Source organism: Pelobates fuscus, chromosome 2 (assembly GCF_036172605.1).
Source record: "Pelobates fuscus isolate aPelFus1 chromosome 2, aPelFus1.pri, whole genome shotgun sequence".
Lineage (NCBI taxonomy): Eukaryota > Metazoa > Chordata > Amphibia > Anura > Pelobatidae > Pelobates > Pelobates fuscus.
Genome location: NC_086318.1, coordinates 350,764,139 through 351,016,484, shown reverse-complemented (window position 1 = coordinate 351,016,484; position 252,346 = coordinate 350,764,139). Strand labels below are relative to the sequence as shown.

Below are 252,346 nucleotides of genomic sequence, written 5' to 3'. Positions count from 1 at the left end.
TACTTTTTTTTTTTCCTTTTGAATAAAAAAAACAAATAATCATGGTGCCATTTAACAAAAAGGAAAAACAAACAAAAAATACTTTTTTTTTTTTCCTGGAAATAATGACTTTATTTGGCTCCAGACAGGTGAGAAGTCTGAACATTCATGCAGTAGCAAAGCTAGGTGTGAAGTGTTAGGAGTTCTACGTTACCAGTGTTCAGTTTTGAATTTTGTTTCAGAAAGTCCAGTGATATTGCAGCCTATACATTTTGGTTTTAATCATTCTAGAACAAAACAGTTTCCATACCAATATTTAATCAATTTGGGGAAAAATTTAGGACAAATTCTACAAAAAAAACAAAAAAACGTATTATGGCAGCTACACATAATATAAGTCATTTGCATGTTTAAGTTATAAGACATGACATTGTTTGAACCACTGATATCGATATTCATTTAAGTATCAGCCATGATTTAAATATGACGAAAGAAACGACTTCTACAAGTACCGTATTTTTCGCTCCATAAGACGCACCTCACCATAAGACGCACCTAGTTTTTAGAGGAAGAAACCCAGAAAAAAAATATTCTGAACAAACTGTCCCATAGTGTTTCTTACTATGGGACAGTTTGTACAGAATATTTTTTTTCTCCCCTGTCCCATAGTGTCCCCCCCTCCCATAGTCTTCTCCTCTCTCCCATTGTCTTCACTCACCCCCTCCCCATATACTTCATCTCCCCCCCTCCCCATACCCATAGACTTCATCTCCCCCCTCCCCATACCCATAGACTTCATCTCCCCCCCTCCCCATACCCATAGACTTCATCTCCCCCCCTCCCCATACCCATAGACTTCATCTCCCCCCTCCCCATACCCATAGACTTCATCTCCCCCCCTCCCCATACCCATAGTCTTCATCTCCCCCCCTCCCCATAGTCTTCATCTCCCCCCCTCCCCATAGTCTTCATCTCCCCCCCTCCCCATAGTCTTCATCTCCCCCCCCCTCCCCATAGTCTTCATCTCCCCCCCTCCCCATAGTCTTCATCTCCCCCCCCTCCCCATAGTCTTCATCTCCCCCCCTCCCCATAGTCTTCATCTCCCTCCCCTCCCCATAGACTTCATCTCCCTCCCCTCCCCATAGACTTCATCTCCCTCCCCTCCCCATAGACTTCATCTCCCTCCCCTCCCCATAGACTTCATCTCCCTCCCCTCCCCATAGACTTCATCTCCCTCCCCTCCCCATAGACTTCATCTCCCTCCCCTCCCCATAGACTTCATCTCCCTCCCCTCCCCATAGACTTCATCTCCCTCCCCTCCCCATAGACTTCATCTCCCTCCCCTCCCCATAGACTTCATCTCCCTCCCCTCCCCATAGACTTCATCTCCCTCCCCTCCCCATAGACTTCATCTCCCTCCCCTCCCCATAGACTTCATCTCCCTCCCCTCCCCATAGACTTCATCTCCCTCCCCTCCCCATAGACTTCATCTCCCTCCCCTCCCCATAGACTTCTCTCCCATACTGTCCCCCTCCCCTTGTCCCATAATTACTTACCTGTCTTGCAGCGTTGGCCGGCAGCACAGGGCGCACCGCGGTAGTGGAACTTGAATTTCATGTTCCGGTTTCCGGCGGGACTGAAAGGAAGTGCGCACTCAGCTTGTGCACACTTCCTTTCAGTCCCGCCGGAAACCGGAACATGAAATTCAAGTTCCACTACCGCGGTGCGCCCTGTGCTGCCGGCCAACGCTGCAAGACAGGTAAGTAAAGCTTCATATTCGCTCCATAAGACGCACAGACATTTCCCCTCACTTTTGAGGGGAAAAAAAGTGCGTCTTATGGAGCGAAAAATACGGTAGTGGCTGTCCGAAACTGGACTAGTTCACTAAACCCGTAGAGAGTCACACCTTAAACGACACTCCAGAAGTGTCCCGGGGCAAAGAGACTCCAGGACAGGAGGTTAGCCATTAGGCTTGATTTATTCTTTATCCATTCATGACCATCTATTTTTGAGACTCATTTTACCTATATTTACTTCTTATACTATTTTTCCAGCCGATACTCGTGTTTCTGGATTTTCTATCCAGTAGCTTGAAGATCTTTCTATGATTTAAATATGTACTTTAAAGGATCACTCAAACCAAAAACAATGGAATAAAAATCTAGTGGTTCTGGTGCTTAAAGTCCCTGTGCCTACATCGTGACAAAATGTAAACATTGCATTTGCTGTAAAAAGGTAGTGTTTACATTTGTCTATAAGAACAAATCAAGTGGTTTTCACTCATTTGATCTAAGTAGCAAGCCAAATAGTTAAATGTGAGTATTTTATTTTTATGCTTATGGAGCCCTAAAGGTAAATGGTTAAGCAGTAACTCATGCTGTATTTCTAATGTTATTTTCCATTTTAAATGGTTAATCCATGCACCATGACCACTTCAGTGATTTGAAGTGGTCATGGTGCCTGGATTATGCATGTATGTATGCAGTGCTTTCCTTTGCAATGTTGTGCATACAGAGATTAGCTACTTGGCTCCCGAAGGTGTGACCACCTCTGATAGCATCAAAAGGATGTCATCAATCAGCCTGCAACTAGAGTTCTGGGTTGGCTAATATCCAGTCTGTGTTACTTTTGTGGTACAGAATTGTATCAATTGGCTGAGGTCAGTCAGCTGATGCTCTCAGCCAATGAATGTCGACCACCCTGTGCAGAAAGCTATAGGCTTGTCACTAGACCACCAGGGTCATTGGAGCCCGTCAGGAACCAGAAAGGGGGAAACCAGGCCAGGGTACTCCCTGCATCATAACCACTACAGTGGGCTGTAGCAGTTATGATGCTTGGAGTCAGTGCTGTATCTTCAACAAGGCTAACAAGGCACTTTCAGGGGGGTGGCATTATTTTGCGCCCTGGCAGATGCTCTGTTAGCCTCTTAGATGGGGAACCCCGAGGCAGGCAGCAGTTAGTACTGCGGGAGGGCAGTGAGGGAATGCTGTGAGCTCTTCCTGCTCTGCTCCCTTGCGCATTGATGCCTGGAGCCGGAATATAATGTCACTCCAACTCCTGGCATAACAAAAGATTCGCATGAGGGAGCATGCTATGTTTCGATCTGTGAGTGTGTCTGTCAGTAAATTAGTGTGTCAGTGGGTGTCTGTCAGTCAAAACTGTGTGTTTGTCTGAAACAGGAAGTGGTGCAGCCTTGACAGAAAGGGACGGAGCAAATTGAGGGTTGCCAGAGTTTGATCATGCCTAGGGCAGCAATACACCACTGCTTGGACTAACCCTATAAGTACCATAACCATCACAGGATAGCCTAGTGGTTGTGTTTTTATTAAGGGACACTATTTTCACCTAAACAACTTTGGTGTATAGCAGTTTTGGTGTATAGATTATGCAAATGCAGTCTCATTGCTCAATTCTCAGCCATTTAGTAGTTAAATCACGTTGTTTATGCAGCCATAGGCACACCTCCCTGCATGTGACTTACACAGCCTTTATGAACACTTCCTATAGAGTCATCCAATGTTTACACTTCCTTTATTGCAAATTCTGTTTAATGTATAATTTCATATGCCCTGCACATCTGCTAGACCCTGCAGGAGCCTTCTGTATGTAATTAAAGGGACACTATAGTAACCCAAACAACTACAGCTTAATGTAGTTGTTCTACTGAGAATAATCTGTCCCTTCAGGCTTTTTGCAGTAAACACCCCCCTCCCCCACCCCACAGTTTTTACATTACAGCCTAGGAATACCTCCAGTGGCTACTAGAGGTGCTTTCTGGGGGCAGTGCTTCTGCATAGAGACACCAAACTTTCCTCATAGAGATTCATTAATTCAATGCATCTCTATGAGGAAATATTGATTGGCCAGGGCTGTGTGTACTGGCTTTGCCCCTGATCTGCCCCCTTGACATTCTAAGCCAACCCAATGCTTTCCTATGATGTCAGCCAAGGAGGCAAATCAGGGGCAGAGCCAGTAGCAGCAGACTGAAGTAAGGGACGATTTTACTATATTTAGAGAGGACATGGGGACTAGATAGTGTCTTTAACACTGTTGTGTCAGGAATACATGTTTGTGTTCCTGACCCTATAGTGTTCCTTTAAGACAGGGGTTCCCAACCCAGTCCTCAAGTACCCCCTACCAGTCCAGGATTTGGAGATTACCCTGTTGTGTCTAAAGTTTTTTTTTTGTTTGTTTTTTTTAAACACAACTGGGTAATCGCTAAATCCTAGACTGTTGGTTGTACTTGAGGACTGACTTGGGAAACCACTGCTTTAAGGCATGTTTTTTATTTGGTTTGGTTCAATCCTTTTAAAATATGCAGATTTAGGAAATCTAAAATTAGAACAGTGACCTTTGCTATTGACTCAGTCCTAATATGTCAGCAATGTAGCAATGCCCTTTAACCCCTTCCTGACCGCAGATGTATCAGGTACGTCCAACAAAAAACGGTCCTGATACGTCTGCTGCGAATTAGAGCTCTGGAAGCGATCATGATCACTTCCAGCCACTCTGATGGTATTGCAGCAATGCCTTGATGTCGAGACATCCTTCAATAACCTCCCCTCACTGGCGGGCCTACGTCCGGGTTGCCCCACCCGGCAGTGAGGCAGAGCCTCAGAAGCCATCAGGCAGGCTTCCGATCCTCTGCCTGTGCTGAGTGCCTCGAGGGGTCGAGGCACTCAGTGAAGATAAAAATAAATAATTTTTACAAAAGTAACCCCTTCCCTCTCCCTCCATTCCTATGTACTTACCCGATCGCTGCCGTTTCCCCACCGGCGATCGGTGTTCTTCCCCACTGGGGGGAGACTGTCTGACAGCCCAGATAGTCATGGGTGCATGATGACCCGCTATGAAAATTGCAAGTTGGAAAACTGGAATGCATACTCTCCAAATAAGGTCTTTTAACCCCCAGAGAACCTGACACACCTATACATGGGTGGTATTATTGTACGCAGGGTGGTATTACTGTACTGTACAACTCCCATTGCTCAAAGTGACAAAACTGAAATCAAACGGGATTCAGTGGTGGCTGCTTTCTTGGGGGCCAGACCTTGTGAAGAACTATCATGTCCTAGAGGAGAAAGAAGTAAAAATAAATAGATTCTTGATCAAAGCAATGTAGTTAATCACTGTTTGAAAAATTACTTGGAAACTCTTAGCTCCAAGTGGAAGAGATATATATTTCTATATTTGTGAATTCATATAATCTTTATGACTCTTTAGTAGGAAGACCGTTCAAGCCTCTTTCTTCAAAAATGCACTAAAAATATTGTATCTTTACAGTATAATAGTAACGGAGGTTAGTGCTGCACCCATTGAATAATAGATGGGTAGGGATGCACAAAACATTCCCTCCGCATACTGTCACTCATTGTCCTGATTGGACCGTTTTGAGTGGTACTACTATGAATGGAGGGGGCGGGGATATGGCACAACTAAAGATCCTCTACTCTACTGCAATCCTGTGTGGCCAATCTTGATAGGTGGAGGGAGGTGTTAAAGAGACACTGTCGGCACCCAGACCACTTCAGCTCATTGAAGTGGTCTGAGTGCAGTGTCCATCACCCCTTAGCCCTGAACATGTAATGATTGCAGTTTTTATAAACTGCAATAATTACCTGCTAGGGGTAACTCCTCTAGTGGCTATCTACCAGAAAGTCACTAGACGGACTTCCGGGCTCAAATGTGACTTTTGGTCGCCTAAATGACGTTGGACATCCTCACGCTATGCATGAGGACTTCCAGTGTCACCGGATTCCCCATAGGAAAGCATTATTCATTATTAGGTCTCCCAACGTCAGCTGGCAGGGGATAAGCGTGGGCGGGCCAAGCCAGCGCCGAAGGACATCAGCACTGGACCTAGCTAAATGCCAGAAGTGGTTTGGAGGGCTTGACAAATGGGGAAGCTATAGTGGAAGGAAGACGAGTTTGTTTTCCTGGCACTATAATTTCCCTTTAAGAGGCACACACACAAAGGGGTAAGATGTTCGAAACAGCAAATATTTTACAGTTCCAAAGGAGGGGAGTTTGCCTACACACCCCAAGCACCAAATAACCTAGTTATTCCTGTGTCCAAAGGCTTTCTTTAAATTCTCTATATGTATATTAATACAACATTAAAGCAACACTAGAACGTTAGCAATATTGTATTTAGAGGCTGGTGAAATAGCTCAGTGGGCTAATGCATCAGCAGAATCTGTTCTAACCCTTGGGTTGCAGGTTCAAATCCCGGCAGGGTTCATCCTTCTGAGGTAGATAAAATGAGTACCATTAAATTGGGTGATAGTAACAACCCCTGGATGTACTTGGAAACCAGAGTAATCTGAATGTACCTTTCCTGGTTAAATACTTTGTTGTTATTATTTAGAATGCTATTATAGTGTCTCGGCTGCAACCTTTTTATAGGTACACCTTACCCCGTGTTGGTGATACAAAGGAAAGAACCTTTAATTTTTCCAGGTTACCTCTTCACTTCCTGCAATGTCAGGGAACAGTCATGTCCTACTCCATGATGGTACAAGCCAATTCTCCTTTTATGGAACTGATACGCGGCTAGCGCTGTGCACAAATCCAAGCTTCCACATAGGAAAGTATTGGATTAATGCTCTTCTGGCGGCACCACTTAAAGGTGCCGTCATGCAGTGCTTTAATGCCCAGTGATGGCATAGTCTAGCAGTAAAGGTACCAGCAGGGGTTAGTGGCCCAAGACTGAAAGATGAGTTATCAGCAGTGTTCAAAGTGAGATGTTTAACCCCTTAAGGACCAAACTTCTGGAATAAAATGGAAACATGACATGTCATGTGTCCTTAAGGGGTTAAAGAGGCACTGAAATTGAAGCTCCCATTTCTTTATCTCCCAGGAGCTCCTCCTGTTCTATGACGACTAATGTGTTGGGTATATTGAAGAGGGGAGGGGGGGTTTTGCAACTTTTACCTGAATTAGAACTCCAGACGCCAGAGAGGTTTACTGTGCTTCCCAGATGGAGAGAGAGAGTGAGGGGCAGAAACCAGCAAGAAGAAATAATTTTAGTATAGGAAAACTATTGTCCATATCAGTTCCTCTTGACTCATCTATGTAGAAATGGTCGCCTAATTTCAGTCAACCTTCCTTTTTTTTTTTTCCCTCTTTCGTCTATTTGTCTTCCCCTTTTTACCAATTGCCTCCATCTCCAAATTTATCCAGATCTTCATTTAAACTCTACTTGCTGCATTCTGCCAATTCTTACCTGTTTTATTCCAGTATTTACTTTCTATCCCATTCATATCTTTAACCCCTTAAGGACACATGACATGTGCGTATTTTTTTTTTGGTTCCCCCCTACTGTACCTATTCCTATTTCCTCATCAGACCTCTTTTTCTACATCATGTCGTAAAAGAAAAGCATTCTGACCTTTGTTTCTAGGTGCTGTTCCAGTACTCTTGGATAGAGAGTTAGCTGTCCAAAACTCATGGAGAATCTCAAGTGTGCTCAGTTCAAACTCGGGGTTATTAACTAAAGTGAGAATTTGGAGAGAAATTGTACAAATTTAAACCAAAATAGTTGATCGCCAAGGATGGTTGAATTTTCAGTTCAGGTATTTTTGCTTTAAATTTGAAATTCACTTTGAATTCCCGTCAAGTCTCACTTTAGTAAATAACATTGTCGATGAATTTATTATTTAGGTGCAGTTTTTGATTACCATTAAGTACGCATTGATTTCAAACTAGACAGAACACAGTTTGGGAAGGCTTAAAAGACTACTCCAAGCACCATGACCACTTCAGCTATTTGAGGTAGGAGTCTGTGGAGTGCTTCTGCTTAAAACAATGTAAATACTTAGTTATTGTTAATTGTCTCTTGGGGCACACGTTAAATAGGCAGCCCAGAACTCTGTTCGGTGACACGACTGCTGTCCATCCCTTCCCTCTCCTGTCCTTCACTATCCATCTCTGCATATAACACTACCCTTACCTCTGCCTTGAACACTGCAGCACCGCTCCAAACAAGCACCTCGAGAAGGACCCGGCCCCAACCGTGGCATGCTAAATCAACACGCTACCTGCAAAGATGCTCCCGTTGTGCTGAACGCTCCTGGAGGAAGTCTCGCACCCAGTCAGACTTTCTCCATTATAGATTCATATTGTGTTCATACAGCGCAGCCCTTGCCCTTGCCAAACAGTCCTACTTTTCCTCTCTCATTAGTTCATGTTCCCGCAATCCCAGGCGTCTCTTTGACACCTTTAATTCTCTCCTTTGCCCTGCTGATAACCTTACTGCTGATAACTTTGCATGTTACTTTACTGACAAGATTGAACAGCTAAGGAAATAATTCTCCCCTCCTTGCCATTCTGCTTCTCAACCACACATAGATCATGCCTTTCCTACCCTTCAGACATTCTCCCCGATTACTGACCAAGAGGTGGCTGCTCTTCTCTTTTCCTCTCGCCCCGCCCACTCGATCCTGTCCCATCTCACCTTACTAGATCTCTCTCCACTTGTCTTGTGCCTTCCTTAAACCACATCTTCAACTGCTCTCTCTCTTCTGGCATTGTCTCTGCTGACCTTAAACATGCCACTGTAGTACCTATACTAAAAAAAAACATCCCTCGACCCGTCCACCCCATCTAACTATCGTCCCATATCCCTGCTCCCTTTTTCCTCAAAGCTTCTGGAAAGACTTGTCTTTACCTGTTTGTCTCATTTCCTCAATTCCAACTCTCTCCTTGACCCTCTTTAATCTGGCTTCCGCCCTCTGCACTCTACTGAGATTGCGCTTATCAAAGTTACTAACGACCTAATCGCAGCTAAATCCAAAGGCCACTACTCCATACTAATTCTTCTTGACCTCTCTGCGGTCTTTGACACCGTTGATCATGCTCTCCTTCTTCAAACTCTTCAATCACTTGGTCTCTGTGACTCTGTCCTCTCGTGGTTTTCCTTTTATCTCTCCCAACGCTCATTCAGTGTCTCCTTTTCTAATGATACCTCCTCCCCTCGTCCTGTGTCGGTTGGATTCCCCAAGGCTCTGTCCTTTGTCCACTTCTATTTTCTCTTTATACTGCCTCTCTTGGCAGACTTATGACCTCTTTTGTATTCTACTACCACCTGTACGCTGATGACACCCAGTTATATCTCTCCTCCCCAGACCTCTCCCCTGCCGTCCTGCAACGTGTCACTGCTTGCCTTTCTTCCATCTCTGACTGGATGTCCTCCAGCTTTCTAAAACTCAATCTCTCTAAAACTGAGCTCCTTGTCTTTCCTCCTTCTAATACTGATCCTCTTCTTTCGCTCTCCCTTCAAGTTTGTGGTACCCACATTAGTACATCCTTGCAAGCGCGCTGTCTTGGCGTCATACTTGATTCTGGCCTCACCTTTGAGCCTCACATCCAGCATGTTGCCAAATCCTGTAGATTCCATCTTAAAAACATAGCCCGCATCCGCCCCTTTCTTACACAAGATGCTACTAAGGAGCTTGTCCATGCTCTAGTAATTTTCCGCATGGATTATTGTAACCCTCTCCTGATTGGTCTTCCCAAAAGCCGTACTGCACCGCTACAGTCCATAATGAACGCTGCTGCCAGACTGATTTTCCTCTCTAGTCGTTTCTCTCACACCTCACCCCTCTGCCAGTCCTTACATTGGCTTCCTGTATGCTATAGGAGTCAATTCAAGGTACTAATTCACACCTATAAAGCACTAAACAAATCTAGCCCTTCTTATATCTCCTCACAGATCCATAGGTATGTCCCTTCTCTCCGCTCTGCCCGTGACCACCTCCTGTCCGTTGTCCGCACCCGTACGGCCAACTCACGCTTGCAGGACTTCTCGCGGGCGGCTCCCTTCCCTATGGAATATGAAATAGGCAGCCAAGAACTCTGTTCTGTGATACCTAATGTCAATCCTGTGCATATAAAAAAAAAATTGTGTGCTGACAACAAATGTAAAAATGTCCCCCTCCAGGCAGAGCACCTGCAAGAGAAAGCTAGCTCTCCCTTCTCTCCCCCTTTACCATTGTGCATTCTCTCCTGCCGCCAGCGCTGGCTCAGATTCTCTGCATGGGAAATATCCAATCACAGGCTTTATGAAGGCAACTAAAAAAAACATTTTTACAAATTTTATGTGGGGGGGAACCCAAGAGCAATTCCCTACAGGGCATTAGAAATGGAAAAATGGGCAGCTTGCATAAGGGTTGGAGTAACTGTTTGTGTCTGGGATGTCAGTGAGATCCCAAGTTCAGTTATTAGAAAACATTCCCATACCATGTATTTATTGACTCATTTTCTATTCCCTGGAAACAATATAATTCATTTCTGAATGTCCAAGATGATTCTGTTCATTTCTTTATTTCCAGACAATAAATAATATGAGAGACTGATATTCCACTTTTAAATAAGGGTTTTATTATTTTATATCAGCACCATGTCGATTAACAATTAGTTTATTAAATATGCAATTTATACAAACATATTCAGATAAGTATTTTTATACATTAGATCTTCACAGTGCTGGCAAAGTAAGATCAGTAGCAAGTTCTCAACAGGTAGCACAAAGATGATCTGTGGAAAATGGCTCCGTAAATAATTAGAGGCAGACTACTGTAACTGATTTGGGTGATTAGAAATAATAAATGAGGAAATATGGATCTTGAATAAGATGTTTTATCATTTTGTCTAACACCCTGATTCCTCTCCTGAAACTGTCATCAAAACAAAACACTAAGTTCTCAATGGCCACTATGCTAGCAACCTACTTTTCTACCCTACCCTTACCTGTTGTGTCACTATATCCCAATCATGTAAGCCCACTGAGCAGGGCCCTCAACCCCTCTGTTCCTGTGCGTCCAACTTGTCTGGTTACAAATATGTGTCTGTTAGTCCACCCATTGTACAGCGCTACGGAACTTGTTGGCGCGTTATAAATACTCCTAATAATAATGTGGTGGTTCCCAATCCAGTCCTCAAGGCCCACCATCATTCCAGAACCTATGTATTCCTCTGTTTTATTTCAATTGAAATACTGACAATACCTAAACTGTTGGAGGTCTTAAGGACTGATTTGGGAACTACTGCCCTAGTGTTCAGTTTTCACACAGTAATAAAACCAAAGTCCTAGTCATAGTTTTACAATGCAACAATAAAGCAACATAGTATTTTTCAGAGAGAGAACAGTCCTGTGAGTGTGCTCTCATTTGTAACATTGTGTGTGTGTTGGAGTTGTTAAGGTGCCAGGATGGTCCTGGTGCTTCCTTACCCGTAGGAATGAAACTGTTCGGTTGGCTCTCCAGTGACATTCCTCACTGTCCCCATCCAGTCCACATCCACTTTCAGAAATTCAGCTTGAGGGAGCACAGACTGCTGCTGGCCAGGGGCTCAACTGATTGGCTTAGAGCGGTGAGCACCTTCTGTCACTAACCTGGGTCCAGCACAATGTCCCTCTGCGCTGGTTCGGCCCTGCCTGCTCCCCTACCGACGTCAGTCAGTGGAGGAGACCTAATGCACATGCGCAGCAATGGTCGCGCTCACGTTAGGATTTCCTCAAAGGAAAGCATTGTTTAATGCTTTCCTATGGGGATTCCGGTGATGCTGGAAGTTCTCATGCATAGTGTGAGGACATCCAGCGTCACTTTTGAGCCTGGAAGTCCCTCTAGACAGCGAATGTTGTATTAGGCTTATGTAATGTATGATCATATACTGTAACCAAACCCCCATTATATTTTGCCTAGGTGAGTTTTTTAAATGAAACTATTCTGTGAGACTTCAAATTGCTATTTAGTGGATGAGTGAGTGCACTGGATATTGTGTGTGTGTGTGTGTGTGTGTGTGTGTATATATATATATATATATATACACAGTTGCAAGAAAAAGTATGTGAACCCTTTGGAGTGATATGGATTTCTGCACAAATTGGTCATAAAATGTGATCTGATCATCATCTAAATCACAACAATAGACAATCACAGTCTGCTTAAACTAATAACACACAAAGAATGAAATGTTGCCATGTTTTTATTGAACACACCATGTAAACATTCACAGTGCAGGTGGGAAAAGTATGTGAACCCCTAGACTAATGACATCTCCAAGAGCTAATTGGAGTGAGATGTCAGCCAACTGTAGTCCAATTAATGAGATGAGATTGGAGGTGTTGGTTACAGCTGCCCTGCCCTATAAAAAACACACACCAGTTCTGGGTTTGCTTTTCACAAGAAGCATTGCCTGATGTGAATGATGCCTCGCACAAAAGAGCTCACAGAAGACCTACGATTAAGAATTGTTGACTTGCATAACACTGGAAAGGGTTATAAAAGTATCTCCAAAAGCCTTGCTGTTCATCAGTCCACGGTAAGACAAATTGTCTATAAATGGAGAAAGTTCAGCACTGCTGCTACTCTCCCCAGGAGTGGCCGTCCTGTAAAGATGACTGCAAGAGAACAGCGCAGACTGCTCAATGAGGTTAAGAAGAATCCTAGAGTGTCAGCTAAAGACTTTCAAAAGTCACTGGCAAATGCTAACATCCCTGTTAGCGAATCTACAATACATAAAACACTAAACAAGAATGAATTTCATGGGAGGATATCACAGAGGAAGCCACTGCTGTCCAAACAAAACATTGCTGCACGTTTACAGTTTGCACAAGAGCACCTGGATGTTGCACAGCAGTACTGGCAAAATATTTTGTGGACAGATGAAACCAAAGTAGAGTTGTTTGGAAGAAACACAACAACACTATGTGTGGCAAAAAAGAGGCACAGCACACCAACATCAAAACCTCATCCCAACTGTGAAGTATGGTGGTGGGGGCATCATGGTTTGGGGCTGCTTTGCTGCGTCAGGGCCTGGACAGATTGCTATCATCGAAGGAAAAATGAATTCCCAAGTTTATCAAGGCATTTTGCAGGAGAATTTAAGGCCATCTGTCTACCAACTGAAGCTCAACAGAAGATGGGTGTTGCAACAGGACAATGACCCAAAGCATAGAAGTAAATCAACAACAGAATGGCTAAAACAGAAGAAAATATGCCATCTGAAGTGGCCCAGTCAGAGTTCTGACCTCAACCCGATTGAGATGCTGTGGCATGACCTCAATAAAGCGATTCACACCAGACATCCCAAGAATATTGCTGAACTGAAACAGTTCTGTAAAGAGGAATGGTCAAGAATTACTCCTGACCGTTGTGCACGTCTGATCTGCAACTACAGGAAACGTTTGGTTGAAGTTATTGCTGCCAAAGGAGGTTCAACCAGTTATTAAATCCAAGGGTTCACATACTTTTTCCACCTGCACTGGGAATGTTTACATGGTGTGTTCAATAAAAACATGGCAACATTTCATTGTGTGTTATCAGTTTAAGCAGACTGTGATTGTCTATTGTTGTGACTTAGATGATGATCAGATCACATTTTGTGACCAATTTGTGCAGAAATCCATATCATTCTAAAGGGTTCACATACTTTTTCTTGCAACTGTATATATATATATATATATATATATATATATATATATATATATATATACATATACATATACATATATATATATATATATACACACACACACACAGCAAGTGAAAATTTAGCCCTGGTAAATATACCAGGTGCCATGGACCCTTCAAGCTTGCAGTAGCGATTAAAACTTAAAACCTGGATAGTAGTGTAATTACTTGAAATTCTAAGGGCAGGAGCGGTATATAGGAATACAACTATAGAGCTATATATCGATATAGTTATATAGCTTTAAACCTTTATGTACATATAGAATATAGCTATTTATGTATATTCCTATACAACTATAAACATATGGGTATTTAACTACATTGGAATATACCTAATTGTATATATAGCTATATTCTTAAACAGTACTTGCTAAGGGGGAAGCAGGAAGAAGTCACTACTTCCCTAACCACTAGACACCAGGGAATGCTCCAGCCTCAGTTCCTCATATGCTACAAGTGCCCATAAAAGTAGGACTCGGGAGGCAGATGTGTTGACTGTGTGACTGAAACTGTGTGTGAGCCAAGAAACAGACAAGAAGTAAGGTTGGTTAAGAGATACAGAAAAAGTTAAGTGGGTTAAGAGACATACAAGAAATTGAAAGGATTTAAGAGACACACAGAGTTGAAAGGGGCATTAGGACACACACACACAAGAAAGGCCAGGAGATATACAAAAAGGGATGAGTGGGTACAAAAGTGACATAACTTTAAAATAACAAGCATAATGTTTTTTCAATTTTTTAAAAATGTTTAAATGAAGCTTCCCAGGGAAGGGTTTTGGAATTGTCAAACAAAAGTGACAGAGCCAGTAAAAAAAAAAAAAAAAAACTTTACCACAAGGAATCTTTCTAACAAACTTTTAATGATAAATGAATGGGTGCTTGTCTGTACACTCCCATCTCTTCTTCTCCATCCCACGAGATGGAAAAATGCAATAGGTGTGGAGGTCTGTATAAACAGGATGCCGATGACGTATCCCCTATTGAGGAACCCTTAATCTATGCTCTAATGTCCCGAGTCCCTCTTGCATTATTTATACCAATTACACAATTATAGCTAGGCAAGAAGGATTACCAATTTTCACGGTACTCCCAAAAAGTCAAAGTCTCTATATTTAAGGATATGGGAGTGTCTTTTTTTTTAACATATACCTGTAAAGACTATCACTTTTAACATTTGTTTAATAATCCACAACTACCCAACAATGCCAACCACAAGTGTTCATTCTCTGGCCTCTGAAACACATACCAGAGAAAAGGTAATGTCTACAAACAATATATTTATAAACTTATATATAACCATCAGTCTTCACTAGTTAAAGGACCACTGCAGGCACCATAGCAACATCATACAAATCAAGTTGTCATGATGCAAGGATGTTCCAGGCACCGGCTTACCTAAGGAGGATCAACAGTTACCGAAAGAGGTGTGTATCTTTTTCAGTGAGGCATTACTGGTTGAAGCCTCTGACATGGAGCGGGAGTTCATTAATGGTTTAACCCCTTCAGGTAAGCCAGCACCCAGGACCTCCACACACCATAAAAACTTAATTTCAATGTCTCTTTAAGAATGTTCCTTTAAGAGCAACCTGGCTGGATCATTCACAATATTTTTTGTATTTGTTTAGCTTCTAAAGGGAACTGGTTTAGCAAAACAATTCTGTAAATACCTGCATTGGCTGTTTTCCTCACATACTGGAGGGATTCGCATGGGTCTTAAACCTATTGATCTTGTTTTTTTTTTTTAAATTCTAGAGATGGCAAGAATATTGGGCCTGATACGCCTTTAACATGAACATATAAACACATGGTCATATAATGTTTATTATGTGAATTTCCAAAACGTATAGATTTGTATTTGTGTACTACATGGGTTATGTTACATACTGATTATATATTCCTGTACATACAGGACATACATATAATTCTAGAAAGGTATCTATGGGAGGAGACATTCAATCCAGCTCACATTTTTACATCCTGAAGCTCTTTTCCTTGATAATCTCCTTTACCTTTAACATGCAATGCATTCACTGGCCATCCTAACATACTGTCCCATTGACATTCAATTATTGTTGAATCTACACCTTCAGCAAATCCATTGCAAACATCACAATACACTATCAAATAAAGGGACCTCATCACTTTCTATTACATTCAAAGTGCTCCACCTGCCAACATGTTGATAAATAGTGTACAAGTCTACTGCATATGTTTGTGACATCACATAATTAATATTATCGAGTATATAAAAAAAACAGATAACATTCGTATCTTGGACTAACAGAATTTTTTAATGACAGGCTTTCTGGAGAACCTCCCTTTATCAATGTCTAAAGCATTTCTAAGCAAGACCACACATGTCATATGATGTAATGTGCTACTGTACCATACGTACTTACATGTTTAATAGATTTAGTGTCAATTGAAATGTTGTATTTGTTTTATTATTTGCTTTTAGCAAAAATTCTGGAAATGTATGAAGTCAAAAGCATTTTGTTGCCAGTTTCATACACACTTTAAGGTCTCTTGTACCATATTCCACTGTCACTCAAAAGATTAGTTATATGTAGACATGAAAGCCTCTCATTATTACTACACAAATCTCTTGACCTATGTTGTAAAGAGAAAAATATAGCTTGTCCCCTGTTTTATGAATTTCTAATGCCATTCCTCCCTGTAAGAACTACCCTTGTTCAGGAAGAAGTATCTTTCTTTTGATTCTGGCACCGTAAAATATGAAACTGCAAAATGCCACCTGCCTGTTTAATCGTTCTGTTATGTTCATTTACTGAACAGTGAGTTTGTGGTGAGTATGTGCTATGTGTATCAGTACATCAATATCTCAAACAAACAAAAAAGCTTCCTGTATTTTAGAGCCTCCGTTAAAGGGACACTATAGTCACCAAAACAACTTTAGCTTAATGAGACAGTTTTGGTGTATAGATCATGCCCCTAAAGTCTCACTGCTCAATTCTCTGTCATTTAGGAGTTAAATCACATTTGTTTCTGTCTATGCAGCCCTAGCCACACCTCCCCTGGCTGTGACTAACACAGCCTGCATGAAAAAAAATGGTTTCATTTTCAATCAGATGTTAACTCAGTTTAAAAGTTTTTATCATTTGCTCTGTAGATTGAACTTTAAATCACAAACGAGGCTCCTGCAGGCTCTAGCAAGCTATTAGTAGTGCAGGAGATTAAAAAAAATCTAAATCAAACAAAATTTGTAATAAAGGAAGTATAAACATTAGATTACTTTTACAGGAAGTATTTAGGAAGGCAGTGTGAGTCACATACAGGGAGGTGTGACTATGGCTGTATAAACCAAGTGATATAACTGCTAAATGGAAGAGAATTGAGCAGTGAGACTGCAGGGGCATGATCTATACAGGAAAACTGCTTCATTAAGCTAGAGTTGTTTTGGTGACTATAGTGTCCCTTTAATGCATAGTACGTGTGTGTATTATAGAACCTCCATTAATGCACAATATGTTAGTGTATTATAGAGCCCCTATTAATGCACAATATGTGAGTTGTATTATAGAGCCCCCATTAATGCACTGTATGTGAGTGTATAATAGAGCCCCTATCAATGCATAGTGCTTGAGTGTATTTTAGAGCCCTCATTACAGCATAGTGTGTATGAGTGTATTATAGAGCGCCCATTAATTCACAGTGTTTATTACAGAGTATCACTGTATGATATAGAATAAATAGAAATGTATTACAGAGCCAAACAGAAATACACTGTGATCATACGTGTATATCAGGATTCTGGCAATGCACTACGGTAATGTGCATCGTGTGTGAGTACATCAACGTTTATTACAGAGCACCACGGTAATAATATGCACTGTACATGAGTATATCATAGTGTTCCTCAGTGACCTGATTTTACAGGTTGTGTAAGACTGGCCTGGCCGGATATGGCTGGGGAGCAGTGTTTACCTGCACTTTATGCTGCAGCAAGCCTAATCATCACTGCAGTAATATGGCAGAACTTCAATGAGGAGAAGGCTCTAAGTCGGAGTGCAGGCAAATGGCCTCTAGAAGGTAAGAGCCTGCACAGACAGCCATGTAATGAGACAATAAGGGGAGATGGGAGATTAGTACGTGAGGAGGGATAGAGTGAAGACATTAGGGGTTGTGGGAGAGACATAAGTGGGGGACGGGGAGACCAGAAAATAATCACTTTAAAAATGCATTAAGACCCCTAGAAACAAAACACATTTCATATTAATATCCTCTATATCGTAAGAATAACCACACACACAACACCAGTTGTAAACTACAAAGTGTAACAAAGCATGCAAAGTAGCAATTCTACTTGATTAGTTAGAAAATATAAATATAAATGTGTGATTGTGCCTGTCGCCTAAAATCACTACAAGAGATTATAAATTCTATAAAATTGTAACATGCAGCTTAATTGTGCCTAGACTTGTCTATAGTAGTAGAGGGGGCAGTTGATTATAACTAATACGTCAAAATTTGTATATATCTCTAGTAACTCTTCAAGTCAATGTGACATTTAGAAGTTGCTGCTGAGGGTAAAAAGTAAAAAAAAAAAAAAAAAAAAAAAGAGTTGAGATCCACTGACTCACTAACTTGAAAATTTCAAATATGAGACCAAAGTAGCCAAACTGAAATCACAGCTGACTTAGTTAAGGTCATAACATTCACTTTGACAGTATGTTTCAGGATCTGCCTACATGTAGCTACATGAACCGTGGTCAGAGGACTAATTCTCAGTTTTTAAATGTAGTTACGTTGGTTTAAGTTGCATTCCAATGTAGATTCAGTTTTGAAAAAGGCAGTGAACATAAAAATATTGCCACAGAATAATAGTGGTTCAAGAAATATCATTAAATCAAATATGAGGTATAAATGATGCATGAAAAGGAGTGGTAATCCACTCGGAAGTAAGTCTTCTTTAGTAGATACAATAGACACCTTATTAAAATATATATATATATATATATGTATATATATTTTTTAATACATTGCTAAACACAAATACACACACCAGTCAAGCCATAAGACTTGCTTTTCCCACAGAAATCTCACTTTGACAGTGTTCTCACTACTGCAAGGCATTCTGGGTAGGGGTATGCAAATGAGCTCAACAAAGAACCACATTTTTGCCTCAAAATTCCACTTTATACATGGATTCCTTAGAGTATGTGTCTGATGTATACAAAAGCTTTGAAACACAACTCAGGAAGAGAAGCAAAACCAGTGAACCACTCATACATAGCTGTTTCGTTGTTAACCTCAGCATGAGGTTGGTTACTGGCTTGCTATGGAGGCTTGGCGTTACTGGTAAAGTACATACCAACAGAGTTGTGGTGGGGGAAAAAGTGTGGATGAAAACCCTTTCTACCTGAAGTGGATAGTTAATACATTGCTAAACACAAATACACACACCAGTCAAGTCTCATGGCTTGACTGGTGTGTGTATTTGTGTTTACAATGTATTAACTTCCCACTTACTTCAGGTGGAAGGGGTTTTCATACCCTCTTTTTTCCCTACCACAACTCTGTTATAGAATAATATCATTTTATAGAATTAATATAATTCTAGTGTCTATTGTTGCTACTTTTAATTAAATGTGGGCAGGATTTTTTTTAATCAGGCTCATGCTCTTCATTAAACTACCAGCACTAAATGGTTTTCTGTGTTTCAAGTAAACCTGTATTTACATATTTATTAAAATTTGATTTAATACATATTATGCTCCAATTAAAGGGACACCATAGGCACCAGAACAACGTTCGCTTAATGAAGCAGTTTAAGTGTATAGATCATGCCTCTGTAGTCTCACTGCTCAATTTTCTGCTATTTAGGAGTTAAATCACGTTGTTTCTGCAGCCCTAGTCACACCTCTCTGCATGCGACTTGCACAGCCTTCCTAAACACTTCCAGTAAAGAGAGATCTAATGTTTAAACTTCCTTTATTGCATATTCTGTTTAATTTAGAGTTTCTTATCTCCTACTCTGCAAAGAGCCTTCTAAACTCTGCAGGAGACTCCTGTGTGTGATTAAAGTGAAATTTACAGAGCAGGAGATAAGCTTCTAAAGCAAATTAATGTCAGGTTCATGCAGCCTGCGTGAGTAACAGCCAGGGGAGGTGTGCATGCGCAGCATGGACAGAAGCAAAAGTGATTTAAAATCCTAAATGGCAGAGAATTCAGCAGTGAGATTGCAAGTTGTTCATGTGCCTATAGTGTCCTTCAAGGAATAAGTAACCAGTAAGCAAATTTCACATAAATAACCTGGGCCCCTCTCAAAAAATGTAAAGAATCATTGTGCTAGTGCATAACACACAAGCTAAAACATAGGTGTTCTGATACCTGATATACAAATAGTAACTGTAACTCAGAGAGGATGATCCCACCAATTAGTGGCCTCCTGTCTGTTCTGTGATGTATTATCTGTCTCTGTCTGTCAGACAGCCGTGCCTCGATCCAGTTCATTGATCAGAGCAGAATGAGTTCTGAATATGTCTTGTCTTGTTGGTGATTGGTCAATTGATGACTTTTCACTCATTTTCTCCTTGTTTTCTAGTCCACTTGACCTAAAATCTCAGAACACATTAAATGATACAATTATTTGTTTTAATTAATCAAATGTCCATTATAATCTCTTATATTCTCTCTAAAATGTCTGCCTCGGATCTACGCAACATTAATATATATTGCTTGGAAGCCACTATAAAATCGTTTACTAAAGGTGAATTATCACTTTCCGAGTATTAGCACAACTAAGTAAAAAGTAGCTATAGGTTGTGCTAAAATGATTTTAAAATTCTCTGTTTTCTTTTATTTTCAAGTACCGTATATGTTTTGCTGTGCCTAAACAATACAGCATGTACTTACCTGTTGCGTTCCAGCAACTAGGCCAAGTTTTCACATTAACTGATACTCCAGTAAGGTGACTCCTTTTTGCTGGACGGGGAGGAATGTCAGTGAGGATTACTGAAGTCCATTGCATTATTCACCCCCAGAAACACTGAAATGGTGTGTATTGAGGTAAAAGAATCAGGAACTCTCACTTCTAAATTACTCTCACTTCACAACTTACACCCTAAATGGTAGTGAACTATGGATAACCACACACAAGAAGGATTTGGGAATTGTTATAGACAACAAATTAGGCAGCAATATGCAATGTCAATTTGCAGTTGCTAAGGCCAGTAAGGTTTTGTTATGTATATATAGGGGCATAGATTCTCAGGATGAAAATATAATTTTGCCTCTTTATAAGTCGCTTGTAAGACCACACCTTGAATATGCTGTGCAATTTTGGGCACCTGTTCTAAAGAAAGATATCATGGCACTAGAAAAAGTGCAGAGACGAGCTACAAAATTGATAAAAGGAATGGAGCATTTTAGTTATGAAGAAAGGTTAAAAAATTTAAATCTGGACCAGGTAATTAAACACAGACACACAACGTCTCCAACAAGAATCCTAGTACATGGGTTGTATGGAAGCTAAACAAATCTGTAAAGTTGCCGTGTATAACAAATGTAATGTGACCCCCCTACCCCCCTTTTCTTTTTCTGTACCCCCCAAACGCTTATTCAACTGTTAACCTCTGTGTTTTCATATATGCAAACAAAAAATAAAAAACTGTTAATTATAAAAAAAAAAAAAAAAAAAAAAATCTGTTTAGTTTGGAAAAACGGCACCTCAGAGGGGATATGATAACATTATACAAATATATTCGGGGCCAGTACAAACCATTATCTGGAAATCTATTCATAAACAGGGCTATACATAGGACAGGAGGTCACACATTTAGGCTGGAAGAAAGGAGATTTCATCTAAGGCAAAGAAAAGGTTTTTTTACAGTAAGAGCAATAAGGAAATTGAATTCTATGCCTGAAGATGTGGTTTTATCAGAGCCCATACAGATGTTTAAACAGCAATTGGATAAATACTTGCAAAAACATAACATACAGGGATACAATTTCTAATTAGTGGGGTAATAGCTGCTTGATCCAAGGAGAACTCTGACTGCTATTTTGGGGTCAAGAAGGAATTTTTTCCTAGTTTGTTGCAAAATTGGAAGTGCTTCAGACTAGGTTTTTTTGCCTTCTTTTGGATCAACAGCAAAAACATATGTGAGGAAGGCCGAACTTGATGGACGCAAGTCTCTTTTCAGCTATGTAACTATGTAACTGTGGAAGTGAGTTCTGCTTTAAGCTCTGTCGTTTAGAATCGAAGAATAGATGACCTCTCTAGCTTTTACAAAACGTTCTGTGTTGCAGCAGACTGAGATAAAGTGTTAAAACAATACATTTATTTTCTTATATTAAATTCTGCAGAATAATTCACTTTAAAATTCCCCAGTGAAAAATGAGAGTGATTTTTATTTACTCAAACAATGTACAGCTCATCTAAGTGCCTTGTCAGCAGCGCTCGAAAATTGATGTTAACTGCCACTTTTTTCTCAAGCTAAGGTCAGGCTGTGAAGTGATGAAGGGTAAAAGCTTGAGAATACCCAAGAGATTAATCACAGAAAGAGATCACCCTTGCTTCTTTTACAAGTTACGGTTCATTTAAAACCATGTTGTTACTTATGAATCTCTCCATAATAGTGCCCATATATATATAAACCCTCACTAATAAAAATGTCCCATATTGGCTCCTGTTATTGGAAAAAGACCAGCACCTTCAAGACTCGGTTCTCCATGGCTGCACAGGTTCTATGGAGATCCTTTCCCTGCCCCATTACATTCTCTCCAAGTCTTAAAGGGACAATCCACTGCCCAAATAAAATAAAAATCAGACCTATGACGTGTATCTGTCTGTCGGTCTGTCGGTCTGTCTATCGATCTATCTATCACACAGAACATGCCTTGCTTGTAAATACATCTTTATATTGAATTGTGGGACTCCTATTTAAAAAGTGGACATTATAGGGTTATTATTACAGGGTCTAGTATCTTAATATGATACAATAGGCACCCAGACCACTTAATTTGATTGAAGTGGTCTGGGTGCAGTGTCCCTGTCCCCTTAACCATACATGCAAAACATTGCAATTTCTGAGAAACATTTACATTGCAGGGTTAAGTCCACCTTCAGTGTCTATCTCCTAGACAGCCACTAGAGCTGTTTCCTGGTGCTTATTGGATAGTGATATCGTCTCAAACATTACATACTCCATGTTATGCTAAAATATCCTATTCTTTATTACCTCGAACATTCTATTCAAAGAAAACAAAGAATTGTTTTCTTTTAAAACATACCTGGGACCCCACAGGAAGAGCAATCTGCGTTACTCTGTGAATATCGGAAATTATATTTATAGACCAGTGGACTATGTTGTGGAAAGTCTGATTTACAGACCAATGTTGGGGTGCGAGGAACTTGGTGTGAATTTTGACGTGCTCAATCTACTCACTTCTTTTTAAATAGCTTACGGAACGAGCTCCGGAAACCGCCCTTCTGATCTGACCTCGGGTGGTGCTCACTGAAAGATGTTTGTTCAGTTTCATCCTTTTGGTAAAATCTCGCATTTCCATCCATGTGAATATCCTAGTTTGAAAATAAAAAATATAGAATTCTAAATACTATTTTAACTAATCAGCCAAATGTTTTTAATGATAATTCACTTGGAAAAATAAATATATAAAAATAATGGAAATGTGAGTTTTCCTTATATGTTATTATATCTACTGATCAAATATGCAGAAAATACTAAACTGTATTTGCCTCTGTGCCTCCCCCTTCCATGAAGGTTAAAAAGCACCATGCGCACATTCGAGCTTCCCCATAGGAAAACATAAAATGAATGCTTTCCTATAGGGATTTTCAAGATGCTGGATATAATCATGCAAAGCGTAAGGATGTTCAGCATCATTTCACGGAGTTTAACTACATGAGAATCGAGGAAGTGCCTCTAGTGGCTGTCTGGAAGAAGCCTGTTTTAACCCTGCATCGTAAACGTTCTGCATTGCAGGGTTAGGAGACAGGGACACTGCACCAAGACCACTTCAATGAGATGAAGTGGTCTGGTGCCTACAGTGTCCCTATAAGAGGTGATGGAAGTTTTTTTTCTTCTTTTTTCATTTTAATGAGGACAATTTATTGGACTCCTAACACTGTATATATATATATATATAGCATATATTATAGCATATATTATAAAGCACTTGCTGAACTGACCTTCTGTTTTGGTACATTTCATATTATGTAGGCGTAATAAAGGCCACTGCTTCTTAAAAAACCTCATGATTTTAGGGATTACTCAAGTGTGTTTCAAAGAGCACAGCCATAAAACTTGAAATATTGGTCATATTTGGGACATGTATCCAAAACACTTAATTTAAGCTCATCTACTCTCACTCCTTAAACAGTCTTACTTGGGAATAAGGAAAACACAAATCTTTCCATGCCCAAAAGTGGCATCAGAGATTTTCTATTAAATTGTGTATTTTTTTATTTATAATTACTTACCTCTAAAAGAGATCTGCTATCAGCATAAGGTCTCTGAGGAATATAAAAGTGTCTATGAGTGCTACGAGATGAAGATGGCAGGCCATGTGATTGGTTGTTTCGATCCTGCCTTAACTGCATTCTGTTTGCATTGGTGCTTCTGGTACTGTAGAGTCTGGTGGCCAAAGCTTCTTGATTCCTAGGGAACTCTTTCAGAGACCTGCTTAGAGGCTTGTTTTTTGCATGAATACCTTCATTTCTATAACTGCTGTTGCTCACAGGTGAAATACAACTTCTAGCCAAAGGCTGAACTGAGCGTTCTGCTCTGTTAGACTCAAGTGTAAAGTTGATGGGTCTTAAGAAGCAAATATCAAGACTAGACTCGGAAGAGCCAGCAGAACAAGACTCAAATAAAGCTCGGTTTGGAAAAGATTCTTCTTCAAAAGGAGCAGACACTCCTATTTCACCACTATATTCAAACTCCTCATAACTTGGTGCAAATCTGCCATCAGCTAAAATATTGTTTGATGCTCTAATAGACCTTTCCGTGTCAAGCATTGCATCCACAGAAGTGTTTTCATATTCCATCTCTGGGATTGACTGCAAAGGTGTCATTAAAGAGTTCAGTTCTTGGTCTGATGCAGGGAATGGAGTTGGTACCAATACATTCTCAGATCTATCATGTTTCGGTCCATCTATCTCCCACTCAGAGGACTTTAAGGATTGTATGTTTTCAATAGGTGTTGGTCTGCTTTTTTTCATATGAGGCACCAAATGCCTTTAAAAAAAAAGAAAAAAGAAAAGAATCATTATTGTAGAAAGAGTGATCTTCTGAACAAATAGTAAAATGTTTATTTGCGAGTTACACCATGGAGAGAAGTACAACTTACAGGAGCAAGCTAGCAAAATGCTAAATCAGTTAGATCTTACAAAAACAGATACACATAAAATCTCAATGGTCAACACAAGGATACAATGGAAGAAAATTAAAAGAAAGCATGCAGTTCTGTTCATGGAAAAGTCAGTCTTAAAATTATTTTAAAAAAACAATGAATTTATTTTGCACTGGCTTTTAGAAGATGATCATGTTTATTTGATATCAGTTTTGCACTTATTAAACAAACAACATAAATATGCCAATGAAATAAGCTTTATCCGTGTTCTATTTTCATGGACATAAACATACGTCACAGAAGAGCTGGAACTTGGCACTGTTTGGTATGGTTGATGTGTCTCATCCGACTGAAGGGTAGTTTCCCTGACGTTCACAACATTACTCATACTGGGTGGAGCTTCTTGACTCGATCCAGAGCACTGAGATGCAAGTCCTTTGTATAGTTTTATCAGGGAGGACCTGTAACAGGAGGACGTGAGGGAAAGAGTCAATAAGTCAAAAAGTGTCAACTCGTTTAAACTTAAAAGTAGAACAAACTATATAGTTAATCAAAACAGTAGTGGAGCAATGTATATATATACCAAAAACTACCTACAATAACAATTATTATCTACACAATTCAGGTGAAATTATAATGACAGATAGCATTGTTTTTGCTCTTTTTATGTTTAGTCTAGTGATGAAAGTGAACACATACTACATCTTTTCAAACCTATATAGATTGATGATCATGGGCATAAAAACCTAAGGCTAACTACAGATCCTTCTGCAGAATATTGAAGAAGATAAAGAGATGTAGGACCTTTATTATTTGTGAATCACTTTGCATTATATGGGAGTACCTAAAATATATCTGTTTTGTTGGCAGCATACCCTGAGCAGGAACAGGCCTGCTGAGACTACATTGTGTGCTCCTATCCAATGGACCCCAATAAAACAGGTCATAGCATGTGTGGGAAACGTAGCAACTACAGTCTGTTTTAGAAGAGGCACAAAACCTCTCCTGCAATACCACTAAGGTGAGGCTTAAGTGTGCATGTAGGATTTGATGAAAGAAGGGGTAAAATTCTGAGTGGATGTGATGAGTAAAAAGTAAGTTGTTAATAGGGGAAGGAGGAGAGAGAAGATATCATGTTAAGATAAGAGAGGAACAGAAGAATGATACTCTGAAGGTAAGGGACTACACCATGAATGGAATGGCAGATATAATAAAGAAAGGGTTAAACATAATAGGGGGAGGAAAGGAGTGGAAATTATATAAAGCGATGAGATTGAAATGTAGAGTGGTGGGTGGAGCCAACAGCAAAGCCGAGTGGACGTAATTTCGAAAGGCTTCTGGATAGCGTGTATAATCTTACTAAAATCTTAATTTATCTGCACAATTTTCAATCCACAGACCTTGCCTCCCCCACCCCCCCAGCAGATTCAGGGGTTCAAGCTGCCCAGATCGATGCCCTTCTTTCAACCCACCAAGACACCTAAGCAGAGACGCAGGCCTGGGGCCTACACCACGCAGACCCTTACGGATTTGGAGATGTTCCTCAGAAGTGCATATGCGGCCACAGAGCCTGACTCACTTGGCCAAACACACCCAGAGCCCTTTCCACACATGAATGCCATGAGACATCACTCCCAGAAGACGAGCACGCTGGCCGAACACCAAGAAATCGGAGCGCTGCTCCAAAGACCGGTACTGCCCAAGATGGCGCCTGCAGAAAGCCTCCACAATGCGGCCTCTGATATATGCTCAGAGTGCCAACAACAGCGCAAGCAGCCCAATACACCACCCGATTCCACGGCCGGCCCGGAAGACTCGTCCCCTGCGATGAAACACGACCTGAAGGTCCTGCTGCAGGACTTCCACAAGGTACTAGCAGCTGAGCTTGCAATACTATGCTCAAACATGCAAAACACCACTGACAGGGTCCAGGCTACAGAGGAGGACATTATTGACATAATTTCCAGCCTCACCAACATACAAACCACAGTTCAGCAGCTGACTGAATCACATTAAACACTCTCACTTCAGATGACCGCCACAGAAGACATGTACAGACGTAACAACGTCAAAATCAGGGGCATACCGACAGCAATATTGGCAGAGGAGCTACCTCACTATGTCAGAAGATTGGCAACAATATTGCCCCCGGCAATGGCAAAGAAAATCACGCTAGATGGTGTGTACAGACTCCCGGGGCCCACCAGGCCACCACTGCAAAGATGTCATCGTAAGATTCACCTCGGTACATCATGGCAGCCCTGAGAGGCAAGATGCCACTAAGATTCGAAGAAACACAATTGACCATCTATCAAAATCTTACCAGAACGACCCTACAATGGTGCAAATCGCTCACACAAGTCACTCAACAATTAAGAGCTGCAGGTATAGCTTACCGCTGGGGAACACCGGGCACGCTACAAACAACCCACAACTGAACCACTCACTCACCACCCTGGCGGACGCACCTAAGTTCCTTTCATCACTAGGACTGGCAGAACCACGGACTGGCCCAGACACCAATGCCCCAGTCAGGTCATGGGACCCGGCCACCACCATACCCTTTGTTCCATGAATGGGAGCTGAGAGGCAACTGGGCACCTGAAAGCAGTTGGCAAAGGAGATGTTCATGTCTGCTCTGCAGACGACTGGCAGAGATCTGCAACTAACATAACCTAATGTTTTATTTTCCATCTTTTCTCATATGGCTTCTCTTTAATTGTTTTTGTATTACAGTTTGACTAAGCTATACATCACTCCACAGAGGCTCCACTGAGATTTACCCTGATGGACGACCACCCCACGTGGGAGTGTCCCAGACTGCTCTAGAGCCCACAAGTCATCCCGCCACAACCCCTAGGCGAGGCATACACTACCCCTCATACCCCCCCCCTCCACCCCCCGCAGCCCCCTTGGTTAGGGGCATGCCCTGCTTAATTGCAAGGTACCCATACAACAGTTCCTTGTTGGAACCCACCACACTGACACTCATACAGAACAATCTCAATGCAGAAAACATCAAGACAGGCAACCTTGCATGACCTCCCCACAATGTCATTGACCCTCGATGGTTTACCTCATACAGAGGACCACCGACCATTGCTGAACCCAAGACCCTAACATTGTGTCACTACTCAGATATGGAACCCCGTACCTCAACTATGCAATATATCAGCACACTCACAATTACTGACCCATTAGGCGCACTCACCTACTGATATATACAGAATTACTCTGTTTATAAAAAAAATTTGTGCCGCATACTAATGTCACCACTTTGTCCACTTGCAACAGCTGTTCCATGCTATTGTGGCATTCTCGGCTTGTATGTTACTTCATGGCGCAACAAAAATAAATTTTTTTTTTTTTTAAATGTAAAAATGGAGAGTTGTTTACCTGTTTAGAAAACTTCAGTGCTGGTTTCTGGGCTTAAAATTACAAATCCAAAACTAGTAGCCAGGCCTAAAACGTACTTGCCACTGCAAGGCTGAGTCATGGCACATTTATTAAGGCTGAATTTCTACTCCTGAGGGCGGAACTCTCTGGCTAGTGGTGAGTGTGACATTGGAGTCCTGGCTGCTTTAAGGTACTCTTTAATGAAACCATAATGAATACTTTCATAAAATAAAATGTCATAAAATTAATTAGAATAGACTAGGTGGTAAGATATTTTTTCTCTTTTCGAGAGGCCATAGCACCCACATGTGTAACTGTCTTTGTAAAACTTAAAGGTACATAAACATTAATGCAAACTTACTTCTTTAGTTTTTTCCTTTTCTGAATAAGCAGGTCTTCGTTATACTGAAACAAGATGCTGTAGTGCGAGATGAAAACACGAAGGCGCTGTACACACACAAGTAATAAGTAATAATCTGGATGGTCCTGTTCGGTGTATTTCAGGATATTCTGCATGAAAAGTGCATAGAAAATGTCTCTTATGTGACAAAATTTACCATCTGTACAGAAGAACACAGCTCAAGGTGTGGATCCCGAAAGAGATCCTGTGGCACATTTGTCATTTACAATCTACAAATGCATTAAGGCATTTTTATTGGGTTTCCAAGATTAGCATCAGTTATTTAACCCCTTAGTGACCAAGCCGTTTTTCTACATTTTTGCCGCTGGGACCAAGGCTCTTTTTACATTTTTGTGGTGTTTGTGTTTAGCTGTAATTTTCCTCTTACTCATTTACTGTACCCACACATTATATACAGTTTTTCTTGCCATTAAATGGTCTTTCTAAAGATACCATTAGTTTCATCATATCATATAATTTACTATAAAAAAAATTATAAAATATGATGGAAAAAATTGAAAAAAAACACACTTTTTCGAACTTTGACCCCCAAAATCTGTTACGCATCTACAACTGCCAAAAAACACCCGTGCTAAATAGTTTCTAAATTTTGTCGTAAGTTTAGAAATGTCCAATGTTAGCATGTTCTTAGCTTTTTTTGGAAAGTTATAGGGCTATAAGCACAATTATCACTTTGCTATTTCCAAACCAATTTTTTTCAAAATTAACGCAAGTTACATTGTAACACTGATATCTGTCAGGAATCCCAGAATAACCCTTCACATGTATATATTTTTTTAAAAGAAGACAACCTGAGGTATTAAACCTGGGGTGTTTTGAATCTTTTCATGCAGCCATTTTACCACCAATCTATGCCAAATAAAAAAATAAAAAATAAATAATAATTGGTGATTTATTTGAGACACATAGCAATTTAAGAATATATGTACTAGGCATGTGCATGGGGAAAATTTTCAGTTTGGTTCGGCATTCCGAAATTCGGGACTTCCGCAATTCGGAACTTCGGCGCTTCGACACTTCGGAACTTCGGCATTTCGGGACTTCTTTTGCAGCCGCTTAGTAGATAACTCCCTAATTCCCACGGTATTAGGGAGTTATCTACCAAAAGGCTGAAAGACCTAAATTGGTCTTTCAGCCAAATGTACTAATACTAAGTAAAATTACTTAGTATTAGTAAATTTTGCCCCTACTCGCTATACCGCGAGTAGGGGCATGTCTATTAAACAGTGAGCTCTGGGGGGTAAAAGACCTTATTTGGAGGGTGCGCATTCCAGTTTTCCAACGTGGAATTTTCACAGTTAGTCGTCATGCACCCATATCCCATTTGGGCCATTTTTGAAGCCGGACAATATAATTTACCCCCCATCAAACCATATATTTTTGAAAAGTAGACTCCCTAGGGTATTTCAAATGGTGGTATTTTAACACTTTCCATGCACTAATTCTACCACCAGTCTCTGTCAAACATTTAGGTAGTCATTTTTTTGTGTTATTTTTCACACACATTCTACTTTAGGCATGGATTATCAGCTCCTATTAGGTGTTGCTGCCAAAGAACACCCCAATATGTGTTCAACAACATCTCCTGAGTACAGCGATATCACCTATGTATAGGTGTGTCGAGTTCCCAGTGGGTTAAAAGACCTTATTTGGAGGGTGCGCATTCTAGTTTTCCAACTTGGAATTTTCACAGTTGGTCATCATGCACCCATGTCCCATTTGGGACATTTTTGAAGCCGAACAATATAGTTTACCCCAATCAAATCATATATTTTTGAAAAGTAGACACCCTAGGGTATTTCAAATGGTGGAATTTTAACAGTTTCCATGCACTAATTCTACCACCAGCCTTTGTCAAACTTTTGGAGTGTCGTTTTTTGTGTGTTCTTTTTCTCTCACATTGTACTTTACTTGTACTTTAGGCATGCATTTTTAGTTCCGTTTATGTGTTACTGACAAAGAAATCCCCAATATGTGTTCAGCAACATCTCCCGAGGACAACAGTGCCCCCAATGTGCAGGTTTTATGGGCTTTATGTGCAAACTTACAGGGGTCAAATGTAGGACTTTTCCATGTTTGCATATTGAAATTTGCCAGATTGGTTTGCTGGGCCTATGTTGCCTTTGAGACCGTATAGCAGCCCAGGAATTAAAATTAAACCCATCATGGCATACCATTTTCAAATGTAGACAACCCAGGGTATTCAAAAGGGGGTATGTCCAGTCTTTTGTAGTAGCCAGTTAGGCACAAACGCTGGCCAAAGTTAGCGGTTTTATTTGTTTTTGTATAAATGTTTTGGTTTTTAAATACATATATAATGCGTCTATGATTTCATTCTAAGTGTATTTTGAGATATATATCAAAGTACACTTATAATGAAATCATATAGATGCATTATATATGTATAATATATTATACATTTCCCCGCACATAGATTTGAGGGATTCCCTGCCCGTGTGCGTTCGTCTATGTTCAGGAAAATTTCCCCAACATAGATTTGAGGGATTCCCTGCTCTGGGTCGTTCGTCTATGTTCGGGGAAGTTTTCCTGAACATATACATACGCACCAGAGCAGGGAATCCCCATGACGGCTTGCACTAAATTTCCCCGCACATAGATTTGAGGGATTCCCTGCCCGTGTGCGTTCGTCTATGTTCAGGAAAATTTCCCGCACATAGATTTGAGGGATTCTCTGCCCGTGTGCGTTCGTCTATGTTCAGGAAAATTTCCCCAACATAGATTTGAGGGATTCCCTGCTCTGGGTCATTCGTCTATGTTCGGGGAAGTTTTCCTGAACATATACATACGCACCAGAGCAGGGAATCCCCATGACGGCTTGCACTAACGCCTGGTCGTAAGTGCGAGCCGTGGTAAAACAGGTAGGTCGCTAAATGAGGACCACCTGTATAAGTATATACTTATAAATATATTTATTTTGTTATTTTTTTTAGCAGCCTGGGGGACTGCCTGACAGCTCAGATAGTCCCCCTGTTGGCAGCTCCTAGAGTCCTATTGCAGTGATGTGATCATGGTGATCACATGGCCATGGAGGGCCGGGGTGGCCAAAGCTGCTGTAGGGGGACTGCTGGGGTCTCTGGCAGTCCACCCCGACCGTTATCGACGCAGATCGTCGGTCCAGGACTCCTATCGCGGACGTCCTGTCGCTGACATCCTTAACGACCGTTTTTTGTTGGACGTACCTAATTTGTCCTCGGTCGTTAAGGGGAAATTATACATGGATATATATTATTTAATTCTAAGTGTATTTTGATTTAAATATATATATATATATACATTGGAAGGCATGGCCTGAAGTTGTGGGAGGGGCTATAGACCTACAAAAGAGACTCCCCCCTTTCCCTACTTACCTTTGTGGGTCAGACGAATAGCACTTCCAGGTCATACAAGACGTCATTTTGATTTCACCTTTGCTCCATGAGGTCTCATTCTCCAAGCTGTGTCCAGGAATCCTGCTGCAGGGCTTTCCGTTAATCCAGTGGCTTTCTTTCCGGTCAGCATCACATTTGGTGCCTCAGGGACTCTCAAACCGTAAGTTGACCCACCTGTAGCGCCAAGATTAGTTCCCACGGCGTTCAGCACAGCACGGGTCCTCACTTTACGGTTTCCTTTCGTTTTGCACGGTTATTTCATTACCTAATACTCACCTAGCTGTTCATGTAAAATCTGTTGTTTAAAATCTGTTGGGTTAAAATCATCTGTGCGGTTAAAACTACAAACGAAATACAATTTTTCGCCTACACACTGCCCCCTACCGGTCTTTGGGTGTACTACAGGCTTCTTAGACATTATCGCATTTCATGTACAAACCAACGAACCACCGCATTTTCACCTACACACTGACCCCCACCGGTCATTCGGTGTACTACAGGCTTCTCAGACATTATTGCATTTCATGTACAAACCAATAAACCACTGCATTTTCACCTACACACTGACCCCTATCGGTCATTTCGGTGTACTGCAGGCTTCTTAGACGTTGTTTGCATTTTCATGTATAAACCACTAAATTTTCACCTACACACTGACCCCTACCGGTCATTCGGTGTACTACAGGCTTCTCAGACATTATTGCATTTAATGTACAAACTAATGAACCACTGCATTCGTGCCTACACACTGAACCCGTACCGGTCATTCGGTGTACTACAGGCTTCTCAGACATCATTGCATTTCATGTACAAACCAACGAACCACTGCATTTTCGCCTACACACTGACCCCTATCAGTCATTCGATGTACTACAGGCTTCTTAGACGTTTTTGCATTTTCATGTACAAACCAATAAACCACTGCATTTTTACCTACACACTGACCCCTACAGGTCAATCGGTATACTACAGGCTTCTCAGACTTTATTTCACTTCATAAGCAAACAAACTAACTACAGCATTTTCGCTTTTATACTGACTCCTACGGAATATTTGCATGGTTGCACGCTTAAAATATAAGTCCTTCCAATTACGTACTTTCACACATTAGGTTATTAAGCAGCCAGTCATGGTTCACTACACTCATGTTTCCGGGTACAGTTGTATTCCATATCACAGATGATATAACACTCCCGACAAGTTAATTTCCTTCAAACAGGGGCATTAACAAGCATCTCACAAAATACAGTGAGAATAAAATGACATATTTAGATACATAATTTAAAATGTATCTCCCATTGTTCATATATGTAAGCCCACTTTTTCGCTACAACCATCTTATTCTATATCATATGAGAGCCATCCATCGATATCACTCCCAAACCTGCACAAAGAAATAAAAGACTACAGCAGACAATCATATTATCAGTTAAACCTCACTAAAACCCAGGCCATGTGCATAAACACCCCCAAAAAGAAGGAACAGATTTACCGTCTTACATTCCAGTATGATTGGAGAGACGACTTCCTAACATTCTTGGGCATAAAACTAACAAAAAAACTCACAGACCTCTTTGCTACTAACTACATTAAACTAACCAAAGAGGTAGAACATATACTACATTCATGGCAACATAAATTCTTATCATGGCTGGGCCGAATAGCGGCTATCAAAATGACAATTCTACCGAAAATCCTCTATATGTTCCGCTCCCTGCAGATACTCCTGCCACAAACTTACCTACAAAGACTACAATCTAGCCTGATAAAATTCAGCTGGGGGGGGGACACATCCCAGGGTCCCTAGAACCTTACTTATGAGAGCAACAGACAAGGGAGGTCTTGGATTCCCTAACCTAAGGGCATATTATGTGGCAACACAAACAGCTAATATCTTGGCTATGCACTCCGACACTTACTCCCCCCAATGGATAGGGATAGAAGCCAGCTGCAGTGGGACACCGGACCTAGCGGCGAACATATGGATACCAAGACACTTGCGGCGCATTCCACCAAGCATTCTGCCCACCACCAAACTGCTGCACAACATGTGGGATAGCCACAGAGACGCGCTTTGCTCCGCCAGACCATGGTCCCTGGCAACGCCACTACACACAATTAACCTCTGCAACGATACATTCCCACATAAAGCATGGAAGGCATGTAACCTCACTCACCTACACCAAATGTGCAGCTCACACGGCTTACACTCGCTCCCGACTATACAGACCACACACGATTTACCACGGCGACTAACGTTTTCCTACTGGCAACTCAAAACATTAACAAACAACACCAAAGACATTGACCCCGCACCCACGTTTGACTCCCCTCTCACCTCCTTCGAGAGGATGTGCCTACACCAAATACCAACTCGGAAAACGCTGTCAATCTGTTACAATTTAATTACCGCACACAAGTCTGAGCCTAAGTGGAGGTTCCAAACGGACTGGCACAAAGATATAGGCAGAGACCTCACACAAGAGGAATGGAACCACATTTACACACACCACAAGGGGCTCACTGCATCCCTCCTGGAGTCAGCCTGTAAATTACTCTATAGGTGGTACATGACACCCGCACGACTCAAGAAAATGTACCCAAACACGAGCGACAAATGCTGGAGGTGCCTAACCCAGGAGGGGACAATGCTCCACATCTGGTGGACCTGTGCCCCGGTTCAGGCATATTGGAGACAGGTAGAAAAGCTGATACGGGGGGCCACAGGGTGCATCTTAGAATACAAAGTTGAAACCTTCTTACTCAAGCTCTTGCCTCCCAACATGCCAAGGTGCATAGCTAAACTAACATTCCTCATCCTCTCCTCAGCCTCCACGTTACTGGCACGTCAGTGGAAAACCCCAGAGATCCCCTCCATAGCAGAGGTAATCACACTAGTTTCCACAACACTGGACTATGAGATAATAGTGTGGCACCAACTGAAAGAGGGCATGGGGAGCACCACAGCAAAAGCACTCTGGACAGCTTATATAGAGGGTCAGGTCCCTAGTTAATCCCCTACAGAAACCGTAAGAGACAGAACAAAGACTGAGCAATGAGAGATTTCCCAACGAAGACAATCTAGTTACTTAGTTAGTCCCAGTTATTGCCCCCCCCCCACCCCCACCCCCCGTAGGGTAGATAGTCATAAAAGGTAAAGTCATGACCCACAGGCCTAGGAGCGCAACAAGGAAGGATAAGCCTCCACAGCACGAGCGTCAGCGACTCTCTCACTGGCAGACAGGAAAAGGTAGCGGGGAAGGGCACATTTGCAACTATGCGAATTCCATCACCGGACCCCTAGCAATGTGCCCCTTCTCCAGTCACCTGCGCCCCGCCCCCACTCTGAATTAACGACAATATACAGAGGTTGTTTACCTAACGTTATAGAAAGTCGGAAGACTACTGAACTTGTGTTGTTAACATTATGCCATAACAATGGGTAGTACCAAGGCGATATACTCTGGCTTACCCGACATTTCCCCCAATCCCCTCTTCCTTTCTGTACCCCCAACATATCACATATGGAGAAAAAAAAAAAAAAAAGAAGAGACTCCACTAAAGGAGCCAATACAGACAATAGATGAGGCAAAACCGAGCAAGCCACATCAGCGTCACATAACTAATAGAGCCGCAAGGCTAACACTACAGTTGGCTGTGATATATACTGTTGATCGAGCTTGTATGACTATGCACTGTATTGAAGTAAAATTGTATTGATGTAAAATTGATCAGTTGTAAAAGATTCCCCCAACCCTCTTCCCTTCTGTATCCCTGTAAATCTCAAAAATAAAAATTGTCAAATTGGAAAAAAATACAGTGAGAATAAAATGACATATTTAGATACATAATTTAAAATGTATCTCCCATTGTTCATATATGTAAGCCCACTTTTTACCGGCCTACAGCATACGTCGGTTTCGGCACACCTCAACCGATTATTCCTAAAGCTACATCGCTACAACCATCTTATTCTATATCATATGAAAATGCCCCGAACACAAATACATATTTATATCAAAATACAGTGAGAATAAAATGACATATTTAGATACATAATTTAAAAAAAAATATTTTTTGTTTATTTTTAATTATTATTTATTTGTCATAATATATATACCTAATATATAAAATGATATATATATATATATATATACACACACACACACACATTTTTTTTAACTTTTAGTAACTTTATTTTAACTTTTTTTTACTTTTCCACCAGCAGGGGGACTGCTTGTCAATTCAGGCAGTCCCCCTGCTGGCAGCACGATGGACACCTATGGGGGCCATGTGATCGCTCTTTCAGAGCGATCACATGGCCCCTCGGGGTCCTAAATTGGAGAGGGGGAGCTCTCTGGGCTCAGTCCAGAGAGTCCCTCCAAAGAAGAAGACCGATCGCCGGCGGGGGAACGCGGCGATCGGTAAGTACATGGGAAAGGAGGGTAGGGGTTAATTTAAAAAAAATTTAAAAATTTTTTTTGTGGAAATATAGTTATTTTTACAATCCTTTCTGGGTGCCTCGACCCCTCAAGACACTCAGTAAGGGTAAGAGAGGTTCCCGGCAGTGTAGGGGGGTATTCCACGATGCCTCGATATCGTGTAATACCCTAAGAGCGATCACTTCCAGTGCTCAAAATAGCCGCGGACGTACGAGGTACATCCGAGGGCGTTAACGACCATTTTTTGTTGGACGTACCTGATACGTCCGCGGTCGCAAAGTGGTTAAACAAATTTAAGAACAGTTGATGTATTAATTTGGACATCTGTAAATTTTGGGAAATTCTGTAAACATATTGGACTTCTGAGACAACATATATCTGTTATTTGAAGTGTTATCAGAACCACTGTTAGCTGTAAAATTTGATGGGCTCTGTTACAGAAATCCAAACCAGAGAATTAAAAAATAGATTTAAAAAATACAGTTAGGTCTGGAAATATTTGGACACTGACACAGTCTTCATCATTTTGGCTCTGTACACCACCACGGTGGATTTGAAATAGAACAAAAAAGATTAAGGTTGAAATGCAAACTTTCAGCTTTAATTCAAAGGTTGAACAAAAATATCATATGGAATATTTAGGAATTGCAACCATTTTCATACATAATCCCCTTATTTCACCGTCTCTAATGTAATTTGACAAATGAGCACAATCATAAATAAAATGTTAATTTTTAATACTTTGTCAAGAATCATTTGCAGGCAATGACTGCTGAAATGTAGAATGCATGGACATCCCCAAACGCTGGGTTTCCTTCTTTTGTGATGCTTTGCCAGGCCTTTACTGCAGCTGTCTTCAGTTTTTGTTTGTTTGTGGGTCTTTCTGCCTTACGTTTTGTCTTTAGCAAGTGAAATGCATGCTCGATTGGGTTGAGATCTAGTGATTTACTCACCCATTGCAGAATATATCACTCCTTTGCCTTAACCCCTTAAGGACGAGTGACGGACGAGGTCCGTCACTCAGGGGATTGACTTAATGACGAGTGACAGACGGATTTCACGCGGTAAAATTAACCCCAGATCGCCGCAATCGCGGCGATCGTGGGGTTAATGGTGCTCCGGTCTGCCTCTGTATTAGAGGCAGACCGGGAGCACCGGATCGGGCTGTCCCAGCACATGTGCCCGCTCTGACAGCATGTCAGAGCGGGCACATGTGCTCAGTATACTCACCTCCGCCTCCCTGCACTTCCGGGTTCACTGTGAAGTGCAGGGAGACGGATCAGTGCTGATCCTGCCCCCTGGTGTAAAAAAAAATATAGTAAATTTAAAATCCCACCCCCCTTTACCCATTTTCATAAAAAATTAACCCCTTCCCTGCCAATTGATCACTGACTACAGTGATCAATTGGCAGGGATTACATTTTACTATGATCTGATTTTTTTTTTAACCCTTGAGGGTTAATTTTTTTTTTTTTTTTTTAACCCTCAGGGGTTAAATTTATTTTATTAATTAATTTGAATATTTTAAAATTATAAATTTAGCTAGCTGGGGAGGGAGGAAGTTAGTGGGGAATTGGGGGATTTAGTGTTAGGTTAACTAGGGGTTAACGTTAAAAAAAGTTTTAAAATAAGCTTTAAAAAGTTAAAAAATTAAGTTTAAAAAAAAAGTTTTAATAACATTTAAGTAAAAAAATAAAAAAAATAAACCCTTTACCCAGTCCAAATATTATTAACGCCTTCCCTGCCAGTCGATCACTGCCTACAGTGATCAAAATACAGATATAAATATTTTGCTGGGGTGGGTGGGAGTTATGGGAAAATGGGGAATTTACTGTTAGTGCTGCTTACTGCTAGTTAGGGGTTAACAAAGCTTATAAAAATGTTAAATCTGTAAAAAAAAAGTTTTACGAAAGTTTAGGAAACTTTAAAAAAATTAATAAGCAAAACAAAAGTTTAAAAAATAGTTTTAAAAAGTAAAAAAAGTTTTAAAAAGTTAGAAAATACATTTAATAACGCTCATTACCACTACACCTGGTACAAGCTAGCGGAAAAATGATCCCACGCTAAGGTTCAAAATATGCCTTTTGAAATACCCTAGGATGTCTTCTTTAAGAAATGGTATGGCTTTATGGGGTATTTGGATTATATAGCCTGGTAAAATACTCTAAAATGGGACATGGGCACAGCGTAAAAATTTAAAGTTTGAAAAGAAATGGAATGGCTGTGTCCCAAATGTGCCCCTCCGATGTCCACATATACCTGGCAAGGTACATACGGGGGTATTTTTGTACTAAGCAGACATAGCTGAGCAACATATAAAGTATTATAGAGTGGTGGTACACATATGGTTTGCAAAATACACTGTGCAAACACTTTGTGTGTCAAAAAGGCAGAAAAAAACGCTTATTACCACTACACTTGGTACACGCTAGCGGAAAAATGATCCCACGCTAAGGTTCAAAATATGCCTTTTGAAATACCCTGGGGTGTCTACTTTAAGAAATGGTAGGCCTTTGTGGGGTAGTTTGAATTTAAAACCTGCGAAGATGCTTGGAAATTGCACATAGGCCCAGCGTCAAAATTCAAAGTTCGGTAAAAACTGATATGGCTTGGTCTCCTATATGGCACTGTAGCTTCACGAAATAGTGCCAAAGACATTCATTGGGGGTGTCTTTTTACTCAGAAGACTTAGCTGAGCATAATGTGGGGGGTTTGAACTTAGTGGCACATATGAAATATACAAAATGCCCAGCAAAAATGGAATCCGTATGTAAAAAAATGCCCCAAATATTTTTTTACCACATGCTTTGGCATATATTGGTGGAAAAATGGGGGCATGCTAAGGCACAATATGCACCTTATGAGATACCCTGGAGTGTCTACTTTTACAAATGGTAGGCCTTTGTGGGGTTTTTATGAACAGTCAAACTGTTATAATACCCCAAATGGAAGCATAGGCTCATTAAATCCGTCTCTCAAAATTCTACTGTGAATACTGAAAAGGACAGGTCTCATGTATGGCACTGTAGCTTCACGAAATAGTGCCATAGACATACAATGATGGTGTCCTTTTACTCAGAAGACTTAGCTGAGCATAATTTGGGGGTTTGAACTTAGTGGCACATATGAAATATACAAAATGCCCAGCAAAAATGCAATCCGTATGTAAAAAATGCACAAAATTATTTTTTACCACATACTTTGGCATGTAATGGTAAAAAAAATGGGGGCATGTTAAGGCACAATATGCACCTTATGAGATACCCTGGAGTGTCTACTTTTACAAATGGTAGGCCTTTGTGGGTTTTTTTTGAACAGTCAAACTGTTATAATACCCCAAATGGAAGCATAGGCTCATTAAATCCATCTCTCAAAATTCTACTGTGAATACTGAAAAGGACAGGTCTCCTGTATGGCACTGTAGCTTCTCGAAATAGTGCCAAAGACATACAATGGGGGTACCGTTGTACTCAGCAGAAGTAACTGAACACATAATAACACTTTGTACAGGAATAGCACACACCAACTTTACAAAATACACATGAGAAGTTCTTTGTTATAAGTTTGTGTGCGAAAACCCCCCAAAAACACACTTTTACTCCAATATTTAGCAGAGGTTGGCGGTAAAATGGCTACGTAGAAAGTGTCAAAACAACCTTAGGTAAATAGCCTGTGGTGTCTACTTTATATAAATATATACTTTTGTGTGGCAATTTTGTTTTCTTTTATGGCTATTAAGCTTACAAGACAAACATACCAAATTCTAAAATCGCTCTACATTAAAAGTTTATTTTACTCCTTGTGCTTTGTGACCTGTAACTACCAAAAAAAACTTAAAATCCCAGACACATTATATATTCTGTAAATCAGAACAACTAAATGAATTTATTTTTTAATTACTTTCCTTAACCTGCACTAATTGTGCACACATTATTATTGCAAAAACCGTAAAAAAAAACACAAAATTTTTCATTTGTTTTGCATTTTTCTGTATTTTTTTATAATAAATAAACATGTATATATATATATATATATATATATATATATATATATATGTTACATCAAATTAAAGCCCTTTCTGTCCTTTAACAAACGGTATATAATATGCGTCGGTGCAATAAATTAGTCAAATGCAAATTGCAGTTGAACGCAAACAGCAAAAAATGCCGTTGTCATAAAGTGAAAGACAAGCTTCCGAAGCTCTGTCCTTAAGGGGTTAAAAAAACTCCTGAGGGGGGCGTGGCCTGGAAGCCGAGGAAGATGGCAGCGTGATTCCTGAGCTCCCTTCCAGGCTCGACTATTTTCAGCGTTTATCCTCGCCAAAAGCACCTTTCTGCCCCGACAATGGGCAAATCTCACAAGGCAACACCGGCCACCAAGTCTGCTGACACTCCCAGAGGAAGCAGCCATCATTCCCTGAGGCAATACCTGATCGCCCCGGCGGACCCGGACACGCAGGCCTCCAACGACTCTGCGGCCTCCGAAGGGCCTTTCCCGCCATCACCACACAGGGGGGAGACTCTCACCGGGACCCCCCTAGGGGACACCCCAGCCACCCACCCTGACTGGATGGATATCCTGCGTAACTTGCCTACGAAGGAAGACCTGCGAGCGGCGAACAGCGAGCTCCGCTACTCCATCACGTCGGAGCTGCAGGCCATGAGGGAAGAATTTTGCGGCCTGCGCCAGAGGGTCTCTCAGCTTGAGGCGGACTGCGACCACATGTCATCGGCGCAGTCCGCAACCGCAGACTCCCTGCAACTCAGCACCCTTCAAATCCGACAAATGGCTTACCATCTAGAAGACCTCGATAACCGGGGCAGGCGGCAAAACCTAAGGATTCGTGGTGTGCCGGAAGAAGTAGACGACACAACCCCAGTACAACACACCCTTACGGGCCTATTCAATAACCTACTGGACAGACCACCACAGGCCCCACTCGAGATAGTGAGAGCCCACAGAGCCCTCAGACCGAGGGGACCGCCTGGGGGCATCCCCCGAGACATAATATGCTGCTTAGCCAATTTCCAACAAAAAGAGGAGATCCTCCGCAAAGCAAGAGAACTGGGCAGGGTACTACTAGACGGCACGGAGATCCAGCTATACCCGGATCTGTCACCCACTACGCTGGCGTACCGCAGGGCTTTGCGCCCTTTCACCAGGCAGCTACAATCCAACAAAATTAAATACCGCTGGTGTTTCCCACACGGACTCCAAGTACAAACCCCGAAAGGCCCTTTCGAAATTCGAGAAAAGAACGACATGGAAGCTATTGCGAGAGAGCTGCAAATAACACCAGCTTCCTTAACCTGGCCTGACCCCCTGATGCTTTACACGCCCGCCCAGAGAACCGGGAGACAGGCCGCCGGATCCCAGATACCAAGGACCACACGCCAACAGGCAGCAGGCCCACGCGGCCTATAAACGGACATAACACCCGAACGGCACCTGTCCCAGGGACTTTGGGCCCGGCAACGGGACGCCCACTTCATCGAGCTCCACGCAGCCTCTACCGTGATGACTGCGGCCCAGACGGTCCATCTCGGACCTTACAACCCACACCTGGAACTGTTGACACCACCACCCACCCCTACTCACAGACCCCCTCACCCAGCAGGGAACCACGACCCCGGGGCGCTGATCCAAGTAACGAAGAGCTCAAGGAGGCCCTAGAGACCGCCAAGGAGCGGGACACACCAGCTACAGACTCTGTTGCACAACCACGGAACCGACCTGGGTTACCCCAGGCCTCAGGGCCGGCCAGGACTGCATGGAGCAAGTGCTCTGGGGGACTCTATCTCACTGCCTGAGAACCGCAAGTACAAACCTAACACCGGCCTCGCGGCCCAGGGGCCTACCCACTCCTGAAGGGGGACCGGGGGGAGGGATAGGCTGGGGTTACAGCTAAACGGGAGCGGGATGGGGGGGATTCCCTATGTATGCTATGCAATTGTATCCGGAGATCGGGGGCTGCGGGGCGGGCTGGGTCACCGTCTCCTCCTTAATAGACCCGTGACGACCTTATCAGGAGCGGGCCGGGGGGACGGGGACCCGGCGCGCCCGGGCCTCCGAGAGGGTGGGTGGGGGAGGGAGAAACCCGGAGATGGAACACTGTCTGAGGGGGAGACACAGGGCCTTAGGAACGGGGGCCGCAGACCGGACTGGGCAACCGCACCCCCCGAGTTGACCTGCGATGACCTACCCAGGAGCAGGCGGGGGTGCGGGGTCCCGGCCCGCTCGGGCCCTCGGATGGCGAATGGATTACAATCATCGTGTCCCCGAGAGGACAACACGGAGGGGGGGGGGGAGGGGAACAATAAAGAGAGGCCCACTTGGGCCCCACGACACGGACCTCGAGAACACAACACTGGGCGGCCTGGGGGCTGGGCAATCACGACATGGGATAGGTGCCACCATATCCTAACGCCTGTATTCATATTTAAATGTAAATTTTAATACATGTTTACTGTTATTGTGTTTAACTGCTTTATATACTGTTGCTTGCTGTTGCCGAAATGCATCTGCCCCTCACACCTCAGGCGAGGACACGCATACTTATGCTATAGCTACTGACAGAGCCACGAAGGAGACATAAGGGAAACCGACTGCGTAGGACGAACAGGGTTGACAAGAGATCACAAGGTGACTTGCCCACGACAGTCCGCACGCAGCGGGACCACGGTTTACCCAGAGGCCTAGGCCTTCCTCCTACTCCCCCAAGAGACAGGCGCCACGCAAAGGCGGCCGAGACACTGGGCCCCCTACTAGGCTCAGGTCTTAGGGACCGCCTGGACGCCACACTCTAACGCCTCTGACGCGGCGGAATCCCACAAACCTAATCCCTAACCCCCTCACACAGACGCTACATAGACCCCTTACTAACTGACGACCGACGGACTGACGGGTCCTAGAGATGTCACTCACACCGGCCAACCTTACGATCCTATCCCTGAATGCGAGAGGCCTGAACAAGCCTGAACGCAGAGCAGCTGCTCTACGGGACTTTCACGCGGCCAGTGCGTCCATAGTGTACATACAGGAGACACATTTTAGAGAAGGGTCCAGACCCAAACTACGGGACCACCGATACACTGCAGGGTATTTTAGTGATTACCACGGTGGCAAGGCAAGAGGTGCAGCAATACTCATACACAAAAGGGTACCCCTCCAGGAGACAGGAGTCCAAACGGACAGGGAAGGTAGATATGTGTTTATGAAGGGGACAATAGCGGGCCAGACGTACACGTTCGCCAACGTGTACGCCCCCAACCAGAGACACCATAGGTTTTTCTCACAGACTCTCCGCAAACTGGCAGCATTCACTGAGGGCATACTAGTCTTGGGCGGGGACTTCAATCTGACGCTAGACCCGAAGTGGGATTCATCCACCGGCACCTCACAAGTCCCGACCCAACACCTATCCACAATCAAAACTCTCCTCGTTAAATACAAACTAGTAGATAGCTGGAGGGCCCTCCACCCGGACGAACGGGATTACACATTTTTCTCACACCCACACAACACATACACCAGGATAGATTACTTCTTCCTCCAACACTATCACCTACCACTGGTCCTACAAACTGACCATGGTACGGCGACGTGGTCAGACCACGCCCCGGTGACGCTCACACTGGCCTCACCACTATTCCGTCCCAGAGTAGCCATGTGGAGACTCAATGAATACCTCCTGTCCGATCCCACTGTCAAAGCGGACATAGCATCGACCCTCAGGGAGTACTTCTCCATCAACACACCCGACCAAACGACCCCGACGATAGTATGGGAGGCACACAAAAGTGTAGTCAGGGGCCACTTCATCAGGCAGGGCGCCACACAGAAAACATTGAGGGAGAAGAGAATGACCACACTCCTAGCAGACATTCAGGCCATAGACACCCTCAACAAAACCCAACAGACACAAGCACAGCAGGAACAACTGCTTTCGTTACGAAGGGACCTGACCAAACTACTACAAACTAGATACCACAGAGACGCGCTGCGGCATAAGGCATTCTTCTCGTTACACGGCAACAAGAGTGGCAGACTCCTGGCACGGATGCTTGCTAAACGCAGACAACAGACATATATTGACCGCATCCGCGACAACAAGAACACACTACACAGACTCCCCGCCAGGATACAGGAAGTAATCAGGTCGTACTATGCCGACCTGTACGCACTCCCGAGCCCGACATCAACACAGGCAACCACGCGACTGTCGGAAGCAATTGATAATTACCTTGCCAACCACACTATACCCACACTAGACCGGGACACGGCAACCTTACTTGACGAAACAATCACACAAGAGGAGCTAGCCGCGGCTATCAAACGGACGGCACCAGGCAAAAGCCCGGGCCCTGACGGTCTCCCGCTGTGCTACTATAAGGCATATGCCGACATACTGTACGCCCCCCTGGTTGAGGCGTTTAATGCCATAAGGGAGGGACACTGCTTCCCCAAGCAAACACTGGCGGCCCATATCACCATCCTCCCTAAGGAGGGCAAAGATGTAGAACACTGCGGGAGTTATCGACCCATATCCCTCATAAACTGCGACCTTAAATTACTAGCTAAAATATTAGCCACGAGACTGCAGGCACACATACCCACACTGGTACACCCGGACCAGGTGGGATTCGTGACGGGGAGAGAGGCCAGGGATAACACTATACGTACCCTCACGCTGATACACGGAGACAAACGCAAAAGAAGCAACCTTCTCCTGCTGTCGACAGACGCGGAGAAGGCCTTCGACAGAGTCAACTGGAACTATCTGTTCCGGACACTGACACACGCCGGCCTAGGCCCGGGTATCATGGGGTGGATAACAGCTCTCTACTCACAACCCTCAGCCCAAGTGATAATCAACGGGGCGCTATCAGCGCCATTTGACATTCTCAATGGTACCCGACAGGGATGCCCTCTCTCCCCGTTACTCTTCGTCCTGGCTCTCGAACCACTCATGGTATCGATTAGGGATAACCCCGACATAATGGGAGTCCAGGCAGGGATGAACCACCATAAAGTAGCAGCGTATGCAGATGACCTGCTTTTCTATGTAACAAACCCGGAAGTATCCCTTCCCAATATTCTGAAAGCCTTTCGGGACTTTGGGAAGATCTCCAACTTCAAAATAAACCTTGCGAAATCATACATACTGAACATCGACATCCCGGAACACAGGGCGACACAGATGCGCCACCAATACACATTCCAGTGGGCTACACATAAAATTAAATACTTGGGTATTTGGCTCACACGAAAAGCAGGGGACATACTCAGGGAAAATTTCGACGCGATGCACACACGGTTCCGCACTGAACTACAGGAATGGGCACACCCCCACATCTCGTGGCTAGGTAGGATACAGGTAGTTAAAATGAATTTCCTCCCCCGCCTCCTATACCTCCTACAAACCATCCCCATCACGATCCCTCGCACGTTCTTTACCACACTCCGCACAGCCCTGGGCAGATACGTCTGGAACGGGAAGCGGCCGAGACTTAGACACACACTACTGACACAGCCGAAGGACAGAGGTGGCCTGGCCTTACCAGACTTCACCCTCTATTACAGAGCTTGCCACCTTCTTAGGATAATAGAATGGACCAAACCGGGGGTTCAGAAACAATGGAAACAGGCAGAGGAACACGACGCAGGTGCCCCAATCTCAACACTACCTTGGCTGCCCCCAGGGATAAGGAACGAGAACAAGAAATGCTCCCCATACATAAAAGCGACTCTGCAGGAGTGGCACAACTCTAAAGGGAAACACGACCTATCACCGTACCCATCGCCCCTACTCCCACTGATACACAACCCGAGCTTCCCCCCTGGACTGGACCCTAGAGCGTTCAAATCCCTCATACCTGACCCACTACCTAGACTCAAACACGTCTACAAGACGAGCGGACTAAAAACACTAAGGGACCTAGGAGGGGAAGGGGAACACAACCTCTTGACGCGCCTCAAGTATAAACAGATCCAGACATACACCGCGACGCTCCCGCAGGGGCCCGCACTGACAAGAGCCCCCACATACTTTGAAGACCATTGTCTGACCTCAGACCCGCTGACACACGGAGTATCCCTCATGTACACCTCACTCCTGACACGAACGCAGACTGCACAGCCTAGCTTTATGGGAAAATGGGAGGCAGCACTGGGACGCACATTCAGTAACGCGGAATGGGAAAAAATATGCTACTTGACGCACCACTGCTCCACTTTTAGTAAGACCCAAGAAACAGCGTACAAACTGCTCACTCACTGGTACTGCACGCCCGCCGCATTGAGCATGCGTATCCCTGACAGTCCCCCAGAGTGCTGGAGATGCGGCACGGAAAGGGGCACGCTCCTGCACATCTGGTGGGAATGTAACAAGATAACCCAGTATTGGAAGACCATACACAAAATCATTAGGCAATTTTCAGACGACCCACCACCTTTCGGCCCGGCCGAAATGCTACTACATCACACTAAAACCACTCGATCCGCATACAAACGATCAATGACAATTCGTATCCTTAACATAGCCAAAACAGTCATCCCACAACACTGGAAAAAAGAGAACACACCCCCGTTGGGGGCGTGGTTCACTCAAATGGAGGAACTAAGATCTCTGGAAGAACTCCACGCCACCGCAAACAACACATACCAGACTTATCTCAACACATGGACGCACTGGCTGCTGAGAGCGACAACTCCAAATTTCTGGGCGGAACGCGAACCCGGGGATGGGACTGTACCAGGACGATCTGAGGACCCAGACGCTGACTGACCTAGCCCACCTGACACCCCCCGCCATAACCCATAACCTTTGACTGGCCCACTGGTCACCCGCGGCCCGCGACACCCGGGGGGGGGCATACCCTGCCTGGGCCTCGGGGAGCGCGGAGGACCGGGGTAGCCCATATAACACCTCCCCGTCATGCCGTGACGCACACGCAGGGGATCAGAACCGGACATAGACTACCTACTAGGACACAGACTGGACAGACCACAGGGACGGTAGAGACTGATACGACACTGACCACGCACGACCAGGGGGTAACGACCCTTAATAGTACCGCACAGGGTCAAGGAGGGACCGGCGGGTCCACGTAGCACACGGGACCTGAGAACCCACATCCACTAACGACCACGCAAACGTTGTTGGCCACGACAACCGCTACTGACACCCTCTAGCACGGCCCAACCATCAAACGGAATCCACCACACGGGGGGCTTCGGACCTCAGTTGACGCTCTGTTACACAAGACCCACACCCCACATCCGTACAAACACATATTACACCCAGGGATGCACATTTAACAGGCTAATTTGAGGTTATGTACATGTCTACGCAATGAATATGCCAATGGAGATCTGCGTATCTCACAGTTCAAAGCTAATCTGAAGTAGTACGCATGACTACATACTGTATTTGCCAATGGAGACCTGCGTGTCTCACAGTTCATAGTTAAATGGATGATATATACTTGTATTACGTTCAGTGAGTCAATGGAGACCTGCGAGTCTCACAATTTACAGCCATAGTGATGTGGAACGTATATTTTTTGCGAATGAAACAATAAAAATATATTTACAAAAAAAAAAAAACTCCTGAGTTGTTTTCGCAGTATGATTTGGGTCACTGACCATCTATAAAGTGAAGTGTCGTCCAATCAAAATCACTAAATTTGTCTGAATATGACCGAACAATATAGCTCTATACACTTCACAATTCATATGGCTGCTTTTGTCTTCTTTCACATCCTCAATAAACACTAGTGAACGAGTTCCACTGAAAGCCATGCATTCCCATGCCATCACACTAGCTTTGTAAAACCGTGTGATGGCTCCATCACCTTGTTTTACAGATGTTGTGGTATGCTTTGGATCATAATCCATTCCCAGTTTTCTCCATACTTTTGTCTTCCCCTCATTCTGGTACAGGTTGATTGTTAGTTCCATCTGTCCAAAGAATGCTGTTTCAGAACTGGGCTGGCTTTTTTACATGTTTTTTTTTTTTTTTTTTGGCAAAGTCTAATCTGGCCTTTCTATTCTTGATGGATTGCATCTTATGGTAAACCCTCTGTATTTGCTCTTGTTAAGTTTTCGCTTTATGATAGAATTTGGATAATGATATACCTATCTCTGAAGAGTGTTCTTCACTTGGCTGGATGTTGTGAATGGCTTTTTCTTTACCATGAAAGGATCCTATGCTCATCCATCACTGGAGTTTTCCTTGGATTTCCAGACCTTTTTGTGATGCAGAGCTCACCAGTGCATTCTTTTTGGCCACTCGTAGTGTTCCTGCTAGCTTTCTGATGGATTATTTTTTTGTAGCCTAAGGATGGCCTTTTTCACTTGCATTGAGAGCTCCTTTGACCGCATGTTGTGGGTTCACAGCAACAGCTTCCATATATGAATGCCACACCTGGAATCAACTCCAGACATTTTACCTGCTTAACCGATGAAGACATAATGAAGGAACAGCCTACATCTGTTCACAAAACACCTATTGAGTCAATCTGATTAGTTTTGGTTCCTTTGAAAGAGAGAGGGCTACACCTTAAAGAGTGGTAATTCCTAAACCATTCCTCCAATTTGGATAGGAATACCCTCAAATTAAAATTGAGAGACTGTGGGGGGCGGAGCCTGAACCAGGAGCTGAGCGGACGTGTGCTGCATGAGCTCCCGACCGACGGACCGGTTTTTGGGGGAAACAACCCAGATAAAGCACAGCGATCGATGCCACACTGGGCTACATCACCTGGGCACACGGCGTCAAAACGATAGATACCCTCCCCAAGGACCTACGGTACCGTAAACCGCGACAGCAAGCTGAGGCCTGCAGACGGCTGGGAGGGGGAAGTGCGGCCGACTTCCATACCGACTGGTACGTCCAGCAGACCCAATTTACTCCTACCCCCCCCTCCCCCCCCCCCGGGGGTCATCGCGGTCCCCGCTGGCCGGCACCCCGGAGTCTCTCTGGACACAGAGTTACTGCACGCGGAGGAGCCGCACCTAAGATGGCGGCCAAGCGGCAAACCTCAGCTATGAACACAAGCAATAAGCCAGGCACAGGGCCCCTGGAGGTTTTCGATCAGCAGTGCAAAAGCTTCTGGACGATACTCTGCAGCCAGGGCCTGACCCGCAGACGAGCGGTGAAAATGGTGGCACCCTGGATCTGTCCGGTAACCCGGCGCCGCTACTATGGGCCCCTACCGCGAATCCCCAAAACGGCCACCCAGCACGGCAGGCGACAGCGACCGACAAAGATGGCACTACTGCCGACACTCGCTCCCACGATCACAGGAGCTGGAGCGTCAGGCTGGCCCAACGAACGAGTACCTCTCATGCCGCCAGAAACTGGGACCAGCATGGTGCACCCCCACACTCTACAGCCCCAGCGACATATAGTGGCCCAACCTGGAGGTCCAGCCCCGGGTCTAGCTGCAGAGCTGAATTCCGACCGAGGGACACCCTTAAAGAAACGCAACTGGAAGCCCTGCAAGAGAGCTGGGAGAAACGTAGTCTCAACAAACCAGGACGGAAGGCTCGCCGCACCACAGCACGCGACAGGCAGACAAGGCCACGACTGCACCAACGGCTCACTACTCCCGGGCGGAGAGGGGAAGCGGACACTTCACCGGGCACTCAGAACCGCAAGGTAGTGCGCAAAGCACTCGTTGGACACTGGCAACCAAGCTATGACGGCCTCACACAGAGGGGCATCGGCTGAGCAGCCCACTGGGACTTTATATACCCTGGCAGGAATTACGGCACCTGAAACCTGACAAAACCCTACTAACCTCTATCTTTAATTTGTCACAATGGACGCAATCCAGCCCTTTCTGCAACCTTCTAGGCCTGCTACCTGCAAGAACCAGCACGGTGTCCTCACATCTGACCGATATGTATATGTCATTTCTTCTGCTCTTCACATGCCAATGATAACTTAATTAGCACATATTGTATACCTCGTAGATACTACCGCTAGTACACTAAGCTGTACACTAATATACTACCGCTAGTACACTAATATGCCTTCATATACTGAATAGCAACCATGCGAATGTCCATAGTCACTACTGTGTGCACAGCATGCTGGAGACTCCCCCCATTTTTTGTTTAGGACATACTGGCTCAGCCGTGTACAGTTCGTAATTTTCCACGGCCTGCATGCCTCCAGGTTTAGCCAGCCTGCCCACACACAGCCACAAATGACCAGCATCTCTTAGCCTGATGTTCACAGCCCGCATAGCCACATGAATAGCCTTCGGAGTATACACAGTGGCTCTAATACATGAAGCTAGCACATTTTGGATAAACAACCGGTCTGCATCACCCGTACACTACTTCTAGCCCATGCAACCACACTAGCCTGTCCCTGTTTCTAGCGTGATATAACCACCTTTGCAAGCAGCTAACCATTTATTGAGTAAATGTGTTCCTACTATTTTAGTTAAATTTACGCGACGGGGACACATTGAACCTGCTCATTTATTTTGTACTAAGACCGTGCACTTAATCCCTTACAACCAGTTGATGTTAAGCGACTTAAAATTACATATAGACTAAACCTGTTTACGAAGGCGACATTAAACCTTAAAATATATTTAAAAAAAAGAGGTATAAATACTAAGGAAATGTTAGATACCATTGTTATTGAACCCTATACTGTATTCTAAATGCAAATTTCCCTATCTCTGTTCTGTATCCCATCTAATATGCCTCAATAAAATACAGATTGACAAAATTGAGAGACTGTGCTTTAAGCCAGTATTCATTATTTAAATGTAACTTGAATTAATTTTGGTAAACAGCCGAAATAACAAATCTTGTGTCAGTGTCCAACTATTTCCAGACCTAACTGTATATATAATGTTCCAAAGACTCTAAACTTGGAAAAATAACTTGGTAAGTTGCATATGACTGAGGTTGAGACTAGCAAGTCAATGGAGATGAACCTTAACAAAACATAAGTAAATGCCCAATTGGGTATTACCCTGAGCCTCAAAGTACAAGCTATTTGTGCCTGCTGGAGAACACAGCATTTCACAAGAGTTCATCCTATTGGGGTTGTTTCAATTCTCCATTAAAATGGCCCTTAACAAAATAAACTAGAATTGGTGCTTGCCAATGACCCCAGCATGGTGATAATGTGCTCCTGCAGGTGCAAATAGCCAATACTTTAAAAACGATGGAGACTTGAAGGAATGATAAATAAGCCTCTTGAACACCAAACACTCTTGTCATTAGAGAAAATAGGCCTCATCTGTAATGGCACCTTACTGAGGGCATAGACAAGCTGTTAGCTAGAGAATGTAGAAAGCCAATCAGCATCATTCTGGGCTATCAGCTCAATCCCAACCTAGTAAGCATGTTGATGATATGCCTGAAGCCTTGAGGTTGATCCACTTCCTCTTTTTTATTTCTCTATCCAAAAAGTGTTTGTATATGAAAGATTTGTGCTTTAGAATTATTGCATAAAGAATTAATTCAATCTGGACTAGCCTGAGATGTGATAGCCCATATTGGTGGTTGGCTCCACATCCATAATTATCAGTCGATTGCTACATGAGTGCTTAGTGTATCGTTATAAGCACACAAATGGTATAATTGTGTTCCCTGTCAGGATAAGAACACCCATGCTAGAGGTGACAGTTATGAATTTAAATTATGTGCTTACTTACTTACAACAACTTAGTATGCATTGAAGATAAAGGTTCCAAGCATTCTACATCTATATATAATTTTTTTACCTGTAAGAGAATGAGATATTCTGGAATGCGTTGGACGACATGAAACAGCAATATGTACAGATCCGATTTAATATCTTCTTCAGTCTGAAAAAATATATATTACAGTTAATGTATTGGGTGCCATCAACTACCTGTTACTATGCCTCTTATATATAAACTAACTTTCTTATCTTTTGTGTACCAATGCTCTGCACATAAAACCAAACGAAGAAGCAGAAGTTAACATGAACTCCTTGAGTCTCTGCCTCAAATGTCCACTAAGTGCTACTATGTGTATACATTGTAATGGCTAAAAGTTAAAATATATCCGAAATGAGACACTGTAGCTTTCCCTCCTCACTGCATAAAACACTAAGTTGTCAGGGGGGGAGGTAAGGCGAGGGGGGGTGAGGGGGGGTGAGTGGGGGGGGGGGGGCGGAGGTCCGCCATGCTGAACAGTCACACAGAGCAGCTCCAGCAATCTTTTATATTTTCAGCCCATAAACACTGAATTAATACTTACCTGTCCTCATCCTAGGGCCCCTGTGCAGGCAAATACACCAGCACTCCAGACTGTGGCAAAGTCGACCCAGGGCTCAGAAGCTGCATCCAAAATGGTGGAGACCGTGTGTCGAACCACTAATTCCACAAGAGAGACCGATGGTCCGTCCACACTTAACGCCACATTGGCGTATTACCAGCGCAGGCTGGATGGATACCCGCAGGTGCCTGCTAAGACCCAACTCAGAAACCAAGTTCCGGTCATGGGACGAGCCGGGCCATGGCAGAGGAGCCGGAGGCATATCAAGACATGGCATGCAGCACTGAAGCGGCCAATGGAGGCCGACAACCGCAAGCCTACTATCATGCCTACCCAAGAATACAGCTCACAGAATGAGACACACTGCTTCAGGATCTGTTTTTCTACCTAGGCTGGTCCAAGGGTACATGGTCACTGACTTTCATCTTGCTAGCGTGGGGGAACACTGGGAAGGTAAATCCTATAGATATTGTCCCACCTGTCTGATGTTTTTTTCAAGCTATATAATAACCCTACTCAGACAGGATGTTTAGCATATTAAGCATATTGTAGCACCATATCTTTGAATTTATATTGGCAGGCCTATATACAGCTCCTTACCCTGGACGTTTGTCACGAACTCCTGGAGGAGCCTGCTAGCTAGGCTCCTGCCCAAGGACCATGGGCCACATACAAAGACCCTGTTTGGGAGTTAAATCTCTCCTGCCTCCATTAGCAGCTTTCCCTTGGTTCAGCACTTACCCTTCATTCGGATGGAACCAAACATAAAGAAACCCACTAATTGTCCTCAGCGTTACTTAGCCGCGATCCTTATGGAACTAAATTCGGCATGAGGACTTTGTGGGTTCCCGGTCACCTCAGCGGGACTTAGCCGCAAATGTTATGGAAGTGTTTTCAGCATGAGGTGACTATGCGGCTCCTGGGCAACTTGGTCCGGGGTTTTGAACGACTTTGAAATCCACCAGGAGAGCGCTTTTTGGAGGGAAGGTGTCAGGGTACCTGGAGTCTCTACCTTTGAGAGAGGTAGAGACTTAGAAGGTTATCCGTCCGGACGCCATGTCTCCTCGGTCTCCCGCGGTTCACTCGGTCTTGCTAACGCCGGCCGCGAGGGAGTCACTTCCTTTTATAACAGAAGGACCGGAGGTAGACGTCATGACGCTAACCCGAAACATCCTGCCACTCAAATCTCGGGAGACGAATCAGGACTCGCCGGAGGCGTGTCCCCTCTCCCTAGCCAGGATACTTAACGGTGGTTCTCTCATTCACTCATTGCCCTGTCGTGGTTCTAGTCCGCCTAGTCACACAGTGCTTTATTATTCACTTGTCTTTTGGTTCTGACCCGGCTTTGTTGTTTACTCTCCTGCCTTTCTGTTATCCTTGACCCGGCTTGTCTCTCGCTTACCTGTCCTCTGTTATCCTCGACCTCGGCTTGTCTCTGACCATTCTATTGTAGTTATACGTTAGTCCGGCCATTCTAAGGACCGGTATACGTATCAGCTACTCTTTGTACTCTGCGTGTTGGATCCCTGACCCGATCCTGACATTACGACAGGGCCATGGATCCTGCAGGTACAAATTGTCAGCTTGGTTCTCCTGATCCTAGGTTTGACGCCATGGATCATAGGATGGATCAGATGGCTCTGGCACTACAGGCGCTGCTGTCTCGCCCTATTAATCCACCTGAGGAGAGGCGTAACACTTCTGCTTCTTCTGTGGGTTCAGGGTTAGAGGTAGCTACTGTAGGTGCTTCTTCCCGAGTTACCCCACCTGTACGTTATGCTGGTTCCCCTGAGAGGTGTCGTGGCTTTTTGAACCAGATCAGTATTCATTTCGAGCTACAGCCCCGTTCATACCCTACTGATAGGGCAAAGGTGGGATTTATTATTACCTTACTCATTGAGAAAGCTCTGAGATGGGCGAATCCGTTGTGGGAGAATGATAATCCATTAGTCTATAACTATAATTCCTTTGTAGCTGCTTTTAAAAGAACTTTTGACCCTCCTGGCAGGAAGGCCAATGCAGCCAGATTACTGTTGCGCCTTAGACAAGACAACCAAACACTTGTGGATTATGCACTAGAGTTCAGGTCTTTGGCGGCAGAGGTAAAATGGAATGAACAGGCCTATATAGACGTATTCTTAAATGGATTATCTGATGTAATACTTGATGAGGTAGCTACAAGAGAACTTCCCGAGAATCTGGAGGACTTAATTTCCTTTATCTCCCGTATTGACGAACGCCTAAGGGAGAGACAGAATACTCGAGATAGAACCGCTAAATCTTTCTCTAGACTAGTACCATCATTTCAAGTTGCTGAAACCAAAGATCCACAGGTTTCAGAACCTATGCAGTTAGGCCTTACTCGTCTCTCAGAGGAGGAGAGACAGTACAGGAGAAGAGAGGGACTGTGTATGTATTGTGGGTTCAGAGGTCATGTACGTTTGAGCTGTCCCAGCCGTCCGGGAAACGCTCGCACCTAAGTTTCTCTAGAGGACAGACCTTGGGTGTTTCGATTTTGTCCTCTACTCATAACTACAAAGAACATAGACTCCTATTACCGGTCTCTTTAACTTGGGAGAAGGGAACTTTAGAAACTATGGCATTGATAGACTCCGGCGCTGCTGAGAGTTTTATCGACCAAAAGTTTCTCACCAAACACACTATCCCATCCCAGTTAAGGAAGACACCCTTGGCTGTTGAAGCCATTGATGGTAGACCTTTAGTTGAGCCTGTGATTTCCCGGGAGACCACACCTCTTTACTTAACTATTGGTATTCTACACAAGGAGGAAATATCCCTACTACTCATTTCATCCCCTTCTGTTCCCATAGTCCTGGGATACTCCTGGCTTAAGAAACATAACCCCGTTATAGATTGGAGATCAGGGGAAATAGTTTCTTGGGGCCAGAATTGTCAAGAGAGTTGTTTAAAGAAAGTGTCACCTCTTTGTAGTGTCAACCCACTTAATAACGCTACTGACTCTACCAAAGTACAGATACCGTCCTTGTATCAAGATTTAAAGGCAGTATTTGACAAAAGAAAGGCTGATACCTTACCACCACATAGGCCTTTTGATTGCAAAATTAATTTACTTTCTGGTACCATGCCCCCCAGGGGTCATGTATATCCTTTGTCCACGAATGAAAACTTAGTTCTAGAAGAGTATATTCGTGAAAACCTAGACAAGGGGTTCATTAGAAGATCCTCCTCTCCTGCTGGGGCTGGATTCTTTTTTGTTAAAAAGAAGGATGGTTCTTTAAGACCTTGCATTGACTACCGAGGTCTTAACAAGATAACCATCAGAAATGTTTATCCGATTCCCTTGATCACCGAGCTTTTTGACCGATTAAAAAGTTCTAAAATTTTCACTAAGTTAGACCTTAGAGGTGCTTATAATTTGGTGAGAATCCACGACGGTGACGAGTGGAAAACTGCATTCAATACTCGATATGGGCACTATGAGTATACTGTAATGCCTTTTGGTCTCTGCAATGCTCCGGCAGTATTTCAGGACCTTATTAATGAGGTTCTTAGGGAGTTTCAAGATGACTGTGTAATTGTATACCTTGATGATATTCTTATACATTCCAGGGATATTGAGACTCACCACAGGCAAGTCAGGAGGGTTTTACACAAACTTCTTCAGCATGGCTTGTACTGCAAACTAGAGAAATGCAGCTTTGACCAATCCCAAACTACGTTTCTTGGTTATGTGATTTCTGGGGAAGGGTTTGAAATGGATCCGGAGAAGCTCCAATCCATACTAGACTGGCCTTTACCTCAGGGTCTCAAGGCTATCCAGAGATTCATTGGTTTCTCTAATTACTACAGACGTTTCATTAAGGGATACTCCTCTATCATTGCTCCCATCACTAACATGACCAAACAAGGGGCTGAGACTAAGAATTGGTCTACTGAAGCTCTTCGGGCTTTTGAGACACTCAAAGAGCTGTTTGCTTCCGCACCAATTTTAGTTCACCCTGATACTACCCTACCTTTCCTACTCGAAGTAGACGCTTCTGAGACAGGTATAGGTGCTGTTCTGTCCCAAAGGTTGGGTGTAGATAAACCATTACATCCTTGTGGATACTTTTCCAAAAAATTGTCCGGTACTGAAAGCAGATATGACATTGGTGACAGGGAACTACTAGCGGTTATAATGGCCTTGAAGGAGTGGAGACATTTATTGGAGGGTACTTTGCATCCTGTTACTATTTTGACGGATCATAAAAACTTATCCTATATTGGGGAGGCTAAACGACTATCATCTAGACAGGTTCGTTGGTCCATATTTCTCACTCACTTCAACTACGTACTCACATATAGGCCAGGTTCTAAGAATTCTAAAGCCGACGCCTTATCTCGCCAATACGAACCTGCTGCCGTATCTGAGCCGGTTTTGTCCTCTATAGTACCCAAGTGTAACATTATCGCTAACACTACTCTCAAAGTTCATTCCCCGCTACTTGATCAGATAAGGAACTTGCAGCATCTGGCACCTAGACTGACTCCGGTTTCCAGACTTTTCGTTCCTCCTGAACTTCAATTGGAGCTCTTACAGTGTCTTCACGAGAGTAAGGTGGCTGGTCATCCGGGTGTCCGCAAGACGTATTCTTTGATCTCCAAGGATTTCTGGTGGCCGTCGTTACGGAAGGATATTAAGGATTTTATCGGGGTTTGTGTGGTCTGTACTAAAACCAAACTACCGCATACGCTTCCTTGTGGCCTTCTACAACCGCTGGAAATTCCTGACAAACCTTGGTCCTGTGTGGCAATGGACTTTATTGTGGATCTGCCGGTTTCTAAAAAACACACTGTTATCCTCACCGTAGTCGATAGGTTTACCAAGATGGCACATTTCGTACCTTTGCCTAAACTCCCGACTTCTCCTGAATTGGCGGAGGTCTTTGCTAAAGAGATTTTTCGTTTACATGGGATTCCTTCTGAGATCACTTCTGATAGAGGCTCCCAATTTGTTTCACGTTTTTGGAGGTCGTTCTGTTCTCAATTAGGCATCAAATTGAATTTTTCGTCCGCCTATCATCCTCAGTCTAACGGAGCTGCTGAACGAACTAACCAGAAGATTGAGCAATACTTACGTTGTTTTGTTTCCGAACACCAGGACGATTGGGTCGGTTTGATTCCTTGGGCAGAGTTTGCGCACAACAATCTTGTTTGTGACTCCACGCATTCAAGTCCCTTCTTCATGAACTATGGCTTTCATCCATCCATTCTTCCCCCGGTTTCTCCTTCCCAAGGAGTGCCGTCGGTTGATGTCCATGTGGCCAACTTGAGGAAGTTGTGGGATCAGACTCGACAGATTCTTCTACACAATTCTGTACTGGTAAAGAAACATGCTGACAAACGTAGAAGGGCGGCTCCGAATTTTGTTCCAGGCGATAGAGTGTGGTTGAGCACTAGGAATATTCGTCTTAAAGTTCCTTCCATGAAATTCGCTCCTCGTTATATTGGTCCCTACAGGATCTTGACTCGAATTAACCCAGTGGCATATCGTCTAGCTCTTCCAGCTACTTTACGCATCCCGAACTTCTTTCACGTGTCATTGTTGAAACCTCTAATCTGTAACAGATTCTCCTCCACAATCGCCCCTCCGCGCCCTGTTCAGGTGGAGGGTCAGGAGGAATATGAGGTTAACTCCATTATTGATTCTCGTGTCTCCCGGGGACGAGTACAATATTTAGTTGACTGGAAGGGATATGGTCCTGAGGAGAGGAGTTGGGTACCACAAGAGGATGTTCATGCTCCTCGTCTTCGCAGGGCATTTCACTCCCGCTTTCCATCTCGCCCCGGCTCCTTCCGCCCGGTGGGCGTATCTGAGGGGGGGGGTACTGTCAGGGTACCTGGAGTCTCTACCTTTGAGAGAGGTAGAGACTTAGAAGGTTATCCGTCCGGACGCCATGTCTCCTCGGTCTCCCGCGGTTCACTCGGTCTTGCTAACGCCGGCCGCGAGGGAGTCACTTCCTTTTATAACAGAAGGACCGGAGGTAGACGTCATGACGCTAACCCGAAACATCCTGCCACTCAAATCTCGGGAGACGAATCAGGACTCGCCGGAGGCGTGTCCCCTCTCCCTAGCCAGGATACTTAACGGTGGTTCTCTCATTCACTCATTGCCCTGTCGTGGTTCTAGTCCGCCTAGTCACACAGTGCTTTATTATTCACTTGTCTTTTGGTTCTGACCCGGCTTTGTTGTTTACTCTCCTGCCTTTCTGTTTGTAGCGGTACTTACCTTATCCGGGGGCCGGACGCGGTCCTCTCTTCAAGCCGCGCGCGGTCCTGCGGCTGCACGAGCCGCGCGCGGCTCGTCCGACTGTTCTGACAGGAAGGCGGGCAGTGACCGCGAGAAGCGGTCACGTGTCCCGCCTGCAGCTAAGAGCGCGCCGCGAATCTCGGGCGCGCTCTTAAAGAGACAGTGGGAGCCTAAATTGCAAAAAGGCTCCCATTGGCTCCTGTCATGCCAATCACCCCATACACTTACCTGTTGGGGGAGTGGAAGTGACAGGAGCCAATCACATTAGTTTGAAGGCTACTTATACTTACCCTTTTCCCTTAGTTCCTTGCCCTATCGTGGTTTCTGCTACAGTTCCCTTTAGTGCTTGTTGTGTTCAGTTGTGTTTCTCCGTATTTGACCTTGGCTTTGTATTCTGACTTCGTTTTCGCTTTATCCTTTTCTGTACTGTTTGCCGGCTTGCTGATTCCTGTGTACCAGTCCCCGGCTAGTTTTCGTTTACGCTGTCTCTTTGTGCCCTTGACCTCGGATCGTTCCTGACTCTGTCTTATCCTATTACGTCGAGTCCGGCCACTCTAAGGTCCGGTAGACGTATCTCTCCTCTGTACTGTCTTCTGTTAGGCTGGATCCTGCGTGTAGGGGTATATACTCGTTACATTACGATAGGGCCATGGACCCCGCAGATTTAGCTCAACAGATGGCGACCCATGAGGCTAGATTTGTAGAGCAGGATCACCGTATGGATCAAATAGCTCAGGCTCTCCAGACGCTCTTAGCTAGAACCATTCCAGCAACCGCACCTAACCCTCCTGCACCCCTGCTTCCTGAAGTATCGACTATGCCTAACGCTACAGCACATTTAACGCCTCCTCCTAGGTATGGAGGGGATTCTAAGACATGCAGAGGGTTCATTAACCAAATAGAGTTTCATTTTGAAATGTATCCACGTTCATTTCCCACAGAGAGGTCTAAAGTTGGGTTCTTTATGCACCAACTTACCGACAAAGCACTTGAATGGGCAAACCCTATTTGGGAGGCTAATGGACCTATGGTGCATAACTTTCACAGTTTCCTAACAGCTTTTCGCAGAACTTTTGATACTATGAAAAGGTCTAAGAATGCCGCTAGAGCATTAATGAGGGTTAAACAGGGTTCTAGGTCTGTGGCTGATTACGCTATACAGTTTCGTACCCTTGCCTCACAGGTCGATTGGACCAATAATGGGTTAACTACGGCCTTCATGGAAGGTTTATCAGACTCTATATTGGATGAGGTAGCAGCTAAGGAGCTTCCTATTGCCTTAGAGGACCTTATTGACTACCTCATCGATATAGATAATAGGATTCGTGACAGGCTCTATACGAAGAACAGGAATAGACGTTTTGTTACACCTATTCAACCCAGAGTTAATATACCGGAGAGTGTTAAAGTACCTGAAGAGGAACCTATGCAATTAGGGGTTGCCAAACTCTCAGATACTGAGAAATTACATAGGAGAAGGGAGGGACTCTGCCTATATTGTGGTAAGAGAGACCATATGGTAAAGGAGTGTCCTCTGCTCCCGGAAAACTCTCGCACCTAAGACCTTATAGGGGACTGGCCTTGGGTGTGATTTCTAAGTCTCCTACTTTGCCTCCTAACCGACTGCTTCTCCCTGTTTCTTTACATATGGGAGAGAGTTGTATAGTTGAAAACATAGACGCCCTGGTTGATTCTGGGGCAGCCGAGAACTTTATAGACTCTGGTTTTGTAAAGAGAAACAATATTCCCATCAGAGAGAAGGAGATACCCTTGGCCGTTGAGGCCATAGATGGTAGACCATTGATATCTCCTGTTGTTACTCACGAGACTGCACCGCTACACATGTACACAGGGGTTCTACACTATGAAACCATTCGGTTCCAGGTCATCACCTCTCCCTCTTCACAGTTGGTGTTAGGGTATCCATGGTTACGTGCCCATAATCCCATTTTTGACTGGGAGACAGGGCAGATAAAATCATGGAGTGAAGCCTGCCATGAGTCATGTACTATTGAAGTCACGCCTGTGAATTCTATTAACGTTCCTACTGTTCCTCCTTTATCTACGACTATACCCTCTCAGTATTTAACTTTAAAGACTGTCTTTGATAAAAGAGAGGCTGACAAATTACCGCCTCACAGACCCTACGATTGTGCTATTGATTTGTTGCCTGGTACTATACCTCCTAAGGGCAGGGTGTACCCCCTATCGGTTCAAGAAAACCGTGTCATGGAGGAGTACATTAAAGAGTCATTAGACAAGGGATTTATTAGAAGATCCTCTTCTCCGGCTGGAGCGGGGTTCTTCTTTGTATCAAAGAAAGAAGGTGATTTAAGACCTTGCATTGATTATAGAGGTCTTAACAAGATCACCATCAAAAATGCTTACCCTATACCTCTAATAACAGAATTGTTTGACAGGCTCAAACATGCTACGGTATTCACCAAATTAGATCTTAGAGGAGCATACAATTTGATACGTATTAAAAAGGACCACGAATGGAAGACAGCCTTTAACACTCGGTCAGGTCATTATGAGTATACCGTCATGCCATTTGGGCTTTGCAATGCCCCAGCAGTGTTCCAAGAATTTATTAATGATGTCTTAAGGGATTTTATTCACTCATTTGTTATTGTGTACTTGGATGACATTTTAATATATTCTACAGACATTCACGCTCATCACAGACATGTTACAACAGTTCTGAAGACCCTTCTTGCTAATGGTCTTTATTGCAAATTAGAAAAATGTCTATTCGACCAGTCCGAGGTCCAGTTTTTAGGGTATTTGATTTCCGCCGAGGGTTTTCGGATGGATCCCCAGAAGCTCGCTGCAGTCATAGAATGGCCTCTGCCGCAAGGTCTGAAAGCCATCCAGCGTTTTCTGGGGTTCTCTAATTATTATAGACGTTTTATCAAAGGTTTTTCGTCTATAGTAGCGCCTATAACTCGTATGACTAAAAAGGATGGCAATACACGTGTCTGGTCTACTGAGGCACTTCAGGCTTTTGACTTTCTTAAGACTACGTTCGCCTCTGCCCCTATTTTACAGCATCCTGTCCCCTCATTGCCATATATACTTGAGGTTGATGCTTCCGATATAGGGGTAGGTGCTGTCTTATCCCAAAGAGAGTCTCCTGACAAGCCATTGCATCCTTGTGGCTTCTTTTCTAAACAAATGTCCAAGGCAGAGAGGAATTATGATGTGGGTAATCGCGAACTCCTTGCTATCATTTTAGCACTCAAAGAATGGAGACATTTGCTAGAAGGAACTAAGGATCCTATTCTCATATTTACAGATCATAAGAACCTATCCTACCTTAGCGAAGCTAAAAGATTGTCTTCAAGGCAGGCTAGGTGGTCACTGTTCTTGTCTCATTTTAATTATATAATCACCTATAGGCCAGGTGACCGGAACACTAAAGCGGACGCTCTGTCCAGACAATTCGAGACTATTGACAAACAGGAGATTGATGTCACTCCTGTCATTCCCCCAGACAGGATAATAGCAACTACTATATTGTCTATTTCCTCGTCCCTCTTGCAGGCCATACAAGCGAAACAAGGCATGGCACCCAGCGAGAGGCCTAATGATAAATTGTTCGTTGACATTCCCGAGAGACGGGATATTCTGTCACTTTATCACGATACTAAGACTGCTGGACATCCTGGTATTTCCAAAACAGTGTCAGCCGTTTCTCGGTATTTCTGGTGGGATACCTTACGTAAGGATGTTACTGACTATATAAGTGCTTGTACTACTTGTGCATGTATGAAAACCTCTCGTAGAGTTCCTTGTGGGCTGTTGCATCCGTTGCCCGTTCCCGAGAGACCTTGGTCTAATCTATCAATGGATTTTATTGTTGAATTACCCCCTTCGAATGGTAACACAGTCATCCTAATGATAGTAGATCGGTTTTCCAAAATGGCTCACTTTGTGTCTCTTCGCAAGTTGCCCACTTCCAAGGAATTGGCTCTTATCTTCGCTAGAGAAGTGTTTCGATTACATGGTATTCCCTTATCTATTGTATCCGATAGGGGTAGCCAATTTATTTCCAGGTTCTGGAAAGCCTTTTGTTCGGAGATGGGTATTTCCCTCTCATTTTCTTCCGCTTACCACCCCCAGTCTAATGGAGCTGCTGAACGTGCCAACCAGTCTCTAGAGCAGTACCTCCGTTGTTTTGTGTCTCACCATCAGGACAATTGGTCTGACCTGCTTCCTTGGGCTGAATTTGCTCGGAATAATGCCACTCATGATTCTTCCGGCAAAAGCCCTTTTTACGTTGTCTATGGCCAGCATCCCGTTGTTCTTCCGGCTGCATTCTCCTCTCAGGGCATGCCAGTTCTGGATGAGCATTTGGCTGGTTTGCGTAATACTTGGGAGCAGGTTCAGCGTTCTTTGGTGGACTCTGCTGCCCGCCAGAAGGCTCAGGCTGACAAGCATCGCAGAGCGGCTCCTTCCTATGTTGTGGGGGACAGGGTTTTGCTTTCCACACGGAATATTCGCCTCCGGGTGCCTTCTATGAAATTGGCTCCCCGCTTCATTGGTCCTTATCGCATTATACATAAGGTTAATCCCGTTTCTTATGCCTTGGGTCTGCCTAAGAATCTGCGTATACCCAATGTATTTCACACCTCTTTGTTGAAGCCTTACGTACACAACCGCTATACCCGGCATACTCCCCCTCCCCCTCCTGTCTCTGTGGAGGGTCATGAGGAGTTCGAAGTATCTGCTGTTATTGACTCTCGTTTTCTTAGGGGTCGGCTTCAGTACTTGGTACATTGGAAGGGTTATGGGCCTGAGGAGCGCAGTTGGATTTCTGCGGATGCTGTTCATGCTCCCCGCCTTGTACGTTCTTTCCATTCGCGTTTTCCTGCCAGGCCTGGTCCTGCCCGCCCGGAGGGCGTGTCCTCAGGGGGGGGTACTGTAGCGGTACTTACCTTATCCGGGGGCCGGACGCGGTCCTCTCTTCAAGCCGCGCGCGGTCCTGCGGCTGCACGAGCCGCGCGCGGCTCGTCCGACTGTTCTGACAGGAAGGCGGGCAGTGACCACGAGAAGCGGTCACGTGTCCCGCCTGCAGCTAAGAGCGCGCCGCGAATCTCGGGCGCGCTCTTAAAGAGACAGTGGGAGCCTAAATTGCAAAAAGGCTCCCATTGGCTCCTGTCATGCCAATCACCCCATACACTTACCTGTTGGGGGAGTGGAAGTGACAGGAGCCAATCACATTAGTTTGAAGGCTACTTATACTTACCCTTTTCCCTTAGTTCCTTGCCCTATCGTGGTTTCTGCTACAGTTCCCTTTAGTGCTTGTTGTGTTCAGTTGTGTTTCTCCGTATTTGACCTTGGCTTTGTATTCTGACTTCGTTTTCGCTTTATCCTTTTCTGTACTGTTTGCCGGCTTGCTGATTCCTGTGTACCAGTCCCCGGCTAGTTTTCGTTTACGCTGTCTCTTTGTGCCCTTGACCTCGGATCGTTCCTGACTCTGTCTTATCCTATTACGTCGAGTCCGGCCACTCTAAGGTCCGGTAGACGTATCTCTCCTCTGTACTGTCTTCTGTTAGGCTGGATCCTGCGTGTAGGGGTATATACTCGTTACACTGTTATCCTTGACCCGGCTTGTCTCTCGCTTACCTGTCCTCTGTTATCCTCGACCTCGGCTTGTCTCTGACCATTCTATTGTAGTTATACGTTAGTCCGGCCATTCTAAGGACCGGTATACGTATCAGCTACTCTTTGTACTCTGCGTGTTGGATCCCTGACCCGATCCTGACAGAAGGTGCTTGAGACTAAGGGGAACAAATACTACCTAAGAGCAAGACGGTGTACCCCGTATTGCGGCCACAGGAGCTCCCGAAAGTTGACCGGCAAAAGCACCAAACGCCCTTGAACTGTTTTGGGCATAGGACCATGTGTGCGGCCGGTCAGAACTTTGACACGGTGGCGTTTCCTCTACACTTCACGGATCTGACACTATTTGGACAACTTGGGCGCTCAGATCCAAGCTATCCGGGGATATAACATTTGTGGGGGTTCCTATATGATTATTATGTATTTTTATGTGTTTTCTTATTTTATGTCATTTATGCTTAATCATGCTGACACTGTAAATTGTAGCCATTTTGTGGGAGTGTTCTGGGCGTGTTCTCCAGCCTCCTGATTTTGTATATAAGTGGACCAGTTGGCCAGATTAGTTTTACCCCTTCATCAAGTCTAGGCTGATGCTTGGGGGAACTTGGGCTATAATCACTACTGCGCTTGGGACACGGGAGATTTATAACAGATATACCAAGCCGGAGTATAGGGGATCAGTTACAGTGGTATCAAGTTTTGCTTCTCTTCTCTGTCTGAAAGCTTTGCGACAGCCCATTATCTAGACGTGTTAAAATATCTTGTTCTCTCTTCTACTTTACAAACATGTGCAGGTTAAGGATGTCATGTCAGCATTGTAATTTGTGTACTTCTGTGATGGCTTACATATGTTGTTGTGGCAATGTCAGCTTTGATGTACTCACATGCATAACAAAAAAAAAGAATATAAAAAATGAAAAAAAAAACAAAAAAAACACTTAGTTGTCAGTTTATGAAACAATACAATAGTTTTGAGGAGCAGTCTTTTAAAAATCCTAAAGGACAGAGTCCATTGGTCATCTGTTACCTTATATCCCGACCATGCACTTACAGTTTTACCAGTTAGTCTCCCTTCTGGGTCCCACTGGTCAGAGCCTGGAAGGTTTTGATTAAGAGTGCTTGAGGTCTCTAATATGCAATTTGTGTTTAGAGAAGATTGAAAACAGATAACACATATCACCGTAACCACGGTATACTCGGAGTTCCCGTTTTGATGCTGGCTCTAAAAGGTTTCCAGGAAGTGTCTGCACTCCATTGTCTGTCTGAAATCATTAAAACCCACAAGACCATGTGCATGTCTGAACCCTCCAGGCTCCAACCAACAGGACCCAGGAAGAGGACTGACTGATTTATGATTTTGTCCTGAGATTAATTTTGATTAAAACTATCACAGTAACAGAACTAAAATAAGGGTAGAAAAAGCTTTAAATTGGGAGGCTGATGAAATTTCATCTTACTACCACACTAAAACATGAAAACACCAGCACAAACAATCCAACAAATATACACACTTATCAACTGAATTACAAGGCATAAGGGTTTCCTAGGAAACCTAAAATCTCGATGCTCAAGGAGAAATTAAATCCAACATATATTTGTCAACATGTGGCTATATATATAAAATACAGAAACATCTAGAATTGTCACACTGCATTACCAAATATATCCACGTGAGGTAAAAGTGCTGACTGCTAAGGTAAAAACAAGAATAAAAGCCATACAAACAAGAAAGCAAAGTCATAGCAACATACATAAATATATATATATAAATAATATTACAATGGTCATTTATAGGGGAGAGATACATTTTATTATATTCCATCCACATTGGCCCTTCTTTAAATATACTGTAATGAGTGTCATTTCTTCAATAACATATTATTTTTTAGGAAAGGAAAAGTACAAATGTTTGTTAATGACTAGTGAATGATTATAATATATTTACCTCTTTAAGAACCACAATATGAATCACGGAAACACTTTCTGGCAAGTCTTTCAAGTAAGCAACATAGTAGTCCAAAAAAGTATTCTTTAAAGAAAAAGACACAAACTCAATCAATTTAAAATAAACATTTATCACTGTGATCATAATGTTCAAATGATATGGAAAAGAAAACCCTCAAGAAAAAGCAAGAAAATTGATTGTCTTGAACTTCATCCCCATCCAGGGTTAGGCAACTTTTGCACTTACGAATCCACCAATGAGCGGAGAATATGGACACTGTATAAAAGGACATGGGGTGCATAGGGTTATTATTAATTTGTGTTTGATTGTGGTTTTTATATTTTTTCACCGTCCTACGCGTTTCATCGATTTGCTAGATGAAACGCGCAGGGCCGGACCAATTTAAATATATTTTTTAGATATTAATAAATTAGCTTTAGTTTAAATTAGTCTTTTAGCTACAAAAAAAGAGCTGGAAGGTGAAGTGAGAACTAATAGGCCCCAACTACATTGAGGTGAGAGCATATAATTCCACATATTTTGTAAGTGCAATACTCGTAGCAACCGTATTATTATGCTATGTGCTTTTTTTTTTTTTAGATATACAGCTGTAACCCTGATTATTCTATTTGTACATGTTGTTGGTTGAGAGGCTTAATCAGGAATATAGGCCACAGCTGAAAACACAAACAATATCAAAGTTAAGTATACTGGTTGGGGTTTACCATTGTTTCTATATTGTATAAGCCATACGTATCACATGCACCATGACTTAAGATCACAGAATTTTCCACTGGGAGGTGTAACAATAATGTCTAGGATTAATTGGAATTCAAAGAGCTAATCACACATAATAAGAGTTAATCAGACAACAATTAGTAAAAATTTAATGGAAAACTATTTTTAAATGTATTACTTGCTTGTTAATGTGCTATATAACTCCACGGACAGATAGCTAGATTTACAAAACAGGTAACCCAGGTAGAACAAACCACCAAAAGAGTACACTTATTGGAGCGCTAAGTGTACTTTTTTGGTGGTTTGTTCCACCTGGGTTACCTGTTTTGTCAATACTATTTTTGTGTAATTTTGGGGGTATTTACACGTGTGTAGAGCTGCTGTTTATCTATCTACAGTTTATTTGATAACCCACTAAGCACCTTTTATACACAGAGCACTCTTTCTATATAGCTAGATTAGATTATCAGCTGGTTAGAGGAGTTTTAATGTCATTGTCTTAGAGCTAGTAAATCCAGGTTTGATAACCAATTCGTGGGCAAGATGCCTAGTGATATATATATATGCCTACCATAGATTGAAAGCTTGTTTGAACAGGGTATTTCTCTAATATTAAAGTGCTGTGGAATATCTGGGTACTATATAAATAATAACTACAGTATACAAATTAGATTCACAGTTACTCCTTATGAAGTGGTTTTGGTGTATAGATCATGCCCCTGCAGTCTCACGGCTCAATTCTCTGTCATTAAGGAGTTAAATCACACCTTCCCTATCCAAAACTCACACAGCCTCCATGAAAACAGTGTTTCGTTTTTAAAGGACCACTATAGTGCCAGGAAAACATACTAATTTTCCTGGCACTATAGTGCCCTGAGGGTGCCCCCACCCTCAGGGACCCCCTCCCGCCGGGCTCTGGGGAGAGGAAAGGGTTAAAACTTACCTTTATTCCAGCGCCTGGTGGGGAGCTCTCCTCCTCCTCTCCTCCTCCGATCCTCCCTTTTGGCTGAATGTGCATGCGCGGCAAGAGCTGCGCGCGCATTCAGCCGGTCGCATAGGAAAGCATTTACAATGCTTTCCTATGGACGCTTGCGTGCTCTCACTGTGATTTTCACAGTGAGAAGCACGCAAGCGCCTCTAGCGGCTGTCAATGAGACAGCCACTAGAGGATTTAGAGGCTGGCTTAACCCTTATATAAACATAGCACTTTCTCTGAAACTGCTATGTTTATATAAAAAAGGGTTAAACCTAGCTGGACCAGGCACCCAGACCACTTCATTAAGCTGAAGTGGTCTGGGTGCCTAGAGTGGTCCTTTAATTAGATGTTTAGAGATTTTTATCTCCTACCATTCTAATTTTGTTAATCACACCCAAGATCCTCCTGCAGGCTCTGGCTGGCTAGTAACAGAGCAAATTCTAAATGAAACAGACAGTGCAATAAAGGAAGTTTAAACATTTGATCCTTCTTTACATTAAATGTGTTGGTCACAGTCACAGGTGTGATGGGGGCTGCATAAACAAAGTGATTTAACGCTTAAATAGCAGAAAATTGAGTAGTTAAACTGCATGGGGCTTTAGCTATTCACTAAAACCACTTCACTATGCTAGAGTTGCATTGTTGCTTATAGTGTCCTTTTCACAGCTTAGTTAAATCAGGTAGTGGCTAATAGACTTGTGCATGGCAAAAATATTTGGTTAGCCAAATCGATTTGTCCAGGAAAAAAAAATAGTTTCTGTCAATTTATGTTTTGTCTATGTGGCATTTTGGTTCAAACTAATTTCACCCATGTGATCGTTTTGGCAAAAACCACTTGGACAAACCAAAATGGCAGGAAAATTGGCCAATCACTTTACTGCAAGATATATAGTTAATATAAATATTGTGTATGTTTTATATTTTGCAGTACACATTTATTAAATATATCAATTTAAATTTAATTTATTTAAATATTGTGATTGGGTTGGCATTATTTAAAATGTCTTTATTTATTTGCCATTTCTCATTTCATCTGTGAATAAAATCAACATTTAGTGGCTCTTCCACAAACATTGGTCATCTTTTTTTCTCTCAATTATCTTTTTTATTTGGCGCAACGGATGGAATGCTGAATCACTAAACGAACAAAGCAGTTTGTATATTGTCCATTTCGTTTGTTTCATGACTCCTCCATTTACCTTTCCTGAGTCCAGGATCTTGAACTCATTTCTCATTGTCCACAACTGGGACAAATCACAATTTGTTTGAAACAAAGGAATGCACAAGTCTAGTGGCTGATGACCCCCCACCTTCAATGCCCAGCACAAACAACACTTCATACTAAACAGTTTTCAATTTTTCTTCCTCACTCTTTTCATTGCATTCATTGTGTATATTGTATATTGCTATATTGCATTGTGTTTATTTTCCTTCTGTGATTTATAATATTTTCGTAACCTGTAAAGTTATTGTTATTAAAAATGAATTTGTGAAAATAGGACTATGATTCCCTTTCTTTTTATTAGTGCATTGTTCTGTTCATCCAAATAAAAATTTTCATTGGAAAAAATATATATTGGAGTTAAAATAAAATACATTGCAGTTAAAGCAACATGAGAGATAAAATTGCCATAGTATGGGAAGTGCTATGTAATAATGTTCTACCAATAATGAATGGGCATTCCTTGTCCAGGGATCAGTCATACCCACAAAAGTGTGATTTGTAAAAAAAGTGCTGATAGTGAGAAGATGCATTTTGGAACAATGCATTACAGGGTATGTGAGCAGTCAGAACTCAAAATGTTGAAGGGATAGAAACTGCAAAACAGACTAATTTGGAGTTCCGTCATCCATATGTGTTAGCAACGTTTTGTAATTGTCAGCGAAAAGCACTCCTTCTAGTTTCTACTATAAATTCACAGACTCCAATAAATGTACCTCGTCATTAGTTAACTTCAAGAATATATCTCCGAGGATTCCCTGTCGGGACCATTTAAGGACTCTCTCCTGCAGTATGTGCAGCAGGTCCAGGTGATGTTGGATCAAATTCCGCAAGGAACTGGGGAAAAAACTGAGAAATGAACAAAAAGTGACCCTTGAAGGTGTATTCTGCATTTTTTGTGTATATTAAATTACAAAATTCTTATCATACGGTTGCATACATGCTTTCAAAAAATGTATGTCCGAGAATGCAAACGTATATGGTTGAAAGTATAATAACTGACCTTTAATCTAATTTAGAGGTGACAGGGAGCAGTGAACTGTACATGATTTATTTTCTTATCTGCCATGCATTAGCTTAACTTTTACATTTGGTTACTTGCACACTGGGAGATGTATAAAGTCAGATTTGTCTGCATGCAACAACCTGGAAGTTAAGATCATGTTAGCATTGTACACTATGTCTATGTGAAGAAAGTGCTGGGAGATTGCTAGGCCAAGCAAATGTAAGGGTAAAACATTTGTTTGTTTGTGTGCGTGTGTGTGTGTGTGTCAATGTTCACCAAATCTGGCCTGTATAATGTATGGAGGAAGCTACATGGTAATAACATCCACATTGTCAGCTTTTCCTATGCTAAGGAAGCCTAGAGAGTAACAAAGTAGTTCATGACAAATCATCTCTATCGTAAAAGGCTATAAAAAAAGAAAATAAACCTCTTAAGGCCCCCAGTCCAAGCCAAGCTCAATTAGAATTACTACTTCAGATTTTGCAAAACATGGACCTGGTCTAATTGTATGAAAATGCGTTGCGGGCTCCTTTGGACAGCTGAGCATGGAAGAAAGTAGATAGTGAAATTGAAATTATGGTTGTGAAATTTTATGAAGAGAATCTGATTGTTCTGTACTGACTATATTAGTCAGAGTACTACTCAGAGTACTACTCCCTACTCTGTCTCTTATTTGAAGTTAAAAATAGATGAAAATTAAAAAAAGGAAGAAAGAGGAAGCGATTGATAAAGGCTAAGTACTGCGTGACTGTGGTGCTTTAACATACAATACCTTCTCTCCTTGCTGCTCCTCTTCATGTCAGACCCTTGCAAAGAGGCTCGAATCTTCAAAATGTGAGACAAGTTCAGGACATATTTTCTCTCTGATTCCAGAAGATCTTTGGCAGCACTTTGCCTTCTTGCTTTAAAGAAAAAAAATACAATACAGTTTATATTAATTAATATGTAGTGAAATCAGTGTTTGCAAACTCATCAGTTTGAGTGGTGAGTGAGAGAGTTATGGGGAAGTGACAATTAATTAATAAAAACAAAAAAAATGTCAACTAGACTGACAAGGAGAATTCTCACCCTGCATTTTTGGCCATCAATCTATAATGCCTTTTAATGAACAGACTTCCTGGTTTACAGGAGAAAAATGTAAAGATTTTTTAGACAAAAAAAAAAAAAAAGATTTATCAGATTATGCAACCAGAGTGTATAGATTGAAATAGCAAATAAAAATGAACTGGCATACCAAGTACCATGCAGTCTGTACTTACACATGGCAATGGTTGTGTCACCTCTGTGTTTCTCCTGCTAAGCATTAGTACTTGTAACATATATATGTAGATATGCCTGTAAAATGCGGTGAATGGTAAAACGTCCTTACCTTTTTCCTGGTTCCAGCATATTAAACTGATGCCTTCATTTCCTCGTCTTGGATGTGATAAAGTACTAGCTAAAAAAAAAACAACAAAGGAAAAATGCTGGAAAATATAATATGATGAGCCCTATCTCTGTAAGATCTGATGTGCTTCTGTTGAAATTGAAAAAGGCATACAGTGAGGTAAAAAAAAGTATGTGATCACCTGCTGATTTTAAATGTTTGCCCACTGACAAAGAAATGATAATGGTAGGTGTATTTTAACAGAAAGAGACAGAATTAAAAAAACAATATCCATAAAAACACATGTCAAAAAAGTTATAAATTGATTTGCATGTCAATGAGTGAAATAAGTATTTGACTCCTTCAACTTAGTACTTGGTGGCAAAACCCTTGTTGGCAATCACAGAGGTCAGACGTTTCTTGTCTTTGGCCACCAGGTTTGCACACATCGCAGGAGGGATTTTGTCCCACTCCTCTTTGCAGATCTTCTCCAAGTCATTAGGGTTTCAAGGCTGACGTTTGGCCACTCGAACCTTCAGCTCCCTCCACAGTTTTTCTATGGGATTAAGGTCTGGAGACTGGCTAGGCCACTCCAGGACAAAATGTGTTTCTTCTTGAGCCACTCCTTTGTTGCCTTGGCTGTGTGTTTTGGGTCATTGTCATGCTGGAATATCCACCCACGACCCATTTTCAATGCCCTGACTGAGGGAAGGAGGTTCTCACCCAAGATTTGATGGTACATGGACCTGTCCATCGTCCCTTTGATGCAGTGCAGTTGTCCTGTCCCCTTAGCAGAAAAACACCCCTAAAGCATAATGTTTTCACCTCCATGTTTGACGATGGGGGTGGTGTTCTTGGGGTCATAGGCAGCATTCCTCCTCCTCCAAACACAGCGAGTTGAGTTGATGCTAAAGAGCTTGATTTTGATCTCATCTGACCACAACACTTTCACCCAGGTCTGTTTTGAATCATTTAGATGTTCATTGGCAAACTTCAGATGGGCTGTACATGTGTTTTCTTGAGCAGGGGGACCTTGCGGGCGCTGCAGGATTTCAGTACTTCACAGCGTAGTGTGTTACCAATTGCTTTCTTGGTGAATTTGGTCTCAGCTGCCTTGAGATCATTAACAAAACACTCCCATGTAGTTCTGGGCAGGTTCCTCACCGTTCTCATGATCATTGAAACTCCACGAGTTGAGATCTTGCATGGAGCACCAGACTGAGGGAGACTGACAGTTATTTTGTGTTTCTTCCATTTGCGAATAATCGCACCAACTGTTGTCACCTTCTCACCAAGCTGCTTGGCGATGGTCTTGTAGCCCATTCCAGCCTTGTGTAAGTCTACAATCTTGTCCCTGACATCCTTGCACAGCTCTTTGGTCTTGGCCATGGTGGAGAGTTTGGAATCTGATTGATTGATTGCTTCTGTGGGGAGGTGTCTTTTAAACAGGTAACGAGCTGAGATTAGGAGCACTCCCTTTAGGAGAGTGCTACTAATCTCAGCTCATTACCTGTATAAAAGACACATGGGAGCCAGAAATCTTGCTGATTGATAGGGGATCAAATACTTATTTCACTCATTGACATGCAAATCAATTTATAATTTTTTTGCCATGCGTTTTTCTGTGTTTTTTTTTTTTTCGTTATTCTGTCTCTCACTTAAAATACACCTACCATTAAAGGGACACTCCGGGCATCCAGACCACTTCTGCCCACTGGTCTGGGAGTGGTCTGGGTGCCAACTCCCATCACCTCCACTAGTGGCTGTCTATCAGACAGACACTAGAAGGCCCTCCGGTTTCTTAAAACAAAAGAAGTGTTTTAAACAATGCTGGACGTCCTCACGGTGTGCATGAGGACCTCCAGCGTTGCCGAAATCCCCATAGGAAAGTATTAAATAATGCATGTGCATTAGGTCTCCCCTGCCGACGTCAGGAACGTGGGCGGAGTCTGACCCAGCGCCAAGGGACATCGGCGCTGGATTCAGGTAAGTCACTGAAGGGGTTTTAACCCCTTCAGCAACATGGGATGGGGGATGGGAGGGAGGGGGGCACTGCAGGAAAACGGACTTGTTTTCCTGGCACTGGAGAGTCCCTTTAAAATTATAGATGGCTAATTTCTTTGTCAGTGGTCAAACGTTCAAAATCAGCATGGGATCAAATACTTTTTTCCCTCACTGTAATAATGTATTAGGGTATTGTAGTTCTGCAGTATGTTGCAGTGGTTTTTACCACAAATGAAAGATTTCTTTTGTACATTTTAATTTAAGTAATATGTTTCATAGAGCCGCAGAAGGTTTAAAGGGGATGTTGTACAGAAATCTAAAAAGTGGATCAAATTGTTTACTGTAATATTATAAGCCAATATGCTTTTTTAAAATTATACAGATACATACATTAAATGCTATCACATTCATATTAAGGTGTCTCACTGCTCTAATAAAGCAATTAGTTGATTAAAGGGACACCATAGTCATCAAAACAACTTTAGCTTAATGAAGCAGTTTTGGTGTATATATCATGTCCCTAAAGTCTCACTGCTTAATTATCTGCTATTTAAGAGTTAAAGTTCTGTTTATGCAGTCCTATCCACACCTCTCCTGGCTGTGACTTACACAGCCTGCATGAAACTAAAATGGTTTCATTTTCAATTACATGTAACTTGCAAGGCTGGGACGCCACGCTCTGGCCTTCCTGAGCTCTGGCCTTCTACAATACACTACACTCCAGGTTTTACATTTTTATTTCTTTTTTTAATTTAATTTAATTTATTTTTAGCACACTATGCTACACTGCAAAGTTGTTGTATACTTGCCTACATATTACACGATATTTGAAATGTATATACATGATGGTCATAGAAGTTATTGTGCTATGTTACTGCATTCCATACTTTTGATACCTCTTTCACTAATTGTTAGACATTACATTTTTTTTCCTTTTTCACGAATGCTGAGTGTGTCTCTTATGTTTTATGTTATTTGATTTACGTATCTGTATTTAATACCGATAGTATCGCTAGCCTCTACAGTTAGACGGCTTACCTGATTTATCAGTATTATATTAACGATATACCAAGCTGAAAGTTATTGTTGGTATAGCATTACTACACTCATTTTTTCTGACTATGTATGAGATACATTTTTGGCTTTGAACCATCTACCCTTACTTGCATGGCACAGCTAAAATCCCTATTTATATAACGCTATGGAACATCTTTTTTTTAAACATTCTGTGTTTATTGAGTTTTCACAGTGAACAAGGTATATGTTACAGAGACATTCGTTGGAAACATCTTCTAGTATTGCCTGGTTGGGCTTTCAGTTCGTTATGTTATTCTCTTTGTAAGATGTGCCTTTATATGCTGTATGATACAGTATTTTCAATTAATACCTATGTTTCGTACCAATGTATATCTTCTTTAATTGCCTTTCATCGGCTATGTTTTCATATGCTGAGTAATGTTCTACCTTTATCAAGCTTTGGAAAATAAAAACAAAGAAAAATGTGACAGAATCAGATGTAACTTACTTTAAAAGTTTTTATCTCCTGCTCTGTAAATTTAACTTTAACTTCATACAGGAAGCTCCTACGGGATCTAGCAAGCTATTAACAGAGCAGGAGATAAGAAATTCTAAATAAAACAGAATTTGCAAAACATGAAGTATAAACATTAGATGACTCTTTAGATTAAGTGTTAAGTAAGGCTGTGTAAGTCAAATGCAGGGAGGTGTGACTAGGGCTGCAAACATAGTGATTTAACCCCTAAATGACAGAGAATTGAGCATTGAGACTGCAGGGGCATGATCTATACACCAAAACCGCTTTATTACGCTAAAGTTATTGTGGCGACTATAGTGTCCCTTTAAGTAAGCAGGTAAAAGCCCCCTCATTCTCAGCCTACCCAGTCTTTTCTACTGTCCTCATGTGCCTGGCAGGTTTTAGTTTCTCTTATTTTTTTATTTTTATTTTAGCTATATCTTACAATGTTTAGCATTGTAATTACAGAGGTAGTTCAGCCTCTCTCTCTGATGGAGCCAAGCCTTCCTGGGTAGGACTAAGTGGGTCAGGTTTAATTCTATAAATTAAACTCCTTTTTGGGATTCATTTGATTTATCTACAACAGCAGCAGTGAAGTTGAATGTACCTCACTCTCCATACAGTCGCTAGTCTTCCTGGTGGGCAGGTGAGAGCAATCCAGTTCTTGAAGGATTTCTTCTGGTTTTCGTCTAGAAAAGAACTGAAATAATGGATTTCACAGGCTATGGAAGAAGGATTTCAGTGCTGTCTCATATCATAAAATGACTAAAAGGCAGCTGTATGTCTGACATCTCCTCTGACTTCAGTTCTGACCTAGAGAAGCTCCAGGCATTCCTTGTGATGAGGAAGTATGAATCTGCCAAGAAAGCCATTGATTCTAGAACCATTAATTGACTTATTCTAATGGTTTGGGATATTCTTAGAATTCCTTAGAATTCCTTTGGAAAAGTCAGAAACTATTCCTCAGATGAATGACCTTAATAGCTCCATACCTTCTGTTCCATTACACCATTACATGATACCTGCAACTTATTTGGCTTCTGTGGTGGAGGCGTTTGTAGAAGAGATATGCAGGGCAGCTATCTTGTCATCTCTGTTGATATTAAACACTATAAAGTGAACGTGGCTAAAGGTTCTTCCTCTTCCTTTGGCAGAGGTGTTTTGATGGCAGTTGCTTCTAATAAAAAAGTATTTTTTGCAGTTTCTTTAGTGGTGCCTCTCCCTTCTTGGTTTTCTTGGGGTATTACCCATGATGCTGTCATGGTTAGCCAGGAAAGGAGAAAATGGTTTTAAATACTGTCATTTTTTTTTCCTAGCTCTTTTCTCTGACGGCAACACGCTCCCTTCTGGCTGTTCTGGGTTTCTGACTTTGTTCTGTTTATGGGGAGGCTGGAAAGGAGGGGGCTTTTATCTACTTAAAGGGATTCTCCAGTGCCAGGAAAACAAACCCCTTCAGTAACTTACCTGTATCCAGCACCGATGTCCCTCGGCACTGGGTCAGGGTTCGCCCACGCTCCTCCCCCGCTGACGTCATCTGGCGGGGGAGACCTATTGAGCATGCGCGGCTGGCGGTGGGGGAGACCTAATGCACATTAGACCTCCCCATAGGAAAATATTGAATAATGCTTTCAATGCTTTCCTATGGGGATTTCAGCGACGCTGGAGGTCCTCACATAGCGTGAGGACGTCCAGCAACGCTGGACAGCCACTAGAGGAGGACTTAACGCTTCAAGGTAAATATTGCAGTTTATGAAAACTGCAATAATTACAGTTGCAGGGTGAAGGGTAGTGGCAGTTGGCACCCAGACCACTCCAATGGGCAGAAGTGGTCTGTGTGCCTGGAGTGTCCCTTTAATTAATTACCTGCTTTATTAGAGTTCCTGACCTGACACCTGAGAGACGTTGCTTACCCATTAGTGATGCTGTCATGGAAAATAAAATTAGGGTATGTATTTAAAACAATGTTCTCCTTTAGAAAAGCAGTAGTCAAATTTCCTAATATTAATGAGCAGTCTGTTAATAACTTGCCATAATTTAAATTACAGAATAAGGAGATGTAGCCTAGAATAACTGTCCACATGTCAACTGCAATTTGTTGTAAGAACGTTTTTATTTTCTAAAAAATAACATAGATCTTGATTTATTTGTTAGAGGTTAAGTTAGTATTTGCATACTTACATTGTATACTTTGCACTGTATACTTACATTGTATACTTTGCACTGTATACTTAAATTATATACTTTGCACTGTATACTTTGCACTTAAATTGTATACTTTGCACTGTATACTTACATTGTATACTTTGCATTGCATGCCCACATTGTATACTTTGCATTGCATGCCCACATTGTATACTTTGCATTGCATGCTTACATTGTATACTTTGCATTGCATGCTTACATTGTATACTTTGCACTGTATACTTACATTGTATACTTTGCATTGCATGCCCACATTGTATACTTTGCACTGTATACTTACATTGTATACTTTGCATTGCATGCCAACATTGTATACTTTGCATTGCATGCTTACATTGTATACTTTGCATTGCATGCTTACATTGTATACTTTGCACTGTATACTTACATTGTATACTTTGCATTGCATGCCCACATTGTATACTTTGCACTGTATACTTACACTGTATACTTTGCATTGCATGCTTACATTGTATACTTTGCACTGTATACTTACATTGTATACTTTGCATTGCATGCCAACATTGTATACTTTGCACTGTATACTTACATTGTATACTTTGCATTGCATGCTTACATTGTATACTTTGCACTGTATACTTACATTGTATACTTTGCATTGCATGCCCACATTGTATACTTTGCACTGTATACTTACATTGTATACTTTGCACTGTATACTTACATTGTATACTTTGCACTGTATACTTACATTGTATACTTTGCACTGCATGCTTACATTGTATACGTTGCACTGTATACTTACATTGTATACTTTGCACTGTATACTTACATTGTATACTTTGCATTGCATGCCAACATTGTATACTTTGCACTGTATACTTACATTGTATACTTTGCATTGCATGCCCACATTGTATACTTTGCACTGTATACTTACATTGTATACTTTGCACTGTATACTTACATTGTATACTTTGCACTGTATACTTACATTGTATACTTTGCACTGTATACTTACATTGTATACTTTGCACTGTATACTTACATTGTATACTTTGCATTGCATGCTTACATTGTATACTTTGCACTGTATACTTACATTGTATACTTTGCATTGCATGCCCACATTGTATACTTTGCACTGTATACTTACATTGTATACGTTGCACTGTATACTTACATTGTATACGTTGCACTGTATACTTACATTGTATACTTTGTATTCTTTACTTTGCATTGTAAAGTGTTAATATTTTACGCTGCCAGTTATATCTGCCTAATAAATAACTTGTGCTATTCTACTGCAGTTTTTGTGGAATTAACCGGGTAACAGAAGGCCGTGCATGTGACAATTTCAACAGATGCATACTAGAATCATTTTGTGATAAGTGTTTCATCTATTCATAAGAGTCCAAGGTGAGAATATTAGAACAGGCATCAGCTGACCATGCTAGAACCAACAAAAAAGTAAGTGAAAAAATAAATAAAATAAAAAATCATACCTTTTTGTGAAAAATCATTAATGGGCACCTAGCAGAAGCCACACTTTTACATCAGTTTGCATGCAGAGTGAATTCATTGTATTTTCATTCATGATTCTTAATTTATTAATGAATGAAATTGTTGCCAAGTGCTAAGTTATATATAATATATAATATACAAGCCTGTGTTGAGCAAGGGTTTTTGTCTGCCAAAGTGCATATGATTTTCAATCAATCACATACAATAAGTGTAAATTCGCACACTCACAGTAGTAACTATGAAGGAATCAAGAGTTAGCTCCTTAACAAAAAAAATATAATAAAATGGATAGTATCCAGTGTATTACTGTGCGCACACACACAAACACGCAAACACACACCACAATGTAATGGGTGTCAATGCTAAGAGGCTACATGTAGATATGAAATCACCGACATATACAGTCACACATACAGATTATATATGTAGTAACACTCATACACACATTGCATATTCGGCCACATACACACAATTTAGATGTACAGAATCACACGTGACATATGCCTTCCTACATACATATACAAATTTACTTAACTTCACAGAGGGGTTCCGTGTGGGGGCCTTCAGCTGGAAGAGGGTCATAGTGGGAGGAGTTGGGTATACTGTGGTTGTGAGGGAGATGGGTTGCATATATTAAGTGCAGCCTAAGGTGGCAGACAACTTAAATACATCATCATTTCCCATTCTGTAGGACAGGATTACTGTGGACTAGTGTCCAGACTAGTAAACTATTCCATTCTAAGTGGCATGGTGAACTTGTGATAGGCATTGTATACATTTGCACTGTTGACTTTTGACTCTGTTGACAAAATACTTTAATCCTAACGTATAGGATAAGTCAAACAAAACTGGCCCTGAAATGTCCCAAACTAGTCAATTTGCTAGCCGCCAGCATGTAAGTCATATTCCTGATTCTGCTGGTATTTAGTTCAACATATGAGTTTGCCCGACCCAGGAAAATAAGGACAATAAGCAGGAAGTTTCTCTGACTTTCTACATTGCTTACTTTTATATTTTCATTTACTGGAATACTGAACATCTAAAGCCCTGGAGCTTATGGAAATTGTATGTCCTTGCAGATTTATTTTCTAAAAGTGTCCTTTTTAAGATAACTATCCAACCACTTTTACAAATCCCCTTAGTAATATCTCCCAGCTGCAAGCAGACAGATCGGAGGGAAACCTGCCTCACTTGCTTTGAACTGTAATTCAAGGAGGATGTCAGTGCTTGGTATTGGTTTCAATGCAACTATATGAATCCTATTTCTGTATAATTCTTTATTATTACTGTTTAATCAATGCTCCACTTAAATGTATTAAAATATGTATTTTACCTATTTAATTTTAATTTCCAACTAACCAATCCCCGACTATGTTTACCCAGCACTGTAGGTTCACTTAATACATTCTCCACAGGTGGACCTCTGCTCTGGGCCATGTCCCTCGACCTGTCTCCTTGATCCTTTGCAGCATGTTCTTCTTCCCACTGTTTCCCTTCTTTTGGCAGTCTCCATATAAGGGATGGCATGTAAACCCGAGACTGTGGTTCGATGGAGGTAGAAGACTTGTAACTGTCGTCTGTTTCTTCATGAGAGGCCCGAGCTGTTTGTTTGCAGAGGGAAAAAACATTGCGAAAACAAAATGAATACCCTTATACACAAGTGAATTTTTGGGATAACCTTTTTCAATCTTGTCTAAATTCAGTAAGAACCCTTGCTCTCTTTAGCGCAGTAATAACATACAAGAAGAATTTTTTAAATCTACTCTACGGTTCAAAGTAAAAAATTAGTTGAGATTCACTCTCTGGTTCATTAACAGGCCTTAATTGCTTTCCCATTGCTGCCAATTGAAAAATCTATTTTGGTTACATCCTGACATGGTTCCACTTTGTAACAAATAATCTGTATTTCTGTGTGATGTCCTAAATGCCTGTGTTTAGGATGCAGTGTGAGACTGCATGACTGTTTTATAATTCACATTTTTCTATTACTTTTATATATCTATGTAAAACTAAGATTTCTCCATACTTATGCTATCCATTTTGCCCATTTCATTTCACCTTAATCATTGAGAATATTCGGCGATTTTGGTGATTAGAGTGCCTTATTTATGGCTGATACAGTGCAGGTGGCTTTCATAAGGTGCAGCAGTTAACTGTTGCCATCTGTGACTATTTATTAAAAATGGATACTTTAAGTGCAGGATGGGTGCCACACAAATCTAAGTCCCTGTAGGCCGGGTCCTAGTCTGCATAATGTAAATTCCAGCTATGACATATGGCACACGGGAACACGTCATGTGTGGGTTCATGAAGAGTCACTTAAAAGCTATGCCTATGAAAATAAAAATTGAATTTTGCTTGCATTTCACAAGCCATCATTACTCCACTTACTTGTGCTTGATGTGACGCCTGCTAAGTTGCTTTCGTTGGCAGCTTCTGACCTGGTTATAGGTGCTGGGTGGAGGGAAAAATAAGCATTTGAGAAATTACATTTCTACTGAAATTATTTTGACATTAGTTTCTACTGACCATGTATATATTTGTGTAGTTCTCTCATATTCCCATTGAGGTGCCTTTTTTTCTAAAGAAAACAAATGCAGTTTTGCGAACTGTTCTTCATAACTAATGTTTTCCATCCCCCTCATTAATTTTGTTGCGTGTCTCTGCACTTTTTTTTTGTTTCTGCAATATCCTTTTTTGATGATCAAATTTGCACCAAATAATGAAGGTGGGGTCTTATCAATGATTTGTGAGGAGGCAACATTATATTTTGATCACATGGATTAATACTCCTTTTTATACATGACAGCACCTTAATAGCTTTTGCAATGGTAGACCGTCATCGCATACTGTTGCCTAGTTTTTATCTGTAATTATTACAGATTAGTCCTTTTATTTTAATAACTTAACCCCAATTAATTTATAAGTGGATTTTTTCAGATTTCAAAATTCTCACATTGCATTTATCTGTATCTGAATCTCATCTGCCACTTGCCAGCCCAGTTCCCCAATTTATCCAAATAAGACATTGTGTCATGTTCAGACTGTATTTTCTTACCTAGTTTTGTGTCATCTGCAGACACACACATGACTTTCAAAGCCATTTTTAAGATCATTTATAAACAGATTAAAGAGAGGTCGACCCAGGACAGAACCCTGAGGGACACCACTAACCACTTCTGTGGTAATGTATGAAAGAATGTATGCGATAATGTTATTCAGGTAAATTTAAAAAATGCATATCTTTTTAAATTTGCAGTTTACATATGCTTCAAAACACTACATCATTAATTTCATAAATTACTGAGGTAAAAAGCATCTTTAATAACTGATAAATCAAATCACAGCTTTTTTTCAGATTGTGAAAATAACTGGCAATTGAGAGCCCTAAACTGTGCTAAAACCTTGCTTGGCTAAACTGCAACTCGAATCCTAGGAGAGGTGTAACGTGACTTTCAAATCTTTTGACCCACAGGAATTGAGGTATGGGAAAATATTACGGTAAAGTTTAAATAGTTGAATTCCTAGAGAGTCGAAACACGACCCTCTGTATATCTCGATAATGTGTCTGACTACAGAGTGTAAATGTGAAGCATAATTGCCTTGTTGGCCCCTTTCAGTTTGTTCACATAAGGGAGAGGCAAAAGGCCTCACTGGAAACAACTTCTAGACTGGCATAGGGGAGTCTAATTATATTAAACCGAGCTAAGGTCAACGTTTTCCTTAAATAATAAAGGAGGCCCAGATCACCACCTTTTAACTGCTTATTTGACGGTCAAATGGATGCCTTCACACAGCAATGAAAGCAGTATTGGATGTTCAGGGATTGTATACATTAAACAAAAAAACAAACGCAAACATGAATAAAAACCCTGAAACTTAATGAATCCCTGTATTCATGTTTTTTAGTATGTTCGAAAAAGAAAACCTCCGCAACAAAACCACCACTCCATCTTCACATCATTTTCCCCAACTCAGCCTCATATTTCTTCAAAAAAACGCACTCTGGCTCCCTCCCACCACCCTTTCTTACACCTTTTCACTGTTTAAATTATTAGTTCATTTACAAATATAACAAATTAAGTGATGATCAAAACCACAATATATGTTTGATTAATGATACAGTATATGTATATCTTTTCATTTGTATATAATCTATTAATCTGTATATCTTTTATATCTTTTAATGTATAAATACATATACACACACATATATATATACCACAGGTACAATGCATTCAAGTCTCCCTCATTAATAACTGCGTCGGTGCTACTAATTCCATCCCTGTAAAATAAATGAAGGCGCGCACTCATAGGTCTTCGGTACAATGCAGTGAAGCTGCTTTTATTAAAAACAGACAAAAAAAAAACAAATAAGTCTGTGTTGACGTTCAGTGCCTTTACAAGGTCTTTTCACAAGGAGTGCTTCTCAAAAGTGCTTTTTCTTTAATATATTTTTTTTCAGAAAAGTTGCATTTGTTAATATATTTCAGCGCAATAAAATGTTTAAAAACCAAACATTAGAATGCACACACTTTGTACCGGACAATAACAGAATATCCATTCCCACATCAGAGCTTGTTTATATGCACCCGCTATTTCTTGTTTCATATGGAAAAGTAATTCTATGAATTGACTCTAAAAGAAAAGACTGCTGTTTTCCATAATTTTCTTTAACCTGGTTTAAATGCCCCTGGTGCCTGCGATATATATTATACATCTACACTGTTATTTTATTTCCACTCTATTTACTACACTTGACAGGACATACTTAACAGGAATCTGTACCTTGACATGAGCTAATCTGCAGGAGGCATTAATAATTCCTCATTGTATCTCATTCTCAAACCATGGGTCAAAAAGGAGTTAACTGCATTTAACAAAGAAATAGCATAGATTATAACTTTATGTCATATAGATAGTCTGAACAGACTAAAATTACAATTACATTTGATTCCATGCCAAACATAAGACAATGTACTCTACACTGAGTCACCCGGATTTAATCAAAAGCATGGAATGTATTGGCTCTCTGGGTTTGTTCCACTAAAATATCAAAAATAAAATAGTGAATCACAACTTCAATATAACCATTTTGCAGTAAACGCGGAAGGCTTAAAATAACAAGCTACTGAGGAAGTTCAAATGAAGCAGAAGGTGGAGAATTGCAGAGTTTATCATTCTAGGAAATCTTATTGTCAGCCAAACCATGCTGCTCTAGGATAACACAGTCTTTGGATTCCTCATCAGTTACACTGATGTACAAGCATCTGCAAGGCACGTGTTAATATACTCACAATACAATACCAGTATGTCTCCAGTAACACCAACCCTTTATTTTAGTCTAGCCTGCATTTTTAACCTTGTCAGTGAGTGCTCAACTGCATCGACACAGCAATTCTGAATACTTGGAAGCTGGCCTGGAAATTCAGTTCTGGGCTAACTGTACAAGGCGGAAAAATCTGATGAAAAGACTTCTAGTAAACTACAGCTCATTTGAGTCCACAGACTTTTCTGTATTTTAAGAGAGTGTCTCGTTTTTATTCTGTTAGATTGGGTAATAAGTTGGCAAATTGGACAAATTCCCTTCCTTTTTAGATTAAAACATACCTCCTTCTCCCAATAATAAAAGGAAGGGAGACACAGGTGAATACAAACATAGGAGGGACTCATAATTAAAGACACAGACAATTGGCTAATAAAAAAATTGAACCACGAATACGAACTCAAGGGAGGGCCCAAGAGACATTTAAAAGGCAGAAGGTACAGAGGATCTAAACACAGCTGACTGAGAAAGCTCCAGGAGGAGTGAAACGCGTATCGGAAACCAGGACTTTTTATCTTAATTATTGTATTTCATTTTTATTTACTTTCTAGTATATTTGTATTAATAAATAGATTACATTTTATACTAAGTCCATAAACGCCTCCAGTACCTTAATTTGGGGAAGTGCTAACCTCTTTAGAGTGGCACAAAGCCTACCACCCTCAGAGCCAGGATTTTAAGGCTCTATAACAGGTGAGCATAATACCTATTTACATTCTATCAGAAATATTTGTGAATTGACTATACTACACATTGGATGTTCCTATTGTTTTTATCTTCCCGGAGAAAAATTTCAGCAGGAAATAGTGGTGGGATGCTGCCCTAAAAAGCATACCGGTCCAATTTACAGAGCCAAAATATAGGCTCTGGAAAATGTGAATGATCAATGTATCTACCTCATTTGAAATTGCACAAGTGTTTTACAATCTGCACTATATTGTATATTTTTTACCTTCCATATCTGTATGTGACGTATACGACCCAATCAAGACCCTGTGAGATAATTCCTCAACATTTATAGCGCTCCACTTAAGGTGTATATATATATATATATATATATATATATATATATATATTATATACCAAATTCCTTTGTTATATCTATTGCATGTTGAATAAAGGGTAATCCACATTAGTGTACAGAGCGGCTATACACCTATCTTTTTCACTAACACATCTGTTGTAGCACACACTCTCCCGAAAGGAGATCTGTTTGGTTATATTCTTAGTAATTTAAATAGTTAATTAGAAAATAAATTTGTTATGTTGTACTTTTTTTTTAATAGCATTAAAGAGGCGTTGTAATGCTATAGATACTTTTTTAAGGTTTGTACATTTACACATTTGTGAAGGTACAATGAATTTGTTTTTTTGTAAAACTGACCCAAATGGCATGTTGTGTAAGCATTATCAGGAACCATAATGCATGTCTTCCCTACTGAGCCTTCTAAGCTCTGTAGAACATACGAGGTCTGAGGAATGGATCTATGCCTCCTTAGATCTCCAACTTTTTTTTGAATGGTATATAGTGACTCTGCAACACTTTTTACTTTGTTACCTGAACCTCCCAATAATTGGAACATTATAGACAAATAGCACTAGAAATGATTCCAGAAATACCTTTCTCATACGGGGAACTCTGCATCAGATCATTGTAGTGGTGATTAACCATTACCGGCTCAGAGTGGTTCGCCGACTGAAAAGTACCATTCTGTGGTGCTGGAGTTTGTGATATATGTTCTTCCTTCTGTATCCTTCTGGGAGAAATAGAAAATAATTAAAGCATGTATAAATATATCAAAACGTGTAAGGAACTACCTCATAGAATCTTCAAAGCACCAAATTATCTTGTAAACTAAATATGAAATATACCTTGTATGTTGTATACTAAATATGATGCATACTTTGTACCTTGTATACTTTTTTTTTTTTTGTCAATCTTTCTTTTATTGAAGCATATTAGATGGGATACAGAAACAAAGAGAGGGAAATGCAAAAACGAATTACATTAAAGGGTACGTACATCGTTAGCTTAAGAAATTACATTTCCTGAGTGATGATGCCTCTTTTTTAATTATGTTAACGTATCGTGTAACAAAAGCGTGTTGTAGCTAGTATCAGCGTCTATCCTGATAGACTATAGGAGATTAACATTAGGCTATGCAAAACTTAGGTACATAGTAAATAAGTAGTGTGTAAGGTCACAGCAGAAAAAACAACGAGTGGTATTCGCCGGGTATCTGCTAGCATTCCTTTAAGACATTTAAGATAGGTACATGCATATAGATGAGCCTAAGTTAGTCTAGCTAGTAAACTGTAGCGTTTAGTGCACTATATCTTCCAATAAGTAGGGCTACATAAGAGGTAACAGGCTTCTTGTTATATCCCCATCATTATCAGTGATGCATGGCATAACAGTAGTGTGAACTGGAGAGAGTCCTAGCAGTGCAAAGCAAAGTGACAGGCAGTCCTCTACATCAAAGATTTCAAACTAAAAAGTAAAAAGTAAAAAAGGGGGGTAAAGTTAAAGAATATTATGTGTCCACAAACCAGTCCCCCTCAGCCCATGCCGATTCTTGGCATGCAGGTTTTCGGTGCCATTCTGCAGGTGTGTATGCGGTGCGCATCTGTTGCTGGGCGTCTGTGCCCCGTTGCGGTGCGGGTGTCGGCGAGGGTGATTCCCCAGCCCCAGGCTGGTGTGCAGGCCTGCATCTTCTTGCCACAAACTCGGTTGCCGCTGGGGTCCGGGTTTACTCCACTTGTGGGAGGGACGGAGGAGTAGGCCGTTGTCCGTTGCTTGCGTTGCTTCTTCCTCCGCCAATGTGGACGATGCTTGCGGGCTCTTCGCCCTATGGCCTGCGGCCCGGGTGGGTTAAGTTGTGCGTGGATGGGTTGATGAGGCGAATGTGTGCCCAAGGGTATCCCCTCTGCTTCCCGCCTTGCATGGTTCCGCTCACCCTTCAACTGAGGTGAAGGTGACATGGGACTAGCTGCTTGCTGCTGCCTTTTGAGTGAGTCCCAGAGGTGGAGCAGTAATGCCTCCAGTCGCTGTAGTGGTGCAGTCCCCGGTGCTGGAGACTGTGACACACTCGCCATGTGGGTTGCTGTGCCTGCCGCCATTTTGGTTATTCTCTTTGAGGGCCTGCTGGTAAGCATGTCCCGGGCGTGCGTATGTGAAATGCTCAGCTGTGTGACGTTGGAGTCGAGTGTGGACCGGGATAACCCCCACCGGTCCAGAAGGGGGGGGGGATGGAAGTGAGTGCGTGAAGGAGTCTAGATCTGGCTTTACCAACCAGGAGAGCGGCCGTCTCTCCCTGGCTCCGTCGCAGATAGGCCCCATATACGTGGTTCGGGTTCCAGGGCAAAGTGAAGCTCGTTTGTCGGATCATTCGGTGCCCCATGGTCACCCTGACTCGGTGAGTGCACTCTGGCTCCAGATCGTGTCTGCTTTCGGGATTTATATCCCCTTTTTCGTCGCTTGTTGTGGGAGCTGGTTTTCAACACGTCTGGTCGGCTCGGTGGTTAGGCTCCGCCCCTCTGTACCTTGTATACTTAATACGAAATATACCTTGCACCTTGTATACTAATTATGAAGGTAAATAGAAAACTAAAAGTGGATGAGGTAACTGCGTGAATATACACAAATATACAGATATTCATTTTAAAAAGAGTGATTACACATGGTTGGAAATACATAACAATCAGAGTCAAGCTGGAATGTGACAAGAATACATGGGAGTTCGAGAACATAGCAATCTCTTGTGACACCATTGTAGTTGGTGCATAAGGAGTGGAAGTTTACGTACATAGCTTGTGTGTCATTGATTATAGACTAGTGGGAAGAAAGTAGTCTACTGTGGGAAGACAGAACATTCTAACAAAATCTCTCTAGATGAGTCTCACTTCTGCTACAAGGATGTTCTGGTGAAGTAACTACTGTGAAAGTAAATTTCAGATTACATAGAAAAGGGAACAGCTTGCACGTATATAAGACTAAGTAGTTATCATAGATTTGGAACTAACCAAAATATACTATTTCCCACCACTTCCATTTATCACTTATTCTCTCTCATTTCTAATGCTCTTCCTTTTTAACATGTTTCTCTATTGTTGAACTTTTCAACCTAATCTTTCTCTGTTTCTGTTATCTCTCTATGATCCTTTTATCTACACTTATTTTGTCCACTAGGTATGTCCTCTTTAATAATCCCCCCAACAACTATTTAGGGAAATGTAGACATCACACTGTAATATAAGTCGAAATCCTCAAAGGTATGGTCTCAAGTTCTTATCCACAGAACTGTTTGATTAGAGGTTAAAAAAAGTTATCAAGATCATCCAAGTGACGTAAAAACGTACGCGTGACACAAGCTCATGGAAAGTTTTACAAGGCTGAAGTGGGACCTAGGGGAATTTGCAATTTTTGTGTAATAATTAGCTTTGGGGGTAACATGAAAGTTTTAGTATTGCTACTTTCATATTGTTGTATGTAGCGGTCATACATGTATAATATCACATAGGATGGATTGGGTGAACAACTGGAGAGACTGTGAGCAAACTTGGAGAAAAATCCCAATGGTATCTCATTGACCTTGTCTTGAGGCTGATGGACATAGAATATGATTCAAAGACTATTGCAGGGCGTTCACCAAAGGTCTTCTTCTTCTTACTTAGTAACTCTTTGATGCTAACAATACATCGTGTTTTACATTTAGTGGTTCTGCAGAGAAGGGATACAATCTTAAAAGTTTTTATTTCCCACTAACTCCCAATCCTTTGAATATTAATATATTAATATAGTTCACTAGATTAAATATTTATTTATGTTTTAAAGCAGGAAGGAACAGTCACACAAATGTTTCCATTGAGCTTTGACATTTTAATGGCTTCTAATTAAGATCGACATGGCCTGGATTCTTAATATTAAAGCAATGCATATTTTATTTACATAATTAGCTTGATTATATTTCCTGGATTAATAGTATACCAATTGCTTAACCATATCTTACAGTGTTCAGTGGCATTTTAAACCATTTAATACTTTATCTCTCCTGCAGACCAGTAAAGTAACATTAGCAAAAATAATGGCCTATTTTCTTGCACGTAAGGGAATTCTACCTAATCAGAAAATATTATGGAAGATAATTTAAAACCTAATTATTGTATAATTGTAAAGATGTTATTTTTAGCTGTATCTAGTATATTATTTGTATTTAATCAGTTAGGTCATTGTGCTTCATTGATACCTGTACTGCCCCACATCAAATTACCCCTTTATAGGCTCAGAATAGGTAACCTGCCCCTCTCTCCTTTCATTAAATAGAGACATTAGAACTTCAGAATGTATGAAAAATATCATTATCATTCTACAATTATAAAAGATTTGAGGACCCTAAATCCTGTTAGGAAATAAGTAACACGTTCGTTTTTCATTACCTGTAACGTGGTTGGCGTCTTATCAAAATGTCGTAAATGACAGTTTCCAAATTGTGGATATATACAAAGATTACCACAGTGGAATATGAGACCGTTACTAATTATATGTTTCCAGAGGAAGCTTAAACCTTTCACTTTGTTATTTACGTATAGGTCTATAGTACACATCTCTACAAGTGTTGGACCACCACCCAAAAAAAATAAAAAAAAAGCCAGGTGGATAATATTCTGTAAAGCCTATCAAAACTATTAGATTTGACAAGAGCTCACAGCTATGCATTTTTGCGCCCACCAACACCACCATGAGATGTTTCTTTAAAGACTGCATATCTTCAGGCTGGTATTGAAAGAAAATGGATCATATTCATGGCCTGAGTTTTCTCACTGTAACCTCGATTTAAGAATTTGGGATAAACATTTCAAATGATTACATGTGACCTATGATGGCGCTCTGAGATTCCTCTCATATCAACTTGCATTATAATATCAACTCTTCTGACAGCTTAACTTGCTGCAACTATTATTATTGTTATTATTGTTATTATTGGTATTTATATAGCACCAACTTATTATGAAAGGGGGGAAATTTAATAATACACAATACAATTACAAAATTATACAGGTACAATAGGTTGATGAGGAGCCTGCTCAAATGAGCTTACAGTCTATAATAAAGGTATGCCATCGACCTTTTACTATGGAGTCCCCTGGCATCTTTCCAGTGCCACTCACAACTCCCATTGGACATATATACAATACAGGTCAATGCCCTTCTTTATAGGGCTTGATGTAATATTTTTGGATAAACTTTTAAAATAATATTAGTACTGTAAAAATATTTTAATATTTGGAGATTTTTTTTATATCTTTTTAGACACTGATCAGCCATTAGAACCATCTGCCTAATATCATGTGGGTCTCCCTCATGCTTGCCAAAACTGCTCTGATCCATAAAGACATGGACTCCACATGACCTTTGAATGTGTCTTGTGGTATCTGGCATCAAGACATTAGCAGCAGATCATTTAAGTCCTGCAAGTTGCAAGTTGAGGTCTCCATGGATTGGATTTTTTTGTTCCAGCACATTCCACAAAGTCTCACTTGGATTGAGATCTGGGGAATTTGGGGGAGAAGGCAACACCTTGAACTCCTTGCCATGCTCCTCAAAACATTTCATGACAATATTTGCAGTGTGGAAGGGTGCATTATCCTACTGAAAGAGAAAAGTGCCATCAGAGAACACCGTTGCCATGATGGGGTGTACATGTCGTCTGCAACAATCTCTAAGTAAGTTGTACGTATCAAAGTAAGAACCACATGAATGCCAGGACCCACGTTTTCCCAGCAGAACATTGCCCAGAGCATAACAGTTCCTTTGCTGGCATGCCTTCTTCCCATAGTGCTTCTGCTGCCATCGCTTCCTCAGGTAAATGAAAAAACACGCAGCTAGCAACCACCTGATCTAAAAGAAAACATGATTCATGAGACCAGGCAAACTTCTTCCATTGCTCCATGGTCAAGTTCTAACTCTCACATCTCCATTGAAGGCACTGGTAAAGGAAAGGGGTCATCATGGGAGTATGCAGCCACATACACAGCAAACTGCGACGCATTGTGTGTTCTGATACCTTTCTACATGGCCAACATTACGTTTTTCAGTAATTTGAACTACAGTAACTCTTCTGTGTGACCAGACAGGTTAGCCTTTGCTCCCCAGTGCATCCCTTGATAACTGTGGGGCCAATCAAATTAATTGCTAAGGTATATATACTCACCTTTTTCCCTTAGTACGTTGCCCTATCGTGGTTTCTTTTACAGTTCCCTTTAGCGCTTGTTGTTTTCAGTTGTGTTTCTTCGTACTTGACCTTGGCTTTGTTTCTGACTCCGTTATCTATTTATCCTTATCTGCTCTGTTTGCCGGCTTGCTGATTTTTGTGTACCAGACCTCGGCTAGTCCTAGTTTATGCTGTCTCTTTGTGCCCTCGACCTCGGATCGTTCCTGACTCTGTATCTCTCTCCTTTACGTCGAGTCCGGCAATTCTAAGGTCCGGTAGACGTATCTCTGCTCTGTGCTGTCATTTGTTAAGCTGAATTCTGTTGGGGTATATCACCTTTACAGGATGTGCGTAGACTGAGATCAGAACCTTAAATCTGCTCTTCATAGAATTACTGTCGAGCCGCTTTTGTGTTAAAGACAAGTTGGTTAGACTATCAAGATTACATAACAAAGTGAGAATGGCAGAAATCCAAAGTAAGTTTCCAAAGTTGGACCAAAATAGATACATTATAAGATTTTATTTTCAGACTGAGATTTAATTCTGAATTCACGTGGAATATCTGACTATTCTTACTTTAGTAAATAACTGTGCATATCTGCTTAGTGAAACTCAAGTACAGCATACCGTTTAGATGGTATTATATTGTTTTCAACTCATTCAAGCAATCCCAAACAGGTTTAAGAAAATGTATTGATATCCTAATCTTAATCTGAAGACAACAAATTATAGACTTTATTGCAAAGAGCGAGCACATACCGGGATGACAATAAGCATGCTAAGAAAAAATGGTGGGTGGCATATTCTATTTATCCTCTGTAAGTTTTCTTTTTATATATTATTTATGTATTGATACAACACCTCGGGATACACTTATCAATTGAAAACTCAACACTTTCAGGATAATTACCAAAAGTAAATGTGCAAAAGATATGCATTCTTCACTCCTCTAGCACTCAACCTTAAAGGGGTGGAAGTGTAAACTTTGCTACTACTATTTTTCAATATTACGAGGGATATTTACTAACGTGAGAATTGCAGGGGATTCAAAGTGACTTCAAATTGAATTTGAATTCAAGGTTAACATAGCTGAACTGGAACAATTCTCCCAGTCAGTTATCCTTTGCAGTTCGGCTACTTTGCCCTTCAATTGAAATTCCCTTTGAATTCACGTTGAATTCTCACTTTAGTGAATAACCCTGTATATTTTTAGGACTTGACCCATGATTTCATAATTAATAGCCCATGGTAGTTTTTCCCCACTATTATTATTATTATTCACTTATACTTTAAAATCCCCGTAATGTTTCACATCAAATTTTTATTTTTTTTAAAGAATAAGTCACTCACTTATTCTTTACTTTCCGAGACTCTCTTCTCTTGTCCTGTTGAAGCTGCTCAATTTTCTGCTGCATTTCCTCCTGTTTAGCTATGATTGCATGGATCATTGCCATAGCTGTATTCACCTCTTCCTAAAGCAAAAAATAATGACAAAAAACAGAATTAAGGAAATAAAATGGGCATGACTATAAGTATAAGTATATAAGTATTTTTGTGAAAATCCTTGAAAATCCAGTCCAAGAACAGGATTGATAAGCCCAGTCAGTAGATAGCGATACCAAATAATAAAGTCATTTTATTAAACAGACTTCCATAAAGTTCCAACTTTGATTTAAAATATTGCCCTTCTCATTGCTTTATACAAGAGAACCATGCGTCTGAAAAATGATGGAGCCTATCTCTAACACAAGCAATGGATTTAACAATGGCTGACAATACTTATGGGCATATTTATTTATTTAGTAAACATGCATTCTATTAAAGTGATGAGGTTTAAGACGTATTTCTGCTACTTATGCTTTCCTTTAATCTCAAGGGTTCCTTTAATCTCTGTACTTGACTCCTCCATATGGTACATGGAGCTTGTTTCATTTTAACTGGTTAATCACTATACCCCATATTCTGGATAAGTTTAGCCAGCAAGAAGTTTATAAAATCCTCTGGCATGCCCTTGGATAAAATGGGGTAATAGAAAATTAATTAAGAGCTCAAGTTTTGTAAATTTTCCAAATTACTCAATGCATCCATGGCTTTCTCTTTGGGTAAAATGCTTCTAAAACTGTGTTTGATTTAATTACTCAGACTAGTTCATGCAAGATTACTGCGGGAATGTGACCAGACACGTTAGGGATTGTTGCAGGCTGGTGTTTCATGAGGTTTTGTCAAACCGGACAAAAATTGTCTACAGTGGTTGTCTCCCAGTCAGTCTCTAGAGAGCTTCCTAAATTGAAACGGACCTTTGGTCTGGTATCTGACGTTGGAGGTTCTTATGTTCGGCATGAGAACATCCAGCGTCAGATTTTTTCCCATAGGAAAACATTTATTCAATGCTTTCCTATGGGGACATCTAATGCGCATGCAGCATCACGCTTGCACATTAGCGCCCTATCTGCTATCGGAGGGGTTGGAGCCAGGACCCTCTATACACCTGGGCGGGGGGGCACGAGGGAGGGGTAAGTCAGAGTGAGCTATGGTGCCAGGAATTCAGCTTTGTATTCTTGGCACTATAGTATCCCTTTAAGAAAACTAAGCAATCCTACTGTACATATATTTTTTATTCCATTATTTTTTTCCATTCTGGGCTTGCATCTCTATACAATCGCAGCCTACATGGTACCCTATTATTATTACCTTTACATTGTTAAGGGAGTTTTTCAATTCTGTAACTTTCTCCTCCATTGTACATCGGCAGCTCTTCGCCTTATCCTCTAGTGGATAATCTCCGTGCTGTATCCTGGACAGCTCCTGCATTGCCTCTGTGAAACCAGACTTCAGTTCAGAGGCTAGAATCTGCAACTAGACCGATATTCCATCATTTAAAAATACATAGTGATGACAAACCATAGGAGAGTTTAATTACTAATTTAGGAATACATGATGATATTAATCTTCACATTCTGCTGCCCAGCATGAATTGTCCAAAACATCTAAACTCTCCATTCTCATCCACATTTAGATCTCAATTTTCCAAACTCTTTTTTGCTCTATAATAACTTCTGTTTATTGTGCAATCTGTTTAACCCCTTAAGGACCAAACTTCTGGAATAAAAGGGAATCATGACATGTCACACATGTCATGTGTCCTTAAGGGGTTAACTAAATAACATTACCTCAAATGCAAACTGCCACAGATATAGATGAATTCAAGAGGTTTATTGGAAAATTATTCATCCAACCATGGGGTATATTACAATTGTGTGTTCATTCTCTCTGCATATTCCATTGTGAGTAACTGATCCATTGAAGGAAGGTTGTGTATGGCACCTTAAAGGACCACTACAGTGCCAGGAAAACAAACTCGCTTTCCTGGCACTATAGGGTCATTAGGTCCCCCCACTCTCAGGGCCCCCCTCCCGCTGGGCTGAAGGGGTTAAAACCCTTCATCTACTTACCTTTCTCCTGCACCACTGCTCAAGTCTTTGAGCTCCAAAAACAGGTCAGTGTCCTCAACACTTCTCAAGCTACCCTAACACAGCAAATGGTAGTCCTAGAAGACACCACAGCAGAACTACCACAGTACACTCGGAGACTCTTTGCAGCACTATTACCCCCTAAACAAGCAAAAGGCATTCTACTTGATTGCATGTTCTGGCTCCCTAAACCACAGCTAACTAAAGCTTCACATACCCGTGATCTTCTATTGCAGTTTCAAAGTGGGTAAGACAAAACTGCCTTCATGAATGCAATTAGAGGAAAGATCCCATAATGTTTTGAGGATATGGAACTCTACTTCTTCTCAGAACTTTCCCGCTCTGCCTTGCAGTAGAGGAAGGCTCTCAGACCCCTGACATCCAAACTTTCAGCCAATGGAGTGAAATATATGTGGGGTTCATCACGCTCTCTCCTTATCCAGCACCAGGGTACCGACTACAAAGTGTTTGATGCATCGGAAATGGACGTGGTCCTAGTTACTCTAGGCTTAGGCCTCACCTCTCCACCTACAACCACAGTCTGGAACCCAGCAGCAGTTGTTCCACTTATTTCTGTGACCAGTAATGCTTCCAGTGTGGCGGTCACCTGACCTTTATTTTCTCTTTTTTTCTTTCTTTTTAAATGTGTTTTTCCCTTTTCACTTTTGGGGACTCATTTTTTAAGTTATATAGATTTTCCTTTTGCCTAAAGCTCTCATCCTGTTAGATAATCCTTGTTCATGGCAAGTTCCATGATGTTGAGGCCTACCTGGGCCGACCCCGCGATTTCCCGGTTATGCTAGCTCCAATGTTACCACATACCCCCCCAGCTCCAGTCACTTAATTTTCAATAACACTCTGATTAGTGGAGCTGTCTACTATTCACGTTAAGTTTACTTAATTTTATGGTACAATCGTGACTTTATTATACTTTCTAGGTTTTCGCTAGGTTTTTCTAGAGTTTCCCTTTTGTACCTCACAACGGCAGCAGCACAGGTGACATACTCTATATAATATGTAAAAACCATGGTTAGAAAAACGTATCTCCCTACTGTTGTCTCATGTATCTTATATGTTTGTGTACACCATTTCACAATGACTCATATCTGCATTTCATGTCTGACTATGGATTAAATAAATATATATATTTTTTAAAGTGGGAATACACCTTTTATTACAAATAAAAGAAATAATATATATGCATGTGAAAATATAAAACAAAAATAGAAAATATAAAGGTGTTCTCGGTTCTCTAACTTCCGAGATGCGTTTCGCCTAGTATCTAGGCTTTTTCAATCGGTAACGCTGTAACTCCGAGTTCCTGTTTGTATATGCGCACTATTGCCACCTTCTATTCCTCTAATCTAATTATCCGCCTCCTAGCCAGGTGCAGCTTTATCTTCGAGCGGTCCCTGTGTGCTTCCATTGAGTTCCTGGTTCCGGGCGTGACATGCGAACCCTCTCCCGTTACGTCACTTCCAGTCCCATCATGGGATCTACTACTCCCATAATACCTTGTATCGAGTCCGTAATGGCGTTTCCTGTGTAATCCACAATGCTCATTAAAGTGTACAGTGCACTGGATACCTATTACAGAAGTCTTACCCCAACATGCAGGGAAATGAAAACCCACAAAAGGTGAATCCAAAAGATGTATTACCGAACCCCAAACATTTTTGGTGTTGGGGGTAAAAGGTTGCACAGCATAGGGTACCCTTTTTGCCCCCAAAACCAAAAATTATATAAAGGGAAGCACCAAACCTAAGTAGGAAACTTGTACACAACCACATCAGAGATAAGAAACCCCAAACCTTCATACATAAGGATGGCTTCTTTTGAGGTGGTTTGTGTACAGCATGTAAAAAAAATAGAAGTGCAAAGAGACATGTAATGTCCTTTATAGACTCACAAACAAAAAAGGAATACAAAATAAAACAATGATTTACATGCTTTAGTAGTAATGTGATATACCTTTTAACATGTACTTGAAATCTATGTAGGCAGAATAAAAAGATCAATACACACAAGAGTAAATGAACATGTGAGAAACATTAAAAAAGGTTATGAGCAACACAATGTTTCAATGCACTTAAAGTACATAATTGTGATCCAAAACATCTTACATTTTTAGCTATACAAAGGGTTGAAACTAATTAGAGAGCAGAGGACATTATAAAAAAACTAGACAAAATAGAGATGAGGTGGGTTTTTAACTTGAATACTTTGAGTCCCTTTTTCGATTAAACGTAGACCTTGAATTGTGCCAATTTTTATGAGTGGAAGATCATTTTATATTTTTATATTTAAATAAGCAATAGCTCTCTTTTTACACACAATTTTAGTCACGTAAGGTTTGATTAAGTTCAATACCTATAAGGTTTTAAAATTCATTTTTTTATGAACATGCTCTTGACAACAGGTTATTTTAATCACATTTTTATTTATGTTTAAATTTTTTTATAAATTGTTATAACTGATTTGATATATATGTGATCTAACATGCACACTGATTTAAGAATAGACATTTTTCAATCTATCTATATGTGTATTTAAACATTTTTAATTAATGGAAATTGCACAATATAAGATTAACACTATAATTTATTTACATCTTATGAACAAGGAAAACCCCCATTTTAGAATATTGATGTGTGACATGTATCTCCTTTTATTCTTCTTTACTTTTTATACATTCTGAATTTGTCCCGTAAAAATATGCTATCTAATGCACTGGACACTTTACTGAGCGTTGTGGACTACACAGGAAACGCCATTACAGACTTAATACAAGGTATTATGGGAGTAGTGATGGGACCGGAAGTGAAATAACGAGAGAGGGTTCGTGCTCACGCCCAGAACCAAGAAATCAATGGAAGCACACAGGGACCGCCCGAAGATCAAGGTGCACCTGGCTAGGAGGCAGATGATTGGATTATGTCAGGATCGGGACAGGGATCCAACACGCAGGGTACAAAGAGTGGAAAGGTACGTATACCGGGCCTTAGAATGGCCGGACTAACGTACCGAGAGTGATAGAGAATAGTCAGAGACAAGCCGAGGTCGAGGGAACGAGAAGACAGATAAGCGAGAGACAAGCCGGGTCAAGGGATAAGAGAGAAACAGGGTAGTACAACAAGCCGAGTCAAAACCAAATAGAGCAGACTAGAATACCAGAGCACTGAGTGACTAGACAAGCTAGAACCACGACAGGGCAATGAGCTGAAGAGAGAAGCAAGCTTAAATACCCTGGCTCCGGATGGTAAGCACGCCTCTGACAAGTGCCGATTGGATATCGGACACTTGAGTGACAGATCGCTCGTGATAGCGTCATGACGTCACGTATTGAGCGTCCTGCTAGAAAAGGATGTGGATTCCTCGCGGCCGGTGTTTAAGTGGCTGGATGAACCGCGAGGAACGGAGGAAACAGCTCGCCTGGATGGATAAACCACCAAGTCTCTACCTCCCTTAGAGGTAGAGACCTCAGGTACCCTGACAGTACCCCCCCTCTCAGATACGCCCACCGGGCGGAAGGAACCGGGGCGAGATGGGAAGCGGAGGTGAAATGCTCTGCGAAGGCGAGAAGCATGAACGTCCTCCTGAGGTACCCAACTCCTCTCCTCAGGACCATATCCCCTCCAGTTGACCAGATATTGCAATTTTCCCCTTGAAATTCTGGAATCAACGATGGAGCTTACCTCGTACTCCTCCCGACCCTCCACCTGAACAGGAAGAGGCGAGGAGACCTTAGAGGAGAATTTGTTGCAAATAAGGGGTTTTAACAAGGAGACATGAAAAGAGTTAGGAATGCGTAAGGCAGGTGGCAGAGCAAGGCGATACGCAACCGGATTGATACGAGTGAGAACCCTGTAAGGGCCTATGTAGCGAGGAGCAAATTTCATAGATGGAACTTTTAGTCGAATATTCTTAGTACTTAACCATACCCTATCCCCAGGAACAAAAACAGGAGCAGCTCTTCTATGCTTGTCAGCGTGTTTCTTGAACAACGAGGAACTATGTAACAGAATTTGCCGAGTCTGATCCCATAATTTCTTCAGGTTGGCGACATGATCATCAACCGACGGTATCCCCTGAGAAGAGGAAACCGAAGGAAAAATCGAAGGATGAAAGCCATAGTTCATGAAGAAAGGGCTAGAGCGAGTTGAATCGCAAACAAGGTTATTGTGTGCGAACTCCGCCCAAGGAATCAGACCGACCCAATCGTCCTGGTGTTCGGAAACAAAGCAACGCAGATACTGTTCGATCTTTTGATTGGTACGTTCAGCAGCTCCGTTAGACTGAGGGTGATAGGCCGAGGAGAAGTTCAATTTGATGCCCATTTGAGAACAAAAGGATCTCCAGAAACGTGAGACAAATTGAGAGCCTCTATCAGAAACAATCTCTGAAGGAATCCCATGTAGGCGAAAAACCTCTTTTGCAAAAATCTCCGCCAATTCAGGAGAAGTCGGAAGTTTAGGTAATGGCACGAAATGGGCCATCTTAGTAAATCTATCCACCACCGTGAGAATAACAGTCTGTCTCTTGGAAGCAGGCAAATCAACGATAAAGTCTATGGATAAACAGGACCAAGGTTTCTCAGGAATGTCCAAGGGGTGTAACAGGCCACATGGAGATGCATGAGGTAGTTTAGTTTTGGCACAAGTTTCACAAGCTGCGACGAACTCCTCAATATCTTTTCGAAGTGAAGGCCACCAGAAATCCTTGGATATCAAAGAGTATGTCTTGCGAATACCAGGATGACCAGCTACTTTACTTTCGTGAAAACATTGTAAGAGCTCCAGTTGAAGTTCAGGAGGAACAAAGTTTCTTCCCTCAGGAGTGTTTCCGGGAGCTAGATGTTGTGATTTCAAGATCTGGTCAAGTAGCGGAGAATGAATTTTGAGGCTGGTATTAGCAATAATATTGCATTTGGGTACAATGGAGGACATAAGTGGTTCAACTGAAGCAGAGGGCTCATATTGGCGAGATAGCGCATCGGCTTTAGAATTCTTTGACCCAGGTCTGTAAGTCAGAACGTAATTGAAATGGGTAAGAAACAACGACCAACGAGCCTGCCTGGAGGACAACCGCTTAGCCTCTCCGATATAAGACAAATTTTTGTGGTCAGTTAGAATGGTAACAGGATGTAATGTACCTTCCAATAAATGTCTCCACTCTTTCAAAGCCTTGATAACCGCTAGTAATTCTCTGTCACCAATGTCATATCTGCTTTCAGTACCGGTCAATTTTTTAGAGAAAAATCCACATGGATGTAATGGTTTATCAACCCCCAACCTTTGAGATAGGACAGCACCTAAACCAGTCTCTGATGCGTCTACCTCAAGTAGAAAAGGCAGAGAAGTGTCGGGGTGAACTAAAATTGGAGCGGAAGCGAAAAGCTCCTTGAGAGTTTTGAACGCAAGGAGAGCTTCAGTAGTCCAATTCTTAGTATCAGCCCCCTGTTTGGTCATATTAGTGATAGGTGCGATAATGGAAGAATAGCCCTTAATAAAGCGCCTGTAATAATTAGAAAAACCAATAAATCTCTGTATGGCTTTAAGACCTGTGGGTAAAGGCCACTCTAGAATGGATTGGAGCTTATCCGGATCCATCTTAAATCCCTCCCCAGAGATCACATAGCCGAGAAAGGTTACCTGGGTTTGATCAAAGCTACATTTCTCCAACTTGCAGTACAAGCCATGCTGGAGAAGCTTGTGCAAAACCCTCCTGACTTGCTTGTGATGAGTCTCAATCTCACTAGAATGAATGAGTATATCATCTAGGTATACAATGACGCAATCTTGCTGAAATTCCCTAAGAACCTCATTTATCAGATCCTGGAATACAGCTGGTGCATTGCATAACCCAAAAGGCATAACAGTATATTCATAGTGACCATATCGAGTATTGAATGCCGTCATCCACTCATGTCCCTGCTGGATTCTCACCAAGTTATATGCCCCTCTGAGGTCTAACTTGGTGAAAATTGTAGAGCCCTTCAAACGATCGAAGAGTTCGGTGATCAAGGGAATCGGGTAGGCATTTTTAATGGTTATCTTATTCAAGCCTCGATAATCAATACAAGGTCTCAAAGAACCATCTTTCTTTTTAACAAAAAAAAATCCAGCCCCGGCAGGGGAGGAGGACCTCCTGATGAATCCCTTGTCTAAATTCTCGTGAATATACTCCTCTAGAACTGAGTTCTCTTTTATAGATAATGGGTATACATGACCTCTGGGAGGCATGGTACCAGGGAGTAGGTTAATTTTGCAATCAAAGGACCTGTGTGGTGGTAAGGTATCGGCTTTCTTTTTGTCAAATACTGCCTTTAAATCTAGATACTGAGGCGGAATTTGTGTCTCTGTAGGATTGTCAGAGGTATTCGATGTATTAGTTAATCCGAGAGGTAAGACCTTCCGCAAGCATTTTTCTTGACAATTCTCTCCCCACGAAACTATCTCCCCTGACTCCCAATTAATAATAGGGTTGTGTCTCCTCAACCAGGAGTACCCCAGGACTATGGGGATAGACGGAGAAGAAATGAGCATTAAGGATATATCCTCTTTATGCAGGATGCCAACAGTTAAGTTAATCGGTATGGTCTCATGGAAAATAACAGGCTCAAGTAACGGTCTACCATCGATGGCCTCGACAGCCAGTGGTGTCTCTTTTAACTGGGATGGGATAGCATGCTTGGCAACAAAACCCTGATCTATAAAGCTCTCAGCAGCTCCAGAATCGATTAGTGCCATAGTCTTTACTACTCCCTTCTCCCACCTCAAAGACACGGGTAACAGAAGCCTGAACTCTTTATAATTGTGAATAGAGGACAAAGTAGAAACACCCAAGGCCTGTCCTCTAGAGAAACTTAGGTGCGAGCGTTTCCCGAACGATTAGGACAATTTAGGCGTAAATGTCCTCTGACTCCACAATACATACATAAACCCTCCCTTCTTCTGTACTGTCTCTCTCTCTCTGTGAGATGAGTACTGCCTATCTGCATAGGTTCAGAAATACGTAAGTCCTCGAACTCAGAATTTTGAAAGGTAGGCGCTAGTTTAAAGGAGGGTCTACGGGTCCTATCTCGAGTGTTCTGCCTCTCTCTTAGGCGTTCATCAATACGAGATATAAAAGAAATTAAATCCTCCAAATTCTCAGGGAGTTCTCTAGTAGCGACTTCGTCAAGAATTACATCTGATAACCCATTCAGAAACACATCGATATAAGCCTGTTCGTTCCACTTAATTTCTGCCGCCAAGGACCTGAACTCTAGTGCATAGTCCACAAGTGTTCGATTGTCCTGTCTAAGGCGCAACAGTAATCTAGCTGCATTGACCTTTCTACCAGGAGGGTCAAAAGTTCTTCTAAACGCAGCTACAAAGGCATTATAATTATAGACTAGTGGATTATCATTCTCCCATAAAGGATTGGCCCATCTCAGAGCTTTCTCAATGAGTAAAGTAATAACAAATCCAATCTTCGCTCTATCTGTAGGATAAGAGCGGGGTTGTAATTCGAAATGGATGCTAATCTGGTTCAGAAAACCACGGCACTTCTCCGGTGACCCGCCATAACGTACTGGTGGGGTAATACGGGAAGAAGCACCTACAGTGGCTACCTCTAGACCTGAGACTGCAGGAGAAATAGAAGGAGTACGTGTCTCCTCAGGTGGGTTACTAGCACGAGACAAAAGTGCCTGTAGTGCTAGGGCCATCTGATCCATCCTATGCTCCATGGCGTCAAACCTGGGATCAGAAGAACCAAGCTGACTGTTTGTACCTGCAGGATCCATTGGCCCTGTCGTAATGTCAGGATCGGGACAGGGATCCAACACGCAGGGTACAAAGAGTGGAAAGGTACGTATACCGGGCCTTAGAATGGCCGGACTAACGTACCGAGAGTGATAGAGAATAGTCAGAGACAAGCCGAGGTCGAGGGAACGAGAAGACAGATAAGCGAGAGACAAGCCGGGTCAAGGGATAAGAGAGAAACAGGGTAGTACAACAAGCCGAGTCAAAACCAAATAGAGCAGACTAGAATACCAGAGCACTGAGTGACTAGACAAGCTAGAACCACGACAGGGCAATGAGCTGAAGAGAGAAGCAAGCTTAAATACCCTGGCTCCGGATGGTAAGCACGCCTCTGACAAGTGCCGATTGGATATCGGACACTTGAGTGACAGATCGCTCGTGATAGCGTCATGACGTCACGTATTGAGCGTCCTGCTAGAAAAGGATGTGGATTCCTCGCGGCCGGTGTTTAAGTGGCTGGATGAACCGCGAGGAACGGAGGAAACAGCTCGCCTGGATGGATAAACCACCAAGTCTCTACCTCCCTTAGAGGTAGAGACCTCAGGTACCCTGACAGATTAGACTCGCAGGGGTAGGCAACCTACGGCACTAGTGCCATGTACGGCACTCGAGGTGTCTTTGCACGGCACTCAAGGCTGCTAGAGCCAAACAGGCTCTGGCCTATCAGGAGTCCCAGGGAAACTTCCAATATGTGCTAATACGAAAAGGTGGTGAAGGACAATCCTCAATTTATGCAATGCAGCACGTAGAGGAAGTAATCTCAGATCACTTCCTCCCAGCACCTGTGAATAGGAATCCACACTGTAATAGAGCAGCTCACAGTTGCTGTTGCAGCTCCTGTCCTTGACATGTACCTGGCCGGCCTAGTCCCCACTGGAAGGCACCCACACTGCTAGATATACACAGAAATGCAGAATAACCCTCCCCTGATACAAATAATATGGACAGCCCACACACAAACATACACACAATCCGCACAAATGAAACACCACTAACATTCCACATGCATACACACAACCCCACATGCAATACCTCAAACAGCCCCCACACACTACCAAACACACACTGTGACATATCCATCCACACACACAATTCCACAAGCAGCCCCCATACACAGCCCACATTCATATGTATCATACACAATACCATAAACTACTCATGAACATATACAATATAATAGCTCATATACGCAGGGCCGTCTTTAATGCAGGGCAAACTGGCCAGCTGCACCGTGAGCCCTGCTGGCCTCAACAATTTCTAACCCTCTGGCCGGTAATCTGCACACTAAGGATGCACAAAGGACCACCTGGTGGGCTTCTGTCAGCAAGGGCCCGGTCGCACGCTGAGGCGCTTTAACAGCGGGAGCGGGCCCTTTGCTTTTCGGCAGCGGCTGGGAGGAAGTGACGGCCGAGCAACACTTCCTCCCACAAAGAAAGGAGCGCGCGGGAAAGAAGAGTAGGCAGATTGGAGGGGGGCTGGCCGAGAGCGCTAGACCCCAACTCCCAAAACCTTTCAGCCACCAGCAGGAAAGGTAGGAAACTGGAGGGTTGGTTTTAAAGTGTATGTCTGTGTCAGTATGTCTGTCAGTGTGTGTGCGTGCCATGTTTGTGTGTCAGTATATCTGTGTGTGTGTGTGTCAGCATGTCTGTGTGTCAGTATGTGTCAGTATGTCTTTGTGTGTGTCAGTATGTGTATCAGTATGTGTGTGTATCAGTATGTGTGTGTATCAGTATATCTGTGTGTGTGTCAGTATGTTTGTATGTCAGCATGTATGTGTGTGTGTTCCAGTATGTCTGTGTGTGTGTCAGTATATCTGTGTGTGTGCGTCAGTATGTCTGTGTGTGTGCGTCAGTATGTCTGTGTGTGCGTGTGTGCACGCATTTCAGTGTGTATATATCTGTGTGTGTGTGTGTGTATATGTGCATACATCTCAGCATTCACACACTAACACTACACACAAATACACCCCTGCATTCAAATTTCAACACTACGTACAAACACATGTCTGTGTTACACACCAAAATTATATGTAAATACACCCCTGCATTAAAAAACCAACACTACACAAATACATGCTTGCAATCACGCCAACACCACAAACAAACATATTCCATACAAAAACCTGTTTACATTCAAACACACAAAAACAGCTTAGTGCTAAATACAGACCTGCAAACATGGGTCAATGGTAGAGCCCCAGCTGTCAATGCATTCTGGAGTTGCACGACAGATGGGGATCTACCTTTTAATCACCCGTGCAACAGGGAGACCCCCAAAAACTCTTGCACCTCTCTACTTTAGGTCCGCCACTGCGTTGAGGTGGAGGATGTGATTGCATGCCTGGGGAGGGGGGACAGTGTCCAGGGGGCCCCAAGCAAATGCTTTGCCCAGGGTCCAGTCACTATTAAAGACGGCCCTGCATATATGCACAAATACAACGACACAAAGCAATTACAGAAAAAATAACACAAGCAGAATACGGCAGCATACACACCTCGATTAAAAGAAAAAATAGGACCGGCACGCTACGGGACATCACAATTCTATATCGGCACAGTGCTGCTAAAAGGTTGCCTACCCCTGGATTAGAGGAATAGAAGGCGAGATTAGCACCATATACAAATAGAAACTCAGAGTTACAGCATTACAAATTGAAATTACCGTTTCGCCTAGTTACTAGGCAAAACGCATCTCGGACGTTAAAGGGCGAGGACAACACCTGTATATTTTTGTTTTGTATTTTCACATGCATTTTATATTCTTTATTTTAGTGGTAATAAAGGGTATATTCCTACTTTTACCTATCCGACTCCAGGATTCTTCATTTGAGTTCCTGTCAGCTATTCAACTTGGAGCCAGTTTCTAATATGCTCCAAATCAGGTGAGCAGTTTGATGTTGGTGTGTAACACGTATCACTAGTATACCAAATACTGCATCAAGAAGTTTTTGTTTGTTTCATTCTCTCTGCATATTCCATTGGGAGTGACTGATCTATTGAAGAAAGGTCATGTATGCATCCTTAAGGCATAACAGCACTTGGGTTTAGACCATTGGTTCTCAAACCAGTCCTCGTAGCCCACCAACAGTCCAGGATTTATGTATTTCCCTGTTTTATTTCAATGGAGATACTAACAAAACCTGGATGTTGGTGGGTCTTGAGGATTGGTTTGAGGGTCTTGAGGACCCTAAAAAGGCTCTAATCTATGTGAGTTAATTTTCACTCACTTTTATAATTCCTAAGGTACATTATTTGGAAATTAGACTTAGTATGTACATGTATGTTAACAACTCAGGTGCACATTTGGAACAGATGATATGGTAACACATAGTCCATGTTGGAGCCATTCCATGTTGGAGTCCATGTTGGAGCCCTTCCAACCTTCTGCAGCTACCTGGCAACAAACAATATTTACACATAAATGCAACACAGGCAAATACTATATACTATGAACTATACTTGTAGCATTCCCCCAGGGATGCACTATGGTTTAAGTTGAAACTTAGCCAAAGTTGTATAGTTTCCAACTGTACTTTTTTGTCAGAACAGTACAGCATTTTGGGCTCCTGTCCCGGCAAAAATGTGTCTCAAGAAGTGACCCGCGGGGGGCGTGGTCTGACCGTCGATGAGACTAGACGTGTCTCACTAGGGCTCCCGGCGAACCGCGCCTTGAATAGCAAAATTTAGCAATCTTACCTAATTTTTTCGACACCCCTCGATACCTCAAGATACCCGCAGGTATGGAGAAGAGGCCCCTCAAAAAACAACAGAAGCGGGGCACGGAATCGGGCGGTACAGTCCTGGACCTCATGTCGGCTCAGAAACATGGCCGCCAGGGGCCCCAGGATGGCGCTGGAACGACCCCACAGACATCGCCTCGTGCAGAAAGGGAGGCCTCTCCCGACGACCGGGACACTGTGCTGGCTAAGCTAACTGAGGTGAGAACATTCCTGGCGGGCGAAATTGCCAAAGCCACGGCGATTCTCCAGGCCGAGATTGGGGCCCTAGGAGAGCGCACCGCGAAACTAGAGGTCCGCATGGAGGCCTCGACTCAGGCCCATAATGCAGTAGTGGACAGGACAAACGGCATGGCGGCCCAGCTGGTGGCAATGGACCTCGCCTTTGAGGATTTGGCCAACCGGTCCCGGCGATATAATGTCCGCCTGCGAGGCCTGCCTGAGAGCGCTGATGAGGACCTGCACGGGCTCCTACTTACCGTCCTGAAACCGCTCCTCCCGCAAATACCTGAGGAACAGTGGCATATGGAAAGGGCTCACAGGGCTTTCAGAGGCCAGCGGAACGACGTCAATTCCCCGAGAGATGTCGTCATCCGCTTCTTATATTACCGCACTAAGGAGGCACTGATGAGAAAGAGCCGAGAGGGGCCCAGCCGACATGCCGGAAAGGTGGTTTCCCTGTTCCACGATCTGGCTCCCTCCACGCTACAACGGAGGAGGGAATGGCGGCCCATTACGGAGGCCCTACGTGCAGCCGGCATAAGGTATGCGTGGGGGTTCCCCTTCAAGTTGCTGGTGTTCCGGGGAGATCGAACGCACGTTCTCGCACCGGGAGGGGTCCCCCACCGCCTGCTCAGCGGCCTGGGCGTACAACCGCCTTCTGATCTACCTGACTTGGCGATGTACCCGGAGGATCTCCCTCGTATGGTCGCGGAGTGGACGGAGGCGAGATCGAAATGACGCAGCTGACGGTAGCTGGTATCGTATTGTTCTTCCATTTGGCATCCCTGGTTTCCCCTGTCCTGAGCTGGCCAGTGCCTTGCGGAAGGCTGGCGGGTTTTTCGCCCGACATGTTTAATTGGGGTGGGGTATGGGATGGGGCCCTAAGTTGTTTTTTGTTCCCCATCATTGCTAGCTTGTGGGTGTGGGGCCTGTTTTTTCACCTGGTCCCCCCCCCCCCCGTTCGTACTGCCCGGCCACTTCCCTGGGGCCTGCGGGGTCACCCACCTCAAGTTCCGGGTGTTCTGCGGAGCGCCCTTCCCCCCCTTTGTCACCACGATGTCTCTCCTTGCCCGGGGGGTTTGGGATAGTCCGCTGGTGATTTGGGTGGGGGTTCGGGTTGGTTTGATGGTGTTTTGGGAGGGGGTTCGGGTTAAGCTCCTGCCAGTGGTACTCTGTTGCGGCATGGGGAGCGAAGTACCTGAAGGCGAACTTCCAGCGTGCGAAAATCGGACAGGCCCCCTCCGGGTTCGTTTTTCTTATTGGACCTTCCCCCCTTTATTTTTGTGTTCCCCATCATTGCTAGCTTGGCGTCTCTGCTCCCCCCCCGGGGGGCGCCATTTGCCTGGTCGGGGTTGTGGGGACCTCGGTCCCTCTCCCCGTCTGGCGGGGCCTTGCCTCCGACCCTGTTTTTCCTCGGTTGGGGGGCCTGAGCCCCCGGGGGGGAATGGAGGGGTTGTCAGGGAGGCAATAGCTACACCATGGCGGTGTATAGGTTGTAGCGGTAATGTCTTAGATAGGAATTTCAAATGTATATATGTTTCTGACAAAGTTGTGTGGAAAAAAAAAAATTTAAAATAATACTATAAAATATATAAATAAAAATAGGAAACAATCAAAAAACAAACACAAATTAAAAAACAAACCAACAACGAAAAGTATAAAAAACAACCCAAAAAGAAAACGTAATGTATATATGTTTATGATCCTGTAGCATGATATAACCGGAGCAAGGGGGACAGGGAGCAGAGCAGGTTACTAGTCTGATGTGCGCTGGTTGCCAAGTAACATTTTACTTATCCTCATGTTAATGTATATGGGTTTTATGATAGAGTGTACGATGACGCCAGAGCAAAGGGGACAAAGAGCAAAGTAGTCTAATCGCCTGGTGTGTGCTGTTTGCCAAGTTAAAGTTTTAACAATAAAAACAAAAACAAAATAGAAAAACACAAAAAAAAAAAAAAACACAAAACCAATAAAACGGTAGACAAACTGTTTATATGTTAATGTTAAACTTGTGTGCTGAAGTTGGTGCAAAGGGGACAAGGTCCATAGCAGCTGGGTAGCCTGCAGTGTCCCGTTTGCCCAGTTGCGTTTTACTTATCACCATATAACTATATGTAGATTAATGATAAATTGGTGGAATGAGACCGGGGCAAAGGGGATAAAGAACAAAGTAAATTAATAGCCTGATGGGTGCTGTTTACCACGCTACATTCTGCTTACCATCAAAAAAAAACAAAAAAAAAACCCTCAAAAACAACAAAACGAATTGTATATATATTGATGTTATAATTGTTTTGTACAATTGGAGCAAAGGGGACAAAGCGCAAAGCAGTTAGATAGCCTGAAGTGTGCTGAGGGCCAAGTCACATTTTATATCTCAATACCCAAGAAGAAAACCTGTTCAACAAAAGTGTAAAACTTTATATGGATATTGATTCGAGTCCTAAAATCCGCATGTAAGATACTACACGGGCAGAGCCACACGTAGCAACTCCGTACTTGTTTAGGCAGGCCTAAGGTTTTTTGTAGAAGGAGGGGGGTTTGCAAAGGGAATGGAGGGCTCGAGGGATAGTTAAGTTCCCTTGCGGGGGGCGATATGCCCGATATTAGCGACCCCCTTTTCCCCCGGTTAGTTTTTTGGGCAGGGCCCACAGCTCTACTGTCCATGTACACCCGCGTCACGCAGGGTTAACATCATTCTAGTCGCCACGGGTGCCAGTTGACAGCGTACATATTTTTCGCTATCACTTATACATCTTGTACTATAGCATCTGAACCTTACAATTTAAGAGTTTCCTAAAATAGTAAACCACTTGCGTGAAAAATCATCCCTAAATCAAACTTTGATGATGTAATACGCAACTACACACCGGACGACCGGACTGCAAGGGGTACAACCTAATTCATATTGTAACATTATCTACTGCGGTTGGCCGCGGTTCCGCCCTGAGGGCGACTCGCAAGTCGCCTTAGGGTGATGAAACTGTGTGCCATGAGCCGCTTGCCCACCCATTAGACATTAATTGAATGCCTTTGGGGGGCTCTTTTAATAATACTAGCCCGGTCAAATGGCATAGGAAGGGGGTTATTTATCCTAGATTAGGGATAAGTTTAGTTTTATTGCCTGCATCCTTCCGTGTTGTATGATAATTCGAGTTTTCTCCTGCTCAGGATCTACAGTTTATGTGTGCGGGGTGGGGTTACGAGATGGGTATGGGATGGGATGACATTATATTGGTAAGATCTTTACGGAATATGTGGGGCGCGGGTAGGCGGGGCTTTAGGGATCCTCAGTCTCCTCCACGCGTTGATCGCAAAGGGGACGAGGGCTCTCGCTACCCAATATGTTCTGGCAAGTAGTAAGACCAGAATTTTCACTGCATCGGATGGTATCCGGATGCCTTTTTATTTTTTTCGGTTATTTCTTTTCTTTCCTCTTCCTCTCTTCTTCTCCCACCCAGACCCTTCCCATCCTTTTTCGCTCCTGGGGGGGGGCGGATGAGTGGACCATTCCGGCGCAGTTCCCTGTCGCTCGAGAGGTTCTCTCTAATACAAACCGTAACAACGGAGCGTTAGCGGTAAGTAACGTATTACACGATGGCGATTAAGATTACCACTTTAAACGTCAAGGGTCTAAACGCCCCTAGAAAGAGACGTTTAATGTTTAGGGCCCTGAAAAGGATGAACTCGGACGTTGTTTACCTTCAGGAAACCCACCTGCCTAAACAGGCTACCTTTCGATTAAGTGACCACGTATACACGGGCTCATTTGAAGCCAGGTCGTATCGTAAACGGAACGGAGTCGCTATAGTCATCAAACGCTCTTGCCCCTTCCAGCTTTTAGCCCAGGATGCGGACCCGGGGGGACGATACATTATAGTTACCGGAACCCTCCATTCCCACGTCGTACACCTGATCAACATCTACGCCCCGAATCAGCCAGATGCTGAGTTTTGGTCCACGCTGCGCGATAAGGTTGCCGCGCTACCGCACGGCATGGTCCTTCTGGGTGGAGATTTTAATGCCACACCATGTCCGGCGATGGATAGGAGCTCCAGGGATGGAGGTCCGAGATCGCAGGGACGCGGGGAACAGGACCGCCATCTTAAGACCTTTATAGCGGAAACGGGACTGGTGGATGCCTGGAGGGCGCAACATCCTGGGGACAGAGATTATACGTTTTACTCTGCTCCCCATGGAACTTATTCTAGAATAGACCTGTTTTTAATAAATGCAGCAAGCCTTTCCAGGCTCTCGAGCTCGGAGGTTGGGGATATATCGTGGTCTGACCATGCTGACGTATCTATAGTCCTAGGTAATCTTTGCATGGCGAGCCCATGGTCCTGGAGACTGAACTCGTCGCTATTGAGAGATGAGTCGGTTCTGGACAGCATCCGGAAGGCTATTACGGATTACTTTCAGGTCAACACCACACCGGACGTAAGCATCACCACGATATGGGCTGCACACAAGGCAGTCATAAGGGGGGATTTGATTAAACTGGCCACAAGAAAGAAACGACTGAAACACCTCCACCTGGAAACCCTGCTTAAAAGGCTGAGGAACCTAGAGCAACAGCACCAAACTACCCCGGACGCTGAGATACTCGGTAGACTGGAAGCAGTCAGACGAGACATACGCACACTACTGCTGGATGACACAGCTAGGGCCATGACATGGTCCAAACGGACATATTTCGATAAAGCCAATAAAATGGATACGTTATTGGCCAGGACGTTACGGCCCAGGCAACAACGGACTCACATTACGGCCATCAGACACCCGGACGGTACGACAAAAACGAAACCGACAGACATCGCAAAGGTATTCGAAGAATACTACAAACAATTATATAATCCCTCACCACACGAACATTTGACGGGAGGCCAGGAAGACGGGGACATATCACGCTATCTCGATGGATTAGGCTTGTCCAAACTGTCAAGGGACGCTGCCGGGAACCTAGCTGCGGAAATCAGTATCGAGGAGGTGGACAAGGCCATATCGAGCCTTAAGGGCAACAAGGCACCTGGCCCTGACGGATATGATGGCTCGTATTACAAGGCCTTTCGGGAGGAGCTAGCACCTCACCTTGCGACGCTATTTAACTCCTTAAGACAGGGAGGACGATTGGGCCCTGACATGTCGTTGGCTACGATTGTATTACTACCCAAACCAGATAAGGATGCACATCTACCAGAAAACTACAGGCCTATATCGTTGATTAATCACGATGTAAAGATATTAGCCAAAATACAGGCGGACAGACTGAACCCACTTTTGACTACTCTTATCCATGCCGATCAGGTAGGGTTCATACAGGGCCGACAATTGTTCGAAAACACCAGACGAACGGTCGACTTGATCTGGAAACAAGTGGCGACGAATACACCCTCCCTGATAGTATCTATTGATGCCGAAAAGGCTTTCGACAGGGTCAAATGGAATTTCCTATTCGCGGTGTTGGCACACCTGGGATTTCCGGATGAGTTCCTACAAGTTACGAGGGCAATGTACCATGACGTAAGGGCTCAGATACAGATCTCGGGGGCCCCGCTTGTTCCATTTAGTCTGCACAACGGAACCAGGCAGGGATGTCCTCTCTCTCCCCTCCTCTTCGTCCTGGCCCTGGAGCCTCTTCTGAAGGCGATCCGCAGGCACCCGAACATTCATGGAGTAGAAGTCGGGGGGGAAGAATTCTCTATATCTTCCCATAACCCTTGGTAAATGAGGGTGATCTCTTATATTCTTTTATTACTTGTTTAGTCTCAGTCCGTATAGCTATAGATCCTTCCTAACACAGGCATCCATTTTGACGGAGAGACGGGAATCCCTGGGGCTCCTCCTACTTCAGGTAGTCTCTGGGCTATTGCTCAGGACATAGAACATGTCTAGTAGTACAACATACACGTAGAGAGGCGGATAGCCTGGAATTCCGGAGGTGGATAATGTGTAGGAATGATATATAATTTGAGCTCTGGAAGAGGTTATTAATTATTGTTTACTACTGCACGGGATCTATCATTACGCTACTTTTAGATATGCCTCTCCTATATGCTAATAAGGAACTTAATTGATGTTACTACAAAAAAGAAAAACCCTCGAAGGGGGGCGAGTGATACAGACTGCATAACGTGAATTACGGTATTTGCTAGAGAAGTTATATTTGTATTTAATTGTGTGTTCCTGCATATTTTGGCTTCTGCGCAAGCCTACCAGTTTGTGTTACTCTTGCCTTCTCTATCGAGTGCAAAAATAAAGAATAAAAAAAAAAAAAAAAAAAGAAGTGACCCGCATTCTGAAATTTTCACAGCGTTTTAGTTATTAAATTGATGTGACTAGGGGGCGGAGCGTCCAGGGTGTGCTCTGGGACTTAAGCTGCAAAATCGCCAAAAACCTGCAGTTTATACTCCCCACTCAAAACTCTACCTGCCTCCAAGGTATTCCTGAATCAAGTGGGGACGTACTTGACCATGTTTGATGTCACTAGGTGTTCATGCAGAGGGAGAGCCGAAAGCTGGCTGGCGGCCTGGTGCACCTAGGGGGTGGAGAAGCGGCCGATCTTTGCTTCTTCCCATGCGGCTGTCTCATGCTCCGCTCCCCCCCACAGACCAGTGATCTCGGTCCACCCATGGAGGTTCCCCTGTTGAACTGAGGGCACGTGGCATAATCACAAGCACCATTACACTAACAAAATGGCGTACATCGCATGCTCCCCCAACACCTGCACAAAAGCATTTGCTGTTCCACAATCACTACATGGACCGTTAAAGTCCTTAGAAGCAGAGAAGGAAACTCTGCTGTACCCGTGGTGCCGTGAATCACGCCAGCCTGCTTACCTGAGGTCCAGTACAGTACAGTGTCCAAGTTGTATAGAGGGCAGTAGAGCCCCTTTATTTACTCTTCCGGACCTACATACCGTGACGCTGTACGAGATGTATGGGACATTCTCACTCCAGCCCTGGGACACTCTTGAGCAGCATTACTCCATCAGTACACAGGGCAATCACTTCCTGCCTAAAGGGGAGGGGGGTCTCCTGGGGTCTCCACTTTCAGTTAATGCTCATCAACGTCTTACAGTTCCTGTTCTGTTATATCTTGCTAAGTTCTCGTTTAAGCTTAGCACTTGGTTACCTACACTTGGTTAGCTACATCTTGTTTAGAAATACAAAAAATGTGCTGTTTCCTACCTATATATTGTCTGATAGCTATGACACTATTGCTTAACGTATGTTGAATGATATGTACTTGTACCTTCTCAGCACATCAAAAATAAAGAATAAAAAAAAACCTGATGTGACTAGCAGATTTCAGAACACTATTGCTGTTGTGAAGCACAAGACAAGGTACTAGGACTGTACGGTAGAGTGCCACCAGTACTCCGTGGTTTACCATGAGTAGGGTCAGCCAGAAAGGCTGTTAGTAAGCCTTGCATGCACTCTAGGCTGGCTTGCAACTTTAAGGACAGAGCAGCCCTTTTCTTGGGAAGGCCCACCCCTCATTGCTGACGACACATTCTTGAACTCCACCTCCAGTCCCAGGTCAAGAAGGTCCAAAGTTGACCGAATTACAGGTAAGAAAATGAAGGGCAACAAAAAACAAAGAGGCACTTGAAGGCAGTTCTAACAGCACAGCACCTACACACCTACTATTATAAAATGTTATTGTTTAATGTTACCTGATATATCTGTGCTGGTAGATTGCTTACTGGTACATTTTCTGTGGCTCCTGAAGGAAAAACAAAGAAAGTGTAATTTAAACCCAAACCCTTTAAAAAGTTAACAAGTTAACATTATCACACAGAAAATGTCCTGCCACTCAGACAATTTACCTTCTCAAAGAATGGGAAGTTAGTTTGTCCTGCAGAAAATACAAATGGGAACAGAATCTAAAAAAGGTAGAGGGGAGAAGTGGGAGTAAGAAAAGCAAAGGAAACGGGAAAAGGGTTAAAGGGACACCATAGTCACCAGAACAACTACAGCTTTGTTCTGGTGAGTACAGTCAGTTCTTTAAAATACAATAAGAGAGCGCAGTAGAAATCACAGCATATATAACAAATAAGCTGCTAAAAACACGTTAAAATCCTTCCCAAGTTTTTCAAATGTAAATTCCAACTTAAAATGTCAGTGCTTAGTGGGTCTACCCCTAGTAGGATTTTTGCTGGGGTACCACGAATATCAGATATATGAAAATCCTAGTTCCAATTCAGGGTGTCAGTCTAGGTTGTTAAAAGACCTCACTGTATCAAGGGTACAAATTCATAAAAAAAAAAAAAAATTGTCCACTTCTTTGACTGATATATAGCATCCACCTTAAAAATCACAAAGAAAGAGCAACACTGTGAATTTATTGAAACCCTATATATGGTTTCAACAGGAAGAAACAGTAAATAGAAACAGATACAATAGCTTTGCACACCTCCCAACATTTCAAATGAGCGAAGAGGGACATTTCCATTTTAGGGGTGTGATTGGGGTTTTGGCCAGGGGCAGGACTGTCTTGAGAAATGTTTTTTTTTTTTTTTTTTTTTTTTTTTTTTGACAATCTTTATTTTCAATTTTCAATTTACACATAACGAGCGACAAGGACAGGCTATAGCTCGTACTCATCATCAATAACATAAAAACGTAACATAAATGAGTGGCATAAATGGTAATGACACGGCAAGATTAAATCACAACAAAGACATAAATAGGGTGCCTAAGAGTAACCAAACTAAGCAACTGGTAGACATGCATGTATATATATTTGTAACCAGCGGTTGACACCATCGTGAGGTCTGTACCGTGCTGCGTGGGGGAGACTTAGGATGCCTCGAACCAATAGGGCGTACTGGGGAGGACTCCCAGACGTAGACAGTAGCATGTGTGATGGTAGCGGTATCAACATATACCACAAGCGTAGTTACAACTGCATTGGTGAGTCACGTAATAAGGAGACACAGTCTAAGCACAATCATTGGCTAGAAAACATTCAGGTGTTCATGATCATCAATACCCGCTGGCAATAGAGCGTGTCCTGTATCGTGCTATGGGGGGGGAGTGAAGGGACTCCTCTAGCCCGTTGGGCATGTGGAGACCCACTCCTGATTATGAGTTGTGCCTCGCATGAGGGTAACAGAAACGGGGCGTAGGGTACGTGTAGTTTCAGGAAACAGAGGGGGCTAACGCGGGTGGGCTGTGTGAGGTTATATAGCCCAAGACAGTGAAACCAGGTGGGAACCACCTGTGGGGTTTCTCAGATTGACCTTAGTGGTAGTTGAGTTTCCAGTTTCTGCGGCTGTCAGCGACTGGGGCTACCGGTGTATCGGCCTGGAACATGTCACGTAAAGGAAAGGTGGGGTACCCAGTTTCAAAGGACGGTTCGCCACACCTGGTCGTGGAGTGTCTGCGGGGCGGTCTGGTGAGTGTAGGTAGGGATCGTCTGGATCTATAGTCTAGGGGTCCAGGTCATACTGGGTCCGTAGTGTCGGGCATTCGTCGGGGTTGGATTCGGTACAGTCAAGGTCGGGGGGTGTCATCGACCCTATATCCGAGGTCGAGATATGGGTGACAGGCAGTCTAAGCGGGGCAGGGCTTGGGTAACGGTTAGCCTATGTTTCATCGCAGGTAAGTGGGGAGGGTGTGGGAGGAGGAAGGGATGGGGACGAGGGGGGGGGGGATCCACGGGTTCCGGTCCCGTCCATCATAAGGTACCACAGCCATGGCATCCAGATGTGGTCACATTTCTCTAATCTGCCTTGCAGGGCTGCCGTGAGTGATTCCATGTGGTGTATCTCCCCAACCCTGTCTAGCCACCGCTGGAAGGTGGGCGCGCCCTTTTGTCTCCACATGGTAGGTATGAGCGCTATGGCTGCAGTCAATAGGTGTCTAAGCACGGATTTTTTGTAGGCAGAGATAGACATGTCAGTATGGTGTAGGAGCATAGTGAGGGGGTGGAGGGGTAGGGTGATATCTGTTATAAGGCGGATAGCTTCTCTGATCCGTGTCCAGTAAGGGACGATATCAGGGCAATTCCACCATATGTGGAGGAAGGAGCCGTCTGGCCCTCCGCAACGCCAGCATTCATTAGGGATCCCAGGGTCTATGCGGTGAGCAACATCAGGGGTCCTGTACCAGCGCGTGAGAATCTTATAGCCTGTCTCCTGAACTTTGGAGCTGATGGAGGTTTTGTGCGTCAGTATAAAGATCTTGTCCCATTCCTGAGCTGTTAGAGTAGTCCCTGTCTCCTCTTCCCACTTTGTCACATATCTGGGGTGTGTCTGGTGTTCGTTGTGTAGAAGCGTCGCATACAGCATTGAGATTCCCTTGTCTGGGTGGGTTCGAGAGATGCATAGGGATTCGAACTGCGTGGGGGGTCTGTGTAGGCACTGTTTGTTTGGGAATGTCTTATAGTAAGCCCGTATTTGAGCATAGTGGAAGTGATCCAGTCCAGTGGGTACCTTATCACCCATGAGGTCCGTGAGGGGTCTAAGTTGCTGTCCCTGCAGGAGCTGTCGGAAGCTAAGCCAGTCGGAGTCGGGAAATGAGTGTAGGTCCGCTGGCGTGAGACCACCTCCCACACCCGGATTGTGTGTAATAGGTGTGAGGGGGCTGTCAGTAGAGGTGAGTTGACGTGTATACCTCAATGAGCACCAGACCCGTAGTGTAGCGTCAATCAAGGGATTGCCTGTTTGCAGTGAGGAAAGCGTGAGGGAGCTGAGCCATAAGCGGGAAGGGAGCGCTCCCCTTGCCTGCCCATGTTCCATGGGGACCCACAGTTTAGCCGTGGGGTGGGCATGCCAGTCTATCACTCTGAGTAGGTGTGTCGCGTGGTAGTATCCTTGAAGGGATGGGAGGCCCGCGCCCCCTTTGCTTTTGGGGCGCTCCAATAGCGCCCTGCTGACCCTGCTCGCCTTCCCGTTCCATACGAACTGCCGAATGGCCGTGTTCAGAGATTGGAAGTATGCTCTGGGGATAGTGATAGGGACGGCCTGGAACAGATATAGGAGACGTGGCAGCACGTTCATTTTTACCACGTTGATGCGGCCGAACCAGGAAACGTAGAGGTTCCTCCAACGTTGGAGGTCTGACTGTACTGTCGCGAGTATGGGTAAAAAGTTTAGTCGGTATAGGAGTGACAGGTCATTGGGCAGCCAGACGCCAAGGTATTTAAGTTTGGAGTCACACCAGGAGAAGTGGAATTGCGATTTTAGGTGCGCGACCTTCTCTGCCGTGAGAGATATCGGCAGGGTTTCCGACTTGCTCAAGTTAAGTTTCAGGTTGGATATACCGCCGAAGGTCCTAAAGGCTCGGAGCAGGTTGGGAAAAGAGATTGTGGGGTTATCTAGAAAAAATAGCATATCGTCCGCATAGGCGGCCACTTTGTGTTCTACGTTGTGGAGTCTGTACCCACTAATTCCCCCGTCCTGTCTGACCGCCTCCAGGAAGGGTTCTAGAGTGAGGGCAAACAGGAGGGGGGACAGAGGGCACCCCTGTCTGGTTCCGTTCCGGATGGCAAAGGGGGCAGACAGAGCGCCGTTAACCCGAATGCGGGCCGTGGGGTTCGTATATAGGGAGAGGATCCATGAGCGGATATGAGGGCCGAATTGCATGTGGCGGAGGGTGGCTTCAAGGTACATCCAGTCTACCCGGTCGAACGCCTTTTCCGCGTCTGTGGAGACCAGGATTAGGTTCCTCTTCGTCGACCGGGCAGAGTGGATCATGTGTAGGGCTCGGGTGGTGTTATCACGTGCCTCACGCCCCGGAAGGAATCCCACCTGGTCCGGGTGGACCAGGGTGGGGAGCACACGGGAGAGCCTCATGGCTATGGTTTTGGCGAAAAGCTTGAGGTCGGCGTTGAGGAGAGAGATCGGTCTGTAGCTCCCGCATTCCGCGGGGTCTTTTCCTTCCTTCGGTATGACCGTTACGGTGGCGCGTAGGGCATCAGTTGGGAACCGACCTTCTTCTAGCAGAGAGTTGAAACCTTGTACCAGGCATGGGAGCAGTATGTCCCTAAACCTGCGCAGGTACGAAGTGGGCAGTCCGTCCGGGCCTGGAGCCCTATGGGTTTTGGAACTTTTGAGTGCAGTAGCTAGTTCCTCTACCGTGAGCGGTTGTTCCAATTCCTCAGCCAGGTCTTCCGGGAGCGTGCGGCCTATATGGTCCGTGAGGAAGTCATCTATTTTGCGCCGATGTTGGCGCGCGTCAGTACTTCGGTCGGTGGTATCCAAATTGTAAAGCTCTTCGTAGAAGAGCCTGAAAGTCTGCAGGATATCTGTCGGGGTCCTTTTCATTGTCCCGTCCCGTCCTTTGATTTGGTGTATGTGATGCAGTCTCTGTCTCTGTTTCAGTGTGCGTGCCAGTGTCCTACCACATTTGTCAGAGAACTCATAAAAGTGTCTGTTGGACTTGCGAATGGTGTGTAATAGGTTCTGGGATAGGAGGTCCTTGAGTTGTCTACGTGTGTCCGTGAGGTGTCGATAAGTGTCGTCCGTTTGGTCAAGTTTATGTCGCTTCTCTAGGGTGGAAATCTCACGTATCAGAGCTTGGGTTTTGGCGCCGTGTTCCCTCTTCCGTTGAGTGCATAGCCTGATCAAATGTCCCCGTATTACACATTTATGTGCCTCCCATATAGTGAGGGGGGCGACATCTGGTGTGGTATTTTCCTCAAAGTATTGGGTCAGTGTCTGGGCTACTTGTGTGGTGATATCATTGTCAGTCAGGATATTTTCATTAAGTCTCCAGTGGCGTTCACTGGGTTTAAAGAGCGGAGATTTGATTGTAACCTGGACCGGTGCGTGGTCCGAGTCGTGCTGTATGCCAATGGAGGCGTCTATCAGGAAGGGGAGGTATTCCTGTGCAAGGAATATATAGTCTATCCTGCTGTATCTGGTGTGGGCCGCTGAGTAGCATGTGTAATCCCTGTCTTCGGGGTGCGCCACCCTCCAGCAATCTATCAGGCCTGATCTAGCTAAGGATTGTTTGGCCTGGCGTATACAGTGTGAGGGGATGGTGCTGGTGCCCGCGGATGAGTCCATCCGCGGGTCCAGAGGAATGTTGAGATCGCCCGCCAGGACCAGTGTTCCCTCCCGGAATTTCTCTAATAGTGCAAGGGTTTTTGTTAAGAACCGGTGTTGACCCTTGTTAGGGCAGTACACCGTGGCGAAAGTGTACCTATGGTCGGCGATTTCACCCTTGACAAATATGTACCTGCCCAGGGGGTCTGCCTGCGAGGCGGAGCTGACAAAAGGGGTACTGTGGGAGAAGAGAATGGCGACCCCCGCTCGTTTGGCTTCGGGGTGATTGGCGTAATAGCCTAGGGGGAATCGTTTATCGCTAATCAGGGGGGCATCTTTACCTTGTAAGTGTGTTTCTTGAATAAATGCCACAGAGGTCCTTTGTGCCCAGAGGGAGCGTAGTAAGTGTCTCCTCTTTTCGGGAGAGTTAAGGCCTCGAACATTATGCGTTCGTAGGAGCAAAGGCGAGGGCAGATAGCTCGATGCCATGGCTGAGTTCGGGCACGGAACGCGTGGGGGGGAGGGGGGTAGAGGAAGGAAAGGCGATACGGGGGGGAGTAGATAGGGGTCGGGTCAGGGATTGGGTCAGGGGTTATAGGCAACCGTGGCCCTAGGTCAGGTATGGGTGACCTAATATACAGGTGGGTCCGTTGCTGGGGGACTAGGAAGTCACGTGTATGTGGTCCGTCAGGTGGTACCGGGTGTCACGTTCCCCCGGACCACATAGGGGCGGACAGCAACACTCAGGGGTCGTGCGAATCAGGACGAATAGAATAAACAATATATGTGAAGTCAACGGTCTTATTGAGGGGCTACGGAATCATCAGACGTTGGGCGTTCCGTGCGGGCTGGCGTGGGGCGGAACAGGGGGCTAAGCCGTGGTACGGCGGGGGTCGGAGCCGGGGGGGCGCCCAGTCTCGTCAGGCTGGTTTCCATGGGGGGGGGGACGTCTCCTGGGTATCCCAAGCGTGGCGGGGAGGGCGGGGTTCCAAAAATGGTCTCAGTATCCGGAACTTGGGGTGACTTCAGTCGGTCGGGGCGAAACAGGGGGGGGGGGGGGGGGGGGGAGGGGAGGGGTGCGCGGGGCAGGGAAATTGCACACATTCTGATAAAGGGAGAACAATTTTGCAGAGAGCATACAGTACAGGCAACATTATTCAGATTTAACAGTAAATAAACCTTAGCGAAGTTCCCCTTATGCTCACAGTTCCCCATGTCTTAGCTACTGGGCAAAGGGAGGTCCGCCAGTACCCGTGGTCATTGAGAACTGCGGCATTACGGGGCGCAACCGGTATAACGGCTATCCTGGGATCGTACTGTGTCTGACAGGGCGTGGGCGGTGCAGGCTGCTCACTATCTTATATGCAACGCCCCGTGCAGCGTGCAACTCCCAGGCCCATTCGAAACTCCCCGCAAGCCCCCCTCCCCCCCCCCCAACTAAGGAGCGGGCGGCCGCTCCATCAACAGCAAGGGGACGCGCCAGATCCGGGAAAATGGCAACTTCAGAAGGGTGGGGTGTATGGTGGTTATACAGGCTAAGACATGCATACAGTGGGTTGTAAGGGGGGCGAATTTACTAGTATCTTACATAACGGGCTACAATGCAGTTGGCATGCAATATAACACTCATAACCAGAATCTCCCAATTCCCCCCTCCCATCCAGCGCCCCACCCCAACCTGATACTGGACCCCCCCACTTCTAGCCGTTGAAGCAGCTAATGGTTCCAGGGAGTCCTGTAAAATTAAGGGGAGTCTCGCCATTCGGCGTGGGCAGTCGGGCGGTTCTGGGCTGAAAACTGGGTAGCGTCCCGATCTCCGACCCTGGTGGAGTCGGATGTCAGAAAGAGGCAGAGTACCCCAGTCCCCTGGTCGGGAAAAGATCCGCCGGTGGGCAGTCCCGATACAAAATAGTGGGGGCCTACACCCGCTCCCCACCCAAAAGCAATAAACGGTGTGTGAAAGAGAGCCCCCCCCCCATATCTGGAGTGTCCCCAAAATGTCGGCCCCGGGTCCCCATGGCCTGCGTGGAGAGGGTAATAACTATGCCCCCCACATGAGGTTCAGTGTGTGTACTTAGCTGTCGTCGATGCTTTCAGATAGGCACATCATCATACGGGGGCAGTTCTGGAGGGCCAGGTGACACCGGGGTCGGGATCAAAACGGGTTCAATTATTCTTCGGGCCCATTAGGGCCTCCCCAGCGGATAGGTTGCGTGTCGTTACGTGCTCGGTTGCGGAGCGGCTCTGGAACCTCAGGGTGGTCCGGGCGTGGCGGAGGATGGTCCAGTATCCAATTGCGAACGTTGACTGGTGGCAGGTCCATCGATCTCAGGAAGCTGGGTATGTCGTTGGGCCACCTCAGGGAGCACCACGTGTTCCCTCGCTTGGCCTGGAGGCTGAAGGGGAAACCCCATTTGTAGGGTATACGTTTCTCCTGGAGGATATGCGTGAGTGGCCGCAGCGCCCTTCTTGCGTCCAGGGTGAGGGTAGACAGGTCCTGGTAGAGCGAAACAGCGGCATCTTGGAAGGTGATGGTCTGAGCACGTGCTGCTCTCATGATGGCGTCTTTAAGCTGGAAGGACAGTAGGCAGCAGATAACGTCACGTGGGAGGCCATCTCTCCTGGGGGGACGAAGGGCCCTGTGGGCTCGTTCTATCTGGTAATCTTCTGGGGCATCTTCACCCAGAATATGGGTGAATAGCTGCGTAAGGGTCGTGCCTAGGTTTTCATGCTCAACCTCCGGCAGGCCTCTGATTCTTATGTTATTACGCCGTCCCCTGTTGTCCAGGTCCTCCACCTGTCTGCGAAGCTCGAGCAGAACCGAGCCCTGTCTAGCAGTGGCGTGGTCAGCGGATTGGGAGTGTTGGATGGCCCTGATATTCTCCCCCTCCAGCTCCGTGACTCTTTCCTCCAGGGCAGTGAGGTCCCTACGTACCTCTTGGATCTCTTCCCTGATCGCCGCCCTCAGCTCCGCCACAAGCGCAGTTTTGTCGCCCTTGGAGAGCATGTTGGCAGATATGGACGCTAGTTCAGCAGTAATGTGTGTTAGCTGGTCGCCCCCCGCCGGGCCCGACTCCGGGCCTGCAGTACTGTCCAAGTCCGGTGGCGCGGCCGCCATCTTGTCCGCGTGTCTCGCGGCTCGGGGGCCGTCCGGGTATGCTAGAAAATCATCCAGCGGTCCGGCGTTTTTCCTCACTGGACTCGAGCCCGATGGTCCTGGGGTGCCCTGGCGCTTAGTTTTCCCCATTTTAGAGGTGAAATGTGGCATAGATAAGGGGCTTTGTGGTCCGGGTTCGCGGAGCTCCGGCAATATGCGACTCACTCCATGCACGGCAAGCCACGCCCCTTGAGAAATGTTTTTACCATACTAAATTAAATAAATATCTTGCGCCAATTATCTAAATTTAGCTTCAGTAGTACTAGTATACTTCCTGGCATGATTTAGGTTTGGCTAATTCTTTACAGAAAAACAAAACAGATTTGGTACCTGCAGTGACATCAGTATAAGAAATATTACCTTCTTTCTTGTTTGAGTCCATAGCTTATTTGCCCTGCGTCTGACCAGAAGCTCAGATTCTCCATTCATACAGCTATTCTGTTCTCTGAAACCATCTTAGGGGCAGCAGTAACTAGCATGTGAGTTCAATGATGTTTCATGAGATCCAATGCCTGTTTTTAGAAAAAGTATAGGGTTTATTGAGCTTCAACCAAAACATGGAGAGAAAAAGAAAACATTGTTGAACTCACATGCAGCAAGATGCTGGCTAGTAAAAGTGGAATTTAATCTCAGATGGAGAGAATTGCTGGTTTTATGGGTTTGTTAAAATAAATTAAATCATGGTTTGCAGCATTGCTCAATAGTATTGAGGTATGATTAAAATTTCACATGGAAAGAGTATGGAACAATACTCCAAAACTCACTGCACACCTTCAAAACGTATTAAATGAACTAGCATCAGAGTAAAATGTATGCATAAGGATGGATAAACACAGGCGCTAATTAAGCTGAAACTCCAGGCACTTATAATTCTATATTTTGCTTAATTTTTTATGTTTATATTCATTTTTGTATCACACTGCCATGTTACAATGCTGCTGCCACCCCATGTGTTTCCTATTAAGGATTTAATAGTGTGTAAGCAGGGCCAGCAGCACCACCGCTGGGCAAAAAGCTCTTGAGCCCCCACCCCCCCAAGCCAGGCCTATCCTCCGGGCACCTGAAAGTGGGGTACCCAGAGGAGCCCTGTCACATCAGACCACCTCATTGTGCCCCCGATGTGGTGCTTTTTAGGAATGGCTTACCTTGATGGCAAGTGCCTGAGGCAGTACTGTGGCGGGCGAAGGAGGCTGTTCTTGCAGCTTCCCACTCTTCTCTCGCGCACCCTCTGTGATGCCGGAAGCTGGAATATGACGTCATTCCGGCCTCAGCATACTAAAAAGCACACTGGAGGAGTGAGAAGCTGCCCCACACTGGGCCCCAGGGAGGCTGAATTTGCCTTAAAAAATTACATTGTGTGAGTCTGTGTGTCAGTGAGTGTGTCTGTGTGTGTGTGTGTCAGTGATTGAGTATATGTGTCAGGGAGTGTGTGTGTCTGTCAGTGAGTGAGTGTCTGTGAGTGTTTGTGTCTGTCAGTGACTGAGTATGTGTCTGACAGTGAGTGTGTGTGTCTGTCTGTTAGTGAGTGTGTCTGTCAGTGTGTGCTAGTCTTATAAATTAAATTCACCAAATGTATTGAATACATAATTTATCACAGCAGAAATTATGTATTCAATGTACAATGTATGTATTAAGCAGTATGTGTGTATGGATGTAGGTATTAGGCAGTATGTGTGTATGGATGCATGTCTTAGGCAGCATGTGTGTGTGTATGGATGTATGTATTAGGCAGGATGTTTGTATGGATGCAGGTATTAGGCAGTGTGCTTTATGGATGAAGGTATTGGACAGTATGTGTGTATGCAGGGCCGGCCTTAGGGGTGTGCGAGCTGTGCGGCCGCACAGGGCGCCATGGCAACAGGGGCGCCGGGCGGCCGACACAGCTCGCACTCAGTCACTCACAGGCCGGCCCGAGTCATGTGAGCAAGTCAAGTGCATTGTGCTGTGCACTTGACTTGCAAATTATGAAGAGAACAGCGGCTGGGAGAGAGAGGAGGTCAGGAGCACGGAGGAAGAGCATGCTCCGCCTCCACAGTCATTCGCGGAAGGATCCGCACAGTGTGAGGGAGGAGGTCAGTGCTGGTATCAAGGTCGGCAGACTGGGACACTGTCAGGAGGGTCCAGGGAGCAGCAAGATTTAATGTGAGTCTGCTTATTCTTGTTGTAACTATTGTTTTTCTTTTATTAAATAGATTGTTGTTTTTGTGTGTGGGGGGTTTGCAGAACAGGAGCAGAGGTTTTCAGGCTGGGATTTTGGGGAAGGGGTTTTGTAGAAGGGGAGGGGTTTTGGTTTAGGGAGGAGCAGAGGTTTTATAGAAGGGGTTAGGGTTTTCGTGTAGGGAAGGGGTTTTGTAGAAGAGGGGGCAGGCATTTTTTGGTGAAGTGGCAGGGGAAAGGATTTTGTGGAGGGGGCATGGGTTTTGTTGAAGGGGGAGCAGGGGGTTTGTAGAGGGAACAGGAGCTTAGTATAAGGGGAGCAGGGGCTTAGTATAAGGGGGGCAGGAGTTTAGTATAAGGGGGCAGGGGTTTAGTATAAGGGGGCAGGGCTTTAGTATAAGGGGGCAGGGGTTTAGTATAAGGGGGCAGGGGTTTAGTATAAGGGGGGCAGGGGTTTAGTATAAGGGGGGCAGGGGTTTAGTATAAGGGGGGCAGGGGTTTAGTATAAGGGGGGCAGGGGTTTAGTATAAGAAGAGCAGGGGCTTAGTATAAGGGGGCAGGGGTTTAGTATAAGGGGGCAGGGGTTTTGTATAAGGGGACAGGGGTTTAGTATAAGGGGGGCAGGGGTTTAGTATAAAGTGGGCAGGGGTTTAGTAGAAAAGGAGCAGGGGTTTAGTAGAAGGGGAGCAGAGGTTTATGTAGAATGAGTACAGGGCTTTTGTAGAGGGTGGCAGTGGTTTTGGTGGAGGGGGAAGGTTTTTAGTGGTATTATGTGTACATTGCTGTATAGTTGATATATATAATGATAGCATGTGTTTTGTTAAGGGGGATAAAAAACTTTGTAGAAGGGTGGGCACAGGGCCGGACTGGCCCACCGGGATACCGGGAATTTTCCCGGTGGGCCGCGGCACCTGGGGGCTGCTCTGAGCAAGTATGTGCCACCGGGTGGCCGGTCCGGTGGCACACACTCTGAGGGGGCCGGCCGCATTCCGCGCTGGAGCCGCCGGACCGGGTGGCAGCCTCGCCGGTCCGGCGGCACTCCTTTCACTAATGCAGACTCGCTGAAGGCTGTTGGAGGAGGGAGGAGCATGTCTCTGTACCATGCTCCCTCGCGGTTCCTGTGCAGAGAAGGTTCCCACAATTCTCTGCACAGGAACCGCGAGGGAGCATGGTACAGAGACATGCTCCTCCCTCCTCCAACAGCCTTCAGCGAGTCTGCCTGAGTGACATCCTGACAGGAGTGCCGCCGGACCGGCGAGGCTGCCACCCGGTCCGGCGGCTCCAGCGTGGAGTGCGGCTGGCCCCTTTGAGTCCTTGACTCCTCTCAGGTAAATGGGAGGGGAGGGGAGGGGAGGGGGGAAATAAAACAGAGGGGCACTGGGAAAGGATGGGGGAAGGAGAGAGAGACACAGAGGGAAAAAAGGGGCAATAGAAAGATGGTGGAGGGAGGGGGGAGAGAGAGAGACACACAGGGAAAGGGGGAGAAAGAGAGACACACAGGGAAAGGGGGAGAAAGAGACAGAGGGGGAGAGAGAGAGGAAGGGGGAGAGAGAGACACACAGGGAAAGGGGGGGAAAGAGACAGGGGGAGAGAGAGAGACAGAGGGGAAGAGAGAGGGAGGGGAGAGAGAGAGACAGAGGGGAAGAGAGAGGAAGGGGGAGAGAGAGACAGAGGGGAAGAGAGATGAAGAGGGAGAGAGAGACAGAGGGGAAGAGAGATGTGGGGGAGAGAGAGACACACAGGGAAAGGGTGAGAAAGAGACAGATGGGGAGAGAGAGGAAGGGGAGAGAGAGACAGAGGGGGAGAGAGAGAAAGGGGAGAGAGAGAGACAGAGGGGAAGAGAGAGGAAGGGGGAGAGAGAGACAGAGGGGAAGAGAGAGGAAGGGGGAGAGAGAGACAGAGGGGAAGAGAGAGGAAGGGGGAGAGAGAGAGGGGGGAAGAGAGATATGGGGGACAGAGAAACACAGGGAAAGGGGGGAGAGAGACAGAGGGGAAGAGAGATGTGGGGGAGAGAGAGACACAGAGAAAGGGGGAGAAAGAGACAGAAGGGAAGAGAGATGTGGAGGAGAGAGAGACAGAGGGAAGAGAGATGTGGGGGAGAGAGAAACACAGGGAAATGGGGGAGAAAGAGACAGAGGGAGAAAGGAGAGAGACACACAAGGGGAGGGGGAGAAAAAGAGGCAGAGGGGGAAGAGAGAGACTGGGAAGGAGAGGGGAGACTCCCCCCCCCATGAGGCTCTCCACTGCCAGCCGGCTCCTCTGCGTCCTTCTCGCACGAGCACAGAGCGTTGCCGCGGTTACCACGGCAATGCTCCGGCTCTCACGAGAGTGAACTCTAGCCCTGGAGCTATGGGCTAGAGTTCAATCTCACCACTGCGACCACCATGAATTCCTGGTGGTCGCAGTGTTGAGAGTGAACTCTAGCCCCATAGACACACTTCCCCCACACACACACCATACACATTCACACACTGCCCCCATGCACACATTGCCCCCCACACACACACACACATTCACAGCCCTCCCATACACACATTTCCCCACACACCCTACGCATTCACACACTACACCCCCCCACACACACATACACTGAACCTTTCACACACACTGCACCCCTCACACATTGCACCACTGCTCCTATACCCTAATACAGCCCCATATCCCAGCAGACCCCAGGTAAGTTGTCAAACAGTTCTTAAACGGTTTGACTACTTACTCTGTGAGGGGGCCCCGGCACACCTTGCACCATAACCACTACACAGAGCAGTAGTGGTTATTGTGTATGGATTTTTTCTTTAAATAATCTACAAGTGCCCCTCCCGGGATCAGGCTCTGGATCCGCCACTGGTATATGACATGTATATTAGATATTATACATGTATACTAGATTTATATATATATATATATATATATATATATATATATATATATATATATATAAATCTAGATAGCCCCTGCACTCCAACCATGACAATAAGAAAAAAATACCTGGTGCTCTGGTGGCTGAATAATACAAAACATGAAAAATACCGGCACTCAAGGATTTTCAGCAAATCAAATCTTCATTTATTTCGAAGAAAAGAATCGACGCTTCAGCTCTGTCCTGATGAAAGCTGTCCTGATGAAAGCTCCTGTGAGGAGCTGAAACGTCGATTCTTTTCTTCGAAATAAATGAAGATTTGATTTGCTGAAAATCCTTGAGTGCCGGTATTTTTCGTGTTTTATATATATATATATATATATGCCTATTATATTTACACATATGTTAATGTACATTTATATATGCATAATACGAGAAATGTCATTAATATGTACCATATGTAATGAGCAGATATTGTCCGAGTCTTGTTGCTAGGTGCATACTCCAGCACAATAACATATTTAAAGTAAAGAGCGCACCCAAAATAAACAAGATAACGTCAATTTTTTACAGTTGTGCCCTACATACATTCACCATTTCAGTCCCATTACCAAGCTTTTCTTAATATGTCAAGGTAGTTGGACTGAAACATTGATTACATGCAAAGGCACGTCTGCTTAAAATAAATCAGCACTTTTGTTTTTTTTTTTCCAGCCTATGAGTGCTTTTTTTTACGTTGGAGTAATCATTTTAAATTTAAGTTCTCTTTTCTAACTCTGTACCTGCACACTATGCTGGCGCGACGCATTATGGGGCTGGTAAATATTTTTTTCCAGGGCTGCTTTTAATTCCCAGTCCGGCCCTGGGTGGGCAGGGGTTGTATTAAAGGGAGAGCAGGGGTTTTGTAGATGGGGCAGGTGTTTTGTAAAAAGGAGGGCAGAGTTTTTGTAGAAAGGGAGGCGGGGGTTTTGTGGAAGGGTTTTGTAGTAGGCGGAACAAGGCTATTGTAGAAGGGGCAGGGGTTTTGCTGAAGGGGGGGGGGGGCGCCATATGTTGGGTTCGCACAGGGCGTCTGATCACCTAAGGCCGGCCCTGTGTGTATGGATACATGTTTTAGGCAGTATGTTTGTTTATGGATGTATGTGTGTATGGATGCATGTATAAGGCAGTATGTGTGTATGAACATAGGTAATAAGCAGTGTGTGTGTATGGATGTACGTATTAAGCAGTAGGTGTGTATGGATGCATGTATAAGGCAGTAAGTGTGTAAAGATGTAGGTATTAAGCAGTATGTGAGTGTGGATGTAGGTATTAGGCAGTATATGTGTATGGATGTACGCATTAAGCAGTATGTGTGTCTGGATGCACACATTAGGCAGTATGTGTGTATGAATGTACCTGTTAGGCAGTATGTGTGTATGAATATACACATTAAGCAGTATCTGTGTATATGGATGTAGGTATTGGGCAGTTTGTGTATATGGATGCATGTATTAGGCAGTGTGTGTGTATGGATGTAGGTATTAAGCAGTATGTGTGTATGGATGTACTCATTAGGCAGTATGTGTGTATGGATGTACACATTAGGCAGTATGAGTGTATGGATGTAGGTATTAGGCAGTATGTGTGTATGGATGTACACATTAAGCAGTATCTGTGTATATGGATGTAGGTATTGGGCAGTTTGTGTTTGTATGGTTGCATGTATTAGGCAGTGTGTGTGTGTATGGATGTACACATTAGGCAGTATGTGTGTATGGATGTAGGTATTGGGCAGTGTGTGTGTATGGATGCATGTATTGGGCAGTATGTTTGTATGGATGTAGGTATTAGGCAGTTTGTGTATATGGATGCATGTATTAGGCAGTGTGTGTGTATGGATGTACACATTAGGCAGTATGTGTGTATGGATGTAGGTATTGGGCAGTGTGTGTGTATGGATGCATGTATTGGGCAGTATGTTTGTATGGATGTAGGTATTAGGCAGTTTGTGTATATGGATGCATGTATTAGGCAGTGTGTGTGTATGTAGGTATTAGGCAGTATGTGTGTATGGATGTACACATTAAGCAGTATCTGTGTATATGGATGTAGGTATTGGGCAGTGTGTGTGTATGGATCTAGGTATTAGGCAGTATGTGTGTATGGATGTACACATTAAGCAGTATCTGTGTATATGGATGTAGGTATTGGGCAGTGTGTGTGTATGGGTGCATGTATTAGGCAGTGTGTGTGTATGGATGTAGGTAGGTATTAGGCAGTATGTGTGTATGGATGTAGGTATTAGGCAGTGTGTGTTTATGGCTGATCTAGAAATAGCTGATCTAGAAGAATCCCCCAATTTGGCTACACTCACAGTTCAGCGTTTTTTTCTTGTTTTTGTTGTTGTCAATGTTGTCAATTTTTTTGAGGCATTTGAGTTGGGTTGTACAGAAGGAAGAAAGGGAAATGCACGACTTGTATACAAGATAGGGATATCACAGCATAATTCAACATCTCCTAGCTAGTAAAGCCTCAATTTATAGTAATTAGGTAAAGTAGAAACATGCTAAACTGTTGCGTAACATAAGTAAAGGTTACACAGCGATATTGTCTGCAAGAAGTAATAGAGCAGGCATATCATATCGTTTGAGCAGTTCATAAGCTTCTTGTAACACAATTGGAGGCTAGTAATACAGGCTAGTAGCAATAATAATATAATAGAAAGTTTGCATGCTAAGCTGCGGACCTGCAAAATACTACAAGTTATAGGGACACAACTGTTTTCATAAGAGAGTCAACATATCTGACTACACTCTATAAACTAGCAAGCAGTTTTAGCATCCGTTATGTAGAGAGAGAGTTCTCACATTGTGAACTGGGATAAAAGCTATGGGCAGCGTAGCAACTCAGCGTAGCAACTCAGTCCATACTGTTTCAGCCAATGCCCAGTCTGAAGTGGTTGCATACCTGTGCATCCACTTGAGCTTCACAGCACCGTCCGCATAAGGCACCCCTCCTGCCCTGAGTCCTTCTGAGGGCCGGTACTTCTATTCCACGGACTTGCCTCCTTCCTGGGGCTAAGTCCTTCCCCGATGTGGGGCTGCATAGAGCTGCATTCTGTGGCTTCCGTTGCAGTCTTATACTCCTCCGCAGGCGTGGGTGGTGAGTAGGGGTCGCCCCCCACGTAGCTCTTGTCCACGGTGGGCCATTAGTATGATAGTTGGTAACTCCGTTAGTTGCTTTGCCCGGTCGGGGCCCCTCCAGCTGCACCTCGGTCTTTCGCCATTCAGGGGACAGAGCTTTGGCTGGCTGTCGTGCTGTTGGTGCTTTAGCCATAATGCTGACCTGTGATGGTGCTGGTGGCTGTGATGGTGCCTGTTCTCCAGGCATTCCCAAAATTGCCTGCATATAGTGTCAAATCTTGCCTGGAAGGCTGCAGCCCAGTCGCTGGGTGTTGGTAGCTCCATGTGGGAAGTAGTGCCGTCAGCCATCTTGGTCCGGCCTCGTGTCTACCACCTGTGAGATTTGTACAGTGGAGAGATTTGAAGGTGAGTGCTCTATTTCTGGGAATAAACCTGGATAACCCCTGCGGGTCCAAAGGGGGGAGAACGAGGGCTCTTGTGCAGAGACTCGGGCTGTCTTGGCAGCGGGAAAGCAGCCGTCTCTCTCGTGCCCGCCATGCTTGCAGGCCTCATTCTCTTGTCGGGTGAGTATTGCTCGTATTGCCGCTTGGGTGGTATCATTTTGTGCAGCTAAATGTCACCCCTCTTTTGGTAGCCTTTCTGCATCGATAAATTGCCGTTTGGGCAGTGAAATTCTGCTGTAATCGCTGTATGCAGTAGGAGCTGCTGAGGTTTGCTTCCTCTCAGCTCTGCGGTCAGGCCGCCCCCTGCATTCAGAGTTAAGTGAATAAACCTCTGTGACACTGTATTTGCTTTCATGAGGGGGCGGCAAAATGGACCTGGGATTTGGAATAGTGGGCAAGTATTTATTTTCTTTGTTTTTTATTGTATGTATTGGGGCTGATGTGTACTATAATCATTGCTGCTGCCCAGGAGAAGTCATTTTTTTATGTTTGTATTTTTGTTGTTGTTTAGTAGATATATCCCCAGAGATAACATGTATTTAATTAGTTTTGCATATTTTCTTTCGAGACTATAAAGTCTTTACTTTCTGGTCTGTGTAGAAGCATTCACCAATCAAAGGCTTTTCACTGAGATGCTTTGCAGACCAGCTGCTCATGCACCCAGCTGTCCGATCACAACCATCTCCATCAGTTGTATTACAGGTCCCTGAGAAGTCTTTGCAAGGCAAATCAGTGCATGCATTGTGTGTTTCTACGCAAAGCTCACCGGTGGTGCCTGCCCACCTGCCTGACTCAGATACACATTGTAGCCAAGGCAAGAGGTGCCACTTTCAATTAGCTTCAGGAAGATAAGCTAGCTGGAAAAAAAAATGTGTACCTGAACAGAGTTACAAATGTATACAATGGGGGAAAATATAATAATTATATATATATACCCTCTTTATACATATACAATTCAGCTTGCTTTATTTTTTTGGAGTGTTCTTTATACTAACAAGATCATATTAGATGGGAAATATTTTACATCTCGTTAACCATAGTTCATCCCATAATGCTATAATGCATCATCTTGCTAACTGTTATTCCTCAAATTCCATATTCCTTTCCATGCAACACGTTCCATCCTTCACTTGCACCCTTGCAAGCACTAGCACTTTGTATGCGTGTGTGCGTGTGTGCGTACCCTAATGTATATATGTATCTTTCAAAACAGATCTGTCAAACTAAGCCCCTAGCTGTTATTGGACTGCAGCAGAGCTCCCACAATTGTTTTCCAGCTTATGGCATTTGAAGAATTGTGTAGTCCATTAACAGCCTGGAGTCCTAAACTTATACACCTGCCTTCAAGGGACATTACATTGGCCAAAATATATATTTTTTTAAATCACTATTTAGTATATATTTTGCCGATGTGAACATGCATTCATTTAATTATGCATTTTTTTAAATTGGGGTATATCTAAAATCTGAAGTCTTTGCAAATCCTCTTCTTCTAGCCCCCACCCCCCGCCCTTGAGTTCAGTGTAACTAAGCTAACCGATCTAGGAAGTAACAGGACTGGTTGTGTGATTGACAGCCAGTTAAGGTGTAACAAGGTTAATTTATAAAAGTGTCAATTTCTATAAAAAATCTGTAATTTTTGTAAAATGAAAAAAGATGACTCTCTTCACACATACAGCATTTCAGCAAGTTAGTATGCTTTAGGTGTTTGGAGTGTCCCTTTGATCTTTTGTGTGTGTAAGTTCCCTTTTACATTTTGTATGTTTTGTTTGATTTCTGGTATTTGTTTATAGAGAATTTATCATCAATATGATTATATTTTTTGTACAGGTGACAGGTAAAATGAGTATAGGAGGATGTGGGATAAAAATAAGTTAAATAGGCGGGAAAGGAAAATGGGGCCCTAAATTTAAATTCCGCCTAGAACAAAGAAATGCCTGAAAGGGACACTATAGGCACCCAGACTTCTTCAGCTAATTGAAGTGGTCTTGTGATGTAATTCCAGTAAAATACAAGTTTAGCAGGCTAAGATTGCCACAAGGCATATGTATGTATATGTGTTTGTAGTATCTAGTTAATTACACGTAGCTAAGATACTGTTATCACTGTACTGACCAGGTGCAGGAATGTAAGAACTGGAATTACGCGTCCCTCTCCTTTGTATCAGATGAGCCACGTGGTTAGACCGGATGGATGAGTTTAGACTCTATTTATTAAATAGGTTAAGGGTATGTGTGGGTGTAGTTAATTGTGGGAGGAGCTACAGTGCTATATAAGGAATGTACTCTATGTATTCAGTACTCAGACTTTGCTGTATTTTGGTGACGCTAGTCCCTCTGAGTCCCGATCGGTGATCCAATAAAGAATCTCTTCCTTCCTGAAGAAACCTGTGTCCATCTCTCTGTGCTTGGCTTCCGTCAGTTTCTCCGGTATCATTTGGTGCATTGGCCGGGAAGCTCATCGTTCAACGGTAGCTGAGAGGCAGAGGCGTGAGACGGTCTATCTTTGCCCACGTTCTCTACGGCTGCACCCCTGAACTTCTGCGTGGACCTCCCTTCGTCTCGGCGCCACTGGTCTGTTGTCCAGGAGATCATCGGCCTCTACGTAAGAAGTGCTGGGGTGTCCCCGTCGATGAGTGTGAACTCAGGTTCAGGAACGAGGAGGTAAGATAACTGCTGTTTTAGACGGCAGGACCCGCTAGGGGTATACCGATTGTGCGGTAGGCCCAAAGGGGTTTTTGAATCTGTATCTGCCCCCTCTGTCGGAGGGAAGGAGCGAAGGCGCACCGCTCGATCGAACGCTCTTTAGTCAGACCGTTTGATTTGGTTAGTCAGGCGGGGTCCTGGTGTAAGATAGCCCTAGCCGGACACCGGTGTCTTGTCTAGACTAGCGTTCTAGGGTGTATATTACGTTCGCTAGGTCGGAGGGACCGGGAGACTAAGCGGCGCCTGTGTAAATTCGGTTCGCTAGTTCTCATCCTATCTGGGCTAAGTGGGAAGGCGTGTAAATTTGGAACCCACTAGACTTTTGATAGTACGACTAAGAGGCGCCTGTGTAAATTCGGATCTCTAGCTCGTTGTATAGTGCGACTAAGAGGCGCCTGTGTAAATTCGGATCTCTAGCTCGCTATGTATATGTGGTGATTGGGCAGTGTGGCTAACCAAAACGGGTGTATATAGTTTTAGGTAGTCCATTCAAGGTACTGGCCAATAGTTTAGTTGGGAATTGTAAATGTGTTAACGATTGTTTAGTAAAGTGTATATCTTGTTAGATAGCGCGAGCTCAGCCGTCTAGCGAGAGTGTTAATAGTGTGTTGCTGTATTATAGTGCACGGTACCATAACCCTGTATATTTACTGACATTATATAATAAGTACTAATCATTGTCGTCCATTGCATGTTTAACACCATAACCACTAATAATTGTATTGTGACCTTAACTTGTGCTTTGACCTATGCTAACCGTACTGTAACCGCTATTTGTAAAAGACGATGTTACTGGGGTGTGTTATAGACGGGTAATTCGTATATAGAGAATTATAGCGTGGGTGACTGTATAGTTACGCCAAAGGGCATAATATTGATTATATAGTGACTGGTGTAACAGCTGTGTGTGTACGGGAATTCCCTGAGTGGTTATTGTTATTGTGTACGTTTCACTTGGTAACCGTACCACGTGGTGCTGTTGCCAGAGGAAACGGGTGTGACTGTTGAATAGTACGCGTGTATAGTATTCGTTGTCGACGACGTTCCATTGTTAAGTATGGGTGCGTCGCAGTCAACGATTCCGGATCCCTTAGGATGTATGGTTAAGAATTTTAAAAAGGGATTCAAAGTTTGTGATTTTGGGGTAAAGATGTCTCCTGTACGTTTGGTCACTTTGTGTACTAGGGAGTGGCCTACTTTGGTTGCGGCATGGCCGCCACGTGGCAGTTTGGATCCAACTCTGGTACAGCGCTTACACGTGGCTGTATCGGGTAGGCCTGAACTTTACGGCCAGTTTCCTTATATTGACTGTTGGAGACAGGCCGTAAATGACTCGCCAAAATGGCTCCAGACATGCCACGAGGAGCAGTGTCGCCTCATGGTAGCTAGGACTTGCTCGTCCACTAGGACTGGTGTTAGGCCCATTTTGGACACGCCCCCTGAGTCCGAGATCCCTTTGCCGCCCCCTTACTTTCCGTTAAGAAGAAGTGACGCAAACGCAGGAAGTCCTGCACCCCTCCCCTCATTACCCTCATCCACTTCCGCTTCCTCCTCCAGTGCAGGATCCACCCCCCCTCGTACTAAATCCCCCCTTCCGGAACCAGATAGACCAACCTCCATTAAAAATGAATATCCTGATTTGGCGCCACTTCAGACTTCCGGTCAAGCTTCATCTAGCTCGGCCCGAAGTGTTCTATTCACTACCTTTTCCCAAAACCAACCTCCCACATCCCCATACCCTATCTCTCCCCGACCGGAACCCATGACTGACGCTTCCCTACGTAGCCCCATCCAAACCCGACAGTTGACTGGTGCCCAACAATTAAAGCACTATCAGATGCCTCTTCGCTTAAATCCCGGGTCAGCTTATATCGATGCCGCAGGTCAAATGGCACACGCTGACCCAGTCTTCGTATATGTCCCATTTACCACAACCGATCTTTTAAACTGGAAGACCCATAATTCCTCGTATACTGAGAAACCACAAGCCATGACTGATCTGTTCACCTCAATAGTACAGACGCATAATCCGACATGGGCTGATTGCCAGCAGTTACTAATGACTTTATTTAACAATGAGGAAAGGACAAGAATAAATCAAGCAGCCATTAAAGCATTAGAAGATAGAGCCCGTGCTTTGAACCAAGCTAATCCAGCAGCATGGGCCGCGACACACTATCCCAACACCGATCCCGATTGGAACGTAAATGGTGCTGATATGGTTCAACTCAGAGCCTATAGAGACGCTATAATTGCTGGCATGAAAGCCGGAGGAAAGAAGGCTATTAATATGTCAAAGACAGTTGAGGTGATTCAGAAAAGCGATGAAGCGCCCAGTGTCTTTTATGACCGATTATTGGAGGCGTACCGCTTGTACACCCCCTTTAATCCGGAAGACGCAGACAATTCCCGAATGGTGAACTCCGCCTTTGTCAGCCAAGCTTACGGAGATATTAAGCGCAAGCTACAAAAGTTAGAAGGGTTTGCAGGTATGTCCATCACCCAACTAATGGAGGTAGCAAATAAGGTCTATATGAACAGGGATACAGAAAGTAAGAAAGAGGAAGAGCGCAAGATGCGTAAAAAGGCTGATATGCTAGCGGTAGCGATCGCAGGCGTAGATAAACGGGGCCCAGATAGAGGCAATAATAGATGGAGTAGGGAGCCTTTGAGTAGGGATCAATGCGCGTATTGCAAGGAAGAAGGGCATTGGAGGAACGAATGTCCGCAAAGAGAGCAGTACGAGAGAGACCAACCCAGGGCAGGCTACGGAAACTTTAGAGGTAGAGCGAGAGGTAGAGGAGGCCCCGGAGGGAGTAATGGTTATAGAGGGAGTAATGGGAACAGAGGAAGTGTTAGGGAAGACAGGTATATTCCAGCAGCGCAAAGGTCCCGCGATAGAGAAGGTAGGGACTTCGTAGGATTGGCTGACACGGTCATGGAGGACTATTGATACCGACCGGGCTCCATCCCCCTTGGTCGAGCGGAGCCTATGGTCGATGTATCAATAGGGGGGAAAAGGAGTGCGTTCATGATCGACACTGGTGCTGAACATTCAGTGGTGACTAATCTAGTTGCTCCTCCATCTGGAAGGACTATTACTGTGATAGGAGCAACTGGAAGAAGTGCTGAAAAACCGGTTCTTAAAAGTCGACTCTGTACATTGGGAGGCCACGTAGTAAAACACCAATTCCTTTATATGCCTGAATGTCCAGTCCAATTGCTGGGACGTGATATGCTATCCAAATTACAAGCGCAGATTACGTTCCTACCAAATGGAACAACATCCTTAAAGTTTAATGGACCTTCAGGTATTATGACTTTATCCGTACCAAAGGAAGAAGAGTGGCGACTTTATACAGTGTTGACTAGCCAAAACCCTAGGAGTGATGAGACATTGTTTAACATACCAGGAGTTTGGGCAGAGAACAACCCACCAGGACTGGCCCGCAATATTCCACCTATAAAAATTGAACTGAAACATGGGGTTTATCCAGTGAGCCTGAGACAATACCACATCCCGCAGAAGGCTAAGAAGAACATCCAATCCTATCTGGATAAGTTCATACGGTATGGTATCCTAAAATTCTGTACTTCCCCCTGGAACACCCCATTGCTGCCTGTTCAAAAGCCCGGCACAGATGAGTATCGACCTGTGCAGGACTTAAGAGCAGTCAATGATGCGGTTGTTAGTATACATCCAGTTGTACCCAATCCATATAACCTGCTTGCTTTAATTCCGGGCGGGGCTACTTACTTCACAGTTTTAGACCTCAAAGATGCCTTCTTTTGCCTCCGAATTGCCGCAGAAAGTCAATGTATTTTTGCTTTCCAATGGGAGAACGCTGTAACGGGCTCAAAACGCCAAATGACTTGGACAAGACTGCCCCAAGGGTTTAAAAATTCACCTACCCTATTTGGTTCAGCCCTAAGTCAAGATCTATTGGATTTCGAGTCCATCCCAGGAGAGTGTGTATTGTTACAATATGTAGATGACTTGTTGATAGCAGCAGTTACAAAAGAAAAATGTCAGCAAGCAACGCACGATCTACTACATATTCTCTGGAAGGCAGGATACAAGGTGTCTAGAAAGAAGGCTCAGTTGTGTTTGCCAACTGTCAAGTATCTGGGGTTCCATATCTCTGAAGGTCAAAGAATTATGGGGCCAGAGAGAAAAGAGGCTGTCTGCCAAATACCAATACCCAAGAATAGAAGACAAGTGCGAGAATTCTTGGGGGCAGCAGGCTTCTGTAGTATATGGATTCCCAGCTATGCGATACTAGCAAAACCTCTGTACGCAGCTATCAAAGGTACAGAGCACGACCCCTTCTTATGGACCCAAGAACAGCAAACGGCATTTGAAGATGTGAAGAAGGCTTTGATGAGTGCCCCAGCATTAGGTCTACCTGATCACACACGACCATTCTACTTATATGTACACGAGCAAAGAAGAATGGCTGTGGGAGTATTGACACAGTACTTGGGATCATGGCAAAGACCTGTTGCCTACATGTCTAAACAATTGGATGCAGTGGCCAGCGGACTTCCACCTTGTCTAAGAGCCGTAGCTGCAGCCGCCCTGCTAGTAGCTGAAGCCGATAAACTCACTCTGGGTCAAGAACTTTATGTACGAGTCCCACATGCAGTACAGACGTTGTTGGATTACAAAGGAAATCATTGGTTTAGTAACAGCCGTATGACCAAGTATCAAGCAATGTTGTGTGAAAACCCAAGAGTGCATTTAGAGACTGTAAACACCTTAAATCCAGCTACCCTTTTGCCACAACCTACTGAAAGTCAACATGATTGTCTGGAAGTAATGGATGAAGTATTCTCAAGTAGACCAGATCTTCGTGATTTTTCCATCCAGAACCCCGATGTTCAATATTATACAGACGGCAGTAGTTATGTGAAAGAAGGGATCCGCTATGCAGGATATGCAGTAACAACCATAGACAAGGTGATAGAAGCTCGGCCACTGGCGAAAGGAACATCAGCACAAAAGGCAGAATTGATAGCACTGACACGAGCGTTACAATTGGCTGAAGGTTTAAGAGTGAATATCTATACGGACTCTAAGTATGCGTTTTTAACCACTCATGCCCACGGAGCTTTGTATAAAGAAAGAGGACTACTGAATTCAGAGGGCAAAGAAATCAAGTACGCAGCTGAAATCCTACAACTATTGGAAGCAGTGTGGGAGCCGAAAGAAGTCGGTATTATTCATTGTCGAGCACATCTGAGAGGTGATGGTGATGTAACCAAGGGAAATCGGATGGCAGATAGTGCAGCTAAGCGTGCTGCTGAATCAGGAAGACAGGAGTATGTGGGGCATATAGCTGCTCTTATACCAACTCCACTGTCCCAATGGACTCCAGTTTATACAGCTCAAGAAGAGGAGTGGTTAAAGACTGAACCGGGAAAGTATTTGGAGAACAAGTGGTATCAGCTAGAAGATGGAAGAATAGTTATACCAGCATCGCTAGCGGTAGAAATTGTCCAAAATTATCATAACGGGACACATTCTGGGAGAGACAGTACTGAAGAATCTCTTAGAAAACATTTCTACATACCAAGATTGTCCAACTTGACTCAGGCCATTGTACGTAGATGTGTAACGTGTGCTAAAAATAATGCAAGACAAGGACCAGTAAAGCCACCAGGAGTCCAGTTTATGGGGGGACTCCCCATGTCCGATCTACAAATAGACTTTACAGTGATGCCTAAGTCGGGTGGACATCGTTACCTGCTGGTAATTGTGTGCACCTATTCAGGCTGGGTAGAAGCATGTCCTACTCGTACAGAGAAAGCAGGAGAAGTTGTAAGATTCCTGCTACGAGAAATAATACCCCGATATGGACTACCCTGTTCTATAGGATCGGACAATGGTCCAGCTTTTGTTCATCAGTGCCTACAACAACTGACTCATATGCTTGGTATAAAGTGGAGGCTTCATACTGCATATAGACCCCAGAGTTCTGGTAAGGTAGAGAGAATGAATAGAACTATAAAGAACCAGTTGGCTAAAATGTGTCAGGAAACCCAACTTAAGTGGAACGTTCTCTTACCCATAGCTTTATTGCGAATCCGCAGTACCCCTACCAGAAGGATGGGCCTCTCTCCTTTTGAAATCATGTATGGGCGACCACCTCCCGTACTTGGTAACTTAAGGGGGGACTTGAGTCAGTTGGGAGAAGGAATTACCCGGCAGCAGGTTGTAGAGTTGGGTAAGACTATGGAGGAGGTACAGAAATGGGTACAAGATAGATTACCTGTGAATATTTATCCCCCTGTTCATAGTTATCATCCAGGAGACCAAGTGTGGATTAAAGAGTGGAATAATGTACCGTTAGGGCCCAAGTGGAGAGGTCCTTATGTTGTTCTTTTGTCTACCCCTACAGCGATAAAAGTAGCCGAAGTAACTCCGTGGATACATCACTCCAGGGTTAAACCAGCAGCAGTCGATTCTTGGCAAATTACAGCAGATCCAGAGAATCCCTGCAAGATCCGGTTGAAACGCACTACTCAGTCGGAGTAACGAGGAATTATTGTGGATTACAAATTTTATTGTTACAGGTGTGAGTGAGAAGGCCATAATAAAGCCTGTCCGCTTACCAACACATAGTGTATAAGCCAGGAAAGTCTCGAAGGGACACCTGTGAAGACGAGCAGAACTCCATTCCCTGCAGCCCTCACATCCTGGAAGCTGAGGTTCCATCGCACGGACGAAGACTGAGGATGACGGCGAAAGATGTGCTTTTGATTGTGTTTATTTATATGTGTTTTTATATTCAGGAAGGTAGAGGTACCGACACTCCTAGCTGTGAGGTATGCATTAAGACTACGAGAACAGGTAATCATATTTCCCAAACCCTAATTTGGCATTCACAATACGAGTGTAAAGGAGATGTATCGAGATGTAGATACTTAAATATAGAATATAGTGTGTGCCATTTAGGAGTAGGAGAACCTAAGTGCTTCAGTCCAGAGTATCAACCTCGTACAATTTGGTTGACTCTCAGGAATGGAGATCCTCAGGGGACCCTAATTAATAAAACGGTGTTAGAATCCGTACATTCTTCGGGTGTTCTGCTATTTGATGCATGTAAGGCGATATCAAGTGGTAGAAAACCGTGGAATGTATGTGGGGATCTTAGATGGGAGAGGACGTATGGGTCTAACGATAAATATATTTGTCCCAGTAGCAAAAATAAATATGTGAGTCCTAGATGCCCAAATAAAGACTATAACTTTTGTCCATATTGGTCTTGTGTGGGGTGGGCGACTTGGGGACAGACAGTAGATAAAGACATGATAGTGACTAAGTTGCCGACTAGCCCTTATTGTAAGTCTATGGAATGCAACCCAGTCCATATACTTATTAATAACCCCGACAAGTTCCTAGATAAGTATGGAAATTTATTTGGGTTTCAGATATACGGGACGGGTTTAGATCCTGGGACATTATTGTTTATAGGGATAGAGACTGATACGGTATCCTCCCAGACTCATCAAGTATACCATTCCTTTTACGAAGAGATGAGTATAGATAATAAGATCCCCCATAATGCTAAAAACCTGTTCATTGATCTAGCTGAAAGTATTGCCGGTAGTCTTAATGTTACCAACTGCTATGTGTGTGGAGGTACTAACATGGGAGACCAATGGCCTTGGGAAGCAAAGGAGGTAATGTCCGGTTCTGAGGCAGTTCAACAATTAATATCTTCACAAGCCGATTATCATTTGAGTGTTAGAGGTAAATCTGAGTGGAGATTAAAGACCTCCATCATAGGTTATGTTTGCATAGCAAGGAAAGGAATGATGTATAATACTTCTGTAGGAGAATTAACTTGTCTAGGGCAAAAAGCTTATGATGATGATACTAAAAATACAACTTGGTGGTCGGCTTCAAATGTCTCAGAACCATCTAACCCGTTTGCTAGATACGCCAATTTAAAGGACGTGTGGTTTGATCTATCCATCACATCTACCTGGAGAGCCCCAGCAAATTTGTACTGGATCTGTGGTAAGAAAGCCTACTCGGAGTTGCCACAGGACTGGGAAGGGGCATGTGTGTTGGGTATGCTCAAACCATCCTTCTTCTTGTTACCGATTGAAACAGGTGAGACTTTAGGTGTTAAAGTGTATGATGTGAATCATAGGAAGAAAAGGGGACCCTTAGAGATAGGCACCTGGGAAGATAATGAATGGCCTCCCCAGCGTATCATAGATTATTATGGGCCAGCCACGTGGGCAGAAGATGGTACCTTTGGTTATAGAACCCCAATTTATATGCTCAACCGTATTATAAGGTTACAGGCGGTGGTTGAGATTATCACTAATGAAACATCACAAGCGCTCAATCTTCTAGCGAAGCATAACACCAGGATGAGGACAGCAGTATACCAAAATAGATTAGCCTTGGATTACCTTTTGGCAGTAGAGGGAGGTGTATGTGGGAAGTTTAACCTGAGCAATTGCTGTCTTCAAATAGATGACGAAGGGCAAGCAATAGCTGAGCTTACTAGCCATATGGTTAAACTAGCGCATGTGCCTACTCAGGTATGGAAAGGGTACAATCCAAGTAGTTGGTTTGGTAGCTGGTATGAGTGGTTTGGAGGGCTTAAGGCAGTGGTAGGTGGAGTCCTACTGATTTTACTGTTGTGTCTACTCCTACCGTGTCTTATACCCTTAGTAGTTAGGTCTGTGCAGAGCCTGATAGAAAATATAGCAGAGAGGAAGGCTGCTGCACAGATAATGGCGATATATAAGTATAAGGCTCTAGATCAAGGAGAACCAATGCAGGAAGATGAGTGTTAAAAGATTCACATCATAAGATAAGTCTGGTCTGGTTCATGGTAACCTGAGGTATATGCAAACCAAGGTTAAGTGATGCCTCAAGTAATTGTGAAATATCAGAGGCATCAAAGGGGGGAATGTGATGTAATTCCAGTAAAATACAAGTTTAGCAGGCTAAGATTGCCACAAGGCATATGTATGTATATGTGTTTGTAGTATCTAGTTAATTACACGTAGCTAAGATACTGTTATCACTGTACTGACCAGGTGCAGGAATGTAAGAACTGGAATTACGCGTCCCTCTCCTTTGTATCAGATGAGCCACGTGGTTAGACCGGATGGATGAGTTTAGACTCTATTTATTAAATAGGTTAAGGGTATGTGTGGGTGTAGTTAATTGTGGGAGGAGCTACAGTGCTATATAAGGAATGTACTCTATGTATTCAGTACTCAGACTTTGCTGTATTTTGGTGACGCTAGTCCCTCTGAGTCCCGATCGGTGATCCAATAAAGAATCTCTTCCTTCCTGAAGAAACCTGTGTCCATCTCTCTGTGCTTGGCTTCCGTCAGTTTCTCCGGTATCAGTCTGTGTGCAGTGCCCTTGTCAGTTTAAAGGGACACTATAGTCACCAGAACAACTACAGCTTATCCAATTTGTTCTGGTGAGTAGAATCATTACCTTCAGGCTTTTTGCTGTAAACACTGTCTTTTCAGAGAAGATGCAGTGTTTACATTACAGCCTAGTGATAACTTCACTGGCCACTCCTCAGATAGCTGTTAGAGATCCTTCCTGGGTCATGGCTGCCTAAAATGCATCCCAACATTCAGTGTCTCCTCCCTCTGCATGCATTAATTAATTCAATTCATCTCTATGAGGAGATGCTGATTGGCCAGGACTGTGTTTGAATTGTGCTGGCTCTGCCCCTGATCGGCGTCTCTGTCAGTCTCAGCCAATCCTATGGGGAAGCACTGTTATTGGATCAGGCCATCACTTCTGATGATGTCAGCAGATAGCTTGTTTTTCTGAGGCAAACACCATGCAGAGCTACAGCTTCAGGCTTGAATACAAGTAAGATTTTGCTATATTTAGGAAGGCATGAGTGGCCCAGGGGAGCTAGATGGTGGTTTTAACCATATAGGGTCAGGAATACATGTTTGTGTTCCTGACCCTATAGTGCTCCTTTAACCCTTTAAGGACCAAACTTCTGGAATAAAAGGGAATCATGACATGTCACACATGTCATGTGTCCTTAAGGGGTTAACCCTGCGATTGTAATTATTGCAGTTATTGAGAAACTGCAATAATTACCCTGCAGAGTTAACTCCACCTCTAGTTGCAGTCTACCAGACAACCCCTAGAGGTGCTTGCAGGTCGTTAGGTGACTTTTGGTTGCCTAATTGACACTGGACTTCCTCACGCTCTGCATAAGGACATCCAACATCAGCTAAAACCCCAAAGGAAGGCATTGATTCAATGCTTCCGAAAGGGTAGTTCTAAAGTGAACGCAGCGCTTGCTGCGCATGCACATTAAGACCCTCAACCCCCAGCCGACTGATGTCTGGGAAAGAGGAGGGTAGGTGGAGCCTGATCCAGAGCCAAGGGACATCAGTGCTGGATTCAGGTCAGTGACAGTGCACTGTGCGTGTTTGGGGGGGTCGTGAGCTAGGAGGGCACTATAAGGTACTATAGTGCTAGGAATACAACTTTGTATAGTTTACCTTTAATTGTGATCCAGATGCTCCATAAAACGTGCCCAGACTATACACCGTAAGCATTTCTCTGACATTTCTGCCCAGAATGAGAGCTGCTGCAATGTGTATGCTTCAGCGAGTTTAGGAATATTTTAAGATGAAAAGGGTACAGTGTATTAAAATGCATTTGCATAGTAAAGGAGGACAAAACATATGGTTGATCTTCCTCACATGCAGTCTGAACAACTGTATTTTGTATTATGCTCATTAAAACTTCCCAGGACTGTTAAAGGGACACACCAGAGCCCTAAAGTACTTTATCTTGCTTGAGGGGTTAATATCATGCCCCTTTTAATAAAATAAATTCTCCAGGCACTCAAAGTGTTCATGCCGCAGGCAGTTTTTATAGAACAAAAGGAGCAGCAACGTTTTGACCTGCTAACAGGTCCTTGTGGGATTGCTGGTCCTGCTCCGGAGCACCGGGTGGCTGCTGGGATTGAGTCTGGCTCCTATTATCACTTTTACCCCTTTTGAGGCACATGTTTCAAAAACTGCACTTTTATGAATTGAATTAAGAGTCTCTCTTATTAGAGCCGGCCTGGAGAGCCGCCTCTCCTCTCTCTAGTCCTGAAAGCCCTGATTTAATTTTCATACCTTCCAAAGTTGGGAGGTATGTTATCGTAGATCTGGTAAATTTGAAAAGAAAAATTGCATTGATTAACAAAAAATATAATTTTATTAAAGGACACGGAGGCTCATATTATGCTTATCTCTTTCTTTATTATACCTCAGCAGCAAAGAGAAGGTATAAACATTCATAGAAAAAAGTTTTAACAGGTTCTCCAAGGGTTAACACAACATTATACCCTTAGCCAATAGGAACAGTCCTTCTATCTATAACTACTCATGTGACCTTTCCTTTCCCTCTTTCTTTGCTGCTGCCTCAGCTAAGTACCATCTAACTTTAGCTCTCCTCAGAGCAACTTATTTAGATTGTTAATTTACTGATGTCTTTAATTTTAATGTTATTTTCTATGTTATTTACATGTCTTAATCCTATGTGTGGGATATGTTAATCCTTCTGCTCTGCTACCGACCGGTGCCTATCGGCGCCTGGTGCAGATAGAGGACTGCACTGGGGTTTCCCTCCCCCCTCCGGCGGTTAACCCCCCTCCCACACCTCCCCGGGTAGTTTATTACCCGTTCTACTCCATCCTCCTGCGAATCGCGGCGGCCGTTACCGGCGCGAGCGCTCTGAACCCAGAGACCGCTCGCGCATGCGCAATAACGGTCGCACGGCGCGGCGGCCATTTTCCAGCAGTCTGGCTGGTCCTTGCCGCGCTTTTTCTCCGCCCGCCCCCTGTATCTGAGGGCGGACGCTCAGGGATTGGCTATCGGCATTGGCTGGCAGCTTACCAGTGCTCCCTGGCGGCCATTCCGGAGGGAACACTCGGTAAGCTGACAGCCTTTGTTTGTGCCTTAATCCCCTTTGCAAATAGCAGAGCTCACTGCCCAAGTAGTTACTTCTGCCTTTTCCCTACACAGGGTTTAAAGGGATAGCTCCTTTTTTTCCACACACCTTTTTACAGTTTGGGGCAAATTTACTGGGTCATCCAGTATACCCTAACATACCTGTTTTACTAACTCAGCGTCCCAAGAACTTTGTATAACCTGCCTATAATGCAGCACCCCAGGGACCAAGGGGTTTCCACACCCACTGAGATCAGCAAGGACACCATACACATGTCCCAGTTAACACGTCCATGCTCACCACAGAGAGAGGACATGGCATCCATGGAGCAGTTGAACTCGGAGGAGTTTCACTCGCTTCTGGATGCCACCATGACCAAATCGGTCACCCAAGCCATTTTCACGGCAATGGGGGCGATGTCAGAGAACCTGACACAATCTATTAGTAACGCCATACTGGCGTCTAACAACAACCCCAGCGGCCTCCGCCCCAAGGCCCAAACTGACAAGCCTGCGCCCCTCAGCGGCCGTAAGGCTACGGAAAAGACCCACCATACGGGCAAACACACCTCCAAAACCAGCATGACGGACAGGTCACGCCCTGTCACTACTGAGGACGTGGGGCCCCCACGTAAGAGAGCCACCCGCCGGGCAAAAACGGTGAGGACGTGGAAATGGGCAAAAGCCCAGACAGAGACATCCGACTCTGGTTCGGACATAGAGGAGGTAATGAGTGAGTCCGAAGAAATCGGCTCTTTGGAATCAGGGAACTCTTCCCCTGAGCGCAACCTGGCAATCACACCAGCTAAGGGTAAAGGGTCCACGGATGACTCCATCATCCTAGACCCTCAGGGTGAGCCCCTATTTAACCCAGACGACCTCCAACATCCTAGGTCTTCAGACTGGTTCCCAGCTGACCATGTGGCCCAATATATAGCGGCCAGGATCAGGAAGCCCCTGGATAAAACAACCAGGAATAAGTTAAGAGCAGAGTGCCCACGCCCAACGGTCCCCGATATGGCTTGCGCCACACCGGAGGTGGACCCTAAGATTGCCCAGTTCCTGAGTAAAGCAGGCTGGAAAGCCAAAAAAGGGCTGGACTACTCCTTACGCCACTGCCAGGACAAGGTGCTTGACTCCTTGGGCCCCAGCGCAAAAATCTTCGACTTAGTCGAAGCGACACTCTCAGGTGGCGCACCACTAGATCCCTTAGAGATCCGAGAGTGGGCGCAACGCTCTATTTGCCTCATCGGCAACTCCAATGCCGCACTTAGTACTGAGAGGCGGAAAACAATTCTCATGAAAATAGACCCTAAACTGGTCAACATGGCCATAACCGAGCCTGGACCCCAGGCAAAAGGCCTCCTTTTCGGAGACAATTTTGTAAAAGAGCTGGGCAACTACGTGAGCACATTTACAGCCATAGATAAGGCACAAACAAACCTGAAACGGGTGTTCTCCCCAAAGGTTTTTGGAGGGGCTGGCAGGTACAAGGGCCGCCTGTCCAGCCGCCCATCACGGAGCTCCCATCGGGGCTACCGAGGCCCCACTACTCCAAGGTTCCCGCAGACGGAGACCAGAACCCCCGCACCTTTCTTCCCGGTCAGGGGCAGATCGTGGCAGCCCAGAGGACACAGGGGTTCCACATACGGCCGACGACCTTATGGTAAGTGCTTTCCCCCCTTCCCTCTCTCGTACCTCACACGTGGGGGGCAGACTTTCAAAATTTATCGGGGCATGGCACAGACTCACGTCCGATGCCTGGATTCTCAACACAGTAACAGGGTACCACATAGAATTCGTAAAGGACCCAACCCAATCCGTAATACCAAGGCGGATGGTGTTCACCCCACGGGACAGAGAACTCGTGTCGAAGGAAATCAGAGCACTGGAGGAGAAGGGAGCGATCTATCAGGTCGCACCTCACTCCCCTGGCTTCCTGAGCAACCTGTTCCTGGTCCCCAAGAAAGGCGGTGGGGTAAGACCAGTGATCAACCTACGCCCGCTCAATACGTTTGTAAGATACCACCATTTCAAAATGGAAGGGATTCATTGCCTACGAGATCTTCTCAGGCTGGGGGATTGGATGGTCAAGCTAGACCTCCAAGATGCATATCTCACCATCCCCATTGCGAAGGAATGTCAACACCTCCTTCAATTCCGCTGGGACTCTCAGACGTGGAGGTTCCAGTGCCTACCGTTTGGCCTATCATCAGCACCATGGTGCTTTACAAAACTGTTAAAACCAGTGGTTGCGCTGCTACGCAGCAGAGGGGTTCGCATGATCATATATCTGGACGATATGCTGATCATGGCACAAGACACCCTACTACTACAACAACACTTATATTGGGCAATAACACTTTTACAAAACCTGGGATTTCTAATCAACTGGGAGAAGTCGGTACTAGTCCCCTCCCAGTCCTTAGAATTCCTAGGATTCGAGATAGGGGCGGTCTTAGGGACCCTAAGCCTACCACCCTCAAAGATAAAAATCATCAAGAAGGAGATCCGCAGAACATTGGCTCATCCAATACTCACGGTCAGACAACTAGCCAGAATAATTGGACTCCTTTCCGCTTCCATACAAGCGATCTTCCCGGGACCCCTGCACTACAGGGCCCTACAGAGACTAAAAGCCGCACAACTACGCTCAGGACACTCCTACTCAGACTCTGTGCCACTCGATCACACAGCCAAGGAGGAGCTCAAGTGGTGGCTACAGCACATGGAAGCGTGGAACGGCAGAGCAATCTTCGGCAACAACCCGGATTGCGTAATAGAATCAGATGCCAGCACACGGGGCTGGGGAGCGCGCTGTGGACATACCTCCACAGGCGGAAAATGGTCCCAAGCGGAGAGGACACTACATATCAACAGCCTGGAATTAATGGCGGGATCGTTCGCGCTAAAGAGCCTGCTGGGCCCCGCGACACATTGCTCCATCATCCTGAGGATGGACAACGTATCAGCCGTACAGTACATCAACCGCCTCGGCGGCACCAAGTCCAAAATCCTGGCAGACTTAGCCACAGAATTTTGGCAGTTTTGCTTAGAACGCAACATAACAGTACGGGCCGAATACATCCCGGGACTTTCAAATACCGTAGCGGATTGGAACTCCAGACACCTACGGGATACCAGCGATTGGCGCCTGAACCGAGAGACGTTCCTACGATTGCAAACACTATGGGGTCCGATGTATATAGACCTGTTTGCGTCGCGGTTGAATGCACAACTCCCAGAGTTCTTCAGCTGGAGACCGGACCCAGACGCATTGGCTACGGACGCGTTCCTACAACCATGGCCGAACAAACGATTATACGCGTTCCCTCCGTTCGCTCTGCTGGCACGAACACTAGTACACCTAGACCGTGCACGGACGTCCCTAGTCCTCATAACCCCATTCTGGACTGCACAGCCTTGGTTCCCTTCACTTATGGAGATGTCCATAGATCTGCCCAGAATGCTACCCGAGAACCCACGTCTCCTTTCAGACCCAGATGGGAACCCACACCCTCTGATGACGCAGGGACAACTCAAATTGTTAGCATGGCTTCTTTCCGGGGACCCTGGGTCGTGCCAAACGTTCCGCAAACAACTCTCGAACTTCTGGCGGGAGCCTGGGCTCCTGGAACACGGAGATCCTACTCTAAAGCTTGGAACATCTGGAGTGGTTGGTGCATGGAACAACACGTGGATCCCGTATGTGCCTCTGTAAACCACCTGTTACGTTTTATTACACACCTATACGACCAAGGATTAGCATACCGAACCATCAATGTATACAGGTCAGCAATATCCGCTGGACACAAGGGCATAGAAGGATTCCCAGCGGGTAAACATCTGTTGGTATGCAGACTCTTACGCGGAATTCGATTGGCAAGACCACCACGACCCCGATATAGTACAGTATGGGACGTGAATTTGGTCTTAAACCTTTTGGAACAATGGCCACAGAACTCTGACCTCACGATGAAACAACTATCAGCAAAACTGGCCATGCTCTTATGCCTAATATCCTGCAAAAGAGTCTCGGATGTCAGGGCACTGGACGTCGACGCACGCACGTTTACTCCAACAGGAGTAACGTTTAATATTTCCAGACGTACTAAATCAGCGACATCATCAATATCATATCCAGCATTCCCCCACAACAAAAAACTGTGCCCAATAGCCTGTCTCAAAGAATATGAGACACGGACACAGGCATTTCGAAACCCTGGACATCATGAATTATTTCTGGCCATCAACTCACCACATCAGCCAGTATCTTCAATAACGATAGCCCGATGGGTGAAGTGGATAATGACCTCTGCAAACATAGATACCTCAGTATACGGAGCGCACTCCACTAGAGGAGCTATGGCATCTAAAGTATTCAACTTGGGATGCAGGCTGGAAGACCTATTACGGACAGCAGATTGGTCTCGAGAATCCACCTTTAAGGAATATTATTTTCACCCTACAGACCACGTATCATCAACAGTCATTGCACAGCTTTGAACTAGCATAATATGAGCCTCCGTGTCCTTTAATAAAATTACCAGATTTTACTAATTACATGACGTAAAGTCATGATTTTATAAAGGACACGGAGGCGAATATTGGCCCACCCGGTAAGTATATCAAGCCTATATCGGCGAAAGAAAAGGGAAACTCCCACCCAATAAACAATAAAATAAGGGTCATTGTGGTGTTTTCTTTTGTCTAGACTTAATTCATTTATATAGAATAACAGTTGCTTATATACTTGTGAGTCTGTAGTATCTAATACATATAGTAAGATTTAGTCACTACCATTGTGACAAACAGTTCCTAAGATCACATTTTACCACTTTTTTCTCTATCCCATTACAGCTTAATCCACAATAAGCGACACCATGGATGACCAGTTGTCACCACAGTTCACACAGACAAGTTCCTACAAGTTCGATATGAGAATGTTCGACACAACGGATAAAGTGTTCCAGTGTCTTCTCAAGTTATAAAGATACAGCTTCGGCATGACCAAAGAAAGAGGGAAAGGAAAGGTCACATGAGTAGTTATAGATAGAAGGACTGTTCCTATTGGCTAAGGGTATAATGTTGTGTTAACCCTTGGAGAACCTGTTAAAACTTTTTTCTATGAATGTTTATACCTTCTCTTTGCTGCTGAGGTATAATAAAGAAAGAGATAAGCATAATATTCGCCTCCGTGTCCTTTATAAAATCATGACTTTACGTCATGTAATTAGTAAAATCTGGTAATTCTGTTACAAACGAGTAATAATTACTTTCTGGAACTATAAATCAGATGATACATGATGCCCACCAGACTGGCCCACATTTATCCACGCAATGCTCAAGGTTTTCAAGAGAGCCGGGCAGTCTTTTCCATATTTTCTGGAGCTGTGTGCGGATAGAGGGGTACTGGAACTTTCAGAACCTTATCGAGGAAGTCAGGGGTTATGTCCTTGCGTAGCTTCCCCAAGTTTTCACCTACTAACAGTGACACGCAATAACCTCGGAAAATGCTAGAAATCTCAAGATACTTCTCCCATCACTACTCTAATACCCTTGTGGTGGAATCTCGGTAAAAATAAATTTAGTAGGCCGAGATTACCACGTGGCATGTGTACGTGCATATGCTGACGTATCGATCAGTTGGTTGCACGAGGCAAGATACGATCAGTAGTGTACGGAGCATGTGCAAGAATACAGGATGTAGTATTCCCCTCCTCCATTGTGCTGGACAGGCCATGCGGTCAAGCAGGAAGTTAATTCTTATTTGTATTGATTGGTCAAGAGAATGTGCGGGTGGAGCTTAATATGGGAGGAGTTATGTGCCTATATAAGGAGCCTGCACTATTGTCCGGGGCTCAGAACTTGCTGTATTTTGGTGACATTAGTCCCTCTGAGTCCCGATCGGTGATCCAATAAAGAATCTCTTCCTTCCTGAAGAAACCTGTGTCCATCTCTCTGTGCTTGGCTTCCGTCAGTTTCTCCGGTATCATTTGGTGCATTGGCCGGGAAGCTCATCGTTCAACGGTAGCTGAGAGGCAGAGGCGTGAGACGGTCTATCTTTGCCCACGTTCTCTACGGCTGCACCCCTGAACTTCTGCGTGGACCTCCCTTCGTCTCGGCGCCACTGGTCTGTTGTCCAGGAGATCATCGGCCTCTACGTAAGAAGTGCTGGAGTGTCCCCGTCGATGAGTGTGAACTCAGGTTCAGGAACGAGGAGGTAAGACAACTGCTGTTTTAGACGGCAGACCCACTAGGGGTATACCGATTGTGCGGTAGGCCCATAAGGGGTTATTTGTGTATGGAATCTGCCCCCTCTGTCGGAGGGAAGGAGCGAAGGCGCACCGCTCAATCGAACGCTCTTTAGTCAGACCGTTTGATTTGGTTAGTCAGGCGGGGTTCTGGTGTAAATAGCCCTAGCCGGACACCGGTGTCTTGTCTAGACTAGCGTTCTAGGGTGTATATTACGTTCGCTAGGTCGGAGGGACCGGGAGACTAAGCGGCGCCTGTGTAAATTCGGTTCGCTAGCTCTCAACCTATCTTGGCTAAGTGGGAAGGCGTGTAAATTTGGAACCCACTAGATTTTTGATAGTAATCGACTAAGAGGCGTCTGTGTAAATTCGGTCCTCTAGCTCGCTATATGTGGTGCTTGGGCAGTGTGGCTAACCAAAACGGGTGTACATAGTTTTAGGTAGTCCATTCAAGGTACTGGCCAATAGTTTAGTTGGGAATTGTAAATGTGTTAAAGATTGTTAGTAAAGTGTATATCTTGTTAGATAGCGCGAGCTCAGCCGTCTAGCGAGAGTGTTAATAGTGTGTTGCTGTATCATAGTGCACGGTACCATAACCCTGTATATTTACTGACACTGTATATAAGTACTAATCATTGTCGTCTATTGCATGTTTAACACCATAACCACTAATAATTGTATTGTGACCTTAAATTGTGCTTTGACCTATGCTAACCGTACTGTAACCGCTATTTGTAAAAGACGATGTTACTTGGGTGTGTTATAGACGGGTAATTTATATATAGAGAATTATAGCGTGGGTGACTGTATAGTTTCGCCAAAGGGCATAATATTGATTATTTAGTGACTGGTGTAACAGCTGTGCGTGTACGGGAATTCCCTGAGTGTTTATTGTGTTATTGTGTACGTTTCACTTGGTAACCGTACCACGTGGTGCTGTTGCCAGAGGAAACGGGTGTGACTGTTGAAAAGTACGTGTGCATAGTATTCGTTGTCAACGACGTTCCATTGATAAGTATGGGCGCGTCGGAGTCAACGATTCCGGATCCCTTAGGTTGTATGGTGAAGAATTTTAAAAAGGGATTCAAAACATGTGATTTTGGGGTTAAAATGTCTCCTGTACGTTTGGTCACTTTGTGTACTAGGGAGTGGCCTACTTTGGTTGCGGCATGGCCGCCATGTGGCAGTTTGGATCCAACTCTGTTACAGCGCGTACACGTGGCTGTATCAGGTAGGCCTGAACTTTACGGGCAGTTTCCTTATATTGATTGTTGGAGACAGGCCGTAAATGACTCGCCAAAATGGATTCAGACATGCCACGAGGAGCAATGTCGCCTCATGGTGGCTAGGACTTGTTTGTCCACTAGGACTGGTGTTAGGCCCATTTTGGACACGCCCCCTGAGTCCGAGATCCCTTTGCCGCCCCCTTACTTTCCTTTAAGAGGAAGTGACGCGAATGCAGGAAGTCCTGCACCCCTTCCCCCATTGCCCCCATCCACTTCCGCTTCCGCCTCCAGTACAGAATCCACCCCCTCTCGTACTAAATCTCCCCTTCCGGAACCAGACCCAACCCCCATTAGATCTGAATATCCTGATTTGGCGCCACTTCAGACTTCCGGTCAAGCTTCTTCTAGCTCGGCTCGAAGTGTTCTATTTACTAACTTTTCCCAAAACCAAGCTCCCACATCCTCATGCTTTATTACCCCCCGACCGGAACCCATAACTGACGCCCCTCCACATAGCCCCATACTAACCCGACAACTGACCGGTACCCAACAATTAAAACATTATCAGATGCCTCTTCGTCTGAATCCCGGGTCAGCCTATATCGATGCCGCAGGTCAAATGGCACATGCTGATCCAGTCTTCGTATATGTCCCGTTCACGACTACCGATCTCTTGAATTGGAAGACCCACAATTCCTCGTACACTGAGAAACCACAAGCTATGACCGATCTGTTCACCTCGATAGTTCAGACACATAACCCGACATGGGCTGATTGCCAGCAGTTATTAATGACATTGTTTAATAATGAGGAAAGGACAAGGATTAATCAAGCGGCCATTAAAGCGCTAGAGGATAGAGCCCGTGCTTTGAATCAAGCCAATCCAGCAGCATGGGCCGCAACACATTATCCTAACACCGATCCCGACTGGAATGTAAATGGTGCAGATATGGTTCAACTCAGAGCCTATAGAGACGCTATAATTGCTGGCATGAAAGCCGGAGGAAAGAAAGCTATTAACATGTCGAAGACAGTTTAGGTGATTCAGAAAAGTGATGAAGCGCCCAGTGTCTTTTATGACCGATTATTGGAGGCATACCGCTTGTATACCCCCTTTAATCCGGAAGACGCAGATAATTCCCGAATGGTGAACTCCGCCTTTGTCAGCCAAGCTTACGGAGATATTAAGCGCAAGCTACAGAAGTTAGAAGGGTTTGCAGGTATGTCTATCACCCAACTAATGGAGGTAGCGAATAAAGTGTATATGAATAGGGAAACAGAAAGTAAGAAAGAGGAAGAGCGCAAGATGCGTAAAAAGGCTGATGTGCTAGCGGTAGCGATCGCAGGCGTAGATAGACGGGGCCCAGATAGAGGCGATAGTAGATGGAATAGGGAGCCTTTGAGTAGGAATCAGTGCACGTATTGCAAGGAAGAAGGGCATTGGAGGAACGAGTGTCCACAAAGAGAGCAGTACGAGAGAGACCAACCCAGGGAAGGTTACGGAAACTTTAGAGGCAGAGCGAGAGGTAGAGGAGGCCCCGGAGGGAGTAATGGAAATAGAGGGAGCAATGGGAACAGAGAAAGTGTTAGGGAAGATAGGTATTTTTCAGCAGCGCAAAGGTCCCGCGATAGAGAAGGTAGGGACTTTGTAGGATTGGCTGACACGGTCATGGAGGACTATTGATACCGACCGGGCTCCATCCCCCTTGGTCGAGCGGAGCCTATGGTCGATGTATCAATAGGGGGAAAAAGGAGTGCGTTTATGATCGACACTGGTGCTGAACATTCGGTGACTAATCTAGTTGCTCCTCCATCTGGAAGAACTATTACTGTAATAGGAGCAACTGGAAGAAGTGCTGAAAAACCGGTTCTTAAAAGTAGACTCTGTACATTGGGAGGCCACGTAGTAAAACATCAATTCCTTTATATGCCTGAATGTCCAGTCCAATTGCTGGGACGTGATATGCTATCTAAATTACAAGCGCAGATTACGTTCCTACCAAATGGAACAACATCCTTAAAGTTTAATGGACCTTCAGGTATTATGACATTATCCGTACCAAAGGAAGAAGAGTGGCAACTTTATACAGCGTTGACTAGCCAAAACCCTAGGAGTGATGAGTCCTTATTCAACATACCAGGAGTTTGGGCAGAGAACAACCCACAAGGACTGGCCCGCAATATTCCACCTATTAAAATCGAACTAAAACTTGGGGTTTATCCAGTGAGCCTAAGACAATATCACATCCCGCAGAAGGCTAAGAAGAACATCCAATCTTATCTGGATAAGTTCATACGGTATGGTATCCTAAAATTCTGTACTTCCCCCTGGAACACCCCATTGCTGCCTGTTCAAAAGCCCGGTACAGATGAGTATCGACCTGTGCAGGACTTGAGAGCAGTCAATGATGCGGTTGTTAGTATACATCCAGTTGTACCCAATCCATATAACCTGCTTGCTTTAATTCCGGGCGGGGCTACTTATTTTACAGTCTTAGACCTCAAAGATGCCTTCTTTTGCCTCCGAATTGCCGCAGAAAGTCAATGTATCTTCGCTTTCCAATGGGAAAACGCTGTAACGGGCTCAAAACGCCAAATGACCTGGACAAGACTGCCCCAAGGGTTTAAAAATTCACCTACCCTATTTGGTTCAGCTCTAAGTCAAGATTTATTGGATTTCGAGTCCATCCCAGGAGAGTGTGTATTGTTACAATATGTAGATGATTTGTTGATAGCAGCAGTTACAAAGGAAATATGTCAGCAAGCAACACACGATCTACTACACATTCTCTGGAAGGCAGGATACAAGGTGTCTAGAAAGAAGGCTCAGTTGTGTTTGCCAACTGTCAAATATCTGGGATTCCATATCTCTGAAGGTCAAAGAATTATGGGGCCAGAGAGAAAAGAAGCTGTGTGCCAAATACCGATACCCAAGAATAGAAGACAAGTGCGAGAATTCTTGGGGGCAGCAGGCTTCTGTAGGATATGGATTCCCAGCTACGCGATACTGGCAAAACCTCTGTATGCAGCTATCAAAGGTACAGAGCACGACCCCTTCTTATGGACTCAAGAACAGCAAACGGCATTTGAAGATGTGAAGAAGGCTTTGATGAGTGCCCCAGCATTAGGTCTACCTGATCACACACGACCATTCTACCTGTATGTACATGAGCAAAGAAGAATGGCTGTGGGAGTATTGACACAGTACTTGGGATCATGGCAAAGACCTGTTGCCTACATGTCTAAGCAACTGGATGCAGTGGCCAGCGGACTTCCACCTTGTCTAAGAGCAGTAGCTGCAGCCGCCCTGCTAGTAGCTGAAGCCGATAAACTCACTCTGGGTCAAGAACTTTATGTACGAGTCCCACATGCAGTACAGACGTTGTTGGATTACAAAGGAAATCATTGGTTTAGTAATAGCCGTATGACCAAGTATCAAGCAATGTTGTGTGAAAACCCAAGAGTGCATTTAGAGACTGTAAACACCTTAAATCCAGCTACCCTTTTGCCACAACCTACTGAAAGTCAACATGATTGTTTGGAAGTAATGGATGAAGTATTTTCAAGTAGACCAGATCTTCGTGATTTTCCCATCCAGAACCCCGATGTTCAATATTACACCAACGGCAGTAGTTATGTGAAAGAAGGGATCCGCTATGCAGGATATGCAGTAACAACGATAGACAAGGTGATAGAAGCTCGGCCACTGGCAAAAGGAACATCAGCACAAAAGGCAGAATTGATAGCACTGACACGAGCGTTACAATTGGCTGAAGGTTTAAGAGTGAACATCTACACGGACTCCAAGTATGCGTTTTTAACCACTCATGCCCACGGAGCTTTGTATAAAGAAAGAGGACTATTGAATTCAGAAGGCAAAGAAATCAAGTATGCAGCTGAAATCCTACAACTATTGGAAGCAGTGTGGGAGCCGAAAGAAGTCGGTATCATACATTGTCGAGCGCATCTGAGAGGAGATGGTGATGTAACCAAAGGAAATCGGATGGCAGACAGTACAGCTAAGCGTGCCGCTGAATCGGGAAGACAGGAGTATGTGGGGCATATAGCTGCTCTTATACCAACTCCACTGTCTCAATGGACTCCAGTTTATACAGCTCAAGAAGAGGAGTGGTTAAAGACCGAACCTGGAAAGTATTTGGAGAACAAATGGTATCAGTTAGAAGATGGAAGAATAGTCATTCCAGCATCACTAGCGGTAGAAATTGTCCAAAACTATCACAACGGGACACATTCTGGGAGAGACAGCACAGAAGAATCTCTCAGAAAACATTTCTACATACCTGTCACGGTAATATACCCCAACACGCAGGAATAGTTCACAGTCAAGAGACAAGAAACAGTGTTCGTCTTACCGGACCTTAGAATGGCCGGACTAGGACGAGAGAAAGACAGAGTCAGAACAAGCCGAGGTCAAGGGAACTGAGAGACAGCGTAACGTAGAACAAGCCGAGGACTGGTACACAGAGGACAAAACAGCGGATAAGCAAGCAAGGATAAGGAGAGAGCGGAGTCAGGAACAAAGCCAAGGTCAAGCACCAAAAAAACAACTGAACGATACAAGCACTAAAGGGAACTGGACAGAAACCACGATAGGGCAAAAAGCAAGGGAAACAGGTGAGTATAAATACCCTTAAGGTTCACTTTGATTGGCCCCTGTCATATCCACGCCCCCAAAACGTGAGTGTATGGGGAATGTGGCCTGACAGGGGCCAATGGGAGACTGATTCTAATTTAGTCTCCCACTGTCCCTTTAAGAGCGCGCCCGAGACGCGCGGCGCGCTCTTAGTGTCGGGCGGGACATGTGACCGCTTCTCGCGGTCACTGCCCGCCTGACTGATCCCATCGTTGGCTGAGCCGCGCGCGGCTCGTGTAGGAGCAGGACCGCGCGCGGCGAGAAGGGAGGACCCCGGCCGGCCCCTGGAGAGGGTAAGTACCGCTACAGTACCCCCCCCTGAAGACACGCCCACCGGGCGGGGAGGAGCAGGCCTGGCAGGAAAACGAGCGTGGAAAGAACGCACAAGGCGAGGAGCGTGAACAGCGTCAGCGGAAATCCAACTGCGTTCCTCAGGCCCATAGCCCTTCCAATGTACCAGATATTGGAGGCGACCCCGAAGCAAGCGAGAGTCAATTACAGCCGCCACTTCAAACTCCTCATGGCCCTCCACCGAAACCGGAGGAGGAGGGGGGACATGCCGAGTAAAACGGTTGCACAGGAGGGGTTTTAACAAGGAGGTATGAAACACGTTAGGAATGCGTAAATTTTTAGGAAGATCCAATGCATACGAGACAGGATTAACCACATGCAAGATACGAAAAGGACCAATAAAACGAGGGGCCAACTTCATAGAAGGCACACGAAGACGAATATTGCGAGTAGAAAGCCAAACCCGGTCTCCCACAGCATAGGATGGAGCCGCCCTGCGATGCTTGTCAGCGTGAACCTTCTGGCGAGCAGCTGAGGCCACCAAAGAACACTGAACCTGCTCCCAAGTATTACGTAGACTAGCCAAATGTTCGTCCAGAGCTGGCATGCCCTGTAAGGAGAATGCAGCTGGAAGAACCACGGGATGCCGGCCATAAACAACGTAAAAAGGGCTGTTACCGGAGGATTCATGAGCAGCATTATTACGAGCAAACTCAGCCCAAGGAAGCAGGTCAGCCCAATTGTTCTGATGGTGGGACACGAAACAGCGAAGATACTGCTCCAGAGATTGGTTGGCACGTTCAGCAGCTCCATTAGACTGGGGGTGGTAGGCTGAAGAAAACGAGAGGGAGATACCCATCTCTGCACAAAACGCTCTCCAGAATCTGGAAATAAACTGGCTACCCCTATCGGACACGATCGAAGTGGGAATACCATGCAACCGAAACACCTCCCCGGCAAAGATAGAGGCAAGTTCCTTGGATGATGGCAATTTGAGAAGAGACACAAAATGAGCCATCTTAGAAAAACGATCCACAATCATCAGGATGACAGTTTTACCATTAGAGGGAGGTAATTCAACAATAAAATCCATGGATATATTGGACCATGGCCTCTCGGGTATGGGCAACGGATGCAACAACCCACAAGGAACTCTGTGGGAGGACTTCATACTGGCACAAGTGCTACAGGCATTAACGTAATCGGTGACGTCCTTGCGCAAGGAAGCCCACCAGAAATATCTAGAAACTGCTGAGACTGTCTTAGAAATACCAGGGTGTCCAGCAGTTCTAGTGTCATGATATAATGACAAGATGTCTCGTCTCTCTGGTATATCAACGAATAGCTTATCAGCAGGCCTCTCCTCAGGAGCCAAGTTTTGTTTAGCCTGAATAGTTTGTAAGAGAGAAGACGAAATAGAAAGAACAGTAGTCGCTATTATTCTGTCAGGCGGAATGACAGGGGTAACATCGACCTCGAGTTTGTCAGTAGTCTCGAATTGTCTGGACAGAGCGTCAGCTTTAGTATTACGATCACCCGGTCTGTAAGTGATTATGTAATTAAAACGAGACAAAAAGAGAGACCACCTGGCCTGCCTAGAAGACAATCTTTTTGCTTCACTAAGGTATGAGAGGTTTTTGTGATCCGTTAAAATGAGGATAGGATCCCTGGTACCCTCTAGCAGATGTCTCCATTCCTTGAGCGCCAAAATGATAGCAAGGAGTTCACGATTGCCTACATCATAATTCCTCTCTGCTTTGGACATCTGTCTGGAAAAGAAGCCACAAGGGTGTAACGGCTTTTCAGGTGAATCTCTTTGAGACAAGATAGCACCTACCCCTATCTCAGAAGCATCAACCTCAAGAATAAAGGGCAGTGAAGGGACAGGATGCTGTAAAACAGGAGCAGAGGCAAATGTAGCTTTCAAGAATTCAAAGGCCTCGAGTGCTTCTGGTTTCCAGACATGAGTATTACCATCCTTCTTGGTCATTCTGGTTATAGGCGCTACAATGGCAGAAAATCCTTTAATAAAACGCCTATAATAATTAGAGAACCCCAGAAAACGCTGAATGGCTTTCAAACCCTGGGGCAGAGGCCATTCCATAATGGCAGACAGTTTCTTGGGATCCATACGAAAACCCTTGGCAGAGATTATATAACCCAAGAATTGGACTTCAGATTGATCAAATGAACATTTTTCGAGTTTGCAATAGAGACCGTTAACCAGAAGAGTTCTCAACACTAATTTAACATGCATGTGATGAGTCTGTAAATCATTAGAATAAATTAATATGTCGTCCAAGTATACTATAACGAATGTATGTATAAATTGACGTAGGACATCATTAATGAATTCTTGAAAAACTGCTGGGGCGTTACAAAGACCAAAGGGCATCACAGTGTACTCGTAGTGGCCACTCCTGGTATTGAAAGCAGTCTTCCACTCGTGATCCTTTTTGATACGTATGAGGTTGTAAGCACCCCTAAGGTCCAATTTAGTAAAAACTGTGGCCTGTTTAAGCCTATCAAAAAGTTCTGTGATCAAAGGTATGGGGTACGCATTTTTGACGGTGATTTTATTAAGGCCCCTATAGTCAATACAAGGCCTTAATTCGCCATCTTTCTTAGACACAAAGAAGAACCCAGCCCCTGCCGGGGAAGAGGATCTTCTTATAAATCCCTTCTCTAGAGATTCCTTGATATATTCCTCCATAACCAGATTCTCCTGAGGAGATAAAGGATATATTCTCCCTTTGGGAGGCATCGTACCAGGTAATAAATTAATTGCACAATCGTAAGGCCTGTGAGGTGGCAATCTTTCAGCCTCCCTTTTATCAAAAACAGATTTAAGAGACAGGTACTGAGAGGGTATGACCGTAGGCACGGGAGGAATATGAGTAGAATTCAAAGGGGTGACTTTAACAACACAAGACTCTTGGCAAGAATCACTCCAAGAAACTATTTGTCCTGACTCCCAATCAATGGTGGGATTATGAGTACGTAACCAAGGATACCCTAACACGAGGTGAGAGGAAGGAGAAGTAATGATCTGAAACCGAATGGTCTCAGAATGTAACACCCCTGTAGACATATGTAGGGGAACAGTCTCATGTGTGATAATTGGAGAGCATAATGGTCTACCATCTATGGCCTCAACGGCCAAGGGTGTCTCCTTCTCTCTGGTGGGTATGTTATTCTCCTTGACAAAACTGGAATCAATAAAGTTTTCGGCCGCTCCGGAATCAACCAGGGCTAGTATATTCCCTGCTATGCAGTCACTATCAAGGTGCAGGGAAACAGGAAGAAGTAACTTATTAAGAGGCAAATGTGAGGACTGTGATGTCACACCCAAGGCCAGTCCTCTATACGGTCTTAGGTGCGATAGTTTCCCGGACGCACGGGACATTCTTGTCTCATATGACCCCTCCTATCACAATAAAGGCAAAGTCCCTCCTTTCTCCTATAAAGCTTTTCAGCGTCGGTAAGTTTAGCAACCCCTAACTGCATAGGTTCCTCCTCAGAACCTTTAGATCCCTCGGGAGTCTCAGCTCTAGGGGAGTTAAAGGGAACAAAATGTCTATTTCTGGACCTGGTATATAACCCGTCACGGATCCTGTTATCTATATCGATAAGATAGTCAATCAGGTCCTCCAGGGGTACAGGGAGGTCCTTAGCTGCTACCTCATCTAAGATAGTATCAGACAGACCTTCCATAAAGGCAGTAGTAAGGCCATTATTAGTCCAATCTACCTGTGAGGCAAGGGTCCGGAACTGAATAGCATAATCGGCTACAGATTTAGATCCTTGCTTTATTCTCATTAATGCCCTGGCGGCATTTTTTGACCTTTTAGTCGTGTCAAATGTTCTACGGAACGCTGTGAGGAAGCTATTGAAGTCGTGTACCATAGGCCCATTAGCCTCCCAAATAGGATTTGCCCATTCTAGTGCCTTATCCGTAAGCTGGTGCATAAGAAAACCCACCTTAGATCTGTCAGTGGGAAACGAACGTGGGTACATTTCGAAGTGGAATTCCACTTGATTAAGGAATCCCCTACATGTCTTAGCGTCCCCTCCATACCTAGGTGGCGGGGTTAGATGTGCAGAAGCATTAGACATATTAGCTGTGTCCGGTATAGGGTTTACAGGAGGCGTAGGTACAGGTACCGGAACAGATCTGGATAACAGTGTCTGGATGGCTTGAGCCATTTGATCCATACGGTGATCCTGTTCTGCGAATCTAGCCTCATGAGTGGCCATCTGTTGACCTAAACCTGCGGGGTCCATGGCCCTATCGTAATGTCACGGTAATATACCCCAACACGCAGGAATAGTTCACAGTCAAGAGACAAGAAACAGTGTTCGTCTTACCGGACCTTAGAATGGCCGGACTAGGACGAGAGAAAGACAGAGTCAGAACAAGCCGAGGTCAAGGGAACTGAGAGACAGCGTAACGTAGAACAAGCCGAGGACTGGTACACAGAGGACAAAACAGCGGATAAGCAAGCAAGGATAAGGAGAGAGCGGAGTCAGGAACAAAGCCAAGGTCAAGCACCAAAAAACCAACTGAACGATACAAGCACTAAAGGGAACTGGACAGAAACCACGATAGGGCAAAGAGCAAGGGAAACAGGTGAGTATAAATACCCTTAAGGTTCACTTTGATTGGCCCCTGTCATATCCACGCCCCCAAAACGTGAGTGTATGGGGAATGTGGCCTGACAGGGGCCAATGGGAGACTGATTCTAATTTAGTCTCCCACTGTCCCTTTAAGAGCGCGCCCGAGACGCGCGGCGCGCTCTTAGTGTCGGGCGGGACATGTGACCGCTTCTTGCGGTCACTGCCCGCCTGACTGATCCCATCGTTGGCTGAGCCGCGCGCGGCTCGTGTAGGAGCAGGACCGCGCGCGGCGAGAAGGGAGGACCCCGGCCGGCCCCTGGAGAGGGTAAGTACCGCTACAATACCAAGATTGTCCAACTTGACTCAGGCCATTGTACGAAGATGTGTAACGTGTGCTAAAAATAATGCAAGGCAAGGACCAGTAAAGCCACCAGGAGTCCAGTTTATGGGGGGACTCCCCATGTCCGATTTACAAATTGACTATACAGTGATGCCTAAATCGGGTGGACATCGTTACCTGCTGGTAATTGTGTGTACCTATTCAGGCTGGGTAGAAGCATGTCCTACTCGTACAGAGAAAGCAGGAGAAGTTGTGAGATTCCTGTTACGAGAAATAATACCCCGATATGGACTACCCTGCTCTATAGGATCGGACAATGGTCCAGCTTTTGTTCATCAGTGCCTACAACAACTGACTCATATGCTTGGTATAAAGTGGAGGCTTCATACGGCATATAGACCCCAGAGTTCTGGTAAGGTAGAGAGAATGCATAGAACTATTAAGAATCAGTTGGATAAAATGTGTCAGGAAACCCAACTTAAGTGGAACGTTCTCTTACCCATAGCTCTATTGCGAATCCGCAGTACACCTACCAGAAGGATGGGCCTCTCTCCTTTTGAAATCATGTATGGGCGACCACCTCCCGTACTTGGTAACTTAAGGGGGGATTTGAGTCAGCTGGGAGAAGGAATTACCCGGCAGCAGGTTGTAGAGTTGGGTAAGACTATGGAGGAGGTACAGAAATGGGTACAAGATAGATTACCTGTGAATATTTATCCCCCAGTTCATAGTTACCACCCAGGAGATCAAGTGTGGACCAGGTCCTTATGTTGTTCTTTTGTCTACCCCTACAGCGATAAAAGTAGCCGAAGTGACTCCGTGGATACATCACTCCAGGGTTAAACCAGCAGCAGTCGATTCTTGGCAAGTTACAGCAGATCCAGAGAATCCCTGCAAGATCCGGTTAAAACGCACGACTCAGTCGGAGTGACGAGGAACTTTGTGGATTACAAATTTTATTGTTTCAGAGATTTGGTAAGTGAGTGAGAGGGCCATAATAAAGCCTGTCCGCTCACCGACGTATAGTATATAAGCCAGGAAAAGTCTCGAAGGGACTCCTGTGAAGATGAGCAGAACTCCATTCCCTGCAGCCCTTACATCCTGGAAGCTGAGGTGCCTTCGCACGGACGAAGACTGAGGATGACGACGAAAGATGTGTTTATGATAATGTTTTTATATGTGTATTTTTATATTCAGGAAGGTAGAGGTACCGACACTCCTAGCTGTGAGGTATGCATTAAGACTACAAGAACAGGTAACCATATTTCCCAAACCCTAATTTGGCATTCACAATATGAGTGTAAAGGAGATGTATCAAGATGTAGATACCTAAATATAGAATATAGTGTATGCCATTTAGGAGTAGGAGAACCTAAGTGCTTCAGTCCGGAGTATCAACCTCGTACAATTTGGTTGACTCTCAGGAATGGAGATCCTCAGGGGACCCTAATTAATAAGACGGTGTTAGAATCCGTACATTCTTCGGATGTTCTGCTATTTGATGCGTGTAAGGCGATATCAAGTGGTAGAAAACCGTGGAATGTATGTGGGGATCTTAGATGGGAGAGGACGTATGGGTCTAACGATAAATATATTTGTCCCAGTAGTAAAAATAAATATGTGAGTCCTAGATGCCCAAATAGAGATTATAACTTTTGCCCATATTGGTCTTGTGTGGGGTGGGCAACTTGGGGACAGACAGTAGACAAGGACATGATTGTGACTAAGTTGCCTACCAGCCCATATTGTAAGTCTATGGAATGCAATCCAGTCCATATACTTATAAATAACCCCGACAAGTTCTTAGATAAATATGGTAATTTATTTGGGTTTCAAATATATGGGACGGGTTTAGATCCTGGGACAGTATTGTTTATAGGGATAGAGACTGATACGGTATCCTCCCAGACTCATCAAGTATACCATTCCTTTTATGAAGAGATGAGCATAGATAATAAGATCCCCCATAATGCTAAAAACCTGTTTATTGATTTAGCCGAAAGTATTGCCGGTAGTCTTAATGTTACCAACTGCTATGTGTGTGGAGGTACTAACATGGGAGACCAATGGCCTTGGGAAGCAAAGGAGGTAATGTCCGGTTCTGAGGCAGTTGACCAATTAATATCTACACAAGCCGATTATCATATGAGTGTTAGAGGTAAATCTGAGTGGAGATTAAAGACCTCCATCATAGGTTATGTTTGCATAGCAAGGAAAGGAATGATGTATAATACTTCTGTAGGAGAATTAACTTGTCTAGGGCAAAAAGCTTATGATGATGATACAAAGAATACAACTTGGTGGTCGGCTTCAAATGTCTCAGAACCATCTAACCCGTTTGCTAGATACGCCAATTTAAAGGATGTGTGGTTTGATCTATCCATCACATCTATCTGGAGAGCCCCAGCAAATTTGTACTGGATCTGTGGTAAGAAAGCCTATTCGGAGTTGCCACAGGACTGGGAAGGGGCATGTGTGTTGGGTATGCTCAAACCATCCTTCTTCTTGTTACCTATTGAAACAGGTGAGACTTTAGGTGTTAAAGTGTATGATGTGAATCATAGGAAGAAAAGGGGACCCATAGAGATAGGCGCCTGGGAAGATAATGAATGGCCTCCCCAGCGTATTATAGATTATTATGAGCCAGCCACGTGGGCAGAAGATGGTACCTTTGGTTATAGAACCCCTATTTATATGCTCAACCGTATTATACGATTACAGGCGGTGGTTGAGATCATTACTAACGAGACATCACAAGCGCTCAATCTTCTAGCGAAGCATAATACCAGGATGAGGACAGCAGTATACCAAAATAGATTAGCCTTGGATTACCTTTTGGCAGTAGAGGGAGGTGTATGTGGGAAGTTTAACCTGAGCAATTGCTGTCTTCAAATAGATGACGAAGGGCAAGCAATAGCTGAGCTTACTAGCCATATGGTTAAACTAGCGCATGTGCCTACTCAGGTATGGAAAGGGTATAATCCAAGCAGTTGGTTTGGTAGCTGGTATGAGTGGTTTGGAGGGCTTAAGGCAGTGGTAGGTGGAGTCCTACTGATTTTAATGTTGTGTCTACTCCTGCCGTGTCTTATACCCTTAGTAGTTAGGTCTGTGCAAAGCCTGATAGAAAATATAGCAGAGAGGAAGGCTGCTGCACAGATAATGGCAATTTATAAATATAAGGCTCTAGATCAGGGAGAACCAATGCAGGAAGATGAGTGTTGAAGATTCACATCATAAGATAAGTCTGGTTTGGTTCAAGGTAACTTGCGGTGTATGCAAACTAAGGTTAAGTGATGCCTCAAGTAATTGTGAAATATCAAGAGGCATCAAAGGGGGGAATGTGGTGGAATCTCGGTAAAAATAAATTTAGTAGGCCGAGATTACCACGTGGCATGTGTACGTGCATATGCTGACGTATCGATCAGTTGGTTGCACGAGGCAAGATACGATCAGTAGTGTACGGAGCATGTGCAAGAATACAGGATGTAGTATTCCCCTCCTCCATTGTGCTGGACAGGCCATGCGGTCAAGCAGGGAGTTAATTCTTATTTGTATTGATTGGTCAAGAGAATGTGCGGGTGGAGCTTAATATGGGAGGAGTTATGTGCCTATATAAGGAGCCTGCACTATTGTCCGGGGCTCAGAACTTGCTGTATTTTGGTGACATTAGTCCCTCTGAGTCCCGATCGGTGATCCAATAAAGAATCTCTTCCTTCCTGAAGAAACCTGTGTCCATCTCTCTGTGCTTGGCTTCCGTCAGTTTCTCCGGTATCACCCTCACTTTATTCTACAAGAAACTTCGAGGAAATCTCACACAGCATCAAACACTCTCTACCAAAATTCTATAAGGCGTGGGACAAATGGGAAAGCTTTTATATGAGGCCTAAAAATTATCCTATATCTCCCCGTGGGCCAACCTCTTCCAAGTCTATGTAACCGCTTATCAGAGGACTGATGTGGCTGTGTATGTTTTGTTTCTGTTAAAAAACTTTAATAATAACTAGAATCACAAAAAAAACATTACTTTCTGCAAGAAAACAAACAAACATCCTCCTTTCAAAGCAGGAGAGACCCTTGCAGGTTGCATTTTGTAAGCATAGATATATCATATATCACTTAGTGATAATAAAGAATGAAAAATACAGTTGGAGGACCTTGAAGCAAGAAAAGGAATACTAGAAATCAATGTATTTATAGCTATTGTGGAAGCATTCCTTTAGGTTTACCTAGATTTTACCTTTACCTAGTGAGGATTAGGAAACAAATTATTCATGATCAATAGGCCTATTACACAGCATAGGCCTTGAGATAAAACGCCATTAGCCCCTATTTTAATCTAACCCTGACATCATATTGCAGCTGTATTTGCCCTAAAAAACACAAGCACGTTGTTCATACGTTAGCTGATAATTGGCATTTTAACTAAGTAATATTTCATTTATGAGTTGTCCCAGGGCTCTCTCTTAGATAATTGCTTTAGCTTGGCCATCATTCCATGGATTTATTTTTTTTTTAACTGATTTGAGGAAAGTGAACCAATGCCCTGGATTATTTTTTTTAATTGTTACAAAAAGAATACATGCCAAAAAAAAAAAAAATGGAGTTATTTTTTTATAAATTGTATCAAGAAATCAATACTACATAAAAACTGTACATAAAAAAAACCCATAAAAAATGTTGCAGCACAGATTGTTTTAGTGACTTTAGATTTAGTAGGAAAAAATAAAAGCAGTGTCCAAATGCCCTCGATGTAGAGAAAACAGTCATTTTATGGTAACAGAAATACACAGCAATATATAAATGTATGTGCATAAGCGCTCAGTGTCCAGAAATGCTGTATTTTTCAGTGTTCCCAAAGTAGAGAATTAGCAACGTCCAACACACAATACTGGTAGTCAACAACATACCATAAATAACAAATGAAGATGAGCAGAACACAGTGATGCCAGTGACATATGTAGAAAGATGGATCGGCCATGTGGCAAATAAGAGTGGGACCGAATAGTGTATGTACAATACAATATGCCGCACTCAAATATTGTATTGTTAATTGCTTGATGATCAATGCTCAATAAAGATTGGAGGGAAAAAAAGAAATTGGAGCAGGGACATGAATAGAAAAGGCACGTGATGTCGGACAGTATTAGATATATCCAACAGACTGCATTGGCAGCAATGAACAAACCGTAGGTCATATGGTGAGCAGAACACAGTATTCAGTAGGTTATAGTGATGCTAGTAACATGTCACATAGTACAACGTCCAAAATGAGGACTTCAGAGACTCGCACGTTTTAATATAAATGCAATAATATGATGTGTGGGGGAAATTAATCAGTGTTGCTGAATTCTTTATAATGATGATAACTTCATTTTATATCAATAATAGTTAATTATTATTAGTTACCCATCAATGATGTACATGCTTGATGAAATTGACAAAGATAACCAGGATCTTTTAATTCCACATTCTTAAAGCACTCTCAAGAGGTGATCTATGCGTGGTATAGAAAACGGTTCCTTAGTGGTCTTATTTTAAACTATTTATGGCGCTAGAGCACTATATACAACAATACACTACAGTGGCAGGTCTGAGACTTTTTTAGGGTTTGTCTATCAGCATTACCTATCTGGAAGCAGCACTGTTTAACTATTCTTCTTGGTAAAATTGTTCAAGCTTTGTTAAGTTTGGCGAAAATGATTATTGAAGTCTTTCCACAGATTTTCAAACCTATTGAGATCTTGGCTTCGACAGAGCCAATCTAAGACACTCCAATGCAATTTACACCCTAAATGGTAGTGTACTAGGGATAACCACACGCGAGAAGGATTTGGGAGTGGTTATAGACAACAAATTGGGAAGCAATATGCAATGTCAATCGGCAGTTGCTAAGGCCAGTAAGGTTTTGTCATGTATAAATAGGGGCATAAATTCTCGGGATGAAAATATAATTTTGCCTCTTTATAAATTGCTGGTAAGACCTTGAATATGCTGTGCAATTTTGGGCACCTCTTCTAAAGAAAGATATCATGGCACTAGAAAAAGTGCAGAGACGAGCTACAAAATTGATAAAAGGAATGGAGCATTTTAGTTATGAAGAAAGGTTAAAAAAATTAAATCTGTTTAGTTTGTAAAAACGGCGCCTGAGAGGGGATATGATAACATTATACAAATATATTCGAGGCCAATACAAACCATTGTGTGGAAATCTATTCACAAACTGGACTTTACATAGGACACGAGGTCACACACTTAGGCTGGAAGAAAGGAGATTTCATCTAAGGCAAAGGAAAGTTTTTTTTACAGTAAGAGCAATAAGGATGTGGAATTCTCTGCCTGAAGAGGTGGTTTTATCAGAGCCCATACAGATGTTTAAAGTGCAATTGGATAAATACTTACAAAAATATAACATACAGGGATATAATTTCTAATTAGTGGGGTAATAGCTGCTTGATCCAAGGAGAACTCTGACTGCTATTTTGGGGTCAAGAAGGAATTTTTTCCTAGTTTGTTGCAAAATTGGAAGCGCTTCAGACTGTTTTTTTTTGCCTTCTTTTGGATCAACGGCAAAAACATATGTGAGGAAGGCTGAACTTGATGGACACAAGTCTCTTTTCAGCTATGTAACTACCGGTATGTAACTATGTAATGTAGCTTTGGCAGTAATATGAACCTTTAACCCAGTCTCATGTATCTTCAGACTGCAACAGTAACAGTATGGCTGCTATCAGTTTACTGCGCAGTGCAAGTAATCCAAAGTGAGTCATGCAAAGAAAGTACTTATCCCATAAACCTCTCCTACCCATGGGTAACATGGGTACTTCTTATTGTAGATGGAGTGGGCTACTTCCAGTTGCAGGCAGACCCTCTAAGCAATGCACAAATAGGACACTTTCGAAGTAAATAATTATTTTATGATTATTCATTATATTGAATTTAATATATTTTTTATGTATTATCTTTATAATGCACTTACACAATAGGAGGCATTTTGTACCCCACCATTTCCCTATAATAGTTATTTGCAATGAGACTCCTATCACACAGAGATGTAAACTCTAACAACGTTGACAACATATGAACTCTGTGCACTTTTTCAACGCTAGTATTTAAATGTACAGGAAATCTGTGTGCACCCTGATGAGTAAAGACATAAAATCACTTCAGGAACTGAATGATAGCTTGGTACAAACATTTCGGTTTAATACAAAATTCAAGAAGGAAAGACCATAAGAAGGAAATCGGAAAGTCTTTTGTTCTTAATGATATCATATCGTGAGGCAATAGTGGAAATTTAATAAAACGCTGGCAGGCGGATTTTCCCATTTTAAGTGTAAATCTGCTTTTGTTTTGCTGCAGTTCTGCATTTTCATAATAATTAAACCATAACTTGTGTTTTATCTGCAAATCACTGATAAAGGAACACTGCAGTTAAAATGCAAGCTAAGCTAATAATAACAACAGTTATGTCGCAATACATTGCATTTGCATGGCTGGAATGTCACTTTAGTTCCTGGGTCCCACAAATCAGGCTTAGGGGGCAGGGACGGTTTTCAGGCTACAAAAGTTGTGCTAACTTCAATCCCCTGATTGCCCCAACTCATTCTGCGTCTTCAAATCCTGGTTTCTCTAGACTGCCTTCTAACCAAGCATCCCATAACACAGCTATAAATTAGTTTTTGTAAATATAAAGCTTGTCTTTTATCGCCCAAATACACAAACAGCCAGGACCGGACTGGGACAAAAATTCAGCCCGGGCAATTAAAGGCAGAGCAGCCCACTATTAGGGGCGGCGTCAGAAAGGGGGCGTGTCATGTCACCACCACCAAATGAGTATGTTAATGTCACGCTTCTCCAGAGCATCCAGTGCTCTTAGATTAAGTAAATGCCATGTTGTTTCTTTTGGGGCGCAAGCATGCACTGTGTTTGCTGGCGATTTGTCTCTGGTGTCCTCAATAGTGGGATACCAGAGATCAAAACAGGAAAAGGGCTGTTAAAGTGGTGTGCATGTGTGGGGATGTTCCCAGTGGTGTTGTATATGTTTGGAGGTTGCATGTGTGTAGAACAGACTTTTTGTGTTGTATTGTGTGTAAAGGGGACTGTTTGTGGCGTACTGCATGTGGCTAGGGGCTGCAGTGTGTGTTTCTGGGTTGTAATGTATGTGTGTGTATTTATATAGGGCCTGTGGAGTGTGTGGGCCTAGTGGATGTAGTGTGTGCATGTAAAGAGCTGTACTGTGTGTTTGTGAGTGTATCTAGGGGCTCTAGTGTGTGTATGCATATAGGAGCTGTACAGCACATGTGTATAGGTGCAGTGATGTATGCATAGGTGGTGTAGTGTGTACAGGGGGTGCGGAATATGTATTTATAGGGGATATAAATTAGTGTGTTTGCATGCAGGAGGTGTAAAGTGTGTGTTTAAAGGGGCATAACGCATGAAAGTGCAGGGAGTGTAATTATTATTATTATTATTATTATTATTGCCATTTATATAGCGGCAACAGATTCTGTAGCGCTTTACAATATTTTGAGAGGGGGGGATGTAACAATAAATAAGACAATTACAAGAAAACTTACAGGAATAATAGGTTGAAGAGGACCCTGCTCAAATAAGCTTACAGTCTATAGGAGGTGGGGTATTAGAAACATTAGGATAGGAAATATCAAGTAGGAGTGAAGCAGAGCTGGAGGAGAGAGCAAAGCACTATCCCATAGGAGAGCAAGAGACAGGTATGTAAGGGAGAGATTACTCTGGGAGGCCATACGCTTTCCTGAAGAGATGGGTTTTAAGGCCCTTCTTAAATGATTGAAGACTAGGGGAGAGTCTGATGGCAGTAGGCAAGTTATTCCATAGGAGAGGAGCCGCCCGTGAGAGGTCCTGCAAGCGTGAGTTGGCCGTACGGGTGCGAGCAGCAGTCAGGAGGTGGTCGCGGGCAGAGCGGAGGGTACGAGGAGGGGCATACCTCTGGATCAGTGAAGAGATATAAGAGGGGCTGGAATTGTTCAGTGCTTTAAATGTATGGGTTAGCACTTTGAATTGACTCCTATAGGATACAGGGAGCCAATGTAAGGACTGGCAGAGGGGCGAGGTGTGAGAGGACCGACTGGATAGGAAAATCAGTCTAGCTCCAGCATTCATTACAGACTGTAGCGGGGCAGTATGGCTTTTGGGGAGACCAATCAGGAGAGGGTTACAGTAATCCATGCAGGAAATTACTAGAGCATGGACAAGCTCCTTGGTAGCATCTTGCGTAAGAAAGGAATGTATGTTTAGGGGGTATAGAGTGTGTATGTGAGTGCCGGGGGTGTAGTGTGGATATAGGGCTATAGAGTGTGTACTGTGTGTTAATGCAGGGGCTGTAGTGTGTATATAGGGGTATAGAGTGTGTTTGTGTGTTAGTGTGTAGTGTGTGTATGTGAGGGGGGTGTATATAGTGGATGATATGGCCATACATTATTAATTGAAGAATTAAACAAAAAAAAAGTTTAAAAAATAATAATACCATTTACTCCCCCCCTTTTAACTTGGCAGGGGAGAGAGGAAGCATTCACATACCTGGTGGTCCAGTGAGGGGGGCCTCGCCTCGCACCGATCCCAGGTGGTCCAGCGGCAGCTAATTCAGTCTGTACCCCGCAGGGTACAGACCATGTTTCTCTCCCTCTCGCGTGCGCTGGGTTTTCAGAGCGTTGCCACGGGTTACCATGGCAATGCTCTGATAATCTCGGAGCTCGCGAGAGGAAGAGAAGGAAGCTGCTCGGCGCTCTCCCCTCCGGCCCATGATGAGAGACAGGACTCCATCTTGGGGCCAGTGCTGCCCTGCATGGGCCGGCAGGAGAGATCTCTTGATCTTTCCTGCCGGCCTCGGCCCATGGCCATCGCGGCCCACCGGGCATTTGCCCGGTTTGCCCGATGGCCAGTCCGGGCCTGCAAACAGCTATCAAGTTGTCAAAATCACACTTGATAATTTTTGGAATTGTCAATTCAGCCATTTAACATTTGCTGCTGTTTGATTCTGTGTGAGATTTCTAACATATTCCTAGGTTATTGCGTGTCACTGTTAGTATATGTATAATGAGGTTTGTCTCTGCCCTGTTAAGTGTGTGGCTACATACCTAAGAGGAAAACTTGGGGAAGCTATGTAAGGACTTACAGCTCTCATACCCAGCGTGCTTGGAGGCATGTCTTGAAGCCACGCTTCCAAGCCTTCTATTTAGTTTAATATTGGGTTTTGAAGGATGGTACAGATGGGCAGGACTGAAAGCACAATAACAACTTATAAGAACAAAGAAACTAGTCCTGCGCTGAAACTCCCATTACTCCTGGGCGGCAGCAATGACCATAGTACACATCAGCCAAGAAGTTGTTAAAGTACCTACAGTGTCGCTTTAAATTTAAAATTAACTTTGAATTCTCACTTTAGAAAATAACCCTGCAAATATTTCTATTTCTCAAACGCCCTGGCTTTGCCTTGTCTAAACTGGATTATGATGTAATTTGCTATATTTAATATGGTTTTAAACAAAATAAAATAAAAAAGCAGCTTGTGCAAAAAAAGGTTAACATGAGTTATAGGCAGTGGTGTATTTTGGGTTTGTGCTGCCATAGACACGACAAAACTCGGGCAGCCTCCCTGATCTAAATGTATCTCCCTGTTTAAAACCAACATCTCTGTGTCTGACAGATACACAACTTCACTCATGCATATACTGACATACACTCATTGACAGATACACTGTCATTGGCACACACACTGTTTAACCAACACAGAATTTCACTGAGACACACACATTCACTGCCAGACACACATACACATTCACAGACATACAAACTCACTCACAGTTACACACACTCACATTCATTGAGACACACAGATTCACTGACAGACAAACATACACTCACTGGCAGACGCACCCTCACTCAGTGTCAGACACACACCCACTGAGAGACACATATGTACTCACTAACAGACACACATTCACTGACAGACACACAAGCACACTGACAGACACACATTCACTGACATACACACTCCGTGTCAAACACACACACACCCAGTGACAGACACACACACACACTGACAGACACATATACACTCTCACTAACAGACACACACACTGATACACTCACAATTTGTCCCCCAGGACAAGAGGCTGACCAGGCATCTGCCGGGGTGTTTGGAGGGGCAGCGTTTTTTGCTGCCCCCCTGAAAGTGTCGCCCAAGGCAAATGTTTTGTCAGCCTCTCGCTAAATACATTGTTGGTTATAGGGGATTTTCAATGTTTTACTCAATGGTGCAAATCCTAGAAAAGTGACATTTGCTCTTTTAAGAAGTCTATTGATCTGATGGAAGATCTGAAAGGGGATCTGTACACATCTTTAGTGATACTGATCAATAATATTTTCTTACATGTCCTGATTTTTAAATACAATCTCTTTTGCCCTCTATATGTCTCAGTTTAAGATATCTGCTTCAAAGCTATGTCTTTCTATAATCTACATGATTAGTTTGAATTAAAGAAACATACAACCCAAACCACTATGCGTGATAACAATGCGGTATAGTTCAATAAAAGGTAGCATATTCTTCTTAATTATATCTTGTAAGATTACCTGAATTCATTTTTAATTAATCATGGCCGCCATGAAGAATACGTTATATCTTGAATAAATTAGTTCCTAAACAGACATTCCAATTTTTAGCAAATATTGGAGATCTTTTCAGAGACTAAATTGACTTGACTCCATTGATAATCCCAGAGTACACTTATTTTAACATTTTCAGTTCACATAAGATTATCCCACTTTTGGTCCAAGCAGATATATATTGTAATATGGTGGAGGTTTTCTTTTCTTATGTTTACAGCTTTAATATTTTTTAGGGAGATTGATATCATTGTATCATTGCTAACCAACAAGATCCAGGCTTAAATTATCCTGTGTAATATTCTTCAATGCCTTGCCATCTCATAGCAGTACTCCTTATTGTGATATGTTCAAATACGTAAATTGGAAAAGTTCTAATCAAAACATCCACCACCAAATTGTACTAATCCGTAACCAATTTTCTTTAAATTTCCCACACTACTAAATAAATATATACACTCTAGACCCAGCCCTACACCAGCACTTTACTCATTAGTGTCCATTATAGTGGGTCAAACAGTCATAATATAGAGAGCTCTGCTAACCTCCTAGAATAACCTTCTAGAAAATATTAACTCTTAAACAAGTTGGAAATGTATGAAAAATCTGCCTCTGCATAACTGTATTTAGGCCATACTTACCATAAAAAAAAGCTGAAATAAAAAAAATATTCATTACCCCTTCCCTGTTGTTACCTTGCAGGGAGGAAGCTGATCTCTGGTATTCCAGTGTGATTGGAATCTGGTCTGCACTTCCACCTCCGTGCGTGATATTTGTTATGGTGTGATTAAAGTGTGTATTCACTGTATGTGATATTTGTGATGGGTATTTAATTCAGATGTTAAAAAATGCATGTAGGCCCATGTGTAAATGGAGGTGTGTATTTTTGCATTGTCACAGGTACACAGTCCCACAGTCAGATGCACACAGTTATACAAATACAACCACATGCATACAGTCCCAGGTACATAGTCACTGGCGTACCTACCATGCTTGCAGGGGTCACAGCTGCAACCGGAGCTCCTCACTTCAGGGGGCCCGGCCACAGCCGAGACCCCTGCAACCGTGGGCCGCCTGGATACCTTATGGGCTGGTGCACAGCCGCACCCAAGTGTGGCAGGAAGGGAGAGCTGCACTGTGCTGCTCCCCTCCTGCCTGTTTGTAGTGTGGCTGAGTGGTCTGACAGGAAATGCTCACTGTTAGAGCACTTCCTTTCAGACCGGGAACCGCAGCCAGTAACATACAGGAGGGCATGGGGGAGAGAGGGAGGGTATGGGATACAGGGAGGGGGAGAAATGGAGGGTATGGGACACAGGGAGGGGAGGGGGGAGAAATGGAGGGTATGGGACACAGGGAGGGGAGGGGGGGAGAAATGGAGGGTATGGGACACAGGGAGGGGAGGGGGGGGAGAAAAGGAGGGTATGGGACACAGGGAGGTGAGGGGGGAGAAATGGAGGGTATGGGACACAGGGAGGAGAGTGGGGAGAGAGGGAGAAATGGTACACAGGGAGGGGAGGGGGAGGGAGGGAACAATGGGACACAGGGAGGGGAGGGGGAAGAGAAAGAACAATGGGACACATGGAGGGCAGGGGTAGAGAGGGAACAATGGGACACATGGAATGGAATGAGGGAGGGTATGGGACACAGAAACGGGAGAGAGATGGAGAGTATGGGACACAGGGAGAGGTGGGGGAGTAATGGAGGGTATGGGACACAGGGAGGACTGGGGTGAGAAATGGAGGGTATGGGACACCTGGATGGGAGGGGAGGGGGGAGAAATAGAGGGTATGGAAACCTGGAGGGGAGGGGGGAGAGAGGGAGAAATGGTACACAGGGAGGGGAGGGGAGAGAGGTAACAATGGGACACAGGGAGGGGGGAGAGAAAGAACAATGGGACACATGGAGGGGAGGGGGAGAGAGGGAACAATGGGACACATGGAAGGGATCGGGACTAGAAAGAACAATGGGACACAGGGAGGGGAGGGGGAGAGAGAGAACAATGGGACACATGGAGGGGAGAGAGGAAGGGTATGGGACACAGGAAGGGGAGAGAGATAGAATGTATGGGACACGGGGAATGGAGGAGGGAAAAATGGAGGGTATGGAGGGGAGGGGGGAGAAATGGAGGGTATGGGACACAGGAAGGGGTGGGGGAGTAATGAAGGGTATGGGACACAGGGAGGACAGGGGTGAGAAATGGAGGGTATGGGACACCTGGAGGGGAGAGGGGAGAAATAGAGGCTATGGGGCACCGGAGGGGAGGGGAGAGAGAGGGAGAAATGGTACACAGGGAGGGAGGGGAGAGAGGTAACAATGGGACACAGGGAGGGGGGAGAAAGAACAATGGAACACATGGAGGGGAGGGGGAGAGAGGGAACAATGGGACACATGGAAGGGATCGGGAATACAAAGAACAATGGGACACGGGGAGGGGGAGAGAGAGAACAATGGGACACATGGAGGGGAGAGAGGGAGGGTATGGGACACAGGAAGGGGAGAGAGATAGAGGGTATGGGACACAGGGAATGGAGGAGGGAGAAATGGAGGGTATGGAGGGGAGGGGGGAGAAATGGAGGGTATAGGACACAGGGAGAGGTGGGGGAGTAATGGAGGGTATGGAGGGGAGGGGGGAGAAATGGAGGGTATAGGACACAGGGAGGGGTGGGGGAGTAATGGAGGGTATGGGGCACAGGGAGGACAGGGGTGGGAAATGGAGGGTATGGGACACCTGGAGGGGAGGGGGGAGAAATAGAGGGTATGGGACACCTGGAGGGGAGGGGGGAGAGAGGGAGAAATGGTACACAGGGAAGGGAGGGGAGAGAGGTAACAATGGGATACAGGGAGGGGGAGAGCAAGAACAATGGGACACATGGAGGGGGAGAGAAAGAACAATGGGACACATGGAGGGGGAGAGAGGGAACAATGGGACACATGGAAGGGATCGGGAATAGAAAGAACAATGGGACACAGGGAGGGGAGGGGGAGAGAGAGAGAACAATGGGACACATGGAGGGGAGAGAGATAGAGGGTATGGGACACAGGGAATGGAGGAGGGAGAAATGGAGGGTATGGAGTGGAGGGGGGAGAAATGGAGGGTAGGGGACACCTGGAGGGGGAAGAGAGAGAGAAATGGTACACAGAAATGGTACACAGGGAGGGGAGGGGGGAGAGAGGGAACAATGGGTGGTGGGGAGAGAGGGAGGGTATGGGACACAGGAAGGTGAGGGGGGAGAGATGGAGGGTATGGGACACAAGGAGGGGGGAGAGATGGAGGGTATGGGACACAGGGATAGGAGGGGGGAGAGATGGAGGGTATGGGACACAGGGATGGGAGGGGGGGAGAAATGGAGGGTATGGGACACCAGGAGGGAAGGGGGGAGAGAGGGAGAAATGGGAAACAGTGAGCGGAGGGAGGAGAGAGGGAACAATGGGACACATGGCGGGGAAAGAGGGAGGGTATGGAACACAGGGAGGTGAGGGGGGAGAGATGAAGGGAATGGGACACAAGGAGGGAGGGAGGGAGGAGAGAGGAAAAAATGGGACACCTGGAAGGGAGGGGAGGAAGGAGAGAGGATGTGGGTTGCATGGAAGGGAGTAGGAGAGAGGGCAGAATAGGACACATGGAGGGGAGGGGGGAATAGAGGGAGTGTATGGGACACAGTGAAGGGAGAAGAAGAAATGGGACACATGGATGGGCTGGGAGGGAGGAGGGTATGAGAAACAAGGAGGGGCTAAGGGGAGAGGGAATGTGACACATGAAGGGGCTGGAGAAGGAGGAGCATATGGAACACATGGACGTGCTAAGGGGGGAGAGAGAATGGGACACATGGAGGGGCTGTGGGGAAGAGGGAATGAGGCACCGAGGGGGGGGGATTAGACACATGGGAGGGCGCCCCAGGGCAATTTTCGCATCAGCGCCCAGGGGGTTCTAGTTACGCCTCTGTACATAGTCACACACACAGTTACAGACAGCCACACACAGTCGCAGGCAAACAGTAACACATACATTCACAGGCAGAGAGTCACATTCACACACAGCTACTGGCAGACAGTCTCACACACACACACACACACACACACACAGTGTTACAGGCAGACAGTCACACACATAATTACTGGCAGACAGTCTCAAACAAACACACAGACAGTTACAGGTAGACAGCCACACACAGTTACAGGCAGATAGTCACACACTGTCAGGGTACCTGAGGCCTCTACCTCTGAGAGAGGTAGAGACTTGGAAGTTTATCCGTCCGGACGGCATGTCTCCTCGGCCCCTCGCTGTTCACTCGGTCTTGCTAACGCCGGCCGCGAGGGAGTCACTTCCTTTTATAACAGGAGGACCGGAGGTAGACGTCATGACGCCAACCCGGAACGTCCTGTCACTCAAATCTCGGGAGACGAATCAGGACTCGCCGGAGGCGTGTCTTCTCTCCCTAGCCAGGATACTTAACAGTGGCTCTCTCATTCACTCATTGCCCTGTCGTGGTTCTAGTCCGCCTAGTCACACAGTGCTTTGTTATTCTCTTGTCTTTTGGTTCTGACCCGGCTTTGGTATTTACTCTCCTGTCTTTCCGTTATCCTTGACCCGGCTTGTCTCTCGCTTACCTGTCTTCTCGTTCCCTCGACCTCGGCTTGTCTCTGACCATTCTATCGTAGTTATACGTTAAGTCCGGCCATTCTAAGGACCGGTATACGTATCTGCTACTCTTTGTACTCTGCGTGTTGGATCCCTGACCCGATCCTGACATTACGACAGGGCCATGGATCCTGCAGGTACAAATTGTCAGCTTGGTTCTCCTGATCCTAGGTTTGACGCCATGGATCATAGGATGGATCAGATGGCTCTAGCACTACAGGCGCTGCTGTCTCGTCCTATTAATCCACCTGAGGAGATGCGTAATATGTCTGCTTCTTCTGTGGGTTCAGGACTAGAGGTAGCTACTGTAGGTGCTTCTTCCCGAGTTACCCCACCTGTACGTTATGCTGGTTCTCCTGAGAGGTGTCGTGGCTTTTTGAACCAGATCAGTATTCATTTCGAGCTGCAGCCTCGTTCATACCCTACTGATAGGGCAAAAGTGGGATTTATTATTACCTTACTCATTGAGAAAGCTCTGAGATGGGCTAATCCGTTGTGGGAGAATGATAATCCATTAGTCTACAACTATAATGCCTTTGTAGCTGCTTTTAAAAGAACTTTTGATCCTCCTGGCAGGAGGGTTAATGCAGCCAGATTACTGTTGCGCCTTAGACAAGACAACCAAACTCTTGTGGATTACGCACTAGAGTTCAGGTCTTTGGCGGCAGAGATAAAATGGAATGAACAGGCCTATATAGACGTATTCTTAAATGGATTATCTGATGTAATACTTGATGAGGTAGCAACAAGAGAGCTTCCCGAGAATCTGGAGGACTTAATTTCCTTTATCTCTCGTATTGACGAACGTCTAAGGGAGAGACAGAATACTCGAGATAGAACCAGTAAATCTTCCTTTAGACTAGCACCATCATTTCAAATTTCTGAAACCAAAAATCCACAGGTTTCAGAACCTATGCAGTTAGGCCTTACTCGTCTCTCAGAGCAGGAGAGACAGTACAGGAGAAGGGAGGGACTGTGTATGTATTGTGGGGCCAGAGGTCATGTACGTTTGAGCTGTCCCAGTCGTCCGGGAAACGCTCGCACCTAAGTTTCTCTAGAGGACAGACCTTGGGTGTTTCGATTTTGTCCTCTACTCATAACTACAAGGAACATAGACTCCTATTACCGGTCTCTTTAACTTGGGAGAAGGGAACTTTAGAGACTATGGCATTGATAGACTCCGGCGCTGCTGAGAGTTTTATCGACCAAAAGTTTCTCACCAAACACACTATCCCATCCCAGTTAAGGAAGACCCCCTTGGCTGTTGAAGCCATTGATGGTAGACCTTTAGTTGAGCCTGTGATTTTCCGGGAGACCACACCTCTTTACTTAACTACTGGTATTCTACACAAGGAGGAAATATCCCTACTACTTATTTCATCTCCTTCTGTTCCCATAGTCCTGGGATACTCCTGGCTTAAGAGACATAACCCCGTTATAGATTGGAGATCAGGGGAAATAGTTTCGTGGGGTCAGGATTGTCAAGAGAATTGTTTAAAGAAAGTATCACCTCTTTGTAGTGTCAACTCACTTAATAACGCTACCGACTCTACCAAAGTACAAATACCGTCCTTGTATCAAGATTTAAAGGCAGTATTTGACAAAGGAAAGGCTGATACCTTACCACCACATAGGCCTTTTGATTGCAAAATTAATTTACTTTCTGGTACCATGCCTCCCAGGGGTCATGTATACCCTTTGTCTACGAATGAAAACTTAGTTCTAGAGGAGTATATTCGTGAAAACCTAGACAAGGGGTTCATTAGAAGATCCTCCTCTCCTGCTGGGGCTGGATTTTTTTTTGTTAAAAAGAAGGATGGTTCTTTAAGACCCTGCATTGACTACCGAGGTCTTAACAAGATAACCATCAGAAATGTATATCCGATTCCCTTGATCACCGAGCTTTTTGATCGATTAAAAAGTTCTAAAATTTTCACTAAGTTAGACCTTAGAGGTGCTTATAATTTGGTGAGAATTCACGACGGTGACGAGTGGAAAACTGCATTCAATACTCGATATGGGCACTATGAGTATACTGTAATGCCTTTTGGTCTCTGCAATGCCCCGGCAGTATTTCAGGACCTTATTAATGAGGTTCTTAGGGAGTTTCAGGATGACTGTGTGATTGTATACCTTGATGATATACTTATACATTCCAGGGATATTGAGACTCACCACGGACAAGTCAGAAGGGTTCTACACAAACTCCTTCAGCATGGCTTATACTGCAAACTAGAGAAATGCAGCTTTGACCAATCCCAAACTACCTTTCTTGGTTATGTGATTTCTGGGGAAGGGTTTGAAATGGACCCGGAGAAGCTCCAATCCATATTAGATTGGCCTTTACCTAAGGGTCTCAAGGCTATCCAGAGATTTATTGGTTTCTCCAATTACTACAGACGTTTCATTAAGGGATACTCCTCTATCATTGCTCCCATCACCAATATGACCAAACAAGGGGCTGAGACTAAGAATTGGTCTACTGAAGCACTTCTGGCTTTTAAGACACTCAAGGAGCTGTTTGCTTCCGCACCAATTTTAGTTCACCCTGATACTACACTACCTTTCCTACTCGAAGTTGACGCTTCTGAGACAGGTATAGGTGCTGTTCTGTCCCAAAGGTTGGGTGTAGATAAACCATTACATCCTTGTGGATACTTTTCCAAAAAATTGTCAGGTACTGAAAGCAGATATGACATTGGTGACAGGGAACTACTAGCGGTTATAATGGCCTTGAAGGAGTGGAGACATTTATTAGAGGGTACTTTGCATCCTGTTACTATTTTGACAGATCATAAAAACTTATCCTATATTGGAGAGGCTAAACGACTTTCATCTAGACAGGCTCGTTGGTCCATATTTCTCACTCACTTCAACTACGTACTCACATATAGGCCAGGTTCTAAGAATTCTAAAGCCGACGCCTGCCAATATGAACCTGCTGCCGTACCTGAGCCGGTTTTGTCCTCTATAGTCCCCAAGTGTAACATTATCGCTAACACTACTCTCAAAGTCCATTCTCCGCTACTTGATCAGATAAGGAGCTTGCAGCATCTGGCACCTAGACTGACTCCGGCTTCCAGACTTTTCGTTCCTCCTGAACTCCAATTGGAGCTCTTACAGTGTCTTCACGAGGGTAAGGTGGCTGGTCATCCGGGTGTTCGCAAGACGTATTCTTTGATCTCCAAGGATTTCTGGTGGCCTTCGTTACGGAAGGATATTAAGGATTTTATCGGAGTTTGTGTGGTTTGTACTAAAACTAAACTACCGCATTCGCTTCCTTGTGGCCTTCTACAACCTCTGGAAATTCCTGACAAACCTTGGTCCTGTGTGGCAATGGACTTTATTGTGGATTTGCCTGTTTCTAAAAAGCACACTGTTATCCTCACCGTAGTCGATAGGTTTACCAAGATGGCACATTTCGTACCTTTGCCTAAACTCCCCACTTCTCCTGAATTGGCGGAAATCTTTGCTAAAGAGATTTTTCGCTTGCATGGGATTCCCTCGGAGATCACTTCTGATAGAGGCTCCCAATTTGTTTCACGTTTTTGGAGGTCGTTCTGTTCTCAATTAGGCATCAAATAGAATTTTTTGTCCGCCTATCATCCTCAGTCTAACGGAGCTGCCGAACGAACCAACCAGAAGATTGAGCAATACTTACGTTGTTTTGTTTCCGAGCACCAGGACGATTGGGTCGGTTTGATTCCTTGGGCGGAGTTTGCGCACAACAATCTCGTTTGTGACTCTACGCATTCAAGCCCCTTCTTCATGAACTATGGCTTTCATCCATCTATTCTTCCCTCGGTTTCTCCTTCCCAAGGAGTGCCGTCGGTTGATGTCCATGTGGCCAATTTGAGGAAGTTGTGGGATCAGACTCGACAGATTCTTCTACATAATTCTGTACTGGTTAAGAAACATGCTGACAAACGTAGAAGGGCGGCTCCGAATTTTGTTCCAGGCGATAGAGTTTGGTTGAGTACTAGGAATATTCGCCTTAAAGTTCCTTCCATGAAATTCGCTCCTCGTTATATTGGTCCCTACAGGATCTTGACTCGAATTAACCCAGTGGCGTATCGTCTAGCTCTCCCAGCTACGTTACGCATCCCGAACTCCTTTCACGTGTCATTGCTGAAACCTCTAATCTGTAACAGATTTTCCTCCACAATCGCCCCTCCGCGCCCTGTTCAGGTGGAGGGTCAGGAGGAGTATGAGGTTAACTCCATTATTGACTCTCGTGTCTCCCGGGGGAGAGTACAATATTTAGTTGACTGGAAGGGATATGGTCCTGAGGAGAGGAGTTGGGTACCACAAGAGGATGTTCATGCTCCTCGCCTTCGCAGGGCATTTCACTCCCGCTTTCCATCTCGCCCCGGCTCCTTCCGCCCGGTGGGCGTATCTGAGAGGGGGGGTACTGTCAGGGTACCTGAGGCCTCTACCTCTGAGAGAGGTAGAGACTTGGAAGTTTATCCGTCCGGACGGCATGTCTCCTCGGCCCCTCGCGGTTCACTCGGTCTTGCTAACGCCGGCCGCGAGGGAGTCACTTCCTTTTATAACAGGAGGACCGGAGGTAGACGTCATGACGCCAACCCGGAACGTCCTGTCACTCAAATCTCGGGAGACGAATCAGGACTCGCCGGAGGCGTGTCTTCTCTCCCTAGCCAGGATACTTAACAGTGGCTCTCTCATTCACTCATTGCCCTGTCGTGGTTCTAGTCCGCCTAGTCACACAGTGCTTTGTTATTCTCTTGTCTTTTGGTTCTGACCCGGCTTTGGTATTTACTCTCCTGTCTTTCCGTTATCCTTGACCCGGCTTGTCTCTCGCTTACCTGTCTTCTCGTTCCCTCGACCTCGGCTTGTCTCTGACCATTCTATCGTAGTTATACGTTAAGTCCGGCCATTCTAAGGACCGGTATACGTATCTGCTACTCTTTGTACTCTGCGTGTTGGATCCCTGACCCGATCCTGACACACACACAGTTGCAGGCAGACAGTCACACACAGTCACAGGCAGTCACACACACATCCACACATAGTAACATACAGACAGTCCCCCACACACACACACACACACACACACAGTTACAGGTAGATAGTCACACACACAGTTGCAGGCAGACAGTCACACACACACAGAGTCACGTGCAGACAGTCACACACAGTCACAGGTAGACACTCCGCCCCCTGCGTCTACGAGCTGTGTCGCACAGTTCGCACATCCCTAATGCCGGTCCTGATTTTTACAAAGCAAAGCAAAGCATTGATCTTTTTCTAAAGCTGAGATTTTAAAATCATATATTTAAAATCAGTGTCTTTGGCTCATGTTACTTTACATTGTAGAATTAAATCTTATCTGTAAAAATATGAAAGTGAAAAAATTGTGATATTTAGTTATTAAAAATGTTTTTATTCTGTAGTGCAGCTCATAAAAAACTATGCGAGAGTGAATCGATACAAACCTAGAATAGTTACAAAAAAAAGGCATCTTCTCCTGCTCCTGCTCTCAGAAACATGAATACTTTATAACTGGTGTCATCACTAATACATAGGGGTTTATTTATTCAACGGACTAGTGGTGACTTGGGAACCAAATTGTAAAATGTGAGATAAAAAAAGCAGAGATGGATAAAAGATCAAGTTCAGCTTTTCAGTGCAATTTTTAGAAACATAGAAACATAGAATGTGACGGCAGATAAGAACCATTCGGACCATCTAGTCTGCCCAGTTTTCTAAATAGTCTCTGGCCTTATCTTATAGTTAGGATAGCTTTATGCCTATCCCATGCATGCTTAAACTCCTTTACTGTGTTAACCTCTACCACTTCAGCTGGAAGGCAATTCCATGCATTCACTACCCTCTCTCTAAAGTAATACTTCCTGATATTATTTTTAAACCTTTGACCCTCTAATTTAAGACTATGTCCTTGTGTTGTAGTTTTATTCTTTTAAATATAGTCTCCTCCTTTACTGTGCATTCCCTTTATGTATTTAAATGTTTCTATCATATCCCCCCTGTCTCGTCTTTCCTCCAAGCTATACATGTTAAGTTCCTTTAACCTTTCCTGGTAAGTTTTATCCTGCAATCCATGAACCAGTTTAGTAGCCCTTCTTTGAATTCTCTTTAAGGTATCAATATCCTTCTGAAGATATGGTCTCCAGTACTGCGTACAATCAGGGCCGGCCTTAGGGGTGTGCGAGCTGTGCGGCCGCACAGGGCGCCATGGAGCAGGGGGCGCCGTGCGGCCGCACAGCCGGCCGGGATTTAAAAAAATATATATATTTTTTTTTTTTAATTTGCAGCAGGGGCGGAGCTTACCGTGCAGCGGGGGCGGAGCTAAAAGCGCCGGAAAACTGCTGCAGGGGAAGCAGGAAGAAGTCCCTGCTTCCCCACCAAACAGTCACCAGGAGCTGCACTGCCTCCACAATGAACTCCACAGGTAACTGTGGGATTGTCAGGTGAGTGTGACTCTCTGCCTGTGTGTATTACTGTCTGTGTGTATGACTGTCTGCCTCTGTGTGTCTGTGTGTATTACTGTCTGTGTGTGTGTGTGTATGACTGTCTGCCTGTGTGTGTGTATTACTGTCTGTGTGTGTGTGTATGACTGTCTGCCTCTGTGTGTCTGTGTGTATGACTGTCTGCCTCTGTGTGTCTGTGTGTATGACTGTCTGCCTCTGTGTGTGTATTACTGCCTCTGTGTGTGTGTGTATGACTGTCTGCCTCTGTGTGTGTCTGTGTGTATGACTGTGTGTGTCTGTGTGTATTACTGTCTGCCTCTGTGTGTATTACTGTCTGTGTCTGTGTGTGTCTGTGTGTGTGTGTGAGACTGTCTGCCTGTGTGTGTGTGTGTGTGTATATGACTGTCTGCCACTGTGTGTATTACTGTCTGCCTCTGTGTGTGTCTGTGTGTGAGACTGTCTGCCTGTGTGTGTGTGTGTGTGTGTGTATGTGACTGTCTGCCACTGTGTGTATTACTGTCTGCCTCTGTGTGTGTCTGTGTGTATGACTATCTGCATGTGTGTGTCTGTGTGTGTGTGTATGACTGTCTGCCACTGTGTGTCTGTGTGTATTACTGTCTGCCTCTGTGTGTGTGTCTGTGTGTATTACTGTCTGCCTCTGTGTGTGTGATTGTGTGTATGACTGCCTGTGTGTATGGCTGTCTGCCTCTGTGTGTATGACTGTCTGCCTGTGTGTGTCTGTGTGTATGACTGTCTGCGTGTGTGTGTGTGTGTGTGTGCATGACTGTCTGCCTCTGTGTGTGTCTGTGTGTATGACTGTGTGTGTCTGTGTGTATTACTGTCTGCCTCTGTGTGTGTCTGTGTGTATTACTGTCTGTGTCTGTGTGTATGACTGACTGTCTGCCTGTGTGTGTGTGTGTGTGTGTGTGAGACTGTCTGCCTTTGTGTGTCTGTGTGTGTGTGTATGACTGTCTGCCTGTGTGTGTGTGTGTGGATGTCTTCCTGTGTGTAGGTGCATATACACGCATATCACACACTGTTAATACTCCCATTACAAATATCACACATAGCATACATATCACACACAGTCATCACACCTACTATCACATACACAGACAACACAAACATTAGAGCATACATGGATGACGGGGGGGGGGGGCGGTGTGACGATTTTTCGCACAGGGCGTCTAAATGCCTAAGGCCGGCCCTGCGTACAATACTCCAAGTGAGGTCTCACCAGTGTTCTGTACAATGGCATGAGCACTTCCCTCTTTCTACTGCTAATACCTCTCCCTATACAACCAAGCATTCTGCTAGCATTTCCTGCTGCTCTAATACATTGTCTGCCTACCTTTAAGTCATCAGAAATTATCACCCCTAAATCCCTTTCCGCAGATGTTGAGGTTAGGAGTCTATCAAATATTCTGTACTCTGCCCTTGGGTTTTTACGTCCAAGATGCATTATCTTGCACTAATCCACATTAAATGTCAGTTGCCACAACTCTGACCATTTTTCTAGTTTACCTAAATCATTTGCCATTTGGCTTATCCCTCCTGGAACATCAACCCTGTTACATATCTTAGTATCATCCGCAAAAAGACACACCTTACCATCAAGACCTTCTGCAATATCACTAATAAAAATATTAAAGAGAATGGGTCCGGGGGGGCGTGGCTTGGAGGCCGAGAGGAATGGCAGCTTAATCTGAGAGCTCCCCGCAGGCTTATCTTAAATCCTCGTCCATCCACTCCCTACAAACACAAAATGGGCAAAACACATCGCTCATCACACGCTGGTAAGCCCGCAGACACAACCAAGGGCACCCCGGCGTCCACATTGCACAAATACCTGAAAACCCCGGCGGACCTGGCTTCGCAGGCCTCGACGGATTCCGGGACCTCGTGGGCCTCGCGCCCTCATTCCCCAACCGCAGATCCCTGCACGGACATCACCGACACCAACCCCCACCCAGAGCATACACCGGACTGGGTGACTTTAATCCGGGCACTACCAACCAAGGCAGACCTCAAGGAGGCGAACTCTGAGCTCCGAAACTCCATCACGGCAGAGCTCCACTCCCTCCGAGAAGAACTACAGGGCCTGCACCAAAAGGTATCCCAGCTGGAAGCGGATAGTGACCATCTGACTGCCACACAAAACGCCACCACAAATACCCTGAAGGTACATGAGGCACAACTACGCCAGATGGCCCTACACCTCGAAGACCTAGATAATAGGGGACGCAGACAAAATATCAGGGTGAGGGGGATCCCGGAAGAACTGGATCAGACTACCCCGATCCGCGTAACACTAATGGGGCTATTCAACAGGCTCCTTGGAAGGCCTGAAACCACGCACATCGAATTTGTGCGGGCACACAGGGCCCTGAGACCTAGGGGCCCCCCGGAGTCCCCTCCCAGAGACACAATCTGCTGCCTAGCGAGCTACCAACTAAAGGAGGACATCCTGAGACAGGCCCGAGAATCAGACCGGGTCCTGTTGAACGGCACACCCCTACAACTGTACCCTGACCTGTCGCCAGCAACTCTGGCCTACAGAAGGACACTTAAACCCCTGACTCGTGTCCTACAATCTAACAAAATACGCTACCGATGGACTTATCCCTCAGGACTACAAGCTTCCACTCCCAACGGCTTATTTGTGGTGAGAACCCCAGAGGACCTAGCAGACCTGACTACTGAACTGCAACTACCGCCTATTCAGCTCACATGGCCAGACCCGATGTCATTCTACTCCTTCCACCCAGGAACGGTCTCACAACCCCGCAGACAACGGAGAACCAGAGCCCAGACCATACGCCAATCAGGAGCAACCTCTTAAGCCAAGAGACATTTCTACCTCTGATCCTAACTGCAAGTATTTACTACGCTCCATGAACTCAGAGACTAAGACCACCCATGCACCACATACGAGACTTTTTCCTTTTGTTCCACTAGACTCCACTTGATTCATTACAACAAGTGGGAGGGGGGGGGATGGGGGGAGGGAAGCTACATGCCCGGAGGCAGCCTGGGACCCCACTAGAGATACAATTCCGTGTGAGACAGGTAGCTCACACCCGAGTAAGCCTTAACCGGCCCACCATCACCACCCCCTAGTCCAGACGCACGACCTAAGTCGACTTTAACGAACCCCCCCCTGGTGGAGGGGTGAGGGGGACGTCCCTGGCTGGACCGTACCGCAGAGGCGACACCGCCCTGCGAGGAACCGGCGGGGGAGCAGAGGCGGGGGCCGATGCAGGTGCGGCACACCCGGGGCACGACCCCCCTCCTGGATAGCAACAGGGGAGTTAATTCAACACTAACACCAGAAGGTTCGCCCTGTAACAGCCTGGGACCCCGCTAGAGACAGAGACAGGTAGCTCACACCCGAGCAAATCTTAATCGGCCCACCATCACTACCCCCTAGCCCAGACACTCGTCCTGAGACGACTTTAGCGAACCCCCCCTAGCGGAGGGGCGAGGGGGGCGTCCCTGGCTGGACCGCGCCGCGGAGGTGATACCGCCCTGCAAGGAACCGGTGGGGGAGCAGAGGCGGGGGCCGATGCTGGTGCGGTTCACCCGGGGCACGACCCCCCTTCTCGATAGCAACAGGGGTGTTAACTCAACACCAAAACCAGAGGGCGGAGGACGAGTACAGGGCCTACCTCGAACTAGGGATGGGTGCGAGACGCTAAAGAATGCTAACTTGGAATCTGAACCCACCCCCGACAACCGCTAAAATCACGAACGGGGTACCCCCTCCCACCCACACCATGAGAGTCGCATACTGTCCTAACCTCCTCACAAAACAAGGGAACAGAATAGGACTTACACCCGTAGAGTTGCATGGGAAAACCGAAACCAATCCTGAGGAATGGGGAAACGGGACTTTTTCTTAGGTAGATAAACTGTTCAATATATGCTTGTCTAATAAGTTCATTTAAACTGTTACAATTGCTTAATATGTTATTTCAACTATTATTGTTTGTTGATGCTCACTGATCTACCCACCGGGCCACACGCCACACCAATACCAAACGCCCAAAGAAACAAACCCTACCCACTGAGGGCCTCAGGCCAATGCGAGTTTAGGACGAGGATGAATCTAACATCCACTTACCCACCACATACATTTGAAGCCGTAGGGGGGCTGGAGGTTCCAGGTGAGACCCGACACACGAGAGCCAGGGGTGTGAGGGCACGGGAGGCCACACAACCCCGGGATTCCCGGGCGGGACTCACACGGAGACCCTCGACCTCCTCCGTTTTCCCCAATAGGAAGAGAGCGCCCACAGACAGGTGGACGGGACTTGGTGGACCACTGGTGGACCCCACCACTCCTTGTCCCCCGACGCTCGACCCTTAAACAGCCACCACCGAGTGGCTGCTTGGTTCACTGTACATAGTTTCCCCGCCTAGATCCCCTTTCCCTTCCCGCCCCATACCTGTCCCCCCCCCCCCCCCCACCCCCCTCCCTCCTTCCCCTCCTCAACCGGACGACCCGACTGACCCACTACACACACTGACCGGACCCGACACAGACAAGTACACACATCCCACGATGACCGACAGACCACTACTGCCGTGCGACCTCACTGTCCTCTCCATAAACGCCAAAGGGCTTAACAAACCGGAGAAGAGGTATGGGGCACTGCGGGACTTTCACTCGCAGAAAGCATCTGTAGTAATGATACAGGAGACCCACTTTAGAGATGGGGACAGGCCCAAGCTGACTAACCATCACTTCCCAACAGGATACTACAGTGACTTCCACGAAGGAAAATCCAGGGGGGTGGCGATACTATTTAATAAGAAAATACCGTTTGTGGAGAAGGCAAACATGACCGACAGGGAAGGGAGATTCCTTTTTGTAAAAGGCACAATATCCGACCACCTCTACACCTTTGCCACTTTGTACGCACCAAACTACAAACACCACCACTACCTTAAAAGCACTCTGCGGAAGCTTCACGCTTTCACAGAGGGGGTCCTCATAATAGGGGGCGACTTAAACGTTGCCATAGACCCAACCTGGGACAGCTCCACGGGCACCTCCCACCTCCCCAGACAACACCTTAGAGCAATAACCTCCCTACTGAATAGACACAGACTAATTGACTGCTGGAGGGCACACCACCCGGACGAACGGGACTATACATTCTACTCCCACCCCCACCGGACATACACTCGCATAGACTACTTTCTCACCACACACTACCACCTCTCCTTAATACGAGACGCAAAGATTGGAGTAGCGACCTGGTCAGACCACGCTCCAGTCCTTATCACCCTCCGATCCCCGCTCCTTAGACCCGCAATGACCAAATGGAGACTGAACGAATACCTGCTATCACGCCAAGACATGACCACGCACTTTGACAGAGTTTTGACCGAATACTTTCAGGACAACGCGCCAGAGGACACCTCACCGACAATTAGATGGGAAGCACACAAAAGCGTCATACGGGGACACTTCATACAAAAGGGCGCAGAACTCAAGAAACAACGGGAAGCCCGAATCACGGAACTCATAACAGACATACATCAACACGACACGCTCCACAAACAAAACCAATCCCCGGCCCTTCACACACAACTCCTACAATTGCGACGAGACCTGACCTCCCTGATCCAGTCCAAACACCATAGAGAAGCCCTCAGACATAGAGCCTTTTTCTCCCTACACGGCAATAAGAGCGGCAAGCTCTTAGCCAGGATGCTGGCGAAACGACGCCAAATGACTTACATCAATAAAATACGAGACAAACAGGGAGTGACGCGCCGCCTACCATCCGAAATCATGCAAACGATAAAGACTTACTACTCAGAACTCTACTCGCTTCCCCGACCGAAGTCGGAGACGGCGGCCGCCCACCTAAAAGACTCCATCCGACAATATCTGACGACCCATAAACTACCCGTACTAGACCAACAGGTGGCCGACCAGCTCGATGAACCCTTCTCAATTGAGGAACTATCGAGGGCGATTAAAGGAACTAAACCTGGCAAGAGTCCGGGCCCCGACGGCCTGCCTCTTTGCTACTACAAGCACTTCGCAGACAAATTATACCAACCTATGCTGGCCTCCTTTAACTCGATTAGAGAAGGTCACCATTTCCCCAAACAGGCGTTGACAGCGCACATTACTATCATTCCAAAGGAGGGCAAGGACGCGGAGCACTGCGGGAACTACAGGCCCATCTCCCTCATCAACTGTGACATTAAATTGATGGCGAAGATGCTTGCCGGTCGCCTGCAGCCACACATTCCCACACTAGTGCACCCCGACCAAGTCGGTTTTGTCACAGACCGTGAAGCGCGAGACAATACCATCCGAACCCTTGCCCTTATGCACAACAAGACCTGCGACGCCGGAGGCCTTCTCCTTCTGTCCACGGACGCGGAGAAGGCCTTCGACAGAGTGGGATGGGAGTACCTATTCCAGATCCTGGGCCAAATAGGTCTGGGACCCCACATGCAGGACTGGATCACAGCCATGTATGATGGGCCCACGGCTCATGTCATAGTAAATGGGGCACTGACGGAAGAATTCCCGATACACAACGGCACCCGTCAGGGTTGCCCACTTTCCCCACTGCTCTTCGTCCTTGCCCTGGAACCCTTTATGATAGCCATCAGAGAACACCACGACATAACGGGCATACGCACAAGAGACACACATCACAAAGTGGCCGCATACGCGGATGATCTCCTCTTTTACGTTACGAAACCGGAGATATCTCTCCCCAACATTCTGCAATCCTTCAAGACATTCGGACACATCTCCAACCTCAGAATAAATTACTCCAAATCCCACATACAGAATGTAGACTTGCCTGACAACAGAATTACCCCCATCCGCTCCAGCTTCCCATTCCAATGGGCAGAACACAAAATACGTTACCTAGGCACATGGCTAACTAGACAGAAAGAAGACATATACAGAGAAAACTTCCCCCCTATACTGAACACTTTCAAAAGGGAACTAGCCGAATGGTCTCACCCACATATATCGTGGCTGGGAAGGGTTCAGGTAATTAAAATGAACCTTCTCCCACGATTACTCTACCTATTCCAGACACTCCCCATAACAATCCCTAAAAGATTCTTCACTGCCTTACGCACACTGACTAGCGTGTACATATGGAACGGGAAAAGACCACGTCTCAAGTACCAGACCCTCACTCTACCCAAGGAGAGGGGGGGGCTGGCCATCCCCGACTTCTACCTATATTACACGGCTGGCCACCTGCGGAGGGTCCTAGACTGGACCAAGACCAACGTCCACAAACAGTGGAAAACGGTGGAAGAGACTGAGACAGCGGGGCCGGTGTCAACCCTACCATGGTGCTCCGGAGGGGGCCTGGGCCGGGGATGCTCCTCTCTGGCGCAACATACCCTACGGGTATGGCACAGAGCGTCCCGGGTACATGGCCTCACCCGACACCCCTCACCCTTGCTACCACTTATCCATGACCGAGACTTTCCACCCGGGCTGGACCCAAAGGCCTTTAGAGACCTCATACATAACCCAATCCCCAGACTACACCACATACACACACATAACGGACGGAAAACACTCACACAACTGACGGAACGCACACACCCCACATTCATGCAAACTTTTAAATACAAATAACTTTCGAATTACATTAACTCACTGCCCGGAGGACAGAACCACGCTAGGGAACCGACCACCTTCGAGGACTACTGTATCCAACCTGACCCCCTTCCCCACAGCATATCAATCCTGTACTCACTGCTACAGAGGGAGACCCCCACAGAGACTCCAGCCTTTAAGGGAACATGGGAAACGATCCTGGGGAGGACATTTACAGAGACAGAATGGGACAAAATTTGCTATCTAACACACCACTGCTCCACCTTTTCGAAGACGCAAGAGACGGCATTTAAACTATTGAGCCATTGGTACCGCACACCACACAGATTACATGCCATAGACCCCTCACACTCCGACCTGTGTTGGAGATGTGGAGAGGCTACAGGCACCACACTACATCTATGGTGGGACTGCCGTAAGATAACACCATTCTGGAAGTCTATTCACGATATCTTGTCAAGGTTGTCAGATGCACCACCTCCGCTGGACCCAGCGGCGATGCTGTTACACCACACGACAACACCCAGATCTAGGTATAAAAAATCCCTGACAATTAGGATCCTCAACGTAGCAAAGCAGATCATCCCTCAATACTGGAGACAGGACAGACCCCCACCCCTAAAAGCCTGGTTCAACCAAATGGAGGACCTCAGGGCTATAGAAGAACTCCACTCAGGAGCCACCAATACCACTGGGAAATACATGGAGACCTGGACGCACTGGATAGTAACCACTATACAGACAGACTTCACCACTCATCTGGAGACGGGAGACTCACACGACGGGACGGACTGACTCTACCACCCCACCCACCCAACCTACCACGGAGCCTCATACCCCTCCCACCCTCAGAATCCCCCCCCATCCCCTGCTTCCCCCCCCCCCTCTAACAATTCCCACATCCTCCATTAAGGCCGTAGGCAACTGCCCCGACAACACAGAGTCACGTATGATCACTGTACGACGGCTCAGGCAGCCACGCAGACACACAAAGCTCACCTACAGTGACTAAGAGATGTTTTGAACATTTGGTTACCTAACCCCCTTACCCTATGAACCGCAGATACATTCGTTTTGTATTTAAACACTATGACAACTACTAGGGTTAACCTAATATGCAGTTAAACCCAGAGGGACGCACGAATGTTTTACCAAAAACTTAACCAAGGTTCACTTTTGATAGGACCTGCGTGTCCACCACTGTCGGGGGCCTGCGTGCTCCACTTCCAACCTATATTTTATAGCACACGTTGTGCTTTGTTTGCTTATCTCAAAGAGACCTGCGAGTCTCGATTTATATATTGTTTACAACGCTTGAGACCTGCGAGTCTCACATTGAATATATGAAAATGACAATAAAAATTTATTTACAAAAAAGAGAATGGGTCCAAGTACAGATCCCTGAGGTACACCACTGGTGACAAGCCCAAGCTTCGAATATACTCCATTGACTACAACCCTCTGTTGCCTGTCACTCAGCCACTGCCTTACCCATTCAACAATATTGGAATCCAAACTCAAAGATTGTAGTTTATTGATAAGCCTTCTATGTGCAACAGTGTCAAAAGCCTTACTGAAATCTAGGTAAGCAAATACCCAATCAAAAAAATCAATAAGATTAGTTTGGCATGATCTCCCTGAAGTAAACCCATGTTGTCTCTGATCTTGAAATCCATGTGTTTTTAGATGTTCAACAATCCTATCCTTTAACATGGTTTCCATCACTTTCCCCACTACTGAAGTAAGGCTTACTGGCCTATAGTTGCCCGACTCCTCCCTATTACCTTTCTTGTGAATGGGCACAACATTCGCTAACTTCCAATCTTCTGGGACTACTCCTGTTAACAATGATTGGTTAAATAAATCTGTTAATGGTTTTGCTAGTACACCACTAAGCTCTTTTAATAGCTTTGTGTGTATTCCATTAGGTCCCATTGACTTATTTGTCTTTACTTTTGACAGTTGAAATAGAACCTCTTCCTCTGTAAACTCATGTGTAATAAATGACTCATTTATCCTTTTTCTTAACTGAGGTCCCTTTCCTTCATTTTCATCTGTAAATACCAAACAAACATATTCATTGAGGCAGTCAGCTAGACCTTTATCCTCATCTACATACCTTCCTTCTTTTGTTTTTAATCTAACTAATCCTTGTTTTACTTTTCTTTTCTCATTTATGTATCTAAAAAAAGTTTTGTCCCCCTTTTTTACTGACTGTGCTATTTTCTCTTCTGTGTGTGATTTGGAAGCTCTTATAACTTGCTTAGCCTCTTTCTGCCTAATCTTATAGGTCATTCTGTCTTCCTCACTCTGGGTTTTTTTATAATTACTAAATGCTAACTTTTTGTTTTTTACTATTTTGGCCACATCTGCGGAGTACCACAGTGGTTTCTTGAATTTTTTGCTTTTACTGACAAGCCTAATGCAATTTTCTGTTGCCTTCAGTAGTGCAACTTTTAAATAATCCCATTTCTTTTGGACTCCATTTAAATTGCTCCAGTCTGATAATGACTCCTTTACACATATTCTAATTTTAGAATAGTCTGTTTTTCTAAAGTCTAAAACTTTTGTTTTTGTGTGGTGTGACTTAGTCACTGTTCTTATATTAAACCACACTGACTGATGATCACTGGATCCTAAACTTTCACCTACAGTAATATCTGATACCAAATCTCCATTTGTTAACACTAAATCTAATATGGCCTCTTTACGAGTTGGCTCCTCAACGACTTGTTTTAGAGACAATCCCAGTAGGGAGTTTAGAATATGTGTGCTCCTGGCACAAGTAGCTATTTTTGTTTTTAAATTCACATCAGGAAGAAGTCACCCATGATGATAACTTCCCCCTTCATTGTCATTTTAGCTATTTCTTAAACTAGTAGATTATCTAACTCTTCAATTTGTCCTGGGGGCCTATAAATCACACCTACACGAGTTACTGTGTGATTACCAAATTCTAACGTAACCCAAACGGACTCTATGTTCGCCTCACTAACCTTTATTAGGCTAGATTTTATGCTATCCTTCACATACAAGGCCACCCCTCCCCCTTTCTTGCCTTCCCTGTCTTTTGTATATAAAGAGTACCCTGGTATTGCTATGTCCCAGTCATTTTTCTCATTATACCATGTCTCAGTAACAGCGACTAAATCTACACTATCAGTTGCCATTATTGACACAAGTTCATGGATCTTATTCCCTAAACTGCGAGCATTTGTAGACATGACTCTAAGCTTATCATTTTTTAACACACTTGCTACAGGCACCTTCTGTCCTTGGTTTGGGGGACAATTGGATTGATGTTTTATCACCCTTTTGCCCCCCCCCCCCCTAGTTTAAATACATCCTAGCAAAACCTCTGAACTGCTCACTGAGAACATTTGTTCACTTTTGAGAAAGATGCAAACCATATTTTTTGTACAGTTTATTTCCATTCCAAACAGAGCTACCATGAGCAATAAAGCCAAATCCTTGCTCCCGACAGCATTCACCAAGCCACAAGTTAAAGTCCCTAATACGCATTCGCCTGTCATTCTGAGTGTTAGGCACAGGCAGAACTTCAGAGAATTACAGTGTGGAAGCAACCTGCCGGATATCATTGGCAAAAACACTAAAAACGTCCTTAACCTCTGAAACCTCATTGCAAGCCAAGTCATTTGTCCCTAAATGGACAAGTACATCCAATTCCCCTTCCTGCTTTGCTTGCTTAACAATATTACAGATACGTCTCCTGCCTCTCTACACAACACCACTAGCCTCAGTCCCTCTCTTCACAACACCACTAGCCTCAGTGCCTCTCTCCACAACACCTCTAGCCTCAGTGCCTCTATTCACAACACCACTAGCCTCAATGCCTCTCTGCACAACACCACTAGCCTTAATGCCTCTCTCCACAACACCACTAGCCTCAATGCCTCTCTCAACAAAACCACTAGCCTCAGTGCCTCTCTGCACAACACCACTAGCCTCAATGCCTCTCTCCACAACACCACTAGCCTCAATGTCTCTCTCAACAACACCACTAGCCTCAGTGCCTCTCTGCACAACACCACTAGCCTCAGTGCCTCTCTGCACAACACCACTAGTCTCAGTGCCTCTCTGCACAAAACCACTAGCCTCAGTGCCTCTCTCCACAACACCACTAGCCTCAGTGCCTCTCTCCACAACACCACTACCCTCAGTGCCTGTCTCCATGACACCATTACACTCTAAAAGTGCAGAAAATGAATTATGTAGAACAACAGACTGTGCAATATGCCTTTTATTCACAACTCTAAGTCTACCAGATCCTACAGTAATCCATCTGCCATTCCTAGTATGTCTCTGCGGCAGTGGCTTTGCAGCAGTTCCAGCCTGAGTTTGTTTACCAGATAATTTACAAATATCAGACTTCAAAAACACAATCTCCTGCCGCAAGATAGGTGGAACATTTGTCAAACTTTGATATTTCGTTCGATATTTTGCAAGTGAATTCTAAATCAAAGCAAGCAGCCTTAAACAAACTATTGTCAGCAACATTGAGTACATCGTGTAAAAACTGTTTAACTGCTCACTAACAGGGTTATTTACTAAAGGGAGAATTGTTGGGAATTTAAAGTGAATTTTCCATTTTAGACAAACGTAAACGAACAAGAGGCAAAGCTGACTTCTTGAATTTTTCCAATTGAGCTATTATGACTTTAAATTTAAACTCATTTTGAATTCACTTTGAATTCACTGTTTAATAAATATATTCTTTGTAGGATTATTCACTAAACTCTGAATTTTTCCATATTAAATCTGAATAGCAAACCTCATGGCAGTTCATTATCATTTTCAGATCAGCGATTTTTGCTCAGTTTTGCAATTTGGATTTAACTTGCAAAAATTCAGAGTTTAGAGAATAACGCTGTTAATGTTATAATCCTTCCAATAAAATTAAAAAATATATATATATATATTTTTTTTTAGTCCATATCATTAAGTAACTTTAACTTTTTGTTTCGTTTAACCTTATTGATAGCAATATTTATCCCCATCACTTATAACATGTGCACATGGGAGCCAGAGATTATTACCATTTTAATATTCTATTCTGGTTTTCTCCACTATTCTGTAACGTGTCTGTTCTGTGAACAAGGGTCAACTATGGTATCAACAAAAATATATAGCAAAATAGTTTCCAAAAAAACAAAAACGAATTCAATTAATTTAAAAAACAAAAGTGTTTTTGGTGGTCATAGCTTTACAGATAACTTGGTAATGAAGGATTTAAATATAAATTGTCACTTCTTCAATAGTGACAATTCCTGTTTCTTTCATCCAACAAAAACTGGGACGAAGAGTGCAGTGGAGATAAGTATAAAGCACAATTATATCCGCAGCATCTCCAGGTGTTACCATGTTCTCCAGATACACACTGAGTGCTCATACATCTGCCTACAAACTGCAGTATGAATGCAGGGTACTCAGGCATTATTTACATGGCACCCAGAGCCATGGCTATCAAATTCATTTGGTTTGGTTGTGCCAGTACAGCCTAGCATACAGTTGAAACGTTTTTTAATTTGGTTTGGTTTGGTTGTGCCAGTACAGCCTAGCATACAGTTAGAACATTTTTTTTTTTTTTTTTAAAGGGACACTATAGTCACCAGAACAACTACAGCTTAATGTAGCACTGGAGGTGCTGCCTGGGTCAGTGGTTCACAACATGCAGCACTGACGTTCAGTTTCTCCATACTCTGCATAGGGGTGCTGAATGGCCAGCATTGGCTTTGTCCCCCACCCGCCTCCTTGGCTGAGATCATCAGAAATTATGATCTCAGCCAATCCAATGCTTTCTTACAGGAAATCCCATAGGATTGACAATTCCATGGGATTATCAATTCTGATGATCTCAGCCAGTGAAGCCGGATCGGGGGTGGGCCAGTGCCAATGGATCTGTGTGGTTCTGGAATAAAGGTGAGTTTTACAGCTTTTCAAGGGGTGAAAGGAGGGGGAGAAGTGTTTTTAACACTGTAGGGTCATGAATACATTTGTATTCCTAACTCCATAGTGTTTCCTTAAAGATAAAGAAAATTACAAAATAGCACAACCCCCAGCTACCTTCTAGTCATCCACTGGGTAGTGCAAATACCTGAGAAGTGACTTAAAAGTGTTCCAGAGAATGAACACTTAAATGGCAAAAACTATTGGGACACCTGACCATTACATCAACAGGGACTTTTATGACATCACAATAACATGTAGTCGGTTAACCCCTTTGCAGGTATAACAGCTTCCATTCTTTTGAGAAGGCTTTCCACAAGATTTTGGAGTATTTTTGTGGAATTTTTTGCTTATTCATCCAGTTGAGCATTTGTTAGGTCAGGCTCTGATGTTGAACAAGAAGGTCCGGTTAGCAGTTCATTCCAAAGGTGTTTGATGGGGTTGAGGTCAGGGCTTTGTGTGGGCGAGTCAAGTTCTTCCACACCAAACTCATACAAACATATTTTTATGAACCTTGCTTTGTGCACTGGGGCACAGACATGCTGGAATAGAAAAGGGCCTCCCCCAAACTGTTCCTTAAAGTTAGAAGGATAGTATTGTCAGAAATGTCTTGGTATGATGAAGCATTAAGATTTCCTAGCCAACCCTCTGAAAAACAGCTCCATACCATTATCCCTCCTCCATCAAATTTTACAGTTGGCACAGTGCAGTCAGCCAGGTAATGATCTCCTGGCATCAAACCCAGACACAGAAAAGCGTGATTCTTCACTCCATAGTACACATTTGCACTGCTCCAGATTCCAGTGGTGGTGTGCTTTACACCACTCGATCCAAGGCTTGGTGATGTAAGGCTTGCACGCACCTGCTCGGCATTGGAAACCCATTCCATGAAGCTCCTGCTTCACAGTTTTTGTACTGATATTAAAGGGACACTATAGTCACCTGAACAACTTTATCTTAATGAAGCAGTTTTGGTGTATAGAACATGCCCCTGCAGCCTCACTGCTCAATCCTCTGCCATTTAGGAGTTAAATCCCTTTGTTTATGAACCCTAGTCACACTTCCCTGCATGTGACTTGCACAGCCTTCCATAAACACTTCCTGTAAAGAGAGCCCTATTTAGTCTTTCTTTATTGCAAGCTCTGTTTAATTAAGATTTTCTTATCCCCTGCTATGTTAATAGCTTGCTAGACCCTGCACGAGCTTCCTGTATGTGATTAAAGTTCAATTTAGAGATTGAGATACAATTATTTAAGGTAAATTACTTTAACATACCATGCAACTCAGAACTCTCTGAGCTGACGTGGTCTGGGAGCCTATAGTGGTCCTTTAAGTGCCCATCAGAACCACAGTTTCTTTGTTTGTGCCTACTTTAGCCTAGCTACTTTATATATCTAAAAATGGGTGCATAATCTTGCCATAAAACCTTTTCCTGTAACTGTTCACTATTTTAAAAACTGTTATGGCGTATAGATTCCTTTCTGTGACTTGTACCACCCGCAAAAATAAAGAATTAAAAAAAAAATAGTTTTGAGGTGACAGTTGTCCTTTAACTTCTAACACATTATATACAGGTACTGCAACCTACTGTGAGCTATTAGCTACATAGCAAAAGAAGAGCTTAATTAAATATATACTGTTTGTAAATTCTGAAATAGCTAATTACACAACAGTTAAATATGTGCTTTTCCGCCACACAGTATATTGTAGTGAAAACTGAATTGTAGAACAAAAAATAGGTAGCGGGTAACAGACCAGATAACTGAACCAGATGGAACAGTCACTAGCACTGAACCAGGTGGGACAGTCACAGTCTGGCCCCGCTTATCCTATTGTACCGCAAGGAGACTCCAGGGGTCTCCAGGGGCTTAACCCCTAAACTAGATAAATGCAGAACAGAGAGAAACAATTGCTAAGGGTCTCAAACTAAAGCAAGTAATGAGACCCTAGGCATACCTGGATATACGTATAGTAAATTGGAAAAATCAAGATGTATACAAAATACTGATAGCTGTATCCCCCAAGCCAGGGAGGAAAGTGCTACAAAAGTAGTGAATAAATAAATACAATTAAATAAAGTATATACAACAGATTCAGTCTCTACTGTCTGATAGGTCTGGGATATAGGCAAAGTGCAGAGGACTATTATGGGATAGAGGGAAAAAAATAAAAAATCCTTTAATGTTAATTATTAAATGAATATATCCATGTCCCTGTCCCTAATGCCTACCCAGCCATGTATATATAACCATCTCCTGCTAAAAGCTAGGGCTTAGACCTAATATTTGATATAGTATAGGTCCTCAGCTCCCTAGCAAAAATACAGTTAAATAACAGAAAATATTCAAAAAATAAAAAATAAAAAATTGAACTGTATCACCAGAGTAATGCAAGCAGGAAATAAAGCAATAAAGGGAGAGATAAATGTAAGACAGAATAAGAGGTCAGTGCTAAATGCACTGACAGATGCTTTATAAAGCCTCTCTCTCTTTTCAGCTAACTAGACAGACATGGTAGAGAAAGAAAAAATCAAAACAAATCAAAAGTGGTGATTTAGAGCATAATCAAAAGTGCTCCACACCCAGAGTGTTTAGTCAGTGCCCATGTGAGAAACAAAGAAAAGTTAATGCTAAGAAACGCCCAACGCGCGTTTCGGTGCCTATGTCATGCACCTTCGTCAGGGACCAAAAGAATGTGGTCACTAACCTCCCTTAAATATAAAATGCGCCCAAATTCACAAAATACTTTAGCCAATTAGCCGGATCGGGGAAAAAACCCCTCAGGTGTTCCAAAGTTACCTTGATGTATCCACTTATTATCGGCATTCCATGCCGGGTGGGGTGTCACATGACCGCTGCCTCGAAGAAGTGGATTGGTGTTATTAAGAGCTCATATGATTGGTTCAGCCCCACGTGGGGCTCCTTTGATCGGCAGGTAGTGTGTGGATGTATAACACGCCCCCTGAGTATCTTGGAAGCTCTGCCGATCCTCTCCACATGAGGATATCAACTAGGAGGACTACCAATCCTATACCTCCCAGGCAGTCGCCCACATAAAGACACAGTACACGATTCCAAACCACAAACCAGCGTATGTCACTCCTAGACGGCTGCAATATGACGCCATATATGACCATAATTCGAAGGGGCCACCGACCCCTACAACTCACAGCCCGCCGTCCAATGGAGAGTCTAAACAGAATCTAGTCTCCTATAAATGTGTGTAGAATGTCCATTGGACTCTCACTATATAAGTGGTAATAAATCAAGCCCGGGGTATAATGACCCATATAAAACTTAGCCATCTGATAGGATCTAGTTGCACATATATATCTACAACACCGGCTAAGTGAACATTCCCAAAGTCCAGGGTAGAAATGGAGTGTATCTCATATAGGTTTCCCAGGGTAAATGGACCTCCAATGAAACGTCTATTACATTGGAGGTGCAATATTGCCTGGGAGGCAATTATGACCCACTCCAGGATTCATACTACTGTATGCATCTTCGGTATAGATGTATTTAAAGGGTCAGTATCCTGAAGACATTTTTTTTTTATTTTTTTTTAACACGTTTTTTTTAAATTTATTTCTAACACTTTTTTTTTAAATTAATTTTTAACACATTTTTTTTTAATTTAACCCCCCCCCCCAGCCTCCTTACCTTTGGGAATGCTGGGGAGGGGGGGTGTCTCTTCCTCCCTGGTGGTCCAGTGGCTGCTGGGTGATCGGGCGGCACTGCCTGGCGGGCGGGCGGCTGGCCGGCGAGGGAGCACTTCCCCTGAGCTGTCTGCTCAGCTCCCTCGCCAGCCTCAGAGTGAGGCTGGGAGCCGGAATATGACGTCATATTTCGGCTCCGCCTCCCAGCCTCACTCTGCGGCTGGCGAGGGAGCTGAGCAGACAGCTCAGGGGAAGTGCTCCCTCGCCGGCCGGCCGCCCGCCAGGCAGTGCCGCCCGATCGCCCAGCAGCCCGCCGGCATGTCTGTTAGCCGCGAGGCTAACAAAACATTTGCCTTGGGCATTTGGGGGCGGCTTTTTTTGCCGCCCCCTGGAAAATGCCGCCCAATGCAAATGCCTTGTTTGCCTCGCGGCTAATACGCCCCTGGTATGGGCTAGAGAGGAGGTCAACAGCATCCAGATAATGAAAAATAGTAAAGAAATCCAAAAGTGCTATACAAAATAAAAAGTGTGTATGAGGTGTATCTTAAATATATACATAATTACAATATTTACAAAAGGGACTAAAGGTCTTAATCTGCGATAAAGGAGGTATATGAGAAGCCCTCGTTGAGACCAAGGGGTGAGAGTGTCTTGAGTTTATAGATCCAAAAACTCTCTCTTTGTAAGAGTTTTTTATCCAGATCTCCACCCCTTGGTCCCAATGTAACCTTTTCCAAACCACAAAACCTGATCCCATCTGAGGACCCCCTATGGTGTAGTTTGAGATGTTTGGAGACTGGTGTGTCTATCAGTCTCCTAGGGTTCACTGAATTCACGTGTTCTCTTATTCTCAATTTGAGCATCCGGGAGGTGACCTAAAGGATTTATTAGTCCCCAGCCACCTTAAGAGCACCCCTCAGAATCCCACTTGGCTTAAGTCCTCAGTGGTAGGCACCTACCAGTGCGGGAGGTGCAAGGCTTGCCACTTTATACGTCGTCCATCTAAAACCTTTACAGACTCCTCCAACTCTCAGGAGTTTAGGGTGAAAAACTTTTTTAATTGTCAGACAAAAGGCGTAGTCTACCTACTTACATGCTCCTGTAAAAAACTTTACGTAGGTAAAACCTCCCGGATGCTCAAATTGAGAATAAGAGAACACGTGAATTCAGTGAACCCTAGGAGACTGATAGACACACCAGTCTCCAAACATCTCAAACTACACCATAGGGGGTCCTCAGATGGGATCAGGTTTTGTGGTTTGGAAAAGGTTACATTGGGACCAAGGGGTGGAGATCTGGATAAAAAACTCTTACAAAGAGAGAGTTTTTGGATCTATAAACTCAAGACACTCTCACCCCTTGGTCTCAACGAGGGCTTCTCATATACCTCCTTTATCGCAGATTAAGACCTTTAGTCCCTTTTGTAAATATTGTAATTATGTATATATTTAAGATACACCTCATACACACTTTTTATTTTGTATAGCACTTTTGGATTTCTTTACTATTTTTCATTATCTGGATGCTGTTGACCTCCTCTCTAGCCCATACCCTTATCTCATATCATAAGCCCCAAGATATCTTACACTGTATGGCTTAAGACACTCTGTTTTCCTCCACTATCCTATAAGCATACCCCTCTTCAGGATACTGTCCCTTTAAATAAATCTATACCGAAGATGCATACAGTAGTATGAATCCTGGAGTGGGTCATAATTGCCTCCCAGGCAATATTGCACCTCCAATGTAATAGACGTTTCATTGGAGGTCCATTTACCCTGGGAAACCTATATGAGATACACTCCATTTCTACCCTGGACTTTGGGAATGTTCAATGTAGATATATATGTGCAACTAGATCCTATCAGATGGCTAAGTTTTATATGGGTCATTATACCCCGGGCTTGATTTATTACCACTTATATAGTGAGAGTCCAATGGACATTCTACACACATTTATAGGAGACTAGATTCTGTTTAGACTCTCCATTGGACGGCGGGCTGTGAGTTGTAGGGGTCGGTGGCCCCTTCGAATTATGGTCATATATGGCGTCATATTGCAGCCGTCTAGGAGTGACATACGCTGGTTTGTGGTTTGGAATCGTGTACTGTGTCTTTATGTGGGCGACTGCCTGGGAGGTATAGGATTGGTAGTCCTCCTAGTTGATATCCATCATGTGGAGAGGATCGGCAGAGCTTCCAAGATACTCAGGGGGCGTGTTATACATCCACACACTACCTGCCGATCAAAGGAGCCCCACGTGGGGCTGAACCAATCATATGAGCTCTTAATAACACCAATCCACTTCTTCGAGGCAGCGGTCATGTGACACCCCACCCGGCATGGAATGCCGATAATAAGTGGATACATCAAGGTAACTTTGGAACACCTGAGGGGTTTTTTCCCCGATCCGGCTAATTGGCTAAAGTATTTTGTGAATTTGGGCGCATTTTATATTTAAGGGAGGTTAGTGACCACATTCTTTTGGTCCCTGACGAAGGTGCATGACATAGGCACCGAAACGCGCGTTGGGCGTTTCTTAGCATTAACTTTTCTTTGTTTCTCACATGGGCACTGACTAAACACTCTGGGTGTGGAGCACTTTTGATTATGCTCTAAATCACCACTTTTGATTTGTTTTGATTTTTTCTTTCTCTACCATGTCTGTCTAGTTAGCTGAAAAGGGAGAGAGGCTTTATAAAGCATCTGTCAGTGCATTTAGCACTGACCTCTTATTCTGTCTTACATTTATCTCTCCCTTTATTGCTTTATTTCCTGCTTGCATTACTCTGGTGATACAGTTCAATTTTTTATTTTTTATTTTTTGAATATTTTTTGTTATTTAACTGTATTTTTGCTAGGGAGCTGAGGACCTATACTATATCAAATATTAGGTCTAAGCCCTAGCTTTTAGCAGGAGATGGTTATATATACATGGCTGGGTAGGCATTAGGGACAGGGACATGGATATATTCATTTAATAATTAACATTAAAGGATTTTTTATTTTTTTCCCTCTATCCCATAATAGTCCTCTGCACTTTGCCTATATCCCAGACCTATCAGACAGTAGAGACTGAATCTGTTGTATATACTTTATTTAATTGTATTTATTTATTCACTACTTTTGTAGCACTTTCCTCCCTGGCTTGGGGGATACAGCTATCAGTATTTTGTATACATCTTGATTTTTCCAATTTACTATACGTATATCCAGGTATGCCTAGGGTCTCATTACTTGCTTTAGTTTGAGACCCTTAGCAATTGTTTCTCTCTGTTCTGCAAAACTGAATTGTAAAAATTAGGCAAAAATAACTGGTTTGGGAAAATGATTTCCCAAAACAGCTATAACCACACATACACATACATTTCTGGTTTCCATACTATTCGGTGTTAAGTGCATAAACCCTACATAGTAAAAAAAGAAAGCAATACAATTCCCTATTCGATGGATAAACCCCACAAGTGTTATTAATTTAATAAGGATTTCTGAAGATTTGTTTTCTAAAAAAATGTAATTTTAGACTACAGCACCAAAATTCAGAAAAGGTTTCAAATTAGCTGTTTTTCCCATCTTGGGTATTTTGTCAAACCTCACGTGTATTAAGCATTAGGCAAGCAGGAAACAAAAACCAGATCAATCATCAGAAAGCTATTAATTAAAAGTATATTTTAAACCATTTTAATATACACACGCACACACACTTCTTCATCTACAATAATAATTGCAATTCTAGTGATAAATAGAATAATATATATCAGTGTGTGTGTGTGTGTTTGTGTGTGTGTGTGTGTTTGTGTTTGTGTGTGTGTGGCTTATGTTATGTATGAAATTGTAACTATTTTGCTGTGCAAAACATTTACAAAGAAAATACAGAATACAAATTAAATATGAACAAAAAAAAAAGAAATAACATACAGACAATATTTAAGCTTACTCTAAACTGACACTGGGTGCCTATTAGTGTCTACATAAAAATAAAAGAAGAATGTACACATAACTACAAGCACAGAGATAAAAGGTAACCTTACCATTGGTCACTTGCGACTGGTCCAAGGTACGCCTGTGTGGACAACTTGGCCTCAGCTGGAGGTGCATGTAAATAGAGCAGGAGGACTGGCAGCCCTCCTACAGTCACTGCTCCTGGGCTAGAACTGTCACAAGCTACCCATTGGTTTCAGAGGTAAGAGCAGCGAAGGCACTTCTATTGTTACATAACGTCCACATTCAGCAATCAGAGCTGCCTGCTCACTTCAGGAGAACACAGACAGCACTGAAACAAGGCTGATCTGTCTTGGTCCCCGAAGTCAGGAGTCCTGGGAAAGTTAATTCAAAAAGCCTTAACTCTTTCACTGCCCATTTCAAGAGGTGTCATAACTGAGTAAAGAGCTTGTCTGGTGGCAGGGGAAGGGTTAACACTACAGCATGTCATTTATTCATATTTTTTTTTTTTAATTGAAAGCCTGCTGCAGGATGTGATGCAAAATATGTAAAGAAATCAGAAAGCTCAAATGTTTATCTGTAATCATGAGGGGTGGACCACGTGCTTTTTTAAAATGACCTAAAATGGTGTTCCCTGCATTTATTTGATAGATTTCGTTTTTAATTGTTACATTGCTGGCAGCACAGTGTGGTGATGCTGAGACCTCCCACCTCCTCCTGTTTATTGCTGCACTGCACCACACCTTTGCCCTCACCAGTCACTCCTGGATCACTTCTAAGCTGTGACCTGACATCACTCAAGCCTCAACTTCTGCAGAGACACACAGCAGGCATACAATAGGATATGGCCAGTGGTGTCCCCTGAATGGCCACTATATTGTTGGCTAGTGGCTAGGAGATTTCATGTATTAGAGGAGAATCTGTAATCTATTACATGGAAATATTTCTGTAAAAAACTGTAAAATTCAGTAATAATAGAAATGCATTCAAGGGGTACTGGTCCAATAGCATCTGTTTTCCCTAAATTTCCTTTTAACCCTGACACTACTGGTTTATGATCTGCCTTGCTTTTGGCTTATATATTTCAGTTTTCTGATGATGACTTTTAACATTCTTTACTTTTACAATGCTAGTGTCAAAATTAATGTATTTTAACATCAATGTTAATGGATTGCAGGATAAAACTTACCAGGAAAGGTTAAAGGATCTTAACATGTATAGCTTGGAGGAAAGACGAGACAGGGGGGATATGATAGAAACATTTAAATACATAAAGGGAATCAACACAGTAAAAGAGGAGACTATATTTACAAGAAGAAAAACTACCACAACAAGGGGACCACAATAAGAGGGGCAAAGGTTTAAAAATAATATCAGGAAGTATTACTTTACTGGGAGGGTAGTGGATGCATGGAATAGCCTTCCAGCTGAAGTGGTAGAGGTTAACACAGTGAGGGAGTTTAAGCATGCGTGGGATAGGCATAAGGCTATCCTAACTATAAGATAAGGCCAGGGACTAATGAAAGTATTTAGAAAATTGGGCAGACTAGATGGGCCGAATGGTTCTTATTTTTCTATGTTTCTATTAATGCTGTGGGATTAGATCAACCTGAATGTTTAAACCGTTTGATTTTACAGTCACTGACTGTCTTCGCCTACCTCGTATATTTTTTTCAGAATAATGCAATATTTATCATAACCATAGGCACTGCTAGGAGCTGAACAAGTCCTGGATGTGGAGTCCTTTAGTCTTGGATTGATACTAGGGCATTTATGATTGTATACCAGGAAACATCTAATCAAATCACCACAGCCTTTCCTGCCACTGCACTAGGGTGTAGGGGAGACAGGGAGAGAGTCAAAAGGAGGATTAGGGAGAAGGGGAGAAAGACACAAAGCATTTTTACAAGTGGTGGGGTAGAAAGACAGAAACAAAAACAGTGTTAGGAGATAGGGCAATAAAATGGCAGGACTAGGACAGAAGGATATAAGACTTCAGGGATAGTTACCCATCAGCACTCCAGATGCTGTGGACTACATCTCCCATAATGCTCTTTGTGACAAACGCTCCTTACCCTGGAAGTTTGCCACGAACTCCTGGTGGAGTGTGGAAGCTGGCCTCCTGCCCACCGACCATGGGCCATATACATCGTGACCAACTCACTATTTTTCCTTTTGATCGCAAGAAATTTCCCTCCTAGTACGTGGTATCCTGTTTCCCAAACACAAATACATTTCCCCAGTTCGGCAGTTACAATCTATCAAACACCGACCACCCCTGGCTCATAACTACAAAGAAACCACAGACTTAAGTGCTCTCCCTGTGTGAACTAATTTGGGCAGACGCCAAGTGTGCAGTCAGTCAAAACTTTACCCCAGTGGCGATTCGACTGTGTTCGTGGGATCTGAGCGCTATTTGGACAACTTGGGTGCTCAGATCCAGGCTATTTGGGGATATAATATTTGTGGGGGTTCCTATATGTGGTGTATGTATTTTTTATGTTTTATGTTTTCTATTTTGTAACTCTAGTGCCTGGGAGATAATTTGTTTTAGGCAAAGTACACTAAATTATCTCCCAAACACAGAGACTCCTGGGCGTGTTGTGGGAGTGATTTACTATGTTACTGCTGGAGACCCCCTGCAGGGCCATAATAAACCAGTCTTCTTGTACCCTTTATGAAGTCTTGGCTGATGTTTGGGTAACTCAGAGCTTTAATCACTGCTTCAATTGGGACTTAGGAGAACTACAGAGCTTATACTCAGTCGGAGTATAGGGGATCCATTACATTGGTGGCAAGCAGCAGGATTTTTTCTCCCAAATGGATATCCCAAACGAGGAAATGCAGTGAAGGGTTCATCAGTGTCCCTGTCTGAAGAGGAACGCGTGAGAATTGAGCGAGCTAGCCCCCGGGAAGTGTCCCCATATGAGGAGGAATTCCAGTGGAGACTAAAAGGTGCACTGGCCCAGGAGTATGGCCCTATTTAAACCGAGGAGGAAGCGGACTGGAGAGCGGAAATATGGCAAGATCTCTGGCATGAGGCCCTGGAGCAGACTCAAGCTCCATGCTCAGGATGTCTTTACTGGAGTATCTGCTCTGGGAAGAGTGGGTCATAGAATCCCAGGGTGTGAATGAGGGTTTGGGTGACAGGGCACTTCTGGCATCGTAACCACTATAGTTTGCTGTAGTGGTTGTGGTGCTTCGAGTGTTCCTTTAAAAAGCAGGTATACAAGTGTATCTAATAAGGTTAGCCAAGAAATTAATATGTATATTGAACAGAAGTGGTGTAGTCAGGCCCACCAAGGCATGTCCGAAGCCGTAATGGGAGCAGCATATGTGATATAAAATGTAGTCAGCTAATCACTGCATTGGGTGTAATAATATCAAAGATATGGAGAGCAGACGCTTAAACATAGAGACCTATGCAGTATAAAATCAAAGATCCAATATGCAAAATATAATTATCTTTATCCAAGGTCACAAGGGAAGCATGTACCTGTAATATTTTAAATCAGAACACACAAACCAGATGTTATACACTTGCAATCAGATAGCAGGAATGCGACAAACTCCAATTAAAGAAGTACAATAACGGCTCTGAATAAACGTAAGCGTAGCTCTATCAAGGCTCTGGGGTAGCAGGATAATCTAACTCTTGATGAGTTAGCCTAACTTACTGAACTGTTTATAGCAAGGTAACTAAGGAATCTTAATTAGGGAGCCTGGGCTAACAAAATCTGAGCAAATCCCGGATGGGTAGAATCTGCAAGTGCAAGCAGCGTATGTAAGAAGAAAAGCAGACTGTGACACTTAGTATGTGTAGCGTAATTATACATGATCTATGTTACCTGATTTTTGCTATGCATATTAGAATGTGATTATTTATTCTATGATTCAGCATGGTAAGAACATTTATGTTATCCACCATGCTGAATTTGGGCCTCACTGGAGCAGAGTCAAATGATACACCAACTGAAGGGGAATTCATTTCCAGTAAAGAATTTGTGAAATAAATAAATACATAAATAAATAGTTATTTTGGCTGCATGTAAAACTATAGGTTCCTAACACCTGTAATATTAATAGAGAGCTGCACATCTGCAGTAGAGATGTTGTGAAATCCCAACCCTTAATAGGAGGAGTAAACGATGATCATGACATGTGGTACAGGACAAAAAACTGTAACCAGTTGGACTAGTTGTGACGAGACCAATCTCGCCACATTGCATTGGAGGAGCCTGGTTGCCGCCTGCTGCCTTTGGACTATGGACCAGACTTTATGTGAATATGTTAACCCAGATAGCTATGCCATGGAGCCCATTCGTGTAGTTAAAGACTTCGGCTCCATGGCAATTGAACTGTGTGAATAGGATCTGAGCGCTATTCGGTAGTTTTGTGCGCTCAGATCCCAGCTATCTGGGGATATGTGAAATGTCTGTGTGTTATGTGTAAAAGGTGACTTTATGTATTTTAAAGTGTTTTACTGTCTTTGTGTCCCCATGTGCATAATGGAGTCTGGTCTCTGTCCTGGGAGGTAATTGGATTACTTCTCCATTATCTCCAGGATAGAAGACTCTGAAACCGGTCTGGGCCAGATAGCCATGTGCCAGCCAGGCCCCAAAAGATACTTTTACTAACGTTTGAACCCCTGGTCTGATTCATTTTTAATATGTTGTTCCCCTGAATGGATTGATTGTGAATATGTAATTTTTATGTGAATGTGATGTATGGTTTTAGAGTTATGAAAGTTGGGTAAAAAGTATGTTTTAACTGTATGTGTAATTGAGTTTCCTCTCAGGATAAGGGGAGGGACTATGTGGGATGTAACTGTGATGTGAATGGTTGTTTTATACCTTCCTGTGGGCGGTCCTGTATTTGCAAAGACTGTAATAAAAAACAGGCTGGGTGTGCCAGCACCTCAGACCACTGCTTGACCCTCAACACGGAGCCTTGTCTCGTTCTTGGGGGGATTCACTGTATGCTGATAGAAACTGATTGCCAGGAGTGTAAGCTGCTTGGGAGCTTTTCCTGTTCGTCTGCTAGCAGCTATTCGTGAGGTTCCAGTTTGGAGTGCTATTTTTTTTTTTTTTTTTTTTATTCTTTCTTTTTTGTTTGTGCATGAAAGTACAGTCTGGCCAGCTGCGCCACAATAGCTACAGCCAGCTGTTCATTAAACATAGGATGATATGGTATAACAAATACAGTGCATTACTTAAAGTATTATAAAAATTAACAAGATTAACATCGCATACAAGTAGCGTGAACAGATTATGATGTGAAGATCTAGTTTTTATATTCTTGTTGTGGCAATATTGTATTTTTGGGGAGTTGCAGTTATAAGACCTATCAGGCTAATGAGGGCCATCTATTCGACATGACTAGGTACATTTATGATATTGGAAGGAGTTGTTTTGCCTTAACTCAAGTCCGTAAAATGTAAAATATATAATGTATGACCTACAATCTGGCGCCCTGTCTAAGTTGCAAGAGTCACTCAAATATATTGAGCCTGCGTGCAGAGCACATCACGAATACGGTGGGACTGTCCCCCCGAGTGACCCGCGGAGGTGACTGATTTATGCATATTTCCCCAGGTGCGTCAAATACTTAAGGGGGCAAAAAGGGTATGCTTTCAAGACTAGTTAAAAGTAACAGCCGCCATTACGAGCCAAAGGGAATACAGAAAATCAAAACATGGCAGGAGTTTTGGTGACCGCCATGCCGTAGCATGAATTGCCAGTCTACGAGGCTGTCAAAACCGCACCAAAATTATAAACTTATAGAGAACAGTACAAATTATAAAATATTATAAAATGGCCACTCAGGTCCCTCCAGATTTGCTATATGACGAGGTGCATCACCTTTCACTAGTTAGGAACCTAGTTCCATCGATGGTACTTTACGATGCGATCGGAACAGCTGGTCATGTAAGGAAGTATTTATTGCATGCACCATCGCATCATTTGAGTTAGTTCCCACTAAATAAGCATAAGCACAATTTTCAGGAAATCTTGCACTCTATAAAACAATATGCCTAATATCAGTCAAGTGGATATATATCACATACATTTTCTAAGATCAATATTACTAGATGCCCAGCGATTTCTCTTTGCTAGGTTGGCAGGTAATCGGAAGGTAAAGATTACACAGATACTACTGCTATTCATAACAGGTTAAGTAACAAGCACCCTGGTTAATTTTTACTGAGTGGAGTGCTATTTTGTATCCAGTTCGGGAGTTTGGTGTTCTGCAGTAGCTGTGCCTGTCTCTGAAAAGGGGATTATCGCCTAAACGGATTTTAACCCCTTGTCTGCTGAAACGGTCCGTTACACTAGTATTTCCTTTCCCACACACCATGGACATCACTGGGACAATGTAATCAGAACGATAAATGGGAACACCGTGTAAGCCGAAACAATAGTGATTTCAATATCCCAATCAATAACCCCAATTGCACTGATGCCTCACGTCTGCTCTCTGTAACTCCTCCTTTGGACTTACGCAATGGTCCAATTTAGAAACCCATACAGCGAGAAACACTCTTGATCTTGCCTTCACCAACCTCTGTACTGCCTCTAATCTTTCCAATATTCCTTTTCCTCTATCTGACCACCATCTGCTGACTTTGGCATACCTAAGACCCAATTGACACCACTGTCTGAACATCACTCTCACAGAAACCTCCAATGTCTTGACCTAGAGCATTTCTCCACTAATCTCCAAACTCTCATTTTACCTATCTCAAACCTCACCTGTCCTAGTTCTGCAACCTCCTTCTACAATTCCACCCTCTCCTCTCAACTAGACATCATGGCACCTTGTACATTTAAACGCCGCAGGCACCCCCAACAACAACCCTGGCACACCAAGCTCACTCGATACCTCCAAAAATGCTCCAGAACTGCTGTTGGAGAAAGTCTCACTGTGCATCTGACTTTCTCCACTATAAATTTATGCTGAGCTCATACAGCTTGGCTCTTTCCTCTGCAAAAGTTAATTACTTCAATACCCTCATAACTACACTCTCCCGCAAACCCAAACAACTATTTCACACATTTAACTATCTTCTTCACCCTGCTGTTCCTCCTCCACCTACTAACTTGACCGCCTCAGACTTTGCAACTCACTTCACTGACAAGATATCTACAATCAGAGAAGAGATCTCTCATCTTTCTTCTTCCCCTTACAATACTTCCCCTAACTTCCCTCCCTCTGCTGTTCTATGTTCATACGCACCCGCTACATTGGAAGAGGTTTCTGCTCTGCTCCAGTCCTCCCGCCCCACCACCTGCTCCCTAGATCCAATTCCCTCGCATCTCATCCGTACTCTGTCTTCTTCTCTTTCTCCACCTCTCACTAAAATTCTCAATCTCTCTCTCCTCTGGTATATTTCCGTTGCCCTTCAAACATGCAACTGTAACCCCAATTCTAAAGAAGCCCAATCTTGACCCTAACTCCCCATCCAACTATCGTCCTATCTCGCTACTGCCTTTTGCATCCAAGATCCTTGAAAGAATTGTGTATGCGAGATTGACAGACTTCCTCGTGTCCAACTCTCTGCTAGACTCGCTTCAGTCTGGTTTCCGCGCTAAGCACTCTGTGGAAACGGCACTGACCAAAGTATCCAATGATCTACTCGCTGCAAAATCTCGTGGTCACTACTCTATCCTAATTCTCCTTGACCTGTCTGCGGCTTTTGACACTGTTGATCATCAACAGCTTCTTCTCATCCTCCGCAATATCGGTCTACAAGATATTGCTCTATCCTGGTGCTCCTCCTACCTCTCCCAGCGCTCTTTCAGTGTTTCTTTCTCTAGCTCTGCTTCTTCTCCCCAACTCCTCTCTGTTGGTGTCCCCCAAAGTTCAGTCCTTGGTCCCCTACTGTTCTCCATCTATACTGCCTCCCTTGGTAAACTAATTAGCTCCTTTGGCTTCCAATATCATTTCTATGCAGATGACATGCAAATCTACCTGTCCTCTCCTGATCTCTCCCCGTCCCTCTTGACTAGTGTCTCTGACTGCCTCTCTGCTTTTTCTAACTGGATGGTGTGGTGGAATCTCGGTAAAAATAAATTTAGTAGGCCGAGATTACCACGTGGCATGTGTACGTGCATATGCTGACGTATCGATCAGTTGGTTGCACGAGGCAAGATACGATCAGTAGTGTACGGAGCATGTGCAAGAATACAGGATATAGTATTCCCCCTCCTCCATTGTGCTGGACAAGCCATGCGGTCAAACAGGAAGTTAATTCTTATTTGTGTTGATTGGTTAAGAGAATGTGCGGGTGGAGCTTAATATGGGAGGAGTTATATGCCTATATAAGGAGCCTGCACTATTGTCCGGGGCTCAGAACTTGCTGTATTTTGGTGACATTAGTCCCTCTGAGTCCCGATCGGTGATCCAATAAAGAATCTCTTCCTTCCTGAAGAAACCTGTGTCCATCTCTCTGTGCTTGGCTTCCGTCAGTTTCTCCGGTATCATTTGGTGCATTGGCCGGGAAGCTCATCGTTCAACGGTAGCTGAGAGGCAGAGGCGTGAGACGGTCTATCTTTGCCCACGTTCTCTACGGCTGCACCCCTGAACTTCTGCGTGGACCTCCCTTCGTCTCGGCGCCACTGGGCCGTTGTCCAGGAGATCATCGGCCTCTACGTGAGAAGTGCTGGGGTGTCCCCGTCGATGAGTGTGAACTCAGGTTCAGGAACGAGGAGGTAAGATAACTGCTGTTTTAGACGGCAGGACCCACTAGGGGTATACCGATTGTGCGGTAGGCCCAAAGGGGTTTTGAATCTGTGTATCTGCCCCCTCTGTCGGAGGGAAGGAGCGAAGGCGCACCGCTCGATCGAACGCTCTTTAGTCAGACCGTTTGATTTGGTTAGTCAGGCGGGGTTCTGGTGTAAATAGCCCTAGCCGGACACCGGTGTCTTGTCTAGACTAGCGTTCTAGGGTGTATATTACGTTCGCTAGGTCGGAGGGACCGGGAGACTAAGCGGCGCCTGTGTAAATTCGGTTCGCTAGTTCTCATCCTATCTGGGCTAAGTGGGAAGGCGTGTAAATTTGGAACCCACTAGACTTTTGATAGTGCGACTAAGAGGCGCCTGTGTAAATTCGGTTCTCTAGCTCGCTATATATGTGGTGATTGGGCAGTGTGGCTAACCAAAACGGGTGTATATAGTTTTAGGTAGTCCATTCAAGGTACTGGCCAATAGTTTAGTTGGGAATTGTAAATGTGTTAACGATTGTTTTAGTAAAGTGTATATCTTGTTAGATAGCGCGAGCTCAGCCGTCTAGCGAGAGTGTTAATAGTGTGTTGCTGTATTATAGTGCACGGTACCATAACCCTGTATATTTACTGACACTGTATATAAGTACTAATCATTGTCGTCCATTGCATGTTTAACACCATAACCACTAATAATTGTATTGTGACCTTAACTTGTGCTTTGACCTATGCTAACCGTACTGTAACCGCTATTTGTAAAAGACGATGTTACTGGGGTGTGTTATAGACGGGTAATTCGTATATAGAGAATTATAGCGTGGGTGACTGTATAGTTACGCCAAAGGGCATAATATTGATTGTTACGACACTCGCCGCCTGGAGAGTGAAGCCGCCGTTTAGCCGATAGTCCCCTTTCTCCTGAAATGCAATTCCAGCATAACCGATCGTAAGACTCCCGACCGGAGCATACGAACACGGTCTCTCCCGATCAGCAATCCATCCGAAATCCTTCCACAGCTAGAAATAAACGAAAACGCTGTCCCAATAGTCAATCCCTCCACAAACGAGACAAAGCTCCGTTTTGAAGGTCAAGCAGAATGTGTTTAATGGGGGCTACCTGCCCAGTATTTATGCAGGTCTCCACCAGGTAGACACTCCCCTAGGGGACCTGGTGGAAGACTGTAAAATATATTAAGCAGTAGCCAATCGCAGTGGCTATAATACAAGCCCTCCCCATTTTACCCATAATACATCTCTGCCTATCCCGGAGATAATTAGGGAGAAACCTAATTAACTCCGAGGATAGGAACCATCGCCATTTTAAAACACAACACACAAAATGCAATAAAATACATAAAATCCGAAGTACCGAAGATATAGTGTTCGTGCAACGTATCCCCAGATAGCCTAAATCTGAGGGCATATTCCTGCCGAATAGCGCTCAGATCCGAAGTACACAGTCCAATCGCCATGGAGTCAAAGTCTCTCATAAGTCTTTCGGTGTACGAAGGACTCCATGGGACGGCTATCTGGGTAAGTTCATACGGATGAAGAAAACCCCCGAACGGGACAGTGTTCGTATGCCTCCAAGGGAATAGAAGGGGAGACGGCCGTCTTCAGCGGTGTTCGGTAGATAAAGAGTCCGTTTTAGATCCATGGGTTTTGCACCGAACACCGCTGATTCGCCTCGTGACCAAAATGGCCGCCGCCTCGTGGTCGGCATACGAACGACGACCACCCGTATGATGGAATGGAGAGGTGTTTGCGGTGAACCACAGCGTTCTAATTTGTGGTCAAGGTGTTAATGAGCCGCACACCCCTCTCCTGGGTGGCCGATGTTCGGTAGTTTTACTCGGTACTTTAGGAAACGAAAAACCAACAGCGTACGGACAGGAAACCCACGAATCCAATGGGAACAGATGAACCCGCAATACAGGTCTAGGTAGCAGGGTTCGTCACACGGCTCCCCCCTTGTGGAACACTCCGGCAGACCCGGCTTGGCCCTTTAGCGGGTCAACGTGGGGATGACCGGACTAGGAAGTAGCAAGGACGTCGGTTTGCCGGGATAACCCATCTGCATTCCCATTCTGCTTACCGGGTCGGTAGCTGATGGTGAAGTTATATGGTTGTAATGCTAAACTCCACCGCAGCAGTCTACCATTGTCTCCCGAGACCCGGTTAAGCCAAACAAGGGGATTGTGGTCCGTGATAAGGGAAAATTCCTGTCCATACAAATAGGGGCTCAATTTCTTCAATGCCCAGACCAGGGCCAAACATTCTTTCTCCACTGCCGCATAACTCACTTCCCGGGGTAACAGCTTTCGACTGAGGTATGCGACAGGGTGTTCTCCTCCATCTTCCCCGACCTGGCTTAGCACAGCCCCCAGTCCATACATGGAAGCATCTGTATGGACGAGAAAACGTTTGTTAGGAAGGGGGGCAGCCAGGACAGGGGCATTCACGAGGGCCTGCTTAAGTGCTCGAAACGCAGCTTCACAAGCTGGAGACCACAGGACCTGCTTAGGGAGGTTCTTCTTAGTCAGGTCTGTCAGGGGTTTAGCTATCGAGCTATAGTCGGGGACAAAGCGTCTGTAATATCCTGCAGTCCCTAGGAAGGCCAATACTTGGGTCTTGGTTATGGGTGTGGGCCAGTTTGCTACTGCCCCTATCTTGGCCGGCTCTGGTCTCTGGCTCCCACACCCCACCCTGTGACCCAAGTATTGTACCTCAGCCATGCCTAGATGACACTTCTCTGGCTTCAACGTCAGGCCAGCGGCCCGAATTTTATCCAGCACTACCCCTACGTGTACCAGGTGTTCCTCCCAGGACTCACTGTAGATCGCAATATCATCCAGGTATGCACAAGCAAATTCCTGGAAGCCATCAAGGAGCCTATCCACCATTCGTTGGAAGGTAGCTGGGGCGTTCTTCATCCCAAATGGCATAACCTTAAATTGGTATAAGCCAAAGGGGGTGACGAAGGCCGACTTGGGGATGGCGTCCTTGGCCAGGGGAATCTGCCAGTAGCCCTTACACAGGTCTATGGTGGTCAGGTAGCGTCCCCTGGCAATGCGGTCTAATAGCTCGTCTACCCGTGGCATCGGGTAGGCGTCAGTGGTGGTCCGCTCGTTGAGCCTCCTGTAGTCCACACAGAACCGGGTGGTCCCATCTTTCTTAGGCACCAGGACTACAGGGGAGGCCCAAGGGCTATCGGAGTGCTCGATGACCCCAAGCTGGGTCATCTCCTCTATCTCCTTCCGCATTCCTTCTCGGACTGCTTCAGGGATACGGTAAGGGGGTTGTCGTAAGGGGTTCTGTCCAGGGGTCTCTACCTTATGTACAGCTAGGGTAGTGTAGCCGGGTTCTTGGGAGAACGTCGCCTGCTTCTCCCACAGAAGCTGTTTCGCCTGTTCCTTCTCCGCGGGGCTTAACCTGTCCCCTAGCTGTACGAGCTCGGTCAGATCCGTCTGGGCACCCCTGGCTAATAGGTCGGGTAAGGGTAAGCTTTCGGTATCGTCTGCAGCGGGGGCACACACTGCGGCTACATCCTCAGGTCGTTCCTGATACTCTTTTAGCATGTTCACATGAAAGGATCGCTGGATCCTGTCATCTGAACAGCTGGCTATAAGGTACGTAGTATCGCACACCTGGGCTAATACTTTATACGGGCCCTGCCAAGATGCCTGCATCTTGTTCGCCTTCACAGGTTTGAGCACCAGTACCTTCTGCCCAACCTGGAATACTCGCTGTCGGGCACCCCGATCGTACCATTCCTTCTGTCTCCCCTGGGCCCCCTGGAGATTCTCTCTTACCATCAGAGACAGTTTCTCCATGCGGTCCCGAAGTTCCAGAACATACGGTACTATGGGGGTACCTTCCTGCTCCGTCTCCCCCTCCCAGTGGCCTCTAATGAGATCTAGAGGTCCGCGGACCCTTCTCCCATAAAGCAGCTCAAAGGGGGAGAACCCAGTAGATTCCTGGGGCACCTCTCTGTAGGCAAACAACAGATGAGGCAGGAATCGCTCCCAGTCTCGGCAAGTGTCAGAAAAGGTCCTCAGCATCTGCTTGAGGGTGCCATTAAATCGCTCGCAGAGACCGTTAGTCTGTGGATGGTATGGGGAACTAAGTATCGGTTTAATGCCGCACACCCTCCACAGCTGCTGGGTGAGCACAGCGGTAAATTGGGTTCCCTGGTCGGAGAGAATCTCTTGAGGGAACCCGACCCTGGTAAAAATCCTAACCAGGGCGTCAGCAACTGTCTCTGCCTCTATGTTAGACAGCGCTACTGCCTCTGGATAGCGAGTGGCATAGTCCACCACGGTGAGAATGTATTTCTTACCAGATGGACTAGCCCTGGCCAGTGGACCCACAATATCAACGGCTATGCGGGCAAAGGGCTCCCCAATAATAGGCATCGACATAAGCCTACCTTTTGGGTGGTCCCCCCGCTTCCCTACCCGTTGACAAGTGTCACACGTGCTACAATATATCCGCACAGCCTGGTTAATACCTGGCCAAAAAAAGTTCTGCATAATCCTATGGCCTGTGCGGCGGGACCCCAGATGACCGGCTAGTGGGACATCATGCCCTATCCGCAGAATCTCCCGCCGGTATTCCGCGGGCACTACCAGCTGTCGATTCGGCGGAGGGGCAACACTTTTCTGGGACGGTTTAGGGATCCGATATAACCTGTCCCCCACCCACTCATACCGCTCCCCCTCTGCTCCTTCCTCTCCAGTGTCTGCTCTGCCTCTATACCTCTGGAGAGATGGGTCTGTCTGGGTTTCCCTCCCGAACTCCTCCGGGGAATCCCAACTAGCTAACGTCGGCCCTGGGGTGTCAGTCGGGGAATCGGTTCTTACCTGGGTCTCAGCAGCAGGTGGGCCGGTTCCAGCAGCACGGGTCTGAGCACGGGTAGTCACTGGGTTGGCTTCGCCAGGTCCCATAGTAGCATAGGCGGAAATCAAAGGGGCCAAATCATTTCCCAGCAAAACATCGGCAGGCAAGTCCTTCATAACCCCCACATTCACATGTCCAGCTCCCGCTCCCCAGTCCAAATGAACCCGGGCAACAGGCAGACGGAACACGGCGCCTCCTGCCACCCTTACTGCCACAGTATTCCCGGTGTGTTGGTGTTCCGAAACCAGGTTCTTTTGAAGTAAGGTCATAGTAGCTCCGGTGTCTCTTAGACCAGTGACCTCTTTCCCGTTCAACTTAACGGTCTGCCTGTGGTGTTGGCGGTTGTCCTGCTGAGCTGCGTGAACTGGGTCTGCTTCGTGAAGGAAACCCCAAAACTCCTCCTGCTCAAGGCAGTGAGCAGAAGGCTGAGGTGGCTGCTGGGCTCCGCCGGCTGGGTTCCTCCAGGATGGTGCTTGGTTGGCGTTGTTTAAAGGGCATTCCGGTCTTTTATGTCCCATCTGCTTGCACCCAAAGCACTGGACCTGGTTGGAGTAACCCCGTTTGTTGAAGCGGGCTGACTGCCCATGGTTGGTTGCTGGCGGTATAGCGGGGGTACGTTGTGCTGGGGGGTGATATAGGTTGGTGGTTGGAGGTGCTGCCGGTTTGTATTCCACTCGGGCAGGGACCTTGGCTGTTGTCTGATCGAGTTTACGGGCATCAGTGTATTCGTCAGCCAGACGAGCAGCTTCATGGAAGGTAGCGGGTTTACGGTCCCTGACCCACTCTCGAACTCCTGCAGGTAATTTGTCAAAGCAGTGTTCTAGCAGGAACACTTGCAGCACCTCTTCCCCAGTTACCGCTCGACACCCTGTCATCCAGTGGGCTGCCGTGCGGTGTACCCGGCAGGCCCATTCCACATAGGAATCACCAGCCTGTTTATTATTGTCCCGGAATCGCCTCCGGTACGCCTCAGGGGTAACAGCGTACCGGGTCAACAGAGCATCTTTTACTGTCCGGTAGCTAGTGAGTTCCTCCTCTGGGATGGCCCGAAAGGCTTCACTAGCCCGGCCGGATAACTTCCCAGAGAGGATAGGAACCCATTCTTCTGCGGGTACCTGGTGTAAAGCACACTGTCGTTCAAAGTCCGCCAGGAACCCGTCTATCTCTCCTTCAGTCTCAATAAAGTTTTTAAAAGCAGCAAATGGTACCTTTTTCTTCCCATTGTTATTATGGGGTACCTCTGCTGTTGCAGCTCCGCTTCTCTGGAGCGCCTGTTGTGCTGTTACTGCGGCTTGTACTTGCACCACAATATCCGCTGCAGGGTTGGGGCCAAAGTGTGCCAGCCTGATCTGAACTGCCCGGTTAAACGCTATTTCCTCGGGTGTTAGATCCAGCAGGCCAGGCACATTAGCTATCTCCCTTCCCTGTGCTGTATCCATCTCTACCAATATAGCAATAATCTCTCTTTTCTTGAGATTGCTCGCTGATCGTCCTCTGCGCTCCAAAATGTCTTTAAGGGTAGCACGCCTTAACTCCTCATATTGCATTTCCAATCCGGGGTGTGTAGCTGGCCTTCAGGGCGGTGGGATTCATCCCGTCGCTTGCCACCAATTGTTACGACACTCGCCGCCTGGAGAGTGAAGCCGCCGTTTAGCCGATAGTCCCCTTTCTCCTGAAATGCAATTCCAGCATAACCGATCGTAAGACTCCCGACCGGAGCATACGAACACGGTCTCTCCCGATCAGCAATCCATCCGAAATCCTTCCACAGCTAGAAATAAACGAAAACGCTGTCCCAATAGTCAATCCCTCCACAAACGAGACAAAGCTCCGTTTTGAAGGTCAAGCAGAATGTGTTTAATGGGGGCTACCTGCCCAGTATTTATGCAGGTCTCCACCAGGTAGACACTCCCCTAGGGGACCTGGTGGAAGACTGTAAAATATATTAAGCAGTAGCCAATCGCAGTGGCTATAATACAAGCCCTCCCCATTTTACCCATAATACATCTCTGCCTATCCCGGAGATAATTAGGGAGAAACCTAATTAACTCCGAGGATAGGAACCATCGCCATTTTAAAACACAACACACAAAATGCAATAAAATACATAAAATCCGAAGTACCGAAGATATAGTGTTCGTGCAACGTATCCCCAGATAGCCTAAATCTGAGGGCATATTCCTGCCGAATAGCGCTCAGATCCGAAGTACACAGTCCAATCGCCATGGAGTCAAAGTCTCTCATAAGTCTTTCGGTGTACGAAGGACTCCATGGGACGGCTATCTGGGTAAGTTCATACGGATGAAGAAAACCCCCGAACGGGACAGTGTTCGTATGCCTCCAAGGGAATAGAAGGGGAGACGGCCGTCTTCAGCGGTGTTCGGTAGATAAAGAGTCCGTTTTAGATCCATGGGTTTTGCACCGAACACCGCTGATTCGCCTCGTGTCCAAAATGGCCGCCGCCTCGTGGTCGGCATACGAACGACGACCACCCGTATGATGGAATGGAGAGGTGTTTGCGGTGAACCACAGCGTTCTAATTTGTGGTCAAGGTGTTAATGAGCCGCACACCCCTCTCCTGGGTGGCCGATGTTCGGTAGTTTTACTCGGTACTTTAGGAAACGAAAAACCAACAGCGTACGGACAGGAAACCCACGAATCCAATGGGAACAGATGAACCCGCAATACAGGTCTAGGTAGCAGGGTTCGTCACATTGATTATATAGTGACTGGTGTAACAGCTGTGTGTGTACGGGAATTCCCTGAGTGTTTATTGTTATTGTGTACGTTTCACTTGGTAACCGTACCACGTGGTGCTGTTGCCAGAGGAAACGGGTGTGACTGTTGAATAGTACGCGTGTATAGTATTCGTTGTCGACGACGTTCCATTGTTAAGTATGGGTGCGTCGCAGTCAACGATTCCGGATCCCTTAGGTTGTATGGTGAAGAATTTTAAAAAGGGATTCAAAACTTGTGATTTTGGGGTTAAGATGTCTCCTGTACGTTTAGTTACTTTGTGCACTATGGAGTGGCCTACTTTGGTTGCGGCATGGCCGCCACGTGGCAGTTTGGATCTAACTCTGGTACAGCGCTTACACGTGGCTGTATCAGGTAGGCCTGAACTTTACGGCCAGTTTCCTTATATTGACTGTTGGAGACAGGCCGTAAATGACTCGCCAAAATGGCTCCAGACATGCCACGAGGAGCAGTGTCGCCTCATGGTAGCTAGGACTTGTTCGTCCACTAGGACTGGTGTTAGGCCCATTTTGGACACGCCCCCTGAGTCCGAGATCCCTTTGCCGCCCCCTTACTTTCCGTTAAGAAGAAGTGACGCAAACGCAGGAAGCCCTGCACCCCTCCCCTCATTACCCTCATCCACTTCCGCTTCCTCCTCCAGTACAGGATCCACCCCCCCTCGTACTAAATCTCCCCTTCAGGAACCAGAACCCACCCCCATTAAAAACGAATATCCTGATTTGGCGCCACTTCAGACTTCCGGTCAAGCTTCATCTAGCTCGGCTCGAAGTGTTTTATTTACGACCTTTTCCCAAAACCAACCTCCCACATCCCCATACCCTACCTCTCCCCGACCGGAACCCATGACTGACGCCTCTCTACGTAGCCCCATCCAAACCCGACAGTTGACTGGTGCCCAACAATTAAAGCACTATCAGATGCCTCTTCGCCTAAATCCCGGGTCAGCTTATATCGATGCCGCAGGTCAAATGGCACACGCTGACCCAGTCTTCGTATATGTCCCATTTACCACTACCGACCTTTTAAACTGGAAGACCCATAATTCCTCGTATACTGAGAAACCACAAGCCATGACTGATCTTTTCACCTCAATAGTACAGACGCATAATCCGACATGGGCTGATTGCCAGCAGTTATTAATGACTTTATTTAACAATGAGGAAAGGACAAGAATAAATCAAGCAGCCATTAAAGCATTAGAAGATAGAGCCCGTGCTTTGAACCAAGCTAATCCAGCAGCATGGGCTGCAACACATTATCCCAACACTGATCCCGATTGGAACGTAAATGGTGCTGATATGGTTCAACTCAGAGCCTATAGAGACGCTATAATTGCTGGCATGAAAGCAGGAGGAAAGAAAGCCATTAACATGTCGAAGACAGTTGAGGTGATCCAGAAAAGCGATGAAGCGCCCAGTGTCTTTTATGACCGATTATTGGAGGCATACCGCTTGTATACCCCCTTTAATCCGGAAGACGCAGACAATTCCCGAATGGTTAACTCCGCCTTTGTCAGCCAAGCATACGGAGATATTAAGCGCAAGCTACAAAAGTTAGAAGGGTTTGCAGGTATGTCCATCACCCAACTAATGGAGGTAGCTAATAAGGTTTATATGAACAGGGATACAGAAAGTAAGAAAGAGGAAGAGCGCAAGATGCGTAAAAAGGCTGATATGCTAGCGGTAGCGATCGCAGGCGTAGATAAACGGGGCCCAGATAGAGGCAATAATAGATGGAGTAGGGAGCCTTTGAGTAGGGATCAGTGCGCGTATTGCAGGGAAGAAGGGCATTGGAGGAACGAATGTCCGCAAAGAGAGCAGTACGAGAGAGACCAACCCAGGGCAGGCTACGGAAACTTTAGAGGCAGAGCGAGAGGTAGAGGAGGCCCCGGAGGGAGTAATGGTTATAGAGGGAGTAATGGGAACAGAGGAAGTGTTAGGGAAGACAGGTATATTCCAGCAGCGCAAAGGTCCCGCGATAGAGAAGGTAGGGACTTCGTAGGATTGGCTGACACGGTCATGGAGGACTATTGATACCGACCGGGCTCCATCCCCCTTGGTCGAGCGGAGCCTATGGTCGATGTATCAATAGGGGGAAAAAGGAGTGCGTTCATGATCGACACTGGTGCTGAACATTCAGTGGTGACTAATCTAGTTGCTCCTCCATCTGGAAGGACTATTACTGTGATAGGAGCAACTGGAAGAAGTGCTGAAAGACCGGTTCTTAAAAGTCGACTCTGTACATTGGGAGGCCACGTAGTAAAACACCAATTCCTTTATATGCCTGAATGTCCAGTCCAATTGCTGGGACGTGATATGCTATCAAAATTACAAGCGCAGATTACGTTCCTACCAAATGGAACAACATCCTTAAAGTTTAATGGACCTTCAGGTATTATGACTTTATCCGTACCAAAGGAAGAAGAGTGGCGACTTTATACAGTGTTGACTAGCCAAAACCCTAGGAGTGATGAGACATTATTTAACATACCAGGAGTTTGGGCAGAGAACAACCCACCAGGACTGGCCCGCAATATTCCACCTATAAAAATTGAACTAAAACTTGGGGTTTATCCAGTGAGCCTAAGACAATACCACATCCCACAGAAGGCTAAGAAGAACATCCAATCCTATCTGGATAAGTTCATACGGTATGGTATCCTAAAATTCTGTACTTCCCCCTGGAACACCCCATTGCTGCCTGTTCAAAAGCCCGGTACAGATGAGTATCGACCTGTGCAGGACTTGAGAGCAGTCAATGATGCGGTTGTTAGTATACATCCAGTTGTACCCAATCCATATAACCTGCTTGCTTTAATTCCGGGCGGGGCTACTTACTTCACAGTCTTAGATCTCAAAGATGCCTTCTTTTGCCTCCGAATTGCCGCAGAAAGTCAATGTATTTTCGCTTTCCAATGGGAGAACGCTGTAACGGGCTCAAAACGCCAAATGACTTGGACAAGACTGCCCCAAGGGTTTAAAAATTCACCTACCCTATTTGGTTCAGCCCTAAGTCAAGATCTACTGGATTTCGAGTCTATCCCAGGAGAATGTGTATTGTTACAATATGTAGATGACTTGTTGATAGCAGCAGTTACAAAAGAAATCTGTCAGCAAGCAACGCACGATCTACTGCACATTCTCTGGAAGGCAGGATACAAGGTGTCCAGGAAGAAGGCTCAGTTGTGTTTGCCAACTGTCAAGTATCTGGGATTCCATATCTCTGAAGGTCAAAGGATTATGGGGCCAGAGAGAAAAGAAGCTGTCTGCCAAATACCAATACCCAAGAATAGAAGACAAGTGCGAGAATTCTTGGGGGCAGCAGGCTTCTGTAGGATATGGATTCCCAGCTATGCGATACTAGCAAAACCTCTGTACGCAGCTATCAAAGGTACAGAGCACGACCCCTTCTTATGGACCCAAGAACAGCAAACGGCATTTGAAGATGTGAAGAAGGCTTTGATGAGTGCCCCAGCATTAGGTCTACCTGATCACACACGACCATTCTACTTATATGTACACGAGCAAAGAAGAATGGCTGTGGGAGTATTGACACAGTACTTGGGATCATGGCAAAGACCTGTTGCCTACATGTCTAAGCAACTGGATGCAGTGGCCAGCGGACTTCCACCTTGTCTAAGAGCCGTAGCTGCAGCCGCCCTGCTAGTAGCTGAAGCCGATAAACTCACTCTGGGTCAAGAACTTTATGTACGAGTCCCACATGCAGTACAGACGTTGTTGGATTACAAAGGAAATCATTGGTTTAGTAACAGCCGTATGACCAAGTATCAAGCAATGTTGTGTGAAAACCCAAGAGTGCATTTAGAGACTGTAAACACCTTAAATCCAGCTACCCTTTTGCCACAACCTACTGAAAGTCAACATGATTGTTTGGAAGTAATGGATGAAGTATTCTCAAGTAGACCAGATCTTCGTGATTTTCCCATCCAGAACCCCGATGTTCAATATTATACCGACGGCAGTAGTTATGTGAAAGAAGGGATCCGCTATGCAGGATATGCAGTAACAACAATAGACAAGGTGATAGAAGCTCGGCCACTGGCGAAAGGAACATCAGCACAAAAGGCAGAATTAATAGCACTAACACGAGCGTTACAATTGGCTGAAGGTTTAAGAGTGAATATCTATACGGACTCTAAGTATGCGTTTTTAACCACTCATGCCCACGGAGCTTTGTATAAAGAAAGAGGACTACTGAATTCAGAAGGCAAAGAAATCAAGTACGCAGCTGAAATCCTACAACTATTGGAAGCAGTGTGGGAGCCGAAAGAAGTCGGTATTATACATTGTCGAGCGCATCTGAGAGGAGATGGTGATGTAACCAAAGGAAATCGGATGGCAGATAGTGCAGCTAAGCGTGCTGCTGAATCAGGAAGACAGGAGTATGTGGGGCATATAGCTGCTCTAATACCAACCCCACTGTCTCAATGGACTCCAGTTTATACAACTCAAGAAGAGGAGTGGTTAAAGACTGAACCGGGAAAGTATTTGGAGAACAAGTGGTATCAGCTAGAAGATGGAAGAATAGTCATACCAGCATCACTAGCGGTAGAAATTGTCCAAAATTATCACAACGGGACACATTCTGGGAGAGACAGTACTGAAGAATCTCTCAGGAAACATTTCTACATACCAAGATTGTCCAACTTGACTCAGGCCATTGTACGCAGATGTGTAACGTGTGCTAAGAATAATGCAAGACAAGGACCAGTAAAGCCACCAGGAGTCCAGTTTATGGGGGGACTCCCCATGTCCGATCTACAAATAGACTTTACAGTGATGCCTAAATCGGGTGGACATCGTTACCTGCTGGTAATTGTGTGCACCTATTCAGGCTGGGTAGAAGCATGTCCTACTCGTACAGAGAAAGCAGGAGAAGTTGTGAGATTCCTGCTACGAGAAATAATACCCCGATATGGACTACCCTGTTCTATAGGATCGGACAATGGTCCAGCTTTTGTTCACCAGTGCCTACAACAACTGACTCATATGCTTGGTATAAAGTGGAGGCTTCATACTGCATATAGACCCCAGAGTTCTGGTAAGGTAGAGAGAATGAATAGAACTATTAAGAACCAGTTGGCTAAAATGTGTCAGGAAACCCAACTTAAGTGGAACGTTCTCTTACCTATAGCTCTATTGCGAATCCGCAGTACCCCTACCAGAAGGATGGGCCTCTCTCCTTTTGAAATTATGTATGGACGACCACCTCCCGTACTTGGTAACTTAAGGGGGGATTTGAGTCAGTTGGGAGAAGGAATTACTCGGCAGCAGGTTGTAGAGTTGGGTAAGACTATGGAGGAGGTACAGAAATGGGTACAAGATAGATTACCTGTGAATATTTATCCCCCTGTTCATAGTTATCATCCAGGAGACCAAGTGTGGATTAAAGAGTGGAATAATGTACCGTTAGGGCCCAAGTGGAGAGGTCCTTATGTTGTTCTTTTGTCTACCCCTACAGCGATAAAAGTAGCAGAAGTGACTCCGTGGATACATCACTCCAGGGTTAAACCAGCAGCAGTCGATTCTTGGCAAGTTACAGCAGATCCAGAGAATCCCTGCAAGATCCGGTTGAAACGCACTACTCAGTCGGAGTAACGAGGAATTATTGTGGATTACAAATTTTATTGTTACAGGTGTGAGTGAGAAGGCCATAATAAAGCCTGTCCGCTTACCAACACATAGTGTATAAGCCAGGAAAGTCTCGAAGGGACACCTGTGAAGACGAGCAGAACTCCATTCCCTGCAGCCCTCACATCCTGGAAGCTGAGGTTCCATCGCACGGACGAAGACTGTAATGCCTTAACTATGGTATCCTCTTACTTCCTGGTTCCACGGAGCCTAGCCACACCCCTGTATGACACGGTCTGCCTATTTAATCTGACTGCACCAGCTGATCTAGGCTGGATTATTGAACTACGTTCCTTACTCACAACCCGGCTACAACTTCGTTGTGAAAGCCTCTGCTACCAGACCGGACTGAAAGACTCTGCAAAGTTCCCTTCACCTCTCCTCATCCACGACTAAAGATTAAACACTCTTCATACGCCTCTGAGGAGATCTCGGGAACCAGTGTTCTATGTGCCGGAAGCTAAGTAAAACCAATGTGATAAGAGTTGCATCTAAAAGCTGTTATTACCTGTCTCCAAAAGTCCTTCGGTAAAAACAATCCCGTTACAGCTAACTTCAACTCATACTTCATATCAGTTATCTGCATCTGTCTTGCTTCAGTTAAAGTATGGAACAGCTATTGTAATTACTTATCACCTAAACCGTTAACTCTACTAAGAGACTCCTTATTGATTCAGTGTCTGCAATTTACTATCGTTTACTTCTTAAAGCTACAGTGCCTGTAATTGTGGACTTCAGTTATCTTTTACTACTTAAAGCTACAGTGCCTGTAACTGTGGACTTCAGTTATCATTTACTACTTAAAGCTACAGTGCCTGTAATTGTGGACTTCAGTTATCGTTTACTACTTAAAGCTACAGTACCTGTAAATTGGAATTAAAGTCTTTACCTTTTACTTTCTTTAATAAATGTTCAAACTATACGAAATCTGCAGTTGTGTTCCTTCATAACAAATGTTTAGACGTGACAGAATAATCCAGCCATTGTAATGGATCCAGCAGATTTCGATTCTACTATAGCTATGCTGCATCAAAGAGTTGATACACTAGTCCAAGGTATGCAAGAACTGCAAGTTACTCACGAAAGACTTTTCACCTATGTCAGAGATTTACAAACTCATACTCCCCATACTACTCTGCACTCGGCTAGCGATCCTGCTGTGTGTAACCCTGAAAAGTTCTCTGGAGATCGTTCAAAATACAGGGAGTTTCTCAACTCTTGCAAATTGTTAATTGCTTTGAAACCTCGATCCTACCCTACAGAAAGAACTAAAGTTTGTTCGGTTATCTCATTTCTAAGAGGTGAACCTATGTCATGGGCCCATTCCTTTCTGGAAAACGATGACCCCATTCTAGATTCACTGGATGAATTTTTTGAAGCCATGTCTCTCCTCTATGAAGATCCTAACAAACAAGCTACAGCTGATTTAACAATCAGAACACTACAGCAAAGAAATAGACCCGTTGAAGATTACATTGCTGAATTCAAAAGATGGGCTATAGAAACGCAATGGAATGACATCACATTGCGCAACCAATTTCGAATTGGTTTATCGGAAGCTGTAAAAGATGAATTATCTAGAACAGAACTCCCTACTAATTTGAACGCTCTAATTCGCCTATCAATCAGCATTGACAGAAGATTAAGAGAAAGAAATGCCGAAAAAGCCCTTTCACATTCAAAAGACCGCAAACCTTTCACTCCCTCAAAAGCTCCAGATAAGACTTCCATACCAAGTGAACCTATGGAAATAGGGATAATAAGAAGTCCCCTCACTCCTGAAGAGAAAAATCGAAGACGTCAATTAAACCTCTGCATGTATTGTGCCTCTCAAGTTCATTTAGTCTCTGATTGTCCTTCATTAAAACGGATAAAAGGCAGAAGGCAGTCTCATGCCTCTTCCATCCTAAGTGTACTTCCCTCTACAGCAAATACTCAAATGTCCCCTATCGTTCTTGTATTACAGTGGGACAATAAAAGAATCATAACCAAGGCTGTTATCGATTCCGGTGCAAATGGAGTATTCATCGACTCAGCCTTTGTAACAAAGAATAAAATTCCTTGTGTTCGTAAAAGAACTTCTGTACCTGTTAAAGTGATTGACGGGTCCCTCATCTCATCGGGACCAATACTTCATGAATCCGTCCCTCTAAAAGTAACCATCAATCATACTCATACGGAAAGTCTTATATTTGATGTTATCTCATCACCATTTTTTCCTATTATATTAGGGATCAACTGGTTAAGGAACCACAACCCTCAAATCTCATGGTTTCCTTTCTCTCTCACCTTTAACTCACATTATTGTAAAGAAACATGTTTACAGCAAATTCCAATTCTTCAGTCTACGAAAGAACCAGCTAAAACCTCATGTTGTTCTGACACCGAGCTGGAGTCTCCTCCTCCTACAGTCATTGGTGAATTAAAGAGAAAGTTTACAACAGCTCCTATCCTTCAACTTCCAAATCCTTCATATCCTTATGTCCTTGAAACGGATGCTTCGGAATTTGCAATTGGAGCTGTCCTTTCTCAACACAAAACTCCTCAAGAACCTCCTTTGCCTAAAGTCATTGGAATCTTATCTTCTCTTATTGACGACATTAAAGGTCTCAGTGAAGATGCTCTTGAACTTCCTAAATCAATGAAATTATCCAAGAAAAACGGTCTCTACTATTTTAAAGACCGGATTTATGTACCTCCCTCTTTCAGAATTAAAGTACTTGAATTTATTCATGATTCTCCTCTGGCAGGTCATCCAGGTATGAAAAAGACCCTTGAATTGTCTAAAAGATACTATTGGTGGCCTCGTCAAGACCAAACTATTGAATCTTATGTCAATTCCTGTTCTGTATGCCAAAGATCCAAACATGTGTCCTTGCTAAAGCCTTATCATCCTGACCCTTTCCAAAGAAATGTCACTACTTCTCCTGATCCCATATTGGTCCAGGGTGAAGAAGAATACGAAATTCAAAGTATACTGGATTCAAGGATCCATCGTGGCTCCTTACAATACCTCATCAGATGGAAAGGATATGGTGTTGATGAAGATACATGGGAAAACTCCTCTGTTGTTCATGCTAATAAATTGATTTCCAAATTTCACAAGCATAACCCTTCTAAGCCAAATCAATAGCACCCAGAGGTTGCTCATTAGAGAGGGGGTACTGTAATGCCTTAACTATGGTATCCTCTTACTTCCTGGTTCCACGGAGCCTAGCCACACCCCTGTATGACACGGTCTGCCTATTTAATCTGACTGCACCAGCTGATCTAGGCTGGATTATTGAACTACGTTCCTTACTCACAACCCGGCTACAACTTCGTTGTGAAAGCCTCTGCTACCAGACCGGACTGAAAGACTCTGCAAAGTTCCCTTCACCTCTCCTCATCCACGACTAAAGATTAAACACTCTTCATACGCCTCTGAGGAGATCTCGGGAACCAGTGTTCTATGTGCCGGAAGCTAAGTAAAACCAATGTGATAAGAGTTGCATCTAAAAGCTGTTATTACCTGTCTCCAAAAGTCCTTCGGTAAAAACAATCCCGTTACAGCTAACTTCAACTCATACTTCATATCAGTTATCTGCATCTGTCTTGCTTCAGTTAAAGTATGGAACAGCTATTGTAATTACTTATCACCTAAACCGTTAACTCTACTAAGAGACTCCTTATTGATTCAGTGTCTGCAATTTACTATCGTTTACTTCTTAAAGCTACAGTGCCTGTAATTGTGGACTTCAGTTATCTTTTACTACTTAAAGCTACAGTGCCTGTAACTGTGGACTTCAGTTATCATTTACTACTTAAAGCTACAGTGCCTGTAATTGTGGACTTCAGTTATCGTTTACTACTTAAAGCTACAGTACCTGTAAATTGGAATTAAAGTCTTTACCTTTTACTTTCTTTAATAAATGTTCAAACTATACGAAATCTGCAGTTGTGTTCCTTCATAACAAATGTTTAGACGTGACAAAGACTGAGGATGACGGCGAAAGATGTGCTTTTGATTGTGTTTATTTATATGTGTTTTTATATTCAGGAAGGTAGAGGTACCGACACTCCTAGCTGTGAGGTATGCATTAAGACTACGAGAACAGGTAACCATATTTCCCAAACCCTAATTTGGCATTCACAATACGAGTGTAAAGGAGATGTATCGAGATGTAGATACTTAAATATAGACTATAGTGTGTGCCATTTAGGAGTAGGAGAACCTAAGTGCTTCAGTCCGGAGTATCAACCTCGTACAATTTGGTTGACTCTCAGGAATGGAGATCCTCAGGGGATCCTAATTAATAAGACGGTGTTAGAATCCGTACATTCTTCGGGTGTTCTGCTATTTGATGCGTGTAAAGCGATATCGAGTGGTAGAAAGCCGTGGAATGTATGTGGGGATCTTAGATGGGAGAGGACGTATGGGTCTAATGATAAATATATTTGTCCCAGTAGTAAAAATAAATATGTAAGTCCTAGATGCCCAAATAAAGACTATAACTTTTGCCCATATTGGTCTTGTGTGGGGTGGGCGACTTGGGGACAGACAGTAGATAAAGACATGATAGTGACTAAGTTGCCGACTAGCCCTTATTGTAAGTCTATGGAATGCAACCCAGTCCATATACTTATTAATAACCCCGACAAGTTCCTAGATAAGTATGGCAATTTATTTGGGTTTCAGATATACGGGACGGGTTTAGATCCTGGGACATTATTGTTTATAGGAATAGAGACTGATACGGTATCCTCCCAGACTCATCAAGTATACCATTCCTTTTATGAAGAGATGAGTATAGATAATAAGATCCCCCATAACGCTAAAAACCTGTTCATTGACCTAGCTGAAAGTATTGCCGGTAGTCTTAATGTTACCAACTGCTATGTGTGTGGAGGTACTAACATGGGAGACCAATGGCCTTGGGAAGCAAAGGAGGTAATGTCCGGTTCTGAGGCAGTTGACCAACTAATATCTACACAAGCCGATTATCATTTGAGTGTTAGAGGTAAATCTGAGTGGAGATTAAAGACCTCCATCATAGGTTATGTTTGCATAGCAAGGAAAGGAATAATGTATAATACTTCTGTAGGAGAATTAACTTGTCTAGGGCAAAAAGCTTATGATGATGATACAAAGAATACAACTTGGTGGTCGGCTTCAAATGTCTCAGAACCATCTAACCCGTTTGCTAGATACGCCAATTTAAAGGATGTGTGGTTTGATCTATCCATCACATCTACCTGGAGAGCCCCAGCAAATTTGTACTGGATCTGTGGTAAGAAAGCCTATTCGGAGCTGCCACAGGACTGGAAAGGGGCATGTGTGTTGGGTATGCTCAAACCATCCTTCTTCTTGTTACCGATTGAAACAGGTGAGACTTTAGGTGTTAAAGTGTATGATGTGAATCATAGGAAGAAAAGGGGACCCATAGAGATAGGCACCTGGGAAGATAATGAATGGCCTCCCCAGCGTATCATAGATTATTATGGGCCAGCCACGTGGGCTGAGGATGGTACCTTTGGTTATAGAACCCCTATTTATATGCTCAACCGCATTATAAGATTACAGGCGGTGGTTGAGATTATCACTAACGAAACATCACAAGCGCTCAATCTTCTAGCGAAGCATAACACCAGGATGAGGACAGCAGTCTACCAAAATAGATTAGCCTTGGATTACCTTTTGGCAGTAGAGGGAGGTGTATGTGGGAAGTTTAACCTAAGCAATTGCTGTCTTCAAATAGACGACGAAGGGCAAGCAATAGCTGAGCTTACTAGCCATATGGTTAAACTAGCGCATGTGCCTACTCAGGTATGGAAAGGGTACAATCCAAGTAGTTGGTTTGGTAGCTGGTATGAGTGGTTTGGAGGGCTTAAGGCAGTGGTAGGTGGAGTCCTACTGATTTTACTGTTGTGTCTACTCCTACCGTGTCTTATACCCTTAGTAGTTAGGTCTGTGCAAAGCCTGATAGGAAGTATAGCAGAGAGGAAGGCTGCTGCACAGATAATGGCGATATATAAGTATAAGGCTCTAGATCAAGGAGAACCAATGCAGGAAGATGAGTGTTAAAAGATTCACATCATAAGATAAGTCTGGTCTGGTTCAAGGTAACTTGCGGTGTAAGCAAAACTAAGGTTATGTGATGCCTCAAGTAATTGTAAAATATCAAGAGGCATCAAAGGGGGGAATGTGGTGGAATCTCGGTAAAAATAAATTTAGTAGGCCGAGATTACCACGTGGCATGTGTACGTGCATATGCTGACGTATCGATCAGTTGGTTGCACGAGGCAAGATACGATCAGTAGTGTACGGAGCATGTGCAAGAATACAGGATATAGTATTCCCCCTCCTCCATTGTGCTGGACAAGCCATGCGGTCAAACAGGAAGTTAATTCTTATTTGTGTTGATTGGTTAAGAGAATGTGCGGGTGGAGCTTAATATGGGAGGAGTTATATGCCTATATAAGGAGCCTGCACTATTGTCCGGGGCTCAGAACTTGCTGTATTTTGGTGACATTAGTCCCTCTGAGTCCCGATCGGTGATCCAATAAAGAATCTCTTCCTTCCTGAAGAAACCTGTGTCCATCTCTCTGTGCTTGGCTTCCGTCAGTTTCTCCGGTATCAGATGGCTGCCCACTTCCTTAAACTAAACTTGACCAAAACTGAAATTCTGGTCAATCCTCCCTCAAGTGTTGTTACTCCTGTGTCTGTCTCCCTCCAAGTCAACTGTCATGCCTTAACTATGGTATCCTCTTACTTCCTGGTTCCACGGAGCTTAGCCACACCTCTTTATGACACGGTCTCCCTATTTAATCCGACCGCACCAGCTGATCGACGCTGGATTATTGAACTACGTTCCGTACTCACGAACCGGCTACAACATCGTTGTGAAAGCCCTCTGTTACCGGACCGGACTGGAAGACTTCAAGTTCCCTTCACCTCTCCTCATCCACGACTAAAGCTGAACTCTCTCCATTCAGGATAACCGCCTCTGAGGAGATCTCGGGAACCAGTGTTCTATGTGCCGGAAGCTAAGTAAAACCTCTGTGATAAGCGTTGCATCTCAAAGCTGTTATTTCCTGTCTCCAAAGTCCTTCGATAAAACAAACCCGTTACAGCTAACTTCAACTCATACTTTATCTCAGTTAGCTGCATCTGTCTTGCTTCAGTTAAAGTCTATGGAACAGCTATTGTAACTTCTTTTCACCTAAATCGTTAATACTGCTAAAGTACTCTTTCTGATTCAGTGTCTGCTAATTACTATCGTTTACTCCTTAAAGCTACAGTGCCTGTAATTGTGGACTTCAGTTATCGTTTACTACTTAAAGCTACAGTGCCTATAATTGTGGACTTCAGTTATCGTTTACTACTTAAAGCTACAGTGCCTGTATTTGTGGACTTCAGTTATCGTTTACTACTTAAAGCTACAGTGCCTATAATTGTGGACTTTAGTTATCGTTTGTTACTTAAAGCTACAGTACCTGTAAATTGGAATTAAAGTCAATACCTTTTACTTTTTATAATAAATATTCAAACTATAAGAAATCTGCAGTTGTGTTCCTTCATAACAAATGTTTAGACGTGACAGAATAATCCAGCCATTGTAATGGAACCAGCAGATTTTGATTCTACAATAACTACGCTGAATCAAAGAGTTGATACACTAGCCCAAGGTGTGCAAGACCTGCAAGTTACTAACGAAAGAATCCTCACTTATGTCAGAGATCTACAAACTCATACTCCTCATACTATTCTGCACTCGGCTAGTGATCCTGCTGTTTGTAACCCTGAAAAGTTCTCTGGAGATCGTTCAAAATACAGGGAGTTCCTCAACTCTTGCAAATTATTAATTGCTTTGAAACCTAGATCTTATCCTACAGAAAGAACTAAAGTTTGTTCGGTTATTTCCTTTCTAAGAGGTGAACCTCTGTCATGGGCCCATTCCTTTCTGGAAAACGATGACCCCATCTTAGACTCACTGGATGAATTTTTTGAAGCCATGTCTCTTCTCTATGAAGATCCTAACAAACAAGCAACAGCTGATTTAACAATCAGAACACTACAGCAAAGACATAGACCCGTTGAAGATTACATTGCTGAATTTAAAAGATGGGCAGTAGAAACGCAATGGAATGACATCACATTGCGCAACCAATTTCGAATTGGTTTATCTGAAGCTGTAAAAGACAACTATCTAGAACAGAACTCCCTACTACTTTGAACGCTCTAATTCACTTATCAATCAGTATTGACAGAAGATTAAGAGAAAGAAAGGCCGAAAAAGCCCTTTTACATTCTAAAGACCGCAAACCTTTTACTCCATCAAAAGCTCCAGAAAAGACTTCCTTACCAAGTGAACCTATGGAAATAGGGGTAATAAGAAGTCCTCTCACTCCTGCAGAGAAGAACCGAAGACGTCAATTAAACCTATGCATGTATTGTGCCTCTCAAGATCATCTGGTTTCTGATTGTCCCTTATTAAAACGGACAAAGGCCGGTAGGCAAGCCTATACCTCTGCGATCTTCAGTGCACTCCCTTCTACACCGACCACTCCGTTCACTCCTATATCTCTTATACTACAGTGGGACAAGGTGAGGATTGTGACTGAAGCTATCATCGATTCTGGTGCAAATGGAGTATTCATCGATTCAACCTTTGTAACAAAGAATAAAATTCCTTGTGTTCGAAAAACCATCTCTGTTCCTATTAAAGTGATTGACGGCTCCGTTATCTCCTCGGGACCGATTCTTCATGAAACCATCCCTCTAAAGGTAACCACCAATCATATTCATACTGAATTTCTAGTATTTGATGTTATTCCATCACCTCTCTATCCCGTTATAATAGGGATCAACTGGTTAAGGAACCACAACCCTCAAATTTCTTGGTCTCCTTTCTCTCTCAACTTTAACTCACATAATTGTAAAGAAACATGTTTACAGCAAATTCCTATTCTTCAGATCTCCAAAGAACCAACTATACCTTCTTGTTATTCAGACTTTTCAGACGTATTCAGTAAAAAAGAAGCTGAAACGCTCCCACCTCATCGTTCCTACGATTGTCCTATAGACCTCATACCTGGTGCCCCAGTACCTTTTGGGCACATCTACCCTCTCTCTGAGGCTGAATTGCAAATTCTCAAAGAATATCTAGATGAAAACCTACGGAAAGGGTTCATTAGACCCTCTAGTTCACCTGCTGCCTCAAGTATGTTTTTTGTAAGAAACAAAGACCAGACTATACGTCCTATCATTGATTACAGAGCCTTAAACAAAATAACAGTTAAAAATCGTTATCCTCTTCCCCTCATCAATGAACTGATTGAACGATTGAAAACTGCTACCATCTACACTAAGCTTGACCTTCGCGGGGCATATAATCTCATCAGGATAAAGGCTAATGATGAATGGAAAACTGCTTTCCGAACAAGATATGGCCTCTTTGAATATCTGGTGATGCCTTTTGGCCTCTGCAACGCCCCTGCAACTTTTCAACATTTCATAAATTATATCTTTAGAGACCTATTGGACGTCTGTGTCATCATTTATTTAGATGATATTCTCATATACTCCAACACTCCTGATGAACATAGAAAACATGTCAGATGGGTGTTATCCAGACTCAGAACTCACAAACTATTCGCTAAACCCGAAAAATGTATTTTTCACGTCAAAGAAATAACCTTCTTAGGTTATGTTATCTCCCCTCATTCAATAGGTATGGATAATTCAAAAGTCGATTGTATCATCAACTGGCCTGTTCCCTCTACAGTAAAAGAATTACAGCGATTTCTAGGGTTCGCCAACTTCTACAGAAAATGTATTAAAAACTATTCTGAGATAGCTCACCCACTCAATCAACTTAACAGTAAAAAACATCCCTTCAATTGGAACGAGAAGGCTCAAACTGCCTTCAATGAATTAAAAAGAAAGTTTACAATAGCTCCTATTCTTCAACTTCCAAATCCTTCATATCTTTATGTCCTTGAAACGGATGCTTCGGAAATTGCAATTGGAGCTGTCCTTTCTCAACACAAAACTCCTCAAGAACCTCTTTATCCTCTCGCCTTCTTCTCACGATCATTATCTCCTGCCGAAAAGAATTATCCTACAGGGGAAAAAGAATTATTAAGTATCAAAGTGGCTTTAGAAACCTGGAGACGGGGCGTGGCCTGGACGAGCATGGTGCAGGACGCACACTGAAAGAGCTCCGCACCCCTGGCCGCCTAAACAGCGAAAATTAGCCACAAAAGCGGGAGAAAATGGTCCGCAATAAGAGACAGCTAACAGCAGAGACAGCGGGAACAGACTCACCGAGAAGACACACGGGCCCGATGGACGATTTCGTCGCTACACCGCCCGACACGCGGAAACAGCATGGTGAGCACAAAATGGCGCCCGCCTCCCCAACCACGGAGAACGAGGGAGAGCCCCGCACAGAAGTCGCACAGGGCAGTGAGCTAGCCCAGATCAGGGCTGAACTGGCACACATCTCTGCCAGCATGCTCACCAAGGCAGACACTGGCACCCTAGTGCAGGAAATCCGAGCCGCAATGCGTGGCGAGCTCGCCGAAATGCGCTCTGACCTGACTGCGCTCGAGCAAAGAGTAGATGAAATAGAGACAGCAGCCCAGGGCTGCGATGAACACCACAGGGCAACAGAGGTGGCGGTTACAAGACAGGGCAACATGCTCCTAACGCTCCGCAGACAAGTGGAAGATCTGGAGAATAGGAGCCGGCGTAGTAATATCCGGATTAGGGGCCTGCCAGAAGCGGACGCAGCTCAGCTCCAGGCAACGCTAATTACCTTATTTCAACAGATATTGCGGGACCAGGCCCCTGAAACACTCCGTGTGGAGAGGGCACACAGAGCACTGGGCCCTCTACGACAGGATGGCAACCCCAGAGATGTAATATGCTGCCTAACCTCTCAAGGAGTGAAAGAACAAATAATGGCCGCTGCACGAGAGCAGACCCCCATCAGATTCCGCGGGGTCGAAGTTTCACTCTTTCAGGACTTATCAGGCCTCACACTAGACGCTAGGAGGGCCCTGAGACCGGTGACAAGTTCCCTCCGTGATAAACGCATACCGTACCGATGGGGCTTCCCATTCAGCCTCCAAGTGAAACACGGTAATACATGGCTCACGGCCCGCTGGCCGGAAGATATCCCACGTATGCTACGGACTTTAGGCCTACCACCCGTTAGAGTAAGGAACTGGATACTGGAAGAAGCTGTGGCAACACGACGAGACCCTCTGGCACCGCTGCTCCCACAGGCACCTATACCCGGCAACAATCCTCCACCACGTCGGCGAGGGGGCCCGGAGGGCCCGGAAGAGTAGGCCCCAAGGAGAGGTCGATTGGTCGGGGAGTTGGTGAGTCCTGAACACACCCGGGGACATATACACTCATAGACAATGGGGATCACAAGGCAACGGGGGGGGGACTGGACACTTGGGGAGGGAGAGGGACGAGGGTATCTAATGCCGCTGATAGCTCCCCCATCTCCGGAAGGGACACTGGGAACCAGGAGACTGGCGGGTCACTAACCTGAACTGTCATCACAGGGCACGGTGGACACGAGTTGGGTGGCCAACACATGCAACCCCTTGATGGGGGATTTGGGTGGGGGGACGAAGGGATAATATTGCCTGGGGAGGGCACCTTTGCTGACCTACTACAACCCCGATAGCGAAACAGCAGCTTAATATGTTCTCTGGTATAGGCCCGAGCGGGGCCCCTATTGTCAATGTGACTGCTGTGCCACCACTCCTCTCGTAAGGCATAGCATCGATACAGTTCAGGGGGAAGGGACTGCCCCAAGATGGCTCCTAGAGACATATGCCCAAGAAGGGTCCGAAAAAAGAAAAATGTGTATGCACTGCCAGAAATGTTATGTGATATTATGTTGTACAGGAGAGTGGGGAGGGAATGTATACTGATTGTTGAGGACCTAATGCATGATATTTGTCAATATGACTTGCTGTCCTAGACCGGGAGACCCACACATGGGACGAATAACTGTTACCAGAAAGGGCCATAGAGCAGGAGGGGGCCCCGACGGGCCACAGTAGACGCACATATGTATTTGGGGACGGGAGACTATCTAGTGAGAATCAGGGATCTATAATCACTAGCTGAGAGACAATGTCCCGTACACCCAGGCCCCCTAGGACCCACCACAACTACATGACGCAGAAGGCATGCGCCTCCCCTTACCCCAACGGAGAAGCCCAGGGACAAGATGCATACGTACCTAGAATATTCCAGACGCGCCCGACCCCACCCGGTGAACTTACCTCCCCCCCCGAGATCGATAGATGCCCCCGGGAGTCTAGGGACCCAACCCCATGCCAACCGCTCACATTCACACACCGCTAACATACAAAACAGCACATCTCTGTTCGGAACCTTATGCCTCCCGTTAAGCCAAGCCACCGATGGCCAGGGGGGTGTGCGATAGTTGGTTTATATTTTTACTTATTACTGTAATCCCGCAGACAGGGGAATTGTGAATAGCACTTGCTAATGGTTTTTGACCACGCTCTTTTTGTATAGTGTCTATTGCCTGCAACTGTGCTCCAAGGGACCGGATCCCCATAGATAGGCGCCACTCAAAGGTTGACGGGGGGGCGTGGGACGCACCTCTTGGGCGTCGCACGCGACACCCCCGCCACAGGTGCCGAATCATACAGGTCTGTTTTGGGCCTGACATACCTCCCCCCTCCTCCCCCCCCTGCATCTATCCCTAACCCACTCCCCTTCCTAAGTAGGCTCGGGACCATGGGGTCGGGGTTTACGCCCGCCCCTCTGCACGTCTGGACGTGTAACGCCCGGGGCCTGAACGCTCCCGAGCGGAGATCCCATCTGCTACGAACCCTGTGGGCCGACAGGGTGTCAGTCGCCTTTCTCCAGGAGACTCATTTCAAAGGCACGGAAAACCCAACGCTAAGAGACTCGCGATACCCGGTGGGTTTTTTCGCGAACCACCAGACAGCCAAGAAGGCAGGAGTAGCAATTCTATTCGCAAACACGATACCATTTGACTGTGCAGACACCCTTGCCGACAACATGGGACGCTATCTATTCGTAAAAGGCACAATAGCTGGCTGCTCGTATACCTTCGCAAGCGTATATGCCCCGAACACCCGCCAAGGCAGGTTCGTCCGACAGACACTGACTAAGTTGGAGAGATTCAGAGAGGGATTCCTGGTGGTTGCAGGGGATCTGAATGTGGCCCTGGAACCGAGGAGCGACACCTCCAGAGGCGTTAGCTCCCTCACACGCCAAAGTCTGCAGACCATTCGAAGAGCCCTCGGGGGCTCCGGACTCGTGGATTGCTGGAGAGTGATGCACCCTGCAGACAAGGACTTTACCTATTTTTCCACGGTGCATCGCTCGTATAGCAGACTGGACTACATACTGGTATCCCAGGAGTTTCTGCCTAAGCTGATAACAGCAGAGATTATGCCAATGACCTGGTCCGACCACTCGCCTGTCTCGGCTACACTCGAGTCCCCACTATTTCGACCGAGGGACCGTCAATGGAGGTTGAACGAATCGATCCTCAATGACGCACCGGTAGTCGCGGAACTCCGAACGGCCCTAACAACCTTCTTTGGAGAAAATGAAACCCCAGAGACATCAGCCATGACGGTGTGGGAAACACACAAATGTGTCATCCGGGGACACCTCATCAAATTGTGCACCCACAGACAAAGACAACAACGCCTGCGAGTGGCCGAGTTAACGGCACAGATAGCGACCCTGGAAGCCACACATAAGGCCTCCCAGACCGACGCGGACTACAAATCCCTCCTAGATGCGAGAAGGGCACTGAGGGACATCCTCCAACGCAAACTTCAGTACACGATACGCAAGTCCCAGCGCTTTTTCTACGAGTATTCGAACAAATGCGGCCGTTTACTTGCTAGAGTACTACAGAAGAGGCGCAGAATGTGCCAGATCACAAAAATTAAGAATAAAGACCAGACGACCACCCAAATACCGGATAAAATTCTGAGCGCCTTCCAAGGGTTCTACAACGACCTGTACAACCTACCGGGGGTTGACACCCCTGACGCCCGATGCCTCCAGGACACACGCATAGCGGAATACCTACAACGACATGTAGAGAGGACCCTCACCCGAGAAGAAACAGCCACACTGGAAACCCCCATCACAATAGAGGAACTCCAGGCAGCGCTGAAAGGCTCCAAGACGAATAAGGCACCGGGACCCGATGGCCTACCGGTGCGGTATTTTAAAGTGCTCGGAGACATACTCATGCCCAAGCTCCTGACGGGTCTCAACTCCCTCTTGGAGGGGGGTACGCTCCCTAGGGATACCCTAGCGGCCACGATTACGGTAATCCCAAAGGAAGGCAAGGACCCGACCAACTGTGCCAGCTACAGGCCGATATCACTACTGAACGCTGACCTGAAACTATTCACGAAGGTCATAGCAACGCGAATAAGCTGGGTTCTAACGGAGCTGATATGCCCAGACCAGGTTGGGTTTGTCCCAGGTCGAGAGGCCAGGGACAACACCATCCGAGCCTTGAATATCATACACGCCTCAAAACAGTCGTCACAGAAGGTCCTTCTCCTCTCAACAGATGCGGAGAAGGCCTTTGACCGGGTAGACTGGCACTATATGCTAGCGACACTACAGACAATGGGCTTCGGCCCTCACATCCTGGCGTGGGTCTCCGCCTTATACACGATACCATCTGCTAGGATCAGGGTGAACGGCGCACTCTCAGACCCAGTGCACATACGCAACGGAACGAGACAGGGATGCCCGCTGTCCCCCCTTCTGTTTGCCCTCTCCCTGGAACCCTTCCTGGGGGCGGTCAGACGGGATGGGGGCATACGGGGGTTTGCACTGCAAGGGCAGGAACACAAAGTGGCGGCATATGCTGATGATATGCTGTTCTTTATTAGCGAACCACTGGCCTCCCTGCCAAGTCTCCTGAGGGCCTTTGAGGAATATGGACAAATATCGAATCTAAAATTAAACAACGGGCGATACGATGACTACCCAACTTAAATCACAATATGCCTTCACATGGTGTCAGGAAAAGCTGTCATACCTTGGCATCTGGCTACCTGCAGAACTCTCACGGCTATTCACTCACAACTTCGCCCCTATACAGCAGAAACTGGGCTCGGATTTAGCCAGATGGGCTGGTTTATGCGTATCGTGGTTCGGGAGAATGAACGCGATAAAAATGAACCTCCTGCCCCGTCTGTTATATCTATTTCAGACTATACCCATCTCTATACCACGGACCTACTTCAGGACCTTGGACACGGCCATCTCCAAGTTTGTCTGGCTCTCCAAGGCACCAAGACTGAAAAGATCGCAACTGCGACTACCAAAAGCACAGGGCGGAGTGGGACTCCCATCACTCCTGGACTACTATAGAGCCACACACATCCATAGAATTGTTGATTGGCACGCCACCCGCACACGGAAACAATGGATACACATGGAACGGCTCCAGATGGGAGGCTCACTGCCAGCGGCAATATGGCTGAGTGGCCCATTAACCTCGGTAAGAACCCGCAAACACCCACTTATCGGTGCGACCTTGCGAGTATGGTACTCGATAAGGACTAAACTGGCGTGGACAACGACCCCGGGACCGCTGACACCGATCACACACAATCCGGACTTGGCAGGGGGACTATCTCCACGCGACGTAGAGGCTTTTGGGGACGCGGAATGGGCATACATGCAGCAGTGGTGCACGACCGACGCGCTAAAACAACTGCCGGACCTGATCACCGAAAGGGGACCAACGGGGATTGAAAGATTCAGATACTTCCAAGTTAAATCGTTCTATCAGGCCCTCCCAGGGAAACGCCTTCTCCATAGACCCCTCACGGAGTTTGAGAAACTATGCACGAAGCGGCAACACCTATGCAGAGGGATCTCGACCATATATGCGATGCTGATATCCTCCACACAACATGCACCTTTGAAACACATCGTACGCTGGGAGGAAACCACAGGGGTAACATTGACGACCCCCCAGTGGACGAATATTCACATCTTGACTCATCAAAGCTCTATTAGCTCCAAACAACAGGAACTCAACTATAAACTATTAACCAACTGGTATAGAACCCCAGCGAGAATACAACGGATGATCCCGGACTCATCGCCGACCTGTTGGCGATGCAACAAGGAAGTAGGCACAGCTCTCCACATATGGTGGACGTGCCAAAAGATAACCCCGTACTGGCAACAGGTACACACCCAGATCGAACATATCACGGGCACAGTTATTCCCCTGCAGCCACTTCAGATGCTGCTTCACCATACACCGCTACCCATCTCGATATATAAAAAGACTCTAACCAAACACCTCCTGAACGCTGCCAAGACGCTTATCCCGACACGATGGCGCACCACACAGATTCCCACCCTGCAACACTGGATGGACAGGGTTGAAGAAATACATGCAATGGAACAGCTAACCGCCGCTCTCAATGGCACCACAGAAAGATACATGCATGTTTGGATGCCCTGGATAACGTATATATCAAATAGACCACAATAAACACCAACACAGACTCCCGGAGTGAGATCGGAGCAGGGAACGTGACGAGGGGTCAAACCTTGGGGAGCCTTTTCGGGCCCCGGAGGGGTGCCCGGCTGGATGGTCCGGAGGAATGCGGGGGGCCCCGGCCTGGTCGGCGAACGAGCCTTCCCCTCCCTCCCCTTCCCCCTCTCTGCCACACCACCACCCTCCCACCCTGACCACTTCGACCCCACCCTTCTCCTTTCCCCCTGAACACACCGTTCCCTCGAGCAGAGTGCAGGCTTAAGGCATACTAAGTCGAGGCTGTCGCCTCTTACATGTCACCTCGCAAAAGTTAGGGCTGGGCCGCACTTAGGCCCTTCAGATCAGCTCCGAACCATGGACAAACACCATGATCCGGGGAGAACAATTAATAGAGGACAACAGGGACTAGAGGCTATCTGTACGAGGGACACAAGGGCCATTGGCACTGGCAGTGAGGCATAAGGAATCCTAGACCCTTACAAGTCACAGACTATCTGCTGACCACCACCGACTACCCAAGCCACCAAGACTGACGCATCCCACAGGCGACTAACAAGCTCAGACCCTACAGTCCACACCACTGGCAACGAAGGGGGGAAGGTTGACTGAGAACCCAAACAGAACACATGTTCCAATGCTGCTGACTAATGCTTGCTACCCAAAGGTGCACTTAGCAAACACAATGAGGTCACACCAATTACGGACCGACTACTACCCCCCCCTCAGCAGAGGAAATAAATAAAGAAGGAGGACTGAAGGGTGTAATTCAGGGATGACGGAGGGGAAGACAGATGAATGGGTAACTTGGAGAGACACCTACACTGCTGTCCGTAGTCCCAGGCTGACACTCCCACCCGACACCTCTGCTAACTCACTTGGTTATGCTGCCTTGTTTGGGACATATACTAACCATGTAAATGTAAGGACGATGTAATGGCGACTGGGGTCACCCCCCACAATTGAACTATATATTGGAATAGGCCCTATCGGGAAACGAGGGCGTATCCTAAACTATGTTCTCGATGTTTGTGTAAAACGTATCCCTTGAACCTTACTTTATGTTTTGTTTGTTTCTGAAAAACTTAAAATAAAGATTGACTAAAAAAAAAAAAAAAAAGAAACCTGGAGACACCTTCTCGAAGGTGCTCAGAACTCTTTAATCATATATACTGACCATAAAAATCTCGAATATCTTCACTCCAATAAAACACTGTCTGCTCGACAAGTAAGATGGAATCTCTTTTTTTCCCGGTTCAACTTCCAAATCGTCTTTAGACCTGGGTCTAGAAACAAAAAGGCTGATGCCCTTTCCAGGATCCATAAAGACACTAAAATTGAACCTCCTTCGCCTACAGTCATTGGAATCTTATCTTCTCTTATTGACGACATTAAAGATCTCAGTGAAGATGCTCTTGAACTTCCTAAATCAATTAAATTATCCAAGAAAAAAGGTCTCTACTATTTTAAAGACCGTATTTATGTACCTCCCTCTTTCAGAATTAAAGTACTCGAATTTATTCATGATTCTCCTCTGGCAGGTCATCCAGGTATAAAAAAGACCCTTGAATTGTCTAAAAGATACTATTGGTGGCCTCGTCAAGACCAAACTATTGAATCTTATGTCAAATCTTGTTCTGTATGCCAAAGATCAAAACATGTCCATCATCAACCATTCGGTCAATTATTGAATTTACCAATTCCTGAACGACCTTGGCAATCCATTTCTATGAACTTCTTGGTAGAATTATCTCCTTCTCATCATCATACCACCATTTTAGTGGTAGTAGACCGCTTCACGAAAATGTCTCATTTCATTCCTTTAAAGAAGTTACCCTCATCCTCTGAACTTTCGAAAATATTTCTTGACAACATAGTTAAACTTCACGGACTGCCAGACGAAATCATTTCAGACCGAGGAACTCAATTTACCTCCAAATTCTGGAATGCATTATGTGCCACTCTTCATATCCAACGTAAACTATCATCTGCATATCATCCTCAAACAGATGGACAAACTGAAAGAGTCAACCAATGCTTAGAACAATATCTACGCTGTTATTGCTCTCACTTACAAGACGATTGGATAACATGGTTACCCATGGCAGAATTCGCATACAATAACTCTTTTCATACCAGCAGCAAAATGACTCCATTTCTATCCAATTATGGATTTCATCCTTCCTCATTTCCTGCTCAGACAGTTTCTTCATCTAATCTCTCCGATTCTAATCAAATCTCTCATATGTCCTCTTTATTCAAGAAATTGCATGAAAATCTCGAATTGGCCTCCTCCAATCAAAAGAAGTTTTTTGATACAAAAAGACAACCTTCACCCTCTTATAAAATCGGTGATCTTGTCTGGCTTTCCTCAAAGAACATCTCTACAAACCGTCCATCAAAGAAGTTAAGTTCCCTTTTTCTTGGTCCTTTTCCAATAATATCGGTTATCAACCGTAATGTTGTTAAATTGAAACTTCCACCTACTTTAAAGCTACATCCTGTTTTTCATGTGTCCTTGCTGAAGCCTCATCATCCTGACCCTTTCCAAAGAAATGTCACTACTTCTCCTGATCCCATATTGGTCCAGGGTGAAGAAGAATACGAAATTCAAAGTATACTGGATTCAAGGATCCATCGTGGCTCTTTACAATACCTCATCAGGTGGAAAGGATATGGAATTGATGAAGATACATGGGAAAACTCCTCTGTCGTTCATGCTGACAAATTGATTTCCAAATTTCACAAGCGCTACCCTTCTAAGCCAAGTCAATAGCACCCAGAGGTTGCTCATTAAGGAGGGGATACTGTCATGCCTTAACTATGGTATCCTCTTACTTCCTGGTTCCACGGAGCTTAGCCACACCTCTTTATGACACGGTCTCCCTATTTAATCCGACCGCACCAGCTGATCGACGCTGGATTATTGAACTACGTTCCGTACTCACGAACCGGCTACAACATCGTTGTGAAAGCCCTCTGTTACCGGACCGGACTGGAAGACTTCAAGTTCCCTTCACCTCTCCTCATCCACGACTAAAGCTGAACTCTCTCCATTCAGGATAACCGCCTCTGAGGAGATCTCGGGAACCAGTGTTCTATGTGCCGGAAGCTAAGTAAAACCTCTGTGATAAGCGTTGCATCTCAAAGCTGTTATTTCCTGTCTCCAAAGTCCTTCGATAAAACAAACCCGTTACAGCTAACTTCAACTCATACTTTATCTCAGTTAGCTGCATCTGTCTTGCTTCAGTTAAAGTCTATGGAACAGCTATTGTAACTTCTTTTCACCTAAATCATTAATACTACTAAAGGACTCTTTCTGATTCAGTGTCTGCTAATTACTATCGTTTACTCCTTAAAGCTACAGTGCCTGTAATTGTGGACTTCAGTTATCGTTTACTACTTAACCCCTTAAGGACACATGACATGTGTGACATGTCATGATTCCCTTTTATTCCAGAAGTTTAGTCCTTAAGGGGTTAAAGCTACAGTGCCTATAATTGTGGACTTCAGTTATCGTTTACTACTTAAAGCTACAGTGCCTGTATTTGTGGACTTCAGTTATCGTTTACTACTTAAAGCTACAGTGCCTATAATTGTGGACTTTAGTTATCGTTTGTTACTTAAAGCTACAGTACCTGTAAATTGGAATTAAAGTCAATACCTTTTACTTTTTATAATAAATATTCAAACTATAAGAAATCTGCAGTTGTGTTCCTTCATAACAAATGTTTAGACGTGACATCAACGGTGCTACCAGGGCCGGCGCGTCCATAAGGCGGCACAGGCGGCCGCCTTAGGGCGCACCGGCTCTGGGGGCGCAAAATTCCAGTGACCGGCAGGAGGGAAGTGCTCCCTCCTGCCTGGTCACCTCCTGGATCCCCGGAGCTGCGCGGCGTGCGGCTGAAGTTGATTAGGAGGCGGCGAGGGAGCTCTCTGATCTCTCTGACGGCTCCCTCGCGCGCCTTTTGCTGATGCCGCGGGAGCCGGTATATGACGTCATATTCCGGCTCCCGCGGCATCAGAAAACAGCCTGCGAGGGAGCCGGTCAGAGAGATCAGAGAGCTCCCTCGCCGCCTCCTAATCAACTTCAGCCGCACGCCTCCCAGCAGCCTCACTGGACCACCAATGACAGACCCACGCCAGCACTCCAGGTAGGGAGGCTGGGTGGGAAATTTAAATTTAATTTATTATTTTTTTTTTAATTCTTTATTTTATTTGTACATGAATTGACATTGAGCATGCAGAGCCACGACAGCCGCTGCAAGCAGTTTCATAGTATCACATAACGTGGCAGGTTAAACAGTACAGTTTTTTTTTTTTTTCCATCATGAAATTAACAAGCTAAAATACATTTGTGATAAACATGCTAGGCTACTTGTGTACATAGTAAAGTTGGTCTTGCTTGATGTTGCAGTGGGGTATGTTTCTTGGTAGACCTATGCGTCAGGTTGGATTGTAAATGCAAGTGCAAATGTGAAGTTCTAACTGACATGACATAAAATGGTACGGTTGGTTACAAGTTTAGCTAGATCAAGTGTGTATATAAAGTGATGTAACGTAATGTAATGTACCACCAGGCACAGTGTGGCATACTATGTTATCGTCAGCATTGGGCATCTAAACAGGCTAGTAAGTCCTATATTGGTAATTATAACATTAGTGACATTACAGTATGTTTAATTATGAAGGCAGCCGCTGTAATCGCTTTTAAAGGCTGCCGGCAGGTTCCGCGGTGTGTACCTTAGATACTACTCAACGTGGGATTTTAAGATCGCCTCCGGCTCTGGCAGTGTGAGAGATGTTGGCAGGCAGTTTTCCCCATGCGTGGGGATAGTCCCTATAGAGAGGTCCTCTGAGTCCCAAAGTCCAGCTATATGGCACCATGGTGGCAGATCGCCATTAACGGGTCTCCTGGTCATCGGGTGGGTATAAACGCAGTGCTATTCAGGTGCGGGCTGTGTAGTATAGGGGTCAAGGCTTAGGTATGCCCTCTCAGGGTACTCCTTCTTGTTGGTGGTAGGGAGCGCAGAGTAAGCACGCCATGTTGAAGCAGGCGCTGAGCTGTCATCTCGAGATTGCCTCTGTCGTGTGAGTAAAGGTACGTAATGCAGGCTGGCATTTTCTTTCCTGTCTGCAGTCGTTGGTCGGGAGTGGTCCCTGCTCTGGCTATATGGCTCACTAGCTCTGCTTCCGAGTGCCTTAGGAGGTCCTCCATGTTTGGGCCATTGGTGTTGGTAGGTCGCCGTCGGCCATTTTAATGAGGCCGCGTGGGAGCTGTTTACTTTCAGCGCTTAGTCGCCCTGTAGAGGTGTATTGATGCCTGGTGGGGACCGGGATAACCCCCGCCGGTCCAGAGGGGGGGGTAAACGAGACCGGGAGGGCGCCAGCTATCTTGTCATATTAGCCGGGTTGGATTGCCAGGCAGCGGCCGTCCGCCTCGCTCTCCTCCCGGGTAGGCCTCAGGTCCCAAGCCCCAGAATGTCTCTCCAGGACCCAGATTCACCTGCTATCAGGTGCTCCAGCTACACCGGGACACTCCAGGACTCTGTACCCCGGATTCCTAGGGTTTTCAAGCAGCCCAAGGTGGGTATTTTCGCCTAAGTCACCGAGAATCCTCAGGAGCTCCAGTGACCTGCGGCCTGTCAGCATGGCTGCTCGGCCCCGCCCCCAAATTTTATTTCTTATTAATTACTTTATGAATTACTGTGTGTGTGCATGTGAGTGTGTATGTAAGTGTGTATGTGTGTGAGTGAGTGTGTGTGTGTCTGTCAGTGTGTGTGTAAGTGTGTCTATGAGTTTGTGTGTGAGTGAGTGAGTGTGTCTGTCGGTGTGTGTCTGTGAGTGTGTGTGTGTGTCTGTCAGTATGTGTGTCTGTCAGTGTGTGTAAGTGTGTCTATGAGTTTGTGTGTGAGTGAGTGTGTCTGTCGGTGTGTGTGTGTATGTCAGTGTGTGTGTGCGCATGTGAGTATGTGTGTCTGTCAGTGTGTGTGTGTTCGAGTATGTGTCTGTGAGTTTGTGTGTGTGTGAGTATGTATTTTTCTGTATGCCTGTCTGTATGTATGTATCTGTATGACGGTATGCCTCTGTATGTATGTATGTATGTATGTATGTATGTGTCCGCATGCCTGTATGTCTTGTACGTATGTTTCTGTATGTCTCTG

General features: G+C 44.6%; 1 protein-coding gene and 1 long non-coding RNA gene across 2 annotated transcripts; both read right to left on the bottom strand.

Annotated features, from left to right (window-relative positions):
• Window positions 1-19,552: 19,552 nt before the first annotated feature.
• ARHGEF33 (Rho guanine nucleotide exchange factor 33) lies at window positions 19,553-207,788 on the bottom strand. Its single transcript, XM_063441360.1, has 16 exons — window positions 207,672-207,788; window positions 114,548-114,597; window positions 94,322-94,486; window positions 92,981-93,102; window positions 86,040-86,176; window positions 81,485-81,547; window positions 80,473-80,694; window positions 71,275-71,404; window positions 70,213-70,345; window positions 66,561-66,644; window positions 52,197-52,280; window positions 28,548-28,696; window positions 25,084-25,251; window positions 23,919-24,675; window positions 22,864-22,997; window positions 19,553-20,028 (listed from the first exon to the last, which is right to left on the bottom strand). The coding sequence occupies exons 1-16, from the start codon at window positions 207,736-207,738 to the stop codon at window positions 19,899-19,901; spliced, it is 2,595 nt and encodes an 864-aa protein (XP_063297430.1). The 5' UTR covers window positions 207,739-207,788; the 3' UTR covers window positions 19,553-19,898.
• On the bottom strand, window positions 197,026-197,252 carry LOC134585875 (uncharacterized). Its single transcript, XR_010086552.1, has 2 exons — window positions 197,102-197,252; window positions 197,026-197,067 (listed from the first exon to the last, which is right to left on the bottom strand). It is a non-coding gene; the product is annotated as an uncharacterized LOC134585875 (long non-coding RNA).
• Window positions 207,789-252,346: the final 44,558 nt, after the last annotated feature.

Coding starts and splice junctions, on each gene's coding strand:
- ARHGEF33 (XM_063441360.1), bottom strand. CDS start 207,738: ATGCACCTCCAGCTGAGGCCAAGTTGTCCACACAGGCGTACCTTGGAC. Junction 71,405..80,472: donor AAGTGAACCTACAGTGCTGG/GTAAACATAGTC, acceptor TTTTCTTTAAAG/CAAGAAGGCAAAGTGCTGCC. Junction 20,029..22,863: donor CGTAAGCTATTTAAAAAGAA/GTGAGTAGATTG, acceptor CTGAGATTTTAG/GTCAAGTGGACTAGAAAACA.